Source organism: Ammospiza nelsoni, chromosome 5 (assembly GCF_027579445.1).
Source record: "Ammospiza nelsoni isolate bAmmNel1 chromosome 5, bAmmNel1.pri, whole genome shotgun sequence".
Lineage (NCBI taxonomy): Eukaryota > Metazoa > Chordata > Aves > Passeriformes > Passerellidae > Ammospiza > Ammospiza nelsoni.
This window is the reverse complement of record NC_080637.1, coordinates 36856096-37131068: the sequence shown is the minus strand read 5'-3', so window position 1 is coordinate 37131068 and position 274973 is coordinate 36856096. Positions and strand designations below refer to the sequence as shown.

The window sequence follows — 274973 nt, the reverse complement described above, 5'->3', positions numbered from 1 at the left end:
ACCTAATTTCTTCCCCACTTGTCACTTGTTAAACTCAGGAGCTGTCTAATAACTGATTGATACCCATTAGTACTGTATCTCTGTTTCACATTTATTTTAATACCATAGAATGTGACCTTTTGATTAATTTCGATACCCTTTTTTTTTTTTTACATCAGAATTAACAGATGTGTTGCTATGTACCATTCAAGAACTGAGGGGTGTGGGATCTTTTTTCAATACATTATGCCAACTTGATAGCTGCCTTTTTAGGTCAGTATTAGGAAAAGCATTATTTTCCTTTGCCAGAATAATTTTTTTCCACCCTTTCAATATTTAATAACTTTTTTGTTCACTTAATACACACACCTATGGTACTGCCCACCTTTAATGACAGGAATTGCCTTAGAGGTAGGTCTGATAGTATTGCACTGTTACATTTTCTGTTTTATAATTGCATCGCTTTTAACTAGGCCAGTTATGATGCCTGAACTCTTCTGGCATCCTTATTCTTACAGGAAAATAGCATGTGAATTTGTTTTTATGGAGGAAATGTACTGTACTTAAAGGGACTAAATTTATTATCATGTCACTCACTGAAATGGAATGAATTGTTCATTCTGGTGTAGACACATGGTATGTGTTTTGTTCTAAAACTGGATCACACAGGCTTGGAAGTAGCAGCTCATCCAGAAATACATCCTTAGCATCAGTGTGTTAGTAGTTTTGCACCAAGTGAGATTTTGCCTAACTTTGGAAAACTGATTGACTACAGAGCCAGGGTTTCTCAAGAAGTGGCAGATTTTTTCCCCAAGACAGAAGCGGTTAATCTGGTACTTTCTAAAATCAAACTCTATCCAAGTACCAAGATCCGGTACTTGGATGCAGTTCGATTTTAGAAAATAACTGCTGTTGCTCTGGGCATTCAGGACAAATGAAACTGAAAAAAAAAATCAGTTTCACTGAGGCTTTTCTTTGAAATAGGTAATGTATTAAAGTGAGCTAATGTCAAAGCCATTGGTCTGCGGGAGCGATGGAATGGGAGCCAGGTGTGCTGGCTGCCGAGGTGTGTGCAGGGTACAGGTCAGTCCCGCTCCTTCCAGACACTGGCACCGGTGTCCTTGGCCGCGGCGGGCCCTTCCCCGCCTGGGGCAGTGTTTGGATCATCACTGCTGTGCCTTTCACCCCCGCCAGTCTTCGGAGGCTGCTGCCGCTCGAAGGAAGTCCTTGTCCGAAAGGCTCCGAGCTGCCTCGGGCTGATCGCTGTATTTCGGCCCCAGGCTACAGGCACGCAGCGTGCGCTCTCTCGCCGCAGTTCGGAGGTCTCGATTCCAGCTGCCGGGGTTTGCCGGGGGCAGAGCCCGCGCGCTGTGTAAGCGCCCGCCTGACCTGGCGGGGCTGCGGGGCTGCGGGGCGGGCAGAGCCGCCGGTGGGCGCGGGGAGGGAGGCACGGCCGTGCTCCGGGCGGGGATTTCCGCAGGAGCAGTCGGGAATTGCGGTTCCCGCTCCGCCGGGGCGCACCTTGCGCATCTCCGGTGCGAGGCCTGGCTGGGATTGGCCCCTCCGCGCTGCTGTAGCGGCAGCCCCGGGCCGGGCACCGTGGAGACGGTGCGGGGATGCGGGACGGGGCCGGCAGCCGTGAGCCTGGGACCGCTCCGGTGAGACACTGCCCCTGCCCGCCGGCGTCCCGCGCCTCTCCCGGGAAAATGCATAATTTCCGTGGAGCGGCTGAGCTCATAGTGTTTATTCCGCCTTTTGCGGCATGGGTGTTCGGTAAAAGTAATCTCGGCGTGTGCGCCATGAAGTACAACAGCGCTGTCTGCCCCCGGGTGGGAGGATGCTCCGTTCCCGGAGAGCCTCCTGGCCGTGCGCGGGCATTCTCCGTGCCCTGGGGAAGGGCTCGGCCGGAGGGCTGTGCGGGGCTCCAGCAGGCCCCGCTCCTGCTCGGGAAGGGAAAGGTGCCTGGGGAATGGGAACTGCTCAGTGCCGTCCGAATGATGGGCTTTTCGTTCGAACCTGGCTGCGTGGAGGGAGAGCCAGCCGAGCAGCAATGCTTGGTGGCACGGCAGCCTGGAGCTCTCAGGCTGGCAGCCCTGAAATGTTCCCAGGGCACTGAGCGATGGGGAGCCAGGCCGCGGTGTGAGCAGAGTACCAAAGGTTGGATGTTGCCAAGGGGTAACAAATTAGTAATACTGGGATGAGAATGTATCAATAAGTATAAGGGAAAGGAGGGAGTTAGGCTTGAGGCAAAAACATAAATTTGAACACAATCTGATTAAGCGCTAGTAAAAGGCTGAAATTAAGAGGCTGTGAAAAAGAGAAACCAACAGCATTTCATAGCTTGCTTAAGACAATACCAAAATTCTTTCTAATGCAGTAACTTTTTTCCCCCCAGAAGTACTTAGATAAAATAATACATGCTTTTCTGAATAGTATTTTCTGTTTTTCAGTTTATTTCTGAAAGCTGCCAGCCATTGAATTTGCATGGATTTGGAAGTTAAGGGAGTTGCTGCATCCCCTCGAAGAAAGGCTGAGTTGTCACTGAGGGGGAAGAAATGTCAGGTAGTCAATGGAAGGCTTGTGATTGTTTTTCTTCCTTACTTTGACATTTTAAAAATATTTTAATCATACTTCACGAGCTTCTTAGTTTGAGGTTAAAATCCATTCTATAGACGCCTTTTAAAATAATTATTTTTGTTGGAAAGGGATAGTTTAGTATGACAGCTTCTCAAATGAGGGTGAGAAATTCCAATATAAACAGCTGTCCAAGAATAACTGCTACTCTGAGTACTTAATTGGAATGTGGGGGATTTAAGAATGAGCTAGTACTTGCAGTTAAGAGCAACCGAGGCTTGAACATGTACTGTGTGTGCTGTCTCTGGCTGTTGGTGAAACTGGCAACAGGTGTGTCTGTGGTTTTGTTTTGCAAGACAGCAGTAAAGTAAAGCAGCCCCCATAATATAATTTGAAAAGGCATGATTTTATGTTGACATGAAAAATGAGTCTCAGTGCTCTGTGTTCAGTATAGAGGGAAATTATGTTTTCCAGGAATTCCTAATAGTCTATGCTTTAAAATAAGATAGGTGTGCAACCCTCACAGGTTCACTGTAGTAGAAGCTTTAGGGCTAGCTTTTGATAGTCCCTAGGAATATAATCTTGGATCCTGAGGGCCATTATTTTCCTTACTGCTCATGTAAATACTAATATTGTTAGTAGCAGTTGATTGTTCTCACAGATACTGTGTACTTTATGTCCATGAAAGAAAGTTAATTGCTAATCCTCCCTCAGCCCCCAAGCACCCATTTTACTTCCTTATTTGTTGTACGACCCCATTAGGAATTCTTGGAATTTGCCAAGTTGCTGGTCTTCTTTTCAGTTTGATTTGGAATGAAAAAAGACCTTTTGTGAACATTAATACACCAATGTTATAATGTTACTGTTAATGTTTTAACCAGATTTTTGAAAATTAAATACCTGTGGACAACAAGAACATTTGGGGCATTTAGTATAGGTTGTAAAAGGAAATAGTTTTGATTTTTTCCTCTAATCCCTCATCCCTTTTTTCTTTCTTTCTTGTGCAACTAAGTTTCCAAATTTAGACTCTTTAGTCCACATGATTTTTGGTGGTTTGCAAAAGTAAATTTTAAATTAAAATTATGCTGAAATCACGTGCTTCACCCCAGTGTTCACAATGTTTTTTGTTTGCTTTCTTCCTGATTTGTTGACTTCCAGAAAACGAATTATGTTAAGGCTTTAGCATCTAGGATTAGCTGTGTTCTTTGCCTCACCACAGTGAGAGGTACATGAAATATGTACAGAAACAAGAGAAATGTGGGATGTGATGCCTTGTTTTTGATGCCCTGATGGTGTTAGGTAGGTGACTACAGGGTGGGGTGCTCATTGCGTGCGGAGAGCTCTCGCACCTGGGCACCCGGGCTCCTGCTGGAGTCACTAGAGGGTGGTGTTGCCGAGCTTGTGCTTCGGGAGCAGCCAAAGGCTGCGTGGCAAGGGAGGAGTTACAGCTTTGTGCTCGCTCTCAGATCGTGAAGGATGTTCGAGCACAGCTGGAAATAGGATTCTGCTCGGTTTAGGCTGTGATGCTGACAAGTGTGAAAACAAAAATGTTAGCCCTGGTTCTGAGTGTTCCCAAACAAATTTTTTGCAGACTGGGAGGCCAGTTAGGTGAATTGTTACTTTGTGCTTGCCCCAAGCAGCCTTCCCTACGGATTTGCTGCTAGCTGTTTTCAAAAGCCATAGGGGGATGGTGATGCTTTGGCTCGAGTCTTTTCTCCTGCTGTGTTCTTGCTCAGTTGAGTTTGGCGATCTGTGTGGTATTCAGCCTCGCAAAATAAATAAAGTGAACTGCCTGATGATCATCAGGACTGCTATAGTAAAGCTGAGATGAAACAGTTACACCAAATATCAGGGGTTCTTTGGGGTCTGAGCCTGCCCCTTGTGAGCCAGCTGCCTGTCAGTCTTGTGGTTTTGGTTTAAGGGCTGGTTCCCACCCAACAAGGACAATGTGACCTAAAGCCTTGTGAGCAGTGATGGTACAAAGCCTCAGGAGCACACATTATTTTTATGTATTATTAATAGCTGGTGTGGATGCTGTCTAGATTCTTAATGGCTGGAAGTCCTACTGTCATGATGAATATTCAGTCTGCTAGTCTCATGATGTGTAAGAATTAGCTTTCAATGAGAAGTTTTTGTTTTTTTCCCCTTGTAAGTAGTGTCTTAGTCACGTATGTTGGACAGATACATTAAGCCTCTAATTTTAAATATTTAAGGAGAACTTGAAAAGGGAGAACTATGTATTTTAATCTGGATCCCCTAGGTATGTAATAATGTGTCATTCTTTTAGGGTTGGAGACCAAATAGACAGGCTACACACAGTCCTCACCCACCAGAGTAAGTCTGCTTCTATTTCTGATCAGCTTGTTTAATTGTGTGTATTATTAACACAATGCATTTGCATTTATAGCGACATGCAACTTAGTATCCCATGAAATTTATCATCATAGGTTTGTTTCCTGTGATTTATATTTGGGGTAGAATATTTGATGTATTATTTACTTTGGAATTAAGTTGATTTATGTTTGGCTGAGTGGAGGTTTAATTACAGAATGGGTAAAGATGGAAGAGACCACATTGGGTCTAACCCACTGGTCCGTCTGGTCCAACCTCCCTGCTCAGGCAGGGTCATCCCAGACCACATTGCTCAGGATTGCATCCAGATGGTTTTTGAGAGGGAGACTCCACAACCTCTCTGGGCAACCTGTTCCAGGGCTCAGTCACCTGTGGTGAAGGAGGTTTTTTCGGGTGGAACTTCTTGTGCATCAGTTTCTGCCCTTTGCCTCTTGTCCTATTGCTGGGCACCACCAAGAAGAACTTGGCTCCATCATCTTCAGAGGGTGTCACTCAGAGCAAATATTTATACATTGTTTTGCTTGAATATTTTTAAAGTCAAAAGGAGAAAAATGGTATTTTAGCTATTGACTGCTTTTACAGGTATTACAGTAAAAAATACAGAAAAACTGTTGTGAAGGGTTTTTACAAGCAATGGGAAATTTTGTTTGTGCTTTTAAATTTTAAATCCTTATAACGACTTTGGCACATAAGGAGTATCTACTCTTCCAAGGACCATGATTGATAGTTTAGCCAGTTTTGTTTACTGAAATGCCTTAGAGCCAATGCATGTAATTATTTTATAAGTGTTTCTGACTATGACCTTTGATTCTTCCAACCAAAGTCAAAACATTCAAATTTCTGTGTACTGTCTGTCATTATCTAATAAAAAAAGCCTGTAAGATAAGGAACTCTCTTATTCCGAGAAGATATAACAGAGTTACTTGCAAATCTTGGTGGTAAAATATAAAAAAAGTATGTATTCATGATACTCTGTAATGTACCTGAAATAAAGGCAGAAGGCACAGAGATGCTTTGATGAATTGGAGATGTTTTCATTTCTTCAAGCAGAACAAGATACTGAGATATGGTTGCCTTCTACTGTGCTAATCTCCTATGGAAAGTTCACAAGATTTTCATCCCAAGTAGCAATTGCTTCCCTTTTGCTCTCTGTTGACTGATTACAGAGGAATGTTGACATGGATGTGCTGTGGAAGGCAAGAGTAGGGCACCCCTCATTTATGATCATGTTGCAGGAGCTCCTGTTGGGGAGTGAAGAGAAGCCAATGTGGGAGTCAAGAGGATCCTTTTCAGCTGACAGGGCACTCTGCTGCTGGGGAAGAGAAGCTCAGTGGCACTTGCTGAGCTGAAGCAAGAGGGGCTAATAGAGATTTGCTGAGTAGCCCATATCCAGTTGCATGGATATTTTTGTGAAGGACCTAATAATAACTAATAGGCAGTGCTTTTATTGTAGTTAAAAAGTAAGGAAGTATTGCTGTTAAAATTGTTTTAACTCCTTGCAGGGTGCCGTGCCTAGATCTAGGGAGGCTGGGAGATTCTGATGAAGAGGTAATTGTAAATTAATTTTGTCTCAAAAAGGTTTTAGAATTCACGTTTTTCAGGATATCACTCTGAATATAAAACAATTGTGATTGCTTGTCCTTTTCTTCGTGTGATTTTAGGATGGGGACTCTCACATGCCGTACACTGCAAGTTCTTCTCATATGTGCCAGCAAGATTCATCTTCAGAGTGGAGAATGTCATTACAGACTCCATATGCACAGCATCAACATGTCAGTCTGTCACTACAGATATCTTTACAATATAGCCCTTTAGCAGTAATTTAGAAAAGCTTGTATATATATTTTTTTATCCAAGTTCTTTTGGTTGAGCTCATATCTCCAAGTGCTGTGGGTCCAAAATACTTTTAGCAAAGTCCTTTTACTGAGATTCGTTAGAATATTTGGAAAAAATATTTTATTACATAGCTTAGCTCTTTGTTGATTGATGCACTTACCCTTTTGTTGTACTTATTTTTTAAGAGCTATATTAACAGTAGAAATAACAAAGATTAGTAGTAGTAAGTGTAAGATTGAAGACAAAATCCGTGTTTAAAAACACTAAGTATTATTTCTATGGAGAAGTAGTTACTTCTGGTGAAAAGAAAAATTTTGGAGTTACTTGCAGCCATTTAATGTTTTTTTTTTTCCTTAGGGCTGTTGTCTTTAAAACAGAACTGGGACATAAACTTTGGAATTGTGTCTAATTTGTTGATGCACTTTTTATTGTTAAAATTTCCTCATCATGTCAGCTTTCCCCCGCCCCCAGATGACTGAGAAACCCAATCACCACTAGTCTTAGGTGCTTTTTAAGGAAAATCAGGAGCCCAGATGCTAATATTATGATTTACGGTACAGTGCAACATTGTTCATTATCAATATCCACTATAAAATTTTTAGAGTTAATTTAATTACTCAGTTATTGTACTTCCCTGAATGCAGGAAAAGAGTTCTTTTGAATCCTTATATCTGAATTAAGTATGAACAAAATAAATGTGACAATTTTTTATTTGATCATGATACATCTTATTTCCTGCTTTCCTTTAAACAGGTGTCAAGAAAATTGTGTCAGAACAAAATGGAGGTAAAGATGTTAAAAAAATACAGACTGACAAAAAGTCTTATCAGTTCAGTACTGTGGTATATGGTGTGAAAATGTAATATGTTATAATTTCTTTTATTGGAGAAACTATTAGCTTATTGGAGAAACTATTAAAATTAAATTGATTAAAATTATTTCAAAATATTTAACTTACGTACTCCTTGAAATAAATAATATAGTAACTTGAAGGGGAGAACTCCAGATTGGCTGGAGTTCAAGGTGAATCTGCCAAGATCACTATTTTGTATGTTCCTCTACATAACCAAATGGTTTCTCTACTTGAAAAACAATTTTATTTAAGTAAAAACTGAAATGGTGGGGTTTTTTTTGTCTTTTTAAAATAATGTACTAAGAATATACTAATTTTTAGAATACGTGCCCAACATAGGTATTTATACACGTCTCAAGATGTAACTGTAAACATTTAACTACAGATAGGTTATTTTCCTTTCTACTGCCTTGTACATGTGCAGTGCAAACTTGCTTCAGTTGTTATGGCCTTTTTGGGTCTGGATGCTTATGATTACACTGTTTGCTTTACCATTTTTTTAAAACAAAGTTTCTGTGTATAAACTCTGTCAAGCTGCAGGAGTGCTAGTAGAAGGTTGGTGGGGTTTTGTTTCTCAAGGTCTTTCTCCCTTTCTTTTCTGCTTTCCTTTGTCTTGTTGCTTCCTTTCTGCCTTAATTATGTCTTAAATACTGAATGCTCAAAGAATTGGAATGCATCTTCTGTTTATTTACCTTTTATGTCTCTCTTTCTCCCTCTTTCTCTCTCCCTTTTTTGCCTGACTTCCTACCCATCTTTTTTTTTTTTTTTTGTGGAGAAGATTTTTAAGGTGTTTTAAAATATTTTAATGTATTCCTCTGAGAGGCCTTTACTTCTGCATTTCTTGCTTCTGGGGCCCTGACCAAGCTTTCTCTGAGCCAGATAGATTCCAGCTTCTTCAGTAACTGTGTAAGTAAATCTTCCTAAAATAGGTCACTTTTGGAAGAAAAATTTAAATATACTCTTATAATTCAGGAATTAACCAGGGAAGGGATGTGAATCCTCCTTTGAAGGAGAAAGTTGGCTCTTCAAAAACATAAATCTTTTTGGGTTTTGTGAAATGGTTTTCTAGAGCAGGACTGTAACACTGTTGTTGCAAGATGAGTTGCAAGTGTTGAGTAGAGATGCTAGAGAAGGCCACCTTACTTTTCTTTTACTAGCACCAAGGGAATAGAAGTTAAATATTGAAGGTGTTAGTAACTCAGGGAGACAGAAGAAAATGGAATCTTGAACTACTGGTGCCAGCCTCTGTTGTGCAGAGCCCTGGAATGGATGTAAGGTTAGAAAGGTACTCAGCTGTGCAGCTGATGTTGTTCTAAGGAACAGTGTCCCAGTTCTCATTGGCCATACAAGAGTATTAGAACTTCTGACCAAAAAACATCCATCCATCTATTTTCAGCCTTCCAAAAATCAAATGTCAGAATTTCCATTTTAGTGATTTTATGAGACAGAACCACTGAATCTGACTTCTTTCTTTAAAAGTGATGCAAAACCATGTGACTGTGTATGTTTTAGATTAAAAAATGGTAGAATTTGAAGAACTCAATGAAAATTAAGCCTGAATGTGCAGTCCTGTTTGCATTTTTTCTTAATTTGAAGCATTGTGTCAAGAGGTTTTAGACATTAGACATTAGACATTTTTATAGGAACTAAAAAAATACTGTTCACATTCAATAGACCAGACAGAGGCTTTTATGTTAATTACTAATTGCTTTACCATTCTGTTTTGGAGCAGAGGACAAGACCAGAAAATCTGCCATCCCTCAGAGACAGATCCAAGTTGAAGCATGGTCAGTATGAAGCAGGTATGAAGGAAGAATATAAGCAGCATCCTCAGAGAATTGCAGAAAAGAAAAAAAGACCACCTCCAGTGTCCAGATACTTCAATAAAGGTAGCTGGAAATTAGAAATTGCATTTTTAAATAGCAGATATACATCAGTATTTCATTATACTGTTTGGAAAGGTTTGCACATGTATGTAATTAATTTCGTGTTTTTATTGTAAATTTAAACATCTGATGTTGAGGAGGAAATAAACTGTAGGAAGGTTGTTTCAGTTGTTGCAGAGAGAGAAACTGAAGTGCTCTGAGAATTTATGTATGGTTGTGTTCTCTGGTAAAAAGGTAACACTGGCCTTCCTAGTGCACGTCTAGCCTGAGCCTGAGGGTTAGCATGATTGGTAAGGGAGAACTTAAAGCCTATCAGAAGAGGAGAGACAGCAGAAAGATCTTAATAAAGTGTTATTTCCAAAACAAGAAGTTCATTCAAACTTTTTTAAGTCTAGAAGTACTTTAATTACTAATCTGTATATTGGGACTTAAAAAAGGAGAAATTAAAGATTTAATCTGTTCCTTAGAGGACTATTAACACTGAAAATGCAAAAGAACATGGGGTTAAAATAATGAAAGATATTATCTGTACTTTTTGCTTTGATATGGTATAAGATTCAGTACAGTTGGACTGTAAGCTGTACTAATTCTGCCAGGTTTCTTTTGTGTTTTCAGATTAAGGTGGAAAGAAGGTTAGATCAGTGGAGAGAAACTGGAAAACAGAGGGGTGAAAAACCCCAACTTTAATAGTGTTTGGATGAGATAGTAGAGGAGAGTGTTTGAACAGGGAAAGATGCATCATTGTAGGTGTAAGGAGGCAGGAAACCTAAGTAACAACAGCTGTGAGGACTGGTTCAGTGCTGGATTCTGCTGAGGGTAGATGACCATTTAAGAACCTTAATGGAAATTTAAGTATGCAAATGTTGATAGAACATACTGTGCTCATTGCTTTTCAGAGAAAAGGTTTGTGATGAATAACAATGAGTTTACTGAATTTACTTTCTTAACATTCAGTAGAATGAAAAGGGAAGGTTTTTCTGAAGAAAGATTGTTTCACATACTTTAGATAACTTTAAAAGAGCTTTCTCTTCAAATTGTGCCTCTAGTGATCAGATAAAGGAGGATCTGAAAAAACCTATTAATAAACATTCTGTGAATAAGAGGTGAATGAAAAAAAAGTTGTGGAGTTTTGTGGTTTAGTTTAATGTTTAGTGGCATAGTGGCAGATAAGGTTTTCTGTTCTGTAGTTTGGAGGGGTTTTTTTTTTTTTTTTTGTTTTTTTTTTTTTTTCCTTTTCTAATGATTCCACTCTAATGTACTGGTCTGATACCCATATCATCTGTTTTTCAAGGAGTGACTCCTTTATATGCACTACTGCAAGCCCATCAAAAGGGTATTTACAGGAGCAGCAAAGTTATCTAAAAATGAAGAAATAGATGGCAAATGTATGCAAGGAGAGAAAAAGCAGGACTGTCTTTTTTTTTTTTTCCTGGTGATTTTGTGTTCCATAAAGATACTTGTTAAGTGCTAGAAGCATGTGTGTTAATTCTTCTCACAGATTTTAATATAATGTCTATCAGAACAATTTTTTTGTGTTAGATATTATCACTACCTGATTGGATGAATAAACAAAAAGATTTCAATGCACTTGTTTTGCTTGATTAGTGGAACTTGTAACAACTTCTCTTTTCTGTCAAGAAGGTGCTCATAGAGGAGATTCCTAAATCTGTTTCTGTCAAAACTTCCTGCATCCTTTTTTTTCACATCATCCCTGTAGGAAATATTTCTGTAATGCTCTGGGACTGGTTTACAAGTCTGTTGGAACCAGTAGCATGCTTTGGCTTTTCGCTGTCTAGGCTATATTTAACTTCTTCACTGGTCACAAAGCAGTATCTCTACAGTGAGCTTTGAGCTTTATACCTAACAGCAAATCCTCTGCTTCCACTTGGGTGTTCCTGTGCCGAACAGAAAAAGGATGAGTTCTTTGCTTCTCCTCAGAGATACTAAAGTCTGCTTTCTCTGACTTGCTGCTGTTTTTTCACAAAGCTTGTAGGAACACAGTATTTTTGAGATTTAAAAAATTTGTTATTTATTTCAGTATGAATGAAAACTGGTAAGTATTCAAAAGATACAAATCTTGCTCTCTAGTCTTTCCTTGTAAGTTCAGTAAAAAGCTAGGCTTAAAAAAAATTCTCTTTTAGTTAGCATGAAGTGGAAGAAGTAGACACATTAAAAAGTAAAGAAGAAAGTAGTATTTTTAAATAAATTCTTGAGGAAAACATATGTGGATTTTTTTAGTTTGTTTTTATTTAAATTCATTACATTTGAGTTATAAAAGAATGTATTTTTGTGTAGGGTACACAGCTTGAAGACGGACACGATGATTTTTTAACCCTTGATAAGAAAGCTCTCCTGCAACAATGCTATACAAACAAACCTTATAATATGCAGCACAACATAAGAAAATCAGAAGCTGTAAGTATTTGGACTGGTATTATGCTGGTATTATTGGTATGTATGCTATTAATCTCCACTTAGATGTGGAGAATGGCTTCCCAAAAGTTCAACAGAAGTTATGCCTTTGGAGATTTGGGTCTAGTATGTAATTGCATCCATTGAAATCATGTGAGTTTAAACATTTCTTTCAATGGGAGCTGAACTGAGCAATCCAGTGAGCATTTTAATATCTTATCTGCAGTGCTTGTATTTTATGCAGTCATCTATATAAATGAGAACACAAATTATGAGTAATATGTACAGATACCTTCATACAACTAAGAGAAACTGAGGTAGTTGAGTGAACCTAAACATAATGTTACATTCAGTGTCAGAAGTTGGACTTTGATGATCCCTGTAGATCTCTCCCTGCTCAGGATAATCTATGATTCTAGGATTTCCTCTGATCTGTAGCTTTTATCTGAGCCTCTATTCAATGGATTCCATAATTCCATCAGCTAGTATTAGATTGAGTCAGCAACAACTTCGGCTCTGTCTTCAAGCTCTAGGGATGGAGCTTCTACAGTGTCTCTAAGCAACATCTTCATGTACCTGCTACTCTCTGTGTGAGGAAGCTCTTCCTATTGTCCACACCAGTCCTGCCAAGGCTCAGTGTGCAACCTTTACCTTCTGTTATACTCTGGGCTTCTGTCAAAAAAGTTTGGTTCTCTTTTCTCTGTAACTTCTCCTCAGAATGCCTTATAGCTGCTGGTCTGCAAATTAAACAAACCCAAGCTCCCTTAGCTGCTCCTTTCAGTTGCTTTTGCTCTGGTCTTTAGTCAGGTCCTTTCTGAGGGAAGGAGGGAGCCCTGAAGTCTGGAAACCACCATGGACTCAGTAGCATGCAGAGAGGGGAATTAAAACTTTCCTCACATGAATGTACCCAATACACTTCTTTGATTTATTACATAGATGTGAATTTTACTTTTTTTTGGGACTGAACAATAGGAGTCTTGCCCATCTGAGGCAGGCCTTGAATTTAGGATCATTTACAGGGATGAAGAACCTTGATTTGATATTGCATGATTCAGTATTTGCATATGCAGAGTGATGGCTTTTAAAACTGGTTTTTGAAGGGATTGCTGAAAAGGGTTATGCATTCTAACTTTCTCATGGAATAATAAGCCATGGGAAATGTTATGATTTTTTTAAAGTAAATAGTAATTAATTAATTTTATTTGCTCGTCACTATGCATTGAATTTTGCATCATTGCAACCATTTATTTGATTCCTATTCCTGTTGAAATGAATGCAGATATTGCTCTGCTGAGGTCACTGTTAATTTTCATGACAAGAAAATCTTTTGAGGAAGTACTTAAGCTTTTATTTTTAGAATAAATTAAAAAATCTATACTACTGGCTAAAGATAATGGAAAAAAATCTTGAAGTATCCCTAGAGTAATTACATAGTGCTAAAGCAAGTACAGTGAAAGCCCTGAGAAAGGGAGCAGTGCAAAACTACAAAATACAAGATATTCTGTAGCTGTCGTACATTAAAATTAAGCCAGCAGGTGTCTGAGCAAGATGTTACTGAAGCTCTTCAGAACCCTTTTGTTATTTGTTAGCGCTCATGGTCAGCACAGGCTGACTCACTCTCTTTTGAGGACCATCTCAGGCTCTCCTAGGTCCAGCTTCTGGTAGTGGTAGAATACTGGAAAAAAATGGCAGTAGTAACTTCATGTGTATTTATTCCATTTTGTATATGTTACCTCGATGGTTGGCATTTCATTTTATCTTCCTGAAAATTTTGCTCAAGCCTACACAATGTTAACATGTCCTTTTACTGTAATCATTACCAAAAAGTCAAATGTTAAAGTAGAACTTCTCTTGATTTTTCTGCAATTTGGGATGAAAGTTTGCTAGTGGGGTTCTGCAGGGCTCCATCTTTGGCCTTGTGCTCTTCAACATCTTAAATGACTTGGGAGCAGGACAGGAAGGGATACTGAACAAGTTCACATATGATACAAAACTGGGAGGAGCTGCTGACTCCTTTGAAGGCAGAGAGACCTCAACAATCAGAGGGCTGGGCAATCACCAGACACATGAAGTTCAACACAAAGTGCCAAATTCTGTACCTGGGACAGGACAACCCTGGATGTAAGGACAGACTGGGGAACAAGATGCTGGAGAGCAGTGCCATGGAAAGGGACCTGAGGGTCCTGGCAAGTTGAACATGAGCCAGCAGTGCCCTGGCAGCCAGGAGAACCAGCCCTGTCCTGGGGTGCATCAGGCCCAGCATCACAGCTGGGCAAGGGAGGGGACTGTCCTGCTCTGCTCTGCACTGGGGCAGCCCCACCTCAAGTGCTGGGGGCAGTTCTGGGTGCCACAATATAAAAAAGACATGAAGCTATTAGAGAGTGTCCAAAGGAGGGCAACAAAGATGGGGAAGGTCCTAGAGTGGAAGCTGTATGGGGAGCAGATGATCTCCTCACTTGTTCTGTTCAGCTTGGACGAGACTGAGGGGAGACCTCAGTGTGGTCTTCAACATCCTTATGAGGGGAGCAGGAGTGACAGGTACCAATCTCTTCATTCTTATGACCAGTGACAGGACTCAAGGGAATGGCCTGAAGATGTGTCAGTGGAGGTTTAGGTTGGATATCAGGAAAAGATTCTTCTCCCAGAGGGTGGTTGGGCACCAGAACAGGCTCCCCAGGGAAGTGCTAACGGTACCAAACCTGACAGAGTTCAAGAAGTGTTTGGACAATGTTCTTGGGTACATGGTGTGATTCAGGGATGGTCCTGTATGGTGCCAAGAGTTGGATTCGATGTTCTTTGTAGGTCCTTTCCAGTTCAGTTTGTTCTGTGACTTTGAGATTCACAGTCCATGGCCAATAGGTGTCATATATAACCTTTGAAGGAGGTTGGTTTCCTCTGAATGCTCATATTTAAGGAACAACAGTAACTTCTTTTGCAGTGAGAGCTGCTACAAATTCAATGTTTGCCTCTGCCCTTGGCATTTTTGTAATTTCATAGCAGAGCTTTTGTCTAAGAACAGAATGGAAGATGTTTCATGAAAGATTACATTCAGTGACCTAATTCAACTGAAACTTAGGGTGTAAGGTTTTCTTTGTTTATTTTTTTAAAAACCAGATTCTTTTCAGCATGCTATCTGGTTTGGATTTGTAAGCTGGGTCTATGGAAAATGTTATAACAAATACTGCCCTATACCATCACCATGTCCTCCTTTAAATAATTCTTTTTGATACATCTGTTGCAACAGTTAATGGGTAAAGAATCAGTAACTCAGAATAAAGCACCCTGTGGTTTTTGCACCTGATAGGTGCAAAAATGAAACATGAAATCAAATGAAAAAGCCTCCTACCTCTTACAATTCCATATCTGCATGTATGTATGTATGTATCTGCATGTAACATTCCAAACTTAAAATCATTTTGGAATAACCAACAGCTGGTCTGATGTTGCATTAGTCATTTGGACTTTTTTGATTTGGCTTTTTTTTTTTGACTAGTGCCAGTCAGTATTTATTTGAAGATTGTGAATTCTGCCCTTAACATCTCCATGCAATTAGGAATTCTCTTATAGGTACCTGGGAACTTTTCAGTTCTTCATCCACACAAATGCTAGATCTCTAGGATTTGCTTTGCACACAAGACCAATTAGAAAATTATCTTAATTCTTTAGTTTCAGAATATCTAAAAAAAAAGTTTGCATAAACCCCCTCAGTAACAATAATCTCTATTTTCTCATATATAAAATTAATTTTTTGGAATAAAAGGCATAATAAATGCAGTAAAAAACTTCAAGAATGTGGAAGATTAAGAGAGGTGCTGAGGCCTGGTTATTGCTGGTAGCCTCCATGCTATCCTGGATCATCCTCGTGTGCTTTGGTTTCTCTGTGTAACAGGTTATGATCAATGCTTGCACACTTTACAGTGAATGGCACAAAGTTATGGTTCAGTGTTACTTTAATAAAAATAAAAAAAGACCATGTTCAATCCCCTTTCCCCTTTAGGATGATATTTCCTGAAAGGTTTTTCAGATTGACCTGTCTCAGCAAAAAATTACTGTGGCATGCAGGAAAGAAAAATCTTGCAACTGAGACAAAGTCTTAAAAGATTTTTTTTTACTAAATATTGCTGGAGGTAAAGTTTTATTCTCTTAGTTGGAATCTGTGTCACCTGAAAAACCTGGCTCCTCCTCAGGCTCTATTGTACTTACAGAATGTATTAGAAACAATACAGAAATAAGGATTTTGTCTGTAAACTTAAATACTAGAATTCTCATATTTATTAAAACTAATATGCATAGAAAAATTGAGTGTGTAGCAGAGAATATTATATGTCTCTTTTTTATGCAAATAGACTCTATTAAAAATTTAAAAAATATTCACTGTGGCATGGGTAAGTTTGTGAGCTCTGAATGCTGTCTTAAAGGGTAACTTCTTATTTGAAGTGCCTGCTATTATATATTTCACTTGTTCTTAGCCAGTTTTTCATTGCAGGAGGATGTTGCTGCAGAGAGGAGAAAACAGGCTGTTGTAGAACAAGTTATAGTGGATCAATTATGTAGGTAAATGAATTTATAATGTAAATTTTCAAATTTCCCTACAGAAGAATTTAGATCCATTAGTGTTTGGCTTTTCTTGCTTAAGAGGTGTTTTGATCATCTTGTTCCAAATCTTACAAAGTCTTATGTAGTAGTATTATTTGCAAAAAATTCTTTAAGTGAAAGGCTTTTTAATGCAACTTAAAATATCAGTTTAAAGTGCCATGTGTGGTTTTTTTTTTCTGGAAGTAATTCCTAATTTTATGCTTGAACCTATTTTAAGGTCTTTACAATAGCACTAGCTCTCAAAAATAACCCTCTTGCACCTCAAGAAAATACATGGATTCCTGATCTTATAAATTACATGTACTTTCTACATTTATTGTACTTTCAATATTTATTCAATATTTATTGTACTTTCTAAAAATCTTAGCTTTATTAATATTTATTAATCCTTTATTAATACTGAAACAGCACCTCTCAGGCATAAAGGAGTATTATACCAATGCTGGGCATGTAGGAAAAAAAGGCACTATTATAAATGAGTTGGTCCAGGTTGTACAGTAACATCTCCTGCCTTCATTGCTATCCCTTTAGCTTGAAGAAAGCATTGCTTCTGTGCAGAAAGATCCCTCTATTTTAACACGCTTTAATAATTCAGGGCTTTATGCAAGCTGTCTGGTTATGACAATATAAGAAGATGCAAGCTAGTTTAATATAGTTTCATCTTACTTTATACTTACAAAAAATGATCTGTGGGTATGTCTAGATTATTTTGCATTCTGTGCATAGTTTACAGTCTCTGGAGTCATCTGCAGTGGTGTTCCAGCCCCTCAAATCCTGAGAATTTTAGGTTGAAATGTTGTTGCACTTCACCATTTTAGTTTTTATTTGTTTCTGTTACAGTGGCACTATATTGTTTGAAAGTCTATTAACACTTTTGCACTGTTTAAAAGCTGACATGACAAGAAGGTTGCCTGAGGGAAACAAGACTGTCATGAAACACAATATTAAATTCCAATTTTAATCCTCAGGATTAAAATTATGGAACTATGCAGGGTTGAAACCCCCAGTTTTCAGATAAGTGCTTGGCTTGTGTCATATCCCTTTAAAGATTATTACAGAGGTGATCTTAAAAGTATGCTGGTTATGTTGAAGTGTTGTAGTTCTACTGATGTTGCATTAAAAGTACAGCCTTGTACATCTTGGATCATGGATGCCCGTTCTGTGTTTTTCCTCCTTCTGCAGCTTTGCCTTATTTTTTCCATGTCTTCCTTCTCCTACTCTGAGCCCTTCTGTTGATAATGTCAAAACAATATTCAGTAGTGCTGCAGCTGCATCAGGATGAAGTTTTAATATAAAGAATCTCTCTGTTTATGTTCCAAATATAACTCTGCCAGTACTTCTAAACAAATTGGAATCAGATATCAGGATGTTAATCGGAAAAGATTAGTTCAAAACTGTTGCAAAGATGTATCTGTATAGATCAGAGAGCAAGTTTAGAAAACTATAATAGCCATGCAAAATTATTTTTTCCCTTCTGATAACCATTTCAATAGCATAATAAGCATCTAATTTATTTTTAAAGGTTCTCTTCTTTTGTTTACTTGTTGAACTGATACAGAGAATATAAAAATGTTCAAAACCCAGTTAGTCCATTCCTATTTGCTTGTTGGGACTTTGAGATCCTCTCAGCTGTGTAGTTAACACTTTGGGGGAGGAAGTGCCAATGTTTTTGTTGGATGACAGATTGGATGGGGCTCTGAGCAACCTGGTCTAGTGAAAGGTGTCCTGCCCTCAGCATGGCTTAGAACTAGATGATCTTTAAGGTCCCTTCCAACCTAGGCAATACTGTGATTCTGAGGAGATGTCACTGGCCAGTGCTAGTAAACTGATATCACTGATATTGGAGGGAGCCATGCTTAAAGAATATCACTGATGAAATATTACAGAAGTAGTAGAAATTATGAAAAACCCCACAAGCCTTCATAATAATAAGATTTATTTTATATGAAGATATATAAAATATACTTTAAATAATATGTATCTGCACTTAACATTACTACATAGCAGTGCATGGCCAGAATATTATTGCATATGTTTGATTTTGTGAAATAGACTTAAGAATTTGTAAAAATAAACAAAAAATTAGACCCACAAATTTATGCAATCTTAATGGATCACTCCAAGATTGTATTGCTGTATTATTCTTGGGTGTTTTATTTCCTGCATAAAAATATGTAGGACGTGAAATCCAGCCATACTATCAGTCAGAGGGTTTCTCACTGCTCTTTGTGGTCAGAGCTGTTATAAGTGATCCAGAGCAGTCCACACATTCTGATGCTTGCAAGGAAGCTCCAGGACTTTTGGGATTTGGGATGGCACCAATGCGTTTTAGAAAAAGGACCCTCCATGAAACAAAGTAAGTTTATAAAAGTAAATTTTCTGCTATATATTTTTTTTTAACTCTGTAAATTCTGTTTGCTTTTCCAAATGTTCTGTTTTTGGTTTGGATCCACCAGCTTCATGTGAGGCCTTTTTTGTAGCTTTCCTGTGATTGTTATTGCCTAGTGAGGTAATAGGGACCTTTTTCTGTGAATTCTCTGTGAATTATGATTGATTCATAGAATTTATAAAAACTGGGAGAACATTGTTAAGCTTATGTTGATATGATTCATCACAAGGATTTGCCAGCCTTTTCTAAGTGGTTGGATGCTTGCAATCCTTTCAGAGATTCCTATCCTTAGGCGCATAAATTGCATAAATATGCATCTGTAAATGCTAATGTAGACCTTCACAATAATCATACTTTTCTTTCATGTTTGATTTCTGCTGCAATAATTAACTCTATTGGCATTTAAATGACATTCCTGGACTGCCAGCATTGAACTAGTAGCTTCAAGGACTTAAAAAAACCTGAGGAAACACTGTGATCCATAAAATTAAATGAATCTGCAGGTCTGAGTTTTGTTCTATTTTTCTCAACATTCAGGCAAGAATTTCTGCTTTGTGCATTTTAACATCCTGCTCTTAAGTCTTCCTTGTCAAATGTCATCTTTGTATTTTTAAAGAAAGGAAAAAAAGACACAAATAACAGTCTCAATTTCTTACATCCATCACATAGACAAATCTTCATTTCTGGAACAAGTAATAGGGCCAATATAAAATATTTATGTGGGTAAAAATGCCCCCACCTGGATATTTTTGCAAGAGAATGCATTGTTTCATGGAACTGTGGTGGGTGGTAGAGGTAAAGGTTAATTCTTTATGTAAGTGTATGTAAACAAAATTTCCCATTCATATCTATGTTCTCTGTGAATGTACTCTCATATTATATAATAACAGAACACTTTAGAGCTCTGAGTTGCTTTCTAATTCAACTACAAAGGATCATCTCCTCAGCCAGTTGCCAAGGATACTGTATTTCATGGTTTTTGCTGTTGGAAAATGGTTGAGTTTTATGTAACAATTATCTGGGAGCATATAGGTATCATTAACATGCTGCATTATTTTCACAGAATAAGGACCAAATCAGGACTAACTGAGAACATGCTCTCCAGCAAGCTATGCCTCGATAGTAGGATTATATCGAGGTAATCACAAATTTTGTGAAGCTTTTCAATGCTCTCAATTTGTGAATGAGGATCACTATCTTGAACTGATTAATTGCACTGAATATTTCTGCTCTCTATGTTGAAGGAAAAAAATATGTGTGGGTGTCCATGTGTAGTACAAATTTTGACGTGGCTATTGGATAGTGGCTTTACAGTCCCGCTGTACAATGTTAAGATCTGTTAGTTGTGTTAGGTTACCATCATACCCATAGCTCTACTCAGGACAGTTACCACAGGGGCTGTCTAAAATAGTGCTTTTAGCTGTTGCATCTCAGTTGTTTAAAATTATTTTAGCCTTATCTTAGATGTGACAACTACTATAAGTAGTAGTGGCTTTGCAACTTGTTCATAGCTGCTTATGTATTAAATTTTAGAACATTCTGATTTGAGTAGTGGTAGTATAAACATATTTTTCAGTTTTGAAAGAGATGCTTTTCTGCAGCTGTGAGCTGTATACTTGTTAGACACAGCTGAATATTCAGCAACATACTTTCATATACCTCAATGAATGCAGTAGTCCTGGTGTATGTAATCCTTTAGTTAATCAGTGAAAATTATATTGGCATACTAAAACATGAAGCCTTGAGAGGTGTTTTAGCATTATGGAGAATGGAATATTGAATTAAAACACATGACCGTATCCACAACTTGAATTTCATGGTGGGTTAGAGAAAATAGTCAAAGAGCTCTTTAAAAAAATCAATTGTACAGCATGCAACATTGGAAATAAAATGGATACTGAGAGCAGCCTTGAGGAGAAGAACTTGGGGGTGCTAGTGAATGAGAATCTCATCATGATCTGGCAGTGTGCACTTGCACCCAGGAAACCAACCATGTCCTGGGCTGCACCAAAAGAAACATGGCCAGCAAGGCAAGGGAGGGGATGTTTCCACTCTGCTTCTCTCCTGTCAGACCCCACCTGCAGCGCTCTGTCCACCTCTGGGGTCCCCAGCACGAGAAGGACCCGTTGGAGTGACCCACAGGAAGGTCACCAAGATCATCAGAAGGATGGAACACCTCTCTTAGGAGGACAGGTTTAGAGAGTTGAATTATCCAGTCGGGAGAAGGGAAGGCTCCGGGGAGACCCTCTTGCCTTCGACCCTTCCAGTGCCCACAAAAGGCTGCAGGGAAATTGGAGAGGGTATTTTTTTAAAGGGTGTGGAGTAATAGGACAAGGGGGAATGACTTCAAACTAAAAGCAGGCAGGTTTAGATGAGCTATTAGGAAGAAATTCTTTACTGTGAGGGTGGTGAGGCCCTGGAACAGGTTGCACAGAGAAGCTGTGGATGCTCCATGCATACAAGTGTTCAAGGCCAGACTGGATGGAGCTCTCAGCAGAGTGGTCTAGTGAAAGGTGTCCCAGCCCACACCGAGGGTTTTGGAACTTAATCATCTTTAAGGTCCCTTCTAACTCAAACCATTCTGATTCCAAAATAAACGTTACTTATGTTTGGGTTGAATTGGATTTATGTAGATGAAAAACATAAAGGTGCTTTTCAATTTTCCTTCTAGAAATGGTCATGATGCTTGTAGGGAGTTGATTGGATTTTTTTTCATGTGTGACAAATCCCTTACTGTGTATGAATTTTGACAGTTTGGAAAAAACAGGTAGGATTAATTACTTTTTAAAAGGGTTTTAGAAAACATATTTCACTTGTCCAAGCATCCAAGGAGCTTAAATAAATATAATTGTTTTAGTACCAGTTTTGAATTATTTCACAGGACAAATGCCTTGCCTTTCATTCAGAAGGGAGTTTATCATCATCAGCGTGGACAAAGAAAGAGAAAGGCTTATGATCTTAGTGACTTCTACGTTGTAAGTATTCTTCTGCTGAATGTAATATTATTTCTTTGGTGGTAATATTTGTATATTTGAATTGTAAATTGTGATCTAGCCTTCCAGGAAGACCAAAGTCTTCCCCTTAAGTGACATTTTTTGAATTAAAGACTTTCAGAAGTCTGGATTGTTTTGTTGTCCCACGTTTTAGAGGTTCCAAAGTTAGGTTTCAGATGAAGCTGTACTTTGCAGTTCTCCCCCTAGAGGGCACAAGACTTCTGACAGTCTGGACCTTTTTTGGACGAAGTGATCCACTTCTCTCGGGAAGGAGAATCCTGAAAGAGACCCAAGTACTTGCTGAAAGTAAATAATCTTTGCAAGGTCTGCTGGCAAACTCGAAGCAATGATTAAATATTTTTTAAACATGGAGAAATTGCAGGTTAATTGTTTTTAATCTACCGTTTGAAATGTAAACAACAGCTGTTTAGAGCAAGTGTATGAAACAATGTTAAGCTTTGTCTGCCATCTAATCTGGTGGCTGATTGAAAATCATATTGCACCTTCTGTATTGCTGTACTTCTGTAATGGGTAAAGGGTTCATGGTTTATAAATACTTGAGAAAGTTTTCAAGTACAGACTGTTTTCACCAAATTCTTCAAATGCTCCTGCAAATCTGAAGTTTGGAGGAAAAATCATGTTTGTGAGAAATGTAGAAAGTAAATGATGTCAACATGAGTTTTAGTGTGTTTTGTCTAATCAAATGGCTATCCTAACTGCTTACACAACCACCTAAGAATTTAGAAGATGAAATAGATGAGTTATGATATGGAAGATAAAGTTACTTGTTGGGGTTTTCATGTTTTATTGTCATGTGTATTTCTGCAGCCTGCAGATGGAAGTGTGTTCTGAATAAAGACGCATCCTAAAGTCATCCATAAAATGTACTGAACTGAGTTCAGTACCTCTTTGGGTTGATGCTGTGTCTGTGAATCTCCATATCTGCTATCATGCTTCCTGGGCTGACATTAAGACATGCAGATCTCTCACAAAGTCCAAGTGGTTGAGACCCTTGCACAGGAACAGTGTCTCTGTCTCCTCCTTCCAAAGTCATGAGTTTTGGAGACTTTATAAACGAAGCCTGCCCAGATATTACAGTTAGAGCTACTGCAATTTTTATTCTTCTTGGTCTTCTTTGCTTTTAGTTTGCTGCTTTTCTTTATTTCCCCTTCCCCTCTATGTATGAAATACACAACCTATTTTTAAGTCATTGTGTGCTTTACCAACAGGGAGCCAATCTGACTTTCCGAAGTGTCGATCATAACCTTCCAGAAAGTGTTAAGCAGAACCCTTTCTTCACCCTTCGTGTGATCAGTATTGATGAAGCAGCTATGGATTATCTAAAGTAAGTGCTCATAACTGCTTTTCAAATTTCATTTCCTTCCTTAAGCAAAAAAAAAAAAAAATATTAGCTCCTAATACCTTATTGTTTATACTGCTTAAAGCAGAATCTATATTTAGGCTGTTGTTAAGGTAAATTAGTAATTGATATTAGAAGATTTTGCATAGTCCAGTATCTTCCTAGAATGGTAAGGAGTAATTTTAAAGAAAGGATGGAAATGTGAATCTGTTCTTTTGCTTTTTTTGAGGTCATTTATATACAAATCATATACCTCCTTTGTTTTAGTCTGGGCACTCTGCCTCTTGTCTTGTCAAGAGGCACGACTGAGCAGAGCCTGTCTCAGTTTTCTTTACTCCTTTCTGTCAGGTACTCACGTGTGCTTGAGGCTAAGACCCCTCAAGGCTTCAGGCTTCAGGCTAAACAGTTCCAGCTCTCCCACGCTCTCCTCATATATCTTATACTTTGATCCCTTCCTGATTAGGAAGAGAATAATTTTAATTTCAATTAAATATTCTCAGTATCTAAAGACTACTTTGTTAGCAGAACTTGACTATTATTTTCTTTCTGCAATTTTTTAGACACCTGAAGCTTGTTCTCAGATATGGTAATATTCACTTAAAGTCCCTTTAGACTGAAAGCTTTGCAAAGGAGCCATAGTAAGCTAACAGTGCATAGAACAGTAAATTCAAATTTAATTGGTTCTAGAACTGTATAGTTGTGTGATGCTTAGTGCTAATTGTTCCCTCTTGGCTAGGTTTCAGTGAAATAAAACACAATATAGTTTAATTTCAGCTAGTTTATGTAAGACATTTTACATCTCAGAAGCCTATAATTCAAGTAAAGCAGCTTTTTCTATCATTTGTGGCTGATCTTATACATGTGAAATTTGGAGTTGAATCAATGTTATCTCCGAATAGAAGAACCATAAAGAAGAGCAGCTCAATGGGTTGTAATTTTGGATTTTTTACTACCTGCGGTGGAATTGATTATTATTTCCTTTTTTATACTCTCTCTGTATTCTTTCCATTGGTGACTAAGTTTCAGTATACCTTTTTCTTCTGTATGAGGATGTTATTGAGCTCTCTATTCTCTGGTGCATAAGTCTTGAATTGAGTCCTCTTACCTTCATTACTCTACTGACAGAAAATCCTGTTCAGCTGCAGTCCAAAGTGTCTACTGCAGGTTCCCAGGAGCAGCTATGCCCTTCTGTCACAAACCATGAATCTTTTGGTTTACATATGTTCTAGAGGGAGTATTTGGTCCTCTGCAGGTGCTTGTTCACTTTCCAGTTTAGGTGATTTGATGTAGGTAAGCTTTTAGGGGCTTCATAATGGAAGGTACCCGAAGTGGAGATGAAAAGTCCTACTAGATAGCAGAGGATAAGTCTTTGGCCTCAGAAAGAAGTTTGTCATGCCAAAACACTGGTGAACAAGCAGCTCAGAGTTGACAGTAATGATTTTCCATTTTTTAAAATATTCTGATTAAAATAATTGTAGGACTTTGTTGGTTTGTTTTTTTGTTTTTTCTTCCAGTGGGTTCTTCCAAAATATTTTTTTATCAACCTCTCTAGTAATTTTTGATGAAGGCTTGTGGGAAACCCTTCTCAGAAAGGAACTTAGCAGAAAAAACTCCACAAAATTTAATCATAATTTCTAGATATACTTTTGGTCTACACCTTTGCTATTTGTGTTCTAAAGAGAGATTTGAAAAGTATTACATGTTATTTTCTTGTTGGTGATTAAATGTAATTGCTTCAACAAACTCTTCCAGTGGTATATGAGATTAGGATTGAACTAAACTTCTGGAGATTTTATGCATGGGAGGAATTATCCATGGTTAATGAATTAGTAGAGGCAGTTTGGTTAATATTGTTAGAAGAGAATTTCTGCATATCTGCAGCTGGTCAGCAAAAACTTTTGTGAGTGCCCTCTCAAACTTAAGCAATTGGATATTGTGTTTACAAGGGTAGTATATGAATTAAATAAAAAGTTGAGTATGTTGGCCTTTTTTTTACCAATCAACATTAATTTTGACTTCTGTAGAGCTTCCTCTGTGGAACTCAAGGAAGAGTGTTCCAGGCAAGTGGTTGATAGCAGTGAAGTTTTCAAGAAAATTCAAGGTTTGTATCTACCAGAACTCATTCAATTTTAGTTTCTCTATCTTTGTAGAATAAAGAAGCAGCTCTGTGTCTCATAATGGAATTTCTTTATTCTTCTGAAGCAGTTGTTCCAAAGTTGCTTTGTATGGTAATCATGGCATGTAATCAGTTCTCACAGAAGTAGGCAGTTTTACAGTCTGAACATATTGAGGGCAATAGCCATTTTTTCTTTCCTTATGTGGTCTGTTTGAAAAAAGTTTATTAGATATTGCCTATTAGACCTACTTTATATGGTTGTCACTCAAATGTTAAATAACTGGTGATTTACTTTTGGACTGGCATTTTTTCATCAAAGACAAGGGAGCCTGAATGCACGGGTATGTCTTTCTAACCAGCACCATCACATATAGATGTGGTGTTCTTTACTTCTCTATTGTCTCCATGGCAAGTGGACAACTTCAGGTAAATGTTGTGTCCTTTATTTCTCTAAATTCTCAGGTATATTCAGAGAAACACTAAGTAAAAGAGGAGTTCAGGTTATAACAGGATTAGGAAAGTATTTCCGACAAATGGACAAGAACAGAAATGGTTTTCTCTCTTGGGCAGCCTTGAAAGAAGCTCTAAAAGTTTTCCATTTGGAAATGCCTGAAGGGGTGAGTCTAGCTGTAACTAAATGTGGGTATTATCTTTCTTAATTTATGGAATTGCTCATTTTCTTTGCTTAAATCAACCTGGGTTCTGCATGTTTTCTTTAGGTGGTATTTTTTTTCCCTTATGATATATTGGCATTTCTGCACTCAGTACTATGAGAAGTTCTTAAAAATGGAAAATGATATATTTCAAAAGATGCAATCTTTTTTTACATCAGGACATGAAGAAGCAACTGTGATTGCAACCCATTTTTTCTCTTTAGGCTTTTAAAAATAATTTAGTTTATGCTCTCTACTTAGCTTTTTTCTTTGTTTTATATATTATGTTGTAAAAGTAGCTCACAGCTATCAGGACTGTGAATAATGTGAATTATGGTCATCAGTGACCACTGACGACATGCGTTATTTTAACAAATCTCTGAGTGAGTATGGATCTAGAAGTTTGGGGGTTTTGTGAGAATACTGTAATGTCCTATTATAGCAATTGTTCTATTTCAAGATATAGTGAAGAACTCTGGCAAAATATTTTTAAATTGCAGGACTTTGAATGAAACTTATGGCTTGTTCTTGATGACAGCAAGAATGATAAGGTCGACTATGGAGAATTTACTCATGCCATATTTGGAGAAATGAATGAATAAGGAAAACATTTGTAAGAAAAGTAAGTTTTATTGCAGATATTTTAAGTGTAGATATTTTGCAGTCTAAATTTGGAGCTAGTCACTCATCATATTCTAGTTGTTGGGTTTTGTTGTTATTTTTCTTAAGTTCTATACCTGGAAATTTACTTATTGAAGTTTCAGATCAGTTTATCAACAGAAAGGTAGATTAGTGGACTGCATGCTGTTCCATTGTTAAATTAGTTCATTTTAAATTCTAGAATTAATTCCTTTATTATTTTGAGTTTTCATGCATATGTGTTGTTCTTACAGTTCAGTCCCATGTATAAAGTGTCTGGCACCCTGAGACAATCTCTTCCAGAAGCCTGTTTCCTTATTCTGGCAAATGACGAATTTTGGCAAATCTGCATATGTAGACTTTCTTCCTGAAGTGCCTGAAATAGGATGCAGCAATACCTGTCTCCTTTGAGACCAACAGTAAGAGTCATTGTATTTGTGAGACATGTTGTATGTGAAATGCCACTTGTTATTTGGCTATAATGTAATGTGCAGCTGTTTGCAGTATCAGACACTGATCACAAACCAGCCAAAGGAGTAGCAACTGGATATCAAGATCAAGAAAAGTGACAAATACTTTCATGCTTTCTATCATGGAAGATGTGACTCTCCTAGCTTTATGTATGGAGCATGTGTATTTGAGTAAACAGAAATGCAAATGAAGCTGCTGTTAGCAGTGCTGGAGAGGCTGTGGGGAGGCTTCTGCCAGAATGATGCGGAATCTTAATAATTGGAGGAGGCAGAAGGGAAGCAGCTGAACTTCTGGTTCTAAAGATGAGCTAGAAATTAGGGAGAGGAGACAATTTTTTTTTTTTTTTTGTGTTGACCAGGGGACACACATTTGATTTGATGTGAAAACTGTTGAGGTAAAATAATCATGAAACTGCATGATCTAGAAGGATTTTCTAGTATCTGATGCCTTACATAAAACAGGTGAATTGACATCATCCATTGAACAAGATCTAAAAGTATGTGCTAGGTAGTTAAGTGTATTTGATCTTTTTATCTTTTCACTTTTTTTTTTTCCTGAGATGCTAATATGAAAGTCTCTTTTTCCCCTGTAGGCCTATATGAAACTGGATTTCAACAAAACTGGGAGTGTGCCTATGGTAGATGTCAGAAAATGTTACTGTGCAAAGAAACATCCTCTAGTATTGGCAGGTAATTCACATGAACAAACAAACAAAAATCTGTAACTACAGAAATCTTCTTGTTAGCAGATATAGCAGATCCAGAAATTGGTTGGAAATATAAACTGTTTTCATATTTACTTAGACTTGAGCTGTTAGAGGGGAACTTTCTTCATCTGAATTGAGTCTCTCCAAACATAACTATAAGTAGTAATGTGTTCATATACACAATTTTAATACTTGCCCTTTATCAAGCTGCTAATACTGCCTGGATGCAGAGTACTTCTTTTTCCTACCTCTGTAAGCAGTTATTTCACAGCTTTCATCTGTAAGTTATCAGTGGCAAATATGATATTATCTTTCACTTAGTAGGATACTCTCATTTTCACATTACTGTTTTCCATCAAAATGTGCAAGGATTCTAACTGACATGGAATGCACTCAGCACCTGAATAATTTATTCAGAAGGAACTTTATTTCTGGGACAGGTTTGTCATCCTCTGCAGAGGAAATGCTGGTTTCTTCATTATTTTTTACAGGATTCTCAAAAATGTTTAAAGTCTGATATTGAAAAAATAGGAATTTAAATACTTGTATGTCTGTTTTAGAAAACAATACCTCCATGTAACAAACTAGTCACTGTGAAAGTCTCCATGATGTCATGACCTTTCTTTTTACCTGTAGAAGAGAGGGGCTTTTTTATATTGCTAGTGATTTTAATGATAACACATGAAGCCACAGGGGGTATAGGGATACAATATATGATTTTTTTTCTAATGCTGTAATGCCATATTTTTTGTACTTGTTTCCTCAAAGAAATAATCTTGATTATTATCTTTATAAAATTTCTAAGACACAGATGTAAATTGCAGAACACTTTTCAAATGCCAATTTCCATCTTAAAGTTTTCCCAGACCTTTGAAGGTTTATTACAGTAAACATGCACTTTCTTACAGGATAACTTGAGAATTTTAGTTTACAAATGCATTATGCAGCTTTTGCAGTCATTTGACAAAAAACATTTTCAAGCTCTCATAATTCATTGTGATTGGCTGACCCTGTGTTTTCTGTGGATACTTAATTCTATCATGCTATTAAAGTAAGGTAATTTCTACAGGTGGTAATAAGTGAACCAATGACTTAATTCTGAAATCAGAATATTGAATTTATTAATGAAAAAAATATTTGCACGCTAAAATTTGGAAGTTTCTTGCCTGAAATATATTAAATACTACATATTCACTCTTCTTTAAAATGTATTTAATAGAAAAATATACTTTCACAGGCAAAACTGCAGAAGAAGAAATTAAATCATCATTTCTAGAAGCATTAGGAGATTCCTGCAGCAACCCAGTGAAGTGTCCTATTCTGAGTTTGAAGATTACTATGAAGGATTAAGTTTTGGAATTGTGGGTGATGATGATTTTGTTAATATCCTAAGGAATTCATGGGGAATTTAGAGTGGAATATGACAAAAAAGAAGAAGGGACACTTTCTAAACAAGGAGTGACTAAGTAAGAGAGGATTTAATCTTGATGGGCATTACTTTATAATTGGTGTCTTAAACTGATATCAGGGACAGAAAACTTCAGACGCTTTCAGAATAATACATGGCAAATTTCATGGAGTGTCTGGTGAGTTCTGCTAGCCATTTTTCTAATAAAAATGCTCTTCATGTATTTTCACTGGAAATTATTAAGGCTGTTCCGCATACAAAAAGCCATTTTAAAAAATATTAAAATAAAGTTTCCTATTTTAAAATAAGAGGGAATTAGAATGCTAAAATGCCTGAAGGGGTATGCGCAAGAGAAAATTTTGTTTTCTGATGCATTGTGAAAAGCTTCGCATTTGACTGCGGAAATGTGAATGGTAGCTTTCCTTCAGAAATTTTCTTTTAACATTCTTTGTCTTGTTTATTTTTTCTCATGCTGGTACTTAGCTTGAAAGAGAGCAGGTCATCCTTTTCCAGTTTTGAGGATGTCTGCTGTACTGAAAGTGCAGAGATGTTCACAGCATTTTCCCCTTGGCCTGTGCACCCTCTTGACTGATCTTGCTTTGTCATTTTGATCAGGCATCTGAAGCTGAGCATTGGATCTCAAAGGTTTTAGTAATCACGCATTTATTTTATAATGCATATTTTTCTTTCCTGTATATTGCTAAATGGTTTAAAAAATAATTTATATTTAAATATCTGTTATCTTTATATTGCTGGGATTTTTAAGCTAAAACATAGCAATTATATATTTTGTCAAACTGATATATAGCATCCCCTATCTATTCTGAAAGTATAAAACAAAAAATATTTTTAAAAGGCCCAAAACAACCACCTCTGCAACCACAAAAATTAAATTATAAATTAAAATATTCTTTTCTATTTCAAATAGTTCTGACAGGTACGCTTTTCAATGTAATACATCTTGCTAATTCTGTAAAATTCTTTGTGTTAAGAAATAAAAATACACAGTTAATGAGAGAGAGACGTTGATTTTCATATGCCTGTCACTGAAATTAACTGTATGTTGAACTGCACTTCTTAAGCTTATGCAATTAAAATATATAACTTTCCTCTAAGCTTGTCTGCCTGGTTTTGAATTTATGGTCTGTTGTTAAAGCAATCTTCCTCTGAGACAGAATTTGTGTTTCATAGAATTAAAGGGCAGTCCTGGAATGGATGCTGAAATAAGGGGCTTTGGTCCCCTGTGGCTGGCTAGCATATTCGAGATTTAGTACTTCCTTGACATAAAAACTTGTGTGTTTTTATGTCTGGATTGTTTGACCATTGTATGGCCTCAAATGTAACAAGTATTGGAGGTTCTATTCTAAATCCTCAAATGAGGGATCTTGGGTGGGTTCTTTTAGGGCTGCAAAAGTCTGTACATGTTTTTTGACAGAGAAAAGCAGATTTTGTCAATGCATATTCTGAGCAAGAATTCTGACTCATGATTTTCTTGTTCCCCATTCTTGCTGGAATTTCTCTCACTGGAAAGGTTTTGTTAATTAGTATTCTTGGAACTGGTGATTCTGAGAAGGGCAGGTAATTCTGAGAAGGGAAACTTTAGCTGGTTGTAGAGGTTGTCTGTTCGTTAATGAGCAGACATTCAAATATCTGAAAAAATGCCAAGTCATATTTTTTTTAGTTTTTTAAAGAATCGTGCTCTATTTAGACTTTTTCACTTAGGCGAATTGTACCAACAGATAAAACTGTAGCTCAATTTAATGAATGAAAGTGATTGTGAAATGTGGTACTGACATATTTCTTTATGCAATGTTTAATTTTATTGTGAAGCTTTTAGGAAAATTGTTCCACATTTTCCTATGGAATAGAAAAATTCAAGACAAATAGATGTATGCTAAGTGGGCCCGTTTGTCAGAAGAAGCTGTATAAGTCATGTCTACTACAAATTTATTTTGTTGTTATCATGGAAATGAGGTGCTGTTATAAGAACATAGCTTTCATAGTCCTGTGGTTTTTTTTTGTTTTTTTTTGTTTTTTTGAAGAAAGATCCTTAACAGGATAATCTAAGATAGATACTAAAGGCCAGAATTTTCCTGAAAATGAAAGCATTACTGTAATTATGTGAAACCTGCTAGCTATGTAATTTCTATTAACTACAAGGTCATTTACACAGGCGCTGCTTGACCAACTTTCTCTCCTTTTATGATCAAGTGACCTGCCTAGTGGATGAGGGAAGGGCTTTGGGAGTTGTCTGACTGGACTTGAGTAAAGTCTTTGGTGCCATTTCCCCCAGCATTCTCCTGGAGAGGCTGGATGCTCATGGCTTGGACAGATGCACTCTTTGCTGGGTAAAAAACTGGCTGGATGGCTGGGTCCAAGAGGGTGGAGGTGAATGGAGCCACATCCAGCTGTTGAACAGTCACTGGAGGTTTTCCCTGGGCTCGTAGTGGGGATAGTCCTGTTTAATACTTTTATTGATGATCTGTATGAGAGAATCAAGTGCCCCCTAAGTAAGTTTGCAGACTGTGTGGGAGTATTGTTCTGCTGGAGGGGAGGAAGGCTCTGCAGAGGGATCTGGGCTGGATCAATGGGCTGAGACCAATTGTGTGGGGTCCTACACTTGGGCAACAAGGCCAAATTCCAGGTCCTAAATTTGGGTCACAACAATTCCATGCAGCACTACAGGCTGGGGAGAGAGTGGCTGGAAAGTGGCCTGCTGGAAAAGGGCCTGGGGGTGCTGGTTGGCAGCAACCAAACAGGAACCATTGTGTGCCCAGGTGGCCAAGAAGGTCAGTGGCATTCTGGCCTGTGTCAGCAATAGTGTGGCCAGCAGGAGCAGAGCAGTGACTGTTCCCCTGTACTGGGTGCCAGTGAGGCCACACCTCACCAGTTGTGGGCCCCTCACTACAAGAAGGAGCTGGAGCATGTCCAGAGATGGGCAACAGTGCTGGTGAAGAGTCTAAAGAATAAGTCACATGAGGGGCAGCTGAGGGGGCTGGGGTTGTTTAGCCTGGAGAAAAGGAGGCTCAGAAGAGACCTTATTGCTCTCTACACCCACCTGAAAGGAGGCTGTAGCCAGGTGGGGGTTGGCCTCTTCTACTGGGTAACCAGCAACAGCACAAGAAGAAATGTGAGTTGTGAAAGCTGCAGTGAGGGGAGGTTAAGATTGGACATGAGGAAAAAAAATTCCACTGAAAGGGTGATCAAGCATTGGAACAGGCTACCCAGAGAGGATGGAGTAAGAAATGACTTAGCACACGGTGTTTAGTCAAAGGTTGGACTCTGAGATCTTTTACTGTCTTTTCCAACCTTACTGATTCTGTGATCAGTTGTTGCCTCATTAGATGTGATGTCTATGATGAATTTTTAATGGCATTCACAAAAGTCAATCTTATTTTGCCCACAGTTTCTCATTGTCTAAACTTCAGATGGTGGCAAAGAATTCAAACCAAATTCTTCCCAAGGGTTGCCCACCATGCTTACTGTGAGTAGAAAAACACAGTAACTATTCAGACCAAGGTCTGTGGTATCTGATTTTTTATTAAGAGTTGTCTCAATGGCCTGAATAATTGTGTTCTGACTTGCTCTTATGTACTTGTGAACATTTAATGAACTGAATTCTTTCCTTTAATCAATGCTTTGTAGCTTTAAAACCATCTGGGTTTACTGGGTTTAAAAACTACTGGGTTTACTGCCTTTAAATGCATTTCAATTAAAGCTTTCTACATTTGCTATCTTTTTAAGAATTGCCCATGTTTTCCAAATTAGAATGTGTTCTTACTTAAAGTGGGGTTCTCAAAGAAGATTCTTCACTGAAATTCACTGCTTAATAAACAGTTGTTGTCTTCATGCCACCATGATTTACATTTCTGCTAAAAAGTTATAGCAATTTGCTGTAGTTGAGAACATCAGAAGTGCATTATGGTGTGAATGTATTTTGTCGTATTAGATGTGCAGGCTCCCAGAAGACAAGCAGAAATTAGTTAAGTGATTTAACTCCTTATTCCTAAGGTCTAACTACTTCATTAAGTGAATATGCACTGGCACTGTAAGGTGGAATGTTTAAGAGCACTTTGAAAAATCGAAGCACAGGCACACAAAGAGCAAACCTGCAGTAGCTTCACTTTGTCTGCTAATGGAAATACAGCATCCTCACCATGTTTGGCTTTGTTGCTGAGAGGAGGCATTTTTACTGATTCACACTCAAAAACTCATTTCTCTTCCATAGGTTACTGCCAGGTGATCAAATTGTGTGCATGTTTGTGGCCAGAACAACAAAAAGATTAAAAACATATCTACCACTGTGCGTTTGTAGGGACGTGCTGCTTACTTTTGGAGTTTGGGTTTTTGTTTTTATGTGCATTGGTTATTTGGTTTGTTGGTTGGGATTTTTTGTTTACGCGTTTTTTTTTTTAATTGTGTGAGAGTGTTTTTTGTGTTTTTGTTTTTTGTTTATTTGGTTTTGTGGTTTTATTTTTGGTTTGGTTTGGTTTAAAGCATGATATCTCTGCATAGTAAAAAAGCCTAGAACTGATTTCTGATATGTTGAAGAAAACAGGTAAGTTTCTGTGCCAGAAAAAAGGAAGGTAGAAAAATCACATGCTTTTTTTTCCTTGATACTCTAATAGTTTATCCTTCTTCTTTATACTTAGCAATTCAGAGAGCAAGTTAGTTCAGTACTTGCTTTTCATGTTGTTAACCATCTTGTCTTTGACAAGTTGAGTCAGAACTATTCAGTTGTAACCATCAGCTGTCTCCACTGATGCAAGAGGTCTGTTTAGGTATTTGTTTCACAGGGGACATTACATAATATTAACCAGATTGGAAGATACTTAGGAAAGAAATTTGCTAAGACATTATTTGTGTGATGACCCAAGGAAATATCTTTATTTTGTGACTCCTGTACTTTTGTGGTGTCCCTTTTTGACTGTGAGGAACTTGAGGCCTAAAGTTGATAAAAAATACCTTTGAGCAAAAAAAAAAACCCCGAAATAAAGAGATGCTTATCACAGGTTTCTTAATGTTTATTAGATCATCTGTTGTGTTTATCTGGAATTTGTAGTGTCTGACTACCTCTTTTCTGGGTATTTTTTTCCTCCTCTCTCATTTGTTACATATTGGGTGGAATTAATTGGATATGTGCACAGAAACTTCAGTATCAGCATTTGCTGCCAATGTCAGAACTTAGTGTGTCCAGTCTCCCCAGAGAAGCAGCTCCGAGATAAGAAAAGTAATAGTAATTTCTTTGTGGTTTGATTTTTTGCTCCATTCTCATGAAAGATGTTTAATATTTTAACAGCTTTTGTATGCTTTTTCTAAGTCCTGTCTTCTGACCTTCTACTGTAATTTCCACTCCCAGTTTTATAAGAAAAGAGGAACCTTATAAATTCTGAAAAATGAAGGAAAACTGGTTTTTAAGAAGGTGTGCTGGGTATTTAATTAATGAGAATTTAATTTAGGTATCTAATTAATGAGAATTCTCCCTCTAGACACTCAGCATGGCTTTCAAACTGCCCTTTTGAGTCATCTCAAAGGATCTCTTTCCCAGTGGAGCAAGACCTGCAAGGTTCTCCCCTGGGACAGCTGAGGCCAGCAGGCACAAGCCCTGGTGAGACGGGCTGCCCTGGTGGGGGCAGGGGCAGACCTGCCTGCCTGTCTTTGGGGTTACATTCTTCTCCCTCAGCCTTGTTCACTTCTGCCTAGACCTGAGATAATAGTGTCACCTTTATCTTACCCCGATTTCCCTAAGCTTGCTTAACTCACACTCCAAAGTTCAGTGGTCAGAGCTTCTTTATACAGTTTTGTCAGAAAGGGCAAAAAGTGCTTCATAACAATGTTGAAGCCATCAGCTATAACATTTCAGTCTCTCACACCTTGGGCAGGGACACTTTCCACCAGACCTGGTTGCTCAAAGACCGATCCAGCCTGGCTTGAACACTTCATCCCCTACTTTTCCTCGTATTTCTGTTCTATGCCATGTCTTATATAAATCTCTCCATTGAGGAAGATCCATAGCCTCTCTGGCAGTCTGTTCCAGTGCAGCCAACCATAGTCAACCCTAACCATAGTGGCAGCTTGGGGTTGAGCCTGAGGACCCCAGGAAAGTGGGAGGCCCAAATTGGGAAGGTGTGAAAGGAGCAATGCTGATGCTAAGCCGTGCTCCCCTTGGCATGCTTTTTCCAGCCCAGGTATCCCTGGAGCTGTAGGCTCTGTAACTCTCTAAACCCTAGCACTAACCCTAATGGTGGCTGGGGGCTGAGGTGACATCCTCAGCACCCTGGGGGGCCCACATGAGGGCACAAACCTGCTTTGGGATGAGCATGCCTTAAATGATAACTGCTTTACACTGCTGTAACTTCACACGGGGAAACCCCATTCTGCTATAGCAAAGCACAGGTTAATATCAGTGAAAGCTAAAATAACAGCTTTGGAGATGTATCTTAAAACAACCTTCCTTTTTTTCTTACAACTTGTGTTGAGTAAGTGAACACTTAATCACTCCTGTGTCTAATTCTGGGATCCTATGATTTGTCTTGGCATGAATTAAATCCTGCACTCACAGTGGTAAAATTATTCCCCTGAAGTAATTTCTTTTGACAATAGCATTTGCCTTGCAGATGCAGTGATTAACTGCAGGCTTCAGTTGTGAATACTGCAGTTGTTTTCATCCTCTACACATTCTTGAATTCTTCTCCGTTCTCAATGTTTCATGACCAAAGGAAATAGCAACAAAAGTTAAACCAGTGCTTTTATTTTTCCCTTAGAACAATAATTTTGCAAGTGCCTGATGTAGCAACACAGTTTAAACCAAGATATTCTGCTTTTTATGGGCTCAATATGCTTTTGAGAGGTATCTGTTCTAGATATTATTGTTGCATAGATCAAAGTAACCACAGGAAATAGGCACTCTAAAAATTCAGTTATTTATTTATTCAAACCAGTACAGTTAGAAGGGAATCAGTTGTCAGTGCCAGATAATTAACTTTCCATATTCTTCATGTTTATTTTTTGATACTTTTCCCCTTGTTTGAGACTATGTGATTTCTAAGTTCTCTTTCCAGTTTTATCTTGGTATGCCTCCAAACTTTTCTTTTGGGAGCATCCTTCTTGGAAATGAGCTTCTTCAGTAACACCCATAATGCTAAAATATGTTCAGAAATAATTTAAAATATGAACTAACATCCAGGAAGAAAAGTCCCTGGGGAAAAGGATAGGAGACAGGGCAGATAAAAGCCAATAGTAGCTGCAATGGCATTCCAAGTCTTTAATATTTTTTGTTCATTCATATCTTTCGACTTTCCTCTTCCTTCTGGAACTCCAGTCATAAAGAAAAGCCTACCCTGTAGTATTGGTGCATGTAAATACTCTTCCTTCACATTAAGTCAGAAGAGATCTGCCTGGAAGAGATTTTACAAGGCTGTCTACTCCATTCTTCTGTATTATCTGAAAAACCCCCACTTGTGCTGCTTTCTCACTTGTGATGGAGACTCCACCACATTCCCAGGTAATCTGTTCTGTTGCTGGTACAAGTTGCCTGTTGATTGACCTGAATATTTCTTGCTATGGTTTAAGCTGATTACAGTTACTGCTAGCCCATCCTTCCCTTATGTAACAGCTTTGAAAACTATTATTACATCCCCTTTGATCTGAAGTCTGCTAAATGTGGCTGTTTAGGAAAATTGCATTAACAGGACAGATTGAAGACCATTCTCATTTTCCCCCCATAAGTGCCAATGGTTACTTTCCTTGTGTTGAATTCAATGTTCTACACGAGGTGCGGTGCTCTGGTTAAGGTCCTGCCACTGAGGTACTTGCATTATGTAGCTTACTTTTATATCATATGTCTTTCCTCCCTCTCTCTTTCCTTTCACAACCTGGTTTTATTAAGTCTTGCTGACATTGTGGCTTTAACTCACAAATTTTCTTCTCAAGAACTGCTTTCTTCTAGCATTATTTCAGTTGAAGTGAAAGGGTGAATGCTACCATGCTTTGAGATATGAGGAGATGTTCTTGCTGGAAAATCTGGTGTGTGTGTCTCAGTTTTGTGGGAGCTTTGTGCTTATGCTTCTTTTCAGGCTCCTAACAGGTTTGCATCAGCTTTACCTCACTAGAAGTATTATTTCTCCTTCCCAGTTTAGCTTCATAGGATACATGTTAGTGAAATCCACAGCATAAACATGGAATCTTTAATGGAAAATAAAGAAGAACTGAACAGTTTTATTTTTTTTAATCCTTACTTTTTTAAGAGCAGGGCTAAGGGTAAAAGGAAGCCAGACCAAAATGTAAGGTGTTTAATAGCAGCTTTTGTCAGGTGCTGTATGTAAATAGTCTCTTATGCATTTAATAAATGTAATATAATTATGTGTGCAGGAATTTATTAGAATAGGTTTTACCATTGCTTATTTTTGATACCATATGGAAACGGAATCTATGGAAAATACTTTGTGTCAGCTGAAAATATCTTTATTAGACTTTGAGACGTGTAGTAATTCCTGTTGCAGTCTGATGCATAGAAATGCAGGTAAGACAAGCCAAAGCTTGCTTCTCTACAACCATGTTTAAGATGTAGGACGTCTATTTCCTGCTCCTCTCTTTTCTTTTTTTACTTAAGTTAGGCTGCCTCTAACTGGGTGAAGTGAAAGGTTTAATTCAGTGAACATAGTGGAGGACTGCTGTTTTCAGGTGAGATTTTTCTTCAGCCCCCTTGTCAAGTTGCTACTGTATTAATGTCTGCAGTGCCTTCCTCCTCCCTGTGAAGTTACTACCATAAATAATACATAAATCTGTGAACTGCCTTTCACCCTGAAGGAGCAATCCACAAGGTTGCTTTAGACACTAGTCAGGATTATGTCAAGATTACTAACATTTTAGCCTTCTTTTTGGCTTAATTGCATTTTTCTCTCACTAAAATAAAAGGAGTACTAAAAACTCTAGCTGTATTAGTTCCAAATAACATGGACTAGAAACTGTTCCTTTGCATTTCTACTTCAAAGAGTCTACTTCGGTCTTTTTGATAATTTGTTAGATTGAATTGTACTCTTGGGCTGTAGAGACTATTTGATAGCAGCATGAATGTAGGTTGTGAATTCTTAACATATCTATGAGCAATTTAAATGTGGAAAAATATGTTTTTTAAAAATCAATGCAGAATGAGGACAACATCAGTTTAGACTGAGTTTTAATTGCTGGTTTCTAATATCTGTCTTGACAAAAAGTGTTCAGAAGCATCAAACAAGAATTGGTATGATAGGTGTCAGTTTAGGGATCTAATAAAATATAAATGGAGGCTGGTGTCGTATCTGTGCTTCTGGAAATGCCTTATGTCCTCTCTGTAGCAGGAAGCTGATTGTCCTGTCACCAAAACAGGATGTGGACATGCTTTTCCCTTTAGAAGAGATGATGAACCAGAGGACTTCTTGCCCAGCTTGAATGCATTTTGCCTATGGGAAGGGCTGAGTGGCTGTAGGGTGGGAGATGGCACATGGAACTTCCCCAAGAAATTTTCAAAATTAGTATTAAAAGCTTAAGCCAAGGAGTTATTAAAGCATGTAAATGAACCTGATAAGCAGTGCTCCTTTTCCCCTCCCCCAGGATTTGCATAATATTCACATTAATTATGATACTGCTAGATTTTAAATTAGAGCTTCCTTTTATGGAGGAGGAGTACAAATCTTTTAGTCACAGTAGTGGGAGAAATTTAAAGGTATATTTAAGTCAGCAGCTCTGCTCTCAGAGCATCTTTTTGCATTTTTTCTTCTATTCTGCCTCCCCTTTTGCTGCTGAATCTCTTTGAGCTGGGACATCAGTGACTGTTTCATTAATGTGCTTTCTAGCTTTGAAGAGCCTAAAAGATGTGTCACAGCCTGAGCAAGACACAATGCACACCACTACATTGGGATATAATCCTTGCTTCAGAAAATTTAAAATATGAGTTGGAAAAAAATATGAGACCTGGAAGACATGAGGATGGGAGACAGGGATACTATGTTAATGATGCAAACAGCCCACTTTTAATGTAATAGCAAGCATCTCAAATTGCATCTTGCTTAACAAGTACCTATGGCAGCAATTTATAGTGTGAAAAGATTACTGAAGAGTCAGAGCCAATCTTCAACTCCGCACAGTCTAGCAGAAACACTAAGATACGTCACTAGATAGGTAGGGGTTAAAAATATTACAAGGATTTTCTTTGTTTAGGCAATTTTCAAGCAGATATTTAGAAGCCATTATTTTTTAGAGAGGGCCTTTGAATCTCCCATGTGATATTTCCTGGCTGCATAAAATTCTATAAAAAAACAATTATTACATGATATGAGAATACTTTTTGTTACATGATATGAGAATACTTCTTCCATTTGAATACTGAATGCATGAGAATACTTCTTCCACTTTGACAGTGACATTTGTAAAAAAATCTAATAGGAAAGATTTTGCTGGCTTTGTGTATGTGCTGTTGTGAACCTTGATCTTGAGAAAAAGCAGATGAGGACCTGAGTGGAACACAATGACAGCAAGGGGCTTCCCTTGCACATTTAAGTGGTGTTCCCAACTACAGCTGATTGACCTCTCTCTCTCTGCCAGTCCTCTTAAAGGCCAAATTGCAAGCTAAGTAGAAAGGTGAAAGTTACAGAACTGGCACCTTGAATTCCCACCAGAAGCTGGTAGGAAGTTTGTACCCATGCTGCATATGAGCTGGCATCTTGAAGTGAAAATGTCTTCTTAAAAAGGGGTATTAAACTTTCAGGACATTTTAGCCTGCGTGCTTTCAAGCTGGAGGGAAATGGAGGTTTTACAGCAATCCATTCTCAAGAAAAGGTGTCATGAGAGTTGTGACAGAGTCTCAGTTAGTCCCTGGCAGGAGTGTGCTGATTTAGGCAGCTGTTTTAGGGTACCTCTGTTGTCACACTCTTTAGGGTGCCTGCTTATTCCAAAGAAAAAGCAGAGCCTTCCAGAACTTTAAGGCACGTATTGTTCTCTTTCTGAATATGAAAAAGTTTATGGAAATCACCGCAGCGATAGTGACCAGCAAAAGTGAAGTGAGTATTTACTCTTTCTATCTGACACAGATTTAGAGGTTGATCCCCATTTCCCTGTTTCTATGGCTGAACGGATCAGATCAGTCTAGGACCTGTCTCCTACTGCAGGAGGTGTGCAGGGTCTCAGATAAGACTGTTTATGCCCTGCTGGCCCCATTCCTTCAGTCCAGGCACATCCTTCCACATCTCCACTTACGCCCAGGACAGATAGGTGGCTGTGGCTGGTGTTTTGTTGGTTGTGTTGTACGTCCTGTCCCCAGGAGGTGTGCTCAACAGTATTTGCTGCAACAGCAGCCCCTCAGCCTGCACCTACTCCACCTTGGTCCAAACCAGCTCTTTTTTTTATTTTAAGGAAGGCATACTTCTTCTAGAGCACTGCAGTTCAAAACAAATTGGGAAAAGATCTCAAGGGTATCAAATGTTGCTGAAATGTTTACAGGATCAGTTTGGACATGGCAGGTCCTCTGACAGCTAAGTGTAACAGTCAGTGTGACCAATGTGGTTTTACTCTGTGACTAACTATATAACCTGACTTGTTGAAAGACATAGAGAAACTGCAGTTTTACAACCTTGTATTATTTTCCTACTACTAAGAAGGGCTACTAACTCACGGTTAGTTAGGCTGTTTCTGGCAAGTCTTCCCACCTCAGCATGACCTTGCACAGCTGTTTAAGGCTCACTGGCACCTTGTCTCTGAGGAGGAAATGCTGATGGTGCTGTCTGCAGTGGATCTGGTGATTCCTATCTGGACTCCCCTGTCTGGTAGGGTAATGGTTCCAGTTTATGGGTCATAGCAGAAATCTGTAGCAGCACCTCTAACTTTGGCAGGCAAGACCTCAGCACAAGCAGAGGAGATGCTGTGTTTATCTCTTGAGAATGCTGTTCTGTTTCCATGGCAGTAGACAGCTCAGTCCAGATTTGGGCAATCTTGTCTGCAAAGTAGCACAAAAAAAATTGGAGAGGAAAAACTTGACTGCAGCTGAATGGAGGCAGTCAAAATTAATCAAGCTTGCATGCACTGAGATTGGGTCTGCCATGAGAGACTGCAGAAACTAAGAAGAAACCTCTTTGCTTCCCATACTGCTCAGGCATCTGATTTCAAATCTGCCTGCCTCGGTCAGTGATGCTCTGTGGGAGACTTCTGTGCCTCAAACTCTTGGAGTTGCCTTTCTAACAGGTAAACTATAGCTATTCACAGTGGGAAGACAAAAGTGTTGCAAAACAGAATTATTAAACTTTGCATCAATAGTAGAAAATTATTATTACAAAGTATCCTCTATACACTGATAATCAATTAAATCACTGCTGCTCCAGGGTTGCCTCAATGATCATCAGTGCAAACATCTTCAGAAGATGATGTATTAAAGCATATGCCTGCATTCTTGAGGCATTTGTGTTATGGTCTCTTCCTAAAAATTAACAAAAAGAATGGAAATTGCTAGTCATGGGAAGGAGGAAGATGACAGATGAGGTTTCCAGTTGAACTTTGGTGAAACACAGAAACTAGGTGTAACAATGCCAGTCACCTGAAAACCTCTGTACTCCTTATAGTGTGTTTCCATTGCTTTTGGTAGCATGTGAGGGAGGGTGTGCTGACTTCCTCAAATAAATCACTGTCATATGTAGATTATGTCTCAGATTTGAACTGATTTTAGAATATTAGTAAAAGTTAGAATTAACTGAAAGTTAGAATTAACTGATCATAAGACTCCTTCCAGAACATTTTATTGAATGGACCTAATCTTTTAAAAACACACACTAGCTGTTCAATAATTGCTTGGATATCAATTAGGTAGTAGATAGAGAGTATGCTGTATGATAGATAATTTAATTTACCAAAATACAAATTTAAAGGTCTCTTTTTCATTTTTTTCCCCTACAAAATACATCCAAGTCAGTTCAATCACTTCAAAGACTTAGAAACTAAATATCACTTTAAATTTCTTTGCAAGGTTGTTTGGTGGTACATATACAGTCCTCTATAAACTGGGTGTTTCTTGATACAGTCTTTGCCAGTGAAATGAAACTGACAGATGTTTCAGAGCAAAGTGTGTTACAGATGTTCTTGTTTTGTTTAGGGTTGTTGTGGTTGTGGTTAGTTTGGGATGTTTTGGTCTCTGTTCTGATGAGACTTCTAAAATTAGTTAATAAGGCACTTCTGTTTAAACAAGTTTAGTTCTTTCTGAGCACGCTCTTCTGTAGCTGAAGAAACCTAATTGTCCTGCAATCTAGGTGATTGTTTATTATTTATATTATATGAATGCTTAAGACTTGCAACCAGATGAGGACCTCATTATAATGACACGAAGTTTTATTATTTATGTGTTGCCCAAAAACTTCAGTTAAAATTAATGAGAGGGATAATAAATGGAAAATCACAGAAATTTTAGAAGCAGAATTCCCCAAAATTTTCACGAGACTGACAGTAAACAGAAACTCCTCAAAGTTGGTGGAGGCTACCTTGGGTCTGCTGGCCATGCTATAAGACAAGATACACGGCTTTGGCATTTCCCCATTTTCCATCTGTCTGCACTTTCCAGATAGAAACAGAAAGCTTTATTCCTTTTGAATGAGGAAAGCTTGTACCTCAGAGCTGTTGGAGGTACTGCATTCATTTTCCTGTCTCTTGGGTCTCTGTATGCTTGACGACCACAATCCAAGACCTGTTTCTTTCAGTCTCCTTAAGTACTAAGAGCACCTGGAAGAAGCTCAGTCCATGTATTTACACTTGAACTAAGGAGTAAATGGCTGTGGAGGAGCTCAGTACTGCTCTCACTGCCTAATGAGTCTTTACAAAGACACTGTCTCGCTGAGAGGTGCCAGACCCTTAGAAGTGGCTTCATGTGCTGGCTAGTTACAAATGAGAAAAACACATCACTGACCTTTCCCTGAAATTGAAGGAAATATTCAGGATAGATAAAAAATTCATTTCAACTATTTTAGCACTGGACACTAAAAAATGTAAGTGTGGACAGAGCCTGAGGCAATATCTCCTTTTATAAGCAGAATGTAATATCCTAAAGCTCTTGAGAAAATCTGCATCCCACAAACATGAATCAGCACTGACGAAGACACTTGAATCACAGCAGAAGCAGGTGAGTAATCTTGCCTTCCACCATCTTGCATTGCTAATGCCTCTGGCATTGGTACTGGGCGGGAAAGGACACCCCAGGGTCATGAAGGAAAAAGGCAGTGACTTGAAGATTCTGTTGAGGACTGGGCAAAGCCCAGGTGCTATTTACCCCTGATCTAAAGGAACAGTGGAGTGGTGACAGTTTGTAAGGGAGAGTTTCACCAGGTGAGAGCAGGTACCTGTGAGAAGAGGCACCTTGGACCTGAACCTTTGTGAGCCTGGAGGAGGTGATCTATTGGAAAGGCTGCACTTGTCCATGTCTGTTCATGTAGCATCCCAGGGAAAACAATCCTGAGGTGGGGGATTTTCACCCTTGGACACCAACCTCTGCCTTTCTTTTGAAGAGAGAAACCCAAAGCCAGTTTAAATGTACACACACTTTAGAATTCCATCCCCACCACTGGGGGGGGGGATTATTAGGCAATGCAATTAGTGCTCATCTGTACTTTTTTCTACTGCGTCATCTCTTCTCAGAGGACCCCAGTCTTGTGTTCACTATTTTTAATTTCCTTGATAAGTGTAATATACAAGAACTTTTTCCAGGTTTTCATTTTTTAATGAGAGATACCACATTCCCCAGAATTTCACAGGGAGCTGAAATGTAAGAGAAAGCATATGAAGCACACCTGTCTGTATAAAGCCACTCATATGGAGAGCTCTTGTGTGCTAGTGAGGGACTAAGAGTAGGCTGACTTCATCCCAGCTTCCATATTTTGTACGTCTGTCTTGTCCAATCTTACTTTTATTCATATTTCTCTACAATAAGAAGTTTTTCAATAATTATGTGTTATTGATCAAAACAAGCTTCTGTCTCAACTGCCTTAAAAAATGCAATCCTATACTGGAATTTAAAAACAATAATAATGATCTTTCTGCTAGTTTTGTTTTGAGCTTCATCCAATTTAACTACACCATGGCTCCTTACAGTTTTATTTCAGAGATGTTTCCTTAATCAATTAATTCAGGGTTTTTTGCAGTTTCAGAGTAAGATTCTGACTGATCATCAGTGTACTTCAGTATAATGTGGCTGCCATGTTCTGCAAGATGTATAATGAATTAGTACATGTAATTGTAAAGAGTAGAGATGATTATAAATAATAAAGGAAAATAACAAAATACATGAAAGAAACAAGTAGAGGCTTAATAAAATGTTAATGACAGTGGATACTTAAAATTATTTACTTAATGATTGATATAAATAGATCATATTTTATCTTTTCACTGTCTTCAGTTATAATTTTTGATTGTAAAATTGATTATTTTTTGTTTCCCAATTCAACATCGTATGAATAACACAAAATAGTGATCTGCACTAGAAAAACTTGGTGGCTTCAACCCCTCATGTCCTCATCAGGATGGCAGATGTTATCTGGCCAGGTTATCCTTCCCAGAGACCCGCTAGTTAACAGGGACACATCTCCTCCAGAAGGTGATTCAGAGCGTGACTTTAGCTGAGGTAAACTGTGTTTGTCCTCAAATTTGCTTTTCTTTTGTGCAAATCCCTACTTCCATTTACTCTTGTTGTTAGACAGCTGGTAACCCAATGAGTTTGCATTACAGTACTCAAGCTTGCACAAAGAATGATTGCTCCTAGTAAATAAAATGCTCATTTGCCCGGGTTTTCTCACAGTGATCATTACATCTCATTTTATTGCTTTGCTGGTGAAAACCATAACATAGGACCTTTCCCTTTGTAAATGAATTATTAGCCAGCAGGAAAAATCAGTTGTCCACAGCTCAGTATCACTCAGTTCCTCAAATAAAGCCCCAAATTCTGAGCTACAGAAATGTTTTTACTTATATTTTAAATGAATATGTTTGAGCATGTGTGTAAATAGTTTTTGGGTTTGTTGGGGTTTTTTTTCCCTTTGTAGGCATATTTCATGGTAAGGCTCACTCCACAGACACATTTCTCTCTCTTACATATGTCTCATGCTTTCACTCTTACTGGAAGCACTGAGGAGTGCAAAAATTCAGGTCAAACTCTTGTAAGGAGGAAATTAATTCATAAATGTCACTATGTCTATGTAGGATATTGTGATTCAAGAAAATTTCAGCTCTGGAAAGTCAACATCTAACATAATTTCATCCTTCATTGAGAAGTCTGCCACATTATGAAACTACAAGGAAGAATGACACACAGAGAAATTAACAGCATTATATTTAGTAACAGACAAGTTATAGAATGTGAAATTTTTTATATGACTGAAGGACTATTATATTCTGGAAGAGACCATTCCTTTTCTTACCAACTGGAAAAATTCTTTCTATTGCTTATTCCCACCATGCAATAAAACCCCCTGCATTCTTCATAAGTCTGAAGTGTCAACCAGTTGCTCATAAAAAAATGCCTTTTTCATGGCAATGGCATTACAGGTATGACTGTAAAGATATTGTTTATGAGATGCAATCCTTGTTAGTCTCAAGTTTCTTAGGATTTTGGGTGGATTGTGAGGAGTTTTTTGCGGGGGTGGTTAGTGGGGCTGGGTTTGGGATGGGGTTGTTGATTTTGGTATTGTTGGGGCTTTTGATTTGTTTTTTGTTTTGTGTGGGTTTTTTTCTGGAGGGGTCAGCTTCTTAACTTGGGCACAGATGTGGGACCTGAGCAGATGGTGACGGTTCAGAAGGAAGTCCTGGTACTCTGTGATGATACAGTTTGTGTAGTGTTTTGGCAGCTACTGCCACCCTATGGTTTTCCATAATGGATGAATGCTGCAGAGCTTTAATGTGTTGCATTTCTCCAGAAACCTCTTATAGGTCAGAGAGAAGACAAAGGATATTCCTTTTGTCTTACTCACTCCTTCTCTATGTCCCCTTTTCAGAAAAATCCCATCTGCAAAGAAAATCAAGTACGGCATGAGAGGCCATAGGTGGCATTAGGATGGTAGAATCTTTTCCACTGCATTTACAACTATGTAATTGAATATTAATTTTGGTTCCAAGGGTTTTCTCTAACTGATTATATCTGCTTTGGCAGGATAGATTTTACTCTTTTTATTTAAGGAACTTCAAAACGTACATCTGGAGAAAGCTTCCAAAACCCATTTCTTAAAGTTACTGCTGCTTTGGGAGCCTGTGTTTACATCATGGATGCCACATATAGACAGATCTGGGTTAAAGCAATCTGGTCTAAGCAGAGTGTCCTCAGAGCATAGCTTCCAGCAGAGCTCTGCCCTCCAGACACCAGCAAGTGCCCAGCCACAGGCTCTGATGCGGAAGGAGGACATCTCACACACCATTATTCCACTCATTGCCTTCCTTCAGGCCAGGAAATACCCTTTGCGTGGAGAAAGACTTTTTTATTCTTTTGAGGAAGCAGCAAGAGGGATCACTTCTCATGTTGTATATCTTCTCTTTGGGACTGGAAGCTTCTTTCCCTTTTACCAACCCGGCTGAAACCAGGCAGCAGTGTAGGCTGTAGAAAATAACTCAGCTGGCTTGGAGGCAGAGATATGGGACTCTCTCATATATTATAAGTGCACAGGCATCGGTTTCCCTCCCATATTATTGAGGACTCTCAAGTTCCATCCCCTCTGCCACGCCCAACCTCACACCTATGGAGCGCACGAACTCTGAAGTGCACCCACGGCTCTTTATCTTTCTTAGCCGACATGGGAACTGGATGTCCTCTCCTTAAGCCGGATCCCCAAACCCCGCGGCCGGCCGGCTCCAGAGCCGGTTCTAGGGCTCCCCGGAATCGGGGCACTCACTGCCCGCCGCAGCCGCGGTGCCGGTACCCCCCGGCATCCCTGCCCGCCCGCCGGGCTCTGCGGGCGCTCCGTGACCCTCCTGGGGCCGGGCAGCTCCTCTCCAAAGCCACCTGTAGCTACGGCTCATTTCCCCGCATCTCTCCGAAAAAGAGCTCTTCTCAGCCTCACTCCCTTCCCGCGTGCTTTGCTTGAGTGAACCAAATGTCCATGTATCAGGAGCGGAGGTGGTGCCTTTTGGGAAATATGCAGCGTTTGTGTTCGCCGTCGCCTCCGTGCGCCCCCCCGGCGGGCAGTGCGGGACCGGAGGGGTGTGTAGGGCCGGCTCGGCCGCCCTGCCCCCGCCCCGGGGCGGAGCTGCGGCCCCAAATGAGGTGCGATTTCACCTTTGGGCTCGTCTTCCCGGAGCGCCACTGGAATCACGGCCGTCCCGGTCCCCGCTCATGGCTCTGCGCTCCGCCGGTGGTCCCCGCTGCCAGCCCCGACGTGGAACGGCCGCATGCCCCCTGTAAAATGCGGGGAGCGGGATCTCCGCGCGGGCGGCGGGAGCCGCTGTTACGCCTGTCGGAGTTGAGCACGGAGGGAGGCGAAACAGCCACCTGAACGCGGAGAAACACCCGAACCCACAACAAGTAGTCTCGCCTGGCAGAAGCCGCTGTCGCTGCTCCGGCAAAGGTAGCGGCGGGGCGGCGGGAGGAGCGCGGGGCTGGCGGGGAGCGGGAGGCTGATCCCACCTGCCCTTCCCCGAGATGCGCGCTCGCCTTCGTGATTTGTCTGAGAAAGTAGCGAGCCGAGCTCCACACAGATAGCTTTTCCCAGAGTATGCCTGCTGCCTGCGCTGGTGGGGTGTTCTGTATTTCTTCCCAAAAAGCAGCCCTTTCCTCCCTCCCACGGTGGGGGTGGGGAGGAAGAGAAAAATATCTAAGCCGTCTTTTTTCCCCCTGGTTAAGCTGTTAGGACAATAAAAGATAGATGCCCATTAAATAATTAACCGTACACTTTCTGTTCCATCAGCTCGGTTCACACAGCCCCGCGAGGGAGAAGGGGGTGGGGACGGTGGCGGATCCATAGGCGGTCGAAGCAGCGGCAGTGCCATTTCGGTAGCCTGCTTCCAGGGGAAGCGGGAGGCAGCCCGGAGCTGTGCCCGGAGCGGGCAGGCGGCACAGCCCTTCGCGGCAGAGCGAGCGGAGCTGGCCGGCGGTGGGTGCCGGGCCGGGCCGGGAGGGCTCTCCCGGAGTGCGGGTCCGCGGGAGGGGTCTGGGACAGGCCGTGACCGCGGGGAACGGTCCTCCTGCGGTGGTGCTTGTGGGGCTTCTCCTCGATTTCTTCTGTTTGCGTTTAAGGCAGAGGCTCGTTCCCCGCGGACCTGCCGGCGACCGGCTGCCCCCCGCCCAGCGACCGGCGCGCCCCCCTCCCGATCCGCGCCGCCGCCTCCCGCGCTCTCCCCAGTCATGTCCCACCCGGAGCGATGGGGAAGCTCGAGGACAACGAGAGGGTGATCCTCAACGTGGGGGGCACGCGGCACGAGACCTACCGCAGCACCCTGAAGACCCTGCCGGGGACCCGCCTGGCCCTGCTCGCCTGCGAGTCCCAGAGCGAGTCCCCGGGCGGCGAGGAGCCGCCGCCGCCCCCCAACCCGCCGCTGCCTCCGGCGGGCGGCTGCCCGGAGCCCGGCAGCGGCTGCAGCCCCCGGGGCAGCGGCGGCGCCAGCGAGTTTTTCTTCGACCGGCACCCGGGGGTCTTCGCCTATGTGCTCAACTACTACCGTACCGGCAAGCTGCACTGCCCCGCCGACGTCTGCGGGCCGCTCTTCGAGGAGGAGCTGGCCTTCTGGGGCATCGACGAGACCGACGTGGAGCCCTGCTGCTGGATGACCTACCGTCAGCACCGCGACGCCGAGGAGGCCCTCGACATCTTCGAGGCACCCGACCTGCTGACGGGCGAGCCGCCCCCCGACGGCGACGACGACGACTTGGCCGCCAAGAGACTGGGCATCGAGGACGTGGGGGCGGCCGCCGAAGGCAAGGGCGGGCGCTGGCGGCGGCTGCAGCCCCGCGTGTGGGCGCTCTTCGAGGACCCCTACTCGTCCCGCGCCGCCAGGGTAAGCGCCGCCGGCCGGCGCTCCCAGCGGGCGCTGGGGAGGCCGCGGGGCTGTTGGGGCCCCCGAGCGGGAGTCGGCATGGCGGGGAGGCTGGCCCTCTCCGGGCGTGACTGCAGAAGGGATGCTTTGGTGGGCCGCTGCAAGGGGGACATCGGCCCGCGTGGGGTGGTGATGCTTGAACCCGGTACAGCTGCAGGCAATGTCAGGCAGCACGGGGCTCCCGCTGTGCCAGCATCCTTCCCATGGGAGTGTGTGGGGCTGAGGAGGGAGCTGTGCCCCGAGAAGCCTGCAGGGGAGCCCAGAGTCACCCCCTGGCCTGTGTGGGGTGTGGAGGGGGTGACTCACTCACTGGTGGACCTGTTTGTGTGTGGGTGTGAGCAGGAGCAGCCCCAAGGCATCCTCATCCTCCCTGAGCGCCTGCGTGAACGTGCCTTTGGGGCCGGGGCAGTGGCCTGAGGTCTCGGGTTTGGGGTCAGGTGGTGACAGTGACACCGGAGAGCGACCTCAGTCCGTTCTGAGCTTTGCTCTGTCTGCACTGGTAGGTGATCCTGGTTCAACAAAGCAAATGTGACAGGGGGTCACCCTGGCTCTTCCTCCATTGATTTCTCAGGGTGACCCTGACTGGCTCAGTGACTGAGGGACTGGGGAGAAGAGAGTAAGTGATCATACTGACTTTCTTTTACTTAGATAGGGGTTTTAGTTTTATGCTCACTACTTCATACTTCGATGAGTTGGATTTTAGTTCTGTCTTTTCATTGCAGTTGTCAGGGGTGATGAGGGTTTGCTTTCTAACTCAGGGCTTTGTAGCAAACAAATGGTTGTAATTCCTTTGAGAGAAATATGCAGTGGTGTCTCTAATTTAACCAGAACAGCAACCACCAGCAAATCCTCTCTCCAATACAAGACAAAGGACTTGTAACAGGAAATGCTTGATTATAAAATGGCAATAAGTATTTTGTGGCGTATTTATCAGGATTTCCATGAAGTATTCAGAGCTAAACCTCATTTTGCAGAAAGTGTAGTTATGGTGGGTGTAATCTCCTAATCAGTTCCACTTATGCTGCTGGCAGTCTCATAGATGTGCACTTAAGTTTGTGGTTTAGTGATTTCTGGAATTGTACCCCATGGCATGATGCAGTTTCTGCCCGCTCACCCTATGAGCTTATTGAGGTAAGTTAAACTGAAAGTAAAGGTCCTCACACTTACTATTGTCACTTACAGAGTGCCAACGTTGTTTATGTTTTTGAAGGTTGCGTACCAGTATGTTTTCCCTCAACAGCTGGCTCCAGTTGATTCTTAAAGTATGTTTTTAATAAAGAATGGGTTCTGAAGAAAAGTTACCAGAAGTGTCTATCTTTGCTCCTAAGTGCATACCCACATCTCAGCTGTCGGGATCCTAAAGAAAACATAGCTGTCACTTACCTGACAGACTGTAGTGTGAGCAGTGATTGCCCTGCAGGTTTTCTTTCACCTACTGTCTTGTGGAAAGTTGCTGACAGTGTCAAAACTGCAGCTTTTATGACAGAGAATCTTCCTGCTCAACTTTTCTGGAGAACTGAGGAGTACGGAGTAAATGTTAAATGGAAGATACCAGGAGAAGTAGGAAGGTAGGCATGCTGTTGTGCCTTGGAGTTGAAGTTGGCTTTTCAGTCAGGAGCTATAGGCACTTGCTTTCCAAATTTTCCATCTGTACTAGGTCATCCTGAGCCATTAGTGGCTTGGGTGAAGATATTTCAAGTTTACAAAATGAACACTGTAATTAATACTATAGTAGGAAATTGCAGCACTGCAATATTAATCTCTTCGAAGACAAGAGTATTTACCTTTTTATAACTTAACTGGTTTTAAAGATTTTATTGTGATTTCAAACCCAGGCAGCCAGAATAAGGCAGTGTCAGAGCCATAATAACAGCGCGTCTAAGTCTATAATTTCATTTTCTGAAGATCTACACTTGATCTTTCAGGTAGGGAGATAATTTCGAGAATTTCTGGTGAGTTTTAAAGCATTAAAGTGAATTTGTACTTAAGGACTCGCATGCACTTAGTAAGCACTCTTGAGCACAGTAATTTAAGGTGATGGTAACCTTAGTTTGGAATGAGACATTATGTTTTTCCACACCTGAAACGAGAGCCCTTCTTTTCCCAGTATTCTGGCAAATACACTCTTGTTTTATGTCAGCTGAGATGATGACTAACTCTGAAAACATTTGAGTGAAATCCTGGGCTTACTGAAATCAAGACAAAACTCTGTGAACATCAGTCTTTGCCTCACAGTGTTAGTTACTGACTCATACACCGCTGAGATTATGGTGGGGCTGCTTAGTGGTAAACTTTCCTAAGAACTGTGATAATTATTTTCTTTTAGCATTACTGATTTAGGTTCACTAGTGTCTTTTTTTGGGAATTATGATGCTGATAAAAATAGGATATTTTCTGTTAATGAAATGGTACTTAATATTTGTGATTTTCTTTATTTGAAACTGTGATCTCTAAAAATAGAAATTTATAGAAATTCAAATATAAGTTGCCATGGTAACCTCTTTGGGGATAGTGCACGCACAAGATTATTCTAGCAAGACCATCCAGTGATGTTATATAAATAGTGGAACTAGTTTGTTGACAAGAAGGTTTAGTTTAGTCGAGATTCTAAAAAAATTCAACTTTTAGTGCATGCAGTTTGGTAGTCAGATAGTGACATCTACTAAACATGGGGTTTGTAAATATGAAATACAATCCATGTATATATGATTGCTTTGAAACCTGCAACACTTCCCTTTGTTTCCCAAGTTTAGCAGTTAGGTCTGAATATTATTTCCATTCTCATATTATCGTTTTGGATTTCACAGACCGTGAAATGAAATTAGAGTGCAGCCGTACTCCTTTCACTCCACACATAATGGAACGATCATTCACAAAAGGCTGTTTGACACAATGTTGTTAATATAGATGTGGAAATCTACTGGCATAAGGTGCTCTCACAGGAGGAGGAGTGCTGGGTGACTGAATCTTTGTGTGTTGGTTTAAACCTGTCTGAAACAGACAGGTTTATCTGACTAAAACCTGTGCACTGTTTTGTTGGTTAATATCTGTAAGTGATTTTGGTGTCCAGTGGCTCCTAGGTGCCAGGCACTTGTTTGCTTTAGTAAAGTGCAAAGAAACATCTAAGTAGTTTGTAAGAAAGCACAAGAGGCAATATTAAGTGCTGAGTTCAAAAAGTGTCTGCAGGTGTCCAGCGGGGACTGGAATGCCAGTGCTCATCTCAAATATCATATTTCAAAGTAATTACCTCTAAAGCCTTTTTACTTTTGAATAATAGCTGTAAAATGATGCTATTTAAAGATGTAATTAGTATTTGTCATTGATTTTTCCTAAGAATTATAGATTACTCCTGTACTGGGTGCAGGAATGCAAAAATGGCCCTGAAATGCACCAGGTCTGTAGCTATATATCCTTAATGTTTTGGGAAGACTGTGAATCTCTTAGTGGATGAGGGGCCAGTGGGGTGGTTAAGCAGTTTGGGAGTCAGCATGGCCCAGGGCACTTGAGCTGGCACTGCTGTTTGCAGCAGCTGAAGGCAGCTTACACAGCCCCTTTGATATGGTTTTTATCTCTAGGAAAGATCATCATTACTTGGTGTACAAGGAAATACAAATCCTAATTAGCAAGTATTTGTCAAGTTTGCTGTAAGTAAAATATTCACTGCAATGCAAATAAACCCACAATAGCCTTGCAGTCTAGGCATCAAGATATATCTTGAAAGTGTTCTTAAAGATACTGATGCTGCTTCATAGTGACATGGGGAGCTGTATTTGAGCAGTGGGTGGTATTTTTGGAGGGAAAAAATACCACCCCCTCTACTGCTTTATATGATATATAGTTGTCAGAGATTCCTTTCAGTGACCCATTGCATCTCCACCAGCTTTGGACATTTGGTGAGGTGAAGAATCAGCTGAAATGAGTGGAGTGGGAGAGGGGAAAATGTGGTTTTATAGATTCCCTCGAGGCTAAAGATACAGAAATTATGTTGGAGAACATTCTTAACAAAGATAACTTAGGTCTTTATGTGGTGGCTTGCTTATGTTTTCTCCAGGTACCTAGATACCTGTTTTGATACCTGTCAAGAAAGCCTTGATTTAGGAAGCCTGTCATGTACTATGGTGAATGATTGAAGTGAGTTATATTTTTAGGGCTTTGCCTGTTCTGATGAAAGACAGGTTTTATTTTTGGTGGAAATAACACTGCTGCATCAGTCTGAAATACTGTGAATGGAGTGGTGGAGGTACATTGATCTCAGAATATATGTTTGTAGATTAATAGTGAATAGCAAAGGTTTGCTATCTTAACTGATAGGAAGCCCTTTAATACATAAATGGAAATCTTTACTCTGTCTTTTATTCAATGAGGAAAGCAGGTATATTTTAGATTTTACCATTCAATTATTAGTTAGGCAGATATCTGTCTAATAATGGCTCAAGGGAATTAGTTAAGGTTGACACCTCAAAGAGTGTATTCCTTTTGTTGGTAATGAAAACACTGGATTTATTTACATGTGAGAAAATATTCAATTACATTAAATTAGTGAGAAATAGTCATTCTGCTTGAAGCATTTATGCTATGGGAGCTGTCTTTTTTAAAGACACATCTAGATATGTTCCTAATGACAAAAATCATACTGCATTAGTGTTACAGATATTCATACACTCTGTAGCTTCATGCATACAATGCCTGCCCAAATCACATTGTAAGTAATTTTTATTAATTTACTTCTGGCATGCTGGCTTTTAAAATTTTGACTGGAAATTTAAGCTTAATACATGATGTATAATCAACAAGCTTGATCTGCCCTAAGTGTAAATGGTTTCTGATGGTACTGACATCAGAGAGGTAAAATCAGCAAGATTTCTGCCTTCCTAACTTGTGCCTCTTCCTCTACAGCTGTTCTGCCTGATGCTGCTAGTGTTTCCATGGAAACAAGCCAGCTCTTCTCTTCCTCTTCCCATTGAAAACAGCCTTCTCACTGTCACTTATTCATCTGGGAAACGGATTTTGTCATGGCTCTGACATAAATGACACAGAGATGATCTGTCCTATCATTTCAGAAATAGATGCTATTAGATATGTGCATACAGCCAGATTGTCCTTCAGTGACTCTAAAATAATTTGGTTAATGGACTCAGGTTGAATTTGCTTTGGTGTAACTGGGAGTGGAAATCAGCTAATTAGACATAGCCCAATATAGTAACGGTGTGAGAAATATTTTAAATTGAGAAATCTGGCAGACAATGTTCTCTTATTTAATGTAGTTATTATAGATAGTAGTATTTGTCATGTTTGTTTACAGTGATAAAATTCTCAAATGCTTTACTTGGAGGATGAGAATTTATTCTCAAACTGATTAAGATGGTGGTGGGAGGAATAGCTCACAACTTGGGATGAATATTGTATAGGTTTCAGTGCTACTGTCAGATGAGGAATCAGTTATCATGCACATCATGTGATGCAGTCAGAATATGAAATAAGTGATGCAAGAAAACTGGTATCTTCAAGGTCCTTTTAAGGTGTTTGGTACTTAGTCCAAAGTAAATATACCAATCAATACCCTGTGAAGAAAACAGCATTTTTGCTTGATTTGGAGAATTTGTGTTAAGTCATAATTGAAAAAGTTCAGAACTGAGACAACTTCCATATCCTTGATTAATATCCTTCACTGTAGGGACTTTAATATACTATAAGAGAAGTATGTAGAAAATTTGCCTATCCTTCTCTCCCTCAGTGATCATTGGCAGAATATTATTCTTTTCCTATGAAGGTGTCTTGCAACTGGGGTAGAAGAATAAGAGAAGAGGAAAGGCTCCCTCTGTAAATTTTTAATGTTTTAGTAATCTGTTATAAAAGTGATGTCCAGTAGTTTTAAGATGGAAGAAACAAGTTCTTCTCATGATCAAGTGCTGTTTCAGCACTGTTCATTTCTCCAGAGATGGTTCCTGCTTGTCCTGTGATTCAGATTCGTGGCTCGTCTTAGGGAAGGAAAGTTTCCTTCAGCCATGACTGGAAAGAGAGGGTTTATGCTCTTTATATTTAGCATCCAATGGAGGTAGTGTGGTCCCTTTTAATTTTAAACTTATCTTGAGACCTCACTTCTGTCAGCATGGTTTACGTAAACTTACTGATTCAGTGTAAAAATTTGTGGGGATTTCTGCAGAGTTTCAGTGGTGGATTTTTTTTTTTTTAATTGTGAGTAAATTAGTTCGGCAAATTAAATATGGGTATAGTAATTTAGAATATCAAGCTATCAGCTGTCAGTCTACTTAGTGTATTTCTTATAGTTATACAGTTCCTTTACATACTCTCGTTCTTTCACAAGTGCACACTTTTCCAGCATAAATCACTAATTACACAGGAATAAAAATTTTATTTTAAAGAAATGTTAAGCAAGACTATTCAATGATTTTATGTGGAGAGGAAATAGGGGAACTATGTCCACTCTTACGTGTGCTCTTGCTTCCAAAGAGCCTTCTCCCTGACGTGAGGGCTGAAACACCAGGATATTTCACACGTCAGAAATAATTTATTCTGGTGAACAAAATATTCAGTTGGGGTAATGTGCAAGGACATAGTGGTATAAATTTAGCTTGGTGATATTTATCAACGTGATCAAAGGGATTCAAGTTGTACTGATGACCTGGTACATTTTTTCCCTGTAGTGGTATACATGTGTATATGTTGATACAACTAAATGGTAATTTTGTCAGATGCTGTAGAAATAGCTGTAGAGAATGAGCATGAATCACACGTTTTTGGGTTTTTTTTTGTTTTGTTTTACTAATTTGTTTAATTAACATCTTTGTTGGTACTTTATGATGACTAAAGCAGTTTGGAAAGAAAAACTCCACTTCCATCTGTTAATCGGAAGTGTTAAAAATAGAATGCCATCTAATCACATGAAATACAATGTCTTGTGATTTGTCATTTGCTTTACAGATTTCCTGGCTGAAGTGGTGGCTTGAAGCTTAAAAATCAAATCATCTAATTATGTATTATAGTAGTGTGTTGTTATTCCCCCTGCTGCTTTTAAGTTGAAAATTCTGAGGTGTTGCTGTGGTTTTGGTCTTTTTACCAGTAGGTTAATTATTACAGTAATGTGATAATTCAGTTCTTTCTTGTTACAGACAGCCTTTTGTAGTTTCTTAGTGTTTCTAGGTGAAACTTAGATATTGGTTCTTTGATATATTCCAGCAAAAGGCTGTAAACAGGGAAAAGTCTCTTAGCCCAATGCAAAATAGTGTGGTAGAGTTCATTAATATGCATGACGTATGACACTCAATATGATCTAAGCTTGTTTCTGAAAAAAAGTGTAGTTTTAAATAAGTATAGTTTAAAGTGTTTACATTTTCATTAGTGTATAGCATAGAGAATTACATTTTTCCACTCTGCCTAGTCTTTATAAAAGGGTAAATATCCCTTGAAGGTTGTGCATTTGGCTTGGATAATTTTTAGAGTACTAAAGATATAGTAGATATATAGCAGTAAACTTCTTTTTAATTCTTATCCTAAGATAAATAATTCTTCTTTGGCAATGACTTTGACCCTGCTACAATGCTTGTTTTGATAAAAGCACAAGGCTGTTCCAACATTAGGGATCTGGTAGTACCTGGGATTTTAGAGCAACAGAAATCAAATGCTGAAACTCAGTTAATGGCAGAGAAAATTGCATTGGAGAAGATGAAATGTAGTGGAGTTGAGAGAGGGGGCTGTGGAACAGTGCTGTGACGTGCTGGGTACATGTTGTTGCCATAGTGCAGAGCACAGGCTGAGCCCCTGAGAGGTTTGCAAGGGGAACGTGTTGGTGCCTGCTGCAGCCCTGGGCGAGAGTTTAACCATCCCCAGCAGCACCCTGCTGCTGCTGCTGCTGCTGGGCACTCTTGAGGGGTGTCACATTCCTGTTGGCCTAAGTAATTTCTCAGATTGTGGATATTCACAGAATATATTAGGCTTTTGTATGCTGTGAACTAAAAGATTGAGGATAATCAAGTATGTAGTAGTTAATATTTTATATAAAGCCTGTGCAGTAGCAAAACTTTAATGTACAGGAAAATGTAAAAATGTTTTTGAAGTATACAAATGTCTTACTATAAATTTTCTTTAGTTCTTAGATAATATCAAAGGAGATGTCCTCAATAGTCCTTATTTTTACATAGGTATTTAAAAATTCTCTGAACTTTTCAAGTGAGCAATAGTCTTTATTGGCAGTTGGTAATCCTACTAATATGAATGGCAATTATGTTTAATAATTGGTTTCAGGAGTATCTTCATTTTCCCAGGATTAAGTGCTAAAAGCTGGAAGAGGTAATTTTGATATTTTTTATTAGTAGCATCAAAAGTGTTACACAGGTCTTTTTTGTGATAGGAATTTTTCAGTATTCTAACTTTAATCCAGATATGGTTTGGAGAAGAGCCTTATTTGTCCTCCTGGTTTCTGGTCTCATTTGAAAAATAAATTTTCTTGCATTTGCAGTTCTAGATCTGACACCTACTGTCAGATTTTCATTTGAATTTTAGAATGTAATTGATGCACAAGCACCTCTGAATTTCACCTTGAACATTCTTCTCCTGGTCTGAAAAATTAATTTAAAAAATGGTAAATAACTCAGTTGGGATGGAGTTATGCCTTTCTATAGCTTTCTGAGAAGAGAAAGTGGAGAAGGAGGTGCTGATCTCCTGATATTCAGTAACAGGATGTTGGAATGATGCAAAGCTGTGTCAGAAGTTTAGGCTGGACACTAGGAACCGTTTCTTTACCGAGGGGGTAGTCTCACCCACTGGAAAGGGCTTCCTAGAGAGGTGGTCAATGTCCCAAGCCTGTCAGCATTACAGAGGAATTTGGGCAGTGCCTTTAAAACCATGCTTTAACTGTGGATTCAGCTGTGAAATGGTCAAGCAGTTGGATTAGATGTTTGTTGTAGGACCCTTCCAACTGAAAGAATCTATCCTATTCTAAAGAAGTAAGTTCTGGTTTTCCAACCTTACCTTCTTTCCCTTACAATGGAAAATCAAGTGCTTTTATCTAGTAATGATAGTGTTTCATATTTTCATAGTTTAAAAACAAAAGTGTATATAGTAAAAGACATATAATAAATGACATCAACTTTTTTTTAGGGTAAAAATCAAACAGGGTAGGATTTCAGTGTAGGTATTCAACATCAGCTTTGCTGTATAACTCATTATCTCTTCATTATATGGTAATACTGTATGTTAAATTGATTTAAATTCTTAAGGCATCTTAACCCTTTGCCCAGTGAATTTTATTGCTGGCTGTATTAGAGATGGTTTGAATCTAGTTCAAATTTGACAATTGAGACTCTTGACAGCAAGACAGAGTTATTTTCCTGATTGCCTAGGTGATGTACCTATGCAGCTTGGAGAAGAAATGGCTGTGGTTGTCATTTGTCTCCAAAACAGGCATGTGAAACTAATAGTGCAGTGACCTGTGAATGGTCAATGAAACTGGTTTGATGCATTGCAGCTACAAGGTCTCCTTGGTTAGTCATTGCATTTTTAAAATTGGTGCTTTGATGGCAGAAAAAATGAAATGGGAGGAATTAAAAATGAAAATAAATATTTAATAACAGGGAAAATTGTGTCTTGGGAAAAAAAAAGAGCTGCTACGGACTGAAGCAAAGTGTTTTCATTGTCTTGGTTTGTCAAATATAGCCAGCCAAACCTTAAAACTGGCAAAGATATTTATTTCAGGTTGCATGTGTGTTTCTTTTGACTGTGTTCAATGATTTCTTTTGACTATGTTCACTGTTTTAAGGATGGAAGATGCAGAGTTTTTGTGAACTGCAGGTTTATCTACTTAAACTTCTTGCTTCAATTGCCATTTCTCTTATGGCAGTTGTGAGATGGGAGCTTTGATCTTTCTGTCTTTTCAAAATTACTTCCCTAATGACTCGATTATGACATTTTTGAAACAGCTATGGTAAGTAGGTAGAGTCTGCACCTCCATTCAGGAGCTGTGACAGCAGTGAGCGTCTCTTAGAACTATCATTGAAGGCTCTCAGAATTGGTTCTTACTTGCTTCTTCACTCTTCAGCTGCACTGCATTGCATTCAGCATCTTGCACTGTCACCGAGCCAATGACTAGCTATTCTAGTACTTCTGAGTCAGTGTCCTTTCCAATGCTTTTATATTAAAATTTACCATTTTGCTATGGCTTGAAGTGCAATGATAGCTGTAGATACCTATCAACTTTAGTAGCTGTGTTAGGAGTTTTTCTTTGAAAGTGTGATAGCTTGTCTCACTTACTGAAATGAAAACTCTGCAAAATTCTAATGACTTTGTATTCTCAACAATTGAAAGACATTTAAATTTAGTATTTGGTAGCAGAAATGTACCCATTAGTTTCTAGAGAAGTGAAGATGTAGTTTATGTTGGTTTTGTATTTCATTAGAGCAACCTCTCTTGCAATGCAGTCCTGACAGATGTGTGAGATGAAGGCATTACTCTTTGAAAAGATATCTGCTTTCTTCAAATATCAAGAGCTAATTTTCAAAAAAGTGAAGAAATATTAAAATCTGGTTTTGTACTGCTGCTGTTTGTATGCTCCTTGAAAATAAGGATCAGGAGGTGCCTGTTAGTAATTATAATGAACAAACTTTGCAAATCTTATTTTGTTTGTTTACTGGCAAAGCAATTTTAAAATAATAAGGTAATTGTTACAGTTTCCTAATCACAATATATGAGTAATATGTTGCCTCCAGAAACCCAAGCCTTGTCTGTGGTTGGGAAAGTCTTTGAAAAAGTGGAGGCTAAAGGAAAGTGTGTGACCTAAATTTTTCATTGCAATTCTACTGTTCAGACAAGTAGTGTGACAATTGTGTGCACTGAAGAAATGTGAAAATGTGGTGAAATGCAAGTGTCAGACAGGAGGGAGAATGTTTGGGATCCTAGTGCTTTCAGACTTCAGGTGATCTTATCCATATATATACAAATGTGAATGCAAGTATTTTCTGTGTGTGTATAGATGTATGTACATGCACAGGTGCACACATACGTTTATAAACAAATACATAGGTGTTTCTAACCTGTAATTATGATAGTCAGTAAGATTTTCTTTTAAATTTTTTTTATTTTCTAACTTGTCCTTGAAGATTTTAATGAAGGCTGCATCCTCTATTTTATTATTTATTCAATGTTCTTGCTTTTACATGTTTAATTCAGTTCCTGGCTGTAAGTTTGAGTGGAGTTTTGTGGACTGTATGAGTATCTTGCTTTTTTAGGCTATGATGAGTCAATCTTACTAGATATGCATCTGTATTACAATATTGGCATACGGTAATTAATCATGTTTGATAACAGGAGTAGTGTTCCATTTGTTATAAATGTTATCTCACTGAATGTGGGAGAAACCTGAAGGAGTTACATAACTTAAGACATCTTATTTTCTGTGAACTGCTATCTCATTGGTGACTCTCAGGGCTCAAAAAAGTTATTCTTGTTTGTTAAAACGTACGTTCATTATGATATTTTATAAGACATTTTAAGAAAGTCATGTCTCCCAGTGATGCAGCTTTCCCTCCTTCAGCTTTAGTAGGGGGATATAAAATAAATAAAATCAGATTTGACAGTCATTTACATCAGGTCATGTTGATAACACACACAGTGATTTTTCATCTTTGAAGAATTACAGCTGGTTTTATTATTGATCTTTTTTTTCACTTAGTTCTTTTTTTTGAAAGGAATAGAGGATCAGTTCAAGTTAAGTTCATACATCTCTGCTTCTTGTGAGGATTATTGACTAATGAGAAGCATAAAACTACAAAACTGACATTTGAGCAGAAGATGCAGAATGTCATAATACAGTGAAAGCTGGGAATGCTGTCGGGATTATGTGACAATGAACTCATTTGGTCAGGCTTGGAGGCACATTGCGATTGAAGAGGGATTGGGAACTAAAGTGCTAGCAGGGAGTTCTGGAAATCCAGGTTTATGTCTCCTGAGTTTCACCCTTGACTGGAAACTGAGAAGATACAACCACTCTCTTACCTTACAAAAAAAAAAAAAACCAAAAAAACAAACAAAAAAAAAACAACAAAACCCAATTAGTGCTCAAATAACAGTTTCTAAAAAAGAAAGATTTGAATTTTTGTTTGTGACTGTAAAATATAGTGCAATGAGAGCTAAGGTAATTTTCAAAGAAGGTTGGGGTTGTTCGCTGGTTTCTGTGCCTGAAAATGTAAGTGTACGTAATCATTTAACAGTCCCTTTTTTCCTTCTTTCTTTCTGTTGTTATTTTTTTCATTCAGTGGCTCTGTGGTAGAAGCAACGTGTGACTGTGTAGCAATTTGAATGTATGCAGTAATGAGTATGAGAGGAAATCCTCAATGTATTGATAATAGTGTTTGCAGAGCAGAGTTGGAGGAGTGTACTCAGAGAAGAAGGCTTATATCTTACACCTGAGGGATACAGGAAAAACCCAAACATTCTGACTTCCATAAGAAAACAGTGACAATTTTGAGGCAAAGTCTACATGGAAAAAAGCTCTTCAGTCATGTTAGTAGTAGTTGCTTTGTTGGATGTAAACACAAGGAGACTGAATTAAAATCATGGAAGAGCAGAAAAGACCTTTAAAATCATGAGTTAAGGAGGAGGTTGGTACATACTGGTCTGCCATGATTTTTCTTCCACAATTTTAGTAAATAAAAGTTTGCAGAATTTGATACTGTTCACTGAATGTCTGCAAAGACCTTTGGTATTCAGCCTGTGCAGTGAGATTCTAGCACAACATAATGTAAAGTCTCAAAGTGAAAAATGTTGTTCAGTCTTTACAGTTGGCTCTGCTGTCAATTTGATCTGCAGTTTATTAGAATGATGAATATGTTGAATGAACTCATGTTGATTGTTGATTGTGTTCTGTAGCTGCTTTCTAGGGGATGTATTTCATCGGGCTTTAAAAAAAAAAAAAGGGTAAGATTCCAAGGGCATTGTCAGTGTCATCAGTACTTACAGTAGCACCTAATTTTGTATTTTAGGAGCATTTGTATTAGTGACTGAAAGCTAGTTGCTATTCTTTGCTGCATTTTAATAGGTTAATAGTTTGTACTTAATTATATAGATCAACATTGGCTAAGCTTACAGCACTGTTATAATTGAGTTACTGTAAATTTTAGTATAAGAGTTTTTCAACAGAATTTAATCCTTAATTCTGAAATAAGACCCATCTTTGTATCCTGCTTTTCATGTATAAGAGCTGTAGCTGTAAGTTTTCTCCATAGAGATGGATTAATTTGTCCTATATATGGTGAATGCATTTTTATGAGCAAGATGTGTAATATGTTGCTTAACAGTTTATTGTAAAACAATGCCAAACATTTTGCTTATTGATCAGAAATGTGAAACATTATCTAATGTGAAAGCCATGAAGAGGAAGAGCATTGCCATCAAAATTGAAGTGGTGTTTTGAAGATTCCTGGGGGCACTTATACTTTGATATTTTATTTCTCTTTTCCCTCACAAGGGGAAACTATACTGAGTTACTATATTAGGAAATACATTTTAAGGAAGCTCTACTGAGTTATTACAGGAAATTCATTAATGGTTTAACTGTGATGTTTTCTGCTGGGGAGCAACGAAGCAAAACAAAACTAACATTGAGTTATGTCTGGCCAAGATTTGAGGATGTGCTGAAAGCATGTGACAGTATTGGCTGAATGAATTCCAGGAGACGGCAGTTGGCAAGCCCTGAGTCTGCTGTGATCGTGGACAGGCAAGCAATTTCTTCATTCAGTTGATTGCTTTGGAACAAACAAGATGCAGGATAAACAAGTGAGCCCAGTGTTTTGTTCTACCTGAAATGATGGCTGCCTATACTTTTGACAGAGAATGGCTGTATTGTGGGGGTTTCTTCTGGGGCTTTTGAGGTTTGAAAACTCTTTTCTAGTGTGTTGTTAATAGCTGTGTAATACAGGGCTGGATTTCAGCATTGATGCCCAGTACAGAGTAATGCCAAAACTTAAACCAACATACAACATTTTACACTTAGAAATCAATGCACATTCCCAGTCAGTAAACCAGCTGTAAAGTATTTGTCAAGAAAAAATTTATGGCGCTATAACTTCATGTCTGTCACATGCACTTTCTATTTTGTTCATATACTGTGCTGATGTTGTGTGTTGTTCTGAATTTGGCAAAGCTGGTTCTGAACCAGGAGTTTAAGGACAGATCTGGTTTCATGTTCATTGTGTATCTTAAAAATCCCCAAACCTTCCATAATAGGAGTTTAATGTGAAAAAATAGTTCTGTGTATTTCTAGTTGTCGTTGCAAATTTCTGACATGAGTGACTAGTTTGACCCTGAAAAAGCTACGAGCTGGTAGCCACGATAATAATTTGTAGTGCGTTTTAAACTGAGGTTGCCACTAGTTGTTAAGAAATCTCTCTTTCACTCCTCTGATACTTATTAGAGTGAAAACCCTAATGGATGGATCTTCAAGGCTTACCTAGGTAAATACTCACCTTGCTTTTTGTGAAGAGTGGAGTTAATAGTACTGTTCTGTTGAGTCAAGGCTTTTTGTGCTTAAAAGAAGTACACTGCTTCCTGCATTAGCCTGGCAATCTCTGGGTCAGGAAAGGATTTCCTAGAGTGTGCAGGGAATACTGGACAAAGTGAGCATTGTCCAATTGGTAAATTAAACATGCTAGAGGATGGAAGTGTGCCTATAAATAGGAAACCAATGTGCAAAAAATACATAAAGATCTGGAGGAGACATAATCTTAGAGGAGAAATCTAATTGGGGAATACCGAAGAAAAGTGATGCATTTGAAATGGCAGTTAAATAAAAAGAAAGGTCAAGAGTGAGAAAAGGAAAGGCCTGTTGGAGAGTGGTGTTTTGTTTGAAGACTATAAATTAAGTATAGCTCCAGAAACTAGGAACTGGTGATGCCCTGAAATGTAGGTTGTGTTGGTTATAGTTGCTTCTGGATTTGTTTTATTCTGCTGCCTAGGGAAGAAATAATACGCATTACCAGTTTTGTAGGGTGAAATATTTGCATTTATCACAATCCTTGGGAATTCTGCAGCTGATTAAAGTATTGGCAGGGGAAGAGAAAGGAGGAGGGCAGGGAGAAGCCTCAGTGTCCATTTGTACAAAGCTACAGTCTTAGGTTTTATTAAACAGTTGTTTTTTTACTTTTGAAAAGCAATATATTAAATCTTTGCATTTACCATGTATCTCTCTGAAAATATATCTGAATGGCAAAACTTCTGTGCACCACTGTAATGGGATCCTGTACGTGCATTTGCTTTTTATTTTCTGGAGAGTCCATAGCTCACAATCCTGATGCTGTGCTTAACAGCTCTCTATTAAACATGGTACCTGTTGTGCAGTATCTGTCACTTTTTAGATAAGACATTTTGAAGTTAAATATATAACATATGTAGCATTGAGGTCTGACTATATTAGATAAACTATGTAAGTGTGTACCTGTATGTAGCCACATTAAGAATACTGTTTAAGTGGTGAATTTCAAGAAATTGGAACATTGAGTTATTTTTTATTTCAGTTCAATGGAAAGTAAAAAATAGGTCATGTAGGAAGAAGAGAGGCTAATAAGATAAATGTTTAATATTTGAAATTCAGGAAAACCACTAAGTGGCATAGAGTTTTATTTTTAATTTCAAACTCATTAGTTTTTACAAAATGGCCTTGAATAAAATTATCCTAAAGGGATTGTCTTATACATTCTGAGCTGATATACTCAAATGAAGGCTTTTTCTACATCTCACAACCTATTTTAGGGCTCTTGTTGAAGAACATTGATAGTAAGAATGATGATTCTATTTTTTGTGGCACTAATCCATAGCAGAAGCAGTTCACTCTGAAATTCCCCTTGAAAATAAATTAAGACTCCTACAGGCAAGCAAAGGACTTCCAGCTCCAGATCACTAAGAAGCATGACTTCTTTACACAATATCAGAATTAGAGGGGCATGCCAAGTGAACAGTGAAGCAAACTGCCTCTTCTGTGTTGCTCTGAGTATAAAAAGACATTAAAAATCATAAACACTGTATAGAAAAAAATTCTTACTGCCACATTTTAAGTTTACAAAAAAAAAAAAAGGACTCTCTAGGATACATTTTTATAATTTTTATTTTTTGGTTTAGGAGACTTAAGTGTCCATTCAGTTAAGATGAAGAGCAGTAAAAATCAAAAATGTAGCTTGGAGATTTGTAATACCCCTTTTCCTGAATTATAAGTGATGGCGATTAAAGTGTCAGACAGTCTTGGTAATCTGCTTTGTCTGCATTCATAATCAGACTACTTCATGAAAATTTGAATTATTTTGGAAAAAACAGGAAGAAGGGGAGCAACCAAATGTTTGAAAGCTGGTATGTGTGAATGATGATTTTATGACACCTTTTATCAGAGGTTCGCTTTAGAATGCCTTACTGATAATTCTGTGGAAATGACAATTCTGCCCAGATGTGCAGAGTCAGAGACAGTTCTACTTCTCCACTAAATTTAGATTTTACTTAATTTTTTTTTAATTAATGCATATGAATCATCATGATTATATTTCATGAATTTGTTACATTTTGGAACAAACTAATTTTCTTCAAGCTGTTTTCTACTTTTTCTAATTCACTTATGTTTCTGCTTGGTTTTTTCAGTTTTTTCCCCTCCCTATTATTTGAGGACTCTCTAAATTTAGGTAACCTTTTGCTCCTCTGGAGGAAGATTCATCAGCAAGGCTTCTTCCTGTAAGTGTGGGTTTTATATCTGTAGAGCAGTGGTGTATCTCATGAGTTCAGATATCTGATCCTGTAATACAGAATAAATGGGCAAAGTCCATACCCCATTCTTTTTCCATTTTATTGAGTATTGTTAAAAAAAGCCATAAATCTCTGCAGATAGGCTCACTGTTAAGTATAATGAACAATATTATTTTCTTTTCAAACACAGACTTAACAATCTTAAAACTGCAGAGAGGACTGCATCAAGTTTTTAATTCTCTCTGCAGATCTTTTATGTCCCTGTTACAGAATCCTCTACACAAAGTCTCCCTGAAAAGCTCTCAGATGTTGTGGTATATAATTTCTCAGTTGCATGGCCTGGAGGTGTAATTCAGTGCATCTAATATTAGGAATCTAAGTTCCCCATCTTTGTGATGATTTGAGGTACAGGCCTAGATGATTGAAAATAGCTGAGAGAGATGCATTCATTTGGACACAGTAAACTCTTTTGAGTGTTTTAAATATAATCCTGCTATATGTGTGACTGAAATGGGCAATTGAGCTCTCTGCTTCACTGGACTGCATTTGTTTTCCCATAGGCTCTACTAGTGTGAACTAAACAATGTGCAAAGTGAAAATTGCATTTGTGGCCTAAATGTAGAATTGGCACTGATCTAACTAAATTGTAGCTAAAGCTGATTTGCCTAAATCCATGTAGCAAGCTTCTATGACTATGCTTCAATCAGTTAAAGAGTGCCCAGTACTCATTCAACTTAGTTTGGCTTCCAAACCCATTTTCCCATACTTAACAGAGTGTACTGCAGGCTGTCTCTGATGTAAATAAGTTACTTTGCAAATCAGTTTAGCTAAACTGGAGAAATTTCTCAGTGATTTCTGTAAAGGTCACTTGCAGTATTAAAGTGTTCTGACCCTTGTAAGAAATTCTAGAAAGCCACTGTTGCCTGCCTTGAACTATCAGTGTTGGTTCTGACTGCCTGAGATACAGACATGTCACCAGAAATGGTTTTCTTGAAGTTGGAGTATCTGAGTGAAATCAGGTTGAACTGACTCTTAGCTACTTCTGAGATACTTATTGCTTGTGTTTTGTACTTTTATTTTTCCAGCCCTTGCCATAGCCTCTTCCAGCTGTAGATTCCATGTACGTGCAGACTGATGTTGCCATAGGTCTTCACATATTTGGCTTGTGTGTGTTTTGGATTGCACAGCATGAATCCTTGTAGGGAGAGTAATGAGTTCATAATGCAATTCACCGTCAAGTTTGTGACCTCATCAAAGTCTAGCATATTTTAGAGAGCTTGGATGTTCTTTTTTCAAGTCAGTAAAATCATCTTTATTCCATTCTTGCATATCTTCTTAATGTGGAGGAACTGTGACAGCTGCCAGCATGATTTATTGCAATTTATAACATCACATAACCACCAATTGGTTTTTTTTTCACTCTTTGCATTCGTGCTGAATTCTGTCCTTGTTTGCCATGCCCTCCAAATGCCCAATAGAGCCATTGAATTATCTTGGGATGTGCTTTGGCTGCATGACCCCTGTTGGGGCAGACCTCTTAATCTACTGCTTTAATATTAGTGATTTCCATTCCCCTTGGCACACCCTGCATTCTGTATTTCCAAGCCAGGGAGCAGAGGCTGGGATGGCTGCATCATATGGGAGGATTTATATGAGGCTGGGATTTGTTCAGAATCAGCAGAGAAATTCCTGTAGTAAGTAGCAGGCTTGTGTTTTTGTGGTGGCTGGCAGCCAGGAGGATCACAGGGTGAGGGTCAGTTTTCCTGAGGGGCAGTGAGAGCAGTACTGAGAGGGCTGCCATGGACAGCTGCCAAGGTAGACCTGTGGAAGTCCATGGCTTTGTTTTTCAGGCCTTTTTTGGTGACAGAGTAAGAGACAGACCAAAACACCAGCAACCATAAAAACTGTTTTTCTACATGAAGAAATAGCAGTCACAGTCAAATGGACGACAGCACGTTTTGATTCTAAAGGGTATGTAAATAGTCTCTGTTCAAAGGGAAAGTAAAGCAGGGGCTCAGCAGGAAGCCTGGGAAGAGGCTGCAGTAGGCTCAACAGTGCTGAAGTGATGTTCAAGTGGAAGGCACAATGTGCTTATGCAACATCATGGTAGCTCAGTTTAGTTTCTTTTTATTTTATGAAGCTGGAATAATTCCCTAACTGTAAATTCTAGTTCTGCTGTTTCAATTTTTGGTACAAGAAACTATTGGGTAACTTTTTGATAGAGTAAACTATATTTTTGCCTATTGCCCTCTTCTTCATTAACTGTCTCCTTTGCAATGCTGTGTATTCCTGTTCATTTTGAGGAAATAAATGTGGCCCTCTGTGTTGAGTGGACTAGTAGGTTATACAATTGCAGCTTTTATATAATTTTCTGTGTCTTTCTCCCTGGGAAGCAGAAACACCAAGATCTTCAGAAGATCTTTTTGTTGTTGTAGGTAATGGACACGTACTTGTGGCTCTTGTGTATACTTACAATATATAGCCTTTAAATGTAGAAATTGCAGTAAAAGATACCTATTAAAATTGTACAGTTAGCACCCTGAATTAGGGTGAAGTATTAGTGAATTAGTGTTTAGCAGTAACACCATCCTATGTGTGTATTTAAGACACAAGATTGTAGTGCTGGGGATACTGTTCACTTAGACTATGAGGGCTGTTACTGCCTCTACAGTTTGTTCACCATACTCCATTGCATGATAAAGACATATTGGTAGGTAGTTACTAGTTTTTCATGTCCTTACATTTCCTTGAAAACTTTGCAATGGATTCAGTATGTGGTGTGAAAAGCAATGATCCCAGTGTGGACTTGGATTTGCTTTCATTTGGGAATACTGTGTTATTTTGTGTTAAAAGGGTTTCCCTTTCATTAGATTATATCTATTCTTTTTTTGTGGGAAGTGAAAATATTCTTGTAACTTTCAAAGCCATTGAGTAGATGAAAGGAACAGATTCAGTGATTAAATGAAGAAGAACAAGGTGGTGCTGTAAAGATGACCTTGATTTTCTCATTATACATATTAAGCTGCCTTCTCAACACTGCTGTGGGCATCAGAATGATTTGTGTCCATCCCAGCTGACTTTTTGTTGGGGTTTACTAGTGTTCACACTGGTCTGCATGGACAGTTTGCTGCGTAGTGTTCAGCAGTGTCAGAGCAGAGTACAAATGCAGACTTTCTGCCAAAGACAGAGAACTGCCCTCCAAATACTGCCAGAATAAATAAACAATCATGGAAAAACTGCTTCTGAAGAACTCAGCTCCCTATTGCAGCTTTGTTTTTCCAGAAGCTGGAAGCCAACACTTATTGTCTTAACTGCAGTTAATGACTTCACCCATTTCAGAGAAGACTGTCTCCTAGTTTTCTAGAAAGAGATTGCTTGTCTACATGTCATTGTAAATGCCAGAAATATGAAAAAAAACCCCTTGATTTAAATTTTAAAGCAACAGTTCTTGCCAGTGGGACCCTAACCTGGTCATGCAATGTGTGGCTGCTCATCATCACTTCAGCATCTTTTGTTTCCTATTTATATTATAGTTTCCAGCAAATGAGATGAATTGTGAGAACCAGGTTTGCTGCTTTACTGGATGGATGGTGGATGCTTATGTGGTACATTAACCTCATACTGATGTATTTCTTTAATTGTTTGTTCCCAAGTAAAGTAAAAATTATTACATTTTTAAATGTTTATGCTTACTGTAAGATCTGACCTAGAGAAATTGCTGTTTCATGATTTTGACCTGAGGACATACAAAATTCCAAGGTTTGGCTATTGCAGAGCTTATGTTTAATTCTGGGTCCAAAGTAATATTTTGTTTCAGGAGTCAGGCAGGATAAACATTAATGTCAAGAGGCATGAACTATCTCATTTGCTTCAGTGATGCTGAAGCCCTGATAAGCATCAACATAATTAACCCTTTAACTGATTAACACATTAAAAGAAAAAAATCTTATTTTTCTAGTTATATAATCTTATAAAAAATGTAAGTCCGTTAACTTCAAAAGATTGTAACTTAAGGACTTAGATTAAAACTAAATACTCAGACTGATATCATAAAGAATAATGCATTCATTAATTAAATTGTGAAATTCTAGTATTATGAAGAAAACACTACAGAACCTATGTGGCTTTTGTGTTGTGCTTTACAAAATTTTGTTGTTTTTCTGTAAAACAGAATTGTCTTAGTATGCCCAAAAACTGTATCTTGAATTGAACAGCTGTATAAATATTTCCTGATGACTTCCTTTCAACAGTAGCTGACAGAAAAAAAAAAAAAACCAATAAAACAACAAACCAAGAGAAGAATAAAAAATACCTGTTTATATTACCCTGAGCTGTAAAAACACCACAGTATTCCTCTCTCCTGAGATTACACAAAGCTCTGTCCCTTGAGCTTTGCCTGTGCATTAGTGCTCTCTTCCTTCTGGTGAACCCCTTCTGGGTGGCTCTTCAGGGCCAACAGCAAAGTTCCACCTCACAAGGACTTGGTGGCTGTCACCCAGGAACAGGAGTAGTTTGGTGATGCTGCTTTTCTTCCCAGGGCGTTTGTGTCATTGGGTGGGCCAGGCTCGTTGCATCTTCTGCATAAATCATTTGATCATTGCCTAAATTCCTGTTGAATATCTTTTCATCATAGCTTTTCCAGTGCCCATACCAAGGAGAGCAAAATTGGATTTAACTGGAGCTGGAAAGATTTAGTATCGGTTTAGTTTAATTTTAGTTCAGTGCTTTAGTCTAGGCAGAACAGATTCTAATGATACTGAGCTGAAGCCATAAGTAGGAAAGATCAAGACTTTGCTCCTGTCTCCTTGCATCTTTCCACATTCTGTGGAGTTGCCAACAGACTTTAGGATTTAAAGTTCAAATTGCAGTTCTGTAGCCAGACAGTTATAGAATAAATAAATAATTGTTTTGGATAAGAAAATCCATGTTTCATTCCCATCCACGCTTGTTTCATGTTTAGTTCTTAATTGCAAGAGTATTTTGTCAGAGTTTTAAAAATGGTAGAAACTGTTAATAATTAGGAGATTATATATTTCTAGTCACAGAAATCTGAGAAATGTGCATTTGCATGGTATATGGAATAAGAGAGTGGTCTCAAATTATAGGTTAGGGTTTTGTGTTGTCTTGATTAATTTTTTTTAAAGCATTCTTGTCGATCTGTATAGCTGCTAAAACCACAAAGTGACAAAAGCAGCTCCCTGTGACTCCTGTGAGAGAATTGTTGTGAGCTAAGAGAATTATGGAGTCAGAATGGAGACTCAAGTTATTTGTGTTCATGTTTAAATAACTGTGTAAAAAGAGTGGTGTTGAAGAGAGCAATAGCTCACCAGGACGAGTTGGCTGGGAGGTTGGAACATTTTTGCTCTGCAGTCTCTATGGGCAGTCATGAATTCCTGCTCCTGGGTTTCTAGTCACGAAGCAAGCTTTAGGCTTTTTCACAAGTCTGAAAGGTGACTAAGGAGGTGCAGCATCCTATTGTTTTGGCCACATCAAATTCAGAATCATCATTTATGATTTCTGTCACACAAATAAAGATTTATAAGCCTGTTTGGCAAAAGAGAAGATACCAGCCAATTTGTACCTCTGTGTCTAGAATCCATATGAAAGACTTGCACTAGTTTATAAATAATCCAGTGAGGGATCTAAATAAGCACAGGGAAAATAGAAACATTTATAGTCTGTCCCTGTGCCAAAAATACTTCATCTTAATTGAGAGATCTGTCTTCTTATGGAAAATGGTAGCAAGATTTTTTACCTGAAATAAGATCTGAAAATAGATTCAGAAAGACTTGAAAATAATAACAGAAACCTTCTGAAATACCCTCCAAAAACCTTGATATCAACCAGACGTTATCTCCCATATATTTTATATTTGTTCAATTGTTTCTTCTTCTGAATTTGTCATGCCTTCTTATGTTGTGCCTTTTGTTGTTAGTGCTTATGCAGGAAAATGCCTTTTTTATGCTCTTAAATACTTTTCTAATCAGGGCTGTAATGCTAACAGTAATGAGTGTCTTTTATAGGTGGAAGTACATTCAAATGCATGAAAGGCAACTAAAATGCTGGGTAATTATTATTATTTGACTAGTAATAAGTTTGTCCAAACTGAAGCTTAGAGGAGATGGAATGTATTCATAAATTTTGTGTTGTTATTGTTGGATAATTTAGATCTGGGGAAAGAGAAACAATGGGAAGGGGCAGCATTTTAAATTTTTTTGAATCAGCTATAATTCTGAAATGTCATATTCAGTAGAAATCTCACTAAAAATCAGACAAAATTGTAAGATAGGTTTTAATATTTTGATATTGAAAAAAAACCCAACAAAAAACTCAACCCCAAATAAAACCAGAAAAATTTCCATTATGGACTGTTCTCTTTTAATGTTTAGGTTTTCTGTGTGCTCCTCAAACTGAGAAGCTCATTATTTTTGTTGTTGAAGTGACTGTCTCTGGTTAGGCATTTAAGGCTTTCTGGGGAACCAAGAAGAAAGCAGGCAGAATTTAGAGCTCTCTGGAGGACTTGTACAGTAGCAGCATTAAAAGGCAAACCACACTTGGATGTCATACACCCAAAGCAAAACCAACAGATTGCTCAGGTCAGAGAAGCTGGTGGTGTGGGTCCAGGCTGCCTGAAACGTGTACCAGGACGCCTGAGCCATGTGCACTTCAGACAACTTCTGTGTGGCTGTCAGGAGAAGGTTCATTAATTTCAGAATAATAGTTGTCCTGGGAAAGGAGAAGTGGAAATCTGGGCTAAGAATTTCAATACAAGTAAGAGATGTGAAAAGCATTTAAAAAAGAACCCAAAGCCTGGTATGGTTGGAGGTCTTAATGAGTTCATTAAATCTCAAGCTCAAGTAGAGGCAAATTTTAGAAAAATATAGATGAGATTTCTTTTATAAACATGAATATATTTCATTAAAAGCCTGTGTAGATAGATGTTGTGAGACTTTATGAACATCTGTTGACTTTTCCTCAGAGTTCATTATGCAGAAATATGCCTCTTCTGCTCATTTTGAAGTTTGGACATGAAACTTAATTGATTCATAAGAAGGCGACATGGATAATAGACTGCTATTAATGTGCATAACTTACTAAGGTGAGCTTTGTTCTGCTGAATTAATAAGTGAATTTTAGCAAAAATAGCCCAGTTGCCAACAGAAAGGGAATGGAATTCCTTTGTATAAATAAGATATAAACAAACTTTATCAATCCAGATTTTTCTCAGTGGAGGAGAATGACAGAAGTTTCAATATGAGAAATCACAACAGTTAATGTTGCTGTTAGAGCAGCTGTCCTGAATTAATGGAGTATGACTGCACACAGGCAAGGGAAGGACTTTTTCTCTTAAAGAAGTAAATATTGTCGTTACAGACACCCCTGGGGAAAAACCCCACCGCAAACCAAAAAAAAAATCCAGCTTTAGAGGGCATCTCTGCTATTTGGAATGCCTACACAAATTTTATTTTTATATGCTCCTGTAATTTGTGCCATGATGGATGTTCTTTACACTGAGAAGTTTGCATTAGTGCTGTTGTCCAGGTGTCACTGAGCTGTTGTACAGGTGTGCAGGCTTGTCCCTGCCCTGGCAATGGCAGCTGTCCTGCAGGGGCTGGGTTACCTGGTGCCGCTCGTGTGAGATTCTGCTGTTAAGTCCCACCTGGCTGGTGTGTTGGCAGCTTGCTGACCCATTTGAGTCTTTTACTTCTTGAGAACTTTGTAGACCTACAGTGAGGGATTTTCCTTTCCCTTTCACGGGAAAACTAGGAACTCCAGCCTATGTGCTCTCTCTTTACATGTGTTATGAAGTCTTTTACACAGCACTCCGTTTTGACTTGGCTTCTTTGGTGAAGCTCATCAGTCTCAGTTTCGTTTCCAAAGGTTGAATGACTATTTCACTTTAAAACTCAAAGCAGGAGAAGTACTATTTCAAGTAAATGGTATTTTCACCAAGGTGAAAAAGTTCTGATTGAGTCAGAAATTTAGACCAGAACTGTTCTTTGCAAGAGTAGTTACTGGTTGCAGGTAAATAAGCTTTTGAGGAGAAGGTTTGTACAACTTGCTGGCAGTTTCATACGAGAGGAATGTACTGCTATGTGTTCCCTGTGCAAGGAGCCTTTTACAAAAGTTTGACATAAAAGCTGTGTTGCGTGAAGGAATAACTACTAAAAAAATCCTAATCCTTAGGTACTTTAATTTTTTTTTATTATTAACAGAATTTTTCCCAGTCCTTTTGTTTGCTATACTGAGTGCTGTTTCTCAGTCACTGTAGTATGAGTTGAAATATGAGTTAACTCAGTTCAGTGATCTGTTTGACGGAGTAATGAAGATGGACAGAGTCTGAGGTGAAGGCCTCCTGTACAGGAACATCAGCAGGCACATATGCCCACCATGTAGGCTCATTTTGTTACTAATACTTCAGCTCACAGCACTGTCAAGGTTAACTGTCTTCAGCAGATGTTTTACCAGGAGTGCTACATTCCTGATGTTACTGAAAGGTTTTTGTTGGAGAGATACAACAGCATGTTTCCCTGGTACTCACAGTGTTGTAGAAAAATTCCTTTCAGAGCAATTCTGCTAAAGGGAGAGAGAAATGCTAAAGTGGAAGCATGTGTCTCGAATATTTAAGGTTAACAATGTCTTTGAATGATCAAAGCTGCAAATAATTCAATCCAAAGGGAAGGGGGAGGAAAGAAGCACTCAAGAAAATATCAAGTGGCCCCCGATACCTGTATGACCAGATATGTCATACAGATATATCTGTATGGGATAGATACCCCAGATGGGCTTTCTCAAATGAGACCAGAGTTTGAGCAGCGGCAGGAATTTTTTGACAGCTATGCAGAAATAGGCAGTGTGATAATTCAGCTTGTGGTCTTTCTGCTTGGGAGTTTGAAACATGACCTTTATGTCCTGTTTTATTGGCTGATTTGGCTGCCTTACAAATTAATAATTGGCCAGATAAATCTGGATATTGAATACAATTGAACCAACAGTAGAGAGGGGGGTGAGCAGTGACCCACATAAGGATCTTTTTGAACTGACTCTACAGAATATACATTGTGGGGAGATTTTTAGAGCAAATTGACCCTCATGGTTGTTTTCTGTGTTAAGGAGACTTCCTCAGAGAAGGAAAAGCAGTAGGAAAAGCTGTGGTGAGGAAAGAGCACAAAGGCTAGTTGGAAATGTGTGTGGTTGAAAGGGCCAAATGCAGCATCTCTGCTCTTCCTTCTGGCCATCCCAGGAGTAGAAAGCCAGGCCAATTTTCTAGAGTGCTAGACAGAATCTGCTTCATAGCATTTCTAGTATGATTATAAACTGGCACTCTTTTTGGAAGAATGTTCTCTTGCACCAGTGAATTGCATTGGCTGCAATCAATAGCTTTTTTTACAATAGAATTGTATTAATTTTCTTAGTAGAAATGGGTGTTTTGCTCTCTGTTTAGTTTCAGGATATATCCAAGGCAGTCATTCTTTTGATCATGAGTTTCTGGCATTTAAAGAGTACCAAGCAGTCTAATGAGCAAGTGGGGAAAGCACTATAGAGCTCTTTCAATCCCAAGGAAACCAAGTTAATCATGGTAAACGATTTATTTGAAGAAGTCTGCCAAGGTAAAGGCACTTCTAGCTTATCTATTACTGATAGTAAATAGAACTTGAAAAAGCAGAGTTTTTATGTCTATCTATTCTATATGGAAACTACTTGTCATAAAATAATGGAAACTAGAATAAATGTTTAATTTTTCTTTATTTGGAACAGATAGAATAACAGAAGAACAAAAAGAGATGAAAAATGCATTTTTCTTAAATTCTCTCTGTTTATGTCTATCTGGGGTTTTATCAATAAAGTGTGTTAGTGTGAATAACAATTTACTAAGCCATATTTTTAGTGACTTCAAGAAAAGTTGGCTACTAATGATGGGAATAGAGGCTGGCAGATGACTACCCCAACTCCACAGTAACATTGGTTAAATCCGTCTTTTCTTGCTGTGTTAAATAGAGCTAGTAATCTGAATATATTTTCTCTTCAATGAAGAGTGATAACTACTATAATTATTAATGCAATGCCAGTCACTTAAACATGTGGTATTTAGTATGAGTAATAGTCTTTCTTTTAAAACAATTTTTACTCCCACGGTCATAATTTCATTACTTCATGTCATGTTATTATTAAATGGAGTATATCTAAATGGTCTTTAAAAAAGATATTGCTGGCATTTCCAAATTAGTCTAGGTCTAATTAAACTTCCAGCATAACAGATCAGGTATTTGGGGTTTTCCAAGTTATCTTTTTTTTTTTTTTTTTTTTTTTAATAGCAGATGAAGTGCCAAGGGAACAGAGAGAGAGAGAGAGAAAGGCAAGTTGCTGTGACATTCTTTATTTGGTCAACCATGCCAGAGTCCTTTTCCCATGTGGTGGAAATATTAAATGCAAAGTGCCAAGTGTGTCAGGACACAAGAGAAAATTAAAACTGTTACATTTGAATGTCACTTGGGATGCCACAGAGCTTTATAAGGCAAAGTAAGTACATCTGATGTGTTGAAGCTGATGGGATTACTGGAATTGGTAAAAGCCTTGGAGAAGCCCGTTTTGTAAATTAATGTTATTAATCACTATCTTCAAGCCTAGAGCCTGTTAGGTCTTCATTAGCAGACAAATAGTGAGGTTAGGTCCAAACATACGAGTACTGAATGTCCTCTTTTGATATACAAGAGCCAAATGGTCTGGTCCTCCCAATATCACAGTGGTAGAATGGCTTGTGTTGGAAGAGACCTTAAAGGTAATCTAGTACCAATGCTCTTGCCATGGACCAGGTTGCTCAGAGCTTCATCCAGCTGAAACACTTGCAGGGATGGGGCATTCACAACTTCTCTGGGCAACTTGTTTTGGGCCCTCACCACTCTTACAGTCAAGAATTTTTACGTCATTTCCAGCCTGAACATCTCTTCTTGTTTAAAACCATTGCACCTTGTCATTTTCCTGGTTAAAACCACTGCACTCCATCATTCGTGTGGGCTCCTTTCAGGTACTGGATGGCTGCATTTAGGTCACCTGGAAGTCTTTGCTTTGCAGGCTGAACAAACCCATTTCTCTTAGCGTTTCTTAATAGGAAAGGTGCTCCATCTCAAGTGCATCATCTAGAGCTTGGTTTTGTTGTACTGCATGAAATTCCTCTTGGCCCATTTTAAAAATTAGTTTTAGGCCTGTGAAACACGTCAAAAGAGTACTACCTCCAGTGAAATTGCAGGAGGGATTATTTACATGTTTTATTTGCTTGTGTCCTGAATGCAGCATGAGTTTCTGATTTGTGGTAGTTGTATTTTTTTTGGTCTGCATCAGATGCAAATATTGGGAATAGGTTTGAATTTTTCAGCACTAAAATGTTTGAGAATGAAACATTTGAGAAGGGAAATCATGGATCTATTGCATCCACAGTTCTGGAGTTAAGAGAAGCGTCACCTGATTGTCTTTATCTTGCATGCAACAAATAAAACTGCTGTCGCATGTGACTTTTATTCCAAAGGAAGAATTAAATGATATTCTGGCTTCTTTTTGCTGATGTTCTCCAAGGCTCAGAGTTGTAGTTTTCAAAGGAGAAAACCCAGAATTTGTGCCAAATTGTATTGAATGCCAATAATGTTTCAGCTTATTAAACTGCTCTGTCATTTCTGCTTGACAGAGGTCAATAGTCATTTATCACTCGTCTTATAAATTGCTGTAAACTGGGTGTAATGGATAGTTGTTAGTTTAGTGGAGAAACTCTTTGTTTACACCATAATAGAACCTGTCTTTTTTATTTACTGAATGTATCAGAAAGCTCTTATTACTTTAATTTATTTCAGGATTTTTTTCCTTCAGTATCATTATCCTTTATTAAGGAGGAAAAAAGTCTCAGTTTTGTATGCAAGAATTCCAAGGCTAAACTTTTGATAGAAATTCATGTTCTTAGGTTTTTGCTTATGGATCAGATGTTGAAAAATATTTATTCTTTTGACTATTCCGTTTAAAATTGGCTTGGGAAAATATTTTAGTTTTGTCAGTTTGAGGGGTCATGAAATGATTATTTTATATTAGTCCAAGTGCATGAGAGGCAGTTGCATAAGAGTTTGGCAAGGGGTTCTGCTGTGTATATCTGCAAACCTTTAAAAGTAAGTTAGTGTGGGATGGAAACCAAAATATGGTGCTATTTATGAGACAGAACAATTCTAGATGTAGTATCAACTTCTTGTTAAATATCACTGTCACAACCAATGGAGGTATTTCCTAGATCTGGTTAGGATTTTGATTGCATGCTCTTACTTGTTGATAGTTACTTGCATAATTTGATGATACAGTAATTTTTTTTTTTGCAATACTATTTATGTATTTATTTTCCTCTAACACTTGTAGGAGTTTGAGCCACATTTTTTTTTTATTTTCCTCATGTAGCACAGCCGCGTTTGCAGTTCTGGCCCAGTTAAGATCATGAAGGTGCTTTTAAGTCAGAGTTGAGCCAGTAGGTTTGCTTATTGACTTCACTGTTCAGGCTAGCAGGAGGGCTGAGGTCATGGCACACATACTACAGTAATCAATGATCCAAATGAATTCCAGTGAAATCACAGAATGGTTGAGGTTGGAAGAGGCTTCTGGAGGTTGTCTAGTCCAAAACCATGCTTGAAGCAGGGCAGCCTGGAACTGGTTGCTCAGTAATGTATCCTGTTGAGGATATCAAAGGATGGGTGCTCCACAACCTCTCTGGGCTACATGTGCCAGTGCCTGACCATTCTTACAGTAAAATGCATTTTTCTTGCACTAAACATAGTTTCCTATATTCCAGTTTGTGCCAGCTTCTTTTGTGCTGTCTCTGGGCAGATATGAGAAGAGTCAGGCTTTTGTCATCATTCATTTTCACTGATGCATGACTGAGCTGGGACAGCCCTAAACTTGTCTTCAATCATTGTGATTACCTGCATCAAGTTTTTTGTATGGAGAGGCTTAAAGCATTAAGATGAAGATCTAGTTTTTTTCTAAGACCAGATGGGAAATCAGTATTCTTAATGTTCCATTTGGTGTGATTTACTAGTGTTGCATTTTGATGACTTTTCAGTGTTTGAAATAAATTATCACTTGTTTGATTAAAAATATATTATATTTATATATTTGGTATATTGGAAGAAAGGTAAATTTCTATTTCAGAGGAAGCAGTACCTTCTTATTGCACAAGCAGCTGGTTATAGTTTTCAGCTTGTGGAATACTGGGGTATTTTACTTTTAGCAAGGAAGAAATACAGCACGGAAAATAAAAAGTTCAGATGTCTACTTCACAACATGGGGAAGAACTTTACTAATCTTACCTGCCATACCAAAGGGTGAGAACATTTTTCTCTGTTAAAGCTTGTGTAGCCTTCATGAGTTTATAATTGCCTACTCTGAGCAATGCATGTGCAACCTCCTGTTTTACAGTGGAAAACATTTTAATAAATCCGCTGGAAGCATGAGCACAGCACACTAGCAATAAAAACCCATCTTGGATTAATAAAAAATGTTTTTGTTTATAGTTTCTGCCGTGCTGAGCCATTTCCCTGTTATGTAGAAAGCTTAAACAATTTGAAGCAGACTGGACTCAGAAACTGCAATTGCCTGTTCCCAAAGCCCAGGCCTTTTGATCTCTTGTATTTGGGGTCATCTGTGATCATCAGAAAAAAATCATATTGTCTGGACAACTTTTTTGGGTGGCATTAATAACTCTACCACTACTCTCTACCCTTGTTCCTAAGCTACTACAACAGTTCTTCAAAGCTTATTTAGCAATCACATTGCTACTTCTGTCCTCAAACAATTAAGGATATGTCAGTGCTTCTCTTATAAGTCATGGTTTTCAGGATGTCACAATGTTCTTTCTGCTCAGAAATATCATGGACAAGGTATATTAATAACAAGATTCGGTTTTAATTGATTTGTTCTGATGGAAAGCTCTTGATGACTTTGGCTTGGGTTCAAAGCTTGTGTGAATCCTGTGGGTTGCTGTGTTGCCTCACCCCAGCATGCAGTCCCAGCCTTCCATACATTGTCTTTCCTCTGGGAGGCTTCGCCTTAATGGTGCAATGATAAAAGGCTGCTGTGAGGGCTTTTCTCCTCTAAGTGCTTAGGTTAAGAGAAACAGCCACAGTTTCATTCCAACTAAATATTGAGGCCAGTTTAATGGAAAACAAACAGTTCTGTTACTAAGACATTAAAATGCATGGTTTGCTGATTTAACTAGTTCATGTTCTCTGTTAAAATAAAAATATTTATTTGTGGAATTGTTCTGCATCTCCAACAGCATTACAAATAAAATTTGTGTACTTGCTTTTCAGATAAGTAGAAAACATGGCTTGATAATTACTTAAAGAGGAAATAGCAGAATTAGATAGAAATATCATGGTCTGCTGGTTTTAAGCCTGCAGATTTGTATAGGGGCATGAGCCTTCATATAAATAATTTTTTGGTGCTCTAGTGGGACATACATGCTTTGAGATGGTTCTTCCCTGAAAAGTAAATAAAAAAAAAAATACACACACACACACACACTGTCCCAGAGTTAAGGCAACAGGACGTTGCAGCTGTTGTACTGTAAGAAGTCTGCAGGCTTTGTGAAGGATAATTGCAGTTCTTTTGGGAAATAAAAATCCCCTCTCTTCAGAAGCTGCAGAATATATGATTAAATATCATGAAGCATTGCCTTGGATTATAACTAGTCTGATTGGGTGAGCCTGCAAATCTGGTCCTTTAAACTGCTTGCTGTTTGATTATAACTTTGTGTCAGGATTTGGGATTACAGCAAATGACTCCAAAGAGCAGAGTACCAGAAGTAGATAGAAAACAGCCCATACACTTCAACATATTCCCTTGTGGCTGGTCAGGAGTGTACATGCATGTGTGTAAATGCTGAGAGGAGAGTGAGAACTTTGTTTTGAGGAAGACTAGGCATTCCTTGACTGTCTGCTCATCTGGGGGTAGTTGGGGATCTTTAAGGAAGAGGGCAGCCATGGGTGGCAGTGCTTAAAAGGGAGAAATGCTCAGATGCCAGGAGAATCTACATATCTTCATCTTCCTTGTTTTGGTCACTGTTTTTATGCATTATGGCTTTTTTTATGGACTCTAGTGGCAAAATCATTGTTGGTTTAGGGTAGCTTAGGCTTTGCTGAAACTAGAACTCATTCTGTCCAACAACAAAGAAAAAAATTATTTAAGTTACAACTTGGTAAATTTATGGATGGATTTGGGTGATAACATTGCTGGAAATGGAAGCAGCTAGTCTGAGTTCATGGGTGTCCAGCTTGATAACCCCAAAGGAGATATGACTGGTATTGACAGTGTTTATCCTTTGTGTATGAGTCATTGCCCACAGCTTACTGGAATTGTCCCTGGGCCTTCTGGTGTATTTCCTGTCTTCTCAGGAATTTTCTCTTTTTTCCCTTTTTATTTTTTTTCTTTTTTTCTTTTTTCCTTTATTTTTTTCTTTTTTTCTTTTTTCTTTTTTTTTTTTCCTTTTTTTTCCCCTTTTTTTTCCTTTTTTTTTCTTTTTTCTCTTTTTTTTTTTTTTTCTTTTTTTTTCTTCTTTTTTTCCATTTCCTTTTTACAGGGTTTTTCTTTTTTGGTTTGTTTTTTTTTTTTTTTTTTCTTCTCTTCTCTTTTTCCTTTTTTTTCTTTTTCTTTTTCTTTTTTCTCTTTTTTCTTTTTCCTATTTCCAGGGATTTTCTTTTTTGTTTGTGTTTTTTTGGTTCCTTTTCCTTTTTTACTTTTTTTAAGCATACAGGAGTGTCTGCAAGTAGGTAGATAGGAAAAACTGGTGGTATGTGTTGATGCTATGAGAAGTACGAGTATGTCATCGATCCCTGAACAGTTTGTCACGTTCACATGCTCAGATATGTCAGCACTGTTAAAGGTAGGGGAGTATTGTCACCCAGGTTTGAAAGTCAAGAGTGGGTCGGTCGGTCGGTCGGTTGGTTGATTGGTTGGTGTGTTATCATCTTAATTCCATTGTAGAATGGGGTCTGGGTCACTTCTTAATTTTTAGGTCTCTTCTAGGACAGAAGTGTGAGGTTTTTGGTTTGGAAAGGGTTTGTTTTCTTTTAAATCATATGGTAAAATGTTTGTTAGCAGCAGCATGGGGTCACATCTTAAAAAACATTAAATATCTGTTGTTTACTTGCCTGCAATACTAACACTTGCCTACTTGACCTCTGGGCTTAGGATCGATGGTGGTGGTAACATGTTCTGTTCCTGTGAATGGAGCTGGAGCAAGTGAGTCTGGCATTTCTGTCTTCTGAGTATTTGATTTTTATGATCTCATTAATATTGTTAATGCCTTTTTTTGTGAGTGGAGAATATAATGCAGAACATTGCTTTGTGCAAAACGTTATTATTGAAAAAATACAAATAGAAAAATCTCATTCTTTTCAGTTCTAAAAAACTACAACGTTCATGTGTAGGAAATACCTACAAAGGTCATTCAACATACTTTTTCCATCAGTTTGGAGTATTTGGTTTTTAAATGGTTTAATATTCAGTCCCTTTAAGCATTTGCTAATTTACTTTATGTTGACATAGTCCACAAATATTGTACCTTTTCATTCAGGAGGTGTTTTATTCAAACATATTAACAGATTCCCATGTTTAATGAGTTATTTTAAACTTCTCTTGCCATTATGTAGGCTGCAGCTGTTAAGAATTGACTAATATTACTCTTTTATGTACATCAGTGAAGGAATTGTTTACCTAAGTGGTATTGATCACCTGTCTGTGAGCTGTGGGAGTACTTATTATAGAAATTTTCTTTTGTCAAGACAAGTAAAAAACTGCTTCAAAACCTTCTGAATGGAGCACTGGTCCAGGCTGTGTTTGGAAATAAAGCTGCTGCCTTCAGAAGCTTTGCAGTATGCCACCATGCCATCTAACTATAAAAGCTGTGGTCCTGGAAGCTATCACCTCTCGCTCTGTTTGGGGTGTGGGAGGCAGCATCACAGGAGCTCTTGGGCTGAAAGAGAAGTGTGCTATGAGCTGGTGTGAACCTGCAGGGGTTGTGAAGGCCTCCACCCCAAGAGACATTACGAATTCAAGCAACATGGCTACTGACTGCTTTAACTCACTACAGAGCAGGCACAACCAACATGAAATCAATAGAGGATTTTTTCCACTTTCTTGAGCCTCACATTGGGCACCACTAGATGTGTTTGTTCTGGTTCAGGGCAAATTTTGGAGAGACCCCCCCCAAAGGGGCTCCTGTAGGAAAGCATATTCAATTGGCCCCTCCCCATCCGATCAGAAAAATACCTCCTTGGAGAGAAGTGGAAAAAACCCTGTTTATTAAACAATGAAACCTAAAAAAATATTAATCAGTAAAACCCATTGGTGCTCCAAAACAGATGACAAACTGAGAAAGTCCCCTCCCCGGGTTGCAGCTCAGCTCACTCAGTCTCTGATCAGTCCCTCCGGTGCTGGAAATGCCGCGGCCCAGGCCCGGCCCGGTGGGCCACAGGTGCAGCTGCCGGTGCTCTGCTGGGTGTTCAGTCCAGAGCAGGTTTGAACAGGTCCAAAGAAAAGGGAAAAAGAAAAATAACCCCACAGTCCAGGGAACTTCTTTGTCTCAGCTAGCTAAAACTAGAGAGCTCTGTCCTGCTGTCTGTCCATCTGCAGGCAACACAGTCAGGAGCAGGAATATGCAGGAGTGAGTGCAGTGTCTGAAGACGAACCGTGCGCTTCTTCTCTCCCCCCTTCACTCTCTGGAACAAGTCTTAAAGGTGCAAAACTTATTATTCAGCAGAACAGACGACTGGGGATAAAAGCATCACATAGTCAACCTAGGACAACATGCAGATGTCCTGGGAAGGGTCCCAAGGCTGGTCCTTCATTGGGGTCACAGGTGGGGCCAGGTCTTCTTGAGGCCTTCGTTGGGGCCAGAAGTCAGTCTGGACATTGATAGGATAACCAGTTTAGAGTACTTATCATGGACGTCGTGTATGGCTAGATAATAGATAGTAATGGGAGAAGTGCAGATTTCTCCTGTATTCCTCATATGATTGAAATTCACATCTGAATTAGGATGAAGATATTTAACTCTGTAAGTTTTTCAAACTAAAGGTGTGCTAAAATTTTCTTCTCAGCTTACATTTCTTCATGTGGTTTTTATTTTTTACTTTACAATACTTGTTTTCCTCTAAATAAATGTTTTTTGCATTTTGCCCTGCTGTCTTACATAAATTCTGATGCTTTTAGCAGTATTTCTGCTTGAGTTGGAAAGACAGAGGAAATTCACCAGCCTTCTTTGTCTCTTTTCCATGTGATACAATGCCTTTTGTGACAGGCATTGGCGGAGAACCAAAGTGCAGAAAACTGTGAAATACATGAAAATCCTAAAGCCATCATATAAAAAATTGAATATCTAAGTGTATGAAGCTCACACAGCATATCATCCTGCTACATATTTAACAGTTTTTCCTGAGTAGTAGGCAGCTAGCTTTGGAAAGGCCATGAATATTTAATTCTGTGAGATTAAAAGTAACTATGTAGCAAACATATAAGACTTTTTGTTGTTTGTGGTTGTTGTTTATTGCTTTTATTTGTGTGTGCTTTGTTTTCATATGGATGAATCAGCATTTATCTCCCAAAACACTTCTAAAATTATTCCCATCAAGGTAGTAGTACTCACTGCTGAGGCAGACCTCATCAGCTGGAGCTTCCCTTTGTGCAGATGAGAGCTAAGATGCAGAGCATGACTGTTTCCTTAGTCTTGGGGCAGTTTGTAACAAATAAAAACAAAGGGAGTTCTGAAACTATAATGCTGAATTTCAGTATTAAAATACAGTTTGAACCCTTCCTGCTGCTGCAGACTGTAATCTTCTGTAACCTTCTGAACTGAGGGGAGAAGCAGAAACCTGGGATGTTGGCAAATGGTTTTTTTGACAGCAACTAGCTGGAGAGAAGTGAGCTGCCCTATATAAGCTGTTTGTCCTAGTTCTGGTGTTCAGACTGTTGTAGTTCTGCTAGAATATAGATGGAAGAGAAACATGATTTACAGGTAGAAATAAATATTTTGTGAGATCAGAAGGCACAGAGGGAAGAAATAAGAAAGGCTTTGGCTGTGTAAGCCCTTGTCAGATGAGAAACAGTAACAACAGAGATAGTAGGTTGATAACAATTGCTCTGAATTTAATTATGTAGATCATCTAGACAAGTCAGAGAAAAGAATTCTTCCTACCTGTGGTGCAGAGTGCTGCTATGATGGATCATATTGTTTGATCTGGAGGAGGAGAGGCTTAGGCTGGTAAAATTTGCTGACATGCAGATTTTCCTTCAAGTCTATAGGTATGTTGGGGGAATACATACTCATTTTTGTCTGGGAAATTACTTTGTCACTATGCTAGAATTTATTCTGCTGCTTTTTGACAGAAATCTGATCAAATTATTGTAATGCAGTTTTAAAATACTGTTTTATGTCTTTTTTTTCTTCCCAAGGACTGTTGATTCTGTTGCACTCTGCCCTCATTTTTTTAAAAAAAAAGTTTTCTTTCTTCCCTCTGTCTCCCTCCCTCCCCCCCCCACCCATCAATCTGCTTAGCTTACATCTCACTCTCATTTCTCTTTGTTAATCAGAGTTCTCTTTTCTGTGGCAAGATACCAGGGAAGGTAGCTGAACATGCCAGTACAAGTTCCCCTGATGTCAAGTCACATGCATGGTATCTAGAATGGAATGATTGCTCAGAAAAAATAGACATTATCTGAATGTAGTGTTGTTGGAGGCAGAGAAAAGGAAACCTTTCAGCAGCTGCCAACATTTATTTAGTACAGGTGCTGAAATCAGGCAATCAGTCTGCAGCTGTAGTTCTGAGGTGGCCAGGAGATCCCCTGTAAGGGGCCACCAACTTCCTGTCTTTTAAAAAGAATGGAAGAGATAGTAACTGGTATCAAATTCCAAAGTTGTCCCTTGGAGCAGAACACATGCAGTAGGACAGCCAAGAGCACCTGCACAATTCATGCCTGTTGAAGGGGGCATAAATCAGTGGAAAAGACAGTTTATACCAGCTGGAGAGTTGCCATCATTTGTTGTTTTCCTTCTGTAAGTCCTAAAATGTGCAGTAGTATTCTAAGTGTGTTATCCCTTAAAAGGAGTAAGCCAATACATGCAGAAGATACCTCCAATATCCATAGCTCCTCATTTGAAACTGAGAATTTGGAACGCTGGTTAGTGTATGCTTGAGAACACTTCAGGACAGTTTGTGCCTGTGCCTTGTGTGTAATAAAATGTGTTTGTTTACAGAGAGAATAGTTGGAGGTGAGAAGAGGAGGTTTTGTGACAGCCTATTGAACAGGTAGTGTATTGAACTGTGTTTGGCAGAAGAAACTCCTGCTGCCTTTCTTCCAGTTTGTACAGTCTAAAGACGGCTGCACAAATGGGCCTGCACCTGCCTCCCTTGAAGGGACCTTTGCTTTGCAGATCTATCAGGAAAGATGAGAATTGCAATTAGAAATACACAAAGTGACTGCATTTTCCCATTTGCACTCTTGATTTTTCTTTGTTTATTTCCCTTCTGTATGTGTGCCTACCTTTCATGCAAGGGTGGTCATGAGGATTAAATGTACTGTCATGGTATTGCAAGCTGGACAGGAACTCCTTGAGTCCTCCTGCAGTTTTTCAAGTCCTGATTGCTTTTCTTTTTGCACATAAGCTTGAAACTTTGCAGCTCTTCAAAGCCTTTAGGCTTTTTCCTCAGCATATGTTTATACCAGCAGAGTACCACTGAGTATTACTTCATTACATTCATGCCCCCTAATCAACACTGTCTCTGAAGGTAAGACAGATGGAATTTGTTTGCTCATGAATTATGCAAAATTATAGTTTATCAAGTTCCTGCATTTTAATGGACAAATGAGCCAATGTCTTTTGTGGGTGAGCTGGGTACCACACAGTGTGTAGATGGACTACAATTGTTTCAATATGCCAACTGTGCTTTCAAGTACACCTGTTCTGCATTGTGGCTGTCAGCTGGAAAATCTAGAATCAGACGAGGTTTGGAATGAAAACAAACAAAAAAAACCCTCCAAACCAAAACAGAATGGCCATCAATTTAAGTCCAAAAACTTTTTTCTCAGCTGAAAGAAAGCACTTTTTCATGGAACTTGCTAACAGAAACAACTGTTTGTTGAGAAATATAAGTATAATTAGAAAGCAGAGTTTCATATTGCATGCTAATGGGTGATGAAAGAAGAAAATGAGAGAAATATGTGAAGTGTATTGGCACCACTTTAAATTTTGCAGACTGTATTGAGTCAGAACCCATTATGGCTTGAAATGGCAGTTTGTGGAAATTCCATTTTTTTAGTGTTCTGAGAGACAGAATATGAAGCTCTGATGCCTTTTTTTTATTTAAAGGGAATGAACTGGAAAAGATAGGATGACAGGTGTGTTATTTGGCTGATGCCTGACTTTATTTGCTTTGCATACAGACAGGACATGGGCATCTTTTTTGTACCTGGACAAAGTTTGATGCAAGATTCTTTTAAAAATCATCATCAGTTTTGGTTTTGAGGGACACTGCACCAACCCGGTTTCAAAGTAGTAACCCTAAAGGTAGGAGGAATTGTATTACAGAGTCTCCAGTAGTGTAGTAAAAGACAGTAATTACGATGGCAGAATGAATCTTAAATTACTGTGAGTTTTCTTGTAAACATGAAGAGTTAACAGCCATGTAAACTTAATGAAAAGAACCAGTACGTAAAGAGAAACAGGAAAAGTAGGTATTAGCAAATTAATGTTTAGTGGTTAGTTTTATAAATCCTCTTCTTCATGGTGCAGGAGAGTCAGAAACTGAAAAGATGAGCTAAGGTAAGCTTTTATATACACTAGTGTCAGTTCATTGACCTTGGTGTGATTGCAAAGCTGTAGCAAATGCTGAAATGTGGCTCTTAGAAGGGAGCCTGAATGAAAAACCATTTCCTGCACTGCTGAGGGCAAAGGCAGATGCCCTTTCCTGCAGGCATCAAAGACAATGTTAACAGTTACCTGTGTATTACCACCAGGATAGAGGTTATTATGACTGAAGAATAATAGTTGCAAGGAAGAATAATTTATCTATTTGTCATCCACAAGTTATAAAATGCTTTAGGAAGGTATTTAGAGCTAAGATGAAAAGCTTTGCTTTGAAATGAATGAAATGAAGATACTTAAAGGTTTTTTTTTCCTATGGGACTGATAAGCCATAGGAGAGGACAAGTAGTCCCAAAATAGTCAAGGATATCTTCTTCCTGGTTCTCCAGTCACTACTTTTTGGTGATTACTATTTCCAGTTGCTATTTTTATGCCAGAGAGAGTGATTTTAGGTGTTGATTTTGGGGATTTGAAATATTTTCCCCCCTTCGGAAGGGGAGTATTTTACTGCTGATACTGCAGGATGCATAAATGATGAGCACTGATGACAGCTGCTCACTCACATTTGTCATCATTATGTAAACTGCCATCTGCCAGAAATGGGCACTGTCCGAATAAAAAGCAGAGGAGCTCAGCTGAATATCAACCACTAGGCTGGGCTGAGCTTCAGCAGAGCTTGATCATAAAGATCATCTGGTCATAGATGCAGCTCCTCCTTCCTGTGGCTGGCTTTCAGACAGAGTTGGTGCACATTGTTTGGGCATTTTGAATGCCTTGCTTCTGGTGCTGTGCTCCCAAATGAACATTCCACAGTGAAGAACAAAGCTGATGATCTAAATTGTTTCCAACATTGCCACTGACCATGGTGGCCTTTATACCATGTTCACTGTGTACGTCAGTGCTATATTTGGGAGAAACATTGGATGACCTGGTTATTGCTTTTTGCAACAATAAAGCTCTGAAACCCTGCAAATAAATAATGAAAGCATTCTGTGGCCAGAAGAGAAGGAAAAGTAATGACTGATCTGAAACAGGACAATAGAACTGTTTTTTACTTTGCAAAATGGTGTAGCTTGGATACAAGATGGATCCATTTTTGTCCAGTTAGTAAGAGATTACACATGAGAAAATTCCAGTCAAATATATTTTTAAAAATCCCAATGACAGTTACAAATTTTTGGAGGATCAGCACAAGTTCGCAGCTGTGATGCCCATCTACAAGAGGGGCTGGAAGGATGATCTGAGGAATGACAAGCCTGTCAGCTTGACCTCAGTGCCAGGGAAGATCATGGAGCAGATTGTCTTGAGTGCCATCACACAGCACGTGCGGGGCAAACAGGGTCAGGCCCAGCCAGCATGGGTGAATGAAAGGTAAGGTCCTGCTTGGCCAACACTATTTCCTTCCATGACAAAGTGACCCACTGAATGGATGAGGAAAAGGTTGTGGATGTTGTCAACTTGGACTTTAGTAAAGCCTTTGACAGGATTTCCCACAGCATCCTTCTGGAGAAAGGGATTCCTCGTGGCTTGGACAGGTGCTCTGTTTGCTGGGTATAAAACTGGCTGAATGGCCAAGGTCAGGGAGTGGTGGTGAATGGAGATACATCCAGCTGGTAACCCATCACTAGTGGAGCTGCCCAGGGCTCAGTGTTGGGGTCAGATCTGTTTAATATTTTTACTGATAGTCTGGGTGAGGGAATGGATGAAGTGCACCCTGAGTTACTTTGCAGATGATACCAGGTTGGGTGGGAGTGTTGATCTGCTGCAGTGTAGGGTCTGCAGATGGGGCAAGGCCAGTTGCATGAGGCTTGAGCAGGGGAAGTAGCAAGTCTTGCTCTTGGGTCACAACAACTGCATGCAGCAAACAGGCCTGGGCAAAGTGGCTGGAAACCTTTTCCAGTGGAAAAGGACTTGGGGGTGTTGGTGAACAGCAGCTGAACATGAACCAGTAACCAAGTAGCCCAGGTAACCAAGAAGCCCAGTGGTATTGGGGCTTGTGTTAGAAATGGTGTGGCCAGTAGGGCCATGGCAGTGATTTTCCCTTTGTGCTTGGCACTGTTGAAGCCACACCTTGAATCTGTGTCCAGTTTTGGGGATGCTTTTGTAAGAAAGACACTGAGGTGTTGGAGCGAGTCCAGAGAAGGGCAGCAGAATTGGGGAAGAGTCTGGAACACAAGTCTGATGAGGAGCAAGAGAGAAAGCTGGGGCTGTTTAACCTGGAGAAAAGGATATTCAGGAGAGATCTTACTGCTCTCTGCAACTACCTGAGAGGAGGTTGTAGCCAGGTAGGAGGTGGTCTCTTCTCTAGGCAACCAAGGATGGAATGAGAGGAAATGGCCTCAAGTTGTTCCAGGGGAGACTTAGATTGGATGTTAGGAAAAATTTCTTCACCAGAAGGGTTGTTAAGCATTGGAAACAACTGCCTGAGGAAGTGGTTGAGTCACCATCCCTGGAGGCATGTAAAACAGGTGTAGATGTGGCATTTAGGGACACGGTTTAGTGGTGAACTCCAGTGTTAGGCTAATGATTACATTCAATGATCTTAGAGATCTTTTCCAGCCTAAATGGTTCTATGATTATAACCTCTGTGCTGTTTAAGTGCTCTTTTGCAAGTTTATCTCCTTATTTTTAACTTGTAGCTACGTTAGCAGTAATCTAAACCCAGCAGGGAATATTCCACATTGGCCATTATACAGTAATACTGTGGTGATCAACAGCTGAGACATTTTTCTTCAGCAAGAGGATTTTGTTTTGTTCACGAGCATTAGGTTGCTGTAATGTTGAAAATTTTCAGTCAAAATTACTGATTGACTGTGAGTCTTGATTAAAAAATATTGCAACTTTGATTTTTCTCACATCCTGTGGGTAAGAGTCATCAGAGAGTAATGATGCCTGCCTCAACAATGCTGCAGCACAGTGCTTAAACAGGGCAGGAGACGAACAAGGGCTGAATTTTGTGTACTTGAGAGGTTTACTGCTCTGTGTTGACAGTGGCACAATATGGTAAATCCTTCTCTTCGTAACAGGCCATTTAAAATGTGATTAGTGCATTTAGTCAAAACCTAAATATAAATAGAAAATAACCATGCATATAGAAATGTTTGTTGTGTGTAGATTTTTCCCAGGAGCAACAAATTAGCCAGTAAGAGGTTTTGTGCAGTTTTGTGATGTTTATTAGTTACTGTGCCACATTGTACTTTAGGAAAAAAACACCTCTATTCAATTTGATGAAGCGGTAGAAGAACTTGTATTTGAACAGTTTGTGACTACATGTCCCAGATGATGTGTGCAGGGAACAGTAAATTTAATTTTTAGTTTAACTTTGCTTCATCAAATGCTTAATGCATTAGAAATAAAATAGATACATTAGAAATAAAAACGTTTTTTGTTGCAGTTTACACGTGGTCTCCCTTATCTGAGGGAGCAGATTTTGTACTAAGGAATTTGGAAATACAGGGACACCAGTTCAGGGTGCATGGAGTTGGCCCTCTGGAGCAGAGCTATGGACCACAGAGTCAGGTAGCACCAGTATCAACATCCGGTATGTCCAGTCTGTAGACTACAAACAGTTCTGTACACACACCAGCAAACAGCTGCAGATTTTCCCCTAAGCCTAGACTCCTCCTTAACCTCCTCTCTGTTTCCAGCAGTGACACAAAGTCTTCCTTGCTTACGCTTGCATTATTTATGTTTTGCTGCCAAGCCTTTCTCCTGGTTCTTCTTAATCCACCTTGAAAAATCTAGTTTTTTCCCCTCCTCTTTTGGCTTTGCTAGGAGGCAGAAAGCTACAAGTCAGCTATGTTTTCTTTTTCTGTATATAATGCAAATCTCTTTTACTGCTTTCCAAACTCAGTTAGCTTCAGGCATCAAGACTTGCCTGTATATTCTTCTGCTGGTGACTTGACTTTAATACTAAGTGTATCCACACCATCTTATTGGGTGTGATACATTTTTCAGTAGTCTGTGGCAGTCCATACTGTAATGCCTAAGCTTGGAAGTCTCTTTTGTCGTGTTAGCTTGGGGCTTAAGTTCATGCTCAGCCTCAAATTCTGTATTGTCTTATTTTATTCGGTTTGTTTCAAGGGATGTAGCCCTCTAATTGTGACATGTGAAAGGAGCCAAACTTCTGGTGGTTTTCCCTGGTTGGTACTGGTTGAAGGAGGACCTTCAACCAAAACATAGGCTTGGTGATTCAGACTTAAATCTTCCTAAAGTGAGCAGAGTATTTCAAAGCCTTTTTCACTTGCTATTTGCAAGGGATTTAGGATAAAAAGATGCATGAAACATCTGATATAGTAATTCTGCTAATGTAGTTCGCTGTCCTTGGGTGTCAGATACAGAAGTACCTTAATTCCAAGTGATTTTGCAACATTTATATTAGGAAAAATTTATATTTGCAGTACTTTTAGAACATTGAAAATAAACCTGTTCTCCTCCAACAGTTACAGTGGAACAGCTTCTTCTTTTGTGTTGAGTTTGGTTGTTTTCTTCTTATTCTTTTCCCTTTTAATTTTCACCTGAGAAATGATTAATAGGATTTGTTAAATCTTTCTGTAACATGAAACATTTGTTCTGATTCTAAGAAACTTTTAATTGTGCATTTGCTGTTGAGATAAAATAAGCAAGGGGAAAAATGGAAAACTGCTTTGCGGAAATGAACCTTATTACAGCTTTGAGGAAATGACACTGTAATTAAAGCTGAGACAGATATTCAAATCCCTTCTCTTCAGCTGTGCATAGCATGTTGAAAATAATCCTGTGATAATTTATCGTGTTGATGCTCTTTAATGGACAGTTTGTGGAGACAATTTGTACTTAATTCTGAGAGAGAAAATAGAGTATTTCTGTATATATTTAGACTTGAGTGGATGTTTGCAGAAAGTAAATTGGAAGCTGGCTTTAACTTCCTGTTTTGTCCCAAACTCTATGTATATTCTTTCCATGAATGCTCCTATAGAGTGGAATTCTGTCTTCTCTCAAGAGCCATAAAATCAGAGTTTGGGTTATAACATCAGTGTATATGATATTTTCTAATGATGAATGATTACTTTGCCAGAGCAAAAGTGGAAAGGGAGCAAACAAAGAAAAAACCCACCCCAAATAGATACAGTGGACTAGTTCTTGTGTTGCACACCTTACTGTACCATGATGAAACTTTCCATTTGGGATTTTGGGGGAAAAATAATTTTAAAAAAAGGATATGAGTAGTTACTAGCGTACTTGCTCTCATTTGCTCCCATCTCAGCCATGTTTACTATTGAGCTGAAAAAGCCATGAGATCAGACTTTTTTTTTACTTGGAAAGAAGAGTTGCTCTCTTCTGTCTTTCTTTTACAATTCAGTTCCAGTAAGTCAAGTAGATGTCAGTTCTCATTTTCACAGCCTTTCCATCCCTTTTTTAAAACCAGCAATATAATGCTGGTAATAATTTTTCCATTTAAGAAAAAAAAAAAATTAGAATAGACAGACAAAATATTGCAGAATTTATAACTTACTCAGACATGTTAGATAATTGGCTGTTCCCCTTGTTCTGGTTTACAATGCCTCATTTTCTCTTTTCAGTATTTTCTTATTGCAGCCTTTTTTTAATGCCTTCTTTTCATTTACCAACAAACACTATAGTTTTTCAGAGCACAAAGAATCATTTCAGGTTCTTTGAACACAATGAGAACCAAAACAACTCATAGCTGTAGCCTGCAGTTAGATTGTCTGTTATTTTTTTCATTGCAATTCCAGTTTTTTTTAGTTGCTTATATCTTTGTCAAAATCACTCCACACTGATAAGTACTAAACTAATTTGCACTGCAGAGAATGCAAATTTTATCAAGCACATTAATTTCCCTGGCAAAGGAGGGCTGTGCTTTAAAGGCTTTGTGCTTACATGAGGAACCCAGGTTATATACATGAAATATAACACATTTCATATATACATACAAAAATATACAGTAGTTGCAAAGATGGAAATATAAATATTTGAGGAATTTAGACATTTTTAAAAAGAAGTGTGAGTTTTGTGATAGTAAGTGAGAGGTTTCTGTTTTTAGACAGCAAGAGTAACAAATGCTATTTTCAGTTTTCTTTGCTGGTGTAGGGTCAGGGTTTCCAGCTATGAAAAGCATATAAGGTCTTCAAAGTGTCTTTTAAAAACTGTTTAAGTAGATAAGTGGTATCTCATATTAAGTTTGAAAACCTTTGATACCAGGTGTGCAGGCTAAACTAAAATCCTTTCAGGTGAGGGGAAGGGTGACTTTCTGGCCTGTGCTCTGAATTCATATAGAAAGTTTAACTACTAGCTTCTGACTGTGAAAATTCATGATATATTGTCAGATGCAGAGGTAAAGTAGAGAAGCAACTTTTTTTTTTCCTATTGCAAGCTTATGTTTAAAAAAAAATGTTATTTTTCTTAGCAACAGGAAAAATGAAAAAACAACTTATCATTAAATACTACATGGCTTAAGATCTTGACTGTGAGGAGCACTTACCAAAAAAAAAATAAAAATCTACTCCTGCTTCAGCTTTAGTTATCTTTTGTGAGAATATTTTCACAAGTGCTTTTTGAGGAGAGCCTCCCCAGTACAGGTGCTGAGCTGGAGGGGAAGACCTGACCAGCCACTCTTAACAAGATGAGATTAGTAAAAGGGTAAGCTCCTGTCATCTTGATCTGTAAGATGAAATTTTTAAAGTTGTTCTAATAAAGTCTGTGTGTAGCAGCAGATAACTTATTTTCAGTTGTCAGTTTTGAAGTCACACTGAGATATGTAAGATTGTTCAGAAATAATTATCAATAGTGCCATGCACCAGAAAGGTCTGTGATGCTTCAAAGGGATGCACAAGCCCTGGAGGGATGCTCAGAGTTACTGCTGTGCGTGATTGCAGAAGAAAGTCATGAGGCTTGCAGACTTCAAAAGTCAGGGCATGCAAAAGTTCAAGCAGCCCAAGCAAATTCTCCTCCTCCCTTCTGCTTGCTCATTATAGTGCATATAATTGCTCAATCAGTTTCATTTCTTTGGAGCATCTCCTTTAGCAATTAAGAGATTTGATGATCTAAGTATGAATGGAGTTCTTAAATTATATTTTTTGGTATTGAGGTTTTTGGCTAAGTAGAAATGCAGACTTTTTGTTTCATTACTGCTGCTTTGCCTTTACAGTCAATTTTTTTTACTGTGATCTGATCTGTTAAAGATCTCTCCTGTGTATCAAAGCAAGATGCTGTTCTCAAATGTCTATATGGTGCATAATTTACTGGGTTTTTTTGGTCTATGGGGTAGCATTTTTATATGCTCCTATAGCTGAAAGAAAAAATACACATGAACAGTACCCTGTTTGCCAATGTTTAATCTCCTTATGGAAAAGATTTTTATTTCCACACAGAAAAGAAACACATTTCTTTGAAAAAGATAAGACTAATTTCTTCACGTGTCCAGAAAAATGACCCTAAGGAGATGCAGACACATAAAGGTTTAAGCCTGGCATAGTTTAAGCCCTCTCTGGAGTGTATAAAGGAAGGTGAAAATATGCTGATCAGTGTTACAGCTTTATAGTGTAAATAACCGTAAAAACAACAGCAAAAATGATAATAATGATGATGATACAACTGCTACTACTGTTGCTTTTTTGTTTTTAGTGAGAACACCCAGCTTTCTTTATTAGACAGACCAGTCTTTGCCTTTGGTTTCAGTGGTGTAAGGCCACATGTAGAAGTGTTCTGGACCTGGTCTTGTCTCTAGCAAAATAAAATCAATCCATTCTTAAATGTGACCTCAACAAAAACCCATGACTGCACTGCACTGTCTTCATCCCTGTAGAATCAAGTAGTTTCAATGTAATGGCTTCAAATAAGTGCTTTTTGACATTTCCATTTCTTGAAGAGCACTTTCCATAAAGATAAAGGCAATAAATGGGTTACAAATATTACCGTGAAGGATTTTTATGGTGAGGCAAAATAGTCTATATAAATTTTTATTGACTGATTATACTTTAGACAGAAGTGGTTGATGAAGTTTGATAGATTTGACATGTACTAATGACTCTAGATCTAGCTGTTGCTGACTTACTAGTTAGTAAAGATATACAGTAATGTCAAATCTGCAAATACAAGCTATATGAAAGTATTTATGTTCATAAAATATTCTATTCCCCTGCACACTGAGACAATTTACTTCCAATCACTGAATTGTGAGGTTTTGATGAGGCTGCTGCACTTAAGGCTCATATTTAAAAATCAAATAGTTGTGTTGGTTTTTACTCCCGTCTCCCTAAACAGAGAAATGTAAAACTGTGGTGAACTGGAATGTTAACAGTGAAAGAGAAGCAAGGCAGAACATTTTGAAAAAGCTGGTATTTATATTCATGAAAAATTATTTTAGAAGGAAAAGGAAATTGCTTATAAGAAAAACAAATAAGAATCAGGAATGATCTTTATTTGCAGCGCTAGCAGAAGATTTAAGAAGTCACTTGATATTTTTGCATGTTTTTGTTTCCATGTCTGTAAAATGGCATGATAAAGGTGTACAGGTAAGCTTAGTAAACTCAAGGCTGCAGAGCTTTTAGAGACCAGTGGATGTGTCAGATGAAAACAACTGCAGTATCTTTCAACCTGAGAATTTACCTTATCTAAATTGAATTGATTACCATGCTACTTACTTTTTTATCTAGAGCATAAAGCTATAGAATGGCTCATTTTTGTAAGTCATAACTTTTATAAGTCATAAAAAAGGGGAAAAAACTAGAAATTAATGTCATTCTCATATCACATAAGACAGACCGCTTGGAAAGTCTATATTTAGTTCATTCCAACACTGATAGAATGTGGAATTCCTATCAGAAATGTGCAACAGCAACAATTTTCAGCCATTATCTAAAAATATAAAGTATTTTAGATTTTCAAAGAAAGTAAAACTTAAAATGCTGCTAGCTTTAACTCAAAAAGCTTATTTGGAAACCCTTGAATTAACTAACTTTCACAGATTTTTAATGGATGATCTGTCCTTCCTGGCTATCCTACCTGTTTGATTTTAGAAATGCTTTCAGGGTTCTCCAGACATCATTTGTTTGGGTTGATAGGGAGCTGAAGTTCTTTGGAAGTACTTTGGTTAAGATGATTGAAGAAAAGTGTTTGGCTTTGAAATTTGGATCTGGTTTAATTTCACATTAGAGCAGATGGTGAAAAGTAAATATCCTTCAATACAATTGTCTTCAATTAGTCATATTTTCTACTGGAAAGAAACATTATATTTTATAAAATAACTATCCCATTAGGACTGAGCATACCATTGGTTTTTATTTATTCTGGATTAGAACATTTATTGTCCCATGGTAAAATATTTAAGAGCCAGCCTGTGCAAATGAAACAAACAGCTAAAAATAAGTGAATAATGAATTAATCAGATGCATGTTACTTACTAAAGTGTCTCTAAGGATTTATTGCCTTAGTGAAAAGAAAATTAAATACCGTGTGTATTTTTCTGGTGGAAAATCATTCATCAGGAGATGCTGTCTTTGCCATGAGTAACCTCTCTGGGAACAAATACCAGCAAGAAAAATCTGAAGCCAAATTAGTTCTTCATCCAGGAAAAAATACTGAAAGTACCAGGATCAATCTTCTTTTAATTAAACGATACACTTTTACCAAGGTAGACAAGCACCTTATGTTTGAAAATTTTATCCCTAGCGTATTATTGTAGTTACTAATTTTGCTGTGCCAAGAAATATGGATTCTGTTGGAGCAGTTGCTCACGTTCAGACCTCTGTAACCATGGAATAAACCTCTGGACATTAAACCCTCCAGCGGAATCCTCTCCTTTTTCTCTTCACCATCGCCTGAAGCCATTCCTCCTGAGGTGAACGGGGTTCTAACAAGCCTGGACTTGTTCAGTGCCCAGCTGCAACCACCAGCTAGCCAAGGTATCTCTGGGGTGACACGCCGCAGTTGCTGCCTTTGGCCCAGCAGCGAGGGTCAGACTGGCCCAGGCACAATCTAACTGGTAATATTGGGAGCCTTTCTTCCAATGAAAGGAGGAGGTTATTTGAGATCCAGAAAGGAATACTCTTCTAGTGTTTTCAAGTTTGCAAGAGCTCAAGGAACTTGTTTGCAGGGTGTTATATAAGAGAGAGGAATGAGCAACCTTTCAAAGCGCACGCCTTCCTAACACAAAATCAGTGTCGATTTCAAAACCAAGTAGTAACCAAATTCATTCCACCTTTTTCTCCTGTACTCAGCACTGGTGAGGCTGCATCTCAAGTCCTGTGCTCAGTTTTGGGCCCCTCTGCACACGAAAGTCATTGAGGCGCTGGAGCAGGTCCAGAGAAGGGCAGCAGAGCTGGTGAAGGGTCTGGAGCCCAAGTCTGATGAGGAGTGGCTGAGGGAGCTGGAGCTGTTTAGCCTGGAGAAAAGGAGGATCAGGGGAGACCTTATAGCTCTCTGCAGCTACTCGAAAGGAGGTTGTAGCCAAGTGGGAGCTGTTCTCTTCTGCAGCCAAGCAATGATGGAGCAAGGGGAAATGGCCTCAAGTTGTGCCAGAGGAGGTTTAGATGGATGTTAGGAAAAATTTTTTTCAATGAATGGATTGTCAAGCTCTGGGACAGGTGGCCCAGTGAGATGATTGTCACCATCCCTGGAGGCTTTTAAAAGAGGTGTGGATGTGGCACTTGAGGACGTGGTTTGTTTGTCGACTTGGGCCATACTGTGTTAATGGTTTCACTCAATGATCTCAATGATCTTAGAGGTCTTTTCTGACCTAAATGGTTCTAAGATTCTATATTGTACCTTTATGCCAAAAAGGATACCTTCCTCATTCCTGGCTGCAACTTTGAATGAGTTTTAGGTTATACAGTCCACATCTCTTCCAATGTATAAAATAAGAATGATAGGAATGAATCAGTCCAGTGAATTGACCCAGCCTCATGGTGGTAATCAAAGTGAATGTGCCGATTTTTTTTCTTTTTAATTTATTTTTTAATTTGAGGAGAGAGGCTGTGATTTTGATTGTTAGATCTGTTGACATGCTAATCTCAGTCCTTCAAAAGGCATCCCTAGACATCTGTAGTTTTGTATTTTTCCACATTGTCAACTCTTAAAAAAAAATTGATCAAGTGTGTCTGAGGCTTTTCCCTAGCTACTTGTCTTAACTGCTTTACTTGTTAGTTCTTACACTTTTTGCATGGCAACTTCAAAAGCTATTCCACAGTCCTGCCCAGATAAAAGTGGTTGTTTCATGGATGCAAAAAGCTGTCTTATCAGAGCTAAGTTGCTCACTGCAACTAAATCAGAATCAAGTATAAGAATTACATTGTAGGTAATAGGCTAAAGATGGTGTTATGAAGCTCTTTGACTTAATAAATTACAATCTCTGTTCCTTCCACTCTTAGAACTGTGGACATTTGATTCATTTATGTAAAAATTAGTTGAAGTAAATTATTTACTCTATTCTTACTTAAATCTAACCATGCAGAAGACAGAAATGTCTTAAAAGTTGAGACAAGAAAAAAATAAATTCCACAAACTTTGGCTTTAAAAATTTTTATTTCTGTCCTGTTTATTAGTGACTTTGGAAAATAACTGAACAAGTGAGCTTCAAGTTGGCTTTTCAAAATAAGAAAGCTATAGTTCCTGAAAAAAAAATATTATTTGCACATAAGCATCTTTGTCTTCACATAAAGGTCTGATTAGAGCAGTTTTTATTAGCTAGTCATATGTGGTTTCTTATATGAATTTTCTTTTGAAAGCAATGACTTACATTGAAAATCATGCAAATTAGAATGCTTTCTAGAGACCCTGTCCATAGAAATGGTAGTTATGAATTGTAGGTTAAACCATACTGATCTTATATTGTGTTACATAAAACTTTAGACGGCTATCCAGGCAGAAAGATTTGAAACACCATATGCATCATCTAGTGTGAATATGCATGGAAAATTAACTGAATGATAATCTAAGCTCATAGGCAATTGCCTGTAGTTACGTTTTTTGATGTATCCCTAGAGAAATTCAGAAGAAATTCATCAGGGGAAGATTTTCAGCTTTCTCATGAAGTTCTTTTTCCCCCCATTATTTAAATGCAAAAATGAGGAGGCAGATATCTGGGTGACAGCTATTGGAAATAGAAAATGAGAGCTTTTTATGAATGGGAGTAGGATTATTCTTGGCAATTTATGTCAGGCTTGTAAAACATCTTTCGCCTACTCTTTCAGAACTACAGTAGCAGATTCACACTGAGCTTGAAAGACATCTGGGCTTTCAATTATCTTTCTTCCTTTTTGTTCCTAATGGATTGAACAACATTTGGCGCTGTCTCAGGGTTGTTACCTATGCTGGAGAGCCACTGATTTCACCATGTTTCCGTTAACCTCATGGGGAATCAGGATGTGTCTGGTTTTTCTGAAGTTCCAGCAGCTTGGCTTCTGAAGGGAGTTACCAAGTCTCCTGTATTCTCCAGAGTGAAGATTAGGAAACAAATGGAATTGTTTATAGTACCTCTGAAATCTATGCAACCTTTCAGAAAAAAAAAAAAATAATACTGACTTTTGTCCTTTAGACCTTCTGATAGTTCATGTTCTACCCTCATTACAACTTCCAGGAGCTATTCCTGAAGCTTAACACTCATTTATTTGGCAGAGGCAGGTATATTCATTGGAATGTCACATGCATAAACCTCTTGTAAATCTCCTTGGTGATGATGATGATGTCATGATGATTCACACAGACACAGGTTAAAAATAAAACTAAGTGGAAATTGTAGATATTTGATTCCTAATTTCTCATATTACATGGCTTGTGGCTGGGGGCCATGCACAATTTTTTCCTGCAGTGGTATAAGTTGTCCAGTGATGTGCATGTGGGTCACTGACATGTGTTACTCTTCATACTGGTGGTAGAAATGGTCAATGAGCAAACCATGCTCTTTGCCTGGCGTAATCAATCTAAGCATTGTTTGTCTGTATTCCATTAGTGTCTGCACTCTCACCACAGTCCATGGAAAGAGTTTCCAAAGGATATGAATCTCCTTCCTGAAATGCTGCCCCTCTCCAAAGACTGTGAAAGAGTAATTCTCCTCTTGGTTCCTCATCCAACACTCCCCATCCAGCATATCGCTTTCCTGAAGGCATCCCTAGTTCAGAATGATGTTTGACAAAAGTATTTGTGTTTCTCCTAACATACTGATTTTTTTTTTCCTTGTATTACGTGCAACCAAATTTATATTCAAACAGCCAAGGGTATATATTAGCCCTACCTGGATTTATACTATGAAAAATGCAACCCTTAGTATCTACTTTCTTCCTGCTGATTTGAGCTTGGCTGTTGTGGTACTTCAGGTTCTTTGACCCAAATCCATCCTGTTCCTTAGTACAATCCTACCTGCAGACCTACCCAGGCTAGAAGGTCAGTCACTTGGGTGTGTGCATGACTCCTTGGCTGGAAGTATTTGACATGTTTTACACTTGAGGTTTAGACTGTTCATTCAAAACTAAGTCTATTTGCAGCAATTAGGCTTTCCCCCATGGCTTCTCAGCAGCCTTTTGCATGTTGGTGATTCCAGCTGCTGGTAACCCTCTCTACAGTCACTCCCCTTCTTTGTTTCACACTGGCTTTCCTTCTTGAGGAAACCTTATGGAGGAGGAAAAAGGGAGAACCATTTTGTGTCTGGAAATGACAGTTTCAGGAAAAGTCAAAGCTAATTCCTGGACCCATTTTCAGAAAAATTCCCAGCTCCGCCTTCAGCCACATGGTGTGAAGGAATCTTTTATGCAGATGGGAAAGACTCTTTTAAAACACTGTTAAGCCTATAAACCAAACTGGATGATTTTTTTCTTTTGAACAAAGTTTTAGTTAGGATTTACTTTTATGAAGATTTCCTGAGGGCTGATATTTAGTTGAACTGTTGTCTACTGCAAAAGGGGACAACTGAGTGCTCTCTTGAAGTCCCTTAAGCAAATGTTAATTGTCTACACTACATAAGGACAGTAAGTGCTGGAGGAAAGATGCTGCCTGCAACCTTGTGTTAAATAATCAAAGATTGACTGGAACGCAAGGAAGGTAACCCTTGGCTAAAGTAAGACTCAAAGTGAGATGTTGCCTGTGAAAATCTGAGCTTAAAGCAAAAACACATGATGGTTGGGGATTTCTGCTAGCTAGAAAATCTTTCTAATAAGAAAACAAGGACAGGCAGGGTAGTGCTACTTTTAGCAGAAATTCTGCTCCGAGGCTCAGGCTTGGACTATACATGGAAGCTGTGACTTTCTGTCTCTTCTGTAAATTTTATTTAATGAGCTGTAAATGTTATGTGTGAATAACCATCTTAATGTTTCTGAGGCTGTCTGACACACCAAATACTTAGCTCACCCTCAGATAAGCCTATAGACTATGCAGATTCCATGACAGATTTCACATCTAAATATCTAAACATTGAAACTGAATTGAAAAGATCTGTAAAAGATGTATGAGTGTAGACTTCATAATTTTCATTTCAGCTGCTTTTATTCCTAAGAAAACACTTTAAAGACAAATTTCTAGGAATTATTTCAATGAGTATTTATTAGAATATGTGTCCATCTCTCTGCAGGCTGATACAGTTTCAAGGATTTTGAAAAATTAGCGGTGTTTTGGAGTGCAGTGCTAGTGCAAAACCAAGTATCAGTCAGACACCCTAAAGAGATGTAGGATTTAATGCAGCAAAAATATATACAATCAATGTGGAGAAATGGTTCAATGATAATTTTTCATAGCCCACGAAAATGTCTGTTTTGACTCTGCTGATATTTTTGGTAAGAATCATTAGGAACATGAGTTTGTATGGGTCCACCTATTTCACTGTCCAGGGAGAAAAAACACTAAGAAAATACACATAATCTGAGTAATCTTAGTTGAGCTTAGTGACTCTGTAGGAAAAATACTACAGGTATTAAGAAATAATTTCCTTTCCTTGCCAAAGTGCTGTGGAAAAAAATGGGTGTGTGAGCCCTTCCATGTTTTAACAAGTGTTTTCTGTTTCTTTTTGAAATAGCCATGTGGTGTGTCCAATCAGAAACTTAATTGAGTTGCTGAGCTTCCATGTGTACTTTCCCTCTTCTTAATGGCCTAAGAAAACTACTGACTTGCAGTCATTTGTTTGCAGACTAAAATAAATCAGTGTGGGAACCATTCCATGGTTACCTACTGATTTTGAGCATTTCATCTTGAATTGTAATGCACAATGTCTGCCTATGTTGGTCACGCTAAACTAATAAACTTAAAAGTTTCAGTAAATTAATTCTTAAGACTAGTGATTTATTAAAATGTCTATTGTTTTTTTCTTTCAACTCACATCAAGCAGAGAAGCTTCCAGATGAAAGCTGGTTAGCTCAGTGGTTGGGAGAAGTTCAAGGCCAGCACTGAAGTGTATGGCATGAGTCCCATGCCAAATGAGAACTCACAGAACTCACAAAAAAATTAAAGAACAGAAGTTGTAACCTTGGTGTACAAATTGCACAAGAGCATCTCTTAGCAACACAGCTCATAAAATAAGGAAGCTAATTTTTATATCAGCACCCAAAGTGCCTGTCACTCAGATATTGTGGCTGCATAGGGTAGTTCTGAGGCAGGACGAAAAGGCAAAATAGTTCCTGACTTCATTACTCGGCGGGAGGAGTGTTATGGAATCTCCTTCCTTATTTGGCTCATCTGGTCCTGTCTGGAACACAATAAGGCCCAAAATGTCAATCTACTAAGAAATGGAGGGAATGCTAATGGATCCAATTTCTTTATCATCCATAATCCTCAGTTCCTTCTAGCTGGTACATTGCCTGGTGGTTGCTGGTATTTGTATTGCATTTTCCTTTGAGGAGACACAGAAGAACCTCTGCAGCTGCTGAAGTTAAACCACCCTGGACTTAGTTTGTGGTGTTTCTACGGGTGTAAAATTTCTCCTGGAACTGATTTAGTTTGTTCCTTCACGTCAGCTTCTCCTTGCACTTGGCTTTGTTAACCTTTCACATAACAGAGAAAGGACATCTCCACCAAAGCTTCCCACTTCTCCCAGCTTTTCTCTGTAGAGCTCAATTAAGTTGTTCTGGGACCCTTCTGCAATGGCAGAAAAAAATCTTTGAGATACTGCGTCTTCCATGAATGTATATTTCTCTCCACTGGTTATAAAGACAACCCAGATTTAGATATCTACAGATCAGGCATCTAAAATTAATCATTAATGCCTGCCGTATGCTGTGTGTGCTAATTGTCCTCTCTTTGGATTACACATAAAATTAGTTATAAGAATAAAGGAGAGAATAATCCTTCCAGATTTACTCTTCTAGTATCATTTCAGTGATGAGGTCTAAGGATGAAAAGGAAGAAACTGGTTGGCAGGCACAAATGCTGTGTTAGAGCACTGTCAAAGCCTTGCTTTACCTGACTGCAGAGAAAGCCTATTTTTAATAAGCTGGGAGGAAGGCAAGTTTCCATAGTGCCAACCTTCATGTGAACAGGTTCTAGGAATATGTTTTCAGAATGAGCATGGAGAATCCACATTCTAGTTTTTGAATATGTTAGCTCATTGAAAGTGCAAGGAATGTTGTCTTTATCAACGAGTTAGTGGTTGTGTATGTATAAATTCTATGTAATGCATATATTTCTCTATAAAAATGCATATATTTATTTATAACTCATAAATTATAACATATATGTAATTTTGGTGTATTTTAAAGAGAGAGAAAGAATCAGCTACTGTGTAGCTGTTTTAATTTCACATAATCCATGCAATCTCCTTCCATTCTGTTTAAGTAATAGATATGGTGTACCTTTTAAGCATAAAGCTACAGGGCTTAACAGATTAATTGCTGTAATGTAAAATGACTCCAATGTCACTGCAGATCACACTCTGTGAAAATTGCAACTAATTAAGGCTTGTTGGCTATCCAACTTGATGCAAGTAGAAATAGCTGTGCACAAAGCTCTATTTTTATAATGAATTAACTAAATAACATTTTCTCTAAGCTTTTTCAGAAATTTGTAACATGCTCCCATCAAATGGATATATTAATCTAAAATTTTGAAGCAATTAAGCCATTACTGCTTTCTTGGATTTGAATTATGCTAAAAAGTCTTGGGGCAGAAACTTGTCACTTCAGAGTTTGTGAAATTCTGCTGTCATTGCAGTGAAAGCTCAGTACTACCACAAATGTTTTAATAGCAGAAGGTAGGAATCCTTGAATTTCATATATTTAGGATGTGTATTAAGAAATTTATTGAGGTTTTTACTTTGCTTTTTCTGAATAAGGCAAATTTTACAAGGACTTTCTTAAGGACTTTACAAGGACTTTCAACTTTTTATTTTCACAAGTACTTTACAAAAATGATATATTAATTTGCATCTTCCTATGTAGTAGAAGTCATAAAATCATGAGATTTGTGCATTTGCATTTGAGATTTGTCTGAAGAAATTTTTCTTTGTACAGGCTTGTTTTCTTCTTTATGTAGAATATTTCATATTTTTCAGGGAAATAAAAAGCCCTTTAAAGTGCAAGGACAGTATAAATTAAAAACAGAGAAACTGAATGTAAAGCCTAGAAACCATTTATGTAATGATCTGGGTGTGCACATCTTAACTTTTGAATGAGTCCTGGTAGTTACAGAGATAAAGAATTTAGTAGTAGTTGAATTGCAGGTTCTGAACACTTCTGTGCTGAATTGGTGGCAGTTCATGAAAATATTTAGAGAAACAGTTCACTGCAGTATTTGAGTATTTACAAATCCTTAATGTCTGCTTAGTAGCAGTCAGATAAAAAGATTATTAGATATGTGTCCCAAGCTTCTTAAAAAGATCTTAAGAAGAGTGGGATATGACTTATTAAGCATAACTAATGCTGCACACACTACCTCTCTCTTCATCATATATTCAAATTTGCATGGTGTGGTGACATTTCAGTCTTGAATAAAGCAAACCTGTGCCTGATTGCATCCTGACTGTGGTACATTTATAGTGCTAACCCTTGGCATAATCTCTGTGATGTTTGCATGTTTAGGAGAGCTGCATGCATCTATTTTGTTTTCCAGCTTTCAGCTAACATTTTCAGGTTATTTGGGCATATGGAAAGGAGGCAAAACATACCCCAGCCTGATTGTTGTGAGGCTGCAGAGCATCAGGAACCTGGCAGAAATAAATTGCTGCTGCTTTCAGCATCTCACACATTGTTAAGGGGCTTGGGGTAGGTTTTCTCACTATCTTCAGCTCACCCTCTGCAGTCCAAGAAGCAAGGTGACTTTTGGGGACTCTCTCCTGACACCTATCCCAGTCATTATTTGCAGCTGAGTGACTTTTCCTAGCTGCTGATTCAGGCTGGTGATTGAAAAGCATTAGCTCAGAACATATAGTTTGTTCTAGAGGTTTATCTAGAGTAATTTGTACAATGCATAGTCATCCCTGTCTCATTTATCTAATATGGGTGGAAAGAAATTCAGATTATGAAAGTTGCAAGGAAATCTTGTGGCCACAACATTTTGAAAATAAAATACATTATTATTGTTTATGCTTTTGTTGTTCTTTATGCAAATTGGCTGATGAAAAATGAACGCAGTATATTTTTTTCTGTAGGCAAACTGAAATCCTTTACCCTTCATAACTCTAGCTCATCAGTAAACCTGAATGACTGTTTATATATTTGGTTTCTTTTCTGTGGTGTAGCATGGAGAATAGCAATGATAGTTACTGCTTTAATGAATATGTCACTACCTAATCACACTGCATCATATATGTTGAAGTAAAGTTAGAAGTACTTTGGATGTGGGTGCTCATACAGAGATTCCCATTTCTACCTTTCATTACATTTCACATCCAGGGAGCAATGTCCTGCACTGCCTCTCTGATTAATGCCATGATGGTATCCTCTTCTCTTTGCTGTACTTCTTCTGTCTTTAGATTTTCTGGTAAATCACATCTCCTCCCTTGCTGAACAAGCCTTTAAATTCTGATCTAGGAATCAGGAAACTCTGCAGCTGCCACATGGATAAGCTATGCTCAGTGCTGCAGCACATACCCTGTGTGCTCACTGCATGCACTTGGACTGTAATTCCTTGTCTGATTACCTGGCTCCCTTCACAGAGGAGCACTGGGCTCCTTCCTTTGGACTCAGACACATGTGAATCTCACTTCATCAAATGTTCTCTTTCCTATTGACCACAAACTCCTTTGCTGACAATTTTGGTGCTGTCAAGGAAACAATAGCAATAGTTTGCTTGTGTCTGTACTGTGTAGGCAGATCATCAACGAGAATACCAAATGCAGTCTGTTTAAAAATGATTTGTGGTATTAAGAATTGAACATGTCTATTTATCTATATTGACTAGATCAATATGTGATCAATATTATGTCATTTTATGAGTATAATTTCTGTCCTCATTTCCCCAAAAGTAACAAAAAATGAGTAAAAACAAAGCTGTTCAATGATTTGTCATCTATTCCATTTAATGCTACCAATAGATGTGTATCATACAGGCCATCTTTTGAATGTGTTAAGATTAAGTTTGTCATCTTGCAGGCTGTTCTGTTTCACCATAATGATGTATCATCTCATTGCTTTCATGTAGTAAGTGGTCATATTTCATAATGCTTTTGTTAATTTTTCTCAGACTTTGCCAGGCCAAAGTTAAAGCTCATTGGTCTTCAAAAGTCACCTGGAAATGTGATGAGGACTTGTGTGTTTTTCAAAATTTCAGTAAGTCTAGAAATTAGATGCAATATTGTGCTTTTAAGGGCTTTGGTGGCTGGTAGAGCTCAGGAAGATGTAATGGGAACACTTAGGACCCTTTTCAGAAGAAATGCCTTTGCCTTTGGAGGAATTCTGACAATTTCAAGTGTTAATGCTACTGGGCATTTGAAAACACAATATTCTCTCATCTGTCAGATGACTGAATGAGGTACCTTTATTTCATAAGCACCTTACTCCTGTGCATTGGATAAAATTCATACTGTAGATAGTGTTGCTAAATCTTTGTCAAAGTTCTGACTAACTACCCACTTCCAGAAGGAATTATTACAGGGAAAGCCAGGTGTTACCACTCCTCATGTTGTCTATTTTTCAATTCCTTGTCCAGTAGATTCTGGTTCCTTTAAACTTTTCAGGGGAGTTGCAATGGAGGATGAGGGAAACAAAGAAGTAAAAGAATATAGTAAGGAGACAGTAGTCTTGTGAGAAGATATTAACTTTTTAACTATTATGCATGGATATATTACCCATACATCTGATTGGTTTGAAATAATATAATAGATATACAGAAACAAAACAATCACATTGCAAAAGCTGGAAAATATTGAGACAAAAAGTCACATGAGGTAGCAACTACAGGGGAGAAAGGAAAAGTCCTCCATCAATTTCTGAATTAGCAATGTGTTTTTCAAATAAAAATAATGGTATTTTTGGTAGAATCTCAACATTTTATTGCATTACATATGCCAATGTAATTTAGAAACAAAGTAGTTTAAACACCTCCCTCCAATTTTTCAGCTGCTGAGGAAGATCCCATATTTCTCTTAAAGGACTATTTAAATTATTTTAAAATTCTAAGGGGAAGAAACTATAGCTGTTTTCTACCAAGGTTTGGCGATTGTGCTGAAGAAATCAGGCAGTGACACATGGAAAGAGAGCCCTGTATACAAATAAATCATTCTTGACATATCCCTTAGGCAGTTGGCTTTCTTATGCTCTGCAGTGCACTGGGATGCACTATTATTATTTCCCGTGTGATTATATGTGTGCATATGCTGTCACTTTCCATTGCTGGAATAAGCTGTTTGAGCTGGACTTTTTAAATATTCCCTCTTTATTCATCAATGAAAAGTCAGTTTGATGCAAATGAAGGCTTTACTGAATTTCATTAGCAAGAGAAAAAGTCTTTCTCTCCTCTGTCCCATCTCCAGTTGTACAGCTAAGGCAAGTCAACAACCTTTAAGGTGTTGCCTTAGATGCTGGAAGTGGTGTGAAGTAAAATTAAAAAGATGCAGCTTTAGCTATCCATCTCCCATTTGAAGGCCTCCAGTTTGAGTGTGTTGAGTTAACAGCTAGCACTGAAACCCAAAGGAGCTGTGTGAGTTTTCATTATCTCCCCACATTTAGACCTAAGGAAAAATACCTTTCATGAAGCAGTGGGAAAGATAATTGTCTCTTGTAAATCACTGCATGATACCCTGTGCAGTTTTCAGGGTGATTTTGTTTGTGGCTTTCTGTCCTTCCAGCTCGTCTGCTTAGAGCCTGGTAAGGTAACAATATTTTCACTGCATTAAATCAGGACTAAGACCTCTGTGACTCCTGGTCACAATCATCTCTGGTTTATCCTGGAGGGAAGAAGAGTCTGGTTACGTTTGTTTGTTTATGAATGCTGTTCTGTCATATTACTTTTGACAATTATAATTTCTCACTGGCTTTAAGTGCTTGTTGTAGGGGGCAACACTGTTTAGCATCCTTGTCAATACATGGAATATAACATGCTCAGTATTTTGCAGAACTAGTATTGATCATTCTGGTAAGCATTGCTGAAGGTTTTATTGCTGGAAATGGATCATTTTTTTGTTGATCACTGGGTGTTTCAGGATGTGTGTTGCTGTGGAAAGGCGCAGGCTGGCTACAGTGAGACAGGAGCAGCTTCTTAATGCAACAACTCTTGTTTGCCCTTAGGTTGCTCTTATTTTCCACCTCTAATCACAAAGTTGTGCGGGAAGAGAGGAGATTTCATCACCCAAATTCGGGCATTTCAATAACCAGCTCCAGCCAAGGGTTTATCAGACAAAGCCATATGTGATACTGGCCTGTGGCACTTCTGCTTTGTCATGGACCCATCATTTTCCCTCCGACTTTGCTCCCTTTGCAGTTTTGCCACAAAGCTTTGTGCAGCTGTGCTGTGAATTGGTTTTGGAAATGAATGACTTAAGAAGTGCGTGAGCTGGGAAAATTTAAGGCAGAAAAGCAATGTTTCTGATGAAAACACTGGCAAATTCAAAGGATCATCTGAGGAACCTTATGTTGTATGTGAAGAGAATGAGTGATTCCTTTATAATTCTCTTTTCTGTACAGAGGGAAGTGGCTGAAAGTTAACTGTGTCCACACGTTTTATAAAACAGCAGAGGAGCTGTAAGTATGAAAGCCCTGCTTTGTGGCTGTCATTATGGATTTTTTTTTAACAAGCCCTCCTTTGCTCAAAAAATATGTAGGATCATGTATCTTGTGCAAACCAAGTTGCTGCCAATGACCTGAGTACAAACGGGATGTTTTTCTTGCATTTATTTATTTTACCTTCAGTAGTTCACTGGTATCTGCTCTCTCTGTGCTTTGTGAGAGGAAATACTGTAACCTAAAGCTATTTTGTGTTTCTCCTTTAGCAATTCCTCATGCCGGAGACTTCTGAGGTTTTTCTTGTCCCTGGCTGTTGTGATGGCTTTTGCTGTTTGCAATTAATAGTCACTGTGCTTTGCTGCAGCTGCTTCAGAGCCTGCTCACTGAGCTGGTGCTTTGGGCAGAGGAGAAGTGAGAAGACGCAGCCTGAGGGGTTTGTCTTCAAAATGCACCTAGCACTTGGCTGGTGACTTCAATCAAGTTTATTTCAAAGTGTCTCTGACTAGCTGTGCAGGCCGTGTGAGTTATCATGCCGTCAGATGTGCATGCTGGATCCGGCTCAGACCTCAGAAGGTTATTTCAGCCTTCTATTATTAAAGTGTTTAAAAATAAACTGTGGCTTTCAGCCGCTGTCCAAGGTGAGGGGATGGTCAATGCGCCCTTCCCTGCTGGAAGCACAGCTGAGAGCCAGGAGATTCAGCTCTTCCCAAATAGTCAGGAGGAGGTGAAGAAAACTATGCAGCTTCCTGTCTCTTCCCCATATTCAATATCAGACTTTGCATATTGGGATATCTCTTGCTAGGAAGGGAGACTGCTTTTGACTCTATGGGTCGCAGAGAGGTACATAGGAACTACTTGATACATGAAATTATGGGTCCATCTGGGTTAATATTCTTTCATAACTCAGATCAGCCAGCAGCATTTCTTCCTTCTCTGCTTTCTCCTTTTTTAACTGTGGGATCGGTCTTAAGACAGTAGAGGCATAGAGAGAAAATTGTTTCATATAGAAAGGGATACTGTTTTAGGATTGCAAATATTGTATTGGAACGTACAGAAGAAGCTTATTTGGAAGTGAGAAATATGCCTTTATGCATGTCTATACACTGATGGTAATTTGAAATGATTTAGTTTGAGATTGTATACATACTGTCACTTCAAATACATGTTCTATATTTTTACACAGAGAGGGTATGTGGAAAGTATGGTATATGGTATATGGAAAGTATAACTTTCTAATCCTTGTGGTTGTGTGTATGTCAAACAAATAATTCAGAAGAAAGTATTCAAGGCCAAGGCCTTCTAAACAGAAAGGTGATTTTATGGCTAGCCCCAAGCATGTGTCCTAAGAGAAATTGCAGAAATGAGTGTTTTCTATAACTCATTATTTCATAGTTTATTTCATAATGAGTATCATAGTGAGTCACCTGGAGTATGAAATTATGTAAAGCAACCATTTCAATACCAAAAAGAAAATGCAATCAAAGCAAGTATTTGAATATCTTCCTTCGTTTCTTGTTTAATGACAAATGGAACAATAGTTAAATTATATATCCACAATAGAGTCCAGTAAAATTGAAATTGTGCAAAAACCATCTGTTGTCTTTTGAAACTCTTTCTTAATGGTATCTTCATAGTCAATGGCAAAAACATTTCCCTGCCTCCTTTTAATTTTTTCTTTCACTTCTTTTGCCCATCTAACATCTTCAGTTTCAGCCCCTTAGTCAATTGGATGTTCTCAGAGTGGCAACGTCCTGACTTGCGTGGTCATTTGTGTAAGGCATTCCAGTTGGTGTCATGCCCATGTTCCTATGCTGTGAAGGACCTACTGTAAAGTGTAAACCTTACTGCTAAGCTATCTTACTCACCCATGGTAATGTACTCTGAGGGCCAGATGCTGACACATCATGGGCAATCATGTAGGTGTTCTGTGGGCTGAAGTGTGCCTTACCTCCTGTGTGCTTGTCTCATGGGACGTGCTTTTCACTACTCAAACTGCTGACTGCTCATAGCACGAACTTTCAAAATGACAGTCCTGGACTTGTACTGGTAGTTACACCATCTGACTCTGTGAGAGTGCCCCTTTTGCTGCATTTTCCCTTCTTACTGGCTTCTCCAACCTTTTTCCTCTTCACAGCTCCTTGACTATCAACAATCCCAATCTTGCATTGAGAAGATGTGCAAGAAAAATATAGTTCTGGAGAGGACTGTATAAAAACCAAGATTTTGTTGAATATTAGGAAAAATTTATTGTTTCATCTCTTCTACTCTCCCCTGCCTCCATATTTTAAGAGACAGATGCCTGAAGGTGAGGAGAAATTGCCTGTGAAGCAACAAATAAATTTGCCCTTTTAACTTGCAGAGGTGGAAAATACTGAGAAGGTTCAGGGAGGGCTTTGTCACGATTATCTTCTGAGCTTTGAACAGTGAAATATAGAGACTTCTCGGCCTTCTAACTGAGTGGTGGCAGATGAAACAAGGGAGGAATGCTGTTTTACATTATATGACAACATGCTTGATGGAATTCTTCCTTTCCATTGACTTTCTGCTGGTTTTGGTGGTGAGTCAACTTCAACCCCACAAACCCTGAGAAAGGTAATAATAAGTAAGCCAATGGAGCGTGCTGCAAATATCATAGCTCTTAATGTGAAATGTGAGCTGAACATTCTGATCTTTGTTCATTCAGCATGCTTGAAGAGCCTCTTTGATGTATAACATCTCAAGGGCAAGCACAATTTGATTATTTTTTTGATCTGCAAAAGGAAGACACCTGGTTTTATGTCTAGTTAATTACTGTTAAATATTTGTAAGCAGGGGGACACAGTCCATACAAGGGAGGTAAAATTAAGTCTTCTTGGAGAGAGAAAAAAAATTAATGGAATTATAAATGTATGGGAACTTTACAGTTAAAATGAAAATGTCACTGAAGAAATTTTCATTATCTGGAAGCAAATTTAAAAGTCAAACCAAACAATGTTGTGCCACCATTTACTTCCCTAAATTGAAGTTGCTTCTAGGTCTCTACAGCGTGTTGATAATTGATCCCTGTTTGGCATGTGAATAGCAAAAAATGAAAGCTGTAGCCGTTCAACTCACATGTAAACCTATCTGTTAGGACTCAGGCAGTTTTTTAACATTATGTGATGTCTAGGGATGAAGGACAAGGAGAGTAAGGCAACTAAATGCTTTAAGAATTCTGAGAACTCCCAAGGCGTTAGTTCATGAGTCAGACATCCTTTCCCCTTGGGAGGCTTACTGGTGGAATCAAATGAGAGCAGAGTGCTTGCTTTCTTTTGCACTATTGCTTCTGAAGCAATAGGGAAAGGAGTTAATCAGGTACTAAATTTTTGCTTTGATTTTCCTTTTAAACCAAGGAGGATTAGATTTTGGTTTTGCTTGCATTCATAATTCCATAGGAAGATGCAGTCTTTATATGTGTAGGCTAAGGAAGTAAAAATAAAAAGGGAAGTATCACAGATACTTTTTAATTATATGAAAACCATATTTATTTGTTAGAGAATGAAGAAATAATGCCTTCAAAGGCTGTCAAAATTTTTTTAGTTTTACTTAAATTTCGTTAATTTAAATGCTTCTAATTCCTAATTGCTAATAATTTCTAAGCTTTGAAGATTTAAAGAGCGCATTTTTGCTTCTTTTGAACTTTCATTATTATTATTTTTTTTCATATGTTCCAGAGCAAAAAAGAGAGCATAGAGGCTAGAGGTGCATCTGCCAGGCAAAAAATCAAAGTTTTCTCTTCATATGCTGAAAACCTAGGAGTATAAATAGATGTGTTTATCAGCAATTCCAAAGATCGGCAATGTGAAAACTTAACTTTTCAATCCAGAGGGACATTATTTCAGTTAATGCTTGCACTCAGTGCTTATAAATCTGCTTATGTTAGTTTATAACTGTTGCTATTTCTTACACAGGAAAAGTTCACCAAGCAACAAAATAATCATCTACCCGTTGTGGGTATATTGAAGTGGTTACTCTTTTCTATTCATCTGTTTATTTTTGCTGTAGTTGCATGTATATAAAATCCTGAAACAAGAAATACTAACTATACTACAGTAAAATATTTCTAATTTAGGAAAATGATTAACACATCTAGGAAACAGCACATTGGTTGTGAATATTCTTGACTCGTTTTTTAGATATTTTGAAGGAGGCCGTTAATATTGGCCTCTGTGTATCCTGGCTGTGTATATGTATGTTGTGAAACAAGTTCATAAAACCATTCAAGAGGGCATTTTTTATAGAGCTAGAGTATTGTGGTATATATTTTTATTCTAAAATAGTTTTTCTATGATACCGTAATAGCTTATTTTTAGATACAATAATTATAATAGCAGCTATGTAGCATTGCAAATCTTCAAAACATTGATACAATGGAGAAAACATGAAGAATATTTTTGAAAAATAAAGTGGTTTTTTTTTGTTTTTTCTCATCAAAGAAATTGTTTTGTCTGTAATCACTTTTCTCATCTTTGAATTCAGTGGCATTCTACCTTGGGAACATGAGGGAGAATTAGGCTTTGTTAGTAGTTCTGTAGTCAGAGTGGGAAGTAGCCAGATTAGGCTGGATTTGGGTAAACCAGAAAATATGTTGGGAGTTTTAGTGAGTTAGAGACATTCGTCTGAAAACTGATATAAGTGACTAGTGAGGGTACTACACCTGGCTGCATGGGATGGGAGGGAAACTCAGTCCAACCTCCTGTTTGTAAACTCATTTCACTTAATTGAGTGTCAGTTTCTTAATTTTTAAAACAAAGATGCAAAGGAGATGTGCTGTGATGGTTTTCGAATGTTTGTGGAAAATGTTTGCTGTGTCGCTCTTGCTCTCCGCAGCTCTCAGTGCCTCTGAAGAGCCCTCTCTGAGCCCTGAAGTCTTCTGAAAGGTTTCACGTGTGTGTGTGTGTGTGTGTGTGTGTTAAGACACCTTTGAATTTCCAATGATCTCTGAAAATCCAGTCTTGTTGGTGGTCTCTGGGGAGCCCTTCAGAACTCATGTTCTTTTAGTCATGATGTCTAGTAGCCAGGAAATCTCTGGCTTAATGGGTTTGCCCCTGTTAAATAGAATTTTGCTAGTGTAACAGGAAATGTCACTGGTCCCTGGGGTTATAAGCACTCCTTAAATCATACTGTACCAAAGATACTTTTCACTTAAACTTTCCTGTGTGCTGTTTCTCTAGAGCAAAATATTTCTCAATTTGTATTTAAAATAAGAATGTTTGTTCATTACAGTGCATTGTTGCCCTAAAATAGATGTTCATTTGTAGACTTATTAATAACTAATTGTTTCTCTACCCTAGGTTGTATAACTGCTTTTAAACAGAAAGAATTGGCCAGTCATTCAACCAAATAGACTGTATCTCAAGATCAAATTAAGATGTCACACTTTGTTTCCTGATGAAATTGCAATGTCATTCTATTGCTAAAAATTTCTTCTGATCTGGCTTTAACACTACATTGGGAAAAAGTATTTGAAAACCTGCTCTTATATTACAATTTCCTTTAATACCTAAGTTAGCAGAAATTTATTGGGACATAATTTTATTACAGTATTTAGCTACAGTATAACTATAGTCTGAGATACAACAAGCAGAATTTATTCTGTCGTGTTTCAGGATCTGAGGCAAATATTTAGATTTGAAATAAAAAAAATAATTAATGGACTTTCAGAGATATCTGAAGAATGTGATGCTGTCTGGTCATAATGAAATTATTTCCGAGGTAAAATAATCTCACTGATTTTTTTTGAATGAAAGTCTGTAAACATTTTGAATCTTCTCTCCATTATAAAATCTTGTATTCGGCGTTTCTGATTCTCCTCATGTTATGTAAACTTTACATCTTTACTCTCCCTCTCCTCAAAGCTAGGGTGACTGAAGCCTAAGAGCTCTAAGTACAGTTGCTGTCACTATCAGTATTTTGTCTTAAGAAATCTGCTCTCTGAAGTATCCTCAGGTTGTTTCAATGGTATTTGTATCCCAGATGCATTAGAAGTGAAGGTACATTTTCTCAAATGTTGGTGTGCGCAGATTTATTCAGACTGACTTACTTCCATAATCCCCAGTCAAATGTCCATTCCTGTGCCCTGGACAGGAGTTAGCATTCATCTGGCCCATAAAGGAGACCTCTTCATGGGCAGATGAATGCTAACTCAGAATTGCCCCACTCTCTCTGTTGACTATCAGGAGAGGCTAGAAGGTAGGAATTCTGTGCAGACTCATTGTAAATGTCAGAGAATATCTGTTTTTTGGAGCCCCAGTGAGCTTAAGGAGAACATAGACCTTAAAATTGCCCAAGTGGGGCAGCTCTTAATAAGGAGAACCTCTATGTTTCCTAGAAAATTATGAAGAACAATAAGGAGTCAGCTGGTAATTTTGTGCACCTCCAAGCTCAGAGGACAGATAAGAAGATTCTTTTATATCATAGCTTTGGTAATTTTCAGGACTGTAAGTCACATGGTCACATGTGACTATTACCTCTGAATTTGGCCTTATTAACCTAGGAACCTGAAAAAGATAGAGGTTTTTAGCTTGGAAGGAATTGGCACAGAGGTGCCAATTGAGAAAAATAGGCAAGTGCTAGATTTTCAATGCAAGCCTATTTTCCACTAACTTTGATGTGATTTATTATTTCAACAATAGCAGGAACTTACAAGATGTTAGAAAACATCCTTTAAAAACACCACTTTGAGATAACTTCCAGCCTGGTTAAGGATTTTTTAACATTTGCCACTCAAAGATGGTTTGTGCATGGACATTTTAGATACAGTAATTGTAATAGCAGTTATGTAGCACTTCATATTTTGAAAGAATTTCAAAGCACATTTTCATAGTATTATATGTGGTTTCAACTGCCCTATTTCAGCACTTAAGAATCATACATCAAAGAGTTTTAAATCCCACCAATCCTACAAGCTCTGGTTCCCCCTTTCTACATAATTAAGTTAATCTTTCAAGGCAAGTTGACACATGTAGTCAATTGGTTACAGGGATTTTTAAGATCATATTTTGTATTCTTCTAACAGGCTAGTAACTATGGTGAAATCTAACTTGAGAAATTTTCAGCTTGCACTGACAGTTCTTCATTATTAAATTCAAAGGGCATATATGCTGATTGATTTCTGATTAAATCTGTGTCTTCTGGAATGCTGCATGTAGTTTATCTAGACAGTTTCTTTTACAGTCAAATATTAAGAGGGAATAATTCACTGTGTTATGTGCAATTATTTGAAATAATAGTGTTTTGAACAGTAATATTTCCAGAATTCCAGACATTGGCAATGTAGGCTGCAATAAAATGTTCATTATGGTTCATATTGTTATAATTTTCCTCCTATTTAGCAGCTTTCATGCATTATTAGTTGCTGTGAAATTTATAGGCAGCTAGAGAAGCAAACAGCTACCTAGTGTGGAGCATGAAACCTGCATTTAGTGACTGCTGGCATCTTGACTGATGTGCTATTATGCTGAAAACATGGTATATAAACAGTTTTCTGATGAAGGAAGAATCTTTAATTGGGAGTTTGACCAAGGTCAACTAGATATTAAGGAGAAGGTCATCAGCAGAAAATTGTTTTACCAATAAATGTCCTGGTAATCTGCAGAATGAAGTCAAGTACTTTACATGACTGATGGCCAAAAGGAAGAATGTAGTAGGGGCTACAAAGATAAAAGATTTAATATCATCACAGTGAGCTGATGGTGGGTCAGATGCTGCTGCTGACACACCACTTTCAATCTGGACTTCTGAAATTGCTAACCAACCTGGGTTTCTGTTGCCTTTATTTTTCATTATTGCATAGTTATTTCCGCTCAGTGGTTTCTGGAGCACGTGTAGGTATCCATTTTTATCTCCGCTTGTTCCTGTATCCCTGTAGGAGCAGCATCTGAGGGAGGTGAGCCAGGAGGTGAGAGGGACTGGGAAGTCCCACTAGGGTCTAGGACCTTATGCCTGGGGCTGTTTGCTGCCCTTTGGCTTGCTGAACCACCATAACCAGCCTTTCCAGCTGGCACCAGGGGCACAGCTATGATGAAGGACTGAAGATACGGGACTGTTACATTCAGTGGAATTAGTCCAGGCTTGCAGTAGCTCAAGTGGCCTGTTGTTGACAATGGCACAGCTGTTGTTGCCATGGGAAATCAACTACATACTGGCAAGAGAGAAAGATTGCAGATTGAATGTTTATGGAATATTTATTTACCTTTCGTTAGGAAAGCAAACAAATTAATTGCCTATTGCATGATCAATCAGGTTAAAGACAAGATGATTTTTTAATGTTCCTGTTGAAAATATGGTCTCTCTTTAGATGTGCTCTAAAACTATCCTGAATTGAGCATCTAGAATGCTGAGGAACTTATAGAGCAGCCTGTAGCAATGGCATATTTTCAGTTATGTGCATTTGCCAGGAAGAGATCCTGTCCTCTAAGGACCAGCTCTTTCTCTCTGTCCTTTGTTACAAGAGCAATTCTCAAAACTGTTACACCAACAGAAGGAAACTCCTCTTTCATTCAGTGGTTTCCAGTTATTGTAATTGTGATCAGCTCTTTCCTCACGAATTTTCAGTGTTAATTCACCACCTGCAGACATGCCTGTGCAATACTAAAAGTGTCTGATCTCATCTACACACAGTTAGTAGTCTGAGTCTAAACGAAACATCTAAACCTTGTCTTTCTGTGGGAGGTGGTTGATGTTTATGGAAAGCTTGGTTTTGGTTGTGGCACAAATGACTGCCAAAACATGTGTGAAGGGCTAATTATGTTAAATAGGTACTAGTGATCAGAGCATGTGTTCTGTCCATGTCTCATTTTTCCTTAACCAGGCTGCCTACTTGAGGAATCAGGATACTTCTCCCAGGGCTAAAACTGTAAATAATCATCTAACTGAAGGTCAGCTCTAGGAAAAGAAGTTACAATTATTTGTGGTGCACTTTTATGCTTACTTAAAGGTACCCTCCAGCTCCTACTTGTTGATATGTTTCCTCAGGTAGACTGGCTCCTATTTTAATGTTTCATTCCAATATCTAGTGTTGCTTTAGGAGATCCTGGTGGGTTCTTTCTTCTTCTTTGCTTCTTCCTTGAGTCCACCAGGATGAGAAAATAAACTTTTGAAGCCTGGGATTTATTTCATCTTTCTGTGATTGTAAGAAAATATCTGACACAGTTGTCAAAACATGAAATGTGTTATTGCCTTTTCTTGGTTCTTACATTTTCTTCGTTTCTTAGAATTTTCTCCTTAGTAAGAATGTAGGCTGAAAATCTAAAATATGTTAGAACTGCATAGAATATTCAAGCACACACAAGAACACTTACACATGCAGAACAGGAAGACCTCCAGAAAATTTAAACCTTTGCCTCGCTGTGTTTTTTATGTGATTTAGACCAAATTACATGTATCTAAGAAACAGGAAATTCTGAAGAAGTGCTCCTTCAGTACTGCATGGTGGCAGCAAGCCTCTGAAGTAAATCGCCCTATTTGCATGTAACTTACTAAAAAATAAATAAGAGGACATTGAATTGAAAAAAGTTTTATTTTTCTGTATCAAGTATGCGAGCCTTCCTTCCTTTCCCTCCTAACTTGGCAATTCCTCCTGTCTCCTCCGTGAGCTAGTTAGCCCACATATGATAGCAGCTCTCAAGTCTAGCCTGAGGTTCAGAGTAAATTCATGCTTAAGATCAAAATGAAGCTTCTAATCAGCCTTTAATTCAAAACATTTCTGCTGGCATTTCATCAACTTCTGTTGCATCTAAGATAAGAATATCACCAGAGGTTGAATAAGGCTGTGTTTATTTTTTCATTTGTACTGAGCTACATTATGTGGCATAATTATTAGCACTATTCTTAGAAATTAGGACTCACTTTTTGAAAATAATGTTTGGAAATAGCATCAACTGTTTGTCTCCTACAAGTCATTCCAGCTAGTAATCTTTAAAAAGGCAGTGTCATAATCTTACAAGTAAAAGTGCATGTAAAAGTGCCTTGGGGACAGATAGGTAAGTTTTATTTTACTGTTTTCTGTTACACTCATGTCTGGGTTACAGTGACAACTGAGTACTTTAAATTTGGCTGGTTTGGTATGTAAAGATTCCAAAGGCTTGATGCATACTCATCATCCAGATTTAGTTCAATGAACACTTCTACCCTGCCATTAGCTTAGTGGAGATGTTTAATGGGACCTGGGAGAATTGGAGCTTTCTCACATACCCTGTCACATAGACCAGGATCTTGCTGTGTGTCTGCATATCTTACAAGATTGTACTGAATATATTTTTGGGTACTTCAAAATTACATGAGTTTTCCCAGATTTATTTGGAGTAAAAGAAAGATCCTGAAGTCCCTGTTCAGAGCAATGGATGTCAGATTTTTTTTATGGCTCCTCTATAACTTCATTGCCCCTCGTTGCTGCAGACCAGTACAGCAGCAGTCTGTGCACATTGAGTGAGCTTATGCATACATAGGCACATGGAGTCAGTGTCACATTACCAAAATCTATGTGATTATTGCTACCTTAGCAAGATTCTTAAGTATGTGCCTCATTGCAAATTCTGAATTGCAGTCACTGTCACAGGTGGTCTGACATTGCCAGCCTAGGTTACTTTTTTGGCTTACTCTCTCATTTTCCCATTTTTATGAGATTTGGTTTGTTTCCGTTCTCCATTCAAACAGCATGGAACATCATTGTGTTGTACTGAGTTATTTTGTTATTGCACCAGTGCAGCTGCATTTGTAATCAGGTCTTGCATGGTGATTGTCAGGCACTAAGGGAAGTGATAAGCTGATTCACAAGCCTGAATCAGCTTATATTTTTGGAAAAGTGTCATTGATACTGGGAGCATTACAGGAAAGCCTGGATTTGAAGGAAACTAGGGAAAGGTGTCCTTGCCTGTGCATGCTGTTGCTGCACTATAATGTGGATGCATGTATACCACAGAGTCTCACCTGATAGTCTCCTGCCTCCCCAGTGAGCCTTGTAAATGCACATTCTGGTAACAGTTCTTTTGCTCTGGCATGTGACTTACCTTATTGCCTTCTATGTTCTTTCATAGGCCCACGTTTTCATTTTTGTGGTTTCTTTTTCAGCCAAGAAACCACAAAAGTGTTTTAATATTTGGTTCTATCTACACAGAATGTGACTCATTTTGTTTGGAAGTCTTCCACCTACCTTATATTCTTTCCTTGGAAAGTTCAAGAACCCTGTGGTCAAATCAGTTATAGCAAAGTCACACCAAGTGGCCTCTTCTGCCTCTTGCAAGGTACATATTTTGGTAACAGCAGCAGAAAACAAATATAATCCTGTCTTCAGACAGTACTATTATCAGATTAAGTAAAATAAAATAAAAAATACTTTAACTCAACCAGTATGGGTAGTGACTTTATGTTTTCCTGTTCTGGTTGTCCACTGTGGTCATGGATTGGGACAGTGGATATGGCAATATACCAGTGGTTGGTTCATCTAGAATGGGCTCAGGTCTATCTACAAGTGCACAAAAGCCTTCCTAGGCTTCATCCTCAGTTTCTAACATCTGAGTATTTGGGTTGTTAGCTAGTGGTACATGGAAAGGAATTTAAAAATAGACAGTTGAATACTTTTCCTGGTCATATCTTGCATAATTTTTCATGTGTTAGAAATAAACTGTTAATATGAGGTTTTGAAACATAGATTTTCAGACTTCATATCTGAAGCATTATATGACTTGATAGCATTTGGTAGCCAAAATTTTGGATGAAATCCCTACATGTGACATGGGAAATAAGGCTTTCTTTATTTTAAAATGTAGATCTATACTCAGTGATCAAAACTCCATCTTAGCTGTCCTGACATATATTTCAGTTGGGGTTATAACCCTGTTTTTCCAAAAGTAATCTCATAGCCTCTTCCATATTGGTAGTTTGCTAAGAGAGGCAATATTTCTTGCTTCCCAAGCTCTTGTTATCCATAATTTTATAGCTTTTAGAATATTTTACCAGGCTATGTTGTTTATGTCTTCCCCAGGATGCCTATTAATATTGAGATTCAGCTGAAATTTTATGGCTGAAATCTAAAAGAAGAAACCCAAACAAAAAACAACCTCCCCCCCCCCGCCCATGAATAACAATCTGCTCTTTGCACCACAATTATCTGTGCCTGAAGGATTAGCTGTTTCCTGCTCATTTACCTTATGAATAAACTACAGTGAACTGAGGAACAAGAAAGACCCCACAATAAGGAGACTTGTGTAATGGCCACATTCAGCAAACTCTCTTAATCTTGGTAGTAATGTAACCTCATGTAACATAAAGAATTTTCTGAATCTGAGAAAGTGTTTACAGATTGGACCAAAAGAGAAAGCTGTGTATGTTAATGTGGGTAACAGTGAAAGCTGTTTCCACAGCAGGAGGTGCTCAGTATTTCATAGTGTTGAGCCTAAATAGCTACATATATTTTCTTCTGGAGCAAAGCTCTGGTATTGAGTTGAGTGCCTGGCCAGGCCATTTGTCTGGAGGCCAGATTTTGTTCTGGACTGGCAGTACAGTATTTTGTGAGCTCCCCCCTGCTATCACTGCAGCTGCACCTGGCAAGGGAAACAACCCACAATCTAAAAAGCTCATCAGAACAATAATGTCTGCTTCTCTCTTGACAGGTTAATTAATTGCTTGCTATTATATTTTGTGTGTGGTTTTGGATGGTTTTGATACTTCTCTTTCACATGTGCTTCCCAGCAGGATTTGAAAAGGCTGGTGCATTGTCTGCCTGTCTGTCACTTCAGATGGTGCTTGATGAAGAAAGAAGAGATGGAGAGTAAAAGAATGAGAGAGAATATGTTGGGGTGTTACAGTTAGAAAATCTTGCTCACTGGGAGCTGGGATAAAGTAATGGTTATGGTCGACTGGAAAACAAAAGCTTTTTTAAAATAAATTTTGGGGTTTGAAGTTTGTTCAGCCCTTTGGAAGGCAGGGAAGGGAGGACTTCTCATCTGGATGGACTTCTCACTTTGGAAGGCTGTAGTTTGGGCACACATTGGCTCCTGAGAGACTCTAACATGGTCTTTCATGAGCATTTGGATCCCTGGATACTGGATTTTTTTTGGTGGCGCACCTCTTTTGTGGGGGGTGAGACAGGGGAGAGAAGAAATTAAATTCTCTCCTGAGGAGAGAATCCCCAATGAAAATGTCATGAAAAGTTCTTGTAATAATAGCAGCTTTTTACCTCTTGGATTACATTATTCTAGAAATTGAAGTAGCAATGTGCAGATGATGTGCTAGAACTAAGGGAGTTGACCAGACATTATGATTTTTCAAGCTGGAGCATTTCCAGATATTGTATAACACTTCTTTATGTCCTCCCACCCAGAAATATATTGAGACTTATGGGAGGAAGAAGTTTGGCAGTTTTCAATGTTCTTGGAAGATCCACTGCGACAGAAAGTTTTGAAATATTTAAGTGCCTTATTGATGCATTGTCTGTATCAATATCCACATTCAGCATAAAGAAAGATATTACTAGAAGAGTGTTATTCATGTCTGTAGGTTTGGAGGGCATCTATTGTATTGCCTGAGACAGAAGCTTTGTCTCCACACAAGAACTTGGCAGTGAAAGATCCTACATGCCATGCAGAGTGCTGTCCTTCCAAACGGTCACAGTAAGCTGGAAATGTACTGGAATTGCTCATGGCTTTCACCAGGCGCTGCTTTTGTGTCCACTCTGTGTGTGGTCCTGATGCAGAAACAGGGTTCAACTTCACATGAATGAAGGTGAAGGACCAAGAGAAAAAAAAATCAACTGAAGCACAGTGACTTATCCAAACACCCTCACTTATAACTGGATGCCATTCACAGTTTAGGGAGTTTTCATTTCTAGATTAAATGAATGCAGTGACAGAGAAGTGAGAGGCCTGAAGGTCTCGGAAGCAACCAGACTGCATAGATGTGGGAGACAGGTTATTTTTATCTGAACTTTGATGGTTTTCATCTCTGTTCTATATGAGGAAGCTGGAAATAGTCCTTTTTTTTTGGTACTTGTACAATCTGTAATAGTGTTGTGGCCTGAGAGCTGCCTGCTCTTTCTCCAGTGGAGTGGAATTGAGCTCAGAATCAGGAGGAACTATGGGCACATGGGATTCAAAATGCAATCCCACACAGTAAAAGTGGTATCAGGAGTACTTGAGCTGGGGAGGATGAAAAATATTCAGTATAGGTGACTCTTTATGTACTAATTTAGAAAGTAACTTCTCTTTTCATTGTTTTCCTCTAGAGAAGACTGGGTTCACAGATGGGGATCACTATGGCTTGGTGCAATCAGATGAATGTATTTATTGCAGTGCTAAAAATTCCCTTAGTCACAAGATTCTTCCATTTATTGCATGGAGATGCTACTCTCAACCTTGGTACCTCGGTAACCTGGCACCACCCCTGTCTCCCCCCAGGGGCCAAATTCATAATTGAACTGAGAGACATGTCCCAGAGCAGCCTGATGTAAAACTGCAGGTCAAACACAGTGATGTATAAGTAACCTGTACTGCAAATATAATTGTAAACATAGAATACTTGGTAAATCTTGCACACGAAATCTTGAATGATTTTGTTCTGAGCTATTCATCTGTTGAGGGTGGGGGAAATATCTGACAGGCTGGGCTAACATTTATATTGCAGCATCTCTTTTAGTAAAGGAAGAATCAGCCTTTTATTCCTAAAAATGAATGCTGTCTCCTATGTGCTGCAAACTAGAAAGAATCATTTCATGCATTTAAGTTTTCTTCTGTTTCCCACAGTCTTCCTGGTTTGTTATATGCAGTCTATTAATGTGTCTCTGCTCTTGCTTGGCAAAGTAATCCTGAACACTGCAAGTGATAAGCTTTAAACTATTTTAATGATCATCATCTGTCCAAGTAGTTTCAGTCCAAAAACAACTCCCCCCCTTCAGAAGAAACCCACAGCTGATGTTTTAATGCAGTTTTGTTGCAGTTCTGAAGGGACATCTTAAGGAACAAAGAAACTTCGTGGTCAATAAATGGATTTAGGAGGCTGGTAAGTACACTGGCATCCTGCTAAGTTTTTGGTTTGCCTTATAAACACCACCAGTGACCACCTTCTGCTGGTATGTCACATGCATATTTCATCAGGGACAACACTTCTAATTCCATGTACAAGTAACCTGCTCTATTTTAAAAGAGAAGTATGCAGGCAGATGTAACTAGTCTTGAAAGGAAAGTGCCAGCAGTAAATATGCCATGTAGAACTTAAACTGGAAATAGAAGCTGCAGAGTGTGCCTCAGTGCAGCATTGCGTGCCACTCCTTCTGTAGATTACAGTCACAAAAGGTCTCTAGCGAGCATAATCTGCCTGGTAGTGGCAGCAGTGGCAATTCATTCTCCCATGGTCCCCTTTGTGCATAATCATCAACAAGATCGCCTGACATGTCAAAGATCTCCTAACTCTGGTTTCACCACAAAAATGCTCTCTGGAGAATTCCCTTAATGCAAAGTTTCCACTGAATGCTGCAAATGTTGCCTTTCATTGCTGTGAGAATCTTTGGAAAGACACCAGCCCAAATGACAAATAAAATAAAATAAAAATAAAAAAATCAGCCTATTGTAAAGATAGCCAGTGCAGAGTTCTTTGCCTTTAGCTTGCCCAAAGCCCTAGTTGCACAGAAAAACATCTCCCCCAGCAAACTCAATGGCGTGTTCACTCCGACACATACATGATAATTGGAGTACTTCTTACTGGTGGCTGCTTTACTGTAGGTGAATTTTGGACATCCAGAGCATCCAATTTTTTTTATTAGATTTAATTTATATTTCTTCCCACACTGCTTTGTGTGGAGAATGTAATTAAAAGATGCTGGAATGGGTCCGCTGTGTTTATTTCAGTATTGATTTTTTCCTAAGTAAGCTAATAATGTAAATTAAAAAATAAGTGGCATTTGGAATCACAAGGAAAATGATAAGGCTGTTTATTTTCTGAATAGCTGTAATACCTCTGAAAGAGATGAGTTGTCATAAGCAGTAGACAAACAGTAGCTTTCCCTGGCATTTTGGGAAGGCTTCTTCTGAAGCCTCCTGGATTGGGATGAGTTCTCTTGTCCATATCAGCACCTGGTTGTAAAGAAATATATATACCATAGTGGCTTGACAGGTCTGACACAGGAATTCAGTTCCGGGTTTTCCTGAAGTCACAAAGCAAGTCCTCTATGTTTCCCCTCTGCTGTTAGCAAGCTTCTGCTCGTCAACAGCAAGCTCTTGAATAAGGGAATCTTCAGCAGGATGATGCACAGCGTTGCGTGTATTTGTCCTTGTGCTGATTAGTCCAGCCCTGAGTGTAAGTTTTAGTGTCAGTCCCTTGGGCAAACTGGTGATGAAGCTCTAAGAGAATGTTTAAGCTAAGTAATAGGAATACATTTGAAATGGTGCTGTTCACAGAGTCGGGGCTAATGCTGGCAATGGCAGTAGCTTAGAACATAATCTGTGTATTAAATAGATGTGTAAAGTGGATTTGGAAATATTCATGGGGGCAAGGGGCTGGGGGAACCTCTTGGGTCTTTGATTCCAATCCTCCCTTATCACAGGCCCAGTGTCGTATAATCCCTCTCATAAACTTGTGTAATCTCTTTGCTGTGCTTCTCTCAGGTTCTAGAGGAGAGCCTTGAACTATCGTTCATCTCAGTTCAAGTATCTGCTTTGAACAGAGGATGAAATCTGAATGTCACAGTTGTCTGAGTATCCTAAAAGCTGTTGCACTGGTGGCTTTTCTCTTTCTTACATTTGCTTTCTCTGCTCAATTGAGCTGTCACTTCTGCATTCCTGGAGACAAGTTTAAATGGAATTTTAATGTATTAAAAAATGGAAGTAAGCTACATATAGTTATTTACCTATCTTTCAAAAAACCTTCAACAAGATTCTGGGTAACTGTTTGACCCATGCAATTTTTTTGCACTGTGGAGCCAAAAGATAGGTCTGAAAAAATATGTGAACTAGTGTTGTCTGGGGTGATATGCTTGGTTCCTCAGGGTTCAGGTAAGCCTAGCTGTCTACAGTTGCAATGAATAATTCACAGTCTCTAAATTTAGCTTTGATCTATGTGATTGTGTTGTGAACTTGAAACATACTCACATACATCAGGCTCAGGAGTTTCAGCAGTCTTACCCTTCCCTCTCTCATAAAAACACCCTTCTGACCTGAAATTCTTCTTCAAGTACTTCTTATGGTATTCTTTCAGCTGTACCATAGTGTGAAGGTGCATTGATTTAGGTATCTAAAGTATTTATTTTTAAAAAAATATTGAGACTTTTCAGAGGGTCATGTGAGACCATGGAGGAGCTGCAAGGACACTGTCCTCTCTGGCCTAGGAAAAGAGTAAAGATGAGATACTGCTTCTATTTTATACATTGTTCAGTGATTTAACTATAGAAAGATGTAAATATTTCTCTGAAGAGGAGCTGATCTAATTTTATTAGAAGGTAGATTTTTAAAATTAGAGTCAGTATATGCTCCTTGCCATTTCCCTGGAATCTCAGTGATGCAGGGGAGGAAGCTTTGATCTCAAAGTCAAACCAGGTTTGAAAGAAAAAAATATCTTTCATTAGACCAGTAATTCAGTTGGAAAAATCAGATGATTTTCCAGGCACATGTGCCCTTCAGATACAAATATAAAAGTCACAGAAACTGCACAGGGAGTGTAGGCTGGCATAAAAATCCTGATGAGGTTGCAAGATGAGGAGAAAAGATACATGACAGTGGTGGCTGGACCAGGGGACCATGGAGTGGTATTCAGCACTGGAGCAGAAGGAAGATCTCTTACTTTTGGAGATGGAAAACAGGAAAGTGGTGGTGATTTATGCCAAAGGACAAGGGCTTGAAGGTCCTGAAATGTGGAGCGAGGTGGAAAGATAAAGAGATTGAGACTAACAAGCTGAGCAAACAGCCTGGGACAAGCAGCCAGGTAGCAGGTGAGGTGAAGCTGAATCTGGGGCCTGGAAGAGCAGAGGCATATCAGCTCTGGAAAGAGAGCTGCATATGGCAATATAGAATCATTATTATTAGAGATATAGGACATGGATATACAAATAAGGTAAGAACAGGTTGCTCAGTAGAAGAGAGGAAGGAAGCCTGGGATCCAGCAGTGAACCTGAGGAACAGAGCTGGGGCTGAGGAGGAAGGGAAGGACAGGAGGAGAAAGTACCAGGGTAGGGACAAATTGGAGTTGGAAATGCACAAAGGGTCAAACTCTTGACATCTGAGGGTGGGGAGGAAAGATCTGTACTTCCTAGAGGATTTTCAAGGTAGAACCAGGGAGCTGGAGACTGCTGAGCCTTGGGACTGTGTGCTCTGCCATGAGTCAGTTAAATATTCCTGCTGTTGGCTACCCTGCTGGTGCAAGTGGCAGAGAGGTTTTCTCTGTGGGATTGCAACTGTGGCAGTTCTGTAGGAAACCACAGGCTGAAGTTTCTATGTTCATGATTTGCTTTTATTAAGCCTAGATTGCTCCACAAAGCCTGCTCCACTGGAAGCTCATCATTAGGACTGTCTTACCAAGCAACTAAGGGTTAGGCAATGCCACAGTCTGGACATCCTCTTCCTTATGGTTTTGCTTTCCCATAACTACGCTGCAATCATGAAGCAAAGGTACTAGTTAGTATCAAATCTATTTTTTTACTGTGGTGCAGGTATGAAAAACTAACCCAGTGCTACTTGAATAGGGTATGGAAGGAAAAGCTTCCAGTCAAATGAGTCCTGTTAATCAGCAGTTTGAGGACTTTGCATACACTTTTGAGTAGCTAGAAAATGGTTCCATCCCTTCAATTTTTAAAAAGTAGTTTGTAATTTTCATTCCAGCGCTGGCAGTAGGAGTCTTATTATGTTGTACAGGAAAGAGACAGGCCTGGAAAACTAGTGAGTAATTCCAGAATGTTTTGATTAGCTTCAGGATAACAAAAAGAGGTTACATGAGTTAGTGAAAAGGCTTCTCTAGTGAAATCTGGGATGGGCTCTATGACAAATCTTAATGGATAAGTCAAGCCTCAAAATCTCTTCTGAATTCACCCAAGTGTAATTTTAAATTAGGCCATCAGACTTGTTTTCAGGGAGAGGAAACATAGACATAAATGAGCCTGAGAGCTTAAGTGAGATGGAAATGATACAGATGAAAATGTTTCTGTAATTTTAATGGATGTGAGATTTATGTACTAGGCAAAGTACATTATAATAGAATTTTCATTAATTAATATTAAGAATGTCTCTATTTTCTCCATTTGTCTGCATGGGTGTAAAAGCCTATTAATAATAAATAGTATTATACTGAAGATTTTTTTTTCCAGTTTTGACCCTTTGAGGCAAATGGGAACTTCTCATGATAAATCAAGTGCAGAAAGAAAGATAGTGCCTGTGTAGTATTTCAGGTTGCCAGGTCCCAGAGCCTAATCTTTCCTGTAATGATGTGAACAGCGGGTAGCCTAGAGAAGGGCAACAAAGCAAACAGAGAGGCGTATTTGACACATTATGTAAATTTGAGATTGGCTGAAATGCACGCTACAAAATCTGCATTCTTCTTCCCTTCAGACAGTTTTAGCTCATTTCGGAATATGCTCTTTAATAATAAGAAAGCTCTGAATGTCTTATACCAGACCAGAATACAAGGTGTGAATTCCTCTTTTTCTCGCCTTTGCTTTGACTCAGGGAAGAACATTCATTGCATTTTTGCAGCTGCTATAAATATTTTGCCTGTTTGATTTATAGCAATGTTTAATGAATGAGTGGCAGTGGTTTGCTTATCAAGCCACATAGCCATGCAGACCTTTTCAGTAAGACAAGGGCAAAGTGAGCCTTGCTGTGCCTTTTTATAAAATGATTGCTAGAATATAAATGCCAAGTCTAGTTAAAATAATGCACACAGCTAGCTGTTAAACCAAAAACATTGCTGCAACAGTCACAGCTCAGAAAAATCACAAGTGAAGCAAGCTTCATAAATTCAAGTGAAAGGAAACGGAAGCTTCTGGAGGCAGTGTAATTGCTGTTCAAGGACTTCTGCTGAGTTTCCAAGAGGCAGTAAGATGCAGTGGAATGTATGCTGTGTGTTGGTGTGACATGTTTTACTGAGCTGCTCCATGGGACAACAAAGTCAGATGATTTTGATTTGCCTAGTGGGAAACAACAGTGGTCATTTAGGAAATTAGTAATCTTCTTGGATGGTAGGCAGTTAGGGATGGAGTATGAGGGAATGCCCTGGGAAGCAGATCAGTCCTGTCCCCAGGAATCCCACTGCATGAGGTGTGGTCCTGCTACAAAATTCATGCTCAAGTCTTCTTTCCAGTTACTTGGCAGGGGAAAAAGTTTTCCATGCTGAGCAGGAGAGCATATGCCTAAATCAGGGTCGCTTTGTAAATCAGTTTTGAATTCCTTAGAAAGATATATATCAATTAAATGCAATTAAAATGCAGAATGGTTTTCATTATGATCTGCTTTAAAATGTAGATGTGACTAGGATTTGTTGAGTCAGACATGTATCTGGGTCAAACTGGTGTTAGACTGCTGATTTACCTAACAGCTTCATTAGAGTGACTTACTTTTGTGCCTGGATTTCTAAATATGAAAAGATGCATTAATAACCTTTTTATTTGTGCTCCAGCTGGTAATAAAAAACACAAGGTTTTAAAACTATAACAAATGAGAAAAGAATGAGTGAGCAAACAAGAGAACATTTATGTTCTCACTACTACATACAGACAGTAGCCACTCTCAGCTGTAAATACTGCTGCACTATAAATCTAACATTGGACATTAGCTATAAGCTGTTCTTAGACAGTATATCAATAAATGTATTGCCATACTGGTTTTTTTTCATTCACTTATGACTATGTGTAGAATTGTAACAGCAGCAGTTTAATTGCTAAATTGAATGCCAGATATTGTTAGCAGGAGAGGATATAAATGAGGTAGAACTGTACTGGGGATTTGAAAAGAGTAGACCAAAGGATGAACACAAAAATATTGGCAGGAACTGTTCTAACTGTGGCTTGATGTTGGTTGAGATATTATGGTGGCCAGTTTCCCAATTAGGATGATAAGGTTGGGGTGTTAAATCTTTATATAGACATTAAAAAAAAACACTTTAATGCTGACATTCCACATTATTCCCCAGAGGGAGGATGCTCTACAGATTTTTAGAGACATAAAATTGGCCTTAGTGCCTGATACTTTATGTACCCTGTTTTTGTTTGCCCTTTGATGGTTTATTTAAAATGCTATGTCTGTACCAATTCCTTAATCTTTGGAGACAAATTATGTGAGAGAATATTATTTATGAGTGGTGAAGTAAATTGATAGTATGTTTGCCTTGAGCTTATAGTTTAAATGCCAGTAGTTTGGTTAGTAGATTTTGATGGTATTTGTTTTCTTACTAAGTATATCCTAGTACTTCTTACTAAGTATATCCAGATACAGTGCACTGAAAATGCATCATGCCATAAAAACTTGTGACTTTGCCTTCTTTTTAGTTTTTCTTGAAATGATAGTTTTTTATAGGCAACTGACAGCTAAGGAAGAATAGCAGCTTTGAGAAAAAGAGTTGTGAAGAGGCTGATGGTATGTTTGGTGAGGTATTTGGGTTTATGTAAAAGGCCCATTAATGTTCAAGTTGTGCCACACAGAACATTAAACTACATAGAGAGGGAAGTTCATCACAAGAGCTCATTCTGAAATCACATTATGATTTTAACAGTCTCCTGATAGCCAGATGGAATCAAACAGAGGGAAAAAAATCTATCATGTTGAAATCAGAAATGAGGACAATCTGTCAAATCTAAACAAAAGGAACTCTCTTTAGAGCTGGAAGTTGTATCTAATTCTGTGATTTCATTGCCAAGGTTAGTTGCTACTTTGAGTGAAGCATGCCATGTACTTTACAAATGCAGCTTCTTTTTCTGCATAAGTAACATTCACAGTTGAGTCATATTCTCATTGAATGCCCAAATTTATTGCATTTTTTATGGGATTTTTTTGAGACTTTGGTTTTATATGACTAAGCAGCTATAAAGCTAGATTAAAAAATCAGCATTGCAAGTTAGATAGGACTGATTATAAACAGTATGTGATTTTGGCTCTATTCCCTGTTTGACTGGGTCTCATTCAGTCTCCCTGCAGAGCGAGGGGGATTTCAGAAACTGACAGTTTGAATTCCTGAAAGAATAAAAAAGACTTCTGGAAAATATGACAAGAAAAATTTATGGAAGATTTACAGGAAAAAATACTTTTCTTTCCTGAACCTTGACAGAGACAAAAAGAAGTTAATATAAGCATATTATGTTTATGATGGGAGTATATAATTTTGGTATAACAACTGTTAACTATTTCAGCCTAAGCAATAGCTCTATGAGTCTAAAAATACGTGTGAAGAAAATCTGTAAAATAAAATTTTGTAATGCATAAATATGACGAACTTCTTGCAGTCAGTGAGAGTGGGTGCATGTAATGCATAGATCAGCTTACTTTTTGTGGTCAGAGGGTTGGTATGAGGAAGAAACTGAATCCATTATTTTTTTCAAATAATTTGTTTTATATTCTGAACTATGAAAAGATGAGGCTTTTCTAACAAATGTGAACAGACATCACTGGGTATAATTTTTAAATCTCCAGAGTTTGGACTTTTTTTTATTTATCAAAATGAGTATGGTACTACAAAAAAATACGGCTTTCCATTTAAGTTTTCTGTTGTCCAACAGAATTTACCCAGTTTTGAGGGTTCTGGTTAGCATCAATGATCTGGGAAAGCAAAGAACCTATGAGTGGAAACTCCTCTACTCTTGTTTTGGTCAGAAAAAATAAGTTGTTCAGTAATCTCTTACCTTTTTTAATGAAAGTAGGATTTTGGTTATAATAGTGATCAAGCCATCAGAGTTAGTTTCTTTAGAAAAAAATCATCACAGTCTCTTTTCTTGGATGCTTTATAGTTATATTTTTAGTCTGTGAGTGTGGTGGGGAGTAATACTGATTTTTAAAAATCATTTTAAGTTCTAGCAACACACATGTATTAAATCTCATAATGTGCCTGTGAAGAAATTTATTTAAAGAAATGTTTTGATCTTAGTTTTTTAAAGGCAATTCTGTACCTGCATTAGAGAATATTAAGTGTTGTATTTTCAAGGGCTTATTAAATATTTAGTAATTTTCTTTTTCCATTGTCAAATATGTCAAGGGCAAACCTTCTGTGTCCTGGAATGTAACTCAAACTAAATGATTCTTGAAAGCTGCTACTAAGTGCTCATGATACAAAATATACATTACATTACAGAGAGGGGAGTTGAAAGAGGAGGTGTTGAGAATCCAACCCCAGAACAAGTTGCATCCAGACAAGATACATATATTTTTTGGGGATTTTTTTTTTGGAAAACACTGAAATATCGTGAGAGATTTTATTCAAAACATAAATATGAAGCAAGAAGTTGACTGTGGCAATTAACACTTTGCTGTGCATTAACCTCTTCACTGACTATGACCTGTCCATTTTGGAACATTAAACATTAAATAACTGTGTAGAAATAATTGTCTATTTAGGGGCATGGGATGGACAGAAGAAACATATTTTAAATATGAATTAGGGTCAGTCTGATTTTATGAATATGTATAATGCACCTAAGTGCAAGAGTCAGTTTCCAGCTCCACTATTGCTTTGTTTGGGCTCTATCTAAGCTGTTGAGCCTTAGAATGGCTCAGCAAGGCCCTGGCTCCATCCCAGGACAATGACATGTCTGGGTTTGCTTGAAAAGGAAGCATATATTTGTGGGTCAGATGTGAGCCACAGCTTCCTCAGACCTTGTGCCTTCTCCTACTGGGAAATCCAGACATAGCCTCTGAGCTAAGACTGTTGTCAGGTCATTTGCAGCCACAATTTTTAGTGACCTTAATTTTTCTAGGCACTTAAGGAGCTATGTGCAAGGTAAAACATGACTTTGGACTCGTAAAAGTTCTGCTAATCCACAGACTGCTCAATTTGGTGTTCTAGAATTGGTTGTCAATTTTGAAATTGCTTTAAACTCTGAGCTACTCAGTCCCCCATGAAACACTGAGTTCAAAGTAAGAATCATACCGTTTTCTTTATAATTTCTAACAAGTTATCTGCAGGCACCTCACACTCTAGATTTATGTGCTTCATTGAAAATTGAGGTATATATGATTAATCCACTTACTGTGAATGTTAGTAGAACTTAGCAACAGAGCTTGGCTGGTGATCCTGTCAACTAGACAAGCTGGGAGATGGAATCTCTACTGTCTGAACGTGTGATGCTGACACACAAGAACAAAATTGGGTGCACACTGCCTTCAAACTGTGAGCAGAGGGAATCAGCAATCTCCTGAGAGCTTTAACTGCTTAATGAGGAATGCTCTACATGCTGTGTATTACATACTGAACATTTTTGTAACTTTTAACTGCTCTCTTCTGGAAAAAATGGACTGAACTTTTTATTAATTCAATTTGCGCTAATTTGAATTTCGAACGGTGGCCGCAGAGCGTGCCTACAACCATTCTGTCACTTAGAAAGATGTTCCTTCAGGAGGGAAAAAGGAAACCTAAATGAAGAAAGTTAATTTTATCACATCCATTGAAGCAAACAAGAAGCAATTACTTAAAAAAAAACCAACACCCCCTTTTTAAGAAATGAGGAAAAGATCATGATTAGGTGGATATTATTTGAAAATTTTTCTTCAGCTTTTTTTTGAAGACTGTCAAAAAATGTGCTAGGGCTGCAATGTTTGGTTTTAAAAAGGGGGTGAATAAGATGTTTTGCTTTATACCAAGGCTGAACTTGTCTTGCAACTAGTCAAAACCAAAGTTTTCAGAACTTCTCACAGTGAAAGGCTGCTAATGATTCAAACAGAAAATTGTCTCCTGCTGTAACCTTTCTGAAATAATGATCAGGCTAACTCCTTTTAGATTTTTGTGCTTCATAAAAGTAAAAAGGAAAAAAAAACTAGAAAGTTGTGTGCGTTACCCTGGCTATTGTGGACTGAGGAACTATTGCAGGACTGAGGAATAGAACTTGACTGGGTACATCCACCAGAGAATCTCTGACTTCAAATCTGTACTGGCTTTTTTTGAAATGTGGTGCTTGCTCACATGACAAAAATGGATGTGTTTTTAGAGACTAATTACTTTAGAGAAGCTGGAATTAGGATGAAGGAGAAGGAAAGCATAAAATGGGGATAACACATGACTTCATTTAGTTTCTATCATTGCAGCTGTTTATGAAAAGCTTTTCAACACATTGCCTGATAGGTAATATAATACTAACAAAGCATCTTTGTTAATATAACATTAATCCCTAAGCATTTTTTGTCTGACTGATAAAATGCTCCTGCTTTCATTGGTCCTTGCATTTGCTTCTTGCATGCTCTCTGAATCCTCTAATTATTGCAGTAACAGTGTAGGTCTCGTGTATGAGGCTTCATCTTGCTAGATGCTATGCAAGCTCCCTCCTCATCCTAGGAGCTGGCAGTTTTAAACCAAATACAATGAGAGATAAAAGGAATGTGTGTCTTTGCTCAAAATCAGTGATGGCATGCATTTGCATGGAAAAATGTGTACAACTTATTGTTTTACATTTCTATGAATGCTTATTGCAGGCTTACCAAGAAATCTGTCACCAGATTGATAGTGTTTTCTTGTCTTTGTTCTAACCTCTGGAACATGACTATCTTTAGGATAGATTTTGGGCATGACTGAATGTCTTTTTCCTTTAGGGATAACAAAACACTGAATGTAGGTGCCCAGCTAAAAATTTCAATCTGCCTTGCCAAGTGCAATGTCTGTGCAGTGTCAATGTTAAGCAAAACAGTAATAAATAGCTTGTCAGGCAGTTCTACCTGTAGTTACTCTCGTGGTATTTGGCATTTTTTAGAAGGTTTCTGAGCCTGAATGGACTCTTAAATACAGTCCAGAAAACAGTGGTAATTATTTACATACTGTTGGCTTCACTGCACTGTTGAATGCACAGTTAATCCTTGTCATATCTGAGTTGTTGGTAAATTATTCAGTTCTTGGTAAATTTTACTTTGGTTATGCTGAATGTAGTTTTCTTTTATTTTCAGACAAAAAAAATTTCACAGTTGTCTGAAATCACCAGTGTTGCTGTTGAAGAGGTTGCCCAATATTTTATCTGTCAAAAGTTCCTTCCCAAACTACAGTGCTGACTTAGCTTCAGTGACTCAGCCTCCAAAGATTTGTTTGCTTTTTCCATGCTTGACTGTGTAGAAGGAGTCTGGAGGATGCTCTAGGAGACACCCAAGGGTCATTCTTAGCCCACCAGTGGCTTAGAGTCTGATACACATTCTCTGTCTCTCTTGTGGAGAAGTTTTGCAAAGATCTGCTGAGATTAATTCACTTAGGTTTTATAAATCTGGTTGTATTTGCTGACTGTCACAAGTTGTCCCACACAAGACTGAGGCTTTTTTGTGTATGTTGGTGTCAGGTGCTGTGAGCTATGAGCATGCAGCAAATTTGTACTTAAGGCAAGGGCAGAAAAGCCTGTTCAGTAAAAATCAGGCAGTGTAAGATTGTTTGCTTAGCTTGTGGCTAGAAGTCCAGACTGGATGATAAGTGTTCAGTTCAGTCTCTGAGTCAGTACTTTTTGAAAGGTAACAGATTTAGTGTGTTTGCAATTGTAGGGCATGGTGTAATAACTTTTGTTTCCTTGACTGGGGAAAGGAAGCCATAAATAACCTGCAAATATCTGATATAGGTAGTTATATGGGTTTTTTCATAGATCCATTTCATGAATCTGAATGTAATAAATTTGCCAGACCTGCACTGCAAATTTAAACTTGTTTCCGGAATAAAAGGAATTATCTTTACAGGTTGTGGCGACAATATTTTATTGTCTAACAAGTGTTCTGTGTTAGAAAAATACCAGCATTCAGTATTGTGCAAGCCTGAAGGAGTTCCTGTGATACATAGCACTAAATATGAATCCTAATACTAAATTCAGTCATTGATATCCGAAGTACACAAAATCAGTTTTGCCACAATGCTGTATCTTGGATTGAAGTGGCAGAACAAAGGCATTCCCGCTTATGGCTGTTATTTTGTCTGCCTTGCATCTAGATTTTTCCAACTACATTCAAGATTTCAGTGTGGTAACTAGATACTAGGTATTCTTAACCTGGTTTGGCAACTTTTTGCCTCCTTGGGCCCCTAACACTTTCAAAAGTCTTCATGTTTCCAGAAGGCTTTTTTCCCCAGAATAATATTGGCTATAAAATATTTATTAAGATGCAAATTCAAAACAAAAACTGTTGTTATTTATATACTACACCACTGCTGCTGAATGCTAGCTAAACTGGTTGTAATGTCGTTAAAAATAAGTTGACTATTGTAGCAAAGGAGCAGGTGACCTCAAAACACCTTTTCATTTGGTGTATATTCCTCAGTGTAAGAAAATCTCCTGCTCTAGCTGTTTGGCTCAGTGTTAATTTTTGAGATCCCGTCCTTGATTTTCTCTGTTATTCATCTGTGATGGCTGAATTGAAGATCAGGCAGTCTGTGCTTTTTAAGTCCTAAATAATCTTTTGTGATGGCTGTTTCCAGATTATTTACCTGTATTTTATTAATTCGCATGCCTCTACTAGAACTGAATTTGTTTTTCCCTTTTTGTTTGTATTGCCCTGAATTTGTAACCTGGTTAGCAGGATTGTGGATCCTAAGAATGTGACAAAACTCTGCCACCACAGTGTGTGAGGTTCTGGAAGGGTTGCTTATAGTGTTGCCCAAGAGAATCCGTGATGGATGACTACAAACACAGTAGGCTATGCAACCAACTCTACCTGTAACACAGAAGGCATTTTCTATCAGTCAGTATCCTGTATTTGTGAATCATTGAAAATCTAAAGGAAACCCAGACTTTGGATCTGCTCCTAGATCCCTGTGAGGTGCTCTTCAAGACAGGTGTGAGTTCTGAGCCATAATCTCAAGACTGTTAGGGTCAGCCTCCACGTTTCACTGTGTGAGAGCTGGACGTGTGTAAATACTGCTGTGGTTGGTGTGTATGGGGACTGCTTGAAAGGAACCTTGACAACTGAATCAAGTTCAGACAATTTAGTACAGATTAAAGAAATTGTTGGCACTTTCCTAATGAGTTGCATTTTGTCAAGATTGACAAAATCCATTGCCAAGGCTTTTCCTGCTCCTGGACTCCTGACCTGCATGTGAGAGCTGTCTGCTACTCTTCTCTGGCCTAGATGGAAATTTTTATGTGTATGAATTTGTCTGCCATTTGGGGAAGAATGAGTAAAAGTTTTACTATAAACAGACATCATTTGTGTTAATGTGAAGGCCTGTGTGGTTCTGATGTCTCTTTTTATCTCTTTGTGTTGCAGTTCATCGCTTTTGCCTCTTTATTCTTCATCTTAGTTTCAATCACAACCTTCTGCCTGGAAACACATGAGGCTTTCAACACTATTATAAACAAAACTGAGCAGGTCATCAACGGGACAGAAGCTGTGTTACAGTATGAGATTGAGACAGATCCTGCACTGACATACGTGGAAGGAGTCTGCGTGGTATGGTTTACATTTGAATTTTTAGTACGTGTTATTTTTTCTCCCAACAAACTTGAATTCGTCAAAAACCTCTTGAATATCATTGACTTTGTGGCCATCCTGCCCTTTTACCTAGAAGTGGGCCTGAGTGGGCTCTCCTCCAAAGCTGCTAAGGACGTGCTTGGTTTCCTCAGGGTGGTAAGGTTCGTCAGGATCCTCCGGATTTTCAAGCTCACCCGGCACTTTGTGGGCCTCAGGGTGCTGGGCCACACTCTGCGAGCCAGCACCAATGAATTTCTGCTGCTGATAATATTCCTGGCACTTGGTGTTTTGATATTTGCCACTATGATCTACTACGCAGAGCGGGTGGGAGCCCAGCCTAATGACCCGTCAGCGAGTGAACACACACAGTTCAAAAACATCCCCATCGGCTTCTGGTGGGCTGTAGTCACCATGACCACCCTGGGATATGGGGATATGTATCCACGGACTTGGTCAGGCATGCTGGTGGGAGCCCTGTGTGCCCTGGCGGGAGTGCTCACCATAGCCATGCCCGTGCCTGTGATAGTTAACAATTTTGGGATGTACTACTCCCTGGCCATGGCAAAGCAGAAACTTCCAAGGAAGCGAAAGAAGCACATCCCTCCTGCTCCTCAAGCCAGCTCACCCACCTTCTGCAAGACAGACTTGAACATGGCCTGCAATAGCACGCAGGGTGACATCTGCCTGGGCAAGGACAACCAGCTGATGGAACACAACAGATCATCAGGTAGGACCCCACTGGAAATGCATGTCCTCTGAAAACACTTTATAGACCAGTATGTTTGGTAGGGGTCAGAAAGCAGCCAGTCTTTCTGCCAGGAGAAGATGTAGCTCCCACCCTTCTCCCCTCCAACATTTGCGTGTGTCAGTCTCATAGAGGACAAAAATAGGTATAGTGATGTTCCCAAACCTCTATGTAGCTGGTCTATACAGTTTTGCTTGCTCTGTTGAGAATGCTTTCCTGCTGATGATATCAACCTTTTCTTTTGCCTGTTGTTTGTTGCGTTGTATGGATGTTTCTTGTTTTTCTGCATGACTGTGACTATTTGAGCAGCCACCGTGTCCCACCCTGTTGGACTCCATGGTGTTTTGCCTCAGTGTCTGTCTCTTGTGTCAGCTTTGCCTGTGCCACATCGTGGCCTGTTAAGCAAGATCCTACAAAGAAGCAGTCATTTAAAAGGAGCAGGTGCTTTACATCCAAAGCCCAGCACTCAAAGGAAATAGGAAGAAATTTTCTTTCTAGTTTTCTTTCCATTTGGCATTCTGCTTCCCTGGCTAAAAGATTCTCCTTCATCTGTGTTAGATGAAACATTGCATGATATTTACTATTCATTAAATTATACTTAGCATAGCTGATGTAAATCTTGTCAAGAAAAAAGAAAATGACAGCCCTTAGCACCATCATCGCTATTACAGTTGATTTTTGTGATTTCTATTACCTTATTTGTTAGAGTTCCAAATGATGAATCAGGAGTATTTTTTGCTTTACTCAGTGAAATTGCCTATCAAATGACAGCCTCAGTCCCTCCAAGCCACTGCTCCATGTTCCAAATCTGTTGCAATTAAAAAGTAAATTTTACCTCTCAGTATAATTAAATAGTTTAGCAGCAAGAATATTTTCTTGTTTTTTAAGTTTATTTATTCTTAAGCCAAATACAATCTGTTTAAAAGCTCACATACCAGTCATGAGATTCCAGCTGTAAAGCTGCTAAAGCATAATAAGAACAAAACCATTCACGACTGGTGTAATTCAGTAATTGAAATATAGATTTTAAAAAGAAGAGTCCAGAAAATCCATCTCTGAGCAATATCCTTCTTTGGTCTGTTGCTCTGTTAGTGAAGAGCGTTTCTGTTCAAAGAAGCTCGATTTCACTCTCTGAGTTACTGTTCACAAATTAACACAGTTTTCTGAACATCCTAAATGTATTTAAAAGGATGGAAACACTTGAAAAGACTCAGACTGACAGTAAAATATGGTTAGTTTTTCAGTGCTTTGACTGACAACCTTTGAGGTAGCATCTTTAAATTGTGAATGATAACAGCTTTTTCATGCCATCAGGTCCTACCGAAGGTATTCTGAATGGAGACGGCTCAGTGTGATCACTGTGTCTCTCATTAAGAGACACTTTTTTTGTGTCTACAGCTTTATTTACAAGGGGTTGTAATCCTTGAAGTTAGAGAGAAAGCAGACATGCAAGAAGGAGCCATTTTAAAGTGTTATCTTCCTTTTCAGTAGTACCACAACTCACATCATGCACTGTAGCTTTATTTCTAGTAGAGAATGTTATTAGAGTCACTATGAATTATGTGCAAAACTTAAAGGCTGAATTCTGCCCTTTGCATTCCCAGTTCAGAAAAAAACCATGTGCAGGTTTACATGCAAAGGTAAAGCTGAAGTTATGTGCTGTACTGAGAAGAGATTTTTTTCCTGAAGTGTGGCCTGAATTTGAAACAGTAGATAATTTTAAAAGAGAGTCCTTTGGGAGTGACAAATCAGGAGAGGTACAAGTTTTGCCGTTTTACAAAATAAAGTACAGAGACCAAGGCAGCGTTTAATGTTGGGTACTTATGATGACAAGCAGTGCAAGTGTAATAAATATGGAAATGAAAGCTAAGTGTGTTAATAAACAGTGTATAGTGCCAAATATTGAAAATATAGTCCTTCTGGGTGAGGGCTTGTCTTTAAAACATTAAACTATATATTTTAAACAAAAATGCCTAACATGACTGACCTCTTGTTTAGCAAAAATGATAGCCAAAATAATAGATACCTGTTTGAAATATATCCAAGGCTGACTGTATTCTGACAAGTTACAGCCCAGAGTAGGTGAATAACTGAGCCCTGGTTTGATTATTTCTTCATGTTAGTTTAGTCTAATTTTATTCAAATTTTAGAAGAAGAACAGGAAAGTCAAAAGATCATTTATTCTTGAACAAAACGTATATCTTTTGCCATTTTGTACTGATTAATGATGAATTGCAATCTTGTTTTCTTCTAATGATTTACTTTATATCTACTTTTTGAGTGATGGGAATATCTGGCATTCAGCGTAAGCTCTTTGTGATGTCTCATTTCCTCATTCATTATTGTCTGTAAATGGGCATGGTGCTTTAACCAGTGTTATCAGGTGAAGACAGTGCAGGAAGTGAGCAGCCACTCTCACCTGGTGAAAGGCTCCCTCCCATCAGACGTTCTAGTACAAGAGACAAAAACAGAAGAGGGGGAACATGTTTCCTACTGACAACAGGTGATTACACGTGTGCTACTGATGGAGGGATCAGGAAAGGTATGGACTTCTTTCATTAGATCATAAAAGGTTACTCAGCAATGTGCTTGTGAAAAACAATCTTAGAGTAAATGATGTGCACAATGCTCTAAGAGGAAAGACTGTACTCACAATGTACCTTTTTTTCTTTACTCCTAGTCATTCTTTTCCTTTTAGAAACACTCATCCCCTTTAGTCTTCAAAAAATGTGCTTGATGTTGGACACTCATTTCACTTGTGTCTTCATTTGCCCGTAATCTCTAGTAGAAAAGCCTGCAATTCAGATCTTGCTCATTCAACCACTCATCACTCAATATAACTTGTCATTCTAAAAGACAAATTAATCATATTATAACTGTAGTCTGCTCTTTATAAAATTTACAGCTGAATAAACTTCTAAGGTTGACATGTCAGAAGTAAGCAACATTTCTGAACACAAAAAAGCATATCCTGAGATGCTAGTTAGATTTCTTTCAAACAAAATTTTGAGCTGATAATGCCAAAAACTATTTTTTCCCTTGGCAATACTAACCACTGATACTAAAATATTACTGTCTACCCCATCCATAATTCAGCTATGTAGTAAAACAATGCTTAACCCTTCAAGGTGTTAAAAAGGCCTTTCTAGTTATTTAGCCTCTTCAAATCTGATTACTTCCTGCTCAGTAGGATGGGAGTTTGCAAAACTGTTTTGTGCTTGAATCTCCGACGTGACTGATTATTTCTACCCCAGCAGGCCATATCTGGCTGTGGCTGCAAACCTAAGATCAGGACAGAGCCCTAAGATCAGCATGCCAGTGGTAATATTCCCATTTCCTTAAATAGGAACTGCTTTTGTTTCTTGGCAAATTATATTCCTCTGACCTTGGATCATTCAGACAGATTTTGCATTCCTGAGTGCTGAAGTGTAGTTGTTCACCTCAGAGTTCATCTGAAGTAGCCATGTGGCACTGGACAAACATTTTTGCCTGAGATTTTTCTGGCTTTTTTTTATTTTTCCCAAACTTGCTTGGTGTATAGCAAACATAGCTGTCCCAGCCAGCCATATATCTAAGGGAGTTCTCTTGGGTTGTTCTGCCAATGCTCTTTTTGCACTTCAGAGCATAAGCTCAATAGTTTAAACCTGTGAAGGCAGATGTGCAACCAGTTCCACGTGTATGGCATTTGCAGAGTATGACTCTATGCTCGGGCATTTTATGTACTCCTGTATTTAATGTTTAGCTTAAATGAAAAATCATTGCAAGCATGTTTTTGCACGAATTTACTACATTTTTCACTGAGCATATATTTCACTGTCTTCTCAACAACTAGGATTATTTAAAATATCTATAATGCTAAGAGTCTTTGAGGAGGTCAAGAACACCTGGATAAGGTAGAGTACCGTGGCATCTTGCATGATCAGCTTTTTGACTTCACTCAGCAAGTTATGGTAGTAACCATGACTAGAGCAGATCAGAAATAATAAAAGAAGTTACCCATCAGCTACTAAAGACGTATTTATATAACGGTAAAACCTATTTTGTCCTGGAACATTTTGATTTGTAAATCTAGATTTAAAATAAATTTTTTTGGTAATTTTTTTTAGGTTTTGTAGTTTTTACTAGAAAAACTGGGGCTTGAGTTCAGAATGGGTAGTTTTTTGATGAGAAATATGCTCTTTGCCTGGCTCTGATGATAATCTTAATTGGGGCTGAAATGTTTTAGTCATTGGCTTTGGAGTGTATTTTATACAGAGTGGAGAAGCTAGCCCATAAGCAGAAAATATCTTCAAATAATATACAAATAGGTTTGAATGCTTGAATGTCATTCACACATCAAGTCTACTACTTTCACATTTTATTTTTACCCTTTCCTTCTTTCCTTCTTTTGGTACATTCTTCTTGTTTGGTTTGTTCCTCGGTTGATTCTTGGTTGTTCAATTATATTTTATTCTGAGCTTTTTGCATCTCCATCTCCAAGATGATACTGATTCAGACCTGATCCATTAATATACCTGAAAAGTACTGATTTTGGATCAAGCATCTCTCACTATTCATCTTGTGTATCTGGTTTTCATTTTTTAGGAGTTTCTACTTTCTTTATAATCATTACCATCTTCTTCTCTCAGTTCTTTCCTTTTATCATTAGAAGAGTAGCAAGAAAATAATCTTAAAAACTACTTTCCTATTTTTATGCAAAAAATCTACCTGATTATTTTGATTTTTTTAATAAGCTTTATGTTTACAGGGAGTTTAAATATATACACTAGCATTGTGCTTCTCTTTAATTCCCTTTTCAAACAAAATTCTTTCTAGTCTGTTTAAATACTGATAAAAACTCAGAAACTGGAGGCTGTTTCAGAAATGTATCTGAATTCTGTGTAGTATCACAGTCTAGCCTGCCCTTGCCATCTGGAGGGAACATTGCACAATGTTTTAGTAGACATGAGGTTATACATTTGCGTTAAGTATAGCTTTACAGTGTGCAGATTTCAGGGTAAGAAATATGTTAATTGTCGTAAAGGGAGAGCTTAAGATATGATTTTTCCTAAAGATGCCATTAACTGTCTGTTACCTAGAGACCTGGAATTTGAGCCAGTAACTGTTTCAGTCAGAAAGAAAAAAAAAATTTCTGACATTCCATGTGGTATTTAGCTTTACCGTCATTGGTATTTTAAGGTTTCTGGGGAAAAAAGTCTCATTATTTCCCTATAAGCAATTTTGACCTGAATACTTTAACCTGGCAAATGCTTAAATGCATACTTGTCTTCAAGGAAATAAGTAGTACCACTGAAATCAGTGAGACTTCTCATGGTTGCACTGAAGCATGTACCCATGTACTTCAGGAGCAAGGTCCTGCCTGGCTCAACCTTTGTTGTATTTCCTTGCTGATATCTTCAGGCTGACGAGCAGATCTGTTTCCTAACAAAAGGGGTTATTCAGCAGCTGCTGAAAATACTTGAATATGAAGATAGTGATGCAGTGAAAGCAATGCTTTTTTTTGGTTTACAGCATTGCCTCTACGCAGTGAAAACAATCCACACTAGCAAAAAGTAGGTAGCTAGAGCTCACAGTGTATGTGAACAGAAATATCTGCAAGTGCAATGTTCCCTTCAAATTGTGAAGCATTATGTGGTTGCCTCATTTAATGATTAATAATTTACTACTTGCTTGTATGAATTAATACTGTTGATTTTGTTCAAATCATCTGGAAAAGAAGCACAAATTCAATGTTTTAAGTTTGCCATTCAGGAGGCATTTACAAATACGTCAAGCTCTGCTGTCTTATTAGACTTCTAAATTAGAAGCAAAGCCTAAGAGTTAATATTTTTGAAGATAAAGCTTCTTATATTATCATTCAATCCTCTGCAGAACTGATTTACACATACTGTATAAAATTTATCTGGTTTCTGGTTTATTTATTTTAAAGAAAAAATTGTACTATATTAGGAATTGAATGTAGCAGACATTATGTAATTTTGACAGTTCCTGCAGTCTGTCTTAATGGGTTTTTGATTATGCTTAGCCAGATAGCTCAGTCACCCTGGTGGGATCCCTTATCTTGCTCTCTGTGACACCCTGCTGAAGCCCACAGTGTGATACTAAGTGCAAGATGGGATGTGGAAGGGCAGGTCAGACCTCTTGTGTGGTGGTCTGTTTAATTTTTTTGGGTAAAAGTGGATGCATTAATTTGTAAATAATTTTATTTATTAGTTTCCTTTGGTAGTAATGTGTCTCAGCACTGAGTTCTTTTGCAGGCAGATTCCCTCTGAGTCCCTGATAGCTCCTTGGATTACATTACATTGTACTGTTTGTCTTTGTCTATTTTTTGGCTGAATTCAACTGATGTCTGTGCATTTTCTCATACAAGGCTATGAAAAATCCCGAAGCCTAAACAACATAGCTGGCTTGACAGGCAATGCTCTGCGACTGTCTCCAGTAACATCACCCTACAGCTCACCTTGTCCTCTAAGGCGCTCTCGGTCTCCCATCCCTTCCATCTTGTAAACCAGATGGCGTCAATCGGCTACATAACATTAAATCAAATACTGTTTACCACATCTTGGAAATAAATGTAGCATTAAGCATAGGCTCCACAAATATGGTCTAAATCCTGCATGATACAACTGTCAGTAGTAAGAAAAGCCACTTGGGTACCTGAAGATTTTTGTCTTGGCTTTTAAAGATTACTTCAGGTAGCATTTCTCCTTTTATCTACTATATTGTCCTACTTTCCTGTGGCAATAAAAGGACAGTTAGTGGATGCTGTTTTCCATATATTCAATAAATAAGCATATTTTCAGGGAGATTTACTTAAAATAATGTGCTTCCAAGTAATTATCAGTCACTCCATTGAACCTCCATTTCTTGTGACTCTAATCCATTCTGAAGATGTCTGCTCTGAAGGGTCTGCTCATTTGCATGGACCATCCTGTCTCCATCACCTGACAAGCAGTGTTGCGGATCGTGGAGACCACAGAGGGCTCTGGATGTGTGTTCTCACATTGTTACCATCCTGCTGAAATGAAAGCACTGATAAACTGGTCTGCATGTGGGATTGTTTTTCTGTGTTTAACCTTTTCTTTTATTTTTTAACTATCTACTTGTTTATAAACGACTTTATTTTGTGATTAACTTATTTTGGTACTGGATTGCTGTATCAGAGTTCTGAATGTCTCCGGTTGTTTGCACACAGATAACTGCAAAGAGGTTGTCATTACTGGTTACACGCAAGCAGAAGCCAGATCTCTTTCTTAATGGCTTGGGGAAGGCACAAAACATGCAAGAAAGGTAAACGCCATCCAGACTTGCAATTTTAAGCTAGCAAGTGCTGCTTGGTACTGTAGTATTTTCTCTACTCCAGGGTTCTTCAACATTTTCAGAAGCTAGTACCAAGTAAAATTGAAACAATTTTTGGGGGCTTTTTTTTACCATTGTGAGAGGGTAGTAGTTCTCAAGTCGGGTTTTTGACCAGCCTTATACCTCTGGCTAGTGGGCTTCAAAAATTTCTTCAGTCAATGTTTTTTGAGGTGATTTGTCCTATGTGTTGTTTGTCTGTCTGTTTTGCAACCTGTGTCCTTGTAGTCTCCATCTGTCTCCATAAAAAGCACAGAGATTCTGTTAAAATGCCCCCTTCTTTTAAGTTGAACTAAGAACACTTTTTTCTCCTTTTCTCTTTTTTCCATATGCACTATACATCCATGTATAGATAGAAATATACATATTTTTCAAGTGCAGTTAGTATCATCTAGACTAACGCGTGTGCACTCCTAAGGTTTTTTGAGCGGCTTTTCAGCACTGACCGGTTGCCTATTGCATCAATCTTCCTCCCAGCAACCAGCAGTCATTACAATTTTGAAGCTGTGTCTCCTCTAGTGGCTTTTTCATTCAATACTAACCTCTGTTTATGCAACAGGACAAATGCAATGGCAAATTTGAGGTTCTGGGCTGGTGAGGAAAAATTACCCTTAAACTGTAGAGTTTTAGAAGACCATAATGACTGAAATCTTCTTAAGTGATCCTTGAAATTGTTGAATAATACCTGACTGTCATGTTTTACTTTTTTGTTAGGAAAAGAAATTAAATTTATTGTTGACCATGTAACATGTTCTTCTGTATATAGCCAATCCCAATAGCATGACCTGCATGTCAGAATTCTTGTACAATAATGTAGTTATCAAAGTATACATTTCTGATATTTAGAGATGTACATTGATTTACTTTTGGTAAAATATTGTCAATAGAGAGATAATTGCAAACAGCTTTTAGCAAATGAATTAATATAATATCTGGTGCTGCTGTTATATTAACTACAGTGTTGTACAGAATTTATCATGGATTTTTGACTGCTGAAAAAGGGACAATGGAATTTAGCCATACCAAGGACTGTACTGGAAAGAGACTACTGCTGCTGAATGGGCCCTGATAAACGACTCACACCTTGAGGAGGTCACTGAGACTTTGCGTGCGAAGCAGAGCTTGTTAAAGAAGATGAAAGACCGCTCGTAATTACTGCTGCCAGAGGAAGGGGTGACTAGTCACTGTTGATGAGTCAGTGTAAATAAAACGTGTGTGCATGGAAAATCAGTTTTTATCTATATCAAGGAAAGCTGAATTCATGTCATCATTGCTAAGGTTCCATGCAAAGACCCCCACCCCTGTGTTTATTATTCCTGGTTCCTGCAGTAAGCTGTGCTGTGGATCATACAAAGACACACGCTTAATAATGATAGTGATGTAAACTACATCTGTCTTGACTTCTGTCATACTAATGGCATATATTGCAAAAGTCACAAATTTGAACAGAATAGGTTTGCATAAGTCCTTGCTTTCTCAGTTTGCCATGACCTAAATTGTTATGAATTGTAGTGTACATGCCAAGTCCTAAGTTTACTTTTCACTTTGATAACAAAAATGTGACTGCAGACAAACATCACTGACTTTGTTCACAGCACACAGTCTTCTTTCATTGTTACCTCAAACTATAAGTATTATCAGAAATAAAATTCTGGCAGCAAGAATATTTTGTGTTTTTTTTTTAATTCAAAGTGTTGCAAACCCAACATAATAAGTATAAAAATTGTATTAAAATTATATTCTACAAATGTATATTTTGCATAAAATATATATATTCTTTGATAAGTTATTTTCTGTGATTTTTGTGGTAAATGGATCTAGTCTATTCTATGTTTATGAGACATTGTAGTGCTACGATGTGGTAATTATGTTCTCTCCATCCTATTCAGTGGGAAATTCTCCAGAATCTGTTTTGTCACCCTGGTGTCCCAATTGTAGGGACCTGTCCCAGTTGTGAAACTCTGTATCGTGGAACTTCTGTGAACATGTCAAGGTGCATGCACAATCCTGGTGGAAACCAGTGGAAATGTAATACCTGAATTGGAGAATAAAAGGCAAAAGACCTGGGGAGGAATTTGGAACATATCTTCTGAACTGGCTCATGAGCTTTCTTTAGCTGTATCGGTCCCCTACCTGCTAGTGGCCATCCCAGTTCTCCATCCAGCCTCCTGGAATGCCTGAAGAGCTGATTCAAATGCTAGCATAAGGTGGCTTCTGCAACAATTGAAAATTTATCAGCTTGTTAATGACCCTGTGCCTCATGTGAAAGTTTCTGTCAGGCTGGGTATTTTAAGTTTTGATGGGAGTTTTGTTGCATCCTGGTGTGAAGTCAAACCTAAAAAAAGGAGGTGATAAATGGTTGCTTAAAGCTTCTAATATACTGTATTTGTGGCAACCAGAAATCCCCAAATACACAAGCAGATTGTCTGAGAGCAGCGAGGTAGCTAGTACAGTTTTACATATGATCTGAGAGGCTGTAACACAGTGTTTTGGCATATGTGCTGTAATGTAAGAAAAGTTCCAGAAAACAGGATCAGAAAACAGGTGTTCAATTTTAGAAAATGTGCTATGATATGTCAGGAAAGCTCACTGTGCTGTTTGCCCGTGAATTAAGAGTTGCCTGTGATGTGATTGTGAGCAGTATCCAAGGGAAGAAGAGGTGTAGTGGTCAGGCAGCACAAGGCTCACAGCCAGCCCCAGTCACCCAGGGTGATGTCTGCCCCAAGACCTAGAGAGAGGTGTCTGGTTTCCCTCAGTGCTACACAGGGACAGTGATGATCCCCACATGGGATGCAGACAATGGAGTGCATTTTGTTGGTCAAGACTGTAGAAAACACTGATGGCCACATGGTGTCTGACATCTACTGTCTGGATGGTAAGGAGCCTGGATGGATCTCCACCAACACTGGACTTTGAGTCCAGAATATCCTGGACTCAGTATTATTTTTCTGCTAGAGAGCCAAGCCCATGTTTAAATGCTTTCTTTTAAAACACACCTGGAGGACAAGCTGATGGTGAGTCTGGTAACTGTTCATGTGTTTTGAAACTACAACCCAACTCTGACTATTCTAAGAGGAAAAAGGTGCCTTCACCACCAGCCCCTTCCTGTTCCTCACCTGTGTCTGGGCACCGGAAGGGGTGAAAGGGCATTTTTATGAGAGGTGGGACACCAAGGTTTAACTTTCTCAGGCTGAGGAGGTCTTTAAACCTAAACCTCACTCTTCAGGGTACTGCAGTGTCTCAGATACGATGTTAAGATTGGGCTGCACATTCTCATTCACTTCTGGTTTCGGCCATCTTTTAAAGGAAAGCAGATGAATGATGAGAAGCAAAATTGCACCAGGAGAGAGGAGTTTTGGTGCTAGCAGGAAGATTCTGTGTGGGTATTCTGGGGATCAAATACCCACCAAAGGATGCTTGTGGCCATCTCTAGGCTTGACTTAGGAGTCTGAAAACTTACTCAATCCTTGTTTAAGTATTACTTAAGGGTTAGAAGTCCAAACTAGAAAACAGCTGTGAATTTACAAGCCATGCATCTGCTAAAACAATTTAGGAGAAGCTGTTACTCATTTGCCTTTTAAAATTGTGAAGTCAAGATATCAAAAATGAGCATCCTTTTGAAAGATGAGCTAATACAACAGCAGGGTTTGTGCAGAGATCAAAAGCTGTGATATATTTTGGAGATGAGCAGATTATGGGATGTTTGGACTTTGAAGGCAGTTATTGTTCAGAACTCAAAAAATGTTCCAGCAAATTTTGAGACATTGCATTATGAGTTTTTATAGGTGTTTACTGCAAACTGGTGCCAGAATTGCTAAGAAGCACACAGCTAATAATAATTAATATAATCCTGTATAATAAGGGGGCTTTCTCATGTGTGAAAAAATTGATATTCATGAAGTTCTCTTACAAAAGGTCTGGATTGAATTAAAACTTCTAAAAGAGAGGGAAATTTAAGGAATCTCTTCCGATGGATAACTGAAAACTACAGGGAAGAGGGATCATTTTAATGTGAGCAAACTTGCAAGCATAGTTATGTGAAATATGAATTTTAAAAGCCTTGAATGAATGAACTATATGAAAGAGAGCATTTTATAATCTAAAAAACCCATGCAGAAGTCAGATAAAGGAAATTGGAATGGAAAACTGCTATTAGAAAAAGAAAATTAATTTATTAATGTGCTGTATTACAAGCAATGGCTTGAACAATTCCATAATAGAGCCTTAGAATACTGAGTGAGAAGAAATTACAGAAAAGCAGAAAGGTTTCTACCAGGTCAAATTTATCAGAATTATTAATATTTTTATAATACATTATCTTCCTCTTGGAAATAAACTTTATTTATTTAATTTCCCAAGAGAAAAGTTATTTTAACAGTGGTGGGGTTTAAAAGTCAAAAGTTGTCTTGAGGGCAAATACTGAGCTGTTAGTGCTGGGTGTTGGGTACCTAGCTAGTGTGCCATTTCTCTCCTACTTCAGTGAATATCCCTGGGACATGTTGGAATTGCAGAGGTGCCTGATTTCTAGCCCCAGAGACAGGGTTCTTTTGCATGCTGTCCCCCTGGGAAGGCTGGGGTGCTCTCCAGCCAGGCTCCTGGCTCTGCAGCACAGCCTGCAGAAGCATCCCGAGTTCGGTCTAGGTGCAGCTTCTCATTGCCTTCTGGCAAAATAGGCACCATTCCCTCACCCTCTGCAACCTCCTCCCCAAAACCCAACCTTCTGTCACTTGCATTTTTTTATTACCAGCATGTTGATGAACAGCTGACAGATTTCAGATTCATGCTTTCACAGCTTCACATTCGCAGATGGCAATATTCTAGCATATTTTTAAAAAATGAAGTTGGAGGTGGACACTTTTTGAAAATTTGGCACAAAAATGTTATGCATTTCATTTAACATCTCCTGTATTATTTGCAGGTGGAAGACTGGAAATCAGTTTAAACCCAGGGCACAACTAGACTATTCTGAAACTTTTAGGATGTGTTCCTTTTATGTTCTGCATCTGGTTAGAGCATTGCTACATTTTCCTATCACATGAAGCTCTCAGTTTTCTCCCCAAATGGAATTTTGAGATGAGATACCAGAGCAAATCAGAGAATACTATTTTAAATTGGAATTGGAACTGGCTTCCCAGGGAAGGGATGGGATCACCACCATCCCTGGAGGTATTTAAAAGATGTAGATGTAGATGTGGCACTGGTGGATATGGTGAGCAAGGCAGTGCTGGATTAGCAGTTGGACTTGATGATCTTAGATGTCTTTTTCAAACGTAGTAATTCTGATTCTTATAGGATTGTAAACGTGAATTGTACTATGCAGAAAGAGATAGTCCCTGGGAAATACTGAAGCTGTAAAAGATGACTGTAGCTTAACAACTCTTTGTTTTTGAGAATGGTATGGGCACCTTTTTAAAACATGAAAAGCAGAAAATTCTGTGTTGGCCTCCTCAGAGCAGTATTAGACTTTCATAAGACTATGAACTACTAAAGAGGAAAGTGGAAGTTGTTCTCCTTGACCTTAAGACTGCTAATTTGCAAAAGTAGCAAGATCAGACTTCTTGAAGAAGCCTGGCCTTTTTAGTGAAACAATGCAAAACTCCATCAATCTGAAGAATACTAAACTGTAGCCACATTATCCTATTAAGCTGATGCTAAATATAGAAAGGATTTTCAGTTTCTTACAGGGATTTCCTTACTTGTGACTAAATGCAGCACCATGGTTTTATGAAAATCTTATTTTCTTCATGCCTTTGAATGTTTTTGGTGCAATGAAGTTTGGCAGTCTGATTGTCTTCAGATGATGCCATTGTCTAGATGCATTTTTTTGCATTTTTCTAGCATAAAAAATAAGTTTTTTTTCTGAACTGGAACACTGGAAAGGGGGGTAGAGGGAGCACTGAACAACATGGTTTTCTTAAATTCTTATGAAATCTGCCACGTGAAGCTGTGATCACATAGAAATAAAAATAAACAGCTTTCCCTGTTATGTCAGTGTCATAACATTGACTGTAACTCTTACATTTCTGAAACTCCTCTTAGTTTTGTTTGGAAATCACAGCAATAAAATTTATTTAGTTACTGCTGTTTATAACCTCTACTTAAACTTTGAGAACTGTGCTTTATACCTCTGAATAATGGAGCAATTAGAGACCTTAAGAGCATGAGGACTGTGCTCAGAGAAGAACACATGCACAAATTTAATAGCTCCATCTGTAATTACTGAAGTGTTTCCTCAATACAGGACATTATCTGAACAAGGTCCCAGTGTCAAATAACCTCTCTAACATGAATTGCAAAACTGTCCTTGGCTTACTTAAGCAAGACTAGGTCTCGGGAAGCAACTGGCTTATGGCATGGGCATTTCCAAGACATTTATCACCAACATCATAGAATCATACAATAGATTGGAAAAGATCTTAAGATAATTGAATCCAACTGATTACACAACAAGTCCAAGTCCAGCACTAGACCAGCTTTAAGTGCCACATCTGCACATCTGAAACTGCAGAACTTTTGGCAGCATCTCTGCTCTGTGCAAACTCCAGGCAGGCTGCTTGGGCTTTTTTCTCCAGAGATAAAGAAGATGGATGGTTCATGTCTAGAAACTGATGTTACCTTTGTCTTAGATGCCTCTTTCATTAAGGGTCAAATTGATAAATTGATCTTTGTGAGTGTCTGTTGACAGAAAAATATCCAGATCTGTCTGTCTCCTCATTCAGGAACTGTAACATGAAGTAACATGGCTCTGCTGCAGTGCCTCTCACAGTGTTTTGCTTGCTCTTGCAGATGTGCAGGCCAAGACATGGACATTTGCCCTCCACTGCCTCAGAAACAGTTTTATTTTCAGCACTTGGGCTCTTCTGAGAAAGGAGTGTGCCACCAGAGCCTGCCTGGGAGGCAGCTCCTGCTCAGGTGTCCATGGGATGAACATGTTCCCACACTGACTCCTGAAATTGCTTCTCATTTTTGGTGTTGCGGGAAATCCCTGGTGAAACCATCCTGTCATGTGAGCTCCAGGTGTACTTCAAGAACTCTTAGTGGAAGAGCATTTGGCTATGTTAGAAGCTTTAAGCAGCATTCATATTACCAGTTTGCTTTTATTTTTTTCATTCTGCAGGCTACTGAATGCACTATGTAGATTATTCCCTTGTTTTCTTTGCATGTGCCTTCACTGCTGTCTGTCTTCTGCAGTTTTCCTAGCTTCAACGCTGCCCATCCTGTATTCAGGACTTACCCCCTGGCTCCTTTGCCTGTCTCCTCATTACAGTGCAGCTGTAGCCTGCATGAGAACTGCTGGGAAGAGAAAAGGTAAGTGAACTTGGACCCAAATCACGAGGACAGAGAAGCACAAGACTGAGACTTCTTTTTAAGCCAACTAAAACTTGTTGGAGATGTTGTCTTTTGCAGTTAGGTCCAGCCCAGCTTGGAATGAATGCAGTTCTCTGCAACATCTTTTGTATAGCTGCCACAGTTGGGAACATTAAATTCTGGAACCACAAAATGCTGTCTAAAAAGCAGCACAGCTGTCAATGAAAAGCAGTTTGCAACTGGAATATGTCCAGTGCCTGAGCCACTGCAGAGGGACATGCCAAAAAACCAGAAAGAGATGATTGCTTAGAAACCAAATTCAGAAATTAGGTTTTCCAACCACATATTTACTGAACTATTCATTTACTAATCAATATGATAGTACTGAGCAGAATTATTGGAATGCTGAATATATATCATAAGCTATCAAAAATAATGACAAATACTGACATGATTCTGTCCTTTTTAAGACTTATTGTAATAGTGAATTTCCTTCAGATCCAAAGATAAATATAACAAAAATAGGTGCATTAGCCAAATTAATGTCAGGAATTAAACATTCCTCAGAGGTAGCTACAAGAAGTTACTTAAACAAAAGTTTTTATATTCTTGTCCTAGACAGAAGCTCTGAAATAAGTTTTATCCATAATCCTCAGTACTCTTTAACTAGAGAATAATTTCTAGAGCTCTGTTGTCTTTATTACTAGGAAGCCTGTTTCACTTGTCTGTGTTTAAATCTTTAGGCGTAACAGGTAATTTTTTTATTTAATCATTCCTGCATTGTCTGTGTCTTTTTAAAAATACTAAACAAACTATGTTATATGCTTATCCAAGTTTTCAAATGAGATGTTTTGTAACAGCTGGCAGGGCAGGCAGGCATATGCTTAGCAACAGATGTGCTCCAGGTCATGGTCTGTAGTTCACTGTAGATCCCTGGGGAAATTTGTGGGCATGGCTTTGTCTCAGTGGGGCTGTTACTGCCATGTCTGAGCCAAAGGAAGGGGTTGGAACTGCAGCTGTCTGATTCCCTGTAGAAGCTTCAGCACACAGAGCAGAGAGGTGCAAGCATCTGTCTATGGCCAGCACTGGAATTTAATTCACTGCCTTCCTACAAAGCCCAGCCCAGCCCCCTGGGCAGTGTGGCTGTCTTCTGCAGGGCACACCTCTGGTGTTCCAGCTGCACTGCCAGCAGCACTGCCAACACCCTTTTGGGTTCTGAATCTGATTTCAGCCCTGCAGCCAGCTGCCTTGGTTGGGACCCAGCAGTGGTGTAAGTGTAGAGTATCCAAAGCTTGATACTAAGCTGTGAAATTCCTGACAAAAGTTTTAGGGAGTCAGATGGAACACGCTGCCTGTCCAAGAAGCAGTATTGTGTGACAGCCACCATGCTGCTGTGCTGCAGCATGTGTCTGTGTCCCCTTCTCCTGAGGATTTCACAAGGATGTTTTCTCCCTTTGTGGTGGGCTTCACTCACAGGGCTGCTGGCAGGGAAGCACAGCTGTGCAGTCAGTGCCACACATATCACAGCCCCCTCCTCATTCCTTTTTGCCTCCATGGCTTTGCAGAGTAGTCACATCATGACAGAAATATTTGTATCATGCACATCTCGGTGTTTAACAATATCATGTGCTTGGTATAAGCTGCAAGTGGTACCACGTGGCACAAGGCAGTGGGAGGCAGGGGATCTGCTCCAGTCTCTCTTTGGGAGCTCAGCTGTAGGTGATTTTATTTTCAGAGATAGAGGAGTTCGTGTTTTTGCCCACTGTGTAGGTGGATGGATTTGGATTATTCAGGTCCCAGTGGGAGGAGAACAGAAGTGGACTGGATGGTCCCTGAGTCTGTGCACTGGGCTGTCTGCACCAAGACCCCAGGGATCTGTTGGATGGAGACTGTGCTGTGAGGGCTTGAAACAGTCTACCCCAAATCAGTCTCAGTGGCCAAATCCTGCTGGTCCTCCTATGCTGGGGCTCAGGGAGTGAGTGGGCTGGAGGGAGGAGCCGTGCTGCACAGGGAGGCAGACACTGCAGAGGGGCAGGTCAGTGGGGAGAGCTGTGCCAGGGCCTGGGCACAAGTATGGGACACCTTGGTGGGGTGCAGCATCCCCACTGCGTGTCCTCTCCTGCTCACAGCCAGAGACATTGGCCCCTTTGCCACAACATTCTACCTCACTCCTCCCCAGTCCCCTTGTTTTCTCTTTTAGGGCTTGGCTTGGCTCCTACACACTGAGGGACTGCACAGAGCATCCCCCAGGATGCATGCACAGAAAAGCATTTGCTCCCTGGGTGCTCTAGTTATAAGATCCTCCTTTCCTAGGCATCACTACAGCCACCAGCTTATCTTCTTCCTGAGCCATCTTGTCCCCCATGCATCCCCTGCAGCTGGAAACTGGGAGACAACTCTGCATTTCTGGTCCTAATGCAGTTTTCTTCCTGGTGCCCTATGTACTGCATTGTCACAATGAAGGTGGTGCCAATATGTTTGTCAGCAGAACCAGCCCAACATGGTGTGGCCAAGGTTTGTCTGATGGCTCTGTGGGCTTGGTGTGGACTCTAGAGGCCTAGTTGTCAGAGATACAGTTGTCATTATGCATTTTGCTTAAGAGATTGTGTTCATTTTCTTCATAGCAGCTCATGTGGGATATTTTTTGGATCTTCAAAACAAACTGTTTTGATGATACACCCACGTTTTAGCCCTTGCTGAGCGGTGCTGATACAAGATTCAAGGCCATTTCTGCTTCCCAGCTACCTTGCCAGTGACCAGGATGAGTGTGCACAAAAAGCTGTGGGGGGACACAGCTGGGACAGCTGATCCCAGCTGACCAAAGGAATGTCCAAGACTACCATATGACATGATGCTCAGCTGTAAAAGCTTGTGAGGGAGGGAACTCTCCAGGGCTGCTGTTGCTTGGAGTCTGTCAGCATTGATCAGCTGGTGATGAGCAACATTTTGGGGTTTTTTTTCCATGACATTTTTTTCTGGGCTTTGTTTTTCTAATTTTGTTAGTTTTAATTTTACTTATTAAACTCTCTTTATCTCATGAGTTTTTCCAATTTACATATACTCCCAGAACCTGCTTATGGTCGCATTTAAGGTGATAAGAGGGCTTGTTTGTTTTGCTTGGATGTTTTTACATCCAATTAGGCTTAATTATTGAATTTAGCGTATACATAGAAAATGAATTTTTTTTCCTTTTCTTGCAACACTATTTTCTCTTTCAAGACCAACTTAAGGCAGTTTTAAGGAAACATCAAAAGCACAGCAGCTGATATTGAAATGCAAGTACTGGCTTCACATAACTGCATGTGGTCTTTAGCCTCATTGGATTACAAGGCCACCAGTGTTTCTGAATAAATTTTGCATAGCATCAAATAAGTTACAATACAAAATAATACAAATTACCACCTTCCCCCCCGAAAGGATTTTAAGGAAAACTAAAAGGAGAATTCTATTCTTTCACTGGCATGCTGGAGCTTCATGGACAGCAGACATTGCTAAATACTCAAGGAAGGATCCCAGGAGCTTTTGAAAGGGGCTTTGTGTGTAAGGTTCTCTGCAGGGGGAAGCTGAGACATTACTCTCAGCCTTGGAAAATGCCCTTCCTTGTAGGAACCTGTGCTGTGAAGAAGCAGCTCATCTCTTTGGTCACAGGTGGCTCAGGAGGGTGCCCGATAACTGGGAAGGGTGACTGATGACTGGGAAGGGTGTCTGATAACCTCTCTGAGGCTCCACACACTGAGCTGCAGATGAGAAATCTGCACAGGGCCTGTGAGTGCTGAGGCACTGCTAGAGACCACTAATTCCCAGTCATGCTATACTAGCACGGAAAGAAAACCAAATCTGTGTCATCATCCTCTCCTCCCCCTGCAAGAAAGGGAATGTTATCTTTCTCATCAGATGCTGCTGCAGGTAATGCTTGTGAGCATGCTTGCAGTGAGCAGTATGTGTGCAGATGGACTGCACATTTCAGAGCTCAGCACTGAATTTTTAGGGCTGTCTGGGGTGGTGTGTTGTTCCACTGGCCACCATCACATCATACAGAGCTGCCTGGAAAGCACAGAGAAGACACAACTCTGTCTGGAAGCTTGAATGTGGGTTTGTGCCTCGAGCCAGCAAAGCTGTGGCAGGCTGGTTTTCACCTCTGGGGACAGGAGTTTGGTGGTCAGGACATGCTCTCATCGCGCTGTCTCTTGGGCAGCATCCCCACAGGCTCCTTTCCCTCAGTGTATGGGCACTTCACAGCCTTCCCCTGGCTTTAATTCAGGCACACTCATCATGCACTTGTCTGGACCTGGATTACAAATTTATTTACCAGCACTCTCTTTATACGTTTTTCCTGGAGATAAGGAGCAAGGATTGATAAAAAAGTAAGAAAGATGAAAAATTATACTTACAAAGGAATACCGTTATACTTACAAAGTAGTACTGTATATCTTTAGAATACTTCTTTAATATAATAGTTGTCCTAAAATAATGTTGTCTAGGAAATCACAGAAAAAAAAATACTTTGGAAAAATTAATATAGTTTAATGGATGTCCATTAGTGCACTTCCTTACTTTTTGCTTTCTCAGTCATTAATCAAAAAAATTCATGTTTATGGTTTACAAACAATAAAACTAAACTAATAACCAAAGTAAATCTCTTAAATAATAATATCAAATGACTGATACTGTGTTTTTGTGATCTTGATTGCACTGGGTTAATTTTTTCCCATCTCAATAAAAACTAGAAATTTTTTTAAATTTTTCTTTAACACTATCAAAATATGATTTTCTCTTGTGGAGTGCAGAGACTGCTATATGCTGGAGACAGACAGTTTTCTCTAGAACTAACTTTGTACTTCTAGCATGTGAAGAAGTGAAAGCATAATGTTTTTACTGGACAATAATAAAGAGATTATGGCAGCAGTTGTGTTGTGTGAGTCCTGTTTAGAGTTAAGGGTTCTTAACCTTTTGGCTTCCCCCCTTTTGTATCAAACACTTAATGAATGCCGTTGTAAGGCATGAACACCATGAACAACTGTTAACAAGTTATGATGGAAAGCTGAAAGAAGTACCTTGTGTAAAAAGTCTTTGTCAAATTTCTGTTTCAACAAAGTTACTTTCAGATTCCATATCTATTAGTCCTTTACATTGAGAACATGATCAGCTGTCCTTCAAAAAAATTTGCTGAATTTGCTTTAGTTTCTAGGTGAGCTGCTTCTGACATGGTAGCCTTTGCAATCACGTTCACATTCTCAAGAGGAACAGCACATCAGTCCTGTTTCAGCATGCAGAGGTTAAATGTCACTTGTCACACTGACCCTCCAAGCAGGATGGATCTGAGAGGACAATGAATGCTGCAGAGGGAGAAGTTATTCTGCTGCAAATATGCGACACACACAAATATGTTCATGTTCACAAGAACACCCCAGTAGTCATTAAAATATTCAGCCTAACCCAAATGGAACAAAGACTATTCAAACACTCCTAATTGACATGAATACATAATTTATCTTATTTTCTTGTATTCATATCATAGCAAATCTCATTTTAGGGAAGATATTTCTTCCTGCCAAGTAGGACTGGGAGCACAGTTTTAAACTAAGAAATGGAATTTGCAGATGAAAGTGGAATGAGAACCATGAGAGCACACAGTGTGTGCCCACTGCTCAGTGACAGGAGGGGTGAAAGATGAGGGGAGCACTTGACAGGACAGAAGAAAAACCCCATATCAACCATAGGTGGAGTTGTTCCCATGGAATAATGTTAACAAACCTGTCATTGTTGTTTGGGGTCAAAAGAGAAAAAGGTAAACCCCAGCCTTCTATCTGGGGACCTGTGAAAAAGTTTAGAAATATTTGCTTTTCTGTTGATCTTATTCAAATCTCAGTGCAGCTTGTTCTCATAACTTTATGAAGATTATGTAATGTAAATTTACTACAGGAAGAGTTCATTTGCAGTTTGATGAAGGAGAAACCTGGTGACTCCTGGCCAGTGGAGAGAGTTGGCACTGACTAGAAAACTTGGAGACCACTTGCAACATACATCAGATTAAGGTCAATCCCTGCCTTTGACGTGGGATGTCCAAGGTTTCTTTCCTTCTTTGGCCTCTAATTGCAGGTGTGAGAAGACCCAGACTGTTGCATCATGCTCATGGGAAAGTTGAATTGCAGAAGGAAAAACTAAGAAATAAGAAAAAGGGGAAGTACAAGGACAATAATCTTTCTTCAGTTTATGTGGTTTTATGTCTCACTCTGCCTCTCAGCATGGAAGACACTTACAAATGTAGCTCTTTGGGCCACCAGAGGAAGGATATAAATGGTTTTGATAGAATCAGTCAGAGTGATGGGCTGCGAATGCTCCATATTGCTTTACATGCAGCCTTTGAGCTTCTGCCCACATTTCTTGTATGCCTCACCAGCAGCAAGATAAGTTTAGAAATATGACTTTTTCAGAAAACTCACATGAAAGTGCACACTGGTTTGCAGATTGGCCTCAAGCACATTTTTGTTCTTTTTCTCAAAAAAGCATCAAAATGGCATCTGCCTTCATATTTTCAAACCAGAGTGATCCTGTGAAATTGTATTTTGAAATTGCACAAGGATGAAGAGTACTAATGCAAGATGAAATAACTATCTATTCATTATAATGGAAGATTGAACCTTAAGATTAAGAATAATTGAATTAATGGAAAAAGCCTTAGTGAATGCCATCTTGTAAAGGCATCAGAAGCCACTGGTTAATATGTAGTGTGCCAAGAGTAGGCATTTTTAAAGTATTAAGGTGTCTTTGTGCAGACCAGGAAAAAACAGCAAAAATGCAAGAGAAAAATAACATGCTGAGTCTAAAATTTTTACTGCAATCCATTCATCCAAAGTCTGCCCCTGAAAAGATTAATGTGCTAGAAATCTAACTATGAAAGGAAATATAGATTATCTGCCCAACTCTGAAAGTGAAAAACAGTAAAGGAATAAATGGCAATGTAATAATTCAGGACTAAACTAGAAAGTTTAGTCTTTTTCTACTGCTTTTGATGATATAAGTAGATACAGAAAATGATTTCTGGGCATGGATCTGGAGGAAAAAATATATTCTTTTAGTGTATTTAAAGTCTTTGAATTAAAACTTAGGCATATGTTCTGGACATTATTATTTTTCTTCTCTTCTTGTAAGATTACTCCTCCTCCAAAAATGTCCATATTGATAGAATTTGGGAATACCGTCTAACATATGAAAGCATATCTGAATATGGCTTATTGTGAGTGTAGAGTCCATGGTGACTGTGAGTGATCCATGTTTCATCTGTCTGTGGTCATCTTTGATTGCTTATAACAATCATATCCCTTACTGGACTTGCATTTCTGTAATAAAAATTACTATGTGGGAATTGAAAGTTTGTTTTTCTACAGTCATGTACGTACACAACTTTTTCCATCAAAGGCCAGTGCAGTAAATATTCACAGTTCTAAACCTGGCTTGTTCTTTTGTGATAATTAAAATAGTGCATTGAATTCATATCATAGTCTGTGCAGAGATGGGTTTAACTCAAATTAAACAGAGGTTCCAGTAATATTCAATGACAAAAGTGTTTGTCGATTCAAAAATGCTCATGGGTATGATTCTAATAAATGCATTACAAAATATGTGATGACTCATGCAAAATATGTCAAAGCATGTGTTCAGACTAGAAAGGAGTGTCTGCTAGTTTAGAAAAATATTTATAAATAAGAAACATTTTTTTCCACCAGATTAAACAAATTGATGTTTACTTTGCTTCAGGCAGCAAGTTTTTGCCTTCTCTGTACCACCAATATGGGTTATTTCACTTGTCTTGTCTTGTATTTTGCTACATTGAGAAACCTTTAGACATTCCATAATGCCACAGTTCATCTGAGGTCAACTGAGGTCAATCTAAAATGTGTCTGGTTCTCATCTGAAATTTTTCAATCCCTGAATGACCCTCACAGAGCCTTCTGAATGCTTTTTTTTTTTCCTGTAAGCTTTTAGAAAAGATGGACCATTCTGTTACTAGAAAAAAAATCAAAGAAATTCCACTACTGAGAACTCCGCCTCTCCCTGGTGCAAGGGGCTGAGAACACAGCCCAAGTGGCATTAAGGATGCAGTAAGCATGCTAATTGCTTCAGTTTCCTCCTGCCAAGCCTCACCCTTTTTATCTGAGCTCTGGCTCAGTTTTCATCAGGCAGTACAGAATCTTGTGCTGGTCCTTGTTTGCTGCATTTGAAGTACAGGTACAGAATCTTGTGCTGGTCCTTGTTTGCCGCACTTGAAGTGCAGGTACCTGTGACATCTGGGCCTTTCTTGCACTTTGAACTCTTCCCTGTCTGGAAGTGCAGGAGTCAGTACTGCCCTTTGGAAGTGGGAATGCTTCAGTCATTTCCTGGTAATTACACTCTGCTAGGAAGTGCCCCAGTATTTTTGACATGATTTGCAAAGGTCTTCATTATCTGTATGTTTAAGTATCCAGTAACATTCTGATCTCCAGTTTTCTTCACAGTGTTGTAACTGTTGTCCAGTTCTCCATGGAAAGCTGAGAGTTTATCTACAAAGCACATCCTGGTGTTTAAAGCACTATCTGACGTTTGCAAGATCTAATGAAATCAGTCAACATGGGTTGAGTAGCCTGTTCAGGAGACTGGCATAATGCAATGACGTGTTCTCCAGCACCTGATAGAATTTCTACAGCCTCTCACTATCACTTACTGTGTCATTGTCATTGTATTCTGCTGTCACTAAACTTCAGGACTTCTTCAGCTTCTGGAACTCTTGCTTAGATTTTCATCCCAAGTCCACTTAAAGCCTCTGCCTTGTAATTGAGCAGGGAAATTAGCCCTAAATCCCTCACTTCTCTAATATTTAGAGTCTTTGGCATCCTTCCTGGGTGACACACACTCTAGTGAGGGCACCAGAATTTTATTCTTTTAACCTCTGCATTTTTCCACCATGGATTTCTTTTCTTCACAGTAGTCCTGACCCCAGTTATCAGTTTTTATCAGTTTTTTGCAGCCAATCTGGAAGCTGTCTGCTTTATCCTTTTTTTGTAAAGTTTTGGCATATCCATCATTTAACTCTCTCCAATATAAGGCAACCTGCTTCTGAGATGGAATATGTAAGTGCTTTTCACTGTGCATGTTTCTGCCAGAAACTCTTGGTCATGGCTGCAGACAACCGAGATGACTGTCAGGGCTAGTATCTAAACCTTCATGCTGAGAAATGATCCCTTCCTAGCAGAGTAGGTAGGCACACTTGAATGAATGCACTTATGCAAGATCCATTGATTTCAGATGTACATAAACCATGTCTTAGTTTTGAGTGTCTTAGTGAAAAACCTTTGAGTGTCTTAGTGAATCACCTTTATGATCAAAATCCAGATTTCCAAGTAATGCCCTTTGAGGAGATAAAGATCTTGTAAGGTATTTCTGTGAGAAACTGCTTAAAGATTATTTTCTTTTCTAATTCTTCAGTAAGGTGACTCAGCTTCTTCTGATCATTAACAAATATCTGCTGGAAATCTTTAACCAGTTCAGGAAAATTCTGGCAGCTTCAGACTGAATCTGTCTTTCAAATGCAACTGTCACCTCTGCTTAGTGATAGTCAGAGAGCAGGAACAAAGTCCCAAACAACCAGCATAAATTAACCTGAAAATAGAAGCATTAAATATTGAATGGCTCTGGAGACTCTACATCTTTGGGTTATTCATTAACATAATTATATGTAAGGTTTTGTCCAACAAAATTTTTCTTTGGGAAATCTCATACCTTTATCCACAGTTTATGAAACCCACCGCCTCAGGGTGGTGGTCTCACCACGTTTCTGGTCTCACCAGTCTCAGGGACCTGAAAGGACTTAGGTACTCACCTGACTTGGCCCCTCCTCCATCAGCGCTTACATCCAAAACCCAGAGCCTCCAAGTCATCACTTAGTATTGCCTAATCCCAAAGGGGTCTTGTTTTCCAGCACTACAGAGCTAAATCTGTACAGCCTCCTGCACAGCTGCCTCGGGTGTGCCGGCTGCTTTCTTTGTCTTTGGCAGAGCAGCAACTGGGAGGCTGCAACCCTCATCCAGTTTTGCAATGAGGGCTTCATGTGCTCAGATTTGTGGATGGAGGTACCATTGTCAAATCTTGAGGCCCATAAATTGTGCACATGGAAGTGGGTCACCCATGTCCTTGAGTATCCATCCTTTCAGACTTTCCTGAGCTTCCTTGCCCCCACATTGTGCTCTCTAAAGAAAGACATTGCACTATCTATAAATTTTGATCTTAAGGGTGTGTATCATAGAGAAAAAGCTGATAAGGTAATATTTTGGAAGCTGCATTAATCAAATATTTATAAACTAAAATGCAACTCCTCAGAATATCATAGAGCTATTTCCCACAAATAGAACATTAGTAAATTTTTTAAAAACTCACACCATTTTGAACTACAAATTTAATAGGAACACCTGAGTGACAGCTGGCTTTCATGAACAGAAATTTAGCTTGGAGAAAAGAGGTGATCAGGCTGGCCTATTTTGGGGAATGGCTGGCTGGGCACAAGGGATTCACAGGCATGGAAAGCATGGAACTCTCAGACAGTCAGAAGGGAAACTCACAGGGTATCAGGCTTGCTGCTGTGATCACTGATTCATCTCTTTCCTTAGAAATGTTTTTACAGCAGCTAAGGAAGATCTGGTGCTGTGCTTTCTCTACCTTGTTCAGAGTGCAATTCTGAATTTAACCCTGTTAGTGGAATACAGCCTCTTAAAATTTACTCTGTATTCCATACTCATCAAATATCTGTTGCCCAAGACCTGCTTTTCTGTTTATCCATTCACAGTCCACTGTGGTAAATGCACTATTACCTTACTGGTAGTATGTTTTCCTTCTTTGTTTACTTCTTAGTTTGACTTCCTATATGTTCATGAACCCTTGGCCTCAGACGAGATCTTGGCTCAGTTGGCACAGACCTGATGAGGATGGGGCCTGGAAGGTGTCTGTCCTGCAGGTGGATATAACCTGGTTGCCCTTTGATGGGCTCACCTCTACAGAAAGCAATCAAACTCTTAGGGTGCAAACTGCTTTTCTCTCCTCTCCTTGGTTTCTGAGGCTTGCAGCCTGCTTTGTGACACCTAGTGCACATATATAGTGCAGAGATGGCAACACAGCTCTTTAAAAGGGGAGATGTAGCCTGATACACAAGAAACCTGCAAGTTAAGGATGCTTGAGTTGTCTTCCCAGGATTGCTTCTGACTTGCTGGGAGATGTTGGGCTTAGTCTGTTCCCCAGTCCTTATAGCTGCATTAGTATTGTAATATGTGCTGATGTCTTTAATAAAGTGAGTTTTATGAATGTCAGAATGATGATTATTTGGCTCAGACTCATTCTTCTGAAATGCTTACTCACATGAAATTTTTTTTCTTTTCAGAGGTTTGAAAGAAAATTTGGCTAGTTTGTTCGTTTCAAGTAAAGTAATCTCACATTTGTCATGGTTGGATGCAAAGTTGTTCAGCACTAGCTTGCCATTCATGTTCTCAAAGAACTTCAAAAGGGATGCTTTGATGTATTTTATGGACTTCTTCCAGCTGCTATATAGCTCATAGTGTCTGTGCTTCTGTAGCAAATTGTGACTTGTGGGATTTTTACTATTTTACTGACTGCCTGAGGAAGTAGTCTGAGGGGTGCCTTTTGAACAACACACAGGAGCTGGATATCAAGATTACAGTCATAAATGGAATATTTACATCAGCAGCAAAATATCCTGTGCTCCTGAAAAGAGATAACCATTTCTAAAATCTACAATTCCCTATAGCTCCTTAGATTCCTGCAAAGGGAAATAGTGTGTGGCATTGTGCTTGTTTCTTGGCTTCATTTCCCCCTGTTTCTCAGCTTCTGAAAAGAGTCCCACTGGCTCTGCATGTCCCGTGGCACAGCTGTTATCCTCTCCAGGTGGTAACTGGGCTATTAAGCCTCCTCTCTGTGGGAGCAAATGGGTAGTGCTGGGAAGGGACCAAAGAAGCTTTAGGAACCATTTTACATGGTGAGAATGCCTGGTGCAGCCTGGCAGTGGCTGTGTGTGCATGAGAGCGTGCACTGCTGTCTGTAAGAGGGACGCTGGTGATGTCCTAACAAAGCCCTGCTCTCTCCAGGGCGTGTGTATGGAGTGATCTGTGTTGTCACTGCAGGATCCCTCACCTGGGGATTTGCTGCAGTGTCCCCTGGCCGTGGGGTAGCCTAAGGATAAATGCAAACCTGTGAGCTGCACAGGCTGACTCAGAGCTCCGCAGCACTGCAGCCAGGCAGGGGTACCAGCCACAGCTCTGCGGGCACAGGAGCTTAGCTCTTAGGGCTTGTAGCTAATTGCTAGACTTTAATCTTTATTTTGAGCCTGTGCCCATCTACAAAGTGTCCTGAGATGCTGGGGTCAAGACCAAAGCTGTTACCTGCCAAGGGATGGCTGGTGCTGTATCACAGGGGTGAGGGCTGTCCATCCTGGGGTGGGCCTGACTAAGCCAAAACTGCAGGAACTAAGGGCTGTCACTGACCATCACATACTCTGATGTTAAAAGCCATTGTTTTGAGTGGCTGAAATACGGATATTTTAAAAGAAAACATGCATCAGACCAAACCAAAAATCCCCTCAAAACTGAATGTTCCACATGGTCCAGACTTCTACCTCTGGGGCAAAGCTGAGAAGCTCAACAGTGTGTGACTGATTTTTAAGTCCATCACTTAATGCACTGTCTGTTGTTCAGATGCTATGATGAGGAACATGTTATAAGAGCTGACATGGAACAGAACGAGTTTGAAAAAAGTCAGACATCATGTTGAATTTGCGATTCAGATTGAAGTGCATTAATAATAAATTGAAAACATGTATTATACATGGAGGTTCCTATTGAAACATTTCTTGAGGGCAGATGAATTTTAGTGCCGTAGCAGAATGATAATAGTTTTAGAGGAAATGTAGATTACTGTCATTTCTCTTGCAAATTGTGTTGAGAAAAAATTATGAACAATGACAGGGCTGCTTACAGAGGGTATATCATAGGGAACTCAACCTACTGCTAAGCTCTGCACTTCCACCTCCAGCCTCAGAATCAGATCTTGCTATTTCTTTGGTGATGGAAGAATAAAAGATATGCTGTGGGCTATAGGTCCAAAAGTCACCAGGAAAATGTCCAATGATTTTAAAGGAAAAACTGTTGATGCTGGAATTAAAGTCCTGTAACTGAAGTCACATTGTCCCCAGAAATCAAATCCACTCATTTTATAAAAAATAAATGAAGCAGTGGAAGCTTTCTGGATACTCATTTTTGAGATTAACCTTAAGGATTATGTGTTGAAAGTGGTATTCAGAGGGATTTCTTCAAATCTTCCCTCCTCCATTGGAAGGCAGGGAGAGGTAGACAAGGGGTTTAGTCACAACAGCACATGCTCTGATTCCCTCAGAGCCTGTAGATCTCTCTTTGCCCCAAACCTTCCATACAACCCTTTTCTTGTGCTAATGGGCTTGTGTGGCAAGGTACTGGTAGTGGTGGGGCTACAGGAGTGGCTTCTGTGAAAAGCTGCCAGAAACTTCCACTGACAGAGCCAGTGCCAACCAGCTCCAAGCTAGACCTGCCACAGAGTAAGGCCAAGCCAATCACCTCTGTGATTACATGTTTATGAGGGGGAAAAAGGAAGAAAAAAGCAGTTGTTGCTCAGAAATAATAGTGGCCAGAGAAGAGCAGAGTGAGAATATGTGAGAGAAACAACTGTGCAGAGACCAAGGTCGGTGAATAAGGACTCCTTTCCCTGGGGCAGAAGCAGTGGCAGAAAGAACATGTGATGAACTGATCATAGCCCCGTCCTCACCGTGTCCCTGTGCTGCTGCAGGGAGGACATTGAGAACCAAGAACAAACTTAAGCCCAGGAAGTAGGAGAGATGCTGGGGAAAGGTGTTCATAGGATTTGTTTTCATTCTCATTATCCTGCTCTGATTTTGATTAGTAATAAATTCAGCTAATTCCTCCAAGTCAAGGCCATTTTGCCCATTACAGTAATCAGTGAGTGATCTTTCCCTGTCCTTTTCTCAGCTCAAGAGTCTTTCATTACATTATCTCTCCCTTGTCCAACTGAGGAGGGCAGTGATAGAGCAGCTTTGGTGAGTAGCAAAGGTTTAGCCCACATCAGTGCATGTAAGGAGCATAAAGATGGTTTTAATGAGATCTGCCTGTGCCCTGGAAATAGGAGAAATGGCAGCAGGCAACATCTGGTGCTCAAGAGGGAAAAGGGAGATTTGCTTATGCTGGAGGGCAAGTACTGCTAAATTCTTGGTAAACTTCAAAATCCTCTGAGTACAAAGAATCTTTGCTCCTCCCCAGAGCTGTAACTCAGCTCAGGAGCCTGCTAAGTGGCCCTAGGGGCTCTGGCTAACAGAGCCTTACCGAGGTAACCTGCCCCTTACAGAGATAAAGGTGCCTGCTTCCCCCCTGAGAGTTGTAGTAGAGGTCTCACTGCAGAGAGAGTAGAGCAGCTTGGCAGTTCTGAACCCAAACTCTGCCCCTTGTCTTTCTACATGCAGATCTTTCTGCTGAGACATTGCTTGAGGACCCTCAAGCGTTGTGTTTGACCTTGTAACCTCCCTTCTGCCAAGCGTGAATACATCATGCTGGCAGGACACTCCTTTCCTGCTTCCTGCCTGAGCCATGTTGGTGGCTTTGGGCCCTTTGAAATGCCTGCCCACCATTCAGTGCCTTTCTATTTCCCTAAATCTAGGTCAGAGAGTGGCTAAGGCCAAGGAAATGGCAGCTTCCACATCACTCAGGGTCCTGTGACCTACCGACCATGGGGGAGCATCACCAGCCTCAAAAAAGACACCCTCATTCAGCTAAGTGTTTTCCTCCTTCAGCTGCTGCTGTTGCTAGGATAAGAAGTTTACTCTCTTTTTTGGACATTTCTTCCCTGCCTTAGTGTTTCTGGCCATTTTCACTTGGCTTTCACTTTGGATTTGAAAGGGTTGAGCAGGGAGAATGCTTTCCCAATTATGAGAGCCCATTTTTGTTTTCAGAAATGCTTATGCTCCCTTATGCTGGAACTGGATGCAGGAGAAGAGGCAGGGTTGTGCCTCTTCCTCTTCTTTTGGTACTCTCTTTAGCTGGAGGTTTGACCTAACTTTGCCTTCACTTGGATTTCTGCACTGAGTACATGGGGAATAACACCCATGTCAATAACACATTTTGCTTTCATGGTCATCTATTTCCAGGCCTTCTACTGCTAAAAGACAGTAAGAGCAGCCAGGGAAGACACTGCCTCCAAATTAAGGGAAATAAATGGCTTAAATGAAAAAAAACAAAGCAGAAAAAATGCTAACCTCTGCAGAGTTTATCAGGAAAAAAACTCAACACAGGGGTGGGAGAGACCATCAACAACTCAGGCTCTGCCTCAGCCCTGGATGTCCAACTGCAGTGACACAGTCCCAGTTCCTCTATTCAATACTCCACCATGGAGTTAATCCTTCAAGTCAGGATTGGCAGAAATGGTGACATGGGTCCCACACTGCATCTCCTTCAGTATTTCAAACAAGGATTTAGGCACTGGTGTAGGCAGTAGCATCCTGGCCCAGAAGCAGGGGATGAAAAGGACCCACACAAACTTAGTGATTGCAAAACACAAAAAATCCAGCCTCCTATAGGCACTATGAAGATTTTTCATCTTTTAATTTGAAGAGAAAAGGTGGGAGTTAAGAGTATTAAGACTGAAAAGCAGACTTTTATAGCTCAGCAGAACATGCAGACCTCTTGAACTAAGACACTGAGACAGAACCTTTATCTGAGAAGAAAATGTGGAGGCTTTGCAAGTGAAGTCCTAGCAAGCTATTGGCACAGCTTCTAACAGCTTCTAGGGGCCCTATTACTCTTTGGAAGAAATATTTGTGAGAAGCCTGCAACTCATTTAAAAATAAAGCAGCCATACTCGACTGCTAATTGGCAGAACAGTAGAATAAATTAAGCAAAGTCCAAGTAGGTGTCTCAGGAAAGATAACAGAGCAGTGAGAGTTAGACAGGCAGCAGGAACCTGGGTTTCATGTGACATTTGCATATGAGTGGGGTGCTGGAACTCCCACGCTGGTGGATTTAGAACTAGTCAGCAGTCAGTGGAGCCTAGAGAATGATTCAGTTCTCTCCAAAGAAAACACAAGGCATGATTCAGATGTCATTTACAATGCCTTTGAGGAATCGAGACATCTCCATTGTCAGATATGTCACAGGATCTACAGGGGACCCCAGGTCACCTGTAGTGACTGCTGGAGGCAAGGCAGATACCCAAGGCCATCTCAAATGGCACCAGAAGGCTAAGTTGAAGAAGTTAAATCCATTTCAAAGTGTACCCTGCAGCCTAGGCACCACTGTTTGTCTTTTCTTCACTGGCTATGTTGGGAAATAAGATAATTTGGCACCCAGCTTGCATGTAGATAACCTGCATTTATGTGTCCAGAGCTGAATCTCGGCAGAAAAGCCTGGCTAGGAAAGGAAGGACATTTGTCCTTATTCAGGAGGTTGGCAGCAACCTAAAATATGCACCAGAACTTGCAGTGTTAATAAAAAGAAAGGGGCCTGGTGATGCACTGTGCTATCCATGGCAGGGCAGAGGTGGGAGCAGAGCATGTTCTTTTTATTAACACTGCAAGTTCTGGTGCATATTTTAGGTTGCAGTACTCTGAGTGCTGAAACCACAGTGCATCTGGAGCACAGGAAGACCAGGAAGCCCCAAGCCATGAAGATATTGCCTTTAATTGAGCTTCTGCCTCTTCAGCTGGTAGTACTGACCCTCCCAGCCCCAGCGCCCTCAGAGCCAGCCAGTTAAGTTGTTTTATTGAGCATGGCAATGGGCTGTGCACAGATTATGGGCAGATACTCTGCCTCAGGTGAGAGGTCTGGTTTCCAGAGCTGGGGTCATAACTTGTAACACTGCTAACTCTGTTTTTCAGGTTTGGTCAATCAGATGTCAAATGCTCAGGAAGCTTGTGTCAGCCTTCAGCTGTTCAGTTGCACAGTCCAAGTAACTTGTGCCTTAATTTTCCATATCTGTGAAAACAGAGATATTGGTTCAGGTCTTCTTTGTAAATTGCCTTAAGGTATCATTAGCAAAACTTTTATGTGAATTTCAGAGACAAAAGAAAGCTCTAATAGCAGTTAGTGCTAGATCAAATGCAAACTTACAGAAAATCAGCAAAAAATTGGTCATCTACTCTTTTGTGAAACCTCTGAGTCCTCAGCTTTGCTATTTCCCTGATGTCAACATGGACATACCTTAGAGAGCAACTTCTGTAGCCAGTTGATTTAGGAATTCAGAAACTAATGCTATTTGAATTTCTTAACCATTGGGAAAAGTTTGACTTAAAGTTGAGCCTCTTACTAGATCTACTGTTTCTAATTTTACAGGGAGAGTATTTGGGCCACTTAAAGATGCAAAGCCACAGAAAAACCTCATTTTTCATGTCTAGATGAGGACTTCTCACTCATCTGGGTGCTTTTAGGCAGAAGACCGACTGTAATGGTAAACAGTCCATGTTACAATTTTGTTATGAAGGAGGAGTGTCACACATTATTTCTTTAGTAAATCACAACAAACCAGCATGTTTTGAAAGAAAAGTTGTGGTATCTGGTTGTAAAAAAATTAGCTGAACTTTTCAAAGCTTATACCTTCCAAGAAAGAATCATAAGTAAGAAACAAAGTAGGGAAAACTAGACTTAGTAAAATGTATAGCTTCTAAATTAACTGAAAAATTCATCAAATTTTATTCTATAGCTGAAAGCAATTATTGGTTTGCAAGCACACATAATAGAAGGTACTCTTGGAGAGGTCTCAAACAATACTTCAGGAGATTTCAGGAGGTTGTTTGTCTACCAAGCTTTTCTGTCCAGTGAAACTGTGAAATTCCAGTTGAGAGAATTGGTTCTCTTGCATCAAACTCCACGTGTGTGCCCAGGTACCATAACCACGAGGTCTTTTAGCACGGAGAGAAGGCAACCCACCGCCTGTCTGGGCTGAGCTTTGCAGGACAGAACACCCACGAGAGCCACAAGGCAAGGAGAACCACGATCCCTGATGGTCACTGCACAGGACAACTGCCCTGGCCAGAAGGGCTGTTTCCCACTTGGGGTCTGCAGGGCCTTCTCACACCCTTCTTCATATGGTAGACATGGCATCATGTCTGCAGATCTTCACTCGTACTCACACCCCCTTTTGCACAGCATTTATTAACAACAGTGTTTTTGTCCAGCTGCTGACCTTTTTGCCATGTTTGCTGAACATATACATAAATTGTTGCAATTTATCTGGAAGAGGAAATCCCAAGTTTGCTAGGGTGAAAAGAAGCATTTACAAAGACTAAGGAGAAGGTGAGGAGGAAGTTGGGGATGTTTCTTGTATAGCCTATATTTGTAACCAACTTGCATATATGTTTGGGGAATGTACTAAGTGAAGTCCAAATTGGAGTAGGTACAAAGTAAATCTTCCCCTTCATTGTTCTTCAAAAATTCCTCATGCTTATGAGGTTATAGCAAAAATATTTGTGACAAGATGAAATACGACAGATTACTTCTGTGGTTTACCAAAATTTCAAGTCATGCTGTGAAACAATGACTCTGCATTTTAATCCCAGCAGAAACTTGGGCAGGTTTTCCTGAATAAGTTCTTGAAATATGTGTTGCAGACTTGATTTTCTATATGGCAGGGCATAAGAGAGTTTGCAATTCTTATTTTGGACTTATAACACTAATTTTTGCATTACTTTTCATCTTACTGTTAAACTAGTTCTTGTAGCCAGCCATTTGGTAATACAAGGATAATAAATTCTCACAGTAATGAAGTTCAAATAGCTACAGCTGTTTTTCAGTCAGTATACTTCATCAGCCTCAAAAGTTACATTTTATTGCTATCTATTAGAAAAAGTGCTTCCCATTACAGAAGGATATAATTATATTCAATTTTAACAAAATTTAACTGGGAATTTTCAAAGGCCATCACATATGTTCCTTTCAGGAAAAAAAAAAAAAAAACAAAACGAAAAAACCATAAAAAGAAACAAATTAACAAAACTAAATAAAACTCAAAACAAGTCATCAAGCTTAAACATTCAAAACTAAGCAAGTAAAACAGTCTTTAATCATGAACTAAATAATACTAAAATGAGAATGGCCCCTTATCAAGATGCTCCTTAGAAGCAATGGAGAGACAAAAGCATTCGTGCCATCCCTAAGAAAGGAATTGAAAGCTAAATGGGATAACTTGCTTTCAGATGTCATATTACTGAATTTAAAGAACAGAAATGTGTACATTAGACCAGATGTCTGACTTTAAGATGGTGACAGCTAGGTGTCCAACCTTATCAACCATCATTATCATTAATTACCGTCATGGAAAACACTTCACAGCAGTCAGACACTGTTTATGGCAGCAGTGCTGAAGGCATGAAGGTAATGCAGAGCCTCCCATGCCCACTATATGTAACTGTTTGGGTGCCAATCTGTCTCTGCTGGTGGGCTCTGCATGCCTTTCAGTGTCTCATTTTCACCTTTTACATAGAATGTTACTCGAGTAAAATGCCACTTGTCTTGATGCACTGGGAAATCAGTCTTACCCAGCTGACTGAAAATAATATAAAGATGTGTTAAATGTTTTCTAATAAACAGTTTTTGAATCATCCAGTCAATGACTGTTCGGAACTAGAAGAGAAAGATGTTTTTCTTATAGCAGAAGAGGCTTTCTTGTCCAACACTGAAGTGCATCTTGGAACAGGACATTGCTCAGAACAGATTCAGATGCAAAAAATTCCACTGCTTTCTTTATCAGTATTCAGAAATGCAGCCTTGTTTACTACCGTGTAGTTATGATGGTACACTACAGAGTATTAAACTGGGATCTCATTAACTGGAGGATCATATTTTACCACATTATTTTCACAAACAAACTGCCTTCTGAATATTGTTTTCTGTGTCCTTCCCCAGCCTAATGGCAGAGAGGCCAGCACTGGGATAAACAAACCTTATGCAAATTCTGGTATCCTGCTTTTATTTCTTTGCATGCTTTTGTGCTTCTCTTTGGGCTTACAACTGCACCAATACAGCCAGGGGAAGAGGTGCTTTCTGAGCCTGGCACACACTGGCTGCTTGTTCCAGTCTCCCCGATGGCACTTCTTGTGCCTGCAGTGCAGTCTGTGGCCATGTGAGCACATGACAATCATTTCTGTGAAGTCTGGTGGCCTGACCTGGCCTCCGAGATGTCTGACTTTGCCAAAACAGTGATCACATATCTATTCTACTGCTTATTCTGGAATAAAGCACATGGTAGAGAGAATAATGACATTTGGAGTCATTGCCCGTTGCTACATGAAAGAATGTCTAAGCCCTGGGGTTAGCTTAGCCAAATATTCAGGATTCATTAATCAGAATCCAAACCATTTGAATGATATTTTAAAAATGAGGACTTAAAAATAATAAATGCGCTAATTCTTCCCCATTATGCACCTGTGGATTTTCCAGTCTTTCTTTGCAGCTAGGTATTAAATAGACAGAGGGGTAGGTATTAAATAGACAGTGTGTTTAGGTTATGATTTCAGAAGAGGAAGTTACCAGAAAACACCCAAAATATTAAGATGTCATACTACAATGCAACCAAGAGAGACGGTCTCTATATTTATCCATATATTTCAGTTAATAAGTAGTTATTGATGATATAACAGATTTTTTTAGACTGAGCTGAAGTGTGTTTTCTTACAAGATTAGTTTGGATGCCTGAAATAAAGCATTTTCTCACACCTTTTATATTCCAGTCAGGAAAACTCAGCAGGGTTGTATGTATTTTTCCTGTAGTTCATTAAGTTCCAGCATTATCTGCAAATATTTATCTGTTGGTTGCCTTGTATTTTATTGAAGATGCTTCTGAAAGATGCCTTAGTGAAATTAGTCTTTTATTCAAGGAGATCTAAAATCTTGAGATTGTGGAAGAACATTTCTTGGTAAGTCCATCTTTTCCCAAAAAGAGATTTGAACAGTTTGTCTCACACTGTTCTAAGTGCAAGAGTGTCACTGCCCCAGGGCTCAGCCTCTATCTTCTTTCTCTCTTCTGAAACCCATCTATCCAACCAGAGTGCTCTCCAGCAAGTGAGCTGTCTTCACGGCCAACATCAAAATTATTTGTAACAACATAAGAGCTTTCTGATATGTCTCATCTGTCAGAAACAAGATGAGTGACAACCACAGCAGAAGTCACTAGAGGAATCACTCCAAAAGCCATCACTGAATCTGTTTTAAACTCACACATATATATACACACATAAAGTAATGAGTCACGATATTTAAGTTAATGTTTTTCCTGTGTTCATAACTGATTAGTCTTTCTTATAAGTACAAATTCCTTTCTTACTCCTTTAGCTCAAAACACTTCTGTACTGGCTGTACCACCACATGTGAGAAGATTTTCACTGGATTGTACAAAGGCATCTTTATAAGGTAGGTCTTGGCTGTGGTGCAAAAGACCAAGCTGTAGGCGCAGAATTTTTAAATGCAGTGTAGGCCCAACACAAATGATATATTTTTTTTTTTTTTCTGGGTGACATGTGGACTGGTGAAACTGAGAACCAATGAGATTTTCCTCAATCTGAGGTATAGGGAATTCCTACAGTGTTCCAGGTTTATCAGTGTTCAAGCAGAGGAATAGATGGCTGTAGTGGGTTGACCCTGGCTGGATGCCAGGCACCCACCAATGCCACTCTTGCCCTCTCCTCTGCAGCTTGGCAAGGAAGAGAAAATAGGACGGAATAAGGGTTCATGGATTGAGATGAGGCCGGGAGAGGTCACTCATCAAGTACAGTCATGGGCAAAACAGGCTTGAATTAAAGATATAAACTGAATTTATTGCTAACAAAATCCGAGCAGGGTAATGAGAAGTAAAAAAAACCACACTTTCCCCCTGCCTGTCCCTCCTTCCCAGCTCTACCTCCTTCCCCAGTGGCACAGGGAGAATTGAGTGGGGGTTATGGCCTGTGGTTTTTCCTGCTGCTCAGGGAGGAGCCATTGCCCTGTTCCACTGTGGGGTACCTCCCATGGAGCACAGTTCTCCGTGTCCGGCTGCAGCAGGAGTCCATCCCATGGGCTGCAGTCCTCCCCACACTGCAGCAGCGTGGGTCACGCTTCCACAGGGTGCAGTTCTGCAAGGAAAGGCTTCTCCAGCTAAGGATCCTCTCTCCAGGGGCCTCCCACAGGGTGACAGCCTCTTCTCAGGCATCCGCCTGCTCTGGTGTGGGTCTCCTCCACAGGCTGCAGGTGGATCTCTGCATCCCTGTGGATCCCCATGGGCTGCAGGGGCACAGCTGCCTCACCATGGGCTGCACCATTGGCTGCAGAGGAATCCCAGCTCTGGTGCCTGGAGCACCTCCTGCCCCTCCTTCTCCACTGACCTTGGTGTCTGCAGGGTTGTTCCTCTCACATGTTCTCACCCTGCTCTTCTCTAGCCACAACTACAACTGTGCAATAACTTTCTTCTTTTTTCTTAAATCTGTTATCACAAAGGTGTTATCACCATGTGTAATTGGTTCAATCATGACCAGTGGCACATCTGTCTTTGGAGCTGCCAGGATGGGCTCTGCTGGACACAGAAGAACCTTCTGGTAGCTTCTCACTGAAGCCACCACTGTAGCCCAAGTGCTACCAAAACTTGGCCATGCAAACCCAATCCAATGGTACATAATAGGCTGCAGATATTATTGTATTACTAATCACAGTATCCTAAAACAAATTTTAAAAGTTAGTCTATATACTTAATCCATTTGAGGAAAATAAAAAACTAACGTGTCCTTCCTGATGGTGAATTGAAGCCTAAGACTCTTAACACAAGGCTGGTGTCTGGTGTTCACATACATCCATCAAATTCATTTAATTGCAACTACTCTGAAAGGATTTTTCAATTTTAGCCTACATGTTTTGATCTCATTGGGTCGTGAGTCAGTTTCTGTTATGGTGCTGTATTTTTTCCACTATTTTCCTTTCACCCTTGGCTCATTTGTATGACAAGCTGGAAATGTGCATTCCACAGTGAGTGACAGCACTAGTCTTAATGGATGGAAATTGACTGTGGGCCACCCTTGCAAAATAGCACATATGAACACTACTGTATTTTTGGGGAATAAAATACTCTCTAGTGTTGAAACAAATGGCAAAAGCAACTCTTAAAGTAAAGCCACAGGCTGTAGGGCTTCTAAATGCAAATGCTTGTTTTCGATCCTAGGTGATGAGCAGAACTGAGGAAGGAGCAACTTAGATCACCCAACACTGTTTTTCCTCTTGAGCCAACTATATTTTCTGATCTTTCTGTCTAGACTGCTCAAGGGTGCTATAGTCCTCAGAAGGTGGATCAGAGAGAACTCTCCATTTGGATTCATCTTGGACTATGTTGACTTTTGTCCTTGCTTGAGAATTGAAGTTGTCTACAGAAATTCTTGAACCTTCCCAAAACATCCACAGGGCAGGAAAATAGACCTGCAGGGTGCCTGCTCTTTAAAATAGGCAGTAAAAGTGAATGAGTAATTTCTAGTACTTTTTTTTTTAAATCTGTCTGGTTTTTCCCATTCAAAGCAACAATACTCTGCTTTTGTAATAGGGGATATCAATGTTCAGCCAGTCCTCAAAAGCATATCTGGTATAGTACTTGGAGTTGGTGTTGGCAGGAGAACCTCCAAAATGGCCTACATGGCCATCTTAGTCGAAATGTTTTAACCAAAGTAAAGCCTCTCAAATTCCAAACTCTCGATTCAGATGTTGTAGGTGCCCAGTCTGGTGGAATGTTGCACTTAATATAACCAGCTGTGTTGTCAGACTCTGACTATTCTGAGGGTAAACACTTCAAAATAGAAAACATTCCTCACGGTAAAATAAGGCAATTCTACACAACATTGACAACTTACTTTACTACTCAGCAACCTGGCCATTGGCAATAAAAAAAATCATATCATTAAATTAGATTTGACATGCATCTTTTGATATTTTGAAACATGTTCATAAATATTTTTCCTTTTCAAAAAGAGTGAACAGAATTACATCACCTCTATGCAGGCAGACCAAATTTCTTTACCAAGATAGGAGCTCACGTTTTTTTTTACTAAACGAGATGATCCTAGAGTAAATTGGGAAAATGTTTTTTTTGGAATAATGGAATAAAATTATGGAATAAATAATGGATTGGTATAAAATTATTTTGATCTAATGAAGAAATGTCATTTAATTGTTTGATCTAGGCTTTTTCCCTCCATCATGTTAAGTATGTTGTCATGAATGTAATTAATTGTAACTGAAATAAAATGCTTTGATTTGTAAAGTTCTTAATTGAACTTGCCAGGTAACCAAGCTTTTAAAACCATATAAAATAACCCATAAATTAAACAATAATTGACATGGAAGTTGTTGGTATTGCTCATTAGAATTCTACTGCCAAAAATCTTTGGTTGGTTAGTTTTAAGTGGTTTTAAGTACGTAAAATGCAATGAGAAAAAAATTGTGATGTCTCATTGAAGATAATGTTATTAAAAGCTTTAGGTTTAGTGCTTTTATTTAAAGGGAGGAGGCAATCAAGTACTTCTGAAGTGTCTGAAGCAGGTTGTTGGCACCAGTTTACAAAACCCAAGCTGCATTGCCAAGGAAGAGGTACTTAAATCTGTGTATGTGATTTGTCTATACTTCCTAAATGTTCATGAATCTATTTGAATTGAAAGTTTCTCCCTATAAATCCAATACAAAAAACCCCTTAGCTGATGCCTGCAGTATTTATTTTCAGTGCTAGAACAGAGTTAAAAGTGCAAGAGGAAGCCTATTGTGAAGGATTTATCACTTTTTTCTGTCTTCAGTGAGTGAATTAAATCAGTCTGTAGTGTCAGCTTTCCTTAAGATGGACAGGACTGTGACTGAGTATTAATGGAGCACCAGCTGTGATGGATGCACTCAACCCCTTGACCAAACCTGCAGTACTTTGGTACAAGCTCCAAAGGAGGTAAAGCCGTGTTCTGTAGCTGGGCCAAGAACCTCTCTAGGAAACCCACAAAGTGGAGTAACACAGAGTGGACATTGAAGCTTTTGCAGCTTTGGTCTCTGTGTAAATCATTCTAGCTTGATTATGATTTTCATTTGTATGTTTCTTCCATGTTGCAGGTAATGGAGTGAACCTTGCCATCAGAGTTTGTTAAATCATGATTTTGCAGAGTGATCTTAAAAAGACTTTTGCTAATCTCTTTGAAAGAGATTCTTTCAGTGATCTAGATCACTCACCTAATACAATTTTACATAGTCACCAGGATCCTAAATCCAGCAGACATGGGCGATATAAATGATGATGAGAAGGAAAATTCAAATTTGCAAGGCAGATTGATGCAACACTGCATGTTGCATTTCTACACCTCTACACTGCTGTTCCTGCTCCTGGAAATTAAGGTCACCATCTAACACGCCCCAATAGTAATTGTTCTGGAGGACTTCAGAGGGAAGCTGTTTGATTCCAGTCATATTTTCTAACTGTGAAGGAAGTACTTTCTTCTCCCAGAAGTATCAAACATCAGAACAGATTAAAAGTTTGTTTTGATATTCCTGTTCTTCTGCAAGCAACCTGGAAAATTATGGTGTTTTACTTTGAGACCTTGAGCTGAGGCAGCAGCACCAGGGAGCTGGTGGACCAGAGCCCAGACTGGTAAGCTAAAACTGCAGTCATACTGCAAACCACGGCCCCACTTCTTTCTATTTCAAACCTCTGCCTTAATAGTTAATATCTCTGTCAAAATTATTAACTCCTTCAGATATTCATACCTGCCTCCCCTAGCTCTCTTCCCTGCAGATCTGGAAGCTTTTCAGTCAGACAATTCTATTTTTTTAAATAAAATGATAAGGGAAAAGTTTTTTTTTTTTTTAAATTCCCAAAAGTAGCACTTTTGCTATTAGGAAATATGATGGGATTTGGGCAAAGCTGCTCAGTTGTCAGTTGTTTGTCATTCTGGAGTTGTCTTGCCTTTGTAGCTCATTACTGGGCTCTCTCCAGTAGATCCCTGTTTCTTGTGTACTGAGGAGGCAGGAATTGGACTGAGAACTCTAGGTTTGGCCTCACCAGTGCTGTGTAGGAGGGAACAATCACCTCTCTTAGCCTGCTTGCAGCACTTCTGCTAATGCAGTCCAAGACACTCTTAATCACCTTTTCAGAAACAGCAGGCTGCTGGCTCATGTTCAGCTTGGTGTGCACCGAGACCCCCAGGTCCTTTACAGCAAAGCTGCTTTCCACCTGGGTGATAAGAAGCACATTTTGCAGAAACATAAATACTTTCTTGGCAAAAAGACGTGGCTAGGTTATATTATTTCAGGGGATAATGCTAACAGCCCACTGATGTCTTCTCTCAATGTCAGTGCCCTCCTGGAAAGAAAACCTTGCAGATGTCTGTGACAGCAGGGCAGAGTGCCATGAAGAGCTATTTCAGGTCTCTGTGCAATACATTCCCATGAAAATAGCAAGAACAAAAACTTTTCCTGCTGGTTAATTGTTACAGCCTTTTCCTGCTGTGTGAGTTTCTTCTGGCCTGTTCTTTGCTCAGTAGCAGCCCCTAGATCATGTTGAACACAGGTTTGCTTTTTCTTTAAGCTCATGATGGCTTTAAATATAATCTGCTTCCTTAGTAGACACCCTATGCTTTTTCACCAAGTTGCATAATCTCACTTTTGCTATACCTCATGGTTACACTCTGTGTAGCTCATAGAAATGAATACTACTTTACTTTAGATTCCTTTGAAGATGTTAGAACTATCAAAGCCCTTCAAAAATACCATAGACATGTTTTTGTAAATTATTAGGTGTATTTAAGCCTTCCATCATCATGATAACCTGCTTGTATTAGTCAAAACAGGAAAGGAAGTAAAGGCCTTTTTTGCAGTTGTTACTCAGCTGGCACCCAGTACTTGGACTCTTCTCCTGACTGTATCTCCTCTTACCAGGTCATCAGAGTGTGGGGGTTTTTTTCATTATGCCTTCAAGCTGCTCATATTGTTGGCATCTAACAAACAGGACCAACAGCCACATATTTAAAAATATTTTACCCCTTGGCCTGTGATTCCAGGACATGCCTCTAAATCCTCACGTGGCATCTATACTGCCAAATTATTTTCAAAGGGGGGCAATCATTGCTGCCTCATTCTTGTGCAACACTGATATTCTGTTCTGCCTGCCTCACCACTTACTATTGAAATATATAGTGTTTACAAGCATCAAAAAGTGAAATCCTTACATAACAATGAGAAGGCCATTCAGTGAGAACCAAAAAGAAAAAAGGAAAGTTGAAAGATTTAACTGCGTGCGGGTTCAAAGGAAAAATACTGGATCCTATACCTCATCTTCTAAGAGGAGCTACAATTTTTGCCACCTTATTTAAATTGTTTTTTGGAAAAATTATTTGAGAAAAATCGCTTTGAGCTGCTTGAATGTGTTTTTCAATCATACAGACAATTTCTAAGTCCTTTTGCTCAAGCATCTACTTATGTTCAAAATAATCCCCCCAAAGAAATCTCTCTTGGAGATGAAATTCATGTGTTTCTTGCCTTGCCCCCAAACAAATGCTTTTGCATGAGTCATTTATTGTGGAACTATTAACCCTCATTGAAATGCACATCTAAACTGACACTTAACCCTGATTTTTTTTAGCAGCACATGAGGGTGTGGGTGATACTTATTTGGATAGCACCTTGCAGCCTGGAGGCTTTAAAAGTGTTTTATTTACATAATGTCTCATTTATTTTGTAAGAATTACACTCTCCCCATCACTGCTGTGATCTTTTTTGGCACAGAAATATCCAGCAGCTGTTGCTCAGCCTACAGAAATGCTGTGTAATAAGAAGTAAAAAGAGATTGTGGATCTAACTGTAACCATGGAGAGTCAAGAGGGAGAACCATCACGAGAAAAGAAGGAAAAAAACCAGTCACTGGTCTTCCAACTTTCATTTGTACAGTCCCGCAGGTCGCTGGTAGACAGAGAATGAGATGGGGACAAAACCCATTCACTGTGTTTGCACCCATGATTTGTACAGCCCTGCTGGTCACTGGCAGGTCTGGTGCACAAAGGCACAGGAACCATCCTGGCCACTCTGTAGAGAGTAGTATTTTATATAACCTGAAAAAACAAATGCATAAGCCAGGATTTTGAGAAATGACACATTCTTTGGCTGTGGAATAGAAGATATTTTTAAATGGAGTAGAGCCTGTATGTTTTTTTCAGAAGCGGATACCTACGAGGGAATGAACTCTAATTTCACTACTTGGTGCACCCAGTATCAACCACAAGAGAGTCCAAGGAATAAATTGCAGGACATAAATTGCACAACCCTTTAGAAATTTCACACCTGCTGAAGTAGTTTTCAGGTTTTTCATTGTTTAAAATATTCTTCTTCACCTTTGATTAGTATAACAGCACAGCAGAAACGTCAAAACTTCATTAGCCTTAGTTGCTGTGTGATCTTAGAGTTTAAACATATTAGATTACCTCAGATGTAAAGTGAGACATATTTATAGAGCAATAGGAAAAAACACTGCTGTATCTTACAGGTAGGAGAGTATTTGTGCATAGAGAAATGCAAAAAAAAAAAAAAAAGAGTTGTGAAAATTGTAGCTCTTGCTAATTATAAGAGACAGAATTTATGAAGTGTGGTATTAAATCCTGGGAGGAATAACAGGAAATTTACAAAAAATAATACATTGTTCAACACACAGTGTAAATAAATATGTTGAAAACCGGTTCATGGAAACTTCCCTTGACATACAGAAAAGAGTGAAAATTAACTGAGCAGACATTGGGATGTCAGACTTTGTGGATTTGTCTCTTCAGAAGGAACATTTGGTAACAAGTACTTTGCCATTTATCATTACCAACTATAATTGAAATTGGGGCAACTCAACACTTTGTTCTGAAAGTGTGAAAGCTGTGTCATCAGGTATTGGGCTAACACAACAGAGGGCCTTAATGTTCACTGACAAGAAAACTATGGAGTATTTAACATACTTCCTCATGAAAACTCTAGGTAGGTTATTAAATATGATGGTAGAATATCTGTGTAGAGGAAGAAAGCTCAGCTATAGATTTGGTATATTTTTTAGTAGTGCATCCCTTGCAAAGGTCTTCTGGGTGCTCTTGTCACAGATACACACCAATAATTCTATTTTGGGATTCAAGCATTAGTCAGACTTATTCAACTGATTACAGGAGAATGATAGCATATCTAAATTCTAGAGCACCAAATCAATTTTGCTGTTACACGTAAAGAGTAGTGATTAAGGAAAGACAGAGTTACTGTTTGTAAATTATTCTAGTTCTCCAGGATGAGGTTTTTTTGCTCAGTGGTTTGAAGAGTGGCTGCTCTCATTCTCATCTATCTTTCTTGCAGAAGGACATGATGGCTTACTGTGAGCCTACAGCCTGAAGAATACCAGCTCTTTAGCTGGCTTTCCATTTCTAATTTGGTTTCTACTAAATGCTTTTCTTCTTCACCTATCAGACTCTTCTGTTAATAACAACATTCAGATAAACTGCAAAGACTGGTATAGAATGAGAACTGCACATTAATTTCAGGATATGGTCTTGACATTTACGGACGCTGTATCTGATGAAGAGGTTGGTAGTCATCTCAGTCACCAAGATCCCCTCTACAGACAAGGGAAAGAGTTCATACTTCAGGAAGGTCATGCCTTCCATCTAAAGACAAGGGGTTAAAGTACCTTTCAAGGTGCCTGGCTCTCCTCCATCAACTGTAGAGGAGATCAGGTGACAAGCTTTCACTATGTGTCTGGGCTTCTGATCACCACAAATAAGGTAATTCCCCAGATGAAATGAGACAATTCCCATCTTTGGAGTCCAGAACTGCTCTTTATATGTTCTCTCCTGGTGAGAAGGAGAGTTTGGAGAATTAGCTGTGCTGAGGGAGAGGATTCATCTCAACCAATACTGAAGAAAGGTGTGGCATCTGTGGTTTCCTCATTTCAAGATACAGAAACCTCCGAAGGATGAAATGAACAGAAAGATGGGGTGGATTGTTCTGTGAAGATGTCCTCCTTATCATAAAGAAAAATATCTTTTGTAGTCAAACCTCTAAATGGTGAAAGTTAAGTGAGCTGAATCTCATTAATATGACAGCTCAGCTTGAAATGAGTCACTCTGCTGGGTGTTAGTGTCAAAGTAGGGGGGCTGCAGAGGTGGCCTCTGTGAGGAGAGATCAGGGGCTACAGCCCATCCCTACAGACTCCAACCGACCCCCTGGCAAAACATGGCCAAGCTGTTGGTTCCTCTGGAAAAACATGTCTAAAAATGGGCAGAATGCCACAGGGAGAGGGGGAAGGAACAAAATTGTGAGAAAAAGCAGAGAGAACACAAAACATCATATGAGCAGGAGGAGGAGGAGATGCTCCAGGTGCTAGAGCAGATATCCCTTGCAGCCCATAAAGGATCCATACTGCAGCAAAGGAAAAATATGAGAAGGAGGGAACAGAGAGACCAAGTGCTGTGTACTGACCAAAATAACCCAGCCCTGTGATGCAGGGCTGCAGCAATGGAGAGGAGGGTGGAGAGAACCTAAGTCTGAGAAAAGGGGACAGAAAAGTGGTTTTTAAATGCTTGCATTTTTGTTTTCCATTACTAGAATTAACAATTATGTTTTGGGGTTTGATGGATTGTTTTTTGATTTTTTTTTCTTGGAATATTTCAGTTAATTTTCCCGAAGTTGAGTCTGTTTTGACAGTAACTGGTAAGTGAACTCCCTGTCTTTTAACTTCTGAGATTTTTTGCTTCTTCTTATTTTCTCCCCCACATCACCAAGGGGGTGGTGTGAGCAAGCATCTGGTGGGTGCTTGGGTGTTAGCCAAGGCTAACCCACCAAAGCAGCATTTACCTCTATTATTATAAATTAACTTCATGTGCCTTTTCTAGGGAAGAAAAAGAAAAAAATAATCCAAGTGTAAAATGTTGCTTTGAAAAATACAGTAGAATTCCACATATGTTATCTAATACATGGGAGAGATAGCTAAAATTCAGATAATGTCAATATTTCCTTTTCCCAGATATTTCATGAGAGAAGATTAGAATAGTCTACAAGAAGGTGAAACAGCTTTGGCAATATCAAAATATTTCCAGATGTATGTGCAGAATATGGGAAAACCTATGCTAATGTATGCACGAACTCAAGTGGCTGTCAGATTTGCATTGTAAGATGAATAATTGAATTGGGAATGTATTTTACATTCAAAATTCTAGTTTTCTGATTTTTCACTTCCTCTGAAGTAACAGAAGAGCAATAGCCTTTTCAAAAACTGCAATAAATCAACTGGATTTTTTGGTTTTGATTTGGGGAGACAAAACACTTAATTTCTGATTTCATCTTTTCCAGAAATATTATAATAATTTTCACTTTAAAACAGCTTCTCAAAAATGTTAAAACTGGGCTTTTCTATATCATTGCATTTCTTTCCTAAATGAAAGGCTGTCAGTACTGACATGTATTAAAAACATGTCATGAGGAGTGTGTATACCACTTCATCAGGAAAAAAGCTTCTGTTTAAAATATTCTGACTGACAGACCATTTATCTCAGGCCATCCTTTTAACCCTCTCTGCCATCGAGGACAGAGCAGGTTTTCTGTTCAGAAACAAGATGCAGTGGCCTTCTTGGTTGTTGTCACAGAAGTCTCCTCCTCGGTAGTCATGATGGCTACACGGCAAAAGCTGTAACCTTCTCTCAGCTGTGCCTGTTCCACTTTCTACCAGGACTCCCACCACACTGGCAGGGCTGCATTCCTTGTGAGTCTTCTTTGTCCTTTTCTCACTGAGAATGAGCAAAACCCCTTGTGCTGACTTTCCATTAAGTGTTAACCATGGCATGATGTTTTGAGAACAGGAGCACCTTGCAGGGAGTGCTCACCGACCTCTGTCAGGTACAAAGAAGGTATTCAAAACAAACTTTTGGGTGGCACTTCTGCCATGGCTTTTCATTCCTTGTTTTAGGCCAGGACCAACACAGCTATTCTGAAGTGCCTCAGCAAACATATGGTGCGTGTGCTGTTTCCATCATTAAGCAGCCAGGCGGCAGGGAACGAGCGCCTGCTTGAAAACATTGTGGGAATGGGATTCCTGGTTCTGGGAGTGCAGGCGTCTGTGACTGAGGCTGTGGGTTTGCCTCCTTGCCAGCTAATATCTGGACAGAGCCAGAAATTGTGCATTATAAGGCCTAAGTATAATTTTGACACACATCACCTGTTGATTCCCTTCACCACTGGTTATATTTTCTCTTGTTAGAGACACTACCCACAGAAACAAGCACTCATACTGGGCTTTTCCAACAGTGGTGCTGGTGTTACAGAGCTGACAATGTTGTGTGCACCCTGCCAGCTTGTTGACAAAAAGAGAGAAAAATGTAATTTAATACAGATGTTTGAGTGCAAAAAGCATCAGCAACACGTCAGCCTTCTTCTTTCAGTCCTGTCAATCAAACATATCCTCTCTACCAGATAAGTTAACATGCCCTGAAAAAATGTCTGGTTTTGACAGGCATGTGTGATTTTTTTTCTCTGTTTTTATTCTCTGTTCCTTTGGCCTATTCATATGTCAATTTGTTCAGAAGACTACAGCCCTTCTCATTCACTCTTGTGATGAATTCAGATGAAGTTGTGGCCTCACTCCCAGGTCTTTGGGTGTAAATGAGTAATTTCAGCTGCACAGCAGGTCCCTATGTACATCTGAAATCAATTTTAAGTGTGAACATATCAGATAAATATATTTGCATTTTTGAAAGCTTGATCTCAAACCATTAGTTTATAGACTCTTTTTAAAAATGTATTTACACTTGAAGAGATGTGGTCTTCACAACAAGTTCTGATCTCACCACTACCTTTTCCATTTTCCTGTCTTTTTGATAACAAACCGTGCCTATTTGTACTTATTTCACCTCCTACCTTCTGTAAAACATTCCATTTAAAGTTGTAAATGAATCTGCCCTTGAATAGATGTTATACTTTGGTGTTCTGAACAGGAAACTGATGTAGGAATGCACATTATGTGGACCAACAGCAGTTTAGCTTTTTTTCACTGAACCTTTTTTTTTGTTATTTCCATATAGATAATTTATATTCTGTCATTCATATATTTTTAAAATAGGAAAAGAAATATATCTGGAGACTACCTGATGCTGCTGTGAGTTTCTAGCTGGTGTGATTTCTCTAGTACTAATTTCTGAATTCAATATAGCTAGGCCCCCTGTCAGCAGGTAAATAACATCTTTATGAGACTTTCAATCCAGTTTCTAATTTATAATGTTTTTCAAGAAAGAAACTGGCAGAGAGAGTCAGCTATATTTTGACCTTGCTTACACTGAATGTTTGTAACTATGGTGAATTTGAGATCATCCTGATGAGCAGGAAGATTTATTATCTGTTCAGTGAGAATTCCTAGGCTGAGCTTTCCCTGCCAATAAACCTCGATATTCATCTTGCCTAATTCTTTGTGAAATTAATGCAGAAAATTCTTAAGGCAAAAAAGATCATTTGACTCACTGTAAGTTTATAATGAGTGATACAGGATGACGTAATTTGAAGGGGGTAGAAACCATTCTGTTCTCTGCTGGTTTTCCTGGATTCCATGACAAAGGAGTGAAGTAGAATGCTGGGCCCAGGATAGGTACATGGTTTTGGCAATGGCCAATGAAGTTTTCATTCTGCTTTAGACAGAGCTGTCCTGATGTGAAATTTTATTTTTTAGCAATGTATTACAGCATGAACAACAGTGCTAAAAATACAGCCACTGTTAAAAATATAGACACTGTTGTGTGCAGAAGCCTCATTAGGACAAAATTTTGTTAGCTAAGTGTTTCTGGAGAGGAGTCCCAGAGACTCTCTGAACCCCACAGGACTGTCCAGAAAAAGGAGCCATAAACCTGTCTTTAAAAGGATGTATTTGAAAAAGAGAAATAGAAGACAGAGATGTAACTGTCACTGGAAACCATGGCAACAGGTGGGGAAATCTCAAAAGAGCAGAGAATGCAGGAGCATGTTTTAAGACTAAAATGTATTAATCTCTTTTCTATGAATTCCATGTCATCTAGGGAACATCCTTCTGCAGCCTGCAAATGTTCACATTGTGGAATGTTTTGGAAACATTTTAATTTATTTGAAAGATTTCAGATATGTAATTATGAGGAGGTATCTACACAGAGCAGCTGCACTGTGGTGAAGATATACAGACAGAGCAAATGAGCCCCAAATGTGCTTTACAAAGCTCCATCCTAATAAATAATAAAAATGCCAGATGTGTCCCTGAAAGGGGAATACAGAATCCTCTGGGGTCAGGTAGCCCCTTCTGTCAGTCAGCTGTGGGAAGCCTGTCCGTGTGTCCATGCCAGGTTGGTGGGTGACAGGACACAAGGGCGCCCACTTTGTGCACACGGTGCCTTCTCCGCACTGCCCCTGACTCCAGCTGCAGGTGACAGTGTGGGGAAACTTAAGTGCCTCCCTGACATCTCTCAAGTTTAAGGAAATTGATTATTAATCATCCATTTAATTCTACTCATCTTCCTCATTATAAATTTGCAGGGCAAAATTATCATGTTTTAATTTATGGAGCTGTGTGTAACATTTGTCAGTGTCTTGCTGCTTTTACTCTCAGAAATATGACACCCCAAACTTTGCTGGTAATATTTTGAAACGATGTTACATATCAGAACTAAGCACAAAGTCTCTGTGCTTTTTAGTGGCATAAATGATCTCTCTTGGAATTTTTTTGTATAAGGAAGATGGGACATGTTTCTCAAAACATATGAACATCATAATCCTAGATCTCTGGTTTATATGCTTTTGAAAGATTTAATATGACACTGAAAACAGAAGCATTTAAAAGAGAATGAAGCAAAGTCAATATATGTACTTAAACATAATTTTCTTTTTTTCCCCCTATATTACAGAAAATCTCCAGTATTATTAAGAAATTATTTAACTTCTTAAATTGCCTCAAAATTATAGATTGATGGATGAAAAGTCCAAATATTTGGACAGAAAAAATTTCATTCAAAGAGTCTGAGAAATCATAGACATGAAATACAAAACAAAGAACATATTGCTGGTTTTCTTTTTTCTAGTAATATTCAAGCTGATAGATCATCCAAAGATTTTACCCAATTTAGGGGGGGCAAAAAATCATCATTATTCAAGAGATCATAAGTGTATTGTGGCATTTAAGCTTCCCTTTGGGTATTTTGCTCCTGATCCATGTAGATTCCTAAATATCTCAGTGACTCCATCCAGAAACCTGTGTTCATCCAAAAGAATAACTGATATCCTGATGCTGACCCATCATCATTCTAGAGGAATTGCTGTCCCCCAGATAATCTGAATGTATTCAGAATCAAGAAATGTAAAATGCATTGCAGTATGCATGCTTTCAGATTAGAGAGAAGTATTAATGTACTTTTATCTTTTTCATTTGTTTATTTGTTTCTTCTCACTGAAGAAATCTGACTGGAGGTTTTTGAACAGGTTGCCATTCTTGCTGACTGTAAATGTTTGTTCCTAGAGATTTTTGTAATGCTGCTGTCTCCCTCCAACCTAACTTTATTTCTTTACACAGATATCCTGTCGTTTGTCTTTGTGCTGATGGCAGCAAAACATGTCTATCAAGTAAAATCCTTTCCCTTAGCATTTAATTATCTTTAAATTTGTGTCATGATCATCAATTGTTCCATTGACTGTCTCCTCTAAAACTGACTGAGAAAATGACATGTCCCAGTTGACAGCCTATTTTCCAAAAATAACAACATTAAAAAGGAAGAAAGGCTGGTCCTAAACCGTGTTAAGAAGTCCTGCTTAGCCTGCAATTTAATAGAAATTCTGTCATGGGACATCTGGGAGCTCAGTTGAATGATATTTTTAAAACAGCAGGAGGCCAGTATGTTTTTCTGGTAAGTTTTGATGAAATAACAGATAAAATATTGGCTCCTTTTGAAATAATTGGGAGGTTCACAGTAGAGATCAGTGCTAGCTTTAAATCAAGGGAAAACTTAATATTGAGTGTTATGCCTTGTGTCTTTGGGACATAGTACTGATCCGTGCTGTGGATCACTCATGGTCACTTTTTAAAATTTTATTTTAGGAACTGGTCCACCTGCATAATACTCACGACAAATTCTGAACCTAGACCAATAATCTGGTGTTCTCCAGGCTCACCTAAGTCGGGAGATTTGTTTGCCACCGTGGCTGCAGCAAGTCCCAGTACCCGAGGTGTGCGGGTGCCAGCAGGTGTGTGTGTCCGTGGAGACCCCTCTCCAGGGCACAGCCCAGGGCACAGACCCCATAGCCCCCCAGCATTGCCAGGAGCCCAGTGCTGCAGGCTTCAGACAGGGGTTTCTGCCATCAGCGTGCCACAGCATTGCTGGTGAAACACTCCCGGCATCTGACTAATTTATAAAACCCACTACAACTGATCAGGTGACCGATCCAACACCAAAAGAAAAACAACATTAAAAATTGGGAGAAAATTCCTAAAATAAAAAGTATGAGCACATGTCTGCATATAGCTCGACAGATGGCATCTCTTTAAACAGGGTTTGTCCATATGGCAAGCAAGTAGATTGAATCTGAGTGCTGTATAGGATCCCAATGGAGCAAAACCCAATTTTTTTTTTGTTGAAGAGTGTACGCTGTATATCTCACTTATGCTTCAGATGGCAACATAAGCAGTTTTATGCCATCAGCTTCTGGCTGTAGCTGCAAATAATCAGAGAGAGGGAAGAGATGAAGAAACATCAACTTATCAGCGCATTAAGAAACTCTCTGAGTGAGGGTTTGAATAAACATAAATGAAGAACAGGAAAAAAGAGACATTCAAAGGCTAAAGTAGTGTTCATAAACAGTTTAATAATTTAATAGTTGTCTAAGAGAAAATGCCATTACTGGAGCTGCTCAACCCCCCAGTCATTAACACTGACAGGCAGCAGAGTCCTGCAGTACCAAAAAGCCCATGACACTTCAGAAAGGCTGCTGAGGACATGAAGTTTCTCTAATAGAGCAGGTGTGTGCCCAGGTAGAGAAGATTTCTGAATCACAATAAGAACATCCCTTGTCTATTGATCCCTCACAAGAGCTTAAGCATTCAGCTCACACACTGGTTGCTGCTCCTGAGCTGCAAACCCTTCTCAGCAGAGATACTCCAGGCACAGAGGAGAGGTTGTAGCCGAGGATGTGTTACCTGCTGTGGCACAGGGATTACACTGCTTACACAGGAGGGAGCCTACCTGGCAGCCTCACACTGCAGGAGAACTGGGAAGAAGCCAATTTTATCTAGGGAGAAAACTTTAAATGTAGTTTCACCATTCATTTCAAACCAGAAAGTTTCCATTCCCTTTGAAAGGAAGCATAGCAAGGCTATGATGCTTGAAAACAAAGAAAGAGTGTGTATCAATACGAAATATCTTTATTTCAATGGAATTTAATTGATGACAAGTTCACTTACTCATTGGCATACAAAGTATTGAAAAATATTTCTCTTTTTTAAGAAAAAAAATAGAGGTCAGTTTAAATATTTCTTAGCTGAATAAACATGTGTCTGTACGTTTGGTGAAATGGCAAATTAAATATAAAAAGTTTATATATTAAACGTTCTGCAGCTGTCTACGTTTTCAATTCTGTTTAACAAACACTTATTGTCCCCTTTTACAGACAATATAGTCTTTGGAACCAAGAAAAGAGAAAAGGTTGCATATTGGAACCTCTCTGGGAGAAAATATACCTGAACTCATCTGTGAAAAACCAAAAAGGCTGATGTCAAACTGTTGTGCTTTTACAGCTATACTTCATTACTGAATGTACCAGTTAAAGTAAGACTGGACTATCAAAGAAATTGAGAACAGAACTTTATTTTCAGGCTTAATTTTTTCCTTTCAAATGAAATATGAATCTGAGCACATTTCTGGTTATTTGTAACCACCTTGTGCCTGCAGTAAAGCCTGAATACACAGATTGCAGCACCTGCATGCTGTCTTGAAGACTTTGGAGGCATCTTGAGGGCAATAAGATGTCTATGCAAATTATGGTGGAAAACACTAATAAAAGCCTATTTTCAAAACATCATTAAATTATTTCTGAGTCTCTTGTTTCTGAGTCCCATACAAGGCTAGAATGCATGCAGTGAATGAGAATTCAGTCATTTACCATTCAGCTACCAAATCCCATAAAGTCTGATGAATTTCAGATTCCACCCATCCCAATTTTTATGATTCTCCACAAGTATATGAGGCATAATTTTATATTGTTTAGAAAGAGGCACCCCAGAACAATTAAGAGGCTAGTGAAAGATCTTGCCAATCACTTTCAATTACCAGCAGTCCTGGTTAAATGGATAAGCCCCAGTTGACTGGAAATTGGAACTGTGATGCCCATCTACAAGAAGGGTCAGAAGAACAACCTGAGGAACTCCAGGCCTGTCAACCTGACGTCTGTGCCAGGGAAGGTCAGGGAGATGGTCATTCTGAATGTCATTTTGTGGCATATGCAGGACAGTCAGATCAGGTCCAGCCAATGTGAGTCTGTAAAAGGCAGGTCCTGCTTGTCCAACCTGATCTCCCTCTATGATAGTGACCTCCTTATGAGATGAGGGAAAGGCTCAAGGTGGATGTTGTCTAACTAAACTTCATGAAGGCCTGACACTGTCTCCCACAATATTTTCCTGGAGAAACTGGAAGCACAAGGGTTGGACAGGTGTACCCTTTGCTGGGTGAAAAACTGTCGGCATGGCCAGGCCCAGAGAGTGGTAATGAATGGAACTAAGTCCAGCTGAAGACCAGCCACCAGGTGGGTTCCCCAAGGCTCAGTACTGGGGGCAGTCCTGTTTCATATAATATTTTTATCAGCTGCCTGGGTGAGGGGAGTGAGGGCACCCTCAGTCAGTTTGCAGTGCAGACACCGTGCAGGAGTGTTGTTCTGATGGATGGTGGGAAGGCTCTGCAGAGGGCAGAGCTGGATTGATGGGCTTGTCCAGCCCAGGACCGTTGTATGAGGGTCAGCAAGGTGAAGTGCCAGGTCCTGCACTCAGGTTGCAACAACCCCATGCAGCACTACTGGCTGGGGACAGAGTGGCTGGAAAGCTGCCTGAGGGAAAAGGGACCTGGGGGTGCTGTTTTACAGCTGCATATGAGCTTGCAGTGTGCCCAGGTGGCCAAGAAAGCCAATGGCATCCTGGCCTGTATCAAGAGTACTGTGGTCAGCAGGACCAGGACAGACATTGTCCCTCTTTACTTGGAACTGGTGAGGCCACAACTCAAATCCTGTGTTCAAGCTTGGGCCCTTCACTCCAAAAAGGACATTGATGTGCTGGAGTGTATCCAAAGAAGAGCAATGAAGCTGATGAAGGGTCTAGATCACTAATTTTTTTAGGAGAGTTGGAGGGAGCTGGGGTTCAACCTGGAGATGAGGAGGCTTGGAAGAACCTCTGCTCTCTGCAACTACTGTAAAGGAGATTGTAGTGAGGTGGGGGACAATCTATTTTGCCATGTCTCAGATGAAAGCATGGGAGGAAATGGCCTTAAGTTGCACCAGTGAAGGCTCAAATTAGATATTAGGAAACATTTTTTCACTGAAAGAAAATTTAGGCATTGCATTATGTTCTCAGGGAGGTGATGGAGTTGGAAGGCTCTGGAAGTATTCAAGAAGTGTCTGGATGTGGCTCTAGGGAAAATGGTTTAAGTGTGATTATGGTGGTGCTGGACTGATGGCTGGTCTAGATGATCTTGAAAGTCTCTTCCAATCTTGGGTATTCTGTGATTCTGCAAAGAATGGGTGCTATTGCTAACTATAACTACCATTAATTATCAAAATTAGTCATCAGCCTACTGTTACGTTTTTCTCAAATCTTTCCTGTTCATCGGACACAGAAAGTATATTTGACCTTTCAGACTAGAAAATGAGGCTCAGGAAACTGTTCATCTTTTCAGCACAAAGAAGGCTGAGGACTGGTAATTCTATCCTTCTCTCCTTTATTATCTATAGAAAGAGGATGTAAACTTGGAAATATATAGCAGGCTGGTGAGTCATGCATATTAACAGATATTTAGCCAGGCTCATTTGCTTAACCTTAATGCTTGTCACATGTCTTGCTACAAACTTCACTGTGCATTATAAAGGATTTGACATCATAGAAGTAATTATTCCAAAATGATCCTGATAGATTAAAAAAAAAAAAAAAAGAAGGTAATTTGGTCCTAAACCCAACATTCTCTAATGAGACAGTTTCTGGGTCTGCAAATCCATAGTCATGTTTTATTTATAGCCTGCCTATGATTCATCATTAGAGTTTCTTTCAGATTTTGAAAGAAAAATTGTTCTTCCATACACGAGTGTTTTTGGATAACCACAGCTGCTCCTCACTAGCTTCTCTTTCAATAGCAGAAAGCCTAACACTGGTATTCTTATGCATCTTTACTCCTATCTGCTGAAATTCAAACATATTTCAACACACACAATCAATCCTATTGTAAGGAATTCAGGCAGCAGCCACTGCAGCCAGCATTTGGCTTGTCAGCAAAACCCCTTTTCGTTCCAAAGAGGAACAGCTGATGGAATGAAACTTTGCTCTTGGCTAGAAAGCTTTGAAAGGATTGTGCTGTCCCAGCTCTGCCCTGGCTGTGCCAAAATGCCTCTGAAGATGTTTAAAGCAATTGTTAGAAACTCTTCTGGGTAGGCAGCAAAGAAAGGCAGGATACTGCTTAGCCCTTCTGCTGCTTTGGCATTGAGGGCTGCAATTTGAATTTTTCTGCATATTGCTTGCTGGGTGGTAAAAAGATGAATGGTCTAAAGTGATTTGTCATTGAGAAAATTATTTCTGGAGGTTTTGTGGTTGCAGTTAACATTTCTGCTCTCTTGATTTAAAAGCTTTCTCTGCAAATGGACAATTTTACAGGTTGTTTAAGGAACAGAGCTTGAGCTAAATATTTCTGGTAATCATGTCTCGAGGATAAATTTTGGTCATCTCTGCACACACATTTCTTCCTACATATACCCAGTAAGGTTTGTTTCCACTGGGATAAAACACTTAACTTAAAACCCTGCTCTTTCAGGATCTAATCAGACTTGAATTGAGAGAGACTCTGAGTTAATGACCAGCTTACCTACCCTGGCATTTCTTACTGTGCACCTTTACAGACAGTGCTGGAGAAGTGAGGCTACAGCTCCACACATGTGACTGGCACAGCCACATCAAATGGAATTGGTTTGCTCATCTCACTGTTGGAGATGGGTACAAATAAAACTTTGATCGATGCCAGTAGGGATGCAGAGGTGATTGAGTGACAATTTAGTTTTTACTGCACTTGCGGCATTTTGTGTGTTGAAAACAATTGAAACTCTGTGGCTGTAATCAGCACATCTGGGGAGCTCATAAGATGAGTTTGTAATCTTGGCCTAAGGTTGTAACATGAATGCTCTTGTCACTTATACTACCAGCAGTCTGGCAGTCTGGCAGCTTGGAGAAGGCAGAAAAAGCTGTAGGGAGTAGTTAAGTGGATGACTTTTGACTCTCTGTAAATAGAAAAGGAAAAATTGAGGTTTTTGAGCAGTCCTATGACTCCAGTATTTGCAAGTCTGCTATTTCATTCCTGTGGGCTGCCAGAATACTTATCTCTTTCAAGAATATGTTCGTTCTTCTTTCAAGGGTATTATGATTGTATGGACCTACAAAGCTAAACATCCCAAACTGCATGGGTACTTTGTCTACTGCCCATAAAAATAACATATACACCCATGAAAGTAGAGCAGCTTCACATAAATTTTGCTTTTCTCATTTTGAACTACACGTTCATAATTACTCCCTAAATATACATCTGAAAAAAAAAGTCATCAAGAATAAGAGATTTCTTTCCAAGAGAGAAGGTATCACAGATGAAATACTCATACTGGGATCACTTTTCTGCTGTTGGTAATCCTATATTCAATGTGTTTGGAAGGCAGATACATGCATTTTCTACTTGCTTTGCATGTTCACAGTGAAACACACATGTACATAATTTCTGCACCTCTTTTAATGTGTTTTCAGCATAAACTTGTTTTCTATAAATTTATTTCCTGCGCCATATTTGTATGGAGATTACCTCTTAAATATGCTAAGTGGAGAAGTCAGAGCTCTCTTTATTTGTTAAATGAATTAGTGTTAGAAGTTCTGTTCAATTCCAACACTGAAAACATGAGGGAGGGAGGGAGAGAAGAGTTAGAAACACCCAAAGAAAAGTATTTTGCATATCAAAAATCACAGGGTTGCTAACAAAACTCAGCTTTTCCAAAAAAATCCATGTGAAGGAGTTAACTTAGTTTAAGCTAAAATATAAACTCCTTTCTCACTGCCTCACTGACTGCAGAAAATAGATTAAGAATTTCTTTAAAATGTGACCTTAGAAATCTGAACCTGGGAATTGGTGGTAACTGGGGGAGCAACTGAAGGTCTTTGAGCTCTGATTGGGTTGGGTAAAGATCCGTGTGTATTTGGATACGTAGCTGAAACTGATCCCTTCTTTGCTTTGCTCTCTTCCCATTTCACAAGACAGACTTTGGTCTGTCCTGCTTCTCTGCACGGACAACTAAAGTTCAACATACAGACTGTCTCCCTCCCTCTCTCCCTCTATTCCCATTCATCTCCAGCCATGTTTAGCTCTTCCCTTCTGGATTCGTGCACCACTTTCATGACTGCTACTGCATGACTGAGCATATATCCAGGGCTTCATGAAAGCTCTGATCTGGATCTGATTTGCAAATGTGATACAAAAGTGTGTATCACATTTGTGTGATACACAGGGGTTTACAGCCAGGGGAGCTGTAAAGCTGTAAAGAGTGTCACCTGCAAATTTATGACTTTTAAAGAAAACCAGGTTGGGTACCTTTTGTGCATGAGGAAGGCTTACAGTAATCTTAAATTTAGATGAATAAGAGGAATGATGAAATAGGGATCAGTTTAATATAAAGAAATGGACTGTTTGAAAGAGATGGAAAAGATGAAGGATCGAGAGGCAAAGAATTGCTGCTTGATCACCCATCATGACAGAAAATCAGGAAAGAAACAAAAAATAGAAGAAAGGACTAACAGTCCCTGTAGAGGGAATAGCAAATTTGAAAGAGAAAGAAAGACCAAAGGATAAAGATATAAGGCTTCTGATTGCTCTTTTGATGATGGTAGTCCTCTTGTTACAGGAATCAATAAAATAAGTCTACTTATCTAGCATCTGTGGTGATTTAAATCTTTACAGCCTGGGGACTGCTTTTTACCACCTTCTGTTGGAGGTTGCCCAGCCCAGCTGCCCCAGCAGAGCAGAGACAGCAGCATGGGCTCCTTCATCCCTTTGGCCATCTGGCAGTCTGGGATTGATGGCCAGGAGTGATAAACTTGAGTTTACCACATGACTTCTCACTAAAGTAGATGGGATCCATGCACACAGTGAGTAAAGCAAAAATGGTTCATACACATGAAGAATAAACAGTCAGGGTCCATGCTCCATCACTAAGCCTGCAGGTCCAGCAGATAAGGTCCATGTCCAAAGTCCCCCCAGACAGCACGGTGGGAACCTCTGGCAGAAGATTGGTCGTGAACTGTTTTTGCAGGTACAACAGTTCAGAGGCTTTCGAGGGACTCGTATGTCTGTTAGGTGACATGAGGTACTCCAGTCAAATAAATAAGGCGTTTCTTCTCTGGGAGCAATTTTTAGGATGTTGCCATACTTAGTATCCATTTATTAAGAAAGAATTGAAAAAAGGCATAGTTTTTTTATCCTCAGTTTGTGAAGCATGGGAGAACCAAATGAAAATTGCACTGCAGCACAACTAACTCATTTACAGAAGGCTATCCCTGTTTCAGGGCCTTTATATGAAATCTCTGTGAAGCCACAGGGGTGAAGAAGAGGGCCTCAATAATTCAGTTAGATTATTGTATTAAAAATATTCTCTGAACTATAACACAATTAAGTCACTAGAGGAAAAAATAAAAGATGCATTAGACCAAGAACATGTATTACATTATGATTGGTACCATAATTCCTGGGAGCAATAAATCATAATCATATATTTTCTGTTTGAAAGCCAATGGATATGCTGTCTCTGCCTGGAGCTCTGGTCAAACTTGTATAGTACAGAAAATAAATTAAAATTTTCTGAAGTTAAACTTTGGACAAGAAAACTTCTGCATGCTGGATATTTTTTCCTTAATATAACCAGTGTATATGGTTTATTTGCATGCACTGGTTTGGAAGCTCCAGCTATTTTTAAAAGTCATCAAAGTGATATATGCAATCATTTGAGAACAAAATATAATTTCATCATTTGTTCATAATGTTCTAATTTTTTTCCTCAAAATTTTGCTGAAAGTGATGGAAAGTGAATTGGTATTGAATCTTAGGGTCAAAGTTTTGAAATTTGAGCACCTAAAATTAGGTTTCTAACTCCATATTTAAATAGCTAAATATAAGTAGCCTGATTTTCAGAGCTGCTGAGCAATCCCAGCTGCCACTGAAATCAGTGGGAGCTTTAGGTAAATACCAGATTGCCTATTTAGTCTCATTATCATGTAAAGACTAAATAGGGATTGATGCACTTTAGCCAGTGTTATTAAAGAAGGTTGTTGTGGTAGAGCAGGGATCTGTAGAAGGACACAGAAAACTCTTGGTGAGTTTCAGAGGCCAAGCTGCTGCTCATGTGGGCACAAACCCTGCACTCTCAGACTACAATTTGTGAGGTAGTGCCCTCTGATGTTGTTGGTTCTCCATAATGTCCTCAAGCCTCTTGCCCTACAATAAAGGTTGTATGATGTTTATCTTTACTCCTCATGGCTTTGGAAGCCTCCAAGGTTGTCTGAGCCCTCTGCAGAGCCCAGGAGGAGCAGGTGCCCGGCTGCTGGCCTTGCTCTCTCTCTCTGCTGAGCCCTGCAGCGACGGGATACTGCTGATTATGAAACAAAACAAAGGAGAAGCAGCTTCAATTCAACAAGCAATTGATGCAAAGATCAAAGAGGAAGCTAACAAAACACAGCTTGAAAGAGAACAATTCAAAGCATCAAGCAGATGCTTTATTTCCCCTGCCTCGTGGTACAGACACAGAGAAAAGCCTCAAGTCACTGAAGTCAACATCTAATCTGACAGGAGCCAGGATTCCACATCCAGTGTTTCAATCCCTGGTTATGTCAGAGGTGCTACATTCTTCACATGCTTTGGGTTGGTTTTGGTTTTTTTATTTTGTTTTTTTTGTTTGTTTTGTTTTTGTTTTGTTTTGTTTTGTTTTTTTGTGTGTGTGTTTTTTTTGTCTCATTCCACTTTATTTTCACAACCAGGGGAAATCTGCTTTTTGACACAGTCTTTCCTAGGAGTAAGATGGATATTCTGTGTGCAAACCCTGGTTTCATCTGGCTTGTGGCCTTCAAGGGTTATATTTCTGTTTAGGTTCAGGAAGCTCATTTGGCTGTCGCGGTCTCAACTGAGGTTGCAACAGGATTCGACAAAATATAATTTATGCTTTAAGTTTCTAATATTCTATTTGATGATTAATAATTTCACTGGGCATCAGTTTGTAGACAAGTCTTCCATATAAAATATCTTCTCTAAAAAAATAAAGGAAATACTTATTAATTAATCTTTTTGGTAAAAATACAGAGAAGGACCATAAATATTTCATAAGGGAAAAAAAGTGAAAAGAAAAAAAATCTGTGTTTATGTTAAGAAAAAAAATCAAATGCATATTAATGAGAAGATTAAATGCCTCCATGCCTGGGAATAGGTGATCCTTGGGAGAAGTGGGAGGAGTAGACTCCTATTATCATATTAGTATAACTTTCTGTGATGAAAGGAAGTAAAATTTGTAATCAAAGTCAGTGGACAAATTGCTCAACTTAAAGACATTGAATACAAAGAAAGGAGAACAGAATGTTTTTGAAGGCATTTATAATCATCACAGCGTGAATATTGATGGAAAAAGATGAGGACATTAAGTTTTCTGAGGTGCCTGAGTGAATTATAAGCCAGAGAATCACTGAATTTGAATGATGATTTGAGACACCTGCCTGGTGGGACACAACACTGGGCAGTCACCCCTGTGCTCTTCACAGCTGGCCCTAAGGTATTTTGACAGGAAATTACTACAGAGAGTCAACACTGAATGGAATAATGTGGATTTCTGACAATAAGGGGGGGCAACTTTTAGAAGAATTTCATGAGACACTTAGAGAGATAAAAATGTCTGGAAGGAAGAAAATAGGGAGTTGATAAAAGAGGCTATATCAATAGTCTGTGGCAAGAAAGCTCTCAATACTTTTTGTTGGTAAACATCTCTGAACACGTTTTTGTGTCACATATCAGATATTCGAGTGAATTGCCTTCCACTGTTATTTCCAATAATCGTGATAGAGGTTATATTTTGATACAGTAAGTTATGAGCAAGTATCTTGTCTGAAAAGTGTTACTTCTTTTAGTTTTCATTGGCAATATTTCCATCATTGCTGCTAGACTGTATTGCCTCCCTCTCACACTACTCCACCATCTCTTAAAAAATGAGTCTTTAGCACAAGAGTTTCTGCCTCTCCCCATCCTTTTGCCCCATCCCCCACCATTAATTTCCCCTTTCCTGTCACATCCTGTCTCCAGTTCTGAGGTCTGTGGACTATTATCTGCCTCTCATCTCTTCAGTCCCTGCTATTTCAAGCTCTCTTTCCTCCTTTATTTCTGTTCTCATTATCTCAGCCTCACCTTCAACTCTGCTGGCTCCTGTCCCACTGCCTGCAAGCATGCTCTTGCATATTCTAGGTCAAAAGAAGGCTTCTTTATCCAGCTTGCCCAGTTACAATCCTATCTCCTTCCTCACCTTTGTTTTCAGCACTCTAAGGCCCAGATCCTAGGATCTATTTAGGCTCCTAACTCGTCCTTGAATGCCTAAAAGTATTCTAAATGCAGTACTACCTCAGTTTTCTTTTCTTAGCTCTCATGATGACCTTTTAAATGTCCCTTGTGACAGCTGAATTACTTTTTTTGGGAAATAAGGTTTGCATGCTTTGGTTCCTTATGGAAGAGACACTGTAACAATTGAGTAGGTTGTGTTTGTGCTCCTACATCCCCAGCATCATTCCCCTGGTATTAGCTACTTCCATGATGGGGCTGACAGGAAACTTTTTACTACATTCATATTGGACTGGTCATCACAAATTAGTTCTCAGAAATAAAAGGACAAATAAAGAGTAATTTCCAGGTTTATTATATTCTCTCTCCATCAACAAGAAGCCTTCCTGTTTTTTAACAAGGTGTATGGGCTATTCAACCCTTCTATAAATCTGCAGTCAAATAGGCTCCAAAGCTGAACTAATAGGACAATGACATACATGACTTCTTCACAATAAGTACATCTTAAGTTTTCTAATAAGTTTAATTCTGTGGAAGAAGTGTTCAGGACAGAGAGGGAATGGGAACAGCTGGACACCAGGAACAGAGACAGGTGGAAGGAATTCAGCCAGCAAACATGGAGAGGAAGACATTTCTTCAAAGGGATTTTGGATTGCATGGGTAGAGCTGTTGAACCACTTGAAGGCTGTAACAAAAATTTCAGAGGCACCATAGAGAGGATCCGGGTGTTGCAATGTGTCAAATCACAGCATCTTTTAACGTTGTAACCACATAGCAGTATTCACAATGCAGCATTTAAAAACCCAGCTATCAGAGTCCATGAACTGAGATTCATGAAATCCAGCTGCTGGAGAAGGCAATTGGGAAGTGCTGTGCACATGTCAGAGCATTTGAGCACTTTTCTTGGTTATTAGTCTTTCAAGTCACAGGCACTTGCAGAAAATTATCCCATCCTGTTCATTCCTTTGGGACTAATGTTGCTGAACTGTTTACTGGAATCAAGAAAATGATAAATCCAAGTCCTTAGTTTAAAAAAAAAATGACAAGATATTAGTTTTGCTTCCTAAAGCTGGCTGTGAGGAACATGAAGACCCTTAGCAATACCAGGTAATTGGTGTTTTCCTTATTAGCTCCCTGGCTTGTCAGAAGCTGGCAGAAGTGCTATAAACATCTGAGCTCTGTGTTTACACCTCTGAGGTCAGCCAGCCAAAGTTCCTTCTTAGGATTCAGCTCACAGATGTTATTCTCTTAGTTGTGCCTGACAGTATTTTATGTTTCTTAACTTCGCAAATGGATAGTTAATGGCCTGGAACAAATTTTGGAAGGACACCTAAAAGAGAGCAAAACTGTAGAATGATGACTGCTCTTGGTGCAGGCAGCCGGACACTGCTTTTCTCATCTGGGCTTCAGGAGCTAAAATGTTCCCAGTACTGCCTTCCTATGGCTGCCCGTGGCAATGCTGTACACAGAGGTTAGCAGCAAATCTACCAGGACCTTTACAGTGTCCTGTCAGTATAACTTTAGTTTGATTGTTTCATTTTTGCCTCCACAGCTGGTTGCAAATTACCTACTGTACAAGTGGGGCAATCAGAAACCCTCATTGCTTTCATGTCAATCTACATACAGTGGTTGATGGTCATATTTTGGAGTTTCTTCACATTTTAGGGGAACAGAATGCTGTGCTAACTTTCTTCAGCAGAGCATAAAAATATCTTCCTCTCATAGAAATGAGACATAGCAGCAGATAACTATTTAAGTGATGTCAATAGCTACATTTTCCTTTTAATAATTTAGACACTATAATATGATTTGCTTAGCTAGATCACTTACTCCCTGTGTATCATCTCAGATCAACCATAGAACACCAGAATTTATTAATACAACAGAAGAACATAAAATACAATTTTCTTCTTAAAAAATCTATTATAGTGTCAATAGGTTCAGCTGACTTTGAGCATGTGAATATATTTAAACTCTGCTATTAAGGCATGATCAATCACTGAAATCCAGTGGTATACAGAGTAGGGATGGAAGAAGGGGCATCCCATGGTGATGTGACCTAAGACACAGCGGTCACAACAGAGGGCATGCTGGGATATTTTAAAAGGTCCAAAGGAAGCACTGAAGTTTTTGTTCACAAACTCCAACAAAATTCAATTAAATTTTGATGAGCTGTGCTCAATTATTATAAAAACCTGAACCAGCAGCCTTTCAGTGATGTAGCAATAAAAGCTGTCCACCTTGCATGTCATAGAAGTCTAGTCTGGGAAGTAAAAAGAAGAGAGGGAAAAAAAAGAGAAATAGATCTGAGATGAAAGAATGGAAAATTGTTCTGTGTTTTCCTTCCTTGCCTTCCCTCCTGGAGAGTTGCAAGGACCCACAGAAGGTGGAGTGTGGTGTCACACCTCACCCTATGGAGGTTGGGTTTGCAGCTGCCCTGGAAACATCCCTCTTGCTGCAGGGTGAGCAGTGCTGGGCTTGCTGCCAGTGAGAGGTCTTTGCTGTGACTGTGCACTTGTTTGAATTATGGGCTCAGCTCTTCCCTGTGCTTGGCTGCTGGGTAGGGCCCATGTGCAGAGACTTGGCACCTCTCTGCCCCTCTCCAGAGCTGTCCAGGAATGCTGAAGAAGCTGCCAGCTTTACAGATGTGCTGGGATTCCCACTGTGGTAGGGTCAGCAAGTCAGGCCTCAGCTGGGCACTTGTGAAAAACTGAGTCCCCGTGCCAGGTGTCTGGCAATACTCACTTTCTCCATTGATCTGAGCAAGTGACACCACCTTCACGTATATTTAGTAAACCAATTTTGGTAAAATCTGGAGAGCAAAATACTCTAATGAGACGTGTTTGCTTAACCTGGCATACAACCCTCCTGGCTATTGAAGGACAGGGAATGTTGCTCAGACCAAGCATAATTTCTTCTGCTTGTAAATACTGACTGATGTGTACTCAATGTGAGTATATTGTGTGCATTTATTACTTGAACATTAACAGTGTAATTATATATACAAGTATACAAAATATGTCTATGCATATATCTTAATATCTCTTCAGTCATTAATCTACTAAAGTCAGGAAAAAAAAAAGATGTCTTTTAAAATAATATTCTTCTATAATTTTTTTCCCTGTGTTGTCTCCTAAAATCACATTAAAAACAATAATAAAAAGCTGAATATAATAAAAAAGTGATGGACAATGAGGTCATGGAAAGAAAACAGAATTTTGTCATTCAATATGATATTAAAGAAAAAATTGCCTCAAAATATGGGGTTTTTTTGCTTTCTCTTATGATGGAAGGTGATAAATGTCAATGAGCTTTCAAAAAAACCACTAGATTCATTGGAGCCCATAATGTGAAAACTCTGCGCAACAATAAATTTGGAAAGTTATTTATTCTTGGGATTGAAGTCTTAGGCTGCAGGGGTAGCAGCACTTAAGGTTCTCACTTGGCTCATTTTCCCTGAAAATGGAAAATAAATAACTCTGTGACTAAGCCTTTTTGATCTCCATTTAAAATCCTAAAATAAAGGCTTTTAGATGCAAACCAGTTCCTCTGCAGTAGCAAGCTCCCACTATCACTTACTGTAGCCTCAACCCTTTTCTGTGGCACCCCAAATAAATAAGAGGTAAAGTACCTCCATTCCTGGGAAGAAATTCCCTCGCAGTTGCTGCACTATTGCCAGTGTTGTGAAGTACCTGAATTTTTAAGGTGATGAAATATCTGGGGATCTGGGATCTATGCCTGAGAGCTCTGTCCATTAAGAAGAATGGATGAGGCAATACTTTTTATTGTAACATCTTTATTTTAGGCGCTTGGCCCTGCATTTAGCACCCATTGCCCCTCAGAGCCAGGAGTGGCTGTACGGTTCCAAAGCTGGGGAGGAGCTCAGGGGAGCCAGCACAGGAGTACAGATTTGCATTAGCCAGAAAGGAGGAAAAGAGCAAAGAGAATTGGATCTAAGTATAATATTTGAGTCTTTATTCTAGCACATTTAAATCAGGATTTATAACACATCACGCAATGAGGTTCCTAGGCTTTTTTCTGGTAGTGCCTCTTTATGATCAGGTATGATAGAGGGATAGAGGAGATTGAATTTCCATTATTTTTTTCCTTCTGTATTAGTATTTACTTTCATGTTTACCACCTTGCAAAAGCATGATACAAATAGCAACATTATAACCCCCCTCTCCTTCAGCTTAATTGCTTCATGTGTGGTTCATTACCATACATCATATGAATGGATGCAAAAAACAGGGGGCACAGTTCTTTATACCTGTGGTCGGGGCATTCATTAGGAAGTTATGAAACTTGGCCTTCAGTTGCCTGCTCCTGCTAATGTTTATGATCTTTATATTTAGTCATCATTGAATAAATGCATTGTTTCAGTGCTTCAGAGACAAAATTATCTAGTACTGAGTTGCTCATAGGAGTGCTTTGAGCCCCTAAATATTCCTTTTTTTTTTTTTTTTTTTTTAAAGATAGATATCTAGAGTTCCCAAGTACCTTTTCAGTGAAGAGCAACATTTTTTGCTTTTGGAGATGATCTTTGACCTGCTGCCCCAAGAACAGAACTTGAATAATTTTCAGCTGACAATCTCATTATGTGAGTGTTTATATATTTTCCAGCAGGATAAAACCAAATAAATAAATACAGACAAAATAACTTTTAAACAGTAAGGACTCTCCTATGATACTGTTATTCAGTGCAGTTCATGGGTTCTGGATCAAAAGAAAAAGATAATTTATCAGAGGAAGTCAATGATCATTTATCAGAGGAACAAAAATTCTTAGCTGAGTTCAGTCCTTGGTAAACGCCCCCTCTGATTTGGATTGTGCTATTTTTGGTGCTTTGTTATGTTATTTGATATACATAGCTTGTAAAGTACTTGGAAAAGGTGAAGCCTTCACAGAAGTACTCTCAGTCCTGTAGCATCCAAGGTCACAGGGCTTTCACAAATAGGAGAGTGCAGATAAAGAGAAGCTGGCATCTGTCCTGGAAAGATCCTAGCAGTCGATCAAAAGAACAGACTAAATCCCTCAGCAGTCTTTTTCCACAGTTCAGAAATCAGGGGTAAATTGAGGCTTGGGTTGGGGTTTTTGTTTGTTTTGTTTTGTTTGTCTTTGAATAGCTGAGACAGCAATTAATAATGAGATAGAGATGCTATCCTGTGTATCCAGTGGAGATGTATGGAGATGGAAAAATGAGAAAGAAAGAGTTGAAAAGCCTCATATCAAAGTATTCCTGTGTTTTCTTCTCCCAACATCTGCAATTCTGCAGACCTGGTCCTTCTCCTGGCCATCTCTGGGACCAAAGTAGCAGAACACAACACAAGGATTAGTGCCAAAACCGATTTGTGTACAGAGAGAGGCAGGACCTGCAACATCTGTGCCAGTCCCAGATTGCTACTATGGAAACAATCCACTGACTCGTGGCTGTGTCTGCTGGGGAATGCAGCAGCTGGAGCACCCTGGAGAACCTGTGGGGGTGGTGGTGTTTGCCCCAGCTGGGGGTGCTGCAATCTGCCCTTCTCTAAAGCATCCAATGCAAGTTGTAAGAAACCTGCAAAATATCCATGGATAATCTCAACCCATGATTTTAAAATTTTCTTACACATTGTCATAAATGAACCTCTGACAAAGCATTTGTTAAGGCATGTTCTGCCAGAAATGTAGGAAATAAAGGCTGTACAAGAGAGATTCTCCAATGCCCAAGTCTGAGTGAGGTTTTCATGTGAAGAGTCTGAACACTCTCCTAGGGAGAAAGTATTCACCGTTTTAGTAAAGGGAGAATTAAGAGGAACGTTTGGGTGTGTTAAAGTCCTTTGAAACAGAGTGCTTTACACATGGCATATCACCTGATTTCTCACCTGGAAAGGCCTTTAGTGTGCTTGTGGAAGCACCCACTGTTTGAAGCATAATTGTAATTGTGTCAGGCATCAAATTTCATAGGTGTTCTGTACAACAGCAGACTTCAAGCTCTCCTGCAGTGGTGGGAGGGACACACTCTACAGTGAAAGTGTTAATTTCTGCTGATACTAATGCTTTAGCAATTACTTGCTCCATTTCATTTTAATCACCTTAGCTTGTTTAACCTAGAACGATGTAAAAGGAGTAATGAAGGAATCCAATTACCACAGCTCTACTCAGGGAAGAAAAATAGAAATAAAAAAGAAAAAGAATTCTGAGCATGTGTGGGTTTTTAAAATAGTTCTGTGATGACCTGCCTAAGCTAGAAAAACAGGAGTGACTCTCACTGTTTTCCTGCTAAATAAAAAAGCCACTCAGAATGTGTAAACATAACCTGGTATTAATTTTGGAGAACAGTTTATTTTTATCAACCATTTAATTGTGCTAATATTTTAATATAAGCATGGAACAGAATGTGAATAGGTTGCTTACTTTCTCTACATCAAAACTGATAATAGTTTAAATTCTTTTCATGATTCAAGCAAAAAACACTGAATGAGTACATCCAGAAGTGAGTTAAAATGCATTTTACTTTTCACACAAGACAGAACTTTCAAAAATTGCATTGTGAAGCCAGCTTGTTGTTCTAAAGAAAGTCCGAGAACAAAAAATGGCGTCAAATTCAAAGCTTAAGAGATAATAGTTAATTAAAGCTGAAATCACCGCTACCAAGAAATTCAGGTCCTAAGTCCTGTGCATCCTGATGCCGTGAGCAAAATCCCACACATGTAAAGTGAATTCCAATAAAATCAATACTGTCAATGTTTGTGTTCCGTAGTGAGACTGTTATCTGTCCATTAGTGCCCAGTCTCACAGTGCTGTTTACCAGCCTCCGGACCTAAGGTTCCTTCCAGCTGCCCCTTAATTGTGCCAGGACCCAGCACTTGCTGCTCTGTTTTGCAACTGGAGCTCCATTTTGGGTGGGCCTGCAGCCCTCACTGTTCTGAGTCTCTGTGAACTTCAGGAAAGACCCTCCTGTTTTTCACATTGTTATGAAGGTACATACTCAGTTTCTGAGCCAGACACAAATTCAGGTTTGCGATCTCTTTTCTTGCAGCAGTTCTTTGATACTTTTTGGTTCAGTTCTGCAAGTGCTGATGGGATAAATAACATTTGGTTGCTGACCTGGAGGTGCTCATATTGCCTACCTGGACTTCCCTCTTGCAGTCCCAAGGACACAAAGTATTTCATTAGGGGAATGATGAAGAAAACCAAGCTGTAACCATATAGTAAAGCAAAACAGAGTTAGCTGGTCATTAGCAACCTGCAGCTTCCTGAAATCAGCATTTTCCTACAGTCTGAATAGATAAGGGGACACATTTCCCTGACACCAGTGTTGAGGGCATCCCCAGACAATAAATTACAATCTATTAGAGCAGCCCTTTCAGTTATATCAAGAAAGTATTACAATTTTTTTTGGCCAGTGCAAAAAAAGAAAATCAAATATTTATTGATCCCAGTCAAATATGGGCATCAAATGAAATTACTGTTTTCTTCTTAACACTGTTGAAACCAAGGCTGTATAAAAGTAATTTCTCTAGTTGTCAAAACCTATTTGCTCTTTTTTTTTCCAAGATCTGCCTTTTCACAATCCAGGGAGCAGGACCATTAACCCACAGAGGTGAACTAACTAACACTACAAATGTTTCTCCAGTTTGCTTTGATCTAGCAAAGCAAAGGAGGGGAACAGAGTATCAGCATATTGAGATCAGGTTCATTCCTGTTTTCTGTTTCAAGTTCTGGTTTCAAAGACATCAAGACTGCCTTCATGCCTGGTAAATACAACTCACATTTGCTGCGTGGTGATACAGCTTCCTTGTGCCCTGCACTTGAACACAGTATTTATTGTCCCATTAGCACTCAAGGCACACATCTGCTAGCCAAGCTGGCAACTGGTCTTGCTAATTAAATTCCCTTTTCAAATTATTTAAGCTTATATATAGTATCTATATTAGCATTATCCATGCTTAGCTCACGTCTCTTCTCTGTGGAATCAGGCTGCATAGCTATCTTTGTGTTGTCAGAGGCAGAGTAACAATTCACTGTCTTAATGAAACATTTTCCACAGTGCTGTAGCCTGATAGAAAGTGAAATAATATTTGCTTAGAAAAGAAAGTTTTCTTTTTGCAAGGAGACAGCTTTTGTTCTGTCAGGAAGATATGTATCTAAATCTAGGTATGCCCTTTCTCCTGCCAGCAGCAAGCTGGAATTATGTGCTTCCTGATTCTCCATTAGGGACAAAGATATCATCAGCATTTGGGCCCCTGGCTGCCCTTGCAGAAGCTCTAGCAGCAGGTGTTATGCAAAGATTGGAAAAAGGTAATATTCCTCACAGAAATAAGAAAACCAGCAGCTTGTAGGTGTAAGTATACAGATGTGCTTTAACACTGTGCATGTTTCCTTAATGGCCTTAATTATAATCTAAATTATTTGTAGTGTTCTTGTTGTTATGTTAATGTTCTCATAAGAGACTAAATGCTGCCGAGGTTTGTTCACATTGATTTGAATTACTCTCTTTTAGTACTGTAATCCTTTTGCCTAGGGGTAAACTATGGCTGAACATATTCATGCAATTTTTCTGAGGGAAAAATAAAGCTATTGGTCGATTTAGTGCTAGAACATGCTACTTTGAAATGGGGCAGTTTCAGCTGGAGTAGAGGATGGGCACTGAAGGATGATATGGTGGTTTTTCCGTGGTATGACTCTCTCTGTCTCCTGCCCCTCACCATGTGCCTGGCTCGCAGGGTGTGCAGCCTGTTTGGTGTAGCCCCACTGGGCACAGGGTCCCTGGTGCTCAAAGGACATCCACCAGCAGGCCTTGAAAAGCAGCAGCCTCTATGTAATCATGACACTGCTTTGAGGCAGTGGAGAAGAAGATCACAAAGATGGTGAAGGAAAAATACAGTGACAAAGGAAAGGCGAAAGATGGAGCAATAGTGTATTTTATATTCGCGTTTGCACATTTAACAATTCAGAAATTTCTCTGACTTCTTGGTTTCTGCATAACGTTTTCTTTTCAATTAATTTAGAAGTTTGAATACTTCATTACAAGATTCAGTGGCAGGACAACTTTCCAGCAGCTTGATAATGACTGTTTCCCCCACTAATGAATCTCTCTGTTGTGCTTGCAGGGGCTCATTCCACTGATTCACATATTATCTTACAGGGAGCCAGGTAGCCTCAGGTTATCAATTAATAAAAGATGCTCTTTTTTGCTCTCCTCTACTGTTATGTTTTTGATTTAATTATGAAGTATTTCCTGATCAGCTTTTTAATTATCATTCCAGATTCAAATTTCCACCTAAAATGAACAGGGAAAAAAGAAACCCAGGAAAAAACCAGGCAGGTCTGATGGACCTTCACATTTATACAAACAGGGGCAACCGTGGGAACAGGATTCACTGGGACTCCTCCCAGCACTCCCACAGTTTGCTGGCATTATTCCTGCTTTCCTCTGCCTCCCCTCCAATTCGCTCTTATTCTTTCTCTGATGATAATATGAGCAGGGAGGCAAGAAGTAGTAAGCGGCACTGAGAAAATGGGAAGAAAGGGAAAGGAAATAATACGTTACAGCAAAAGCCACATTATTGAGGTTTGCTGCTTTCTGAGTTCAGCAAGGCCTCTCCTCTCCCTTCCTTAATGTGCCTTTGCTGCACACTTGAGGCAGTCACCCAAAAGCTCTGCCTGCTGCTGCCAGCTCCTGCTGCCAAGGTGTGAGGGCAGCTCTGGGGACCAGGGACTGCATGGTTCATGAACTCCAAGAAAAGAGTTCTGCTTGAACCTGTCTCAGGGTCACAGAGACCAAGACAGAAAAATAGTTGACAAATCACAGTTTTCATGCAGGTCAGGTGTTGTCAGCTCTGCTGGATGTCTGAGTTATATTTTGCTGTTTTATCATGAAATGTGTCCCAAAGGTGCGACCTCTATTGAGCCAGACACCACTCGATTTTTTTGTTAAAGTAATTGCTCTTGGCCACATGTTCATGTACTGGCCTGTGTCTCTCCTCCCCTTATGATGGAAGTGCATTACATAAGGCACTCAGAAGAACACAATTTACCACAAACCATCCTACACAAGCCCTGAATTTGTCCTTCTGCCACAGACAACTATGCAGCAGATGTTCGGACAAACGCTCCACAGAACACCCCTTCCTCACATCCCTGCTCAGCACAGGACACAAAATGCTCACAGTAGCCTGGGAAAAACTCAGACTTCACATATAAGTTTAAAAGCCACAGCTATGCTGTTTTATGCGAACAAAAACAGAGGGAAGATCATGTGGCATTCATGGTGTAAAAAAACAAAAAAAGCTTAGAAACTGGTCATTCCTTTGCTTTTCTTCAGAGAAAGTCAAATATAAACCCTGGTAATCTCAATTGAGAGAAAATTGTCTTTCAATCTTAAATGTGACAATGGTAAACAAGACACACCAGACAAACACTTCTGAGGCCTTTATACCAAGGACAAACTGTGAAATTTACTTACTTAGGGCTTCATGAAGGGGCAAAAACCTACCCAAAAGCAAGGTATTCAAGAAATATAGATCTAGTCTGGCTCCTTTCCATCATAATTACAGCAGCTTCATTAAGTAATTAATTAACCCAGCCTCAGTATGAGGCTCCTATCTGTAGCAAGGTGCTAGTAACAAAAATGGAGATGTTAACGTTCACATAGGACCAGGGACCTGTGTGAAGCAGCAGTCCTGCAGCTTCTGATTTTCACTAGTCCCACAGCTGTAGCAAAATCTTCAGTTGCATATGACATAATATAATATGTATATTATTCAATTGTGAACAGTTAAGAGAAGCTTCTCCTCCTCACAGGAGTTCAGGACTGCAGAGCACGTTATGCGATAACAAGGGCCTATGTGAGCTCAGGGGTGATATCACATCCAAGAGTGCAAAAAAGCACTTACACATGTAACAAACCTGTGCAAAACATCTGTATCACTGACTTTTTTTCTATGTTATAACTTCCATGAAAATCAGCATAGGAGGTAAAACACTTTGCAAGGATTAGGGGTTTTAAACCAATTGGACTTTTTTTGTGACGTCATGTAGAGAAAAAAAAAGATTGTGACCCAATTAGAAAAATTTGCTCTAGTGAAAAGTCTTTATGTCCTTTTTGATGAGTTAATTAGGTTGTTTTAAAGCACTACTCATGCCTGCAGCCAGTTTTGATAATTAATCAGGAAACTCAAGTGTGCAATGCAAGAAATTAAAGCACCAGATGAGAACATGCAGCAATGAAGTCTGACACATGGGGTTTACCTGTGAACTTCATGGACTGAAAAGCTGTGTATGGTGTAGCAGAAGGAAAGCCTCACTTTGTGTCACCAAATATTTCGTGTAGTCCAGGAAACAGTAAGTTTTATGTAATTTCATGTAGAAATCATGAGAACTGGGGGGCTGTGGTCCTTGCAGTGTGTGCACAGGAACACCAATTTGCATGGATGGGATTGGCCATGGGTGCAGCACAAATAGGAATCCTGCTTCGAAGTGGGTTTTATGTGGCCATGCTGTAATGTTTCCCCTGAACACAGGGCCATTATTTCTGTATGGTGCTTGCATGCAACAAAGCATTTCACCTGTGTGGCTGTTGGCTGTTTATGGCTATCAGTGAAAATAATGGGAAGGCATGATGGCCTCAGCCATAATCTTTAAATGGAGTATAATTCTGCCAGCAAATGTGTCTAAATAGTAGCACAGATAAGCAGCACCATCATTTCCTTAAACTCTTAACCCAGGTTATTTCCATCTTAGGACCTGGAAACACTAAATTCAACTCAGAGAAGCTTTGCAGGTCCTGTTCTTTTGAATACATTATTTTATTCCTGCTGCACTTCAAGACTTGTTTTATTTACAACATATTCCCCTCAGCTGCCGTCTCTCCTGTGTTTTTCATTCTTTTCTCATTCTCTTTATTTCCTTTTTCATTTTATTCCTTTTCTTGCTTTGACCTTTTACTTTTTTTTCACACTCATCTCAACCCTTCCTCTCAGGCAGTGTCCCATTTTCTTCCTTCCTTTACTTGTCAGTCATAATCTCCTCACTCATAACTAAACTGTTGTGCTTCACCACAGCCTTGTTACATCTAGTCACTCAGTCCTCAAAACATCCTGCAATTGGAAGAATTTCCTGTAGGAAGTAAAGCAAATCTGCACATCAGCATTAGGTAGAGGGGAAGTTTATTATCTAAACCAGAGAGCAAATTATTTTGTTGCATTGATATGGATGGTATATAGGCTGTGTTTAGTGCAATGAAATTGGGATAAAGTATGGACAAGCACTGGTCTATGATTATTTAGTAGATATTGAGCTCTCTGAAACTGTTTTGGACCATTCCAAAGATTTCTTATCTGGCTCTTGCCTGGCACATCCTGAGGGTTGGCAGCCCACAGGCAGCTCTGCTGCTGATATCTTGCCTTGGGGAGGATCCTGTGCTTGGTAGAAGAACTGAAGAGTAAGTCCTCCCTACAGGAGCTGATCCCCTGCTAGCCAGTGCCATTATAGTCAGAGTCCTGTGGGTCTAATTTATTTCATTGAAAAAAAAAAAAAAAAGGTTATTGATCAACCTGTTCTAGTGGAGGGTCCATCAGTCATGGCAAGTGGCTTGAATCCAGATGATCTTTAAAGATCCTTTCCAATACAAAGTATTCTGTGATTCTATTATTCTTTGAAAATATACGTGTTTCTCAAAACTTAAAGGTGCAGGGACCTCTTCAGCAGCTGTTACACGTCTTTCAGCAGAGGCTCAGGGTAAGAATCTGTTCCACAAAAACTTTATATTGGGAAAAGATGATCATGCTGAGCAATCTTCATCTGTGAAAAGGAAAATAAGCATTCCCATGAATAGCTACATTTGCTTGATCATTTGATTTGGAACGGAAACAGTACTAAAAATATACAGGACACATTATAAACTGCACACAATGCTCATCTGTGTTTGATGTGCTATCTTGAACTTACAAACAGGTGTTAGTCTGGGCCAGGTAAAACACAAGCTCTGTAGTTTACATTACATTTGGGTAGTCTCAGAGGCATGCTACCTATCACATATTTTAAAGCTGGGAATTGAGAGAAAAAGAATTTGGTGTTTGGAATTTTTTCTTGCCATTGACTGTTATAGGACAGTGGCTAGGAATCCTAGCTTCTAAACTTGTGTTTGGAAAGTAATTGGTGTTGCCTTTGGATATGAAGAATGAAGAGATTCAGCTGAGAATATGATCTCTTTTTTGCTAGAGAAATATTATGGAGATATTGTTTTGGTATCTTGATTCTTCTCACAGGAAATGGCATTGCATGCAGTATCCTGGTTCTCACACATTAAATAACTTCTAGTTTCACAGAATCACAGAATGGGTAAGGCTGGAGGGGACCACAGCGGGTCAGCTGCTCTAGCAAGGTCACCCTAGAGCACACTGCACAGGACTGGATCCAGATGGTTCTTGAATATCCTGAATATCCTGAACATCCACGACCTTGCTGGACAATCTGCCCCAGTGTGCAGTCTCTGGCTCTTGGCCTTCATGGGCACGAGGGCACTGCTGGCTCATGGGCAGCTTGTTGCCCACCAGGACCCACAGGTCCTTCTCAGAGCATTGAGCCTGAGACTGGCCCCCAGCCTGTGCTGGTGCATGGAGTTATCCTTCTCCAGGGGAAGGACCCTGAATTTGCCGGTTTTGGATTTCAGAAAGTTCTTTTCTGCCCATCTATTCAAAGTGTCAAGGTCTTTCTGAAGAGCTCACAGCCCTGTGGGGTATTGGCCAGTCATTCCAGCTCTGTGTTGTCAGTGAACTTGCTGAAGAGGCATCTGCTCCTTCATCCAAGTCATTGGTGAATAAGTTAAACAATGTTTGATCCGGTATTGAACCTTGGAGGCCACCACTAGTGACAAGCCTCCAACTAGAACCCGTGTCACTGATTATGGCCCTCTGGGATCTTCCAGTTCTCAATCCAGAACCTCCTGAGTTTGTTTATGAGGATAAACATATCAGAACCTCATGAGTTTGTTTAAGAGGATATTATGATATGGTGTTTCACTGACATTTTTGTTTATCTATATGACTTACAACTACATGGTTGTTCAAAGGTGTATTTTTTATGATACTGATGGTAACAGCCTGATCAAAAATGGGGTGGTAGAGATGGTCTGATGGAGTGGTGATTATCATGTCTGTGGTGGGAATCACTGGGAAAATGTTTTGAGTGATGGAGGTGTTTGCTGTGCTAGATGTTCACTGAAGGACCATTAGTTCATGTTATTTGCAATATAGACTTGAGTGTTTGGCTGAGGAATACTTTGCATGTTAAGGATCAGCTTGAAGATGATGTAAAGAGGATCAGATGTAAAGTACAGCACAGAAACACCTGAGCTTATAGGGAAGAGAAATTAGTGGCAAAATTGGGTAAAAATTTCCACACAAAGGTGATTTTCCTCTGACTCCTGGTATTCAAGAGATATAAAACACCTTCAAAATGTGTTAATGGTAATTAGAATTATAAGTGTCTGGACTTCTGAGAGGAAGTCCAGGAGTCATGAGATTAATAATGGTGCAGGTTTTATGGCACATAAGAGTTTCTCAGTCTCAGTTAGACTCTTGATGTTTCATAATTAAATTTTTGTTGTTCTTTTAAGGACAACTCCAATGGGGATAAAGGAGAGATACTAAATGACTGAATATTGCATACAGTTATATTCACTAAGAGCTGTTCCTCTATATTGCTTTCTTAAGAATAGAACAATCTCTGCTGAAGCTTCTGATGTTAAATGATAAAATGTAAAAAATACATTTTTAATAATAAATTTAGGTCTTATATGAAAAAAATCATAATAAAATAGAAAATATAGAAAAGTTTTTCATTAATTACTGAACATTTATATCTCCTACATCTCTATCTACATTTGATTTGAGCAAACAGAGTTAATTTAACCTAATTCAGCTATTCCTCTGAGTTTCAGAAAGTAATGAAAGTTGAAAAAAGGCTAGACATGACTTTTTTTATGAGGCATCTTATGTAATGTAAGATTCAGTACAGCATATTATTTTCATATGCTTCAGTGCGTTGTATTAGGAAACAGTCTAATGTTCTGCCATTAAATGGGGTTTTTTCCTAATTATTTAAAAATAATGGAATATATTGAAAAGATTTAAAGATGCTCATCTCAGATGCGGCTATAGGAATATTTTCTCTCAGTATACAAATTAGAATGGATTTCAGAAACTTAAAATATTGATTTTTCATGCTTTCAAATTAGTTTTATCTGTAGATTTAACATGATTAATAAATTGGTGTTCAAAACCACCAGATGTAGTGAAATATACAAAACCTGATGCAAGTATTATTTCAACAAATAAATTGATTCATGATAATTGGGTTGCCTTTCAAGAGCACTAGAAATGGATTTTTGCAAGAAATGAGGAGAAAAAAAATTTTCTTAAAGGAAAAAGGTTTTCTGAAAAGATGAAACAAAACCTTTTCCCTTGTTTTTTTCCTGGAGATTATTCCTGAGGCCAGGGTATATAAAGGTGGTCTTTCTCTTACGTACACTTGTTTACTTATATTACCTTCAGAGTAGCTTTAGTTCCTGCAGAGCTGCTTAGTAAATCGAGCAAACCAAACCTTCTGTGGCTTTTTGTTTCTATAAATAGAAAAACATAATAAAGTAATTTATCTCCCTTTCATGGCTAATTTCACATTCAACTCATGTGCAAGATTTAGCACATCATTCCAATCTACGCTGTATAGAACGACTTTTGAGATCAGCCAGGGCGTTTGGTCTCAGATAACCAGATATAAATCTAGAGAACATGCTTTGGTTTGTAGTTCTTATGTCAGTGTGTATGTTGACAAAGCTTGTGCTGACCATGTGTTTGTCTTCCCGACATTTTGAAGCATGCATTTCCAGATTAAGTTTTCATATGCATGGGATTTAGAGTAGAATTAACAGCGCAACCTAAATAAAGTTGGCACATTTTACTTTTATCTCATGAGCTGGAAAGCTTTGTGCTTTCTGCAGCACACAGTGGCATGAAGTCAGTGGAGCTCAGTAGTGCTGTGGAGCAAAATGATGGATCAACAACTTGCAGGGTGGTTTTTGCAGACCAGGAGTCACTAGGACAGAGAAATGCCTTGATTAACCCCCTGGTCTGTGGATATTGGGGGTGAGGAGGATTGGTAACGTACCAGCATCAAGGAATGCCTTGAGGAGCTCACAGAGAATCCTGCGTGGTGTGATGCACGATTTTGATGCGATGCTCTGGAGATCTGGTGCAGATCAGGCTTGTTAAGGTGCAGAGTCACAGCCACAGTGTCTGCTTTTCTTTGTGTTTTCTGGAATGGATTTGACTCTTGGTTGTGCTAGCACCAGCAGAGCTAATAGAAACCACAGTACAAAATGGGCTCTGGCACTGTTTCCCTGCTGCAGCAGGAAGTCAAATGACAGAATCATGAAACCTCCTCATAAAACATTTTGTGTTCAGTCGTGTTTCCTCCTGGTCTCTATCCTGTCAGTGAAACAAAAGGCTTAAAGTGTAGCAAAGGCCTGAAGAGATATCATCATGTTAAAAAATAGAGTTGCTTCCAAAATCTTAATAAAAATTATACTAACTAGTCTGGAAATACTTTGTGGCTTTTTTAAAGATGAGGAAATGTTGTGTTTGTCTTCTATTAAAATATGTATTTACTTAAGTAGAGGAAAAAAAGCCCAAAACAAACCACAACATTTACTTGAATAATTTAATTAGATTTTGGTGAAGGGTCTTTCTAAAAATTATTCTTCCTTCTTTGTTGTCATATCAGATTTTGTTATTACAAAAACCAATGACAAACAGCAAAAAAAAAGCAACTGAATAAAGGAATAAAATGACCTAAAGGAAAATTTTGTAGAGCCAAAGGTAAGCAATTTAAGACAAATAAAAGATATCTCATTTTACACAGTTTCATGGCTGATTGGTAAATCATAAAGATGAAAATGGCTCAGAAGTTAATGGGTAGCTCAAAATAACCCCCATGAAGCAATCTGAGGGAAGAACTGTCCGATATTTTTTTTCTCATAGCTTTTTCCAGAGAAAAAGAAACAATTTACTTGATGGTCAATACTTCCATTTTTTGCAAGGGTAAAGGAGCTTAAGAATCTGTGTTTCCAAGGGAGCAGAGACTTTTGTGTTTCATTCAGTAGCAAAGCATATTTGCCAGAGCTCAACTCACAGGCCACGGGGTAATGTGGCAGCCAGGAACCAAGTCTGTCAGTCTTTTGCAGAAAGCTATTTTCTGATTTTATTGATGTACAATACAAAAAAAACCCAACTTTTTTTTCCAAATTACCTGCATTATTTCAATAGCTTTTGCAACTGTCAAATAGTTTCATAGACCTTGTTCATTTGGACCCAGTTGAGTGACAAATTACTGAATTCTGTTAATGCCATAAAAATTTATGACTGCTTTCAATACTTCAGCAGCTATCGATCCAATAAAATTTTTATAATGCTGCAGAAAGAAATTACCTTTGTAATGATCTTACTGCATAGCCAGTATGTATTGCACGGTATGTGAAAGGGGTGGGCAAAAAAGGCTCATTTAAAGGAATTATCTTTATGCAATCCAGCAAGAAACCATCAATTTAGTGAAGTGCTAATGATACTTAGATCTGCAGAAAGTTGGTAATAGAGTTTTTTTGCACCTTATTAACTCCTTAATTTCCGACAAAGACGAAAACCTGTGTAACTGCCTACAGTGCTTTTTTTTCTTTGCTGAAGGTCTGTAAAATCTTCTGTGACTTCAGGAGACTCAGCGGAGTTTCTGAAATGTGAAGTAACACGAGCAGGAAGCTATCAGTTCTGTTCTGACTGGATCTTTTCATGTATGCCCAGAGAGGTACTGATGAGCACATCATAAATCCCTGTATACACAGGAAGAGAAATGCTGCTGTATAACCATCTGCTTTTTCACTCTGTTGTGAAAAAGAGAGTTATAAAACCAGATTTTTCTCTTTCTCCCTTTTGAACTTAAAGACTGTAAAAACAAAAGGTAAATTGGATTGAAAAAACACCCAGCAAGTCTTAAGTGGTTTTATTTTTTCAAAAGTAATTTTTAGAGTGTTTTCTTCTTAATAGTTGTATGCTCAGGTATTATCACATTGAAATACTCTTGGAAAGCTGCATGCTATCCTAAATCTGAGATCTACCTATAGACTTCAGAAAACAAAACCTTGCAAGGTTTGTCCCTAAGGACCTTAGATAAATAGACATTTGGAATAATAAGACTGAGCTGATATTTTCCTTTGATGTGGACTAAAATAATAGCAAGAAATACAATGGGACACTAGTAAATAGATTTGACATGCTCCCAAACTCAGGACAATGCAAAATTTGCTTTCTTCACTGTTTGAGGTCAGGAGATAAAGTTTGCAAGAGTTTCGTTATTCTGTGACTGCAGAGAGCAGAAATTGTGTTACTGGATACTTGGCAAAGGAAGGGCCAGCATGAACATTATATTAGCAGTCTCTCACTTCAGCCTGAATATTTCTTTTCCAACACATTACACTACTATAGGCTGAGACTATTTAATATAGATATGCCAAGTAGTGAATTTCTTGGACACAGTAGTCTTACTAATACCTTTCTTTGACTTTGCAAATTCATTTCTGTAACATTTTCCTTTGTGGCCTTCTTACTATAAATCCATAGAGTCCTTAAAAAAAGCTGGACACGCTGCAGGAAGAACTTTGTAGAAACACACTCATTGCATTCCCATTCTACAGCTTTTTGAACTCGCCATTTGTACAGTTGGAATTAATCTGTTTTCTTGTCTAGCTCGAACATAGCTGTGGCACAGCAATATTAGCAAAAAGGCCCTGTGGGCTCCCTATTATTAACTTCATCTTTTGTACCAATACCATTATTAGCTTTGCATCTGCCGTTAATGACACAGATAAAAAATGCAGTCATTTTTACAAAGCACTCTAATTTCACAGGCCCATGGGAATTTATTTCCTTATTATTGCTTTGGTTTCAGTTGTGTTTTCTGTCAGATCTGTGGATTTAGTGTGGGAAAATACCTTTGGCTGTCAATTGTTTGTCATTTGTGACTACATGAACCAAAAGACAAAGCTAGCTAATTTTCCTTAGGAAGCAACTGAAGGGGAAACGCTGTCAAATTCCATCTGTCTTCAGTTCAGCTGGAAAGAGCAGAAACACCTGCCTGGAGCGATGGAGCTGGGCAGCTTTCTGAAGCCACAGGACTGGAGTGCTCTTTCTCAGATGCCCAAAACCTGTCAGGTGTAATTGGAAGAGACCTTTTCAAGCCTTCAGAACATGACATCATGGTAGCATAGATGAAACTAGTGAAAATTCAGGTGATCTTGATGTAAAAAAAGAATTATGCCTAGAAATACCATAAAATAAAATTGTCTCATGTTTAAGCATGAATGTTGTCTGAATACAATTTTCCAGAGCAGGATGCCTCATTTTGAAGGGACTGCAACCTCATTTTGTAGGTGAGGTTATGACATTTGCCATTCCTTTCTGACTTTCACTGTTTCTGTAACAGATTGAATCTCTGCTTCTTGCATTTAAAATTTAATAAATATTTTTTTCAGCTAGGTGAATCAGAAGCAATGTATTCATATTCAATCAAAGCTTCATCTCACTGTCATCACACATCTATATATTTAGAACACATAATATTTCAAGAGGTAACAGCTGGGCTTTGTTTGTTTTGAGCTGTGGACCAGTTGTAAAGGTAGGAGCAGTCTTAAAATTCCCTTCATAGAAACCTCCTGTGGATCTCCCAGAGATGGGGGAGTCCCCAGAAAGTTACTCTGTGTCCCCCCCTCTCCTGCATCCAAGCGTAAGGGCCTGTCAAGAACAGAGGCAGGACATGTCCCAAGTCCAAGGCTGCATTTCCAGCTGGTCTCTTAATAGACACTAATGGTTCTTTTTCATCCCAGCAATTACATAAAGCATCAACACTATTTTCTTTCTGAACTCTGTCCATTGCAGAACTCTACTGCATTAGCTATTTCAAGGAGGTGAAAAAACTTATGGGGAGAAGAACTGAAGCCTCGTTTAGCTGGTTAGTGTCTGTGGCTGGCTTGCCCTGGGACTGTTCCACCAGTTCTTGACATGAATGCTGAGAGGCAAAAGACAAAAAGTGAAGGTACAATTAAAGGAAACAGTCACAAAACACTTAAAAAGTATATTTATAAAATAGGATATCCAGCAGTGGCTTCACAGGTGAAATATGAAAAAGTGATACAGAATTGAGAGAGTTTTCCTTCAAATTGAAGAGTTTGCACAGAATAAACAGGAATCTTCTGTCTCCCCCAAAGTGAGATATTCAGAAGAAACAGAAATCGATATTTAGGATGATAACAAACCAAATAATGTCTCCCCATACATGTCTGATAAGCACCTGGGATAGCTTGAAAAGCTGAATGAAATTATTCAACAGATTGCTATAGAAGTACAAACCTCTAACCCTTTCCTACAGCACGGATGGAAAGAAGAAAACCCAATCATCTTTATGTCTGTACTTAATAAAGTAGTGCTTAGATATTTCTCTAGCCACAGTCCAGCAGCACAGATGGGGTAATAGTCTGAGACAACATGGACAAAGTGTGCATTTCCTTCTAAACTACTGAAGACATTTGAAAAGTTCTCCGCATGTTTGTATCTCTCTTCTAATTCATTCTGAACTCAGACAGATCCATTAATTTTTCTTTGTGCAAAAAATATCATCAGTCTTCCCAGGAGCAAGTCAGAGTTTTCCATGATGAATCTCCTCAGCCTTTTTTCTCTTAGGCACCAAATACTCTTGTACTTGGCCCTGGAGCACCCTTTCCCATTCTGAATGTGCCAAAAAGATATGCATTGCTATTGGTTTGGATTGAGGAAGATGGATTTCCCTGTCATGATTCAAAACTGTCATGAGATCCCATAATGTAAAAAATACTTGCTTTTGCACCTCTAATGCCAGGCTCAGATATTCATGTGCATCTGCACTTTCTTCCAGTAAGGTGCACCCCATAGCTAATAGAGCCACCTCTATCACCTCCAGATTTGGTAACAGCCCAGGAGAGAAGATGATGGTAGCTGTGATGGCCCAGATCTGCAGCCAGCTGATGTCCCAGGCTGTGGGAGAGCTCAGGAACCCGAATAAAGAGGCACACAAGACTGAGCCCCAGGTGAAAGGAGAGACAATTTCTTCACCCTCCTCAGGTGGAGGTGGCATATGCAGCAGCACAGCTATGGGCCAAAGGCATCCCTTCCCTTGGATCAGGCTGTGCATTATTGCTTTCCCTCCATCTGAAGGAGAACTCCTGCTCAGACAGCAAGCTCAGCAAGATGGAGCACTTTTTACTCCTATAGGTTTAAATTCAAGTGGGGTAGATCTGCCATCACAGGTTTATGCCACAGAAAGTGGGCATGGTCAGGAAACAGCTGTTCCACACTGGGATACACACACCATCCCTTGTGGGGCACAGCTGCTGTTTTCCTCTCCCTTGTGGAAGACAATTGAAAGTGTGTGCAGCTCTGTAATACAGAGGTCAGGACTGCAATTTCTGTGCTGGCAGAAATGCCAGGATGAGCACATTCCTGCAGAAAGGACACCACCATTGCTCTGCTTGTCTAATATCAATGCTCTTCAGTCAGAAGACAGCAAATTCTCACCTACAGTGGGTGGGCACTGCAATACTCAAGGAAGCAAAACAGAAAGGCAGGGAATTCAGGATGGAACAGGGCTACAATAGTAAGAATATCCCACTGTATGACAAAGCTGGGCTTTTTGAAGTAAGCTACTGAAAATTTCTGGAAGGAGAGGGAAAATATAAGGACTCTATCATTTATTCTTTACTTGAGTAAAGTCTCTGAGGAAACGCATTATTATCATTTGAAATTATGAGAGTATTATAAATTACATTTTAAATCATTCATTTAAGTCAATATATTTATTTTACATCTCTGTGCAGATACATAGGAAGGTATTTTGAACAGCACTAAAAATAAGTAAGGGAGAAGGAGCAAGAAAGTGAAATGAATGTAATTCTACCACTGACATGGTCAATATTTTATTATGGCTTCATAAATCTAACTGTCCCAAGCTGTCCTTGGTAAAAAAGTGAAACAAATTACTGTCGTCTAGCTCCCTGTATGTGTTAATGTGTGACATTACTGTGGTCCCCACTCTGCAGAGTATTGAATCATTCAACTGGAAACACAATATTACTTTCTTACTTTGCAGCTGACAGGGATTATTGTTTGCCCAGTCAGAATCTGGTAAAATAAAGGGGCTAGAGGAACATCATGTCTTAGTGCTGTTTCTGAAACAAAATTCTGTAGCCACCAGACCAAACCTGCTATGTTAGAAAATCTTAGCCTTAACTTACTGATGTAAAGATTTTGTTTGCTTTTCCAATTGCATTATAGAAGCATACCTAATTGTTTGTTTTTTTTTAAAACAAAATTTTCTCTCTTCCTAAACTAAGAATTTATACCCTTAACAAAACAGTTGAGAGCCACAACTTGGAAAGCACTTGGCTTATTTTTGACAGTGTCCTTCTGGATGGTAGTTCATTTTTCAGAGAGATATCTTAGTTTGTAAAATCAATTAAGTATGAGACCAATTTATTGTGATTAAAGATGAGTGAACATTTGGGGACATTTTTACAGGAGCAGAAAGTACCTGATGGAACATGATGACAAGTGCTAGCTGGAACAAATGCCAAACTCTTGAGGGGATTGCAGTTTAAAAAAAGCCTATAAGAGATTTGCTCACTTGCATTCACAAAAACACAAATAAAGTTCTTGGGCTTACAGCAAGGTTCAGAGTTTTCTGCCTGGCTGCAGCTCTGGAATGTCAAGGAGACAAACTACTCTCTTTTCCAAAAGCAGTGAGATCTTTTGTCAAGTCCATGTAATGTGTAATGAGAAACCTGTTTAGAAAGTGCATCAGTCTTAAATAGCATAATGAGAAATTACCCAAATCCTGAAAAAATAAATCATAATTAGTTTAAAAATATTCATGAATGACACTAATGTAAATAGTCTCTTTCACTTGTTTCCTTAATTCAGTGGTCATACCAGTCTGTTCAGGACAAATGCCTGTACTCATGGATTTACATCACGTAAATGCTGTAGACATGGGCTGGTTACTACCCATTACTGATAGTCACCACAATGAGGAAAAAAAATTGAATCTTTGCATGATGATCCACATCTCCAGTCCTAGTCCTGGTGCCACTTTCTCTGGTTAGTCCAGTGAAGGTTAAGCCAAGTGGTGAGGGGGGCTGCAGAACTGTGTACTGCTGTATCAGTGGCTATAAGAGAAGATAAGCATCAGAGAAAAAATCCTCAGATCTATTAATAAAATTTATTGAATATTCTGAAAATATATTTTCCTTAAAAATTTCCTGACATAGAAGTAAAGAGTAAGAAAACATTTTGATGAGTCACCTAAATAATAGACAGACTATTTTTCTCTCATGACACAGCTACATTAAGACCAGCCTGATCTGGAATGTTTTGTCTTTTAATTAAAAGGGGCATCAGTTGTGAGTTCTTCCTTGCTGAATACGATTTAGCCAAAATTCTCTCTACAGCGAGTAAATTTATCTTGTTAAATGCCACTGTAGCTAAGACCTTTGTGTATAGCAGCCATACTATAACAAAAGCCAGTGTAACTCTTACTGTTGTTATAATGCCAGTATATGCAACAGCTTTCAAAAGAGAATGAAGGACTTTCATTTAGCTGCAAAGAAAAAATGTTCCAGCTTGGTAGAGACTGAGTAGAAAAGTGTCTTCAATTCATTAAGCTGTGCTGAATATTAAAGCTATTTTTCACTTAATTCTTAAAAAATCGTTTATTTGTTCTCAGATGATTGCATGTTCTCCTTCCATTTTTAGCAGTTATTCACTGAAGTCCTGCAACAATGAAGGGAGGATGAGGATTATATTGGATTATGCTACTTGCTTTGTAGATTTTACATACACACATGGAAATGTGCATTTATAGAAAATATTCCATGGACCCCATGTATCTGGCAGAAGGAAAACTCCTACTTCTAGTTCTGTTCTGAGAGTGCTCACTCACCCCTTACTGGCCATCTATTGAAGCAGAGGATCTCTGAGCTCATTGTAGGACAGAAGAGATGATGATGATAATGCTTTTTTTTTATTTAAATGCTCAATAATTGGAGGTTACTTGCAGCACTTCAGCATCTGAATCAAGAGCAGGTGAAAGGAAAAAACAAATAAAAATTCTTAAGTATTAAGAAATTTCAAAACACTTCTGTAATCAAGTGTTCTTTCTGCATGGATTCTGTAAAATGTTGCATGCTCATGCCTTCATCACCATGCATTCCTGGTCTATTTATATATTCTCTGATAGATTCCAAAACCACCACTTTGCAGTAACTATAATGAGGAATGATGATCCACTGGTGAAAATAGCCTTGATTCAGTCTGCGCTGCAATAGGTAAGAACATGTCAAGGGCAAGTCATCAGTATGCTGTTTACTAAGATCTTTGGAGTCAATTTCTGCAATGTACTCCGTGATTTTGGACATATTATTGAATTTCAGTTGTCCTCTCACCAAACAGCTAAGAATAGCTTTTGCTATAAAAAGATAGGATTTTGCCATTCAGTATTCTTAGCTTGCTCCAATATGGAAAGTTACCAAAAAAAAAAAAAAAAAAAAAAAAAAAAAAAAAAAAGTAGGAGAAAAAACCTATTGCTATTTCTTACAACAAACACTAAGAGAGATTGCCCAGACTGACCTGAAAACCAGTGGTCCCAGCTTCCTTTGGGAGAGTTGAGTGCTAGCCATGTCTTGAGTTGGGATGGCGTGCCAGCCCCCTGATGGCAGAGGCTTAGCTCCCCTGTGCTTAGGCAGCAGAAAAGAGCAGATATTTGTGCCAGTCACTCCCAGAGACCTGGGTTCTGTTTTAATGCTGTGCAGCAGAGCTCAGTGGGGACTTGCCTGTAGTCATACCATCACAGAGCCTTAAAATTCCCCAGACCCACTGAAACTTTTCAAAGCCAGACAGCAAGTGTGTGCCCAACATCAGAAATCAGAATTTGATCTCAGAGCTTTGAATTCATAGGGCTTTTTGCAGCAAATTTAACGTTACATGAACCAAGTGCACTGCTCTCCAGTTTTGATATGTTCTTTTGAAGATATCTGATAGTGCAGGGAAATGTAAATCATTCATGAGGAACTAAAAATATTGATGATATGTTGTGATGTTTCCCCCTTGGTCTCAGATGTTTATCAGCTATCAAGTTCTCTTGGCTCATCTTGAGGATTTTCAATTTAAAATAATCAAGTGAAATCCAGTCAAAACTTCCTTAAGGACATACCTGCTTTTCCCAAAAGAAAAGGTAACCTCCAAAGCATGAATAATCTCTTTTACTAAATTAATATGCAGCAATGAGCTTTAGGTTTGGGCTTTGACTTCAGCTTAATTATCTGGTAGCATTTCAGAGATCATTTATTCCACCAGAATCTGTTCTCCAGACATTATATAACTGCATTTCAAGGGCTGTGCTCTGTTTTCAGCTTAATACGAGTGTATCTGAGAGCAATTTTCTTCACTGGGCTGACTTCTGATTTACCTCACTATAACACCAAAAATAGAATGTAGCCTCTATGTACCTGAGACTTATGTCTTTTCTTTCTCATATTTTGGTAATATAACTCTTAAAGGTACACCAAGTAGATATCCTGGGAATAGCTGGAGAGCTGTACTGCCTGGGAAATAGATATATATATTTTATAAATTGCAAGTGCCTTTTTCTGCTGCATAGAACTTGATGGCAAATACATTTATTTCATTCTAATCTACTCTTGTCCCAGAACAGTTCATAAAATAATTTCATTTCAATGAGAAAATAATAATTTCAATGACAATGCATACTAGAACTTTATACCACAGGGTGGCTCACTTGGTCAGAAAAGAAAATTCATGTGGCTTTACAAAGCACCTCCTCTGCTTTTATATCTGCCCAACAGCCTGTGGCAGAGGAGTGGCAGGAGGGTTCTCAGCTTTTGCAAGCTCCTCAGCTCCTGATGATAACCACCAACATGGCGATGTGTGCAGCTCTCCCTAAACTTTGCTTCAGGAGATGATTTCCAAGGGACTTTGGCACTGCTGCAGTGAATTGTTCAGTGCTGCTCCCAGACAGAGGGACAGCTGTCTGTCTGATGGATCTCTGTGGTTTGAGCAGTGAGTGGCCTATGATCACAGCATTCATGTGACCCAGCTCTGGGTGCAGCCCAACCTTTTAATGCTCAAACCGAAGTCCTACAGTATTGTGTCCTTATACTCCTGCAGTGGAGTTGCACCCTGCTGTTCAAAAGCACCTTTATGCACCATTTCCCTCTTCTATAAATTTAGGTATCTTGTCTGGCAATTTTACTTCTGGAACTCAGTTTTTCCTAAACAACAGAAAAATTATGTGGCACTGAGGAAGTACCACATAATTTGAAGTACCATGTTTGAATTCTTCACAACCTTCTGTAAACATTCCCAGGGCAGTACCTGACAAACCATCACACGAGACTGGACTCATGCATCAGTTTTAAAATAGATCATAGAATCATGTCATAGAACAGCCTGGGTTGGAAGAGATTTTTCCCAAACTCCCTGTCAAGGACAGGGACACCCTCCACTAGACCAAGTTACTCAGAGCTTCATCTGACCTGGCCTTAAACACTTCCAGGGATGGGGCATCCATTACTTCTACTGAAAACATTTTCCAGTGCCTCATCATAATATTAACTTTTGAAAAAGGCATGTTTTCCGGTTAAAAATATCCATGTCTACCAGGTTCTTCTCCAGCATGATCCAGACTATGTTTCTGAAAGAAACTTTAATCTTTCTCCTTCCAGCTGGTTCCTGTTTTGGTTCTGCGCTCTGACATAACTTCAAAACTTTCTCTATCTCCTGATTTACCTGTGGTGCTGGTCTAGCCCAGGGATGAATGGTTTCCTGAAGCTATTTACAAAAGTTTTATGTGTATCTCCATAAGAAAGGAAGAGAAAATGAAGATGAAAAATGAAGGGGAATGACAAAATAGAGAACACAATGTTTTTTTCTTCCATCCTCTGTAAGAACTTTCTCTTTCCAAATGACATTTCCTCCTGCAGGTTTGTGTTTCAATATACTCAGAAAAGACAGAGAATAACAAACAGAACAGCTTCACTTTAGCAAAATGAATGGAGAATCATTCAACATTTATAAGAAGTGGAAGAGAGAAGGGGGAACAAAGGGTGGTGAAGCCAAAATATCCAAAATACCAAAAATATAAATGTTCTGCAGTAGTTTGTGACTAAATCTTGTTTTGTTGATCTAATTAAACATAATCAAAGTCCTCCCAAGCCTGCACACATGAATCAAAGTGCCATTTTTCCTTCCTAAAGGTAAGTACTTTAGTCCAGCTAATCGAATTCCTCTGAAACTCTTGAAACACATCAGCTGCTCATGGTTCCAGTGTCAGGATTTTTTAATCCTAGGTCTAGCATGTGGTGGGTAGGAGCTTGTCTGAGTCACTGACCTGCCTTTTGGAGCTCTTGGAGTCACAGCAGTGAGATTAGGGCCTGCAAGAGGAGCTCAGCAAAGCTCCAACGCTAGCTACCCTGTACATGATGGGAGACAACTACTTATTGAATTCAGCGATAATTTCTACTCTTATGTTCATAATGGATGGGTCAGCATTCATGCTCAGATTAGAGAAATGACAACCAGAAAAGCATACTGTACAAAAATGAATTATTTTATTGGAAGTCAAACTTTAAGAAAAGCCCATCACTTCAGCTTATGGAAATTTGCCCCAGTTTTTAGTTGTCTTTTTGATGGCCATTTCTTACACGTAAAGATTAGGCTTTCACCATATATTCTGCATGTCACTGCTTTATGACTAATGTGTCATAAAAGAGCATGTGATTTAATCTGTGCCATCTGGACTGAAAGTCTAAGCAGAGTGGGCTTTAAATTTTTTTGTTACATATGGAAGATATTCAGCAGTGTGAACAGTATTTCTAGTGTAATATTCATGCAATATTCATAGGTAATAGCCACAATGGTTTATTAAGTTTCTGGGAGAGGAAGAAGAAGCAGTACATGTAAATAATCTGGTCATGTTATCATGGTCATTTGTTGTATTTGCTGATAAACTCAGGACAGCACCCTGTAAAGAAAACTGCCAGTTGTTCTTAAAGATAAACAGACACCTAGAAGAGGCAAATGATCCTGGCCTACAGGTTCACAACCCAGTCAAAATAGTATGCAGTAGGAGAAGAGTGAAGCTTTGCCATGTGTGCTTTTTTAGCTACAGGAGATTTTGAAATCCAACTTTAAACTCATGCCTGCTCAGCTTGCTTCCTGGGATTGAGTCATGATTCATCATAACTGTAACACTTCCAATCAACAAAAGAGTGGTTTCATAGTTGAGGGAACAGCATTTTGTTATCTCTATCCATCTGTGCTTTAACTACAGGATTCTTTCTGCTTTGGCTTCCCAATTTTATATTCCATCTGTATTATATTCCATCTATTCCATCCACTGAAGGATGAGCCAATATTTCTTGTGATGTTGAAAATCTCAAGCAATATTTTTTTTTTTTCCCAAAGAAGATGTATTATAGAAACTGTTTTGTTAGGGCATTGGTTTTGGTTGTTGTACTGAAAGTGTCATGTTTTGAAAAGAGTCCTGTTTTATAAAGTCTGAATTGATCAGTCACCTTTATCAAGGTACCTTTACATCCAAAATCTCTTTGCTGTTCAAGCTGATAAAATGTGGTCAGATAGGGATGCTAGCCTCTGTGTATTTATTTTTATCTGGATATGATCCGTGAAACTGCGCTTTATCCCATTTGACTTCTTCTAAAACTGATTGAAAGACTATCTTGAAATAGCTTATCAGGCCAATGGGCAGAAATAAGCAGAGTAGCTTGTTTAAGTTTTCTTCTCAACTTTTTAAAGTTCATTCCTTTTTATATATATATAAGAATGAACAGAAGAAATCTGATGAAGTAAGACAATAGTGTGTTACTTTTTAAAAAAATAAAATGCAATGAAATCATGAATAACATTCTTCTGTTTTGATGTTGTATGGTATTGAAAGTCTCCAAAGTCATCCTTTGAGACCTGAAGTCACTCCAAATAAATAAAATAAACCCACTTTCTATTTTGTGATTTTTTTTTTTTGAGTAAGACACAAATGGAATAAATGTATTAGTTTTGTACAGGTTGTACAATCTTAATTTATTAAGAGAAAGGTTTTACTCACAGACAATTATTTTTAAGAGACCAATGACTGCTTTTGGCATAATTTTGGAGCTGAGTAATTTCCAGACTAAGATGAGACTGGACCTTGTTTTCATTTTAGAGATTTTCAGTATTTTCAGAAATTAGATTCCAAAATGTTAGTTTCTATGTGGAAAAAATTGGTCTTTTCAAATGGTAGATGAAAATTTAGTATTTCATTCTTATTATTCTTTTTTTTTCCAATTGTTTTAAATTTTTTTCCAGATCTCTCTCTATGTCTGATGCTATTGAACAGTCTGAAAGCAGGTTTACCTGTAAGGCAGTTTTGATTCAAGCTAAGAGGAATCTGTTACATGTATGAACATGAAAACATCTAATTTTAACATATCATAGAATCATATAATGGTTTGAGTTGGAAGAGATCTTAATGATTTTCAAGGTCCAGATCCCTGCAGAGACACCAGCTGTGCCTTGATAGCTATACTATTAAACACTTCCAGGGATGGGGCTTCTCTGGGCTGAACTGGACTGAAATATAGATCACACTGGTTTTCCATTCTTTTATACAAGTTCTGTGAATTGAGATGGTGTTCTGCATTGTCATAAACAAAATGTTTTTCAAAGTTTTCCTCTTTCATTTAACTCAGAATCTGATGAGTGGTCACTGTAAAAGATCTATGTGAAAAACACTGTAAAGGAAGAAACCAAATGTGGCATAGTGTTGGGAGGTGAAACTTGCCTTCTGTCTTGGACAATGCTGCTAAAAAGAAGGGAGTTACCTGTTGAACCAGTTCTTTTTTTCTGTGTGATTTCTGTGGCAGTAGGGAAAGGATCCCAAAATGACACAGGAGTAGGATGCTTGGCATTGTGGTCCCCATTGACTATGATGAATTGGTTTGGAATAGCAGGGTGAAAAACCCAAGATTAGATTAAGAGTTAAAAATTAGATTAAGAGTTGCTGCGTATTTCAGAAGAAACCTGAAGAAATCTAAGCAGAAATAATTAGAGTTCTGTTAAGAGCTAATGGTTAATTATGACTGACAAGAATTTAATTATTTAATCAAATAAGGTTTTGTTACTAATGCATCTGTCTTTAGAGTAACATGACAAAAGCAGAAGATTTTCAAAGATGTTTGTACAAGAATGCAGGCTGACAGGTTCCAAATATGATAACACAAGAAGCTTGATGTAAGCTGTTGACATTTTTTATTTACCTCAGAAGGATTTGCTCCTGAAGCAGTTGGTGATCAGCACAACCTTTTACTATATCAACTTAAACTCTGTCTTCACTTTTCTTGTTAAGGGTAGTTTAGGAAAAAAATAGCCATGATATTGTATGAGGAGTAATGAGCGGGCAAATGGAGTCTGCAAATGTGACAATGGAAGAAAAATAGTTTGAGGAATTTAAGAAATAGAACTTAAAGAATGTTATCTGACAGAGAAAATGAAGGGGTTAGTAATATATATACTTTGAAACGTCCATTAGCATAATAAGAATGATGTGCTTATATCAAATGAAGAAATGACAATACATTTCTTTTAGGAAAAAAGACCAGCCTTGAACAGCCATAAAATAGCTGGTGATATCATGCTTCCAGTGAAAGTGTAATGAAAAAAATTGGTATTGCACTGAAATAAAATTATGAGTGCACACAGAATCCTTTCTCTAAGCAAAAGTGCTACGTAAGCAGTGAGTGGAGAGGAATTTTACCTGTGCCTGTGATCTGTCCTTGAGGCACTAAGGAATCAGAATTCTGAAAGAGTTGAATTGTTTTGCAAATTCACAGGAAAAATATCTAAAGTAAACTCACAAATCAATGACTGGCAACTGCCCCAAAACTCTTATGATTAATTAGGTTTCAAATAGGCGAGACAGTGACTTACACCTTCTGAGGATTCAAGTAAGGACATCCAGTTGTGTGTAAGTTGTTCTGCTGAATGATCAGGAAGGAATCAACTGCAGACGGTGCTGATGGGCTTTTTGCTCAGATTAATTTGTGTCTTTTTTCCTCTGTACAGTGAATCTCTCAATTATGCTTCTGAAATACCAAGGTTAGAAATGAGAAGTTAGGAAATATTTCCAGGATCTACAAAATGTCATTTCTGTAAAATAAGCAATCAGCTCACCTGCTAACATGGAACTCAAGCACATAAACAAACTTATATCAAGCTTTGCTGCAAACGCCGAACTACTTGAAATTCTTGAAACTCAAATACCTTGAGTTTCCTTGAAGGAAACACAGGGTAACTTAAAGGCTGAAAGTTCTCAGACAGAAAATAGTGACTTCAGTAGAGCCTCTCCCATGTGTGTTGGTGCCAATGGGAAGATTGAAACTGGGCACTCAAGATGCTGTGTACAAGAGCAGAGAGGCATGGGATGGTAGCTGGAGGGGCATAGCATGACACTGGCAAAAGCATTTTCGAAGCTGACAACCAGAACCAGGCAGTTAGTACATGTAAAACAAAACACAAATAGTAAACACAGATATAATGTGGAATTACAAACCAATTAAGAAAAAGCAAGGTGCACATTGTGTTAGCAAGTAGATAAAAGAAGTGCCAACTGGCCTCAAGAATGATCAGGAAATAATCATCATTATCATACTCATGGCAAAAGACTGGGGCCACTGATGACTCACCACAGCATCTCTGCCCCAAGTCCTTACCTACCATACTATTGTAACTTTTCTACTTTCAAACTTTACAGCTCTAAGTTCTCCACTCTCTCTATTTCTGAGGCCTGCTTCCACAACTTCCTAGAAGTCTTCTTACCTTTACTATGCTTCCCACATTTAGCCACCATAAATTGGTCTGACCTGCTCAGAGAACAAAAATAATATTGTAACACTTAGAAGAGTTGCACTGAAACTGAAATGTGGAAGAGGAGTGACAGGCACTACCAGGACCAGATCAAGAAGGTGCTTGCTAAGTAGAGGAGGAATCTGAAGACCTTGAGAGATATTAAATGCTTCAGTCACACTGTACATGTAAAATGAATATACAGAAAAGATTTTAAGACCAAAACAAGGTGCAATTTTCAGGCCCAGTTTGGTTCATAAAATAGCATGTATAATCATGATGGTTTTCAGCCTGTATGTCATATTTTTTTTTCTTTGAGCCTATTATATGGTATCTTTTTACTGCTCAAAGTCAAATGTAAAAATGCTTATATTATTTGTCATAACAGTTGTAACAGTTTAGTCTTTTTACTTGCATTTAATATTATCCCTGCAGTAATTGAAACTGGACAGTTTTGCACAAAAAATTGTGAAATGTGAAACTATCAAGCTCTTTGGAACTATCTTTCAAAAAGTATCAGTCAAGTGAATGTCTCTTACTCTGTGTCAGGCTGCAGAATACTCACTTGATGGTGCTTGCTTTCATCTCGTATGGAGCTCCTGGGCTCTGTCACACAAACATTTCTCATTTCATGATTCACTGGTCTGAGGCACCACAAAAGCCCCTTTGGAGACGTTACAGCTGATCATCTCCATCTGTCTCTCATACATGCACAAATTCCACAGCTGCCACTGCCTAGAATCTGTATGGTATTTTAGATATCAGCTTAATAATGCTATGGGAAAGGCATGTACTTTTATCCTTGTTTGTTATACAAGCTCTGTTGCTTTTGAACCCTACTGGGAAGCAAAGAACTATGACTTCTTTAAAAGTTTTTGTTTTTGTTCTGGTTAGTAGTAACTTCTGCTTACAGGCATTCATCAAGTACTGCATAATTGAAGTTACTGAAATAAATGAAAAATTTATCACCTTACATAATGTAAACATACTAGCTGATTTGCATTTTACAACACTTTTGTCAGTGACACATGTACATGATACACTATTTAATTCTTCTTTCACCTTGATCAGTTTTAAAAACAATGATATTATATTATTTATATATAGGGATCCTTTAATTTCACAGATGTCTTAATAAATTACAGATTCTAGTACCATTAATCAAACTAGTATTTTCACATCATTTTTACATACAGTTTTACAGTATTTTTGAGACCACCTATACTGTCTCTTTGCAGTTAGAATAACATTTATTTCTTAGAGAGACACAAAGAACAAATGGCATTACATTTGATAATAAACAATGCCAGATTCTTATGGGACATCCAACCATAAGATCAGAAATTATCTGCATTAAATGCATCGATCTCTGTAGGTGAAAAATGGTAAAATTTCATGTCTAAACCATTTTGGAGAAGTGCTCTTCAGAGCAGAGATGGGATCCAGCCTGCTGCGTGGATCCCACATGAGTGATGTTGGAGCCAGGAGTTCAGCTTGCAACGTAGGCTTGTAGGATGACTTCTGAGTCCCATGCAGTTTGATCCCTCAGGATCCTTCTCTGGAAAGCAGGGTTCTCTGCCAGGTTACTGGGCCTTGAAGCTGCTGTTCAGAGCTAGTGAAAAAGAGGAAGGGTGCTCAGAATGTCTCCAGCTTGACCCGCTCCTCAGGACTGCTGTGGCACATGGGCAGCTCTGCAGTAGCCCAACCCTTTCTCTCACTCCTTTTCACAAGTCCACACTGTATTCCTTCAGACATAAGTATGGGTCATATTTTTTTAAATATTTATTTTAAATTTACATAGCTATAGTAATTTTAGTAATGTTTCTTCCCTTGCAACAAAATAATTGTCCCCATCTTCATCAGTGGTGTAGGAGACTAGGGGTCAGGTCTATCCATCAGAGGTTTGTTTAGTCTGCTTTGCTAACCCACCTGGCTCCTTGGGGACATTACCCATGGTACCTGCTGGGGTGTGCATGAAAGCATGAAAATCCTGGAAAGAGTTTACCCGTTTGCATGATTATGCAGTCAGAGCACTCCCTGGGGACAGGCAAAGACACAGGCTGGAGACATTCTTCCACGGTCTGTTTATATATTTCACATGCACCACTCCTAGCTGCAGTGCCCAGGCAGTCCTTGGAGCAGACACCACAGCTGCGGCCTCCTCCCACCCAGGAGAGTGACCTAAAAAACAGGCACAGGAAATGTGTTTCCTCTTGCACTCTGATTAGAAGCGGCACAGATGTTATTCAACTCCCAGCTCTCAGTTAGGTGGAGCCGAGGGTCAGGGTTCTTCCTTATGATGTAGGTTTAAAAATTCTGAGGCAAAGGAGGACAAGGAACCTGGCTTCCTCAAACTGTGACTGAGCTGGCTGTTACCAGGATGGAATATGAGCAGCAGGTGTGGCAGTGACCTCTGCCAAGAGGCATAATCCACTCAGGCAGCCCTAAACCTCCTCAGAGACTGCTTAAAGAATTAAAACTCTTCGAGAATGAGCTGACGTTTTCAGGAGCAGAATTTTGGACAAAAGCAATTAAAGTAACACTTCTCCAGAAGAGAGTCTGGTTTGGATGCAGCTCCTGCATAATTCTTTGAATTTAAATATAATAACTGACTAGGAATTCTTCCTTGTCAAACTTCTAATACCTAAGTCCTAATGTGTCCCAAATGACATTTAGTTCAATACCGAGCAGTGTGTATAGGAAGATTTATTGCAAAATACAGATACAGAGATGGATCAAGGACAGTGCTTGGATCACCCTGGATTTCTCTTGAGGCCCCCCTTTTACTGCTATACACAGGATTGGCCTTTCTCAAATTGGACAATATGACTTCATTTTAGACCAGCTGTTAAGGTTCCAGGACCCTTCAAGTGTTTAATTTCTTCTTCATATAGATTTATGCTAGTTAAATTCCTTGCTGGTTTCATAGGTAATGATGTTACTTCTCTTATACTAATAAATTTGAGGCATCTTTAAAAATTTCTTTATAAGAAAATGTGCATTTTTCTGCACCAGAGTATCTCCAGCTAGCAGCAGTTACTGTCAGGCATAATTGGAGGGTAAAAGTGTCTTTACTGAGGTCACACTGATGACAGATGAACACTTTGACTTAAAAAAAATGTAACAAAGACAATACAGAAACACATAAAGTGATAAATAAGTGCATAAATAACAAGAAAAAAATGTTGCTAAATTTGCATTGCCATACATGGATGTATTGCTTCTGAGAAAGTAGTTGTTTGCTTGAAGATGGATAAGGAGAGCCACAGTTTTGGTGACAGAGTCCTCAGAAGAATGGGCAGGTTCCTTGCAATCAAAGGGACCCCTCTTAAAGGATGCTGTGGCTGTTGAAAGGAAATGCAAGTTTGAAAAGGCAGAAGCTCCTAGAAGAGAAATCCAGTCAGAATCACTAAATACAATAGAGTTTGTGTGGATGGTCTGTGAGAATCACAGTCCCTGCTGAAAATCTTGGTTATACTGATTAATGTCAAACAGTCATGAAAATCTCCAGAGCCTTCAGGGGTGGTATGATTTATAAATAACCTTAGGATATGTTTGCATTTTTCAGGGGCAATGGATAGTTCACTATGAGAATAACTTACATATTTGATCTTTAATATCTATATCTTTTGCCATGTTTACTTGAGGTTATTTTTTTTCTGTGTTTTATATTTCACTTTTTGACATCAAATCTGGATGAATTATTAAAAAACTTTATGTCACATGGCAGATAATTATGATTTATGTATTAAGGATTTCTATTCACAAAGCAGAGGCTGAAGAGATAAAATCTGTATAATTTAGAAGATGGTGGTAATTATTCATATAAAGTGTGCAAAATACGGTGTACATTCCAATTCTGATTTCAAAGGGAATTCTGTTCCAGTTTATTACATGAAATGCAATTATTTATTTGTCTTGTTTTAGAGCTTTGGTATAGTGCCAGAGCTCTAGGAAAGGATGATTTCTGGAAAAGGTAAATTAAAATTGATAAGCAACAGTTAAGTCTATTCTCTTGACTGGACAGGAGCTATCTTTCACACCACCCTGTGCAATCTCAGCAAAAGTGTTTAGGCAGTGAAATTGTATTCTCTGTATTCTCTGATTTTTTTAGCATTGTATGAAAACGAGGAGAACTGCTCCAGAATATAGAAGTCTGCAAACACAGGGTTACTCCTATTGGTTATTTTTTCCTGTACTGATGGGATACTTTACAAAGCAGTAGCATACCAGCAGACTTCACAAGCAGATTGAACTTCCCAGAGTCCTTTATTAGTACTCACCTCTTTCCACTTTAAAAGGCAATAGGAAATTTAGTTTAGAAAAACTCATCCAGTCCTCTTCCCAAACACAGGCACCTAAAAATGGGACATCCTCAAAACTGGAGCTGAGGTGCTCTGGATCTGGGCCAGAGCTTTTATGAACTTGTTTTTATTGAGGAGTGGGAAGGGAGGGGAGCATGACAGTACTCAGGGTTAAAATGTTCCAAATTAATATGTCGCACGGCACAGCATGAATGTTGTTGCTGTAAATTTGTTATTGCTGACAGCAAATGGGAGAAAAGAAAATCTCAGCTGTTTACTTTTATGACTGGCCTATTTATCTGAAACCTTACCTGTCTCACATGGAATTATGGATGACTGCTAAATAAGTAATATGTATGCATTGCACCTGAATAAAGTACTGCTTGAGAAAGAAGACATACTCAACTTCCCAGAAGCATAACAATCGCTCTTCAATCTTCCATTCTCAGATGGAAGGAGAAAATATATGAAATACACCTGGAGATACAGTGTTGATGCAAACACTGCTAGCAAAAGTATGTGATATATTACACCTTGCTGAGTGGCAGTGAATTTCTGAAACCTCTAAATCCATCAGGAAATAAATGACAACAGAGAAAGACAAAACAAGGTAAAATAGGACACGGCGAGAAATGAACCATTTTGTTGGTGGAACGAATTGATACTTTGCAGGAAATGCCCCCAGAGAAGGTGTGACCAATTCCTGCTGAGCTGTCTGATAGCGTCAGTGTACACCCTGCAGATGGTTGTAGGCCAAAGGCTAGAACAGAAAAAGAAATGACATTCACAAAGGAAGCAGATAGATTTAAGAGATAGAATAAAGTCATCTAGATATTTCTGGTAAGTTCACAGCCCACTGCTTGCTTTTTGAGACAAAACTGGTCAACAGCTCTGTGTTATTTTGAATCATTCTTCTGCCTTTGTTAGTACCCATGAGCCAAAGTGATGTTTTGAGGACTCTCAATTTAATAGAAATATCCTACCTAATGCATACAAAGTGAGACATTTTTCATATCCGTGTTGTTTGGTTTTTTTCATTGGCTACCAGAAATCACAAAGCAGGCTTGAGGTGGGGGTGTTTTTTTTGGGGAGGTTTTTTTTTGGTTTTTGGGTTTTTTGTTTTTTTTTTTTTTTTTTTTTTTTTTTTTTGTTTGTTTGTTTGTTTGTTTTGGTTATTGCTTTGGGTGCATTTTTTTTTCCTCCTTTGTTTCTATAGGCATTAGGTTAGGTTCAGGAGAGAATTTGAAGCATCCCTTATTCAGCTTTTGATCAGCAGGAACAACTGTTGGACTGGAGGAGTATTCTGTGAAGTGTGGCCAGAAGTAAATCGTGCTCAGAAAGCAGAATCATCAATATAAAAGTGCAAAAACTGAAAATTATGCCCATTTCTGATATATATATATATATATATATATATATATATATATATATATAAAGGATTATTTCTTTGTAGAAGCTCCTCTTGTTTATACACTGATCAGAACACACAAAGGGCAGAGGTAAGCAGAAGCTGGTCTAACATGGAGTTTGCCCTGGACGAACTGAAATTCTAAGAATTTTGATCAAAGTAAAAATGACATCTAATCTTGTTTCTTTATCTGATTTTAGTCATGATAAGCCAATTAAAATTTGAGCTCTGTACTTTTAGTCCTAATAGTCATGATTCCCATTTGGCTCATTAAAGCTTGACTGTGGGTTCATGCTTTAGGGCAGGGGGAATAAGTATGAATTCAGCTGGATTCAGCTCCTTGCCTTTTCCTTTTTACATTTTGCATTTGCTGCAAGGTCGAAGGGAAAAGATGTTCAATACAAATGATTCCCAAGGGTCCTTATTAGAAACACAGCTGTTCAATGATGTCAAAAGCTGTTTAGAATTACTCTAACACCAATTCAGTTAACTACGTTGGAATCCTTCAAAAGTATGTGATGTTAACTTTTGTCATCTTTATATTTTAGTGAAAACACCACATAAAACAAAGTCAAAAGCTTTCTGAACAACACTAAGAAGACATTAACTGTATTAAATTAACAACAATGACAATCTCAGCTAAGCCTTAGAGTCCCAGCAAAAAAATGCAACCAAACAAAACATTCAGATTTTTTTGATAATTTTTCCTTAAATCAAAGATAATTTGATTTTTTCCTTTCCTTTCCTTGGATCTGTATCTGTCCATTTCTATACCACCTCTTCATTATTTGTCTGGATTTATACCAGCATGATTAAACTATACATACTTTAAAAGAGTTAATAGTGGGGTTTTTTTATTTTAGTCAAAAATTTTCTGTTATTCAAAGGTATTAAACCTCATAATTGGTGTTGACACATCTTCTCAGCTTAGTTTTTTAGGGCTTATCAATATAAGGTATTCAGGCATGCTTAGTTTTAAAATTATTAAAATTACTGCCTTCTGTTTTGGGTCCTTGGTTGTTATTGTTGGGAGCTCTAATACTCAATGATTTCCTTCAGCTGCAGATCAAGAACCTTTGTGGAATATAGTCTTTCCACATTACTGACCTATCATTTCTGTCAACTGCTGCTCACAGCTGGTGTTAGGGCTCCTGCTCCTGTCTCTGAGAAATCTTCTTGGTTTTGTGTATTTTTTAGTCTTTGACCTGCTCCTTCCTTCTTCTACCTGTCTTTTCCTGATTCCATATAACTTCTATTAATTATTCTCACCATCTAATGCTCTATCCTTTTCTGTTTTTACTGTCCTTCTAGATAAGGCTGTATTATTATGTGCTGTATGTACCCTTCTGTCCATGTGAGATCTTATAAACTTATTATGCATTTTTAACCTCATTTCAATTATCACTCTTTTTGTATCCTTATTGTAATTAGCTTTCCCAGCTGACTTAACTTATGATTAGTTTCAGATCATTGAAACTGAATCCTCTGAAGCACAAAAATTTCCTGCTGAGGGTTCATTCTTCCTGCAGATGACAAGTATAATAAAGTTATAGTCACTTAGCTCAGAAAGGTTGCTCTTCTTTAGTTAGTGAGATGAGATGTAACACAGAACTCCTTCAAGTTAGATCAGAAAATTGTCTAAAATATTTTTAGATATATCAAGGTCATTTCAGCCCTGGCAGAAAAAGACTTTCAGCTTTGCCTGATTTTAGTTGAACATACACAAGGTAATCCCGTTGGTTTTCAATATTTTATAGCAGGTAGAACTGGTCAAATGCTTTTCAATGAGAAAGCTTGGTTGGAAAATTTTTATTTAATAAATATGGTTTTTAAGCAGATTAATGAAAAGGGATTTAATGTTTTCTTAAGATTAAAAAAGCTCCTTTTCTTCTGTTTGGGTTGTAGCTTTTTGACAAACATGCGAAAGGAAAACAGGTTGACTTTTAAAGTGAAGCTATTAAATAATAACATTTAATAGAAATGTCATGTGCAAACACACCTTTGAAATCCTTCTGATGCTTGCCTACATGGACTTTTCTCCTTTGGCAGACCATGTTGGGGTAGGTGTAATAATCTGGGGTACAGAAGACATAGCAGCAAGGGGCCTCATCCAAGTGTTTGTCCTGCATGTAGGGCAGCTTTATTGAAGGGGGCTGTGGTCGGGATAATGGTTCTCTTGGTTAAAGGAACTAGGCGGAATTCCCTGGCTCTTCCCACCCATTAGCAGCTTCTGTTGTCACATAAGCACTGCTGCACATTTGGAGGCACATATGCCCTACTGCATATGAAGGAAAAGAAGGAAGGTATGAGAAGGTTTTGGAAGGCTTTACTTTACCTTCCAGCCAAGTCTGCTTTCCCAGAGCTATCCAAAGCAATGACATGGAGCACGGCTGCTTCTGCTCCCTGAAAAATTCACTGAAAGGGCAGGGCAGGAAGCCGCCTCTGGGAAAGAGCAATCTCATTCCCATTCTGCTGGAGCAGGAGCACAAGGAACACTGCTGCAGGATTTCCTAATCCTGCTCATAGAGAGCAGCAGGAAGCTATTTTTAGGAGCCATTTGGTCTCCTGCAAATTGCCATGTTGTTGGTGTGGTAATCAATAGTAACAATATAATTCTGCAGCTGGGAAGTTACCTGGAGTGAGAGGGCAGAATTTGCAGCTTCCCTTTAGAAACTGCTTGCTAATTTTTAGTGGTTATGTGTGCACAGCCATGGTCTGTGTTTTCAGGTAATTTATTTTCAAGTGTTGCTTGAAAACAGACTGGATTAAGACAAGAATGGTATTATGATTCCAAATGTTTGTAATTTCTGGAAAACATTTTTCATTTGGATTTAAGTGATAGAGTAAAAATATATTTCCATGATAACACATAGGGTTTGATCCCATGGAGTTTAACATTCTAGCAATCTAAAGATAGGTGTCACATAAACCATAGTAAAAACAGAATATGTCACTGAATTATTTACTTCCCTGAAAGGGAATAGAAAGGTGTTGCTTTTTGTACATCCAAATTCAGTGGCACGCTCACCTCAGGAAATTCAACTTCTTTCTGCACAGGATGAAATTTATTAGTGCAGTGACATGAGGCACTTAACTCAGGAGATATTAATTACCAAACCCAGGAGGAACTCGTTACACTAAATCAACAACATAAACCTATCTCCATGCGCAAGGTCATGCGCTGGCGGTCACTTTTAAACAGAACCATTTTATATTTCTTTTAGTTTCATAAAATGATGTCAGTGACATCACCTCTCTGACAGATTGATCTAATTAAAATAACCACAACAGCACACATTTGGAAAATCCTTCTATTACTGGCTCATGGAAAGCTGAGTATTATGGAAACTATTATACTCTCTGGTCAAAAAAAACTATATCTGGGTAAAGATGAGGAAAAGTCTTGCCCTCCCTACTTATGTCTGTGATTCTGTTCCTGACAGTTAATGTACTCCTTTGCTATCCTTTTGCTAGTGTTGTGTGGCTGCTTCTGCAAAGTGCTAAAAACTCCAAATGTCTCCCAATATATTTAGAGGAATCAACAAGAGGGGAAAAGTAAGGAAGAAATGAAAAATTCCCGTTGAGACATAGCTTAATTTGTATTCATCATAGGAAGCATGTTTGTTTTAATTTGCTAACTAAAGTAATGCCATTTAGGATCACAGAGGCAATGGAAAGAGAACTGCTTTAAGCTCTAGTCCATGAGTAGATTCCTGCAAACATTTGGAGCATTGTTATTTAGGTTGCCAAAATTACTCAAAAGGAGTATGAATTGGCTGCTGAGAGTACAGGTTATATCAAATCAGTAGGTGGCACTTTATATACTGGCCTCATTCTAGTGATTTCAACATTCAACTTTTTATTTCTTCTTAAAATGTGTTTATAACCAAATGCAGAGTAATACTTCTCTATCTTCCAGTATATGTTACTTCACTCTGTTTCGTATTATTATTATGGTCACATGAGTTAAACACTTGTGTGTTATACAATGGGATGGTCATAAGTCAAATTTCAACAAGAATTATCTGCATCATTATAAACAAGATATTTCACTTTTTAATTATTTAGAATGGCATGTCTGAAAATCATTAGTTCATAAAGTGCCATTTTTTTGACATCTCACAGTAATTTTAAATGTTTTTAAAAAACCCTTAAGCACCTATTTTTAACAAATGGGTACTGCCTGTAAAAGGAAGGTCATGTATTCCAACTTCAATATTTAATGAAACCTAAAACAATAACCTGAAAGACTTTAGTTTTCATGGGTGATGAATCAGAATCTAAAAATGTAGTTGGTGAAGGCTTTCAGAACTAAATTCCCAAGAAAAACACAAGGATGACTTGCAGAAAAACTAGGTGTCTAAATCATCTGAGGGGAAGCTGTCATCAGGTCATTATTCCTTTCTGCTCTCAAGATACTTTTTAAGGTTGAGCTTTTTCCTTCAGTTTTCCCTTGTGTTGGTTAGACGTTAATGTATCCCAGTGTGGGAGACAATATCCACAGGTTATATATTAGAAATAACAGTTTTGCAAGGAAATCAGAAGTGTTTCTGTCCTCATATAACACCTTATATCACGTAATAGATCAATGTCTTCAGTTGATACTCCTCTCTTAGAGGAAGCAGATGACTACATTAGGAAATACCATTGTGACTGCAACACCTCACTGTGACACAGAAGGTGGTGCTAATGAACATGTTTTAATAGTGTCACTGGGGAGCAGAAAAGCTCCCATATCAATGTTTCAGGGACTGATATGTAAATGAATGGCTGCACTGAAAAGTCCTGATGTCCTTCATAAGGTATCTGCCTCGTTGGTGAAAGAGAACAAGAAAAATATTTCCTGGGGGTGGCAAAGACTTTTCAAAAAGAAATTTCAGTGAAGCACCACAAGAAACTACTTTAATACCATTTATAAATGGTAGTAAAGTAGTTTCTGGTTTTATTGCTTTTGTTGTCTTTTTAAAAGTAATCAAATTGGACAAAAAAAGAAATAAATGACTCAGAGCTCTCACTAGTTTTGAGCAGCACTTCTGTTCACACAACTTCAAAACATCTTTCTTCTCTTGTGGTGATGGTGAAAGAAGGATGTTGTTGTTTTGGTGGGGCTGCTGCAGTGAGAGTGTGAATTATGAATATAGTGTTACACCTGCTTTTTGTTTACGGAATCAAGAGCACAGCCTTGTCATTCCCAGCTTTGAAAACCATTTGTTTTTCTCCTGCAGTTTGAATTCCCTTAAGAGTGGGAAACACTGCATTATGTGTGTAAGTGCTTTTTCAACAAATGCTTTTATGTTTTTACTTTACAGTGTTACCAGATGCCACACTTCTCCACTGAGTATGATAAGTAATTTACAGAGCTATCAGGGAACATAGAATTCATGCACATATAGAGATTTCATGATCCTCCTGCAAGTTACGTAAAATTGTATTTTGTGAGGTCTTTTGGGAAGGTGGAAGTGTGAAAGGTTCATACTGATACCCAAAAGGTCGGCGGCAGGAAAGTGATCAAAGTCCTGGAAAGCTTTGATCCCTCTTCCATTGGATCCCCTAGGTTATGCTTGCTTTTCTTCCACATCACCTGGTCATCTTAAAAGCATCACCAGCATTACAAAGAACCAGCTGGCCTCTTTCTGCTTTGCTGCGTGCTGAGGAAGGGAAGCAAGACACAGGGTGCTTTTATAGCTAGGCACACTGATACCTACCAGAACATTCCCCCCTGCTGCAGTATGTGATGCTCCTCGAGGTGTTTAAACCTGTGGTATAAGTGGGTGATTTCAAAGCAGCACATCATTTGTGAGGCTGTTTCCCAGCCCTTTCCCTGCAGCAGTGGCCCCTGTCCTGTTTGTTGAAATGTGCCTGAATATGTGCCAGAACACATTTCCATATTTTATCACCAGCAGTTGTTGGTCAGGGTGTTTCAGGTCACAGTGTTTTAGGGATGTATTTGGCATAAAGTCTTTCTGTCAGTAGGTCAGCCCAGAATGAGACTTTCAACTCTTGAAGTCTGAAGCCTCAGTTGCTCTGTCTCATGAGGATGCAGATCACATACACAGTGTATACCCAAAGCACTAAATATTTATCATCTCTATGACGAAAGTGCTTCATAAGTTACACACCTAAAGTAAGCCCTTTTTAAACAGCTGCCCCTACCACATGCCTCTGTGCACAAGAGGATGTATTTGCTAAAGACAACAAAATGAATAATTTCTTTTTACTAAGGGAAACCTGACATAGAAATTCTGCTAAAATCTTATCAGCCCACAAGCAAACGCCTAAAGGTAAAATTTCCAGTACCCTCATTCAATCCCCTGTGCAGGGGGGTCTGGAATTGAGGTAATCAATTATCCCAGGCAATATTTTTTCTATAAAATGTTGTCTGAAACCCAGGAAATATGTACAGCATCCACACATGCTGAATGTAAGAGAAACCCGGAGGCAGACCGTGAAATATGACTCAATCTCTTTCCAATTTGCTGATGGGACCATTGAGTTGCATATTTCCTATATGTGCAATTCCCAAAAAAATGTTGCAATTTTGGTTTTAAAGTACTGTTACGAAGGTTTCTGCTCTCCAACAGAGCACTGTGGATACAAAAGATGCCAAGCTGAATGTTGGCTGATACATACAATGACGGATCTTCATTTCAAAGAGATCACTACTAGTCATGAGCAAAGGGAAGAATAGGGCATACAAGGCAGAGTTGAAAAGAGAAAGAATAAAATGTGCATTATTTCAGTGTGTGGCAAACACAAAGAGGAAAAAAATGCTTGAGAAGCCTATTTATTTCTCTAAAGCTGTGTTAAAAGTACAGTGATTTATAGATTTGAAAGGATTCCAAACAAATATCACAGCCAGACATGCCAAGTGTTTCTGATTAGCAAATTAGTTAAATCCTATACAAAATATTATGGGATTGAATTTGGAAAAAAAGCAAATTGCATTTGGGAAGGTTAAATATAGTTCTTATGGTGTAAAAATTTTGGTAATGAGACAGAAAAAAACATCTGAGATTAAAATTACAATATTTTCTACACCCTAATAAATGGATTATCTGAGTACTGTATCTGCTCATACATCTGTTTTCTGCAGCTAACATAATCAGAGAATTCACCAGAGAATTGTAGTTAATACTTGAATTCAGAATATTTGAGGTGGCAATTTTAGCTCCTGGATTCTCTGAGAATTCCCAGGTACTTTTGCACAGATACTCAACTCCACCATTTACAAAAGTGCTTTTTCAAGGAAACGAGGACTAGAGCTGTACATCAATATGGGCAAAGATTTTTCTTTTCAGATACTACATGATGATCTGCTTTGACCTAAACACATTTATAATAATATACAATTATAATTATGTTGGATGTTCTTTAGAACAGGAATGCTATGAAATGCATTTACAGTGCAATGTATCCATCACACTTTTAATTAAGATAAAAAGTAATTAATAATTACACAGCAAGCTGATATGAATGCCAGTCTGGCCTTCATCACTGCATTTTCATAGTGACTTATTTTTCTCCCCTGAAAGTGAGACCTGCCAAGCTGTTTTTGTTTTGTAGCTGACTCTCAAATTGGGTGTCTTTTGGCTAGCAGAATTTAAATAATGAAAGCAGGCTTTTTGCTTCTGATAGATTCAGTCAGCGTTGTATATTGGCTTTTAGCTAGACCCTCACATTCTTCAGGAGCCCATGGTGTCTTGGTAACAGAGAACTTTTGCCATGCCTTAAACAAAGCAAATCTTGCCCTTGCCTCCAGATACCTGATAAATTCTGGAAGGTTATGTCAGTCGTAAATGAGCACCCTTACGACTGACCTGTCTGGGTGACTGCCCAGAGTTTGCAGTCTCTGCTCACACACGTGGGAAGTCACAAGTGTGATCCAATTGCAGGTGACCCTCACTAAGTCATGGATTGCGGCAAGCGGGTGAGTCTCACCCCTGCAAACACTGCTGAGTGAAATGGTGTCAGGAGCAGCTGGGAGCACAGCTTGCTTTGCATTCACTGATCTTTTACCCAGATTGGGATTCACAGAGCTGTTGCAGGTGGCCCAAGGCTCACCTTGGGAGCCCAAGGCACATCCAGATACCTCTAGTGGTATATAAACAACCCATTAAGCACTTGGTCACTCAGGGACCCTTCTCTTCCAGCTGATGCCCTGGAGTTCCCCAACTGGGATTTGTTTCCAGATTAGCTGTCAGTTTGAAAAAAAAGCTGATCTTGAGAAATGCCTCAAAGGGACAATTTAGAAATGCCCACCAGAGCTATTAGAAAGCTCTGGGAAAATCTGAAACTGTGAAACAGCATGAGTAAAACCCATCTACCCATTCTCTGAAACAAAATAGGAATTCAACACTATTTTCTTTAATGCCAATGATTGCAGTGAACTTTTAATTAAGAAAATATATGTGGAGCAACACAGTTCTCTGCTGAAGCATTTCACTTCTTCACTTGGTACAGTCCTCGGAAAATCCTCCTTTCAACTAATCTTGTAGGTGATAAATTAATCAAACTACTCACATATTTCAAAATGAGAAACAGAATTCCACAGATTTTCTGCTGCATTCAACCTGTTTTTGATGAAAAGGGAAATCAAAAATGTTTCTCTGATGGAGCTTTCCAAAATTGTGTATCTTTTCCATTATGCAAATTTTTCAGTGTTCAATGTAAGCTCCACTTTGATTAGGAAAATTGCCGTAGGAAGGAGCAGCAATCTAAAAAAGAAACCCAACAACCTGCACTCTTGCTGTCTAGCTTCCTTGTGGCAAGGATCTGCACAAAGTTATTGCTTCTCAATTATCACTTCCTAGCTGATCTTTGAGAGAGCAAAGCTATTGCTCACAGGAATGTTAGCAAACTGCATAAACTGGGTGGGTTATTTTGGCTTCAACAGAAGCAAATTGCAGGAATTGCTATTTTTGTGCTATCAGTCCTGTAATGAAAACAGAACACATTAGAAAAATGTGATAAGATAGAGAAGTTCTAATTGGTTTTGTACTGTATCTTACTTCCCCCCTTGTGTAGAAGAAGCTAGTGTGGGATAGCTAGTGACCTTTGATGTGATGTGACACCACTTGAACTCACAAGTGATTAGCTAGTGTCCTTCCTTTTTCTCCTGGGGCATATATCTTAGATTTGGGCACTGAAGATCTCATGGGTATGGGCTGTCTCCTACTGCCCCATTAGGGCCATCATGGTTATCACAAGGCAGGACTGGCATCTTCATTTACAAGTGATGATGGGCTACACAGAAAGGAAAGCTGGGTTTACCTGTGGAAGTAAGAGAGACCTTTTGGAAAAACTTGTTTCAGCACATAGTTAGAGCCTGTGATTTCCTTTATCTGAAAATTCACTTGAAGTAAAGTGCCCAGTTATGTCTTTTGGTGTAGACCACTTTGCATACTTAGAAATGAAAAGATGTTCCCTACCAGTTCAAGATGTACAGGGGTGTATGTGGACTCTTTCACCACCACTAAAAATCCAACCACACCATTCAGGTCTGGACAAAAGGAGAATGTTGGCAGTGTTGGCAGAGAATCAAAGGATTATCAACATCATAAGGTCCTTGGATGAAATGGGAAAACTTTTCCGAAAAGAGCAATAGTGTTTGGAATGCATAAAGCTCATCTTCAAAAATTTATCTCAGAGTACTTAGAAAGCAAAACTGGGAAAGCTCTGGGTTTTTTTCCACTTTCTTCTTCTGCATTTTATTTTCATTTCCAGAGGAGGAAAAGGCCAAATTATGTTTAAATTAAGGTGTTTGTGACTATGATATAGAGAAACATCTGCTGTTTCCAATTAAACCTGCTTTCACTGACACTCATTGACGCCTCACATTTCTTCCATCTGCACTCTTGAGAATAAGTCCTTGTAGACAATTTTGTTTCCTTTTTCAGACCCATTTTTATGACTGTAACACTCCTGGAACATGTTTATCAGTGTTCAAACATACTGTTAAACACACACTGCAGATGTACCTAATATTTCTAAATATTCACAAGATTTGAATAAACTCAAGCTGACTGAATTGACTGATTGAATGACTTCATCTAAATTATGAAGCATGTAAAGAAATTTATGGATGCAACTAGTTTCCAGAGCTTGGAAGGGAGTCAACTTCACCATCATATGAGGTTTCCAGGTTCTTTTAAGGCTACCAATAAGCATAAATGAAACTTTAAAGCATGTTAACTCTCCAGAGGGAGGCTAAACTTTACTGTATGGCAATTTAATTCCCTGTCAAGTTATATGTAATGCTTCCATTGTCATCAGGTTGGACAGCATTCTCTCCAAAATTTGTTCTCCACTATTATCAATTTCCTGTATGCATAAGGCTAGGAAATCCAGGTAACCTATTTTACAGGTGTAGAATGGAAACAAACACAGGCGATTGTTCAGCCTGGAGAAGTGGAGCTTCTGGGGAGGCTTTATAGCAGCCTTCTTGTACCTAAGAGAGATATTGAGGGATTTTTTACAAGGATTTGTAGGAGGAGTGACTTCAAGCTGTCGGAGGGTAGGTTTAGATTAAATATTAGGAATAAATTATTTCTTGTGCGTGTGATGAAGCACTGGAACAGGTTGCTCAGAGAAGTGGTGAATGTCGCCCCTATGGCAGTTTCTAAAGACAGGTTGGATGGGGCTTTGAGCTACCTGGTCTAGTGAAAGGTGTCCCTGTCCATGCTGGGGGCATTGGAACAAGAAGATCTTTAACATCCCTTCCAAACCAAACCAAACCAAACCAAACCAAACCAAACCAAACCAAACCAAACCAAACCAAACCAAACCAAACCATTCTATGATTCTCTATATTCAGGTGATTCCTGCAATGCTATGTTTCAGCGTAGAGGAACAAGCAAAACTGCTGAAATGCACTGTTGAGTGTTTGAAATGTTCCTGTATTTTTCTAGGTCTATATTGCTACACTTCCTAGACAAGTTATTTACCTTATAGGCAATATCCTCAAAAATACTTTGCTACAGCCGAACTGTTCAGTGATGTGTCACCTTTCAGTCTTCACAACCTTAGGGTAGGCATTCAGGGTCTTACTATAACAGCTGCTTTACAAACTGCTGAAATGTTTACACAGGCTGGTTTTAAAACCCATGTCTAGCTTCAGGGTGTATAACAAAACGAACAATTTTATTTGGCAATATCATACCACAAGCTATTTGAAAAAATAAAGGATTGTATTCTTACCCCCTACCTTCTTAGAGACACAGGCAATTACTGTCTCCTGCCTGCAGGAGAAATACTCCCTTCCAGTTAGAATTCATCACAGCCACCAACCATGCTCAGGAGCTGATCCCTTGTCTCACATACTAATGTGAGATGCCACTGATACTGGGGCATTTCCATCCACTCTCAATTATTGTCTTGGATAAAAAAATTTAGAATGTTATCCAGTATGTTGGAGGCTACATATGAAAGGATCAACTTCTGAAAGCTCTTACCATGAAAGTAAAGTTCACCTGGGAGATGGTGTTCTTAGCTGTTCTGGTTAGAGATTCAGATTTTGGGGGTATGGCACCTGATCCTCTCAAGATATAAGCACTAAAGTCATGTTATGAATCCCTAAAGCTGAAGAGAAAAACAGAGAAATTAATTTCCAGAGAACTGTTTGTTTGTCTGTTTTTCGTTTGTTTGTTTGTGTTTTTTTACCTTGCATGCCATTATTGTTCTAGAATTGTGTGACAGCCTGTGGCTTATCTGTGGTGTGTGCTGTACTTGCATGGAGTGAGATATTCCCACATATCTCACAACCAGGTCTACAAAACAGATTAATACAGACCAAGAATATAGTTAAGCTGCAGTATAAATGAAATGTTATCTGGTTATGTCAGAAAATCAAGAGTCTTGTTTTCCTGCACATAGGGAGATCTTTGAGTGAAATCAGAAAAAAATCATGAGCTGATATGAAGCAGAAGAATGGATACAGCACCTGTTGCTTCTTTTTCTTCTGGTCATTATTTTCCTGCTACTGCCATCATTGGGACTTCACAGAGCTCTCCACTTCTGGGTCTATCACTGCCCCTAAGGTGGGAAAATGAGAGGTTACACAGGAGGACAAAGAGTTTTCCAGTCTGAAGCACTTTCCAAGGAAAAAGCAGTGCTGCAAAATTGCAAAACACCTAAGACATGTAACATCAAAACACCTAAGACAGGTAACATCACCAACAGACAAGATGTGCAGAATGGAGTGTAGTGTAGTCCTAGCTTTTATATGCTAGGATCTTGTGTGATCTTGGTCAAGCCACCTGGCTTTTTTCTTCTAGGTCTTTCTCCCTCTTTTGGATGTAGCACCTTTTAAATAAGTAATTTCTTTCAAAACAGATATTGTATAGGAGTATTTTATTACCTGAGGCATTTAATCATCTCTAAGACAAATTTTGATAACAAATGCTTTCCTCAGGGTGAACACGCATCTAGAATTGCTCCAGCCCTTCTATTGACTACTTGGGAATGACAGTATAAATCAGCAGTGGTGTAATAGACACAGAATAGCTTATAAAGTAAGTGTTGACTTTCTCAGGAGATTTCCGATCTGATATTGAGAAATTTGGTTTTTCCATTTTCCATAAAGTTATAACAAAAGATCTACAAAAGAAAGAGAGGTAAATTAAGCCCTTTATATAAGAAGCCAAAACCTCAGCCCAAGTGAAAGTAGTATATTACTCAGAATGGGGTGACAACATTGTGATACACTGTTCATGACTGTAGTGAACTGAAAGTGGGAAGATAGTATTATTAGCTTTACTATAGATTTTGGTTGGTTAGTGCTCACAGAACAATTCTGCTTCTGCTATTGAGACACTCACTCTTCAAAAGTCAGGCATGATGACTGTTTTGAGATTATAATCATGGATAGCATCCTCACTGTCTGCTTGAATCCTAGACCCACCATGACACACTTGATGCCACCACAAGATCCACACAGTGCAAAGCAGGTGATGCCAGGGAGAGGACTTGGGTCACTCTTACATCCTTTCCTTTCTAGCCAAATCCTGAATCTCTGGCTTTAGGTAGCTTTTGAGCCCTTTGCTCTTACTTACGATTCACTCATAATTTTGAATATTTTCTTCTTGCTTTCTGCTTACAGCAAGACTCGAGGCTAAAGTGGCTACTCAACACACCTGTCCCCTCCACAATACCTGTGGAGTTTATGAGGTAGGTAAGAAGTGCCCTGCTTGGCCTAAAGCTTGCGCATTTCTGACAGATCTCAGAGCAGTTGATAGAGCAAGCGGCTGAGTGCTCCTCCAGGACACTGATTGCAAAAACACACCAGAGTAAAGCTGACAGTTCATAACTCTGTCTGCACTATCTTATTCCCTTATGGGTTTCCTTATTGTATTCAAGGGAGAAAGGATGGGAATTGATAGGAGCATATGAACTACCATGACTTCTACATAAATTTAAAAGGTAATTGTTATCTCTAGTATGAGATAAAAAGACTCAGAAGTAGATTCATCTCTAAAAACTCTCTGTTGCTAAATGGAAAGCAGAGACACCTAATATTGTTACTATGGAAGTCTAATGTAATATCAGAACCACTGATATTTGTAAAACTAGTGGGTTTTTTTCACACCGTTTTCCTTTCAAATCCTGCAGGATTATAAAAATTTCCCATGGGGACCTGCCTGTGGCAAATACAGATTTTCTACACTATCAGAACAATGAGCAAAAAACCCGCAAACCAGCCTGAAAAAAGAAATGCTACTCATCTCATGAAGGAACATAGCATAGAGGTACGAGATGTTGGTACCAGGGGCTATTTGGGCAGAGTTCTTTGGCTGTACAAATCTAGGATTAATGAGGAGCAGCAGGGAGGTGACATTTTACCTCTGTGTGATGCTGCTGAGATCAGTAACAGAACAACACATTCACTCTGGGTGGCCACTGATGCAACAACATCTCGAGAAACTGGAAAGTATATAGAAAATAGCTGCAAACTAACTAAAAGCACAGGAGAAAAAAAAAGGCCTTTACGTCTTTTTCCCCTGACAAATGTAAAGTTTTCAGCCTGTTTCATTTAAGTAAAATATTAAAAAACAACACTTCACCCTCATGGTAGTGCTTATACTATGTCATGGAGAGCTTTTTCATCCAGTAGTGAAACATGATAACAGGACTCAGTGGCTGAAATGACCATAATTAGGAAAACTCAAATAGGAAAATATGCATGATTTTTAATAATGACAAACCTTTAACAACTGCCAAACATTACCAGGTAAGATTCTTGATTTACCATTTTGTAGTGTTTTTCAACCAATACAAAGTATACTGCTTCAAGTATGTCATTGAACTCCACGTAGGGATGGCTTAGGTTGCTCGGCATCAGCCGCTTCCGGGGCTTAGCTCAGACTGTAAGCACTTGCCCTGCACAACAGGGAATCTCCAGAGCAGTGCCACTCCGTGTCACCTCACACAAAGCACAGGTAAACCCAGAGCAGTCTGGAATTTCTGCCAGTTGCACCACAGTGGGACACGCCATCCCCGGAGCAGTGGGGCCACACTTTTCGCACGGAGGCGCCGGTTTGGAAACAGAACCAGCAGAGATCAGCTGCTGGAACTGTGTATTGCAAAGGACAACTTTCTTCTCGGAGTCCACAGTGCTGGAGTGTTAAGACGAATAAGGATTTTCTCGGTTTCCTTCTATGTAACAGTTCAGCACAATTTGTAGTCAGCTCTCCACGTTCTCCCCGCAATATGAAAGGTCTGTTCAGCTGGGGACAGTGAATGCTCTTACAGCCCTTTAGTGCGGCTCCGGGATAATACCTCGCCTAGACCCCAAGCTCGCAGAGTCTGGAGCTAGCAGAAGTGTGCTAAAATGCTGCCACCTTGTGCTGGTTTGGCAGCGCACCTCGGCTGAGCGTTCCGCTGGCATCGCCCCAGGATTGATGCTGTGTCCCGGCACAGCCCTGTCCGGAGGCAGCGCAGGGCACCTGCACACCAGACCCATCCTTCCACCACAGCTTTCCTGGCTGCAGAAACGGAGAGGGAGCCAGAAACCCCCCTCAATTTCAGCCTCCAGTCTGAGCTTACCAACAACTCAGGAAAGGAAGACTGATTCGAGCCACGAAACTTATAAGGAAGTTAAATAGATGCAACTCATTCCTGTAACTCTCCATTTTTGTGGCATTAATACCATAAATATTGAACAAATCTCCTGGTTTCATATTGGCAGGAACCTTCTGAGATGCAGAATACACATATTTAGCCTAATTCACTGCTTTAATTCACCAGTGTTTTAAGCAGAACAAAACTTAATTCCTAAGGATGCACCTAAGTTTCAAGAGGGAACTCAGGGCTTCCCAGTGGAAGGATGATTTATCTGGTTTTAGTCTTAAGAATTAGCACTCTCCACCCTCTCTAAACTGTGCTTCATCCTGCTATGAGCTGCCTTTAATTCACTTTGAGTCCATAAACCAGCCCATCCCATCACCCCCTTTAATGGTTAATCAGTAGCAGTGCCAAGTTTCTCCCATGGTGTAACACTGCTCTCTGATACTCTCCTTATTTAAGCAGAAAATAGAAAAGTTTGCAATAACCTGGAGATATTTTTCTTAGTATCTGATCAGTAGATCCGGCACAAATTAGCATTTGAAAGTTATGTGTGTGAAATGTGAAGTACTATATTATGATGAGCTAAATGTTATTTCATCAGACAGTTATTCAGAAGGCTAAAGAGCTTGTTTCCTTTGACCCAAGAGAGAAATTTATCATCAGGGGACTGTTATGGTCTAAAGCTTTGTAAGATTTAGATTTCAGCCAGGAAAGTATAAATTCTTACAGTCACTGCTCTGGCTGCTGCCCCTTGGCACTGACACTGTTTTGACAGCAAGGCTTAAGGCTGGTTGGCAGTGTGTGAGTGTCTCTGGTACCTGCTCCTGGACCTTTTCTCCAGCAACAAGGAACAGATGAGGACAAAGCTGTAGAATTGCTGAGCACCTCCTGTGAAGCTGCTGGAAACTGCAAGACCTGGGTGCTTTCAAGATGGTAGAAAGACTGCTAAGTGACTCAAAATAGATACTGCACAGTTTATTCTGGTGAAACTTAATAAACCCTTTGCACAAAATACTTCAGTGTGAATTATCCATAAGGTCACACTTACCTCCCTTATTTCTTGCTCTTCAAAAATCTAACTAACTGTGCAAAACACACACAGAAATAAGCAAGCACAGAGATATCTCCTGATTTAAGCGGAGTACTGACATTAATATTTTTTCCCTGTTGCATTTAGAGCTGATCAATTGAAACACAACTTATTTTCAGACAATTCTGCTAATGTTAGGTGGTATGAATATGTTGTTATTGATCACTTTTTTGCAAAGCTGATTTTGCTAGAATTTGCAAATTGCAACACTAGTGTTTAGATAATCTTTGGATACTGGTGGTACACTTGTGCATGAATAAGTGTGCTAGTCTGTGTCTGAGACAGCAAGGGGAACTGTAATGCCTGTTGCTTACAGCTTAAAGTGCTGGGTTGTTGGTCATATTTGGGATCAGAGCATCTCTGGTCTTTTGTCATCTCCACTAGTGAGATTACAAAAGTGAATGAGACAGCAGGGAGGAGAAGGGAGCAGGGTGCTTTTCACTATTAAGAGAAAAGCAGAGGGAGAACATAAAGCTATGCTGAATTTTCGGTCTCTTTGTTCCTTATTGCTCCTAAGAAGGATGTGTGTTACCTGCTCCCATCATCTCCCCTTTCCCCTACAGAGGGGCTTCTGACTAAAGGGACCCGTGCCAGGATCTTACAGCGCTGTATTTGCCTGCCTCCTCCACTTGATTTGTAGGCAAAGTCAATCTTTAGGCAGCTCTTGTTGCTCTTGCCTACTCCATGCCGTTTGCTTCTCTTGCAGCCTCTCCATTCATGCTCAGCTTCCAGATTCCACTGAAAACCACCACAAGCTGGACTTTCGCAGACTAATTTATTTAGGTGTACAGCGAATTCCTGAACAACACTGGCACCCATTTCTAAGATTCCATTCCTTCCCTTTGCTTGTCAGGCATTGTTATGATCATTTCACTGTGAGCCTTATGGCTTCTGGTGGTTTCTACACAGCCTGGTTTCTGAAATGATCAGGAAGGGATCTCTACATAGCCATTCACAGGTAGGGATCTAGTGGGCACCTGTCCTCTGCAGATGCAACAAAGTTCAGGTACCCTGGGTGTATGAGATGGACTGAAAAGCTATATGACAGCTGAACATCTTGAGGCGAGGAAAGCTGTGTCTTCTCCTGATTTTAAAACATTTATGGTTTTATACTTTTGTTTGTTTGTTTCCTCTGCCTGCACAGGCTAAATGTGGACGCTTCAGTCTTAGCATTTAATAAATGCTTGAGTTCCCTGGCCCCTTTGATCAGGATGTGAAAAGTAGCCAACAGTCAGTTTTACACTAACAATGATTTACTTATGTCCATAAATATGCCAGTAGGTGTCCAGGAGCATATGAACTATTTCTCCCTCAAGGAGTGTGAGGTGAAGATCTTTGCCCCAGGATCTTGGTCAGACATTCAGGACATTTCTCAGGATGTCAATTGCCTTTGTATCATATCTGTGATGCTGCAACAAGAAGGGTGAGATAAGCCAGGCAGAACAAAAAGACATTTTCTGATTCTTTATGTTATCTGGGTTTACCTAGTGCAAGTATTATATTATTCATAATTCATTTTTCATATGCTGAAGGGAAATCCTGAGCTATAGACAAGAAGTTAAGGTGTGGGAAAAAAAATTTGAATTTTCAGTTATAGGTATCTCTGGAAGGGGTAGATGTGGCTTCTAAAATATGATAGTGTTGAAATACTTTGTGTGAGGAGTATTTATGAGTACAAAACTGCAGCTGGTGTTAGGTTGAACAACTGGTTCATCAAACCTATGTAAAGAAAAAAATATACATGTAGTTGTTTTATTTCCTGTTTGTTGAAGAGAACTCCAGTTCTATATATTTTTTTTTCAATTGTCAAAAGGCTATTTATCCTCATTGCAGTAGAATAGGATACAAATAGGCAACCAGATAAATTATTTAAAGCACAGAGGCTAGAAGTGTTTTGGTAAAGTGTGTGCTCACTTTCACTTTGCTGACATAATTATTCCTTCTACAAAATATTATCTTTCTTGTTTTCTAAATGCTAAACTTAGAAATTTAAAAAAAATAGCAAACTTCAGTACTAAGAACTTTACCAAGGCTGTTCTTCCCTCCTAATGCATTTAAGATGTGTTACAAATAAGTCCATTATTTTTAACACAGCAAGTTGCTGTCTTGAATTATAAGAGAAAATGAACACAGCATTTGACTGGGGAGAGAAAGAGGCTTAAACACAGGAGATCATCAGAGGTGTTGAAAGGAGGCAGCTGACAAAGTAGTGCATCACTTACATCTTCTGCTAAGCTTCACTTGCCTTTCTCAGAGAGTTCATAGGATTGACTGAAACTGTGTTTGATCCCAGGCATCATCCCTCAGCCCTGCCTGGAAACAAATACAGCACTGCTCCTTGTGCAGGTGCCCTCTGCAAGACCCTGCAGGAAAGCATGTTTAGCAGGAGATGCTGGGGCAGGGGAAGTGATGCCCTGAAGCATTCACAGCTTCATCAGACCTATCAGTTCAATCTCTACCAGATTCACCAAAATGACAGCTGTTCCCTAAGTGGCCCTGAAGTTTGGTGGCACCAAAGCACACGGAGAGGCTCTGTGTGCCTCATTGGAAAGAGGGCTCCTAGGCATTTCTGAGTGACAGAGCACAGAGCTGGCTAGCATTCAGTCACTTGGAGCAGAAGCATCTTGGGGAGAATGCCTTTCTGCAAAAGATAGTGAATAGATATAAAATGTAATAAATTAGCTCAGACACTGAAATATATTGAAAAAGCACCTTCACTTCAGCTGTGATCCTGAACTTCATCTTATTGACTGACTTGTCTATTACTTTACACAACTTTTTTTCCCTTCATCATGTGCTTTCAAGATATGGGGTGTAGTGTTTCATGGATTAGAAATTCCTGTTGTTCATGTACCCATACCCTTTTTTTTTAGGTTCTTTCTGAAGCACTTTATACAGTGCTTTAACACCACTTTTGTTGCTTTTTCTCTTCTTCTGATAATATTTTTTTTTTAATTACTGTCATATATGTATGCAATGGAGGAAAGTTCAGTCCTATTGGTAAAATTGAGGAATGAGCCACAATGAATTCTGGAGGCAGAGTTGGTTTTTTGGTTGATTAAAGCCTTGCACATGCCCAAAGACTATGATGATGATGATGATTATGGATGTCACATACTAATAGTAGAAAAGCATTTAAATTGAGCCACATGTGTTGCTGAACTTTGTGGATGCAGCAGGTACGTCTCAGAAAACGTATAAAACACTCAGAAAAGAGGCAGAAGAGTTGCAACAATTTTTCTAGCCATTTCCTTTGCTGAAAGAGGAGCATCACTCTGTCTCCATGACCTTGTCTCTGCAGCTGCACTGTTTTTTGATGCTTCAGTTTTCCTAATCATTGGAATTGTTCTCTCTACTGTGTATGATGCATTTAGAGTCCTGGCAGAAGAGACTAATCATTACTAATGTGGGGATGTTAAACACAAAGGAGACAAACCTGGATGGTAGCATGAATTTGATATATCCAGTCAAACATGATCTATCTCATTTTCTCTAAATGAATTATTACAGAATAAAATTTACACCCTCAAGAAGCTGAAGACAAAAATTGAACTTGCCTTAAAATTGCTAATGTCTAGAGGAATGCATATTCAGCACTTCATATGTAATTGCATTTAATTTCCTTTTGGTCGAGTATGACGTTTTCTTTACAAAATATCCAAAAGAAATTTACAGGCAAATTTTTTTTTAATAGCTGCCTAAAATGCTTCATTGTCCCTTCCCTGGTGTGAGGCATCTTAACTATCCGGGTAGTAGTTAATCCTCAGGGACAATATGATATGAAATTCCCCAGGACCATGGTGTGTTGCTGCACTATGGAAGTCACAGAGTATCCAACTGGTCTTAAAAGGAAAGAAATAGGTTTGCATAGTTCAGATATTTTTGAGGAAGTTGCTTTTCATTGTTTGTATAATGGGTGGGAAAAAACCACATATTGGGGAAGAAGATTGATTTTGACAAAAATTTCCTCTGATTCAGGGTAGAATTTCTGATCTAGTAGGTGAAAACTACTTTGTGATGAGATATATCATTCATCCTGATTTGTGAAAAGTCCTCAATATTTAGCAGAGATCCAGTAAAGTAGGGATTTAGACCTGAGGCAGTCCAAAGGCAAGATAAAGAGTTGAATAATAAGGCAATTAACACTTGTATTGTGTTATCAAAAGCTGTCTTCCCAAAATGAAATTTCATAATGTTGGTAAGCCAGCAAAAAAAATGAGAAATATTTCACTTTTTTTTTCATTACATAGGGAATCTTATTTTTTTGCACTGTCTACATCTGAACACAGAATATCTTGTCAGAAGCTTTCAGTGCAGGGACATAATGCTGAGTTGTTTTTACACACAGTAGCTTAATATTTTTATTAATGAAAGAAAAATAGCATTCAACAGTTAAAAGAAGACATTCCATGTTTATTTGCGTACAAATTACTGTTATTCATAAATCACCAGCAAATCCAGAAGAGAACACAAGTTAGATTTTAAAATGGGAACCTGTTCCTAAAAGCAAAGAACCACACTTTTGGAAGGGCAAAAATATCCAAACTTTGAAAATCAGCCTCTCTAAGGCATCCTAAGGCATCTCTAAGGTACAAGGCACAAAATCTAGCGATCCAAAATCATAAGTCTTGGTCAAGGCATTCACACTCTGGTCAGAGCTTAGGTACCTTAAGCTACACTATCTATATGTGACAGCAGATATGGATCTATGACATTGACACAACAGAAAAAATACATTAAATATTTGTATCGCAGTCAAAACAATTAAAAAAACAAAATAAAAAGTAAAATTTTAATTTTTATTAGACTTTTGTTGTCACGACAAAATATATTAAAAATAAATTATATAGACATAAAAACTTGAGAAAAATAAATTACCATGCATTAGAAGTCTCACATGTAGAAGGCATAAATGATTATTAGGACACTGCAGAAGCTGGGTTAAGATTGGTTATGAAGTTAGGGAGAAATCTCCTTCCACTCTGCATTATTTGGAAATTTCTGAGTGATTTATACCCCAACTGCCTTATTTACATGGTATGTTTCTGGACAAGTCAAAACCAGATTAATCTTAAAGCGAAACAGTCTGCAGGTTGGGAAGGAACGAATCATACTGCGCCAGGGATTTGTGGCAGCTCTCATACTGATGGATTACAAGCCACCCTCCAGATTAGGTGTGCATAAATCACTCCAGCCAGCCTTGCCTTTCAGACCCACACTGTGACAGAAGGCAAGGTCAGAGTGATGCAGCCAGCACTCAACAGCGCAGATTAATTGGGAGAATGAGCTTGTTCTCATAGCTCTGGTGGGTGACGTGGGATTGTTAATTAATGCACGTGATTAGGCCATCAGCAATGGCTCTGCATATGCTCCAGCAGGAATTAAAGGAATGAGAATATCCTCCCTAGCACAATGAATGAAGATGCTGCACTGCTTTTGTAATGTAAAGCATTTGTATTTGGAGTTCCCACCTGCAGTACTGCAAGGAAGCTGGCTCTGCTACAGGGAGCTGTGCTCCTGAAAACATTTCAAAGTCAGGGACGTTGTGTTTATATAAGTTTGTGCTGTTGAAATAAATATGTGACAGATAGTATGACAAGCCTACAAGTCTAAATTAGGATGCTACATGTTATGGTTATCAGCCACTCTTAAGAGTCAGAAATAGAAGTTTTACTAAAAGCAACTTTTTCAAAAGAAAATTAGAAGAATGCTGCAAGATGAATGACCAAACATTTTGACTACAAAAAGGAAGAAAAATTTTTTAATTTAGTGAAAATGAAAGAAAGGAATAAAGGGAAATAAGAGAGGACAAGTGAGAGAAGAACAGTTTTCTGAAATCTTGTTTTCTGACAGGTGTCTTCATACATTCATAAATGTGAAACTGATAACCCAAGCTCATCAATTGCATATGAAGGGCAATTTATATAGAGCTTTGTGACTTTTTAATCATATTCAGTTGACTCATCCTTGCTATGGACTTGTTTTGTTCTTCACAGTCCAGTTGTGATCAACCTGCAAGACACTAAAACCCACTAGACAGGGACACATATTAGAAAAACTCTGCTAAAATCAGCACATTTTTACCTTTTTTCTTCCAAACATTTTTAAGCTATTAATTTCTGTGTTAAAAAAAAAAAAGAAAATTACAAAGATGTGAGACCATAAAACCATGAGACACAATCCTCAACTGCCAAATTCTCTCTCCCCCTGCACTTTGCATTTACTCCTTCGTAGGAGCCAGCTTTGATGGTTTTCAGCACAAATTCTTTTGTGTGCTCTGTCAGGTACAGAATAGAGTGCATGTAGGATTTAGAGTATCAGGGAGATAAATAGCTATCATCCTCATTAAGGTATCTGGGATGTAAATCTCTACCTGTTGGCATTAAGAGTGGAATCATAAAGAAAAACTTCAGGTGATGATGGCCTGACGCCTACTCTCATTCCTGGTATGATTTATTTTTATTCTGGGTTAGTACTAGTCTGGTCCTGTGGTCTAAATTCCTGTGGTCTAAATTCCCATTTATAGATGGAGTGCACTATGTGAACTCTTGAAGATTTTAATCCTGTTTATTCTTTTCCTAAAAGCAATTCTCTTCATGCACTCCAAATATTTCCCAGCACAATAAATAGAGGCCCTGGGATAGTTACTTCAGAAGTGTACTTCTGCTTGCCACTAAAAACAATATACAGACAATATATAGAGAGATGTATGTGTATGCTTCATAGTCTAGCAAAAGAAAACAGGTGAGCAGAGTCACTGAAGCTAAGGACAGAAAATATTGTACTGAGAGCTGCATCTTAAACCTCATAAGAATTAAAATGTCTTAGTTCAATGTTAAGAAAGAAATTTACCACCATTTAGAATCTCAGTGCATTATAATTGCCTCTAAATAGAGATGTGATCTCAAATACCTAGAAAAGAGTTTTTCTTAACCTTATACGGTGGGTTGTAAACTTATTACACAATATTTAAATATTTTATTATTTACACAGTAGGGTTTGGTGGTTTTTTTGGTTTTTTTTTTTTTTTTGAGAATTAAATACCTGTTTACATTACTGTATGACAAGCACAGTTAAAAACAGAAAGCAACAAGAAGGTCAATTATATGAGCCAGGAACTACTGGGTGGAGAAGACAAGTTGCTCTCTTACTTGACTAGTTCATGCAAAGGCTCTAAGGTCTTTAACAGGTTGGCCTAGACCTGACACACCTTTATTATGAAGCCTAAGTTTCCTTTATTGCTCACTTGTGGTTTCTACTAATTTTTAAGCTGTAGAAATGGTAGAGGAACATGTGTTCCACCCTCCAACATCTTAAGATGCAAATTCTAAATCAGAAGCTCCTTTAATTCACTGCTTACAGATCTGAAAGCTCTTTTGCCTGGGGCTCGTGCTGCTGTTGCTGTCCTCTGAGGCACTTGAGAGCATTTCTGTACTCCCAGCACTTCCTTAAATGTCGTATTAAATGTCCATCTGCAAATTTCCTCCTCTGCTCTGACGTTATTAGCCATTAGATCTTCAAATCAGGTTGTGATACTCATGTTGCTGGAAAAGCTCATCATAGGAGAACCCACTCCCACTGGTTTTTGCATCAGCTTCCAAGCTGAAAGTGTTTCTCTGGGAGAGCTACAAGATGCTTGTACATCTTTTAAGAGCATGTCATGAGAAAATCCAGGCATTTTTGCGAAGTGTATGAAGTGCTTATTACTTCTTGGCTTATTTCCCCAGGGGCCCATTTTGTACTTTGGGATTTTTTAGATGGCATTTTCTCCCTCATTGCCAAAAACCACTTTTTATTCTTCATCTCATTTCATGCGCAATGAACAGACAGACCTTGGCAAAATGAACATTGCTACTGACTTCACACGTAGCATAGATATTTGAATACACACACTGCTAACTTTAGCCCTTTTTAAGTGCCTGACTTTGAAAAAATGGAAAGTGGCAACATTTTTTTCAACCAGCTACTTTTGCATTTCACATATTTCAGAAATAATGGGAGAGTATGTTCTGTCCTGATCTACCAGCAGTTGGAAAAATTAAAATTGCTGTTGTGTCAGAACCAAACAGAAGCTTAAAACAATTTGTTAGTTTTAGTCAATACAGTGAGAATTTCCATGTCTATACACAAGTTTATGAAGCTTGTGGGCTGAAGGAGACTTGGAAGAACTGTGTTCTAATCCTGTCAACTCCTCTTGTTAACCATGGAAACATGGCTTTCATCCTTCTTCTTCCCACTTGGTGTCTGTTTTGTCAGAATACAGCTTTAGCTGTCTCACAGCAAAGGCATATTTCAGCTGGCTCAGAAACATTTAGTGCTATAGCACTATAACAAAACAAAGAAATGTTAAAGTGTTGGGGATTGTATCTGCACTTGCAAAGTGAAAACTTGGCTTTCATATTTTCTTTCTTTTTATCAGCATACATTGGTCACTATATTCAAGTAACATCATGAAAGGGGAAGTGAAATCAGGGATATAATCTGTACTTAGTATTTGACAATAGATTAGTGTAGAAAATTATTTGCAGATTGCAGTTCAACTTCATTTAACAGTGAACATATTTTAGAGAAAATCCTAATGATGGTTCAGGGATATTTTATCCCCTAGCCTGTCCTATACTCTACATTTTAAGTCATTATTCTGCTATCTTTAAAATCATGGAATCATAATATCCAGAGTTGGAAGACACCAATAAAGAATCACCAAGGCCAACTCCAGGCCCTGTACAGGACACCCCAGGAATCACACCATGTGCCTGAGAGCATTGTCCAAATGCTTCTTGAATTCTGGTAGGCTTGGTGCTGTGAGCACTGCCCTGGGGAGCCTGTTCCAGTGCCCAGCCACCCTCTGGGTGAAGAACCTTTTCTTGCTATCCAACCTAAACCTCCCCTGACACAACTTCATGCTATTTCCTTTTTTCTTTTTAACAATGAAGTCATAAGATAAAATGTAGATTAGACTGTTTCTGAGGACTGCTTCATTTTGTTCCTAATCATAAATATAATCACAAGCAAAACCAGACATTATTTGCACTTCTCTCTTTGTTTCTCTCTTCCTGTTATAGACTTGGTTTTAATCTTCACAGCTTCTGGCTCTGTGGATTAACTATCAATGAAATTCATAAGTAGAAAACAAGCAAAAAAAGCATCACTGAATGGATGAAACTGAGAAAAGGTGTCGGGTCACAGTGAGGTAACTAAGCAACAGTGAAACATTTTGGAGGTGATGACTTCAAGAAAACAGGGAAGATCTGAGCTCAGATTGGTCCTTTTACATGTCAAATGCCTATCCAAGGGGCATGGGTTATCTTCCCAGTTTCTTTGAAGTCCCTTTACAGTCAGTCAGTGCAAGGAGACCACCAACATGCCCAGTAATGGTGTCAGTGCCCTGAGATATGAATAGCTTCTCTGGGTCACCCAACACACACCACGCTGCTCTCAGTACTTCCAGAGGCTGCTTGTTCTCCAGAGTGTGAGACAGTGAAAAAGACCTGCAAAACCATCAAAAAGGAGCCTTACAACCCCCTAAGTAATTCAATACTTACCAATTCTGGTATTTCAAAGACCCATTGAAATTGCAAAGAAATTTCAGAATGGCAGTTGAGGTTTTGGAGTTTTTTTGTTGTTTGTTTGGTTTTGTTTTGGTTTTGTTTTGGTTTTGGCAATTCAATCTGTCATATTCATGAATGCTAGAATGTGTCCTTCTCTTCTCTAAACAAAACACTTGAAAAGAGGGAAAAAAGACTACAGAATATCTTTAATGACCTTGTGCTAACAGAAGTATTGACATTTATTAGTCACTAAACAATAATTGATGCTCTTCTTCCCTTTTGACTATTTTCTCTTTTATATGAGCATGCTTCTGTTTTACTGTGAAGAGTTTTCTATGATTTCTGACAAATAAATGCAGAACTACTTAGTGTGAATTTAATTAAAATTAGTGTGTTGATTGCACAGGAGGATAAAGTTTAGATAAAATTTAGTCACAAATGTTAATGGAGGTTAAAGATCAAACAGGAAAAGAGAAGCTGTTTTTTGCTGATAAAAATTAGTTCTGGATAAACCTTCCACAGAAATAGTTGATGTTCTAAAAATAGACAAAATCCTCAAAAACTTTGCAGACTAAATTCACCTGTAAACATATATTAAAATCTTCAGTCTGACTTCCCTCCTCACTTTTTCCTTACCCATAATAGATACCATTAATCATGAGTAAGAGCTGTATATTTTGTTCAATTTGTAATTCATCAAGGAAAAGGTGTTCCAAAATCACCCCAGTATTAGACAGGATTTTTTTTTAACCCTCATTGTGAAAAAATAGTAAAGAAATGAACAAGCTCAGGTTTATTAGGACATAGTTCAAAGAGTCAGATAACCTTTCTAACACTCCAAAGCTGTGGATCTGAGGCTTGCTTACTGTGGTTGCTTTTCTGGAAAGCACTCATAAAAGTTACTCAGGGAGTATTTCAGGTCTGTAAATATCAGGGCAGGTAGAAGAAGAGCTGGATGGAGTCTTTGTAGTAGGACTGCATGTTTTCCCTGTGCATGGAGGACCAGAGTCAAGTATTGAGCAAGGCTCAGGCTGTCCATCAGAACAACAGATCAAAGGCAACCCAGTTTGAGCACTCTCTGTTAAGTAAAGGAAGATCCTAATGCTGACAAATTAAGCAGTCTCAGTGATGGAAAGCACCTGCCCTTCATTAGCTGTGACACTGTATTCTTCATTTGACACCTCAGGCAAGCACAATATATGCAGCCTGAAAGGGTGCCAGTAATTGATTTGAAGTGCTATTGGGTAAGCTGCCAATTTTTAACCATTTTGTGGGCATTACACTATGAATCAATGCTACTTTGGATGCCTTAAAAGTTACCAACAAAAATATGGAAGCCATATATAAGTAGCTGAACTGCCCTCTGATTTAGACAATGACTTGTTACTGCTTCAGTCTCAAATTAGAAATGCTGAGATCTGATGGCTTTTCAGCTCTGTAAATCCCTGAACAGTGCCTGCAATACAGTGCTGAAGGGTGTGATTCCTTCCCTGGGGGACACTACAGCTTTGTGAATCTTTAGTTCCTGGAAAGGAGCCTGGGGGCAGCACATGCTGCAGAAGGGAAGGCCAAATGCTCCAGAGAGAGATTCATGTAGAGCAAAGGGGAAATTGTTGTGAGATTAAGTGTCAGAATAGACTAAGAGACACCTGAGGGACAATAGGACAGGTGACATGCCATAGTGCAGAGGACATGTGAGGGTGAGGTGCACAGGCTCCTCTGTGTTATGACTTTCCTTCTCAGCTCTTTCCAAGACATCTGTAGCACGGATTCAAGGGACTTACATTTTCTCTGATCATGGTATCCAGTAGCAATCAGCACTCCCCAGATACAATTCCCCCTGGTGTGCCAGAGGTTTGGAAGACAAAAATTTAGTAAGGATGAACAAAATAAGTTTGTACATCACAGAAGGGTTTATTTACCAACCAAAAAAGACACATCTGATGATGACAAAGTACACTAAAAAGATATAAAATAGCATGAGTGTTTAAAAAGTAGTTAGAAGTAAAAGTTGAGGTGTCAATATTCAGTTCTTCCCTGGAATGTTTCAGGGTATATTACTATCACAATGTTAGAAATTAGGAAGAATCTTTCTTAGCAATCTATATGAACATGTTCTGCTGTTTAGGCTTCTTGTTTCTCTTTGGTGTGATTACTGATCTTTGTCAGGCATAGGCTTAAAAATGCAGTCACTTGTGCTTAATACATCACTGTACAGAAGTATTTGATTACAAGGATCATGTAGTTTCTCAAATAAAGGAACAGATAATCTGCAACAGAATCACCCTATTATTAATAATCATGACAGGGGAAGTCTGGCTTTAAATGTAGTGCACTAAAATCAAACAAGAAAAAAGAAATATTTCATTTTTTCCCTCTCTATTGTCAGAAGGGTTATTTGTATTAGAGGAAGTACATTTTGACCAAAGGATCAGTCTGCTTCATTAGCTGTCCAAGTAGTGGAACTGAACAAATAATTTTGTTGCTATGGGCTACTCTGACTAGGAGTGATATGGAATGTTCACTAAGAAATTTCTATCTGTCTTAGTGAATGAACTGACAAAAGCACAACATGGTGTCAGGCTGAGTGGCTTGTCGTCATTCAGCAATTCTGCCACAGCCCTGTGGATGAAAAAGTGACAAGATACAGTTCAGATGTGTGCTGTCTCTGCTCCTGATTAAGGAAGGATTAACCAAAGTAATGCAATGGTGTCGTGATTTGACCAGAAATGGGACATCTGGGATATGTTGTTTTTGCTGTGGTCACCAATGGGTGTTCGGATTTTAAGATGAGCACCTGGTTTGACCAGTGGGGCATTGGATCCGCCTCAGGAGACCACAAACCCAAGGAGTTAAAAGCAGGGCTTTTTTTCCTTCAGAGATCTCTTGGGATTTCCGGCGTGAAGGGTTGGGCCTCCCTCCCCCGGCCCAGTTGCTGGCTGGGCTGGGGAAGGGAAAGCCACGTGGCCCATCTACGGTAGGCCGGACCCGGTGGAAGGGTGGGCACCGAGCGACCTGTTTGCCTCTTCCCCCCCCCCCCCCCCTTTTTTGGAGACGGAGAGAGAATGCAGCCTGTGCTGGAACTGTTACCTTGAAACTTGATATCATGTGCCGGCAGCACGGCTGGGAGGAGAAGGGGGGGGGAGTAGCGAGCAGCCCCAGCCGCCTGGATGAGCTTTTAACTCTTGTGGATAATGAGAACTTCACAGAACATTACCTTTCCTAGGAAAGGGATAAGGGTGGAAGATGAAGGAAGAAATAGGCCAGTATGGGGGTCTGGCAAAGAGAAAGAGAGACGTTGAAGGAATGGGGGAAGATGGAGTGACAACTTTGCTGGACTCTTTTGTTGTATATCCATGGACTGTTTCCTGGTGATACAGAGGCTGCATTGCAGGGGGAAGCGGAGGCTCGGAGCCAGGAGAGTTTGGTGTTGAGACCCCTCGGCCCCAGGGGGTATAGAAGAAATGGGGGGGACAAAGGTCCCAGAGATGAGACTGTGCTCTGCTTGGAACGAGACCAGGCATCCTTAAAAAGGCCCACCCTGAAAGCAGACCTCTGCCCCATCCCATGCCTGGTGGTGAGAGCACCTTGGCATGGAAAGGAGATGTCACGGGATAGCAGGACTCCGGGCGGCGCTAATTGTGACAAGAAGTCCGTGGTACAATGAAGGACTCCGTCTACTCTTCATGAGCTGAAGATTTGATTTTCTAAAGGGTGGTGCCAGACCGAGTGTGGATAATTTTGGGAAATGTAAATGTACTGGGGATCTGGTAGGAGGAGGAGGGGGAAGTGGTTCTGTGTAGTTTTCATTTTCCTTGTGGTTTTTTTTTTTCTTTTCCTTTGTGGTTTAGTTTTTGTAGTTTAGTTAATAAAGTTTTTTTCCTTTTTCCTTAAGCAGGAGCCTGCTTTGCTTATTTCCGGGTACCACCTCACAGCAGATGCCAGGGAGAGGGAATTTTTATGGGGGCACTGGCATTGTGCCAGTGTCAAACCATAACAAATGGGCATTTATTTAATCCTCAGCTTCAGTATCAGGAAAATGGATTTGTACACCTGCTCTTCCTTTGGTCAGTTTTAGCTATGAAAAGTGGAGAAGGAAAGGATCCCTCATCATACAGTTGTAATTTGGCCAGTCAAATGAGCAAATATACAACAGCTGTCATGTAATTAGGCTCTTCTGTGATTAGGAAGGAGAGACTTGAGAGAACAACAGAAGTCTTAGGTATGTCTGAAAGAAGAGAAGGACCTGGCATTCATCTTCCATTCAGGATTAATTAAGCATATTTGATCCCTTGAAAGGTCTTTTGTGAAGCCGTCCTGCATCTCTGTGACTTCAGATAAAATGTCTGTCAAATGTTGGTGTTAAAATACTTGAAGAGAAAGTAATGAGCAGCACAGCCAGCTGCTCCCTGGGAGTCAACTGTTGTGGTGGTTATTTTAGGATCATCTAATTCACAGGCTGTGTCTGCACAGCTGAGCTGGGAATATCACCGAGCCTTCCCAGCACAATTACACTGACCATTCTGTTGGGATAAAGGCTCAGTTGGGTACAGTAATACAGCTGGAGTAAAAACCAACTAACTGGAGGCATAAAATTAAGTCCTATAAAGGAGTGTGGATAAAGAGTGTTAGCAGAAACTGAAGAGGGTTTTCATTCAGTTCCTGACTGAATCATTTAACTTCAGCTGAAAGTGGTGCAAAAAGCCAGCAGAAAATAGTTAAATAGCCTGAGCAATTAACAAAATTTTCAAGGTCCAGTGTAAAATCTTTGGCTTGATGTGCATTTGTATAGCCAGAACCTGATCTGACTTTTTTTTATGGTCTCAGCTTTCTAATTAGACTACCACATGCCTTGTAAATGGGTTGGAGAAGAGAGAAAGAGGAAATGAGGAATGTGATGAAGAGAATCCTGCTTTTAGAATTGTTCCAAATCCCTCTTATGCAACTTGTGCTGTGATGTGCTAATTCCCATGTACCAGTATACAGAGGCAAAAAAACACAGCTAATGCAGATGCATTTCAGAGCTCATGCTCAAAGGTCCTGTTCTCTGTGGCTTCCCATATCCACACTCTTCTAGTGAGGTCTTCTTGGTTAGATCAAACAGATATTAGTATCAGAGGCACAACCATTCCAACCCTCTTTTAAAATAGCATGGGGACTAATCTTAGTGAGTCTGCTGGTGAAATAAATATAGCATGGATATAGGGTTTGGGTATCCTAGAGGTCTTCTTCTTCTGGCCAGTGTTTGGGACCTTTGAGCACTTCTTGTGTCCTAACACTGTGTATTCTCCCGTCAAATGCTGTCTGTGGCTGAAGAAGACTCCAAACCATAAAATATTTTTTCCTTTTTGTCATTTCAGGGAAACTGGACACATAAGCTTGAAAGAAATCATGGTACCTTTCTTTCCTGGATTACCAGGAAATTCAGTGTTTTGCATATGCATGGGGATGAAGGACCCTCTAAGTTGATACCAGTCTCAGTCTCGTGTTGCTGCTGTTTTGTTGCATGGTCTATGACTCAGTCCTTTTGTATCTGTCTCTCTGGATCATCTTTTGCAACAGCAAATTGCAACTTCTCTCTGTGTGCTGTGGCTTACAAATGTTTATTTTCTTCAAAGCCCTTTCCCTCCTGGGGACCCTTGTTCCAGTTGCTCCTATTTCTATGCTTTAAAGACCTTGGTTCTCCTACTTAGTTGGCTGAATAACCACAGTCTGTATTGTATAGATTGTCTTCCTAAAGGTTAAAGAGGATAGAGAAAAAAATATTGAATTAGCAGCTAAATTGCTAGTTATAGAAGCAGCTAAGCAGAAGGGAGATCCAAAAAAACTACACCTTGTAAGGGGAAAAGATGTTGATATAGTTAATGTACAAAAGTATAAATTTTAAAGGTGTGAAACTAAATCCTACAATGAAACTATATATGATTTTGCTCCATATGAAATCAAAATTGGCCCTGAAAAAGGGAAATTGAGGTGGACTAAAATCATTGGCAGTGTAAACTTGGAAATACTGTGCAGAAAGAGAGGTAGAGAAATATCAGCTAAGCTTTGACAGTTTTTCATTTAATATTCACTTCTGCTGGAATCTGCTGCATCTCTTTTCATTCTGCTAAAGGCAGGATCTTGCTGAGAGGTAAAATACAGCAGGTTCTTCTTGCAAATTGAGACCATAAATCAATGATGTATGTAAATATTTTATGAAAGTATGTTTCTGCCAACAAAATTCTATCTGGAATGAAACTCTGGGGAGGAATAAAGCAACCTGAATCAGTTATTTTTTCCTTCTGCACTGCATTGGACTCCTGGGGGTATCTTTGCAAAAGGAGGCTGTTTTCCCTATTTATTTCTTTGTAACTTAGATGTCGAGCATCAGCAGCTGATGTCCCTGCTTGTTTTGCCACCCCAGACCACTCTCATTTTTTCCTACTGTATCTTACCCAGTTAGCAGTTGTTACCTGGAATGCTACTACAAGGGTGGCCAAGCAACTTCTTTTACAAAAGTAACAAACCTGTGGTCAGGGCCTTTCTTGCCTGTATTTTTTCCTTGACATTCTTCCTCAGCCACTCTCAGAACTCTCACCTCTCAGAACATCTGACATTGGTGAAGTGGTTCTTCAAGCCTTCATGGAGCCTTGACAAAAATAGCTCACATGTAACCAACCTCTTAAGTTATTTTAGGATAAGGGACCTTCAGTAAATCCATAGAAGAAAAAGGGTCTTAAAATACTTGATATAAAAATATTAACATTTTTGCTAATAACAACATCAACAACAATATTAATAATAATAATAGTAATAATAATAATAATTTGGAAATAACTTAAAAGTCAGGGACTTCCTCTGTCCACCTATAGAAAACATCAGGTGAAGAAGGAGCAGGAAGAACCAGTTATTCACTGAAGATCTCAAATTTCCAAACATCATTTCCTTCAAGATTTTGATATAATAATTCAGATCTATTTTACCATGAGGGAATGAGGATTCTTCAAGAGGATTAATATTCATACTTAGGGCTTTTCTCATATCCAAATTTCTCATATCCAAATTTCAATAGCACATTAGTTGGAGAGCTAAAGGAATATTTATTGTTCAACAAGACTGACTTTATAACTGAATTTACTGTCTTTTGTGGGGGGAGAAATTGAAAGTCCTTCTGTCAAACATGATAATTTTTAATTAATTTTGTAGGTATCTTTGCATTACTGGATGAAACAATCTAGACAAGCATGTTAACAATCGCCTGGCATATGAAGTTAAGTCACATGAAGATCAAACACAGTCAAGGTTAATCTAAAATACATAGGAATTTTGTTTTAAATGAAATATTACCTACTGGAGACATCTCAAAATTTCTTATAAATGACCAAAAAAAAAAAATCTCATGGAGAAAGATGTGTTTCAAGAAAGTTCCAAGTATGATCTATTTTGTGAGTTGGCTGAAAAGCAAAGAATACCATCATGTGAAAATATCAGTTTTGAAGTTTATAGTCTAAGAAGTGATAAATAACTTTTTGAATGCACAATTAAGAAAATATTTATATTACAAGAGTTTATAGTCATGCTAAAAAAAATTGGCAAAAAAAGATAATTTATTATGTGTCTGTTATTAATGAAAATAAACAACTATTCATCAAGTTCTGTCAGCAGAAAACTGACATTTCATCAACAATCATTTTACCCAGCATTGGACTGTAAGATCTATTATCTTACAACAGAGACCCTTGGGCACTAATTTGCTTGCTGCTTACAAGAAGTTGCCTGTGGCAAGGATTAAATTAAGCACGAAAGTTTGAGTTGGACTCAGCATGTAGTTAGATTCTTGGTTTATGAAAGACCACAAACACTATTCACACTGGTAATAATAATTGATAAAGTATTGGTTCAAGCATCTAGTAGAGCCATTAAATTCATTTACATTTTGTTGCACTCTTTTGCCAAGAAAAATGTAACTGGAGCTTGTTCAAAGGCTAATGCATGAGCTTTACAGAAAGGTGAAAATCATTGATGAAATATGTAGACAATTACAACAGCTGACACCAGAAGGTTTCCTCCATCTCCAACCCACATACATGTGCCTGCCCTCCCTGGGCAGATCATGCAGCAGGTAAAATGGTGAAAGCCCCTGAGAGGAGGTGCCTGTGGCTCAGATGGGGCTGTGGGATGGGCTGAGAGGGGAAGGGGAAGTAGAGGGATGGGAGGGATGAGTTGGGAACAGAGGTACTGTGATGGCAGTAGGGGGTGACTGTCCGAGGGGCAGTAGCATTTTTCAGGGCTTTTCAAAGTTATGGTCCCATTCATGCCCCCAGTAGATACTTCTCTCTTCCCCTCCTCATCCCAGCCCTGTTTCCTGCCCCTGTCCCTCCCACCAGCCTGGGAAGGGGATACGTGTGTCCTCCCGTTTGGTTTTGGGCACCAGGGCCACTAGTCTTTGAAGATGGGACCCTGTTCCTCATGTCCAGGGTTTAATGCTGCAGACTGCAGGAACCATGACCTGAGCTGGTGCAGTAAGGCTCCAGGGATGGCAGCAAGGTAGTGCAGGCTGGAAAGCACACAGTGCTCAGGCTGGTCATAGGGCTGTGCTGCCATGATCTCCATGTGTCCTTGGCTGGCCTGCTGCTGCAGTGCTTGCTTGTTAAACGAAAGCTAGTGAGGTCTTTCTTCACCCTGCTGTGGCCACTGAAGTGACACAAACACAGCATAAAAGAATCCTTTGGAATGGACTCTTGCCTGTCCTGTTGTGTCTGACCAGGCTGAGTCTGGCATGCACACACCACACATGCCATGGTCATGCTTTTGTCACCTGCAAACAAATGCCTGGGGACATGAATGTGGTAGCTCAGCTGAGAAAACCCTTGAGAAAGGAAATGAAACAGAATTTTTTTGTAGACTGACTCTGTAGAGGCCAGGATACAGAAACTGAATTAATTTCAAATTAATTTACTGTGCCAGGTTAGTTTCGAGAGCAGTATGCAGCTGAAAACTCAATTCATTTTTCAGATTGTTCTATTGATTTATAAAGCCAAGGACCATATGGAACTTAAATGTATAACTGAATTAGTACCCTGCAGACATACAGGTAAAATGCAGAAAATATTTTATGGTTGGATGAATTACAACACCTGCAGGGATATTCTAATTTATTTAGCTCTCTTTTATATTTGTTTTTCTTAGCAGGGCAGTTGTCAGAAATTTCTTTTAGATATCTTATTTCTCCTACTCACCTTAGAAGAACAGCAAAAAAGGCAGCAAATTTATGGCTGGAGGGTGTGCATAAGGTGTGTGGTAAAAAATGTTTAGACTTCCTTTCCTTACATCCCTCTTAATTTATTTATTAAAATTCTAAGTACACAGTTGGCCTTGCAAGGACCACAGCATTACTCACTAAACTTTGCATAATAGTTCAAAAGAAAGGAACTTCATTTCAAGATGATGAATCAGTGATGCTGCAAGTGTGGCTCTTATTTAAGACAAGAACTTAGAACATAAGTTTCCCTCAAAGAACTTAACTATGAGCCAAAGAACCCTCATTTTAGGAGTCTAAAAATAAAAGAATTTTTGATGTTCTGTGCCTTTGAGTATATGATTCTTCACCATTTTATCTTCATTAAATTGTATTTTGCTTTTATTTGCCATAAAAATTTGAAATTGCTTCTTTTCCTTGCAATGAATCCTACTTAGTTTTGATATTTTCTTTTCTTTCACCCATTCATGTACCTTGTGGTTTCTATTCCAGATCAGAAACAGGACAATTTAACTGATATTTTCATTTCAGTTTTCTAGCTCAGAGAAAATATCTCATGATTTTTATTAAAAGTGCTGTCATGATAGAACAGCTGTCATAAAATGCTGATATGATGACTCACAGACCAATTTGATTTTTTGTAGGCACTTAAGACATAATCCTGGTTGTTAAAATTCTCTTCCTTATAATACTAGAGCTACATGTCTTTTTAAAGCAGGTTAGAGAGATGTGTTACATAAGTGACAGACACCAGATGGCTCCACCTCCTTAGAAATCAGACCTTTGTGCAGCTCGAGCAGGAGGGAAGGTGGCCTTCAGAGAGGGACCCTGGTCAAACCCTGCCTTGGAATTAGGCTGGAGTGGACTTGTAAAATTGATTACGTAAGTTCACGCTTTGTTAGATGTGCTTCAAATCGTAGCTAGGGGCAGGGGATATAAAAAAATGAAGCATTGAAATTAAGAGAAGAATATAAATTGATGGCCAAACAAGATAAGAAATTCGGTAACAGGTCAGAAACTACAGAAATGTGGAAGTTTCTGGTTTAAAAGCCAGATTGGACCTACTTGACCTATTGTCTTCCTTGACATAGAAAGGGTCTCCCCAAATTATTATTTCTTCATTATTAATTTTAATTTAGCTGTTGTACATCTGAAGACATCTGAGCCTGAAGCACTCTTATGCAATTCTATTAACTCCCAAGAAAAATGGTACAGAATATGAAAAAGAGTAAAAAGGTAAATTATTATCTTGATGATATAGCAAAAGACCAGCTTTTTAATGTGTTCTCATGCTAAGGACTAAATCAAGCATGTGTTTATGTGTCTTATAGCTACTCTGTTTGTTTCTTCTCATTATGTAAATGGAGGACAGAGGACATTGCAGCCCATTTTGTTGTCATTGTGCTGTACTCGGTGGTTTTGTTATGCACAGATACTGAAAACCAAGGGAAGTACATCAAGGCAATAGACTTGATAAAAGTACATGGAAGGAATG

General features: G+C 39.0%; 2 protein-coding genes across 10 annotated transcripts; both read left to right on the top strand.

The window, feature by feature from the left end:
• The first annotated feature begins 1555 nt into the window (after nt 1–1555).
• CAPS2 (calcyphosine 2) lies at nt 1556–29227 on the top strand. The gene is given in 21 exon segments (XM_059472831.1): nt 1556–1637; nt 2430–2541; nt 4841–4887; nt 6408–6453; nt 6567–6677; nt 9327–9443; nt 9445–9483; nt 11776–11895; nt 16379–16446; nt 18725–18844; nt 19941–20015; nt 21549–21644; nt 21759–21852; nt 23100–23215; nt 25255–25331; nt 25809–25963; nt 26500–26596; nt 26599–26621; nt 27702–27798; nt 29053–29118; nt 29121–29227. Coding segments are annotated over 20 exon segments (1749 nt in total). The 5' UTR covers nt 1556–1637; nt 2430–2463.
• An 18291-nt stretch (nt 29228–47518) lies between these two features.
• On the top strand, nt 47519–191908 carry KCNC2 (potassium voltage-gated channel subfamily C member 2). 9 transcript variants are annotated; one of them, XM_059471567.1, is made up of 6 exons: nt 47519–47774; nt 48443–49200; nt 138273–139203; nt 141596–141763; nt 146417–146511; nt 191601–191908. In XM_059471567.1, exons 2-5 carry the CDS (start codon nt 48568–48570, stop codon nt 146476–146478), a joined length of 1794 nt encoding a protein of 597 aa, XP_059327550.1. In that variant the 5' UTR covers nt 47519–47774; nt 48443–48567; the 3' UTR covers nt 146479–146511; nt 191601–191908. The 9 variants fall into 9 exon arrangements, 8 of the variants coding, with proteins under 8 accessions (XP_059327550.1, XP_059327549.1, XP_059327554.1 ...); XM_059471566.1 differs by lacking the exon at nt 191601–191908 and adding an exon at nt 147537–148662; XM_059471571.1 differs by lacking the exon at nt 191601–191908 and adding an exon at nt 139531–139662 and having other exon boundaries at nt 145592–148662.
• The last annotated feature ends 83065 nt before the right edge of the window (nt 191909–274973 follow it).

Bases quoted from the DNA above. Each gene is read 5' to 3' on its own strand.
- KCNC2 (XM_059471571.1), top strand. From the start codon at position 48,568: ATGGGGAAGCTCGAGGACAACGAGAGGGTGATCCTCAACGTGGGGGGC. The intron at 139,204-139,530 runs GTAGGACCCCAC...CTATTTGAGCAG, and splicing joins GGAACACAACAGATCATCAG to CCACCGTGTCCCACCCTGTT. The intron at 141,764-145,591 runs GTATGGACTTCT...TTCTCATACAAG, and splicing joins TGATGGAGGGATCAGGAAAG to GCTATGAAAAATCCCGAAGC.